The 279,428-nt window shown below is 41.0% G+C and overlaps 32 protein-coding genes and 3 long non-coding RNA genes across 86 annotated transcripts in view; 18 read left to right on the top strand and 17 right to left on the bottom strand.

Annotated features, from left to right (window-relative positions):
• Positions 1–41,819, bottom strand: part of LOC143217189 (UDP-glucosyltransferase 2-like) — a 71,766-nt gene extending 29,947 nt beyond the window's left edge. Inside the window, exons 1-4 of the mRNA XM_076441119.1 lie at positions 40,319–41,819; positions 38,826–38,854; positions 36,064–37,243; positions 8,548–8,767 (exon numbers count right to left, since the gene is read on the bottom strand). Of these exons, the coding sequence (XP_076297234.1) occupies positions 8,548–8,767; positions 36,064–37,243; positions 38,826–38,854; positions 40,319–41,420 (2,531 nt within the window). The 5' untranslated portion in view covers positions 41,421–41,819. The remainder of the gene's footprint in view (positions 1–8,547; positions 8,768–36,063; positions 37,244–38,825; positions 38,855–40,318) is intronic.
• Positions 41,820–46,114: 4,295 nt separating this feature from the next.
• Positions 46,115–47,230, bottom strand: LOC143217188 (UDP-glucosyltransferase 2-like). The gene has a single exon (XM_076441118.1). It carries the CDS (start codon positions 47,228–47,230, stop codon positions 46,115–46,117), a length of 1,116 nt encoding a protein of 371 aa, XP_076297233.1.
• A 20,850-nt stretch (positions 47,231–68,080) lies between these two features.
• Positions 68,081–72,289, bottom strand: Sac1 (phosphatidylinositol-3-phosphatase SAC1). Its single transcript, XM_076441479.1, has 8 exons — positions 71,956–72,289; positions 71,761–71,852; positions 71,343–71,683; positions 71,156–71,267; positions 70,736–71,082; positions 70,283–70,660; positions 69,534–69,701; positions 68,081–69,465 (listed from the first exon to the last, which is right to left on the bottom strand). The coding sequence occupies exons 1-8, from the start codon at positions 71,991–71,993 to the stop codon at positions 69,187–69,189; spliced, it is 1,755 nt and encodes a 584-aa protein (XP_076297594.1). The 5' UTR covers positions 71,994–72,289; the 3' UTR covers positions 68,081–69,186.
• Positions 72,290–72,436: 147 nt separating this feature from the next.
• Eif2balpha (eukaryotic translation initiation factor 2B subunit alpha) lies at positions 72,437–74,146 on the top strand. Its single transcript, XM_076441483.1, has 8 exons — positions 72,437–72,648; positions 72,739–72,840; positions 72,923–73,062; positions 73,174–73,290; positions 73,370–73,482; positions 73,560–73,704; positions 73,761–73,886; positions 73,956–74,146. The coding sequence occupies exons 1-8, from the start codon at positions 72,636–72,638 to the stop codon at positions 74,103–74,105; spliced, it is 906 nt and encodes a 301-aa protein (XP_076297598.1). The 5' UTR covers positions 72,437–72,635; the 3' UTR covers positions 74,106–74,146.
• Positions 74,114–80,592, bottom strand: Fer (tyrosine-protein kinase Fer). Of its 8 annotated transcripts, none has more exons than XM_076441467.1 (16): positions 80,437–80,592; positions 80,049–80,302; positions 79,797–79,970; positions 79,575–79,671; positions 79,323–79,518; positions 78,989–79,126; positions 78,705–78,914; positions 78,439–78,622; positions 77,905–78,075; positions 77,123–77,356; positions 76,844–77,020; positions 76,465–76,678; positions 76,241–76,393; positions 75,808–75,930; positions 75,578–75,700; positions 74,114–75,445 (listed from the first exon to the last, which is right to left on the bottom strand). In XM_076441467.1, the coding sequence occupies exons 2-16, from the start codon at positions 80,259–80,261 to the stop codon at positions 75,303–75,305; spliced, it is 2,550 nt and encodes an 849-aa protein (XP_076297582.1). In that variant the 5' UTR covers positions 80,262–80,302; positions 80,437–80,592; the 3' UTR covers positions 74,114–75,302. The 8 variants fall into 8 exon arrangements, with proteins under 8 accessions (XP_076297582.1, XP_076297586.1, XP_076297585.1 ...); XM_076441471.1 differs by having other exon boundaries at positions 76,871–77,020; XM_076441470.1 differs by having other exon boundaries at positions 79,323–79,515.
• Positions 80,593–81,337: 745 nt separating this feature from the next.
• On the top strand, positions 81,338–82,074 carry Nd-mlrq (NADH dehydrogenase (ubiquinone) MLRQ subunit). Its single transcript, XM_076441485.1, has 3 exons — positions 81,338–81,524; positions 81,592–81,738; positions 81,834–82,074. The coding sequence occupies exons 1-3, from the start codon at positions 81,474–81,476 to the stop codon at positions 81,885–81,887; spliced, it is 252 nt and encodes an 83-aa protein (XP_076297600.1). The 5' UTR covers positions 81,338–81,473; the 3' UTR covers positions 81,888–82,074.
• A 150-nt stretch (positions 82,075–82,224) lies between these two features.
• On the top strand, positions 82,225–84,556 carry Ppcs (phosphopantothenoylcysteine synthetase). The gene is made up of 7 exons (XM_076441482.1): positions 82,225–82,458; positions 82,588–82,789; positions 82,868–82,998; positions 83,079–83,176; positions 83,298–83,512; positions 83,905–84,087; positions 84,152–84,556. The coding sequence occupies exons 2-7, from the start codon at positions 82,661–82,663 to the stop codon at positions 84,335–84,337; spliced, it is 942 nt and encodes a 313-aa protein (XP_076297597.1). The 5' UTR covers positions 82,225–82,458; positions 82,588–82,660; the 3' UTR covers positions 84,338–84,556.
• Vps16a (vacuolar protein sorting 16) lies at positions 84,377–88,582 on the bottom strand. 2 transcript variants are annotated; one of them, XM_076441476.1, is made up of 15 exons: positions 88,351–88,582; positions 88,059–88,245; positions 87,864–87,992; positions 87,618–87,762; positions 87,412–87,539; positions 87,150–87,331; positions 86,560–87,069; positions 86,188–86,332; positions 85,973–86,107; positions 85,699–85,860; positions 85,471–85,620; positions 85,150–85,397; positions 84,943–85,039; positions 84,767–84,870; positions 84,377–84,700 (listed from the first exon to the last, which is right to left on the bottom strand). In XM_076441476.1, exons 1-15 carry the CDS (start codon positions 88,404–88,406, stop codon positions 84,562–84,564), a joined length of 2,517 nt encoding a protein of 838 aa, XP_076297591.1. In that variant the 5' UTR covers positions 88,407–88,582; the 3' UTR covers positions 84,377–84,561. The 2 variants fall into 2 exon arrangements, with proteins under 2 accessions (XP_076297591.1, XP_076297592.1); XM_076441477.1 differs by lacking the exon at positions 88,351–88,582 and having other exon boundaries at positions 88,063–88,204.
• Positions 88,583–90,155: 1,573 nt separating this feature from the next.
• Positions 90,156–92,341, bottom strand: LOC143217333 (uncharacterized). The gene is made up of 3 exons (XR_013010784.1): positions 91,923–92,341; positions 90,395–90,559; positions 90,156–90,312 (listed from the first exon to the last, which is right to left on the bottom strand). It is a non-coding gene; the product is annotated as an uncharacterized LOC143217333 (long non-coding RNA).
• LOC143217334 (uncharacterized) lies at positions 92,146–95,511 on the top strand. Of its 2 annotated transcripts, none has more exons than XR_013010785.1 (3): positions 92,146–94,327; positions 95,123–95,287; positions 95,373–95,511. It is a non-coding gene; the product is annotated as an uncharacterized LOC143217334 (long non-coding RNA). The 2 variants fall into 2 exon arrangements; XR_013010786.1 differs by having other exon boundaries at positions 95,123–95,313.
• A 2,513-nt stretch (positions 95,512–98,024) lies between these two features.
• Positions 98,025–106,999, top strand: LOC143217323 (uncharacterized). The gene is made up of 6 exons (XM_076441466.1): positions 98,025–98,746; positions 99,198–99,835; positions 101,282–101,455; positions 101,525–101,643; positions 101,821–101,967; positions 102,483–106,999. The coding sequence occupies exons 1-6, from the start codon at positions 98,736–98,738 to the stop codon at positions 105,633–105,635; spliced, it is 4,242 nt and encodes a 1,413-aa protein (XP_076297581.1). The 5' UTR covers positions 98,025–98,735; the 3' UTR covers positions 105,636–106,999.
• A 635-nt stretch (positions 107,000–107,634) lies between these two features.
• On the top strand, positions 107,635–112,030 carry LOC143217326 (pre-mRNA-processing factor 17-like). Its single transcript, XM_076441478.1, has 8 exons — positions 107,635–107,895; positions 108,013–108,229; positions 108,724–109,050; positions 109,129–109,343; positions 109,499–109,762; positions 109,841–109,974; positions 110,063–110,284; positions 111,014–112,030. Exons 1-8 carry the CDS (start codon positions 107,650–107,652, stop codon positions 111,189–111,191), a joined length of 1,803 nt encoding a protein of 600 aa, XP_076297593.1. The 5' UTR covers positions 107,635–107,649; the 3' UTR covers positions 111,192–112,030.
• LOC143217328 (transmembrane protein 181-like) lies at positions 111,946–116,598 on the top strand. 2 transcript variants are annotated; one of them, XM_076441481.1, is made up of 13 exons: positions 111,946–112,087; positions 112,372–112,439; positions 112,520–112,623; positions 112,693–112,842; positions 112,939–113,041; positions 113,473–113,626; positions 113,735–113,815; positions 114,259–114,358; positions 114,433–114,560; positions 114,730–114,879; positions 114,989–115,091; positions 115,553–115,783; positions 115,859–116,598. In XM_076441481.1, the coding sequence occupies exons 1-13, from the start codon at positions 112,085–112,087 to the stop codon at positions 116,017–116,019; spliced, it is 1,536 nt and encodes a 511-aa protein (XP_076297596.1). In that variant the 5' UTR covers positions 111,946–112,084; the 3' UTR covers positions 116,020–116,598. The 2 variants fall into 2 exon arrangements, with proteins under 2 accessions (XP_076297596.1, XP_076297595.1); XM_076441480.1 differs by lacking the exon at positions 111,946–112,087 and having other exon boundaries at positions 112,173–112,439.
• A 2,570-nt stretch (positions 116,599–119,168) lies between these two features.
• Positions 119,169–122,110, top strand: Vps28 (vacuolar protein sorting 28). Of its 2 annotated transcripts, none has more exons than XM_076440108.1 (3): positions 119,169–119,315; positions 119,964–120,215; positions 121,587–122,110. In XM_076440108.1, the coding sequence occupies exons 2-3, from the start codon at positions 119,997–119,999 to the stop codon at positions 122,004–122,006; spliced, it is 639 nt and encodes a 212-aa protein (XP_076296223.1). In that variant the 5' UTR covers positions 119,169–119,315; positions 119,964–119,996; the 3' UTR covers positions 122,007–122,110. The 2 variants fall into 2 exon arrangements, with proteins under 2 accessions (XP_076296223.1, XP_076296221.1); XM_076440106.1 differs by lacking the exon at positions 119,169–119,315 and adding an exon at positions 119,544–119,737.
• A 747-nt stretch (positions 122,111–122,857) lies between these two features.
• On the bottom strand, positions 122,858–148,796 carry Trim9 (E3 ubiquitin-protein ligase Trim9). 2 transcript variants are annotated; one of them, XM_076440068.1, is made up of 9 exons: positions 145,775–148,796; positions 144,161–144,445; positions 129,311–129,406; positions 128,114–128,507; positions 126,531–126,563; positions 126,195–126,370; positions 125,952–126,090; positions 125,357–125,587; positions 122,858–124,272 (listed from the first exon to the last, which is right to left on the bottom strand). In XM_076440068.1, the coding sequence occupies exons 1-9, from the start codon at positions 146,258–146,260 to the stop codon at positions 123,944–123,946; spliced, it is 2,169 nt and encodes a 722-aa protein (XP_076296183.1). In that variant the 5' UTR covers positions 146,261–148,796; the 3' UTR covers positions 122,858–123,943. The 2 variants fall into 2 exon arrangements, with proteins under 2 accessions (XP_076296183.1, XP_076296184.1); XM_076440069.1 differs by lacking the exon at positions 126,531–126,563.
• Positions 131,547–134,020, bottom strand: LOC143216758 (uncharacterized). 2 transcript variants are annotated; one of them, XR_013010620.1, is made up of 2 exons: positions 133,624–134,020; positions 131,547–131,747 (listed from the first exon to the last, which is right to left on the bottom strand). It is a non-coding gene; the product is annotated as an uncharacterized LOC143216758 (long non-coding RNA). The 2 variants fall into 2 exon arrangements; XR_013010621.1 differs by having other exon boundaries at positions 133,736–134,020.
• L2hgdh (L-2-hydroxyglutarate dehydrogenase) lies at positions 147,397–150,197 on the top strand. Of its 3 annotated transcripts, none has more exons than XM_076440088.1 (8): positions 147,397–147,640; positions 148,184–148,310; positions 148,448–148,649; positions 148,781–148,993; positions 149,087–149,278; positions 149,361–149,632; positions 149,725–149,904; positions 149,990–150,197. In XM_076440088.1, exons 2-8 carry the CDS (start codon positions 148,225–148,227, stop codon positions 150,183–150,185), a joined length of 1,341 nt encoding a protein of 446 aa, XP_076296203.1. In that variant the 5' UTR covers positions 147,397–147,640; positions 148,184–148,224; the 3' UTR covers positions 150,186–150,197. The 3 variants fall into 3 exon arrangements, with proteins under 3 accessions (XP_076296203.1, XP_076296201.1, XP_076296202.1); XM_076440086.1 differs by having other exon boundaries at positions 147,398–147,582; XM_076440087.1 differs by lacking the exon at positions 147,397–147,640 and having other exon boundaries at positions 148,100–148,310.
• A 24-nt stretch (positions 150,198–150,221) lies between these two features.
• Positions 150,222–151,789, bottom strand: LOC143216751 (post-GPI attachment to proteins factor 2). The gene is made up of 4 exons (XM_076440104.1): positions 151,601–151,789; positions 150,994–151,240; positions 150,703–150,918; positions 150,222–150,634 (listed from the first exon to the last, which is right to left on the bottom strand). The coding sequence occupies exons 1-4, from the start codon at positions 151,787–151,789 to the stop codon at positions 150,507–150,509; spliced, it is 780 nt and encodes a 259-aa protein (XP_076296219.1). The 3' UTR covers positions 150,222–150,506.
• Positions 151,790–152,214: 425 nt separating this feature from the next.
• LOC143216744 (uncharacterized) lies at positions 152,215–167,470 on the top strand. The gene is made up of 7 exons (XM_076440089.1): positions 152,215–152,512; positions 165,250–165,457; positions 165,543–165,644; positions 165,988–166,056; positions 166,463–166,709; positions 166,779–167,160; positions 167,243–167,470. Coding segments are annotated over exons 1-7 (1,236 nt in total). The 5' UTR covers positions 152,215–152,510; the 3' UTR covers positions 167,469–167,470.
• LOC143216742 (facilitated trehalose transporter Tret1) lies at positions 155,192–172,084 on the bottom strand. Its single transcript, XM_076440084.1, has 4 exons — positions 170,624–172,084; positions 169,826–170,393; positions 169,542–169,743; positions 155,192–168,470 (listed from the first exon to the last, which is right to left on the bottom strand). The coding sequence occupies exons 1-4, from the start codon at positions 170,685–170,687 to the stop codon at positions 167,838–167,840; spliced, it is 1,467 nt and encodes a 488-aa protein (XP_076296199.1). The 5' UTR covers positions 170,688–172,084; the 3' UTR covers positions 155,192–167,837.
• LOC143216746 (calmodulin-lysine N-methyltransferase) lies at positions 156,289–157,520 on the top strand. Its single transcript, XM_076440098.1, has 2 exons — positions 156,289–156,945; positions 157,152–157,520. The coding sequence occupies exons 1-2, from the start codon at positions 156,289–156,291 to the stop codon at positions 157,518–157,520; spliced, it is 1,026 nt and encodes a 341-aa protein (XP_076296213.1).
• Positions 172,085–174,905: 2,821 nt separating the features above from the next.
• On the top strand, positions 174,906–177,275 carry LOC143216749 (protein-L-isoaspartate(D-aspartate) O-methyltransferase). 2 transcript variants are annotated; one of them, XM_076440102.1, is made up of 6 exons: positions 174,906–175,054; positions 175,687–175,786; positions 175,858–175,997; positions 176,230–176,455; positions 176,750–176,835; positions 176,918–177,275. In XM_076440102.1, the coding sequence occupies exons 1-6, from the start codon at positions 174,938–174,940 to the stop codon at positions 177,101–177,103; spliced, it is 855 nt and encodes a 284-aa protein (XP_076296217.1). In that variant the 5' UTR covers positions 174,906–174,937; the 3' UTR covers positions 177,104–177,275. The 2 variants fall into 2 exon arrangements, with proteins under 2 accessions (XP_076296217.1, XP_076296218.1); XM_076440103.1 differs by lacking the exon at positions 174,906–175,054 and adding an exon at positions 175,216–175,369.
• On the bottom strand, positions 175,636–181,250 carry LOC143216748 (uncharacterized). Its single transcript, XM_076440101.1, has 5 exons — positions 179,812–181,250; positions 179,537–179,753; positions 178,785–179,049; positions 178,261–178,464; positions 175,636–178,173 (listed from the first exon to the last, which is right to left on the bottom strand). Exons 1-4 carry the CDS (start codon positions 180,069–180,071, stop codon positions 178,262–178,264), a joined length of 945 nt encoding a protein of 314 aa, XP_076296216.1. The 5' UTR covers positions 180,072–181,250; the 3' UTR covers positions 175,636–178,173; position 178,261.
• A 436-nt stretch (positions 181,251–181,686) lies between these two features.
• Positions 181,687–190,348, top strand: LOC143216741 (oxidative stress-induced growth inhibitor 1). Of its 2 annotated transcripts, none has more exons than XM_076440082.1 (6): positions 181,687–182,882; positions 185,850–185,927; positions 186,016–186,470; positions 187,326–187,558; positions 187,673–188,433; positions 189,085–190,348. In XM_076440082.1, the coding sequence occupies exons 2-6, from the start codon at positions 185,870–185,872 to the stop codon at positions 189,327–189,329; spliced, it is 1,752 nt and encodes a 583-aa protein (XP_076296197.1). In that variant the 5' UTR covers positions 181,687–182,882; positions 185,850–185,869; the 3' UTR covers positions 189,330–190,348. The 2 variants fall into 2 exon arrangements, with proteins under 2 accessions (XP_076296197.1, XP_076296198.1); XM_076440083.1 differs by lacking the exon at positions 181,687–182,882 and adding an exon at positions 183,409–183,547.
• On the bottom strand, positions 189,743–192,638 carry Syx16 (syntaxin 16). Of its 2 annotated transcripts, none has more exons than XM_076440099.1 (6): positions 192,417–192,638; positions 191,835–192,280; positions 191,486–191,704; positions 191,142–191,349; positions 190,577–190,842; positions 189,743–190,496 (listed from the first exon to the last, which is right to left on the bottom strand). In XM_076440099.1, the coding sequence occupies exons 2-6, from the start codon at positions 191,913–191,915 to the stop codon at positions 190,287–190,289; spliced, it is 984 nt and encodes a 327-aa protein (XP_076296214.1). In that variant the 5' UTR covers positions 191,916–192,280; positions 192,417–192,638; the 3' UTR covers positions 189,743–190,286. The 2 variants fall into 2 exon arrangements, with proteins under 2 accessions (XP_076296214.1, XP_076296215.1); XM_076440100.1 differs by having other exon boundaries at positions 191,835–192,023.
• A 402-nt stretch (positions 192,639–193,040) lies between these two features.
• LOC143216755 (uncharacterized) lies at positions 193,041–193,641 on the top strand. Of its 8 annotated transcripts, none has more exons than XM_076440116.1 (2): positions 193,041–193,247; positions 193,309–193,641. In XM_076440116.1, the coding sequence occupies exon 2, from the start codon at positions 193,336–193,338 to the stop codon at positions 193,639–193,641; it is 306 nt and encodes a 101-aa protein (XP_076296231.1). In that variant the 5' UTR covers positions 193,041–193,247; positions 193,309–193,335. The 8 variants fall into 8 exon arrangements, with proteins under 8 accessions (XP_076296231.1, XP_076296228.1, XP_076296230.1 ...); XM_076440113.1 differs by having other exon boundaries at positions 193,306–193,641; XM_076440115.1 differs by having other exon boundaries at positions 193,301–193,641.
• A 153-nt stretch (positions 193,642–193,794) lies between these two features.
• Positions 193,795–194,342, bottom strand: Bcn92 (LYR motif-containing protein bcn92). Its single transcript, XM_076440124.1, has 2 exons — positions 194,169–194,342; positions 193,795–194,065 (listed from the first exon to the last, which is right to left on the bottom strand). Exons 1-2 carry the CDS (start codon positions 194,252–194,254, stop codon positions 193,870–193,872), a joined length of 282 nt encoding a protein of 93 aa, XP_076296239.1. The 5' UTR covers positions 194,255–194,342; the 3' UTR covers positions 193,795–193,869.
• A 2,778-nt stretch (positions 194,343–197,120) lies between these two features.
• Positions 197,121–206,785, top strand: Sirt1 (Sirtuin 1). Of its 2 annotated transcripts, none has more exons than XM_076440065.1 (10): positions 197,121–197,304; positions 198,131–198,194; positions 198,276–198,510; positions 198,763–198,978; positions 199,062–199,269; positions 200,018–200,176; positions 200,701–200,977; positions 201,079–201,884; positions 202,232–202,546; positions 202,628–206,785. In XM_076440065.1, exons 1-10 carry the CDS (start codon positions 197,157–197,159, stop codon positions 202,711–202,713), a joined length of 2,514 nt encoding a protein of 837 aa, XP_076296180.1. In that variant the 5' UTR covers positions 197,121–197,156; the 3' UTR covers positions 202,714–206,785. The 2 variants fall into 2 exon arrangements, with proteins under 2 accessions (XP_076296180.1, XP_076296179.1); XM_076440064.1 differs by having other exon boundaries at positions 198,059–198,194.
• A 2,103-nt stretch (positions 206,786–208,888) lies between these two features.
• Mask (multiple ankyrin repeats single KH domain) lies at positions 208,889–226,841 on the bottom strand. Of its 7 annotated transcripts, none has more exons than XM_076440050.1 (29): positions 226,471–226,841; positions 223,006–223,156; positions 222,710–222,918; positions 221,986–222,133; positions 221,574–221,854; positions 221,208–221,493; positions 220,749–221,050; positions 220,420–220,635; positions 219,670–220,332; positions 219,467–219,590; positions 218,786–219,375; positions 218,501–218,701; positions 218,222–218,432; positions 217,669–218,157; positions 217,245–217,580; positions 216,984–217,175; positions 216,531–216,896; positions 216,215–216,369; positions 215,935–216,110; positions 215,699–215,831; positions 214,752–215,497; positions 213,903–214,220; positions 213,558–213,752; positions 213,321–213,468; positions 213,007–213,214; positions 211,388–212,310; positions 209,980–211,257; positions 209,673–209,864; positions 208,889–209,442 (listed from the first exon to the last, which is right to left on the bottom strand). In XM_076440050.1, the coding sequence occupies exons 1-29, from the start codon at positions 226,672–226,674 to the stop codon at positions 209,419–209,421; spliced, it is 9,465 nt and encodes a 3,154-aa protein (XP_076296165.1). In that variant the 5' UTR covers positions 226,675–226,841; the 3' UTR covers positions 208,889–209,418. The 7 variants fall into 7 exon arrangements, with proteins under 7 accessions (XP_076296165.1, XP_076296166.1, XP_076296162.1 ...); XM_076440051.1 differs by having other exon boundaries at positions 223,012–223,156; XM_076440047.1 differs by having other exon boundaries at positions 222,710–223,156.
• A 355-nt stretch (positions 226,842–227,196) lies between these two features.
• On the bottom strand, positions 227,197–230,368 carry Beta-phers (phenylalanine--tRNA ligase beta subunit). Its single transcript, XM_076440081.1, has 11 exons — positions 229,901–230,368; positions 229,747–229,802; positions 229,528–229,682; positions 229,349–229,415; positions 229,004–229,270; positions 228,738–228,917; positions 228,292–228,672; positions 228,129–228,209; positions 227,961–228,053; positions 227,615–227,894; positions 227,197–227,499 (listed from the first exon to the last, which is right to left on the bottom strand). The coding sequence occupies exons 1-11, from the start codon at positions 229,956–229,958 to the stop codon at positions 227,348–227,350; spliced, it is 1,770 nt and encodes a 589-aa protein (XP_076296196.1). The 5' UTR covers positions 229,959–230,368; the 3' UTR covers positions 227,197–227,347.
• A 734-nt stretch (positions 230,369–231,102) lies between these two features.
• Positions 231,103–235,397, bottom strand: Fy (fuzzy planar cell polarity protein-like protein). Of its 7 annotated transcripts, none has more exons than XM_076440091.1 (7): positions 235,243–235,397; positions 232,865–232,916; positions 232,661–232,776; positions 232,208–232,600; positions 231,949–232,146; positions 231,668–231,867; positions 231,103–231,590 (listed from the first exon to the last, which is right to left on the bottom strand). In XM_076440091.1, exons 3-7 carry the CDS (start codon positions 232,736–232,738, stop codon positions 231,233–231,235), a joined length of 1,227 nt encoding a protein of 408 aa, XP_076296206.1. In that variant the 5' UTR covers positions 232,739–232,776; positions 232,865–232,916; positions 235,243–235,397; the 3' UTR covers positions 231,103–231,232. The 7 variants fall into 7 exon arrangements, with proteins under 7 accessions (XP_076296206.1, XP_076296205.1, XP_076296208.1 ...); XM_076440090.1 differs by lacking the exon at positions 235,243–235,397 and adding an exon at positions 234,706–234,842; XM_076440093.1 differs by lacking the exon at positions 235,243–235,397 and adding an exon at positions 234,475–234,699.
• On the top strand, positions 235,276–242,760 carry Wts (serine/threonine-protein kinase warts). Of its 2 annotated transcripts, none has more exons than XM_076440055.1 (5): positions 235,276–235,411; positions 236,541–236,922; positions 237,005–239,687; positions 239,843–240,120; positions 240,265–242,760. In XM_076440055.1, the coding sequence occupies exons 2-5, from the start codon at positions 236,644–236,646 to the stop codon at positions 240,694–240,696; spliced, it is 3,672 nt and encodes a 1,223-aa protein (XP_076296170.1). In that variant the 5' UTR covers positions 235,276–235,411; positions 236,541–236,643; the 3' UTR covers positions 240,697–242,760. The 2 variants fall into 2 exon arrangements, with proteins under 2 accessions (XP_076296170.1, XP_076296169.1); XM_076440054.1 differs by lacking the exon at positions 235,276–235,411 and adding an exon at positions 235,912–236,286.
• Mpc1 (mitochondrial pyruvate carrier) lies at positions 240,352–246,442 on the top strand. 3 transcript variants are annotated; one of them, XM_076440123.1, is made up of 4 exons: positions 240,352–240,370; positions 245,294–245,409; positions 245,550–245,650; positions 246,105–246,442. In XM_076440123.1, the coding sequence occupies exons 2-4, from the start codon at positions 245,354–245,356 to the stop codon at positions 246,257–246,259; spliced, it is 312 nt and encodes a 103-aa protein (XP_076296238.1). In that variant the 5' UTR covers positions 240,352–240,370; positions 245,294–245,353; the 3' UTR covers positions 246,260–246,442. The 3 variants fall into 3 exon arrangements, with proteins under 3 accessions (XP_076296238.1, XP_076296237.1, XP_076296236.1); XM_076440122.1 differs by lacking the exon at positions 240,352–240,370 and adding an exon at positions 245,056–245,204; XM_076440121.1 differs by lacking the exon at positions 240,352–240,370 and having other exon boundaries at positions 245,211–245,409.
• LOC143216737 (uncharacterized) lies at positions 244,692–250,654 on the bottom strand. Of its 2 annotated transcripts, XM_076440067.1 has the most exons (11): positions 249,791–250,652; positions 249,438–249,701; positions 249,231–249,360; positions 248,972–249,137; positions 248,716–248,896; positions 248,290–248,648; positions 248,060–248,216; positions 247,695–247,826; positions 247,418–247,535; positions 247,148–247,302; positions 244,692–247,042 (listed from the first exon to the last, which is right to left on the bottom strand). In XM_076440067.1, exons 1-11 carry the CDS (start codon positions 250,432–250,434, stop codon positions 246,940–246,942), a joined length of 2,409 nt encoding a protein of 802 aa, XP_076296182.1. In that variant the 5' UTR covers positions 250,435–250,652; the 3' UTR covers positions 244,692–246,939. The 2 variants fall into 2 exon arrangements, 1 of the variants encoding a protein (XP_076296182.1); XR_013010618.1 differs by lacking the exons at positions 244,692–247,042; positions 247,148–247,302 and having other exon boundaries at positions 247,695–247,953; positions 249,791–250,654.
• A 2,841-nt stretch (positions 250,655–253,495) lies between these two features.
• Positions 253,496–278,311, top strand: Syp (synaptotagmin binding cytoplasmic RNA interacting protein). Of its 10 annotated transcripts, none has more exons than XM_076440072.1 (13): positions 253,496–253,945; positions 256,995–257,386; positions 257,482–257,589; positions 257,701–257,877; positions 260,131–260,266; positions 266,398–266,603; positions 267,221–267,370; positions 267,445–267,590; positions 267,690–267,805; positions 269,791–269,805; positions 270,429–270,577; positions 275,649–275,814; positions 276,439–278,311. In XM_076440072.1, the coding sequence occupies exons 2-13, from the start codon at positions 256,997–256,999 to the stop codon at positions 276,687–276,689; spliced, it is 2,010 nt and encodes a 669-aa protein (XP_076296187.1). In that variant the 5' UTR covers positions 253,496–253,945; positions 256,995–256,996; the 3' UTR covers positions 276,690–278,311. The 10 variants fall into 10 exon arrangements, with proteins under 10 accessions (XP_076296187.1, XP_076296190.1, XP_076296188.1 ...); XM_076440075.1 differs by lacking the exon at positions 260,131–260,266 and adding an exon at positions 261,730–261,865 and having other exon boundaries at positions 253,497–253,945; positions 275,649–275,805; positions 276,442–278,311; XM_076440073.1 differs by lacking the exon at positions 260,131–260,266 and adding an exon at positions 261,730–261,865 and having other exon boundaries at positions 253,497–253,945; positions 276,442–278,311.
• Positions 278,312–279,428: the final 1,117 nt, after the last annotated feature.

The following is a 279,428-nucleotide window of genomic DNA, read 5'->3' as shown; positions in this document are numbered from 1 at the left end:
CAGGATTTAGCATTCACTGTTTTATTGTTTTGTCACTTTAGATTAATCCCGGCGGAGCTGGCTCTACTAGATCAGCAGTTCAATCCTGCAAACTTTCAGTTTGATATCTGCGGTATTTTCTGAATTACTGGAACACTAAAACTGGGGGCAAAATTAAGTGGACACCCTTCAAGAACTCTTTTCAAATTGGTCCAAACGAATCGAGTCTCTTTGAGACGTTAGAAGAGTTAGTTTACGAGAGGTGATGTGTAAGAACGCGTCACGTGACCGGAACGTGGCAGAAACTTGGTGAATGTAGTCGTAGAAGGGGAAGGTAGAGTGAGGACACAAGTCTTGATCTGGCAACTCTGGCTCCGGTATATGTCGTTTAATCGCGGCTCGAATGGCTGTAAGTCGAAGTTGGCGTACAAGCGCAATCATGCGCAGAGATCTTGGTGGATTGAATGACCACTTCGCGTCGCCTCGCGGGACCCTGGATCAGATCCAGAGAATCGAACAGAATGTAGAGATACTATATCAGCGTCATGGCCTGCGATCCTCGCCATCCCCTAATTCGAGGAGTCGTGAACCACAGGCAATAATATAACTTCGGTTATGGCGATTTTAAGATCGCGCCGATCAGCCAACTACCAGAGGTGAAGCTTCATGGCCGGGACGACGGTATAGACGATCGACACTTTGACTCTGCCGACCCGGGAACTCGTGATCGCGACCAGTTTATTGCCACGATGTGTCTTTGAGCGGATAAGTACTATCGAGTTACGACACGCAATGACAACATAATACCTTATCAAGGGATTCAGATACTCTCCAGTTGGCTTCTGTCGAGTGTATGTCCAGTGAATGAATGAACACAATTCGTATTTAATTACAAATAAAAATTAATTAAAAATAATTGTATTATTAATTTGCAGATGTCTCTCTGAAGAGATCTATTTTTTTAAATAACCTACTCGCCACTACATTAATTTATTCAGCGGTTGTTCAAATTACAATCCATATATTCAAACCTAAATATTGTTATCGTGAGATCAGCAACGTGTCGATGGCTACATAATGGAATTTATATTATTTTCATTCCAGGAAAAATAGTTTAACAATTAATATTCGACAATTTATCAAAAGGCTTTTTCATAACTGTGCTGCATTTAAAGGATGCTCAATAAATGAATCAACGAATAAAATGCTCAATAAATAAATCAACGAATAAAATGCTCAATAACTAAATTTATCGAAAGACTTTTTTCATAACTGTGCTGCATTTAAGAGATGTTCAATAAATTGTTTGGATAATTATTTTAGGAGATGTAGTTACATTATATTATTCAGTATAGCTAACAAATTAATGTAGTATCGTTATTAAATAACTGCTGGAAAAGAAAGTATTAAGTTCAATAATAAATAAACTACGTTTGCTGTATAAGTGTGTATATGTATAATGCATCGTTGCTTGAGTTTCGAATGCAGGAGGAAAAATTGTGGTGATTAGATAAAGTGTATTAATATAGTGTTCATACATATAAAGATATGTTTAATCTTGAGTTGAGTAAATAGTTGATAACAGGATGAACGTGTATTGAGCGCCATGGCCTACCTAATGCCAATTAAAATTAACACGTATACATTAAGCCCTTGCATTTAAATAGATACATTCGCAATGATTTCTGACGTAGTGATAAACACAATAAGGAAAAATGACTGAAGGTGAGATATACTATTTCGAACATTTCAATACAAACATAATAGAATGATAAAATATTAACACAAAATAATAATGGACACAGATAATTTAACAATTTAGTAATTCGTTAAACAACGAGTGACGAAACAAGTGTTTTAGTATCAAATTACTAAAATTTATTACTCATCTTTATCACACAAATATTTGTTATTTTTACAATAAAAGTTTACGTAAAATCTATTCGGTGGAGAAATTGTACAGTTACTCAAAATTTTGGAAAGCTATATTATCTGGAAGGAGGGGTATTAAGCACATAACTAATTAGTTATTCGAATTGTGTTTAATATCATTTTTAATTTATCATGACTGTAGCATGAAGTCTATTCAATTTACTTTTATTGGTCTCTTAATTACTATATATATATAATTGCAATTATTATCGTTATTATAATTATTTATAATTTAATATGTAAACCTTCTGTGGAGTGTAGCAGGCTGGAGAGATTAGGAGTGTGTAGATTATACATAGATAATACATATAAGGGGCCATATCCTTGCCCGTCACGTGGGGCAAAGCACGGTGGAGGCAAAGCACGGTAGGGTCAATATGAAATAGTTGATAGTGGGGGCATCGGTATATTGGCAGTGGGGGCACCGGTACATTGGTAGTGGGGGCACCGGCACACTGGTAGTGGGGGTGGTGAAACACGAGCGGGGAAGAAGTTTCCCGAGCCTGGCTTGCAATACGTAAAGAGAAACTTGAAAGAATATTCTAGCACTTCTTACGTACAAAAATGGCAGAAACGAAAAGCTGAAGAATCTATCACCAACCTCCTATCACCTCCACCGCGTGCATATAAATTCTCCAGAAATGCGCGACATCGGTTCACACAAAAATAAATAAATAAATAAATCCAGTGGCTGGAAGACGTAACAAAACAGTAGTGCCCAGCCCCTCGTTACTTTCAGCTTATGATTTAAAGCCGATTTAATTACGAGCCACGCGAGTCACTGCTCGGAGCGATGAAAGCTGCTTAATAAATCAAAACGACGCGAAAGCGTTGGCAAGTTCGCGTTCGACGTGGCTCGGTTCCGGGTAATTACGACAGGCCAGAATTTACGAGTACGCCTTGGATCTTCGACAGTGTGGAGGCGTAGAGAACAAGAGAGAGAGAGAGAGTAACGCTCCACGATCCTCGCTGCGTGGCAGGTGTGATTGTATCCCCGTTACGTAACGCCTTGAATATTAATTAATAAATAGATTCGTGCCCGCGTAATTGGACGATCGCGATTTGCATCCCGTGGTTACGTGATCGAAATATAGGTCCGGGTAATCGGGCACGAACCAACCTCTCCGACGAGTGTCCGCTCCTCACCCACACATAACACCCCCGAAGGGTCTCGCACACGCACGCACACACACACGCGATTTGCATTCGCAGCCGCGCGAACTTTGCGAGTCCGTTGGAGATTCGCGAACGTACGATGTCTGACGGCTCATTCCCCATCAAATCGATCACCTTCCGCTGTCCTCCGTGTCCGGGATTTCGCGCGGAATGAAGTATCATGCGCCGCATGCGGAATTAGGGGGTGTTTAAGTCATCGTTTTGCCGGTGTCCAATTCGTTTATAAATTATTCGTCCTCAAAGTTCGCGGGCTTTTGACCCCTTCCGGGGAAACCGGTTTGCGTTCGTGAATTTTTATTTCGGAAACCGTTCCGGAAAATTTGATTCGTGCTCTTTTCGTTTTTATCTGGATGCTTTGGTCTGCTGTATTTTTTTTTTATTCCGGCATTGATTTTGTAACGTTGGAAATTGTACGTGAAGTTTTGTTCTGTATATTTTATCTATTGCACAGGGTGTAAATGAATTATGTTCTACATCCTCTATTTGGTGGAGGTTGGCGTAAGATAGCTGGCGGAAAATTAATTTCAAGGTCGAATATCTTTTGATATTAGAATATAAGGTGGAGTGGGGTAAGTCCGTCTACGGGGCAAGTCCGTTAATTGGTTATTTTTATTATAATATGGACGAAATTTCTCTAGCTTGTATTTATTAATGTAGTATAAGTTGGTATGAATTATTCTACGTAGATGTCGCCAAAGAATAACGGTGTCTTGCACGCTTAAATCAACCCATGCCAAGCAGTCACGTGCGAGGTACACGTACAACTTTTAGGTTATCCTGAACGTGCAATAGTTTACAAGTTAGTAATATATCCTGTGTTGTTATTTTAGATAAGTACAACAAATATTGATGTAGGTTTACATTAAACAAACAGTTTTTATTGTATTTTTTAAAATTTATTGAGCAAAACTGAGATGATCTTCCCCCGTAAATATTACTACACGGGGCAAGTCCGTACTGTCACGGTGGGGTAAGTCCGTACTCTATGGGTAACTATAAAACTGAACAATATATTTAATGCAATAAAAAGCATTTTGTAGCCGGCTTGTTAATAATTCTTTGCTTGCACTTCTTGCATTTTTAAACTTTGTTGTAATATCACTGTATCCCCTTTCACATTTCAGCAAAACAGTACTTGTTTGTTTAAAAATGGATAACTATAAAACTAAACAATATAATTTAATGCAATATGAAGCATTTTAAAGCAGGCTTGTTAATCATTCTCTTTTTGCGCCGTAGCACTTGAAACAAGGTTCGAAAGTATTTTTAACTTTCAGAGACGGACTTGCCCCATTTTTGTACAATATCCTATCAAAACGATCATTTTCAAGCAAAATTAGAATCCTACATAATACTAATTCATCAGTAATAACTGTGGCAAGAGTTCGATACCAAGAACGTTAATTACATCAAAATCCTCAAAATACATCAGTTTAAAGTCCAACTTTGCAAAAACTAGGGCGGACTTACCCCACTCCACCTTAAATAATAAATACACATAGTATTGGGTTGGCAAATAAGTTCGTTCCGTTTTTGTGATTTATGCCAATGTAGAAAGCCGAACGAGCTTATTTGCCAACCCAATACATTAAAGTTTCTGTAGACGTCGTTTAACGGGTTAACCAGAAACACATATAAAATGTTTTTGGAAAAAAAGGGGAAAGAACTTATTTGCACACGTAATAGAAGCTGAGTCCGCAGGTTATTGCAAGAGCGGGTTAAGCATCAATCGTTGAGCAAGGGTTAAATGGTGTTGAAATATGAATGCGAGTCCACAGGGTATCCAGTGTCTCGGTCTCGTTATCGTGACCATCGTCCAACAACCGCCTGATTGCGCTTATCCGCGACGACTTTCTTACCACGGGCCGGGTCGGGCCGGAGGCAAGAACTCGCAACCATAAATCAACGGGAAGTGGTGATTACGAGGTGCAGGGCGGCTTGTAGAGCGCGTCACGACACAACCGGTGTCGGGCCCCGTGGACGCTGTTCCCCAAATCGTTCGTTAATTTTATATTAGCCGTGCATGAGACGCCGCGTTTAACAATTGCAACGGCTCACGCGACCTGACGCGCGGCACGGTTTTACGCCGATTCCCGTCTCGCATTTCATCGTGTCGTTAGCCGAGCTATTCGTTCCACACGCGGACCATGTTCGATCGGCCGTGACTCGAAACCGTCGCCTGATCGCCAAATAAATCTCCCGTCTGATAATAAAGTGTGTTCCAAAGTTCCTCTTTATTTAAATCACTACCAGCAAAACCCCCGACAGAAAATATCCGATCGATATCGCGAACGTCAAAAAGAATTGTAGACAACGACGCATTAACTGTTAAATGGAAAACATTAAATTGAACTTTTATGTACTTTATTTATGACCCGATGTCCGGAAATATCGCGGAGAATGCTCGATCGGTATCGCGAATGTCACCGTTGAAAGAATTGTTGACCACAACTTGGTTCATTAATTCTTTCGAACGTATTGTCGGGGGCACGTTTCGTAGAATTATTAGTCTTTCTGGTGGGTTGAATACTATTCGTTTAATTTACTCGTCAAGAATCAAGTGTTCGGACAAATACATCGTACTCTGGGTAAAAATAGCCCCGGCCTTCGCAAGGCGTAATCATTAAGGGAAGAAATAACATTCAATTTGGGTAAACTTTACCGGACTCGAAATTAGTACCTTTCTCCTACGAATTATTATGTATTTGGTATGTAATCCAGTAGATTTGTACCCGGCAATTATGAAAATCAAAGTTTCGATCCTGTAGGATCAATGGTTCAGAAGTTATGCTTGCTTAAAGTTGAGCAATCTGCAGTGTTTTTGACAGGTAAGGGCGCCGCCATATTGGTTTGTAGTGACGACCGCGAGCCGCTTACCTTGCCCGCTCTCCCGCCTCGACCTAATCCTAACTAACTCAGTAAGCGACCGTCACTACAAACCAATATGGCGGCACCCTTACCTGTTAAAAACACTGCAGATTGCTCAACTTTGAGCGAGCATAACTCCTGAACCATTGATCCTACAGGATCGAAACTTCGATTTTCATCCTTGCCGGGTACAAATCTACTGGATTACATTCCAAATACATCATAATTCGTAGGAGGAAGGCACAAATTTTGAGTCCGGTGAAGTAAAGAGCAGTCAATTTGGTTTCTCTTTCTTGCAATCGATGCAGACTATTTTTATTTTACCGCGTTTTTATTAGCTCGCTTTCTTGACTATCTGTTTGTTTGTTTGTTTGTTTGTCTGTTTGTTTGTTTGTCTATCTGTTTATTTGTCTGTCTGTTCGTCTGTTTGTTCGGTACAAATTTCGCAATTGATTTTAAACTAACTTCCCGATGAGCTAGAGACTTGAAATTTTAAACAGCTCAGAACTAAATGACAACGCCATATTTAAACAAAATTTTTTTAAAAAGCCTATGCGTTTTTCCATGAAGATCCGCAGTCTAATTATAACGTTACGCCGGTAAATAACGCTAAAATAGGTTCTCCCGATTTTTCGAGCCAAACACTGCACTGTGCGTCGGGTCCCGCGTCCGGTTGCTCTGGAAGGCTCGAAACTCGTTTGAAAAAAGGGTGGTCGTCATAGAATATCGTCTGGCGGGGACGTCTGCAATATTCATGGTCGCGTCGAGCAATTATCGCGGCTCGCGAGAGAGCGGATCCGCTCGGGCGTTGCGTAAACAGAAAGCTGGCGTGGGTGGGGGGCGGGTTCGCGGGTGGATATCGTCGTGTCGTGGTTCCGTTGAGCGGCCGCCGTGCGGTTAACAAGTTATCCGAGGGTCGCATTGAATAATGTAGAATTTAATTTCGGCTGGGCCGGGCTCGACGGTCGTCATCGGTCCGCGGCGTTGATTCGTACCGTGAAACATTTAGCGGCCGTGAAATTTCCCATGCGACCAGGAAGAGAGAGAGAGAGAGAGAGCCCGGCTACGAGACCGGGACACGGGGCTCGTGCAGGACGTCGTTGCATCCCCGTCGTCGTCCCCGTTTCCAACGCGTTGCATCGGGTCGCGACGTTGCACCGCCGCTGCAACTCGTATTTGTCGATGGACGAGGACCATCCCGGAGAACACGTCCGCTCTTTCCGCGATTCGTGCCTCGAATTTAGGACCGAGCCGCCGTTGCCCCCGCCGGCAAATGACCTGGCGAAAAGGCTCGGCGAAAAAATGGGGACGTCCGTCCGGGACGCGGAGAAAGGAGAACGCATAAAGTGTCACAGCGGCGTGAAGGGTGCACGGGGTGGACGAGAGGGAAAGAGGGCTCTGGAAAAACACCAGTGAGCCGCGTTACGGATTAACGGGGCCCCCACCCCCCCTCCACGCGCCTGTGCATCCAACGACGATGCACTTCCCGGGTATCCGAGCGTCCGGACAGCTCGTGAGATATTCAACGGACCGAATATCCGGCCAGATTATACGATTTTCCTTTTTTGCCGCGGTTCACCCCTGCCCCATCCGTTTCTCCCTTTCTGGTCTTTTTTTTTTGCTTTTTCGTTTTTTACCCCCACCCCCTAGCTCTCATTTTCTCTTCCCGACGCGATCTATACCAACGTGTCCCGATGCAAGCGAGTTTTAGGGGATCGCCGATACGTTCTCGAGCATGGTTTGCCGGTGTATCGATGCTAACCGGCGGCGGCTATGATTCATTTAGTCGAGGAGGGATAGTAAGCGACTTCCGGTTTCCGTGACGAGCCAATGGTGTCGCACCTTTCGGAATGTGCGGGGTTCTCTATCGGTTCACGGTAGGTTTGACACGTGTGGTCGGCTTGGGGAGTGATGTGTGTGGTTGCGAAAACGTCTTTGATACTGTTTGGACTGTCGACTGAATCGCTGTGGACAGGCTCTACTGTGGACAGTCTTTTCTGGTGAAATTAATGAATCTTTTGTGTTACTGTAGTGGGCCATTTTTGTGATGATGAAAACGGGTCTCTGAAAGCGATCCAATTGTACAGTGAATTTTTATTTAATCGTCTTAACAACGCTAGCATTAACCCCCGTATGCTATGCCAGAGTCATTCGTGAACTATCGCGGTAGGGGAAATTGAGGGGAATACGGTTACCTACTCTCTGTCACGTGACCAAGCTGTGGCAGAAGCGTGGGGGAATAGCGTCGTGGAAGGGGAAGGGCAAAGTGGGAGTCTTAATCTGGCGTCAATATGTGTTAGTGAAATATCAGTGTGGGTCAGAAGTGACCCCGGCATAGGCCTAGAACTCACAGGAATACGAGTGTTAAAAGTGGCCAGTATGTATTGTCTTATAAAAATAACAAGACTGAATTTATTTAGAATTTGTGCGATTTTTGCGAACTTGAGTAACCTAATCTACATATTGAATCAATTGATATGGTGGCATCTTTATAATTTCAGTAATTGTAAAATTAAATTGGTTCAGTGTCAATTTGTTGTTACTTTTCGAAGTAATATCAAAATAATAATAATTATTTCGGAAGGAACGTACTTGGTATTATTGAAAACTTCGTCCAAAGCGTGTCTCAGGTTCTGCTCGGTCAGTTCAGTGAATTCTACGACTTCGGCGACACCCCTGGCTTTAGCCGCCATAGCATTCAGATGTTGGTCCCCATAAAATGGCATCAAGACCATCGGTACTCCGCTGTAAACGCCCTCCGACAAGCCCAGGAGTCCACCATGACCAAAGTAGCACTTAACGTTTGGATGATCTACGAACACAAAAATGCTTATGTTATTGCATCTTATTATTCTCATAACTATATTGTTCACAAACAATAAGAATACTCTTAACAATATTATAATCTCCAACTAGGTGTTCAAATGTACCCCCATCTAGGAGGTCACAAATGTACAGTACCCCAATAAAGGAGGTCACAAATGTACGGTACCCCCACAAAGGAGATCACAAAGATAACACAAAAATGCTTATGTTATTGCATCTTATTATTCTCATAACTATATTTTTCACAAACAATAAGAATACATTCTACTCTTAACAATATTATAATCTCCATCTAGGTGTTCAATTGTACCCCGATAAAGGAGGTCACAAATGTACAGTACCCCATCAAGGAGGTCACAAATTTACAGTAGTACCCCCATCAAGGAGGTCACAAATGTACCCCCATCAAGGATATCTTCATTCTATTCGACAAGGACCCCAAAGAGAACGCTCTGTGGCAAGTTTCAAGTTGCTACCCCCCTCACAGGGGTAGTTATAGGGATGGTCACAGTTTAATGAACTATGCTCTATTTCTTCTGTTCTCCTTGACCAAAAATTACGAAAAAATTCACGAACGTTCTACCCGATGGCATACACGACTGTGAATTTTTTCCGAATTTTTGACTGCAAAATCGATTTTTAAAAAATTCCGGAAACTTAAAATCGCTGATTATGAAATTTATCAGATGACCACGTTTATATTATAATAGCTACTAACGTGCGTGTGTTTTTTCGGAGTAGGCAAGCACGTTCAAAAAAATATTTGTAAATCTCCAAGTCTGTGTTCGCCGCGATAAAAGTTCCGCTCAATTCCCCACGAAACGACAAAAGGGCGGGAGCAAGTTCCCTCATAAATATACAACGTTAGATTTCGTTGCGCCGTCAAATATGAAAGATTTTCGGCGGTTGGGGGGAGGGGTTCCCTGGGCGATACGAGCTTATTACGGTCGCTGGTGAATGCTATCTTCGCCGGAAGGATCACGTCAGCCCGTATAATAAGGGAGGCCAAGGAAGACTTCCGGCTACGGCGGCGCGTTTAAAAGAAATCCCGGCGTCACGGATGCTCGCCTGAAAAATTCCTGCAGCCGAGCGTTTATCGCGAGAAACTCGACGTCTCTCGCCGAGAGAGTAAAAGAGAGAGAGGGAGGAGAGAGAGAACGTCATCGCATCGCGCCTCGATTCCGCACCTCCGGCGTCGATTCTAATGTCAAATTCCATTACGCCAACCCTCGGCGAGCCCCGACAGCTCCGTTTCGCCCGCGGAAACGTGCACAGGGTGTCGAGAAAGTATAGTCATAGAAGTGGTTCTTCGGAGCTGTTGGATTTACATTTTTGTACAAGTTCTCCGGGAAAATCGACCGAGACAACGAGAACTAACCCTTTGCACTCGGCGTCCCCACTAGGCCACCACAAATAATTTAAAATAACTTCCAGGTTGCTAAATGTGTCTATTTAATAAAAGGACGCCCTTTTGATTTTTAATTTCTATTTAGTGGTTAACATAAACGAAATTTCTTGACCATACATCGTTTTGCAGTGATATTGTTTATTTGGATTAATTGGTAAAACTATAATTAACGAATTCATCTAAACAAATGTAAATCTTTAAAATAAATTAATGGCTATTTAAAATATATATTGGAAAAATGGAACGCGTACAGAAAGAATTTACAAGAAGTATTTTTTTAATTTAAGGCCCACGTGAAACAGTTGCAAAATACAACTTTCAGTATTTTATGTAGTAAACCAATTGTTTTAACTTCTAGAAAAAAAACCAGGTCGTCTGGTCGGATATTAAAAAAGTTATCGTCTTTTTAACAGTTTTCGAATATTAATAGGAGTCACGGTATAAGACAAAGGAGTGTACAAAGTGGACATCAGATATTACGACGTTTATTTACATCATTATTATTATTAAACGTAGCGAGAAATGTTTGGATGAAGACTAAATGGTTTTAAAAGATGCATATTCTATTGTTAACAGCTTTTTCGTAGATGAACGCGCCAAGGACTTGTGAAGGTCAACCTGTATATGACCCAAATCGTATCGTGTTCGGACTCATTTTAATCAGAAAAGTGTCACGAGCAAATTGGTAACTGTTTCACAAATCTAATTTGTTACATACGGTGATCAGTTTAAAGAGAACATGCAGGAGAAAGAAACGGACTGCGAAAGATTGGGAGAGACTGTGTTGTAGTTGATACGCGGATACTATCACAATGTTGAAACGCCATAAGAGACCTGTCGATAGAGAAGCCCCATCGGTAAATGACACTGCGGTCACGGAATCGGTAGTTTCCATCTATCAACGCTAACACGTGTTGCTACCTCCTGACTTCGTAACCCAGTCTCGCTGACACCTGTACCCCTGCGTTGTTCTAACTAGGTAATTGACTGCAGTATCGCTTGTCGATGAAGCTACGTTATCAGCAGGTCCCTCGTGGCATTTTGACATTGCAGGCTCAATTGAAGAAATTAGTGAATATTGGAAGGAAATACTCGGGTCGATCTTGATAGGTTCGTTCAAATAACCATTCTGCTGATTGTGATAATTGGATCTTTATGCGAAATGGAAATATCCTGTATCGATTGTGGTATGCAGAATAAAAATTAATTTCATCTCCTAATCATTGTGATGCATTCGAAGCTGCATACCTATATTCTGAGACTTTGCTAACCTTTTACTGTTTTATGTTGCACTTTTTTGGAAGGGGTGGTTGCTGAGATCTGAGATCATTCTAAAAGTAACTTTTTCAACATTTTTTTGACACCCTGTATTTCACCCAATATAATCATAGGTCAAATATGGGTGACACAATTCCTTGTGTGTCTTTAGAAATTAATTTAATCAATTTTGTTCATAATTTATAAAAGTCAAGTGGGATACATATTAGGTTGTTGCATATGGAATAACAGATTTTGAACAGAAAGTATAGCATGTTAAGGATTAGCTTTGTACCTCAAACTTTTATAAATAAACTTGTAGACTACAATACAATAGAATTGTTGAACAAAACATTTTATAAGATTTGCATTTCAAAATCGTACATTTTATATGCAACAACCTAATAAGACGTAAGATTATCATTACAGTAGATTTTGTGGAATTTTGGGAACAGATTTTCAACGTGTTAAATCGATTTGTACAAGCGCATATTATAGTAATCAAACCAAATCAAACCAAATTCAATTTTATAATTTTCATAGCAACGTGCACATTTTGTGCTCGATACTGCCAGTGTCAGAATATTTCTATTTTGCGTAAAGACCCAGTTATCAGTAGCATGATTTTCGACTCGTTCGTCGGGCAGGATCGAAATATCAATTCCCGCGGCGAGCATGCTAGTTGTAAAACGCGGGGGTAACATCCCCGGGAAATACCAACGCGTTATTTCTTCGTTACAGACGGCGTAAAAGTGTTTGCGGCATAGCAGATAGAATCTCGAGGAAATCGTCGAGGCGCGGTGTCGTCGACCGATTTTTCCCTTCGTCGCGCGCAAGAGAGAAAGAGAGAGGGAGAGAGGGAGGAGGGAGGAGGGTAGAGCAGGGTGCGAGTGCATAACCGCCGTCGGTTGCAAAAATTCATGCCAGCCGATAGATATCCTCTGTCACGTATTGACGCGCGCGTTCCACGAAGACGTATCGAGTGCGAAACCTCGAGTGAAGCTCGTCGAAAGTTGGGTTCTACGGCGATACGTGTGTAGGGCACCCCGTATGTACACGGTGTCAAGAAATGAAGTCGATTTATGAGGATGTAGCTTCGACAGAATTATTAGGAAGGTGTTTGAGTGGGCAAACTCGAAATGATAATGCAAGTTTCAATGCAACACTCTGGCGACTCTCATCATTGTGCATTAAAAAAACAATTAAAATTTCTGCTTTCATAGCGGCAGTCATCTTTAGTGCTGCTTTAATATTTTTAAGATACTGTTGTTATCACCATTGGCGAGCAATACAGAATTTTTGCGGTGACTCGTGACGGTCAGCTTTATAGTTGTTTCACATACTTTATGCGGTCTTAGTAAGTATGGAGAAAACAATGAGGGAGGGCCCAAACAGAAAAATTTGTTAACATTGCAGGTAATACTTTCAAGCAGTCCCGGGCAACTTATTCCCCGATATCGTTTCACGACTCCCACTACCAGTGTTCTGGTTCCCCCGCTACCAGCGTTCTGGTTCCCCCACTACTAGTGTATCGGTTCGTCCACGTGCTGTGCTTTGCCTCGCGTGACTGCGAGGATAGGGAGAGAACTTAGGAGTAGGGAGAGAAGCTAGGAGTAGGGAGAGAACCCAGGAGTAAGGAGAGGACCCAGAAGTAGGGAGAGAACCCAGAAGCAGGGAGAGAACCCAGAAGTAGGGAGAGTCGCACGATCATTATTTACGAAACTCTCACAGTTTAAATATTGACGATTTCTCGAGACATTTAGTTCTCACTTTTCGGATCCACTTTGTTTACACATTCACAGAGATAGTAGAATTAATTCGTTATTTGTATCTTTATTATCTCTATTCGCATTGTTCATTTCCACAAGTTTCTGCGTTTACCCAAATGCCCTCGCGATTAATTGTACTCCAGCATCTGAATCGTGTTGCATTCGTATACATTACTACATATACATGAATGGCGACGGATCGTATTTATTTGTCTTTAATTTATGACTGCGCGCAGTCGATCGAAAATATTTGAGCACTTGTTTGATGGAACAATGGAACTGGCTTGTTGGCTTCAAAACAAAGAATGAACGTAGGAAATGCATCATCAATTCTGTCCACTTCGAGTACTTCTATTATTTCGAATAATCAGCGAGAACGTTATTTGTTGAAGTCGTAAAAGTCGTGTAACTCTGCAAACGGAGAGCACAATGGCAGGGAACATGGAAACGCTGTGTACAGGGTGTCCCGAAAATGTTAAATCTCTTCGAAAGAAGCGGTTTCCGAGGCCATTTACAGTATTTAAGGGAAACTACGGACTAGTCTAAGCGCGGTGCGGCTGGTTCCGCTAAGCGACGAAAATTGATGACAATTTGCCAACGAATATCCAACGTTGGGCCTACAATTATTAAAGTGGGTTAATTAACAAGAAATATACACCAACGTTTGCCAACATTTAAATATTAAACGTCTTACAGACGTTAGAGAGAAACGTTGCTACAACTAAAAACTTATTAATTATTATATTCCACATTAATTTTTTTGTTCTCTTATTTATGGATATATATTCGCAATTTGTTACTGTCGCGCTCACTAAAGTTTTATTGTGCGCAGCCTTGGAATTTATGTATTTCTTTAATTTTTCCAAGGGGAAGACACGGGGTGGCGCTCATATAGTATAAAAAAAACCCTTTTGTTTTTCTAGATGGATATTCGGTTTTCAGATATCTTGATTTAGATTTGTTGGCGTACCTAGTAGCCCAGATCAGAGCGTTTAGTTTTTTCCTTCTTTTCCCAATTTTCACCGTTGAAATACATTGTTTATACGTATATTATTTATGATATACTGTAAAATTAACCGTAAAAGAGAAAATTAGAATAATATGTTAGCGGTCCCAGTTGGCCGTTCGTCTTGCAGTGACGTTGGTCCATCTGCATAAAAAGACGATATTTCCAACGGTTCGCCAACCAATATTGCAACGAAGTCCCCACAAAATGCCAGCCATGCATGCTCGTAGGATGTAGACCCGCGGGCATTTAGGGTTCGAGGTAGTTAACTAGGGATAACCCCTTAAGATATCGGCGTAAGCCCATTATCCGGCAGTAAAGTAGACAATCATGTTCGAGTTAATTCGAAGCGTCGCGGGTCGTTGATGTCGATCCCGCAAATCCACGGGGCAAATTGAATCGCGATCGATCCCCATTTGAAATTTCACCGATGCATCACTGGACGGACAGCATGGCATCGAGTTAGCATGCTACCGGCTCCGGTCCGACCCGCCTGATCTAATAGACCCGTAAAAGTAACAAAGAAGTATATCCTATTCCTTAATGGACGCCGGGGTAGGAATAAAGTGGACCCGGGGTAGGATGATTCCGCTTTTACCCGAAGGGGTAACGCGATCCCACGTTTCCGTGCCCCGCCTTTCCGCCGTTAAACGCGATACTCGAGGGCATTGCGTGTCAACACGTTCACGTACAAACCACCCCCGTTCAACCACCACCCCCTACGTTGCCCCATCCTCAATATCGTTGCCTCTAAAATCAATTACATTAGCGGATCGTATGCGAATTGACAGAATCGATTGCAAACATGTCGTGAATGGAACGATGGCGACTCTGTGATCAAGGAGAGTCAGCGTCGATTTATCAACCTGTCCGGGGACCCCGTTTATTCGATCTAGTCCGCGGAATGGAGTATTCAATTTTTTTTTTCCGAAAAATGATCCAAGTGGATCTTCGTGCAATATAAAAATTTTCTACCGGAATTGTAACAAACTATATATAGCGAAACAAAAATTTATTTATTTTTTCTTATGGGGCTGAATATAACAACAGTATTTTTGAATTTTTTTTAGGGGTCTTACTGCTTTCAATTACACCTACTCATTTTTGTTGTAAATTCTTAATGTTTTTCTTTCTGACAAAAAGTTTCTTTCAATCGCTAAGCGGAAAAATACTCGGAATGATTCTCAAAATTAATTTCTTATTGCGTTAAACAAAATAAAATAAAATTCAATGGTTAAATTTTAAAGAATACAACTTTATTAATCAATTAGACACATAGTCACTATTCTTTTCTAATTGTAGAAAATTTAGCCATTTTTTAATTTTAATTTAACCAATCTTTAAAATTGATTTTGCTTGAACTTGCAATCATCTCATATAAGTATAAAGAATTGATATTAATATAAATACAGTAAATTCACATAGCTGGAATAACTATTTGAAAAGAGATTGTTTTCATAACATAAATTAATGAGTAAATAATATCTACTTGGTGATTTATGTATGTATCTTGCACTTCAATATTTACGAAACGCATGTTCATCAAGTAATGATAAATCTACAAGAATAGATAACTATTTCCTAACATGGTGAACAACTAGTATGAGATAGCATTTTTCAAGTTAATGGGCAATAAATGACATATCATTCATTCCGAAGGCTTCGACACAGCGAGTTTCTTTAAATGAAACACTAAAATATGCACTAAATCAACACTAAAATCAATATACAGGGTGTCCCAGCTGAGAGAGGCCACCTAAATATCTCCTTTATTTTTAATGGCACAAAAAGAATATTTATGGCATAATTTAAATGGCATCGAAGGAGGAATATCATAGAAGAACAATTTCTTTCGCCCGGTTATTTTTTCATAGTTTTTTCAAGGTCATCGTTATTTGTTTATCGGGAAATCTTTTTTTTTATTCCATCTTATAGCGGCTGAAAAAATACATTTGAATATTGCTTACGTCATTAGCAAGATGGAATAAAAAAAATTAAGTTTTCCCGATAAAAAAATAACGATGACCTTGAAAAAACTATGAAAAAATAACCGGACAAAAAAATTGTTCTTCTATGATATTCCTCCTTCGATGCCATTTAAATTATGCCGTAAATATTCTTTTTGTGCCATTAAAAATAAAGGACATATTTACGTGGCCTCCTTCAGCTGAGACAGCCTGTATATTGTACTTATCGAACGATTATGAACTTATTGCTTATTCTTATTGCTTATGAAGTTTTAACTCGACTGTATGGATCGTTATGACTTCATGAATATATTGTCTGGGTCAAACATATAAAACAGTAAAAGATTAGAAAACTCCAAAAATATTGTTATGACGTTTTCAGTGTAGAAAATCTATTAAGGTATGAAATTAATTTTTATATAACTCCTGCTGCCCACAATCGTTGCAAAACATTTTCATTTTGCATAAGAATCCGCAGTTGCATTGTCATGTTATGTGTTTCATAAATATTTGATCTAGTGTACAGGATCCTTAAAATAAACAATTCTTTTTCCACTGTTCTAATTATTCAGGCGACTAGCCTTATAAACAATCAACATTTTTAATTTATTTCGGTGGTCATACTGATCAATATACTTTCTCATTTTTTTCTCAACGCGTGCTCTACAAAAAAATACACAACTCGCGTAATATATATTATTTTTACTTTTAAAACAATAATTTCTGTTCTTCGAATACCAAGAAACATGTGTGCAAAATCTCAGTACAAAAAGTTTAATATGCTAAACAAAATTCCTAAAAATTCATTCAAAAATGTCCTCGAAAACCAGAGTACGGCCCTAATGGTGTTGAAAAACATTTTCTTCAATAAACAGCTTCCAAAAAATTATAGGGACTTCTCCCCTGTCGAACGACTGAGAAAACCTTATTATTCTTTTTATCACAACAAAGCTCTCGAACAACGTTACAGATCGACAATAAACAACCAACAAGAGTAGAAACGAAAGAAAATCGCACGAAAGGAACGATCGTGGATTTAGTTGGCACGGCTGCACGGTACCAATCAAGTAGCGGGAATTAACGATTTCCACGGTTTCGTAAAACCAGTACGCCGCGGCCAAGTTACGATCAGCTGTTCGGGATCGTGCACCTTTTCGCGTGCGCCGGTTAAAGTGTGCGAAGTATGTAATACGAGGCAAAACGCAGCCCCTCGATCTTATCGAGATCACGAAGACCGAGGAGGGTAGCCGGGGATCGAAGGAACCGGGACCCAGGATACAGCAGTCACGGGACGAGATAATAAAATTAAAGCGATCGATCCCAGCTTCCCCTCCGGTCGAGTTACCGGCAGTTTCTAGCTAAATTATCTGGCCACCGAGGACGCCCACAGTGGTCCGGGCGGCCGATCCAGAAGTTCATTTACTAAAAAATGACTTGGTGTAATAAATAATGACTAAATGTTTAGGTCCGAGTTAGGTAGCATAGCTAAAAATATCGACGTTAACGAAATTTAAGGCTGCTTTCTTTAGCGGACTCAAAATTTGTGCCTCTCTGCTATAAATAATTATGTATTCAGTATGTAATCCAGTAGATTTGTACCTGGAGAACCTGTAGATCGAAGTTTCAGTCCTGTAGGATCAATGGTTCAGGAGTTATGCTTGTTTAAAGTTGAGCAATCTGCAATGTTTTTGACAGGTAAGTGTCGCCATATTGGTTTGTAGTGACGGTCGCTTACTGAGTTAGTTAGGGTTTGGTCGAGGGGGGAGAGCGACAAGGTAAGCGGCTCGCGGTCGTCACTACAAACCAATATGGCGGCGCCCTTACCTGTCAAAAACACTGAAAAATGCTCAACTTTAAGCAAGCATAACTCCTGAACCATTGATCCTACAGGATCGAAACTTCGATCTGCAGCCGCCTCGGGTACAAATCTACTGTATCACATACCAAATACAATTTTTCAGATTGGAATATTTACAATATACTTTTCCTTTTTTGTATGATACCGCGAGAATCATTCCAACCTTCGTCCTTCTTCAGGAATTAATATTGTTTAATGTATCACGTGGGCTGGATCGAGAAATTTGGTGACATTTTACTATAACTATTGAACCATAACAGATATCGTGATGAAATTTGCACTAACATTGATTAAAACATTATTGTTAATTGTCGTAATTACTGATAATTGTCGTAATAAATACAGTTTTTGTAACAATTTTTTAATTAACTGTTTAAGTTTTATTGTCTCAAAATAATATTTAAAACTGTTTATTTGTTACATATTTGTATTTGTTTATACATTTCTTCCTATTTCTTGGCATTTATTCTGCATATTATGAATATGGACTGTGTAATTTGAAACAGTAGAAGAATGAAAAATTTTTGTGAATCCCTACACATTGTTTACAGTCTAATGAAACTGCAAAACCAACAAATAAACTTCTATTTAGATGCCCCGAACAAATTTTATTTTTTCCATCTACATCCTAATTATTTGGTTGCAACATATGAAATGTGCGATTTTTGAGATTAATTTTAAATGAACGCAACATTTTTAGTAATGAAATATTTTTAATCAAAATAGCAACCATTGGATTCTGCACATTTTTCTCAACAAATTTCCAGTTTTTTAATTACATTTTTATTACAATTCGGCGGTCCGGTGTAATTAAATTCCTTAACGTTTGATATAATTGTATATTATTTTCAATGAAAAGATAGCGTAATATGAAATGCATTATTGAATATTTAATATCGATTCCAGTTACCCAATATTGGTAAACAAAGTGCATTGAAGTATTTTTTGCATTAATTAACCGGTGTGCATCCGCGCATTAAAAAAATCTTTTGCTGTGAGTAACAAGAAACGTAGCAAATGATTGCTCGCTATGCTCACTTGTGTTATGCATACGTTAAGCCAGTGCAAAAAACCTGAGTTACGCAATACGAACAGTCATTCGATGTCATTACCCGTCACGCAGTATGAACGTGTTCCTACAAACACTTGATAATTATATTCGTAGCACTAATCGATTAACTCACTTGTCCGATAATACGAGAAATATCGCATCGACATGCAAGACATGTCACGTCAAGATGGAACAAAAGATAGAGCCATTGGTATATTGGTTCAGATAAAATTCACGGTACTTTTTTAACATGACTTTTACATTGCACGTAATTACCCGGATAAAAATACAGAATAGTGATTTGCAATTCCACGGTTCAAAGATGTTGTCAAGTCATGTTTTTTAAAAAAACTGTATTTTACTATGTATTCTTATATCTCTGGAAATAATTTGCAATTAAAAGTAACCTGTTAAAAAAAAAGCAAGACGCTAAAGAAGTTGTCATATATTATAAGAAAATTAAGTTTGCAAGCAGTCGATTTTTGCACGTATTCTTCAAACCATTATGTAAACGCAGCAAAAATTTTATAAATATGTATTCATCCATTTAGGCACTGAAAATTATGAAACTAAAAATTGTCAAACTAAACTAAAAAATGTCAAACTAAACTAAAAATTGTCAAACTAAAAATTGTCAAAAAAGTAAGTTGTTTGCAAGTGAATGACCAAGTGTTACTCTTTAATAATTGCATAAACTATTATTTAATTATTTAATTATAAAATTGGCTCTTAATGTCTAACATCATTTGGGTCAAAAATCAGTTCCACTGTTTGCCTATTCAAAAAAGACAAGACTTCAAGCTGAAAGTTTTCGTGCATATTCTTCAATACACAATCTAGATGTACATAAAATTTTACAAATTTCTATGTAACCGATTGTCAATTAAAAATTCCTGAAGAAGTAGGTGGTTGTGAATAAATAATATCCATTAATATTTTTAATAACATGACTTTCACGTAATTTCCAAAAAGAACTTGAACACACTATTAATGTACGTATAATAATTATAATTTGCAATATTAAAAATTAGTTCCACCGTTTGCTTGTCCAAAAAAGACAAGACGCTCAAAGAAGTTTTAATATATTTTCAAAAAATAAATTTTCGAGGCTGAAAATTTTCGTGCATGTTCTTCAAAACACTGTCTGGATATATTTAAAATTGTAAAAATTTCTATGCATCCGATTGTCCATTAAAAATTCTTGAAGAAGCACGTCACTCGCAAGTGAATGCCCAGGCATGCCAGGAATGCCATTCCCCTTTAACAATTGCATAATAATCATCACTCGGAGATAAGGTCGCGTTGCAGATTACGGTTGGAAGTTATGAGACGTTTTCCTGCAATTTGTAGTCCCGCCACGTTGCAATCGATTCCGCAAGTCGGACTACGCGACCACCTAAGCTACCGACTCCCAAATTGTCGCCAAAGAAGGTCGGGTTCTACGAGGGGGCCACCGGTAGGATGAAGTCTTCTTCCCAGGGCAGGTTTAACGGTGATTTATGTTGCCAGCAGAGTCGTTAGCGAGTTGCCTAATTAAAGTCATTTCGCTCGGCGGAGGCCAGAAAGCTGCAAAACTACCTGGCCCGAGAATTCCCGTGGTCCTGCCGCCTTATCCTTGGCCAAACAGTCAAACAACAGAGTCCAAAGCTTTGCCGAAAGAACGTCTTTGTCGCAACGAGGCTGGTAGAGCATTCAGAACATGCCCGGTGAATCATGCCTCGAAGAACAACCCACCTCGCCCCTCAACCTACTTTCGACAATGAAGCGATCATTATCTCCTTAAGGACCCGGTCAATCAACTTGATGACCGTTGCTTTCTAATGCGCCCTAGACACGAGAAACTCTGCCCGTTATAATGATCGAGGTTATAATGATTCGACGAATAGAGGGGACTCCAGTGTCGAAACGGGTGTTATTAATAAGTGTCCAGAAATATGGGTGTTAGACTTCAACTATTAATATAATGTTGTGGCTACTTAAGACACACAAGTGTTGAGATTATGTACACGAAATTTGAAGTGGATTGGATCATTTTTGCAGAAGTTGACAAACATTCAGTGTATTGGTGTAGGAAGTGGTCGAACCCATCACTACTGGAGCATCAAACGTTTCGTGTACAGTGTACATAAAATGTACACGAAATTTGAAGTGGATTGGATCATTTTTGCAGAAGTTTTCATACATTCGGTGCAATGGTGTAGGAAGTGATCGAACCCATCACTATTTTGCATTAAACAGTAAAAATACGTATATTAACCCCTTGTCATACGATTTATTTTACGGTTTTGAGTGATTAGAACCTTTTTGTAGATCATAATTTCCTAAAAAAGGAAAACATATCTATTGTGTGCGTATACACATAATTTTATTTCGGTTTAAAGGAAATTATTAACATACATTTTCATCAGAATCTGTTTAGAATCTCCATCACGAGTTAGACATGATATTGTAAAGCAAGCTGTTGCTTCACGACTTTCACTCAGTGTCGCCAGAATCGACCAAAACTGGTTGATTTTTCCACTCCTCCTTTTCCCCTTCCATTATCCCATTTCAGCACCATGCGTATATTCCGACATCCCCCACTAAGTTCGTAGACAGGTCACGTATTAATCTGGAGAGGGGTGGGGGGTAAACTGTACTCCCCTCGATTTCCTCGAACTGTCTGCACTACCAGTACACCGGTTCCCCCACTATCAACTATTTCAGGCCCGGGCAACTTCTTCCTCACTGGCGCTTCACGATTCCCACTACCAGTGTACTGGTTCCCCCTCTATCAACTATTTAAAGCCCGGGCAACTTCTTCCCCGCTGTCGCTTCACCCCACTACCGGTGCACCGGTTTCCCCACTACCATTATACCGATTCCCCCACTACCATTATACCGATTCCCCCACTACCATTATACCGATTCCCCCACTACCATTATACCGATTCCCCCACTACCATTATACCGATTCCCCCACTATCAACTACTTCAGGCCCGGGCAACTTCTTCCCCGCTGTCGCTTCACCCCACTACCGGTGCACCGGTTTCCCCACTACCATTATACCGATTCCCCCACTACCATTATACCGATTCCCCCACTATCAACTACTTCAGGCCCGGGCAACTTCTTCCCCGCTGTCGCTTCACCCCACTACCGGTGCACCGGTTTCCCCACTACCATTATACCGATTCCCCCACTATCAACTACTTCAGGCCCGAGCAACTTCTTCCCCGCTATCGCTTCACGATTCCCACTACCAGTGTACTGGTTCCCCCACTAATTTCTTCAACCTCCTTCTACACTCTACAGGGGTTTGGGAGAGGGGCAGGAGTAGGAAGAGGAGTCTGTGAGTCTGAGTAGGGCAAGTTGCCCAGACCTGCATTTACTACGTCCGGCGCGATGGACGAGGTCACAAAGAAATAGTAGAACTACACAATCTAAGAAACAGCACGGCCCCGAGCTTTACTGCACTATAAAGTTCCCCGATATATTATTTAAAAAACTAAAAATAAGGATGTTAGATTTATATTAATATTGTGACTACGTACAGTAAGTATACAACATTAATTTGATAATAATGTCGAACATATTTGACTGTATAAGTAACATCGATCGCTCGAATATAGAGAGGAGGAATTTATTTCCTTCGCGAGGAATTTATTCCAAAAGGTCCATTGGTGGCCATTGTTATCTGAATTTATACAGTTCACACAAAGATTATTCTTCCACCATTCCATCCCTACATTTTCTCTCTCTCTTCGGGTATTTTTTTACACGACTCGATCGTTTGGAAATCAGTTAGAAAACAGAAGACCACCGAGCTCGCGGTAATTCGAATTCGCCGGACACGTCAAGTGGCAATTGTACCCTCTCCGCATGATTTTGCAATCCGAGAATAATGTGCTATCCGATGATCGAAAACCGGCCATGTTGCCATATCAACATCCACCGCGATATATCATTTCGAAGCATCAAAAGCTCCTCGAGTATGCAAAGCCGCTTTGAATGTTTCTAAACTATTTGACGCGCTCGCCGCCTCCGCGCTACAGCAAATACCAGGAGCGGGCGTATTCGAAACCCGGCTTCGGCCTCGGAATCCGCTTTCGATATTTCCCAACGATTTTCGATGGTTCCCCGGCCTCGATCAATTTCAATCGCAATAGTAGAATTTCAATTTCGATTTCGAGTACCCGGCGATCCGGTCTTCTTTGTGCCCTTTTATCTCCGCCGACCAGCGATACCAATATGACGATATTAAACGTTTCGTTACGAAACATTATTCGACAGCATGCTCTTCTTCCAGCGAAGAATCCTTGCGAAATCAGGTTTGACAACGCCGAGAATTTTCTTAAAAATTGTTTCTTAACAATTAATGTAAGAAACACGGTTTCGTATTTGACCTCCAGTCGACCTTATGGTTGAGGACTTCATGATTATCTTGAAGACGGACTTCATGATTATCTCGAAGACAGACTTCATGATTATCTCGAAGACAGACTTCATGATTATCTCGAAGACAGACTTCATGATTATCTCGAAGACAGACTTCATGATTATCTCGAAGGCTCTTTGCTAGCGGGACTAGTCAGGCGATACTAATTTAGTGACAAAACGTGATTGTTTATAATTATTTTTTTGTGAGACCTTGACCGAAACATTCGTGACGTTTTTCTGATTAAAATGAGCCCGAACACGATACAGTTTGGATAACATTTACTTGTTCAATCCACGAGTGGAACCTCGATTATCCGAACCATCCGGATAACAGCTATAATGCTAGACTAAAACTCTAATGATTTTTCCAACGACTCGTAACGTATTTCCTTTAGATTTTATTCGAATAATGTAGAGTGGAGATTTATCGGTTCGGATAATCGAGGTTCTACTAAATCGTCAATTACACGAGTAAATATGACGCAAACTGTATCGTGTTTGGGCTCATTTTAATCGGAAAAACGTCACGAATATGCTGCTAAAGGTTTCACGAAGAAATAATTGTAAACAAACAAGCATTGTCGCAATTTTATAAAATAATATCAATCACTGATATGTACGTTTAATAAAATATACATACAAATAAACAATAACTATTTGGTATTTTCCAATGGATTAGCCCAATAAAATATTATAAATAAATAACTCGAGTCAACACATTCTACAAACATTCTCGCTGACAATAAATCTTTTTAATATACATGTTAACATGGGAGAATCACAAAGCAAGATGGAAATACAATTTCTATTGGCGGAAGAAGTAATTTATGCAACTTTGCTTGCATGAACGAGTATCACGACTGTTCGAGCGGCGTATTAAAGACAAACCTCCTCTATCAACACAGATCACGGACGAATCACTGTTTAGTACGGTCAACAAGAATGACTGGTTATGCAATAGACGAGCTCCGCCTGATAACGAGTACATTAAACAGGCCGCAATCTATTTCTGTGCCAAAGCGAAAATTAATTTTCTTACGGCCGCGTTGAGAGAGGAATTACAGGAATTAAGAATTCTCATTAAAATGCAACTCGGCGAAAAATCTCTTTCCATTTACGTTTTCCATTACCCAAGTGAAGGTGGAGGTTTCTTGTGCCGGGTATATTCGTGAAAAAGATGGTATGGGGAGAACTCTCATTATATCGTTGTATAATTATTTGAGTTACACGCTGCGAGAAAATCAATAATCGTACAATATGTAATAAAGTTCCATTAATAATGTACAGAATGAACCTCGGGACGTGATCGACTTTCATTTCCTTTTGTTAGCGGGATAATTAAAAATTTCTTTGTTGCAGCACGGATCAAAGACAGCTTTAAAATGATATATTAGTTAGTTTGTAAAATAATTGTGAGGGCGTCTATAAGAAACTGTAGGTGACCTTGGAAGAGAAAGCAAAGTTGATAAAAAATTTGTTATAAGCTTCCTGATAATTTAATATTGAGAAATATATCCACGACACGTGTTGTGGATTCTTTTTATCGTAAATTGGTTTGCGATAAGAATATCCGTTTCGACAATAAAACTTCCATACGCCGTCATCCTCATGTGCGTGACATTATAATTGGAAGAAATTAGTCACTTTAATCGATTATAATTTTAAAATGGATTAATATGCAATTTAATGATTGAATAAAATTATTATCAGGTGATTGAGATTAATGATCGTGTTATCAAAAATTATTATTTGCTGCTACCGATTTACTCGGTCATTGCTATGATGTGTACAATGATTAAACACTTTTGCTGACTCATGTTATGTCCACAGTTTCTTGTGAGAATGGATTCTTGGAAGGTTTATTTTCCTCGTTGTAATTCCCCATTTTATGAGGACTTGCGCGATTTCCGAAAAATTTGTTGAGCAATCTAAAATATAATAAAAATATGTGCTACACTTTTATGTAAATGTTCATTTACAAATTTAGAAAAAAATCGGAGATTAGAAATTTCATAAATGACACAAACTTATTATATTATTGATGATATGAAATATTAGATTTCCTCAGAATCCATTCTATTTTTCATTTATCTCAATGTATAAGATGAGGTAACAATTCTTTATTTATATAAATAAAAGGGGACATCAAAGTCCAGTGAGCAGTAAAAACTGAATGTCTGATCTTTTTGCAATTTATTTTGGCAATTTGATTTGGATTCCCGTTGGAATACGGGCCTGGGTGCGGGGTACGTGCGGTACAGGCGGTGTTGTTGTTGTGACAGGAGGCCGGTGGTACGTTACTAGATTCGCGTCGTCGTGTATAACCGGTGGAGGTGTGACAGGGGTTTGTTCGTAACAGCCCTACGTTATGTAGGTCTGTTACAAGATAATTCAAAGAAGAAAAAACTTTCTAAGTGGCCTCTGCTTCTTGCAATTGATGTAAGCGCGTTTTACTGTGCATAAAGATCCGCAGACTAATAATTTACATATACGGAAAAATCTTTCACCCAACTATTTTTGAGCAAACTCGTGAACCTAAACAACCTCTTCTACATATTTTTAGAAAATAGAAAGTGGCACGATATAAAAAATTGTCAGTGATACCAGGAAATCAAAATTCATTTAGGATCAATACAGAAGAAGATACTAGGGCTGTTACCTTTCCGGAGCTTCGACTCTTCGAAGGATTCGAACGTCGAAATTTCGATTCTCATCACCTTCGAAGTTTCTGAAATCGAATCTTCGAAATCTTCGCCCTTCGAAGGAAAATAAGAGCCCTAGAAGATACCTTATACAAGGGTCTGACCGCAAGTGTGCGACTTCGATTTTGATAATCTTTTGTGAGACGATGGTACACGGATCACTAATGATGTCTGCAAAATATTAGGTGTGGTGACTGAATAGTTCCAAAGATGCAAACAATTGAACTTTCACGGCTAATGGAACTTTGAAACCTTGAGCTGCGAATCAATGCAAAGTTTAATTGTTCATATCTTTAAAACTATTGAGCAACTACACCTAATATTTTGCAGACATCATTAGAGATCCATATACCGTCGTCTCACAAAAAATGATCGAAATCGAAGTCGGACAGTTTGGGGTCCTTCCCTCGTTAGCGTTGGAGCTTAGGAAAATAAGCATCTATAATAATAACACAACAAATTTCAAGAGATCATTCTGTCCCATCCCGATATGATATCCACTGACTTATGAACGCGAGGGTCAATGTCCGCCAAGGCAGTATGGAAACCCAGAAGCCTCTTAGCAACCCGATCTAGCCTAGCTACCTCGACCACACGGTCCCTTTCATTTCGCGGACGTCTCTCCACGCAAGAATAATACCAACAACAAGTCTCCAGTACTCACTCAGTATGTCGAACTGAGGAAGCCACTTCTTCACGAGGACATTGTCAGGTTTCTGAGTGAACTCATCGGTCTCCCACTTCCAGATCACTTTCCTGGGTAAAGAAGCGAGCACGTTCAACAAAACAGTCAATTTATCCTCGGACATGGAAGCCGCCTTGATCACCGAGCCAAAATTGAAGTACAATACACCTTCGGTAGCCTCATCAAGGAACTTCTTAATATCCTTAGGCAGAGGATTGTTTTTCTGTGGAATTTGAAGGCCACCGACCTCCACGACGTTCGGAGGGTACGGTTGAGCGCCATGTAGACTGAAATGCGTGTTCACCAGCATCAACGACGCGTTGCTGGTCATCTCCTTCAGGTTATGGACACCAGGACCGTAGTACTTGTCTATGAAGCTCTGATCACGCCAGAGATGTACAGTTTTAGCTGCTACAATCATAACCACATCAACGATCACATTCCACATCCTCTCCCTTAAGTTCATCGGCCTAGGCGATCGCGAGAACATGGACGGCTGGTAGCTGGCTTCAGAAGAGAAGCCTAGATCAGTGTATACCCACGGCATCAGCTGATGCGTGGATACTTCGATGAAAGGTACACCCTGCTTGTGAAACAGGGAGAAGAAGCAATGCGTGTTGAAGCTCTCCGTGATCACCAGGTCGAACTTCTCCCCAGCTGCGACGAACTTCTTCAAGCGAGGATTGGTCAACCCGTCTTCGCAGGCCTTCTGCGCCATGGTGTCTATCATTTGCAAGTTATGGAGCAGTCCATAGGACGAGTGGGTAACGTTGCGCAGGTCGATGACGTTTATGAACACGCTTAGCTTCTCCGTGAGCAGGCTGATGTCCTTGTAGTTCGGCAGAGGCTCCTCGGCCTTGGCTTTCTCGGTCCTAGGGAAATAGGAGATCACTGTCAAGTCATGACCCCGACGGGCTAACTCTTCCAGCAGAGGCTTGAACACGTCGAAATGGCTTTTTCCCAGGTGGCCGAAGACTCCGAGGATCTTCAGCTTCCGTTCAGGCTCGTTCACCTTGGCCGAACAACACGCGATAAGCACGAGAGTGCACAGGACCCGGAGGAGGAGCGACGCCGACATGATTGTCGCTGAGGAACCTGCTCGATGCTGAGGTAACCGAAGCTCTGAGCAGCATCGATTCCAGTACCGATTTATATTTACATATTGATGACGGTTTGGGAGGGGCCCGTAAATCACGGGACACGCGAATTCTTGCGCAATTGGAGGAGACGGCCGCAACTACGTGTAGAACACGTAGCCTAGCGATATCAGGTAAGTACTTGTGGATATGTGCTTATCGGGTACGTGGGATAAAGGAGACAGATAATACCGATAGCATCCAGCAAGATGGATCAGTGAGTGTGGACACCGTGTGCGTCTGTCATTACGCCAGTAGTTTATTAACCGTGAGCAACGAACAACCAACGAACGGTTTGCTATTCCCGGCTTGCAACTTGAGAAGTCCATCGACTCGTCCCAAAGCTGTTCGCATTAGTCATGCCGAAACCTAACTGTGTCGGAACTTTCTTTCTTCGCGGTCGCAATTAAGCACTTCTGATGTACTAATACGCTGATGGGGAAAATTATCAGTAGAAATGAATAGAAGTAAATGAATATTGTTCGCGTTAATTGCAAAATGCGGCAGCTACAGCAGCGGACAAAAGTTTAAGACCGCTCTAAAGAAAACGATAACTTTTTTTAGGTCGCGCTCTGATTGGTCCATGTTTTTCGTTAATAACTCCTCAACAAAGCCGCATCGGCCATTTTTGCAAAGGCAAATGTCGCTTCAAATAACCTCAGACGTTTTGCGACACCCTGCAGACATTTATTTGGTGTTTCCAATAATTTTTTGGTAGAGGTGCTAGATAAGATTTTTAGATTCTTTGAAATTGATAAAATCTCCAGACTAATTATGAATCACAGTCAATTTGTTCCTTGACGTCAAATTGATAGAGTGATTAGTATGATTACTATTTAGTTAAACGGATAATTATATTAGTTAAAAGGATAAAATTAAAATAAAATTCTAAATAAATCTATAAATTATAAATAAAATTATGTGCATATGGTTTGTCAAAAAGCAATGACAAGTTTGTCAAATGGACACGAGGGAGGGGATACTTATATTTGAAATATCTAGGCTTCTAAGGGGCTACAAGATGGTCCATTGTTTTCCCTGGCTGGAGTCGTAACGGTCATATGAAGGTCATTGACATTTTGTTATACATATGTTTATACACAAAAAGTACAATGAGACATTAAATGACATTAAAAAGGTTCACTGAACTTTGTAATATCTGAACGTGTCACTATATATAAATTTAAAAAATGGCAATCGATTGATATCAGGAAAATATGACTTTATCTGTGTCTTTATCTTATTTACTATAAATACTACAGGTTTTTAAAATGTTGACTTGACAAGTCTACAGAAGTTAGAACAGAACGTTCCGAGCATGCAGTACGAGTTGAAAAACAATCGATAGTCCAGTATTCGAGAAAACCGTGAGGGAAGTTCGAGCAAGTCAGTTCCGAAGAAAAGTCATTTAAAGTCTTTCGCACTTCTGTGTCGAACATAAGTTCGAGACATTCAATCTCTCGTAGACTCAACGATTTATTCAATTTTAAACTGAACAATTTAAAAATTGTTAAGTACAAAGAAGAATCAACTAATTTTAACATAAAACTCCTACCATTTTTCTACCTCGGTGTGTTTCGAAGAATATTATCTTTAAACCTTATATTTGTGAAACGTTGACGGCTTATTTACATACATTTGACCATGTAAAAAAAAATTTTTATCTTGTAATCGTTAAAGCTGCAGAAATTATTGATCATTAATTCAGAATATTCTGAAAATATTTTAAAGGTTGAAGATACAGACAATCCATATTTATGTTTCAAATTAGGGTCACCTTCAAATAATAATTACAGTAACAACCCAAGTCTCATAAAATAGTTCCAGTCATACTGACTAAACATTTTTTCGTTTTCTATCAATTGTCAGTTTCAATAATTTAAATAATAGCGCTGTAAAAAAAATTACTAAGCATACAAATAAATGTGCACAAGTTCATAAAGACCGTCGATGATTTCTTAGTTTCTTTCAAAAAGAATTCTAAAATAATTTATCACGTTAAAAAACGTTGAATAGCTTATTTTGCTAGATCACGAGAAGTCGTAGTAATAATAGTCGAATACGTTTGTAATCAACCAAGTGATAAGCCTACTAGTCCATTAACAGGAATGACTACTGCATAAAATTTTTAAACTAGAAATATTGCGGACTTGCATCATTCATCAACGGGCAAGTGTCATTTAATGGCGCTACAGCATGTGCGCTAACTATTCACAAGGAATTAATACGTAACAGCCAATGTTCAAGGTCTGCCAAATTTAGCACACTTTTTTAAACTATTCTGTGCGTCTGGCTGTGATATTTGGACAAATTTCGATCGGAAAACACTTTATGAGAATTGGAATTTATTAAGTATAATAATATTAATAATCCTCTTAAGACTTTTCGGGGAATCCCAAGAAAAGAAAAGAGTAACATTTTTTTTCTTGGGAAATATATGAAAAAATCTCTCTCTCTCTCTCAAATCAAGATCTCAATTAATATTAATAATTTTCTTTAGAATTTTCGGGAAATCTTAAGAAAAGAAAAGAGTAAAATGTTTTTTCTTCGTAAATATATGAAGAAATCTCAATTTTAATTACCGATAAGATGTCATAATGTGTATACTCTTCTGATTATAGAAGACACGCTAAAACCTTTGACATGCAGTATGAAATGCTACCGTTTGGACCAAAGTCGTAAAACAACAAGTCAGAAGCCTTTTCACACATTGGCAGAAAACATCTAAAGAAATACAGCTGTCCCCCTAATTTTAATCTTTTTTTCTTTAAAACGACATCCAGAAAAATGAAATGTAGAAATTCTTGAGAGATGGTTACAAAAAATATTTTAAAATATTGTGAATGTATCCAATTACATTTATCATTATGTAACTAGTAAATTGAATACATATGTTATACTAAATATTGACCTTGCTCTTTCGTAATAATTATAATCAATTCCGCTGTGTTGTCAGCACGCCGACTCATACATCTCGATAACGGTTGAGCAAAAGTAATGTGTTTGTGGCCTATTGCAAACATCTGACGTCACGTACTAGAATGCGTAATCAAAAATACAGATTTGCGTGTGCAATTTTATAATGTTTTTTTTAGAATGTTTCCGATCGGAGGCATTGATACGGATTTTAGACAAAAAAAATGCACAATTTAGAAGTATAAAATATTACTTTATGGAGTTAAAACTGATATGAAATGAAAAGGGGCTTAATGAAGAATGAAAAACAACAAAATAACGTAAGCTTCCATTTATTATAACAGAGAAACGATAAAATAAACAAAATGTTACAGGGAAAAGAGTTTCCGATTAATATAACAGCTGGAAGAAAGTTTCCGATTAATAGAACAGCTGGAAGAAAGTTTCCGATTCGATTTACACTGTCCAACACCAAAATTGTTCAACAATTACTGTTCGACGATTCTTATAGAGTCTTTTGCGCTGATTCCGAATCTGCCCTTAATTTTTTCTCTAGACGCACAATTTTTGAGAAACTTGATTTTGAAAAAAAACATTTTTCAACTTTAAACAAATATTGTGATGTTGCAGCATCGTTGCAGCAAAAAATTCTGTAGACTTTCCTGAATACAGTGATACCCAATATTAATACATTATGAATGTTGAGGATTGTTGTATTAATATTGGGTATCACTGTATTCAGGAAAGTCTGCAGAATCTTTTGCTGCAACGAACAATACAATATCTTTTATAATAACATCACAATATTTGTTTAAAGTTGAAAAATATGTTTTTTTTCAAAATCAAGTTTCTCAAAAACTGTGCGTCTAGAGAAAAAGCTAAGGGCAGATTCGGAATCAGTGCAGAGATATAAGAATCATCGAACAGTAATTGTTGAACAATTTTGGTGTTGGACAATGTAAATCGAATCGGAAACTTTTGTCCCTGTAACATTTTGTTTATTATATCGTTTCTTTGTTATAATAAATGGAAGCTTATGTTATTTTGTTGTTTTTCATTCTTCATTAAGCCCCTTTTCATTTCCCATCAGTTTTAACTTCATAAAGTAATATTTTATACTTCTAAATTGTGAATGTTTTCTCTAAAATCCGTATCAATGGCTCCGATCGGAAACATTCTGCCACGGGTTGTATAATAACGATTTACTAATTTACGAACGTTAATAATAATAATTTGTCTATACCAGTTATATTTTTTGAACTGTGGAGTTCACAAAGCTTCTATCAAACTCACTACAATATCAAACAAAAGAAATCATCATATGTTCTACTTGTATACCTATACTATTCCAATTATAAAATTTCTCAAGACATTTTGACATTCTAACGCACTGTGCGTCCGTTTCCTTTCGTGAGCACCTCTCCTTATGGAAAAGGTATCAAAACAAGGCGACTCTACTCACTCAGTACGTCGAATTGAGGAAGCCATTTCTTCACAAGGACATTGCTAAGTTTCTTGGGCAGATCATCGGTCTCCCACTTCCAGATTACTTTCCTCGGTAAAGAAGCTAGCACGTTCAACATAATATTCAGTTTATCCTTAGGCAAGGTGGCTGTCTTGACCATCGATCCGAAATTGAAGTACAAAACACCTTCGGTAGCCTCATCGAGGAACTTCTGAATATCCTTAGGCAGGGGATTGACTTTCTGCGAAATATGAATCCCTCCGACTTCTATGACGTTCGGAGGATACGGATGAGGACCATGAAGACTGAAATGCGTGTTCACCAGCACCAGGGACGCGTTGCTGACCATTTCGCTCAGATCAGGAACATCAGGACCATAGTACTTCTGCATCAACTTCTGATCGCGCCAGCGGTACACAGTGTTAGCTATCACAGTCGTAAACCCATCAATGAACACATTCCACATCCTCTGCCTGAAGTTCATGGGCTTCGGCCAAGTCGAGAAGACGCACGGTTTGTAGCTGGCCTCGGAAGAGAATCCCTGGTTGCGGAACACCCATGACATGAGATAATGCGTGGACACTTCAATGAAGGGGACACCTTGCTGATGGAACACCGCGTAGAAGCAATTCGAGTTGAAGCTCTCCGTGATCACCAGGTCGTACTTCTCTCCAGCTGCGACGAACTCCTTCATACGAGTATTGTTCAAGCCAGCTTCGCAAGCCTGGTTGGCCATATGGTTCAGCATGAACACGTCCCCGATGAATTTGTAGCTCGGGTGCACGATTGTGTGCAGGTCGATGATGTCCACGAACACTCTCTGCTTGTCAGAGACCAGGCTAATGTCCTTGTAGTTCGGCAGAGGCTCTGTGGCCTTGACTTTCTCGGTTCTAGGGAAATAGGAGATCACTGTCAGCTCATGACCACGACGCCCTAGCTCCTCTAGAAGAGGCCTGAACACGTCGAAGTGACTTTTCCCCGGGTGAGCCAAGACTACCAGGATCTTCAGCTTCCGTTCAGGCTCATTCGCGTTGGCCGAACAGCACGCGACAAGCGCCAGAGCGCACAGCAGGATCCATTGAGATCGCGATTCCGTCATTGTTGAAGAACCTGCTCGAACCGATGTCACCGAAGTTCTAACGATCACCGATTCAAGAACCGGGTATAAATTGACTTGTTCGCGCCTGAATACGTCACGGTATCCACGACTACCGACGCATGACGATGGACTCTTTTCTGTTTGGGAGGGATCCTGACATGCGCCTCCAACCACAACAATGTCACGCCGGTTACGATGACTTGTGGATTTTACGCGTACGCCAGTCCGAAACTTGACTCCAGCGGAACGTGTATTCGTCGTGATCGTAATCTGATGCTTCTCTCAGACGTACTGGTATTATTGAGGCAATAAATGCTCCATGTTACGTTTATGTTAACCTCTAGCGTTTGACTCGTCTGTTGTCAGACTCTGCTTATTTTGAATCCAGTCTATTTGAATATATGTATGTGACGTTAATACACTCTGCGCCAAACAGATGGCACACCTGATTCATTTTTCATTCTTATTTGCACGGAACGAAGTTTTTCCGTGATAAATTAGGTTTCTTCTTCCGACTTATTACACCGACAGGGATTAGTTTGCGTTGGAAGTTTGATTTTTTAAATACATACTGGGATGATGAAGTATCGGCGCCACAAAGTGGTGACGCACATATTTGTTAAACATTTTTAAAAATATTTTTCATATTTTGTATGTTCCCTTTGTTTTGTGCACGTGCAACATACGCTTGGGTATAGGCATAAATAGTGTTTTCCACGTCATATTGTGTGCAACGCTGTAAGCCTAATAAAAGTACTAAATTTACCATTTTTTTTCGCATATAAAATACTTTATAAGAAAAATTTTTCTAGGGAACATTAAGCAACATTCTAGCTCTCTATTTTCATACCTTTTCATATCTTTTCATTACAAACTATTACAAAATGATGGAGTCGTATAACATTATCTAACTTATTGTTAGTATGTAGCTTGAAAAATTGTTGTAGTGACTTCATCAAAAATAGATTGTCTTGAAAGACATACAGTTTTTGAGAAACATGACTTTGAAAGAAAAACATATTTTTCAACTTTAATTAAATATTATGATGTTATTATAAAAGATATTGAATTGTTCTCTTTACAGAAGAAGATTCTGTAGACTGAATACAGTGGTATCTAATATTAAATACATTATGATTGTTTAAACATGTTTAAATCATAATGTATTAATATTAGATGTCACTGTATTCGGGAAAGTCTACAGAATCTTTTGCCGTAAAGATCAATTCAATACCTTTTATAATAACATCATACTATTTGTTTAAAGTTGAAAAATGTTTTTTTTTTTTAAACATCTAACAGTAATTAGGAAAGATGAAAAAAGTTGGAATTTGTTGGACAGTGTAATCTTTTATTTTTTTTTATGTTCAATCATTTTTACCGCCGGATGCAAGCTACCAAGGTGTTTTTGCCAAATAACCAAAACATTATTCTTTTTTTCGTCTTAATTTTCATGTATACTTTCTTCGTGTAAATCGACAGCACCTCCTATAAATTGCATTTTCTTGGATTATTATAAATTGAATTTACATTTGCAGCATAAACTTAAAAGTATAAGTTGAACACAAATCATAAGTATTGCTTTACTATTATCACTGCACACGCGTTAGTCAAGAACCTTGTCACAAAAACACTAGTCATGACCAGCACATACTTTTTAGAACTGATAATACTGAATATCTGCAATCATTGAAAACCTTTTACTTCTCTCAAGGATGAGCATGCGTTATTCAGTTGCACCACTGATATACACGTTATCTATTTACCATCAAGACCAGACTTCAACACATTTTTTTGTAAACTACATACTCGTATCATGCTACAAACTGTGAAACCACTCTGGCCGATGTAGCATTGTTACGATAATCACAAAAATTAGGCGAACGATATAGAAGCTTCATAAAACTCGGAAGTTTCTACGTAATATCAATGGAAACTTTAATTTCACAGATGATCATAGAAAAATTGGTTAAAATGATGAAACATCCATTATTCGGAAGCATACAACTACGCATGTACTGCTGAGCGCTCACAAGACGATCCCGAGGAGGGCACAGAGGCAAGAGGGGTCTATCGTTCTGCATAGGAGTACAAGTAGTGTGTGTGACCGTTTTGGAGCCAATAGAAGGCGCGCATTCCTGCCTGCATCACCGCATTCCTGCCAGGGATCATCTTGTGAGCGCTCAGCAATAGCTATTTTCACAGCTACACGCTACCGAATAGTGCAAATTACGACTCCTAAACGAAAAAGTAGGACTTTTGGGGAAGATAGCGCCCTAGATCGCTCTTTTATCTAGCGTTTTGACTACTGAAAAACCCCGTGTTCGTATTATCGAGAAACGAAAAGGCGAATCCCGCACCCTTGCAATCTTGGAAACGAGTCTGCCGCCTTATGAACGAAGTTGAATGTCCGTCAAGACAGTCAAAGTATGAAAACTCATAGGCATCTTAATAATCTGATCTAACCTAGCCTAGATCCTCGGCCTCGGTCTCTTTCATTTCACGGGCAAGAACGTTACCAACAACAAGACACCTTTACTCACTCAGTATGTCAAATTGAGGAAGCCACTTCTTCACGAGGACATTATCAGGTTTCTGGGTGAACTCATCAGTCTCCCACTTCCATATTACTTTCCTGGGTAACGAAGCGAGCACGTTCAACAGAACAGTCAATTTATCCTCGGGCATGGAGGCCGCCTTGATCACCGAGCCGAAATTTAAGTACAAAACACCTTCGGTAGCCTCATCGAGGAACTTCTGAATATCCTCAGGCAGGGGATTGACTTTCTGCGAAATATGAAGCCCACCGACTTCTATGACGTTCGGAGGATGCGGATGAGGACCATGAAGACTGAAATGCGTGTTGACCAGCACCAGGGACGCGTTGCTGACCATCTCGCTCAGATCAGGAACATCAGGACCATAGTGCTTCTGCATTAACCTCTGATCGCGCCAGCGGTACACAGTGTTAGCTACCACAGCGCTAAACCAATCAATTAACACATTCCACATCCTCTGTCTGAAGTTCATGGGCCTCGGCGAAATCGAGACGATGCACGGTTTGTAGCTGGCTTCAGAAGAGAAACCCTGGTTGCGGAACACCGATGGCATGAGATAATGCGTGGACACTTCAATGAAAGGGACACCTTGTTGATGGAACACCGCGTAGAAGCAATTCGTGTTGAAGCTCTCAGTGATCACCAGGTCGTACTTCTCTCCAGCTGCAACGAACTCCTTCACACGAGTATTATTCAAGTCAACTTCGCAAGCCTGGTTGACCATGTAGTTCAGCAGGGACACGTCCATGATGATTTTGTAGATTGGGTTCACGATTATGTGCAGGTCGATAATATTCACCAACGGTATCTCCTTGTCAGTGACCAGGCTTATGTCCTTGTAGTTCGGCAGAGGCTCTGCGGCCTTGGCTTTCTCAGATCTAGGGAAATAGGAGATCACTGTCAGGTCATGGCTGCGGCGCGCCAACTCTTCTAGCAGAGGCTTGAACACGTCGAAGTGACTTTTCCCCGGGTGAGGGAAGACTCCCAGGATCTTCAGCTTCCGTTCAGGCTCATTCACGTTGGCCGAACAGCACGCGAGAAGCGCCAGAGCGCACAGCAGGATCCATTGAGATCGCGACTCCGTCATCGTTGAAGAACCTGCTCGATCCGATGTCGGCGAAGTTCTAACGATCACCACTTCAAAAACCGCGTATATATTATGCCACTACCTCCCTTTGTTTTTTGCACGTCCAACATACGCTTGGGTAACGGCAATAACATGCAGTAAATCTACCATTTTTCCCGCAAATAAGATACTGTCAAAGAAAGATTTTTCTAGGGAACATTTAGGAAAATTCTCCTAGCTCTATTTTCATATTTTTACCACGTTTTTATTAGCTCGCTTTCTTGTTTGTCTGTTCGGTGGCAAATTTTGCAATTGATTTTAAACTAACTTCCTGATGAGCTAGAGACTTGAAATCGGTTACATGGCTCAGAAATGGATGACAATGCATTATTAAAAAAAAATTTTTTTAAAAAGTCTATCCGTTTCGGAGAAATAACAATTAAATATTTACCTGTTCACCTCCCCGCGAAACCTACGTCATCGCGTTTAGCGATCACCACGCCGCGCGACAGCGCCCCCTACTCCACTACGCGTTCCCACTCTGACTCATCCCCACTCCACTGAACGTCGAACCTTTATCTTTGACATTTTACCACGGCGTTTGTTTTCGATAGGACGCGGTTGCAATACCGTCTGAAATTTACTACATGTCTCTGTTATAATCTCAAAAAAATGTTTAAAATCGATTCAAAAATTTCACACACACAAGACTAAAAAGCAGAAAATAATTATTTAAATAAAAATAAATTTTTTAAAAATATATCACATTTTTAAAATGGACTAAAAAGTATAAAATAATTTTTCCTAGCCCCGTACAGATTCCTAACCACGTACAGATAATCCTGAAAATTTGTGATTGTGAATTTTTAACAGCTACGCAAATACTTGTAAGATTTAAAACGAAAAACGTGGGGCGCATGCAATAGATAATTGATGCATGAATATAGTTCACCTAAATTAAATACTACAAATTTTATTGCTTCGCAAATGATATGAACTGTTGTGTGAGATTTCTCAACGGCTGCTACTTTCTACACTCCTTGCTATTATCTTGCGCCCCACGTTTTTCGTTTTAAATCTTACAAGTATTTGCGTAGCTGTTAAAAATTCACAATCACAAATTTTCAGGATTATCTGTACGTGGTTAGGAATGTGTACGGGGCTAGGAAAAATTATTTTATACTTTTTAGTCCATTTTAAAAATGTGGTATTTTAAAAAAATTTATTTTTATTTAAATTTCATTACTAAATATTACAAAATGATGGAGTCGCTAAATTAGTAGCTTGAAGAATTGTTATAGTAACTTTAAGAGAAATAGATTGTCTTGAAAAATATTTGTGGTTTTAACAGTCGCATTATCTCATTTTTCAAAGTTATTACAAAATTGTAGGCTGCATTGAAGGTGATCTATTTTTGATTGAGTCGACACAATAATCTTTTATTTTTTATGTTGGTAGCTTGACCAAGCAGTAGAAACGACTCAAGATTTTTTTACCTTTTTTTACCTTTTTTTACCAATTAACCAAAACATTATACTTTTTTTTTCTTTTTTTCATGTATTCTTTCTTCGTGTAAATCGACGGCACCTAGTATAAATTGCACTTTCTTGGATTATTATAAATTAAAATTACATTTGCAGCATCAACATAAAAGTATGAGCTGACCACGAATCATATTTACTGTTATCTGCACACGCGTTAGTAAAGAACCTTGTCACACAAACGTAATGAAAAACGTTTTACATCTCTGATGACGAGCATGCGTCATTCAGTTGCGCTACTGATATACACGTTATCTATTTACAAACAGTCCATTCGTATCAGTTAATGATCAATGCCAGACTTCGACACATTTTTTTGAAAAATTGGTTAAAATAATGAAACATCTCTATCCACTCATCGGACTACGTCAAACATACAATAAAAAAGTTGATAAGGATCTAAATGAATTCAAGTATCGCCAACTGTACAGTAACGAAAAATGCTTGGACCATTCGACAGCCTACTCTCTGCCAAGTGTCAGCCCCCTATCTCATCCGTAAGGGTAGTTATTGAGAAAAATCGAAAAATCAGTTAGAGTTATATTAATACATTCAAAAAACCAAGTACTTATAGAATAATCAGGTTTTTTTTAAAACCAACCTATCTGACAAAAATTAAATTCCACAAATGTTATGGATCAGTGATATCTGATGATATTAACTTAAAAATTATATATTTTCCGATGTTCTATAGTATGAATTGTCAACGGAACATGTCGGAAAAATTATAGGATAATAAAGGTATATAAAAGCGCAACAAAATTTTTGAAAATTTGACAAAATATAATTCTTACTAAATTAATGCAATTACCAAAGTTTGGGTTCGATTCACTGCACCGTTTAAGAATTATAGCAACTTAAAGTTTGCACATTTTAACACGTCTTCTTATGAAGAATTCATAAAATTCCACTTCGAACCCTATTTAAACCTTGAAAAAACGCAACTATATAGAAACTCCAGTTTTTTATATGTAGTAAAAATTATGTAATTAACTAGGTTCCAAATTTATTAGGATCCACTAACCAGTTACAGAGCAAAAAAATTATAAACTATTACAAAACGTCAAATTTATCGTGTTGTCTGTCACTAGCATGGAAACGCGACAAGTGTATTATAGCTACAGAGGGTACAGTATTCGCAAAAGTTTAATGCAAAATATATTCATGAATGGCTTTCATTGTCAATATATTGATGGATTTCGAATTTGTTGTACTTTTGTCTCCCATTGTACCTCCAGAACATCCTTAAAAGTCATTTTTTTCTTTTTTCCAATATTTGGAAAAAAAAATTTTTTGGGTGGTCAACAAATTTTTTGACATCAGATTCGTATTCTCTACTACTGAAAACATGGATATTTATAATCTCAAGGCGATGTAAAAACTGAGGGGGATGCTAAACGCGATGTCCAGCATTCCGATACATTCGTCCCACAGTCACCGACGCGCGTTGTCGGTGTCCAATGACTTATGAACGGAGTTGAATGCCCGCCAAGTCAGTCAAAGTATGAAAACGTAGAAGCCTCTTAGTAACCTGATCTAGCCTAGCCTAGATCCTCGGCCTCGGTCTCTTTCATTTCACGGGCACATCTCCGCGGGAAAACGTTACCAACAAACAAAAGACACCTTTACTCACTCAGTATGTCGAATTGCGGAAGCCACTTCTTCACGAGGACATTGTCAGGTTTCTGTGTGAACTCATCGGTCTCCCACTTCCAGATCACTTTCCTGGGTAAAGAAGCGAGCACGTTCAGCAGAACAGTCAATTTATCCTCGGGCATGGTGGCCGCCTTGACCATCGAGCCGAAATTGAAGTACAATACACCTTCGCGAGCCTCATCAAGGAACTTCTTGATATCCTTCGGCAGGGGATTGATTTTCCCGGAAATATGAAGCCCACCGACTTCTATGACGTTCGGAGGATGCGGTTGTGCACCATGAAGGGTGAAATGCGTGTTGACGAACATCAACGACGCGGTGCCGCTCATCTCCTTCAGATCAGGGACACCAGGACCATAGTACTTCTCCATCAGACTCTGATCGCGCCAGCGGTACATAGTTTCAGCTATTACTGTCGCGAGCACATCGGCGAACGCATTCCACATTCTCTGTCTAAGGTTCATCGGCATCGGCGATGTGGAGAACATGGACGGCTGGTAGCTGGCTTCAGAAGAGAAGCCTAGATCAGTGTATACCCACGGCATCAGCTGATGCGTGGATACTTCGATGAAAGGCACAGCCTGCTGATGGAACACAGCGTAGAAGCAACGCGTGTTAAAGTTCTCCGTGATCACCAGGTCGAACTTCTCTCCAGCTGCGACGAACTCCTTCACGCGAGTATGGTTTAAACCTGCGTTGCAAGACAGCTGCGCCATGTAGCTCAGCCCGAGCATGTCGTTGATGACTCTGTAGCTCGGGTGGGTGATGTTTCGCAGGTTGACAACGTTTATAAAGACACTCAGCTCCTTCGTGACCAGGTTGATGTCTTTGTAGTTCGGCAGAGGCTCCGCGGCCTTGGCTTTCTCGGTTCTAGGGAAATAGGAGAGCACTGTCACGTCATGGCCGCGGCGCGCCAACTCTTCCAGCAGAGGCTTGAACACGTCGAAGTGACTTTTCCCCAGGTGAGCGAAGACTCCGAGGATCCTCAGCTTTCGTTCAGGCTCGTTCACGTTGGCCGAACAGCACGCGAGAAGCACGAGAGTGCACAGGAGGACCCATCGAAATCGCGACACCGACATGATGGTCGCAGAGGAACTAACTCGACGCGAAATAGCCGGAGCTCTGACGGTCACTGAAGCAAGAACCGAGCATAGATTGACTTATTCGTACTCCGATACGTGACGGGGTATACACTGCCGACTCTACAAAGACTGACGTACTTTATATAATGTACGTAGGCAGTTTGGGAGGGTTGCAGACATGCCCCGCGAACGATGACGATGTTCTGCCAACACCAGTAACGCGTAGATGAGCCGACCTGATGATACACGCGTTTCAAGCTCCTCTAATCACGGGCCACTCGAAGTTTTCGCTATTAGAACCGGTGCGTACTGCCTTGAACGCGTAGGGCGATATAGCAGATACGTGTGGATCACTATCTGAGAGTTAACATAAAGAAGCACGATGATACCGATAGTATTGACTGATCAGTGAGACGGGATACCGTGGCAAATGCGCAGCTTGAAATTACGCAATGGCTAGTGGTCGCAGTCAACAAACGACAATCGTACCAATTGCTATTCCCGGCTCGTAAATGAAGAAGTCCACAGCGAGAACACGTCTCGAATTCGCGTTGATCAAGCCGAACTCTGACCGCATCGAATGCTTTTTACCACGCTTATATTAGCTTGCCGAGAATTTTAAATCACTTCCCGATGATCTAGAGACTTGAAACTTTAAACATAGCTCAGAACTGGATGACAATGCTATATTAAAAAAGAAATTAAAAGAAAAAACTGTGCGTTCAGGAGAAAAAAAATTGTCGCGCGACGCTCGGTAGTACGTGATCGCGTTCAGCGATCCCCACTCCGCGCGCCAGCGCCCCCTAACTCCAGTAGGCGTTCCCACTCCGACTCTTGCCCACTCCACTGGCCCACTTCGCACCGAAGGAGCTCGGTGTGGTTGTAGTGTTCCGTTCATTCAGTTCCATTTCGAACAATTTCGGACTCCATCAAGAGACATCGTCTCTCGGACTCATCCCCTCATTCTTTCTCGCGTATTTCCATATCTCGTGTTTCTATTATATGTCTTACTGTTTCATACCAGTATTACTATATCATGCGTTCCATTTGTAAAAGACTAAAAAGTAGAAAATAAAAAAATATATAAAAAGAAAACTTCTTAAAAACCATGCTTATTAATATTAAAATGCACTAAGAAGGAGAAAATAATTTTTTTAGGCATCAGTGACTATAAATAAAAGCGTGGAGCGCCCACGAAGATTACGTCAATATACTTTAGCGCTCCACGCTTTTATTTATAGTCACTAATGCCTAAAAACATCATTTTCTCCTTTTTAGTGCAGTTTAATATAAGCGTGGTTTTTAAAAAGTTTTATTTTTACATGTTTTTTTTGTTTTATCCTGAAACTCTTATCAGTCTTCTTCCTGCGACGACTCATTTACATACATTTCAACTATGTAAACAAACTCTCCTGTACCTTGTTATCTTCGCGGAACAGCAGAAATTATTTGTCATTCATTTAGAATATTCTTGAAATATTTTGAAGGTTGAAGATATAGGCAATAAATATTTATTTTTCGAATTGGGGTCATCTTCAAATAATAATTATATTCGCTTCCCATATCTGACACAATAGTTCAGGGTTTAAATGACTTTAGCAGTAATTACAACTTTGAAAACCCATCTAGTTTTTGTACTCATAATTACTGTTATTTTAATAATAGCAATGTAAAACATTCGCTGAACGTAAGACAGAAGCATATATAATTAGTAAACGTGCACAATTTCGTAAACACAAGTTTCTTAATTTCTCTTTCTAAAAAGTTCTAAAATAATATCTTCAGTTAAAGAAAGAATTAATTAATTAATTAATATTTGCAAAACAAGATGATATTGGGGAATACCTCTTTAATTTTTACAAATAGTAGTGTATCAAAAATCGTAAGAATTACAAGCACTCTTATGTTCAATTGTTAAACTGAACATATTGAGAACATACGCCATCCATCAACCACGATCGAGAGTTCAATATCTACGATCATTCAGAAATCGCTTCGCTTCTCAGATCGACGAGCATGTGTTATTCAGTAGCGCGACAGATACAGACATGATCTATTTATAAAGAGACCATTCGTAACAGCCAGCGGTCGAGGTCGGCCAAGACGCATTCTCAAAACTATTCGTATCGTAAGTACTAAACACTGTGGCAGACGCCTTGTCGTTATGTCAATCCAGAAAATTAGGCGAGCGATACGTGTCCATGTAGAAATAGGGGGTACTCTTGTCAAAAATCTTCTCAAAATTTCTTTTTTACGGCACCCCCAGCGTTGTTCCAAATAAATTAAAAAAAAAATCTGTGCAAAGTTTGAGTTCGATCTGATAACGGGAATACATGCCCCAAATGGATTAAACATTCAAATAATTAAAAGCTCGTAAAATTGTTTTTCTCGAATATCTACCAAAAATTATTATTTCTAGTTCTCTTCTTAAGATCCCAACCCCTAAGAAAGTGGAACACAAACATTTTTAAGATTCTAAAAAAATACATTCATCGAATCTCCGGCAGAAAAATAAGTTCTGCAAGTTAGAAAAACACACATTTTTCGTTAATGTTTATCGATAAAGGATAATGAAACCACAATTTTCTAATTACCGCCAATACGTCGACCTTTACTCACGAATAAATCCACAAGTATGCTTCCTAATTATTATTGCAATATATGCTGTTAAATACCTAGTTGTTTAGGTGTAACCCATAAATAACGTCAAAATTTGGTCTAGTAACAATCCAGAAAGAGATATCTCTTAGCGTTGGGGAGCTTGGAAAAATTAAAATTTATAATCCAGGGTGTCTCAAAATTCCTTCACTTCCCAGAAATGGGAGGTTCCTGAGATCATTGGAAGCAGCATTTTCCTTTACAAAAATCGCGTCCACGGCATCGTTAAGGAGTTATTAACGCGCTAAATGTCTTTGCACACTAGACCGCACCGCCGCCTGTTTGGGTTTCTTCTTTCTCGTATGTACTTAGTTTCAATGGGGACGCGCACACTTAGCGGCGCCGATGTGCGGCTACAGGCTAATAGAAGAAACTCAAAACGGCGGCGGCGCACAGTGGGCCAAACCGACGAAATCTGTGTCAAAATCAAAGAACTTTCGATAGAAATGAGGTAGAGCGATGAAATTTTTTAAAAATTAAAGCTGAAACTTTGCAGAATATGGGAAAAATAGGGAGATTATGGTACGAACGTTTTTTAACCTTGAGAAAATTCGTTAAACATGTATAATTTCAAGAAATCGATTTTGCAATATCCCGAGGTCGTAGACAGATTTTGAAACCAGATTTGAAATCAACGTGAAAAAATCTACGGGAAATGATGGGTCGCATGTTAAAAACAAATTTTTTCCTCGCGTGGTATTGAAAAAACCACAATTTTCTTGCAATTGTGCAAGTTTAACGAATTCTTTCAAGGTTAAAAGACGTTCGTACCACGATCTCTATAATTATCCCATATTCTGCAGTTTCAGCTTTCATTTTAAACAAATTTCATCGCTCTATCTCATTTCTATCGAAAGTTCTTTGATTTTGACACAGATTTCGTCGGTTTAGCCTACTGTGCGGCGTGCCACGGCGGGTACGGTCTAGTGTGCATCGACCTTAACTGTCAACTGGCCGACATGACAGTGCCAACACGTAAAGGAAAATGTTGCTTCAAATGACCCCAGAAACCTCCCATTTCCGGATATTGAAGGAATTTTGAGACACCCTGTAATACAGTGGTCGAAATTTCTATAAAGTCACTGTGTTTTGTACCCGTGCGAAATCAATACGGGCCGGTTTATGTACTTCTTTAAGGCCTGGTTTACGTTGTATTTTTGTGCAGAAGAATTTAAAAGTTGTTGCACACGTCTTGTTGTTACTGGGAGCTCCAATTCAGCTCGAAATTGTGCTGCATCTTTCCTTTCCTTAGCTGCAGACCTCATTAATATTGAATGTTGTCTCTTTGCCTATTTTTTATTACTACCTTTAAGATGATTTTTTTCCGTAATTTTCACGTAAATTGATATAATTATTAATCACAGTGTATGACCGATTAGTTTTCTTAGCAATTGCGCGATTAGAGCAGCCCACATCTTTACAAGCATCGATTGATGCTTTTTCTTCACTTGTTAGTACTTTTCCACTCGGCATTCTCATACACGTGAATAAAATTATAACAAACAGGATTTCTGTGAGTTCTAAAACTAATACTTTTAGAATATATTCGCAGTTTTCCGTAGTTCTCTGCTCCAGAATACAGAGAAACACTAAGTGACTTTATAGAAACTTCGCACTTGTGTTCTGCACCACACAGAAAAAAATCAAAACAAACGTAAATAGTAAACATAGCGGTCTATAGAGTACACAGTTCCTCTATCCGAGTGTCTACAAGGCACAAGACCAGATACGATAAATCAACGAAAATGGTGATATTTTTAAAATATCTATGAAAAAGAAGATGACTTTATAGAAATTTCGACCAGTGTATAACAGATTTCAAGAGATCATTCTCTCGCATCGCACATCCACCGAAGTGGGTGTCCAAAGATTTATGAATGGGGTTGAATGTCCACCAAACCAGTCAAAGTATGAAAACGCAGAAGCTTCTTAGTAACCTGATCTAGCCTAGCCTAGATACCTCGACCCCGCGGTCTCTTTCATTTCACGATCACATCTCCACAAAAAAGAACAGTACCAACATGAAAACACCTCTACTTACTCAGCACGTCGAATTGAGGGAGCCACTTCCTCGCAAGGACGTTGTCGAGTTTCTTGGGCAGATCATCGGTCTCCCACTTCCAGATCACTTTCCTGGGTAAAGAAGCTAGCACGTTCAGCAGCGCTGTCAGTTTATCCTCGGGCATGGTAGTTGTCTTGACCATCGAGCCGAGATTGAAGTACAATACACCTTCCGGAGCCTCATCAAGGAACTTCTTGATATCCTTCGGCAGGGGATTGATTTTCTGCGGAATATGCATTCCACCGATCTCCACGACGTTCGGAGGGTACGGTTGAGGACCGTGTAGACTGAAGTGCGTATTCACCAGCATCAACGCTGCGTTTCTGCTTTTCTCCGTCAAATCTGGGATACCAGGACCGAGGATCTCCTCCACAATTTTCTGATCGCGCCATCGATACATTGTGTCAGCGGCCGTGGTCAAGATCCATATTGTAAACACGTTCTTCATTCTGCCCAGAAAATCTACTGGCCTTGAGACGTGGGAGAACATGGCAGGTTTGTATGACGCTTCGTGAGAGACGCCCAGCTCTTCGTAGACCCAAGGCATCAGCGGATGAGTGGACATCTCGATGAAAGGCGCGTCGATCCAGTGGAATATGGCGAAGAAGCAATGGGTGTCGAAGCTCTCTGTAATCACCAGGTCGAACTCTTCCTGGGATGCGATGAAATCCTTCACACGGGGATTATTCAAGCCAACTTCGCATTCTTTCGATCCCCGCGTGTTTATCCGGGTCGCTGCGTTGAACAGCAGCAGGAACGAGTGGTCCACAGCTCGCAGGTCGATCACGTTGACCCGCACGCTTGATGTTTCAGTTAGCAGACTGATGTCCTTGTAATTCGGTAAAGGCTCTGCTGTCATGTCTTCCTTGGTCCTTGGAAAGTATGAGATCACTGTCAGATTATGGCCCCGGTGCGCCAGCTCCAGGAGCAACGGCCTGAAGACATCGAAGTGGCTTTTTCCAGAGTGACCGAACACGCCGAGGATCCGCAGCTTCTGTCCGGGATTGGCTCCGGTGATGGTCGCCGAACAGCACGCGACCGTCAACAAGCAGCACAGCAGACTCCATCCTGCCTTGGAAACTGGCATGATGTCTCCAGAGAGATTCTCCACGCGAAAATCAGCGAAACTCCCGCGATGAAAAGCCCGAGACACTTCTGCATTGATTGACATATCAAAGTTTCTTCAGTAATCTTGAGTAATGGAGAGAGAGATTAGATTATCGGAAGCGCCGAAACAACTGGTAGCCGAACGACTTCGAGACAGGACACATTTACTCGACACGTGAACATCACCGCGATGACTATGGAAACAGTGACTCGAAAACTGGGGCAAGCCGGGAAGAACGAAAGCGTTCGTTCGATTGCTGTTCAAGTGATTCAGTCCATCGACGTTTGGATTGCTTCACCGTACGTTCGACTTGCTAGGCCCTAGCCAACACGCGTCCGGGTCGCGCTCTGATTGGAGCGTTAGTCTTGTTAGTGTTAATAGTGTTAATCTACATTCTAATTAGATAACTAATTAGTAATTTTCAAGTTAGTCTTCGACAGACATTGAAATATCTCGAGAACTATGCAGCGGATCAAAACAAGTGGGTAATGAAGGTTGTTCGTCGCGAAGGGGGACATCCAATGATATCAAACTCGACTCCCCCACCCTCACTCCCCGGGGGTGGGGATGGGGGAAGATAAAAAACTTAAATGGGAACCCCCATTTTTCATTGCAGATTTGGATTCTCCAGAAAAAAATACACAAATTTGACCTAGGAGTTTTTGCATTTTGGTTCACAGATGGCGCTGTAATGGACAAAAATCAAAATGGTTAAAAAATCGTTGAAAATTGGGGATATCCCGAAAAATACACATCAGATCAGAAAATAATTATTTAAATAAAAATAAATTTTTAGAAAATACCACGTTTTTAAAATGGACTAAAAAGTATAAAATAATTTTTCCTATTCTTCCAATTATCTATTGCATGCGCCCCACGTTTTTCGTTTTAAATCTTACAAGTATTTGCGTAGCTGTTAAAAATTCACAATCACAAATTTTCAGGATTATCTGTACGTGGTTAGGAATCTGTACGGGGCTAGGAAAAATTATTTTATACTTTTTAGTCCATTTTAAAAACGTGGTATTTTTTAAAAATTTATTTTTATTTAAATAATTATTTTCTGCTTTTTAGTCTTGTGTGTTTGAAATTTTTTATTCGATTTTAAACATTTTTATGAGATTATAACAGAGACATGTAGTAAATTTCAGACGGTATTGCAACCGCGTCTTATCGAAAACAAACGCCGTGGTAAAATGTCAAAGATAAAGGTTCGACGTTCAATGGAGTGGGGATGAGTCAGAGTGGGAACGCGTAGTGGAGTAGGGAGGTTTCGCGGGGAGGTGAACAGGTAAATATTTAATTGTTATTTCTCCGAAACGGATAAACTTTTAACAAAATTTTTTTTTAATAATGCATTGTCATCCAGTTCTGAGCCATGTAACCGATTTCAAGTCTCCAGCTCATCAGGAAGTTAGTTTAAAATCAATTGCAAAATTTGCCACCGAACAGACAAACAAACAAATAAACAAACAAGAAAGCGAGCTAATAAAAACGTGGTAAAAATAAAAGTAGACGTATTTGATATTTTTTAAAATGTTGGGGGGTTGGGGGGTCGAGTTTGGTATTATTTTATGTCCCCCTTCGCGACGAACTACTTTCATTACCAACTTGTTTTGATCCGATGCATAGTTCTAGAGATATTTCAATGTCTTCAGATAAATCGTCCACCCTGTATATGATTTCAAAGACCTCGGGTATAAAAATTGGAGTTATTTGATAGCATAGAGAAAATGCTCGGAGCGCAAATAAGTTAACAATGTGGCAACGTGTAACGTATAACCGAAAGCTGGTGGAAAATGTCAGTACAATGGAATGGGAGCTTATTAAGACACAGAAACCGAGCACTTCATACCTTAATCAGAAACTGGACGAGAGCTAGTTCCGTTATACAACCACCTCGTTCCTTTGACTTTGGTCCATTAAATTTGCTCGTCTGGGGTTAGTTAAAGAGCCGTGTTTACCAGACGTTAAACCCCATACAGAAGGGGTACTTGCGGTAGCACGTGTGCAAGAAGCGTTCGGCAAAGTGGCAGCTAAAGTTCCTTGTTTTCTTCGCCGGTGCCACAAATAACTGTTCCCCGGCTGAATAACGAAACAACAAAGGTGGTTGTCGTTAGCTAGTTATTGATGAAAATAGTTGGTCAATTAGTAATAAGTAGCTTTGTCACTCTACGACTGCAAACTCGACGGAAAACGGTTTGCGAGCCGCGAGCGAATACCTGCCCGACCTAAATGCGCTATCTAAATTTGCTTCTGAAACATGCTTCTCCACGGAAACAATTTGTTAACACTCTTAGAATTCTAGAAAACAAATTACTGTTGTTATTCACTACGTGCTAGATATTCCGCAATAATTGTCTAAATGGGCAAATTACGCCGTACGTAAATTATTATACCAGAAGAGGTTAATTATTTGAGAAATTAAAATTTACTTTAATTTAATTACTCTCATTAGAGAGAGAGAGAGGTATAAAGTATATTTTCAAATGATTTAGTATAATAATTTGCATAATAAATAGTATACATATTAAGAATATTATTAATATTTATTCCTGTTAATAAAATAATCAATGTTTATTAATATTAATAATAATTTGCAATTAACATATAAATTGATATTGATCGTAATTGATATCGTATTTAAACACATTTTAATTGTTACAGTACTTTTAAACAATAAGTTTTATTTAAGAAAATTTATACAATTGTTTCCTGCAATAATTATTTGCAGAATTATTTTGTGCTTGAAGTACAAAAAATTACCAATGTTTAAAATTGCACTGTTAAAATTGCATTGTTTCCAAATCGAACTGTTTTGAAAACCGAACTGTTTCAGAAATGCACTGTTTTAAAATTGAACTTCTCAAAAACTGAGGGATTTTGAAATCAATGGGGCTAAAGTTCGTCGCATACCATAACTTTGATAAATCCGAAATATTTATAGGAAAGACGCTCGTAAAAGTGAGCGTAGTTTATAGCAAGCCTATCTTTTCGTCGGCCATTGAGCACATGACCGAGCCATAAACCTTCTGAGAAAGATGCATCGTACTACCTTTATGTATGCACTAAATAACACAACAAACAATAGTGTATAAATTAAATCCGTGTTCACAAAGGCGGCAGACAGCTTTGTTATATGTCAACGACCAGCATAGATCACAAAATAGTTCGATAATAAAAGCCTTATGGTCTTTGTAAGCTTTGCCTACGGTGAACCTCGTACCTATACAACAAACAATTTTTGTTTGCTAATTTTAATGAATCCTGGTAAAAATACCCATCAACTCAAATTTTATCAATTATTCAAATTGTGATAATTTCGTAAAAAGAAATACAACAACCTTAAGCCTGAACCACAGTTTAAATACTTCTTGGCTACTCTTCTTTAAATGTGAAAAGTCTGTTTGCTTTTGTTCAAGCAGGGAATATAACCTCAAAATGCAATAAATTCGTTCGGTTGCAAACATAAATATGTTGATGAACTACAAAATGTATAAACAACCAACAAAATAATAAATTACCGTGTTAATTAAGAAGGGAATAAGAGGATACATTAAACGTAGCTTTTGATACTTAAATTATAAAGTTTCTCATACGAAGTATTCTCCTAACCATTTAAGGTTTCACAAATGGTTTTGTCTACTTATAAATGTTATATTGATGTCAATCCATAAGACAGATGTGGGCAGAGTTCATCTACTCGCTGGGAAAGCAGAGATTAGAGATAAATAATATTATTTAGTTTTATCTTCACGATCCCTTTCTGTAAAATGTATCAACCCTCCCCAGCTACCTTTAGAAGACAAACTATAATTCTATTATCTGTTTTCTTCGGCAATTCCGCTCGAAAAAATCCGTCCCAAGCCAAACAAACACTAAGAAGAATCATCGAAGGAAAAACAAATATACGTATCTTCGGTTCGTTTCTGAATCTCGCCCTTTGTATCCATCTTCCATCTTTAATTCCCAATTTCTCCCACTTTTCTGCTCGCTTTGTTTCTCCGTGGGAGACGCCGGGCGCAAAGTAAACACGTTAGGTATAACACGGTCCGTTGAACGTAGTAAATTCACGACTCGCTGAACGGCCTGAAAAACCGCTGGATCGTGATTTCTGCTCTCGCTTGAGCCAATTTTATTTGCAGCCGAACTCAAACGCACCGATGTGTACCGAAAAAAAACTAGAATAAATATTGTTTTTACAGAACGGAATAGCTTAACTGGTAAACACGCGTCGAATAACAGTAAAATGTCTGTCAACTGACACTGGTTTTTCGTCTGAACTAAAGTTTGTTTCGAATTTCGCCTCCGATCTGCCACTTTCTTCGGTGCCCTCAACAAGTAGCCGCTCCTTCACTTTGATTAGTGACGAATTTTTGCAAGAAAGAATATTAGAATTATTGAACAAAAAGTTTTAGCATTTTTATTTACAAAATACAACATTGTCCGCGTTACTTTAAAGATACAGGATACAGGTTTCATTTAATTTCTCAATGTTAATGAGCTGAAAATATACTAAACCTATTAAATAATGTAGTAGAATTATTCAACAAAATATTTTAACGTCAAATTTATTTACAAAATACAAAATTGTTCGCGTTAATTTAAAGATACCGAAACTACGTAGAATTGAATATAATAATTAGACTGCGGATGTTTATGCGAAATAAAAATTTTCTACATCAATTTTAAAAAACCTATGTCAAGGAAAAAGTTCTTTCCTTCTATAATAATTCTAGAAAGTTGAAATTAATACACTGGCGTTTCTAAATTCTCTTCGCCGCTAATCTTTAAATTGGACTTACCCATTTTTATAATAAATGCATAAAATCCGGAGTCTAATAATCACTATTTGAAAATAGTGATGAACGAAATAAATAAAAACTCTGAAATTCAATGCTTGAAGTCTCAATGTTCATCGTGTACTTGAGGATTCATTTTTAGATATTTACAACAGGCTTTCAGCTTCCTAATTAATTTGTTCAATAACGAATGTATTGCTAAAAATAGTCCTTTTACAATAATGTATTTAGCCCGTTTCTACTGCAAAATCAAAAGTATAACAAATTCAACATATTCACAAAGATTACTCGAGGAAAAAAGATGCTTTAGTATGTCTATTATTTTGCGCAGTCGATGTGGACATTGTTTTTACTTTGCATAAACATCCGCGGTCTGTTTATCACTTACGTTGGTAATTTACGACCGCAAAAGCAGTAGTTATCGTTGACACGTCCATGTACCATTATTAAAAGTAACTGACGACCTCGGTGTCTGACGTAGCACAGTCATTATTAAAATGAATTTTGTGAATATTATTACATATTCAAAACTGCAACACGTAGAACGATGTTAGAAGAATATCTTCCACGTGTTCTGCTTTTAGTAAATATTTACTTTAAGGGTGGCATGTCCAATGACCTTGACCTTGACGTATGTTGTCAAGGGCACTTCAAAGTCAAGGTCACATATAATGTATGTATGTACGGGCTAATTTTAATGCGATAGCATCGATATATTAGGTTGTCCTAAAAGTTTCTTTCACTACGAGCACATTCCATATTGTTAGGTAACATCAGCATACACAAACAACACAATCTTCTGTTCGTTAATGTTTTATTATTCCTTAAGCTTCCCCTCTCTTAACCATGCCATTGATTTTCTTAGAAACTACTCTGAATTTTCACCGAGCACATTAATCGAGAACAAAACGAACTTTCGAAACAACCAAATATTTTTGTTAATAACTTTTCAACAAAAAACGAGTGACGGCTAGAATCTACTGGAGGTTTCTCAGAATAGTATCCTTGAGAACATGTCGCACCTCCGCAAGAAAAGTGACACAAGTCAAAAAATGGCCCTTTTGAGGTTGTGTCGATGAAAAATATGTATGAAGTGCCCCAACATGCACGAAAAGCGTCACATCTCTATCTCGCAATTTATCATACTTACCTGAAATTTAAAAGATGCTATTCCAATATAAGTTTTATAGTATTCTTTAAGTTGATTCTTTTCAAATGCTGCATTTTTGAGTTGTGTCACTTTTCTTGTCTTCTTTTCTTGTAATATGGTAGCATCGATATATTTTTGTTAATAACTTTAAAAAAAAACGAATGACTAAAATCTGCTAGTGGATGCTCAAGATGGTGTCCTTGACAACACATGTCGAAGTCGAGGGCTGGGTCAGGTCATTGAAGATGTCTAACATTTCCTCCGTTTTTATTTAAATTAAAAACAGAGATTTGCATAATGATCCGCAGTCCAGTTGCAACCATAAAGACTGTTACCAAAATGACCGTGGCGAGCGCGTTAAAATGACCACCTGCCAGAAATTTACTGTCCGAGCTCCCGCGACGACCGTGTAAAAATCTTCTTTAGAGATTGTACGTTCAGGAAGCCAGGGCATTGTTTGTGATAGGCTCTTGGCTTACAATTAGTGAATGTCCGCTGCTGCAACTCCTTATGGACTAGATAGCCCCTGTAGTTGGCAGGATGTTCAACCCAGCATAGTGCTTTCGGCTGGAGTGTTAGTCGGTTTTACGCATTCATTAGCGAGATGTAATTTCGGCCGTTCCGCACAACGGAAATTATGAGCGCTGAATCGCCGCGTGTATGCCCTGGTATCGTTGACGTCTTTCGCACTGTGCAATTTCCTGTTTTCATTATTCGATGAAAAATACGAGGACCGAAATATTAAATTCGCTTCCGCAACGGAAGGATTAATTGAGACGACGGAAAAGAAGAATTTCACTGATCTGTAGAAAAAAAAAAACAGAATTTTGACCCTTGGGGTCACTCAGAGGTCACTCGGAGGTCACCCACTTTTTCATTTCCATTTATAACTATTATTATTAGACTTTATGTATTTACAACGAAAATGAGATAGCTGAGATTGAAACAGTGGAAAAATGTAATGAAATTAAAAATATCAATGTATTATTTTCAATTTCGAAAATGACTAAAGACATTATTTATTATAATCCATGTAGACAATTTTTATTTTGCATAATGATCTAGTTATCAATTTCAATTTAATAAATAATTGCAGATTTTAAATCAAAGAGTCTGTTGAATTGGTGTTTTTGGGAAGAAATTAAAAATTCTTGTTCTCGTACCATTTCCTTAAGACATAGTTTATAATAACAAGAATTAATATTGTACAAACTAAACAAACGATAAAAAACCTTGGGGTTACCCCTTCGCTAAAAGTTTAAGTTAATTACTTGCATATTAGCATCTGCAGCCTATTTATAACTGCACTGTCGACGAATTTACAAATACGTTTCATAAATAAATCAGAATAGACTTGAATAGAGAGGGCGTGTATATACATACATACGTTACGCAAAGCTAACATTTTAAATAAATAAATATATAACGGTTACTACACAGGAAAATAACAATTCGATGAGAAATTTTTTAAAATTTTAAAGACTTCTAAAAAATTCGGAATGGTATGGTTCAATATTAGAAAAGTGTCGGAATATTACTGTGATTCACTGTAAATTAATAATTTTATTACTAATAACCAGACTGCGAATCTTTATGCAAAATAAAAATGTTTTGCAGTGATTGTGGGCCGTTGGAATAACATAAAAATTTATTTCATCCCTTAAAGATTTTGTTACATTAAAAGCAACATTACAACATTCTTGAATATTTAAAATCTTTTGCTATTTTACATTTCACCCAAGCAATTTCTTCATAACAGCATAAAGATCCGCTGTCTACTAATGACACTTATAGTTCCAGCATTTTTAAGAAATGTCTGTAAACCATAAATGCGTAAAGTTCCGCAGTCTGTAAATTATGCAGCATCTAGTTTCAGATGCAAACTTCATTATCAAGTAACTAATAACAATTGTTAATAGTTCTGATAGAGCCCAACTGGGAATTCAGGGGGCAGCGAACGTGTTGAAACACTTACGAACAATTCATTGGCCAATCGCATTCGCGACTTCGCTCAAATATATTTCGCCGGAGGTAAAAGAAGCAGAAATTTATGGGGATGGTGGGAGCCGTAGCACCGTTCAAGGACAAGATGGAGTAGGTATCGCCGTCGGAGCCCTCCGCCAATCCCTTTCCGTTTGACAGGCGAATTTACACGAGCCAAGAGTGTCGCAACAAACAACTGTAACAACGAGCAACGAGGAAGAAGTGGATCCGCCGGGTTGCGAAACAGGGTCGAGGCTCGATCTGGCTGTATTTATGAAGTCCCTGGCAGCGAAGAAGCCCATGCCATAAATTCCCCGTCGAAATCTCTTAATCCGGAGCACCCATCCCGGGTTCGCCGATAACGAATCCAGCAAATCAAAATAAACGATACAGGGCTCGCGAATATCCGTCTAGGATCGGCCTCGGCTTCGAAATTGATGCCTGGCCCCTCTCCCCCTGTCCAAAACGCGATAAACCTCTTTCCCGCCTCTTGCTCTTGCCCCTCTACCGAGAGCGTCCTGCTCGGCGGTCGTCATTTGCAAGGGTCCAAGAACGAAGAAAATGGCGGCCTCTCGAATGGACGAGCGCAGTCCGAGAGACCTAGGTAATTGGCTAAACTCCATCAAGCCTAGGTCTCCCACCTTTTCCCGTCTTCTTCTTCTTCTTCGCCTGGGTCTCCGTGATCTCTTCCCTCGGAGCTAACCAGAAAAAAGAGGAGTCTCACTTTCTTTCAGTTACACCGCGCAGCGGGGCATTTAACCCGAAAAGTCGCAAAATATTGATCTCGAAATTTTGCAAAATCGTACAATTTTGAAGTCTGGAGAATAAGGTCTCAATATTGTTTTTCTTTTAGTTGGCACTCATCTCATTTTGTTTGAACTCGTAATGTAAAGATTGATCTTATTAAATTGCGATTTCGGCATCATTTTTGAGTAATTAGCAATTTAAAATCCGCCTAAAAGAGACTATCATTGCAGGTCTTTAAAAAAGGGTGGTTCCATTTAATAAAATGAAGGTGACCTTGATGTCTCTGAAAACATAACATAAAGACAAAAACTATTTGGTATCGTGTGAACTTTACCATTCAACTTTGTTCCGAAGACATTTAATGTATCTTTGAAAACAACAAAGATGGCTGGGCTGGTTCTGTGGATTCAACAAAGGGGCTGGTTCTCCATGGTAATATACAGGGTGTTTACCTACAGATGGGAGAAAATTTAAGGGGTGGTTCTCGACGATAATATAAGACGAAAATGAAGAATAAAAAAATTGCGATTTCGGCTTCGTTATTTAGTTATTAACAATTAAAAATCCGCCTAAAATGCTGCAACACTTCTAACAAAAGTATACGTTGCGTACGTCAGACAGGCGCGCGACAGTCTCGTATCAAGTGACAAACGCATGCATACCTTGGTTCTCATTTGGGGCCCCAGCGAGGTGAAAATGTTTAAAAAATCGGTGGACGACATTGCACTCGTTAAAATCCACAAGGGCATTTCTAATATCCGCCCTATGGAATTATGGAGCAGAAGAGGTCAATGCCCAATTCCCCGACTGTACATGTGAAAAAGTGGATTAGGTTGATATACCAGAATTTAGGTATACCAAAATTAATGCGACTGGGGAAGACTTGCTGAACAAGTAGAAAAGAACAGCATATCCTCGGACAAATAGACCAAGGAGGACCCTGTGATCAAACAACGATTGAAGAAATAGAAGTATAAAACAAAATTGAAAAAAAATAAAAATACAAAATTGCCGCCCCGGGGCTATATAGCTCATTTAGCCCTGTGGTTAGGGTAGCCATGCCTAAGTTGGGTCATTATTTGACAAGAACGACACATCAATCTACGAGCATTAATAAATTAAATTTTCAAGTGATATACGAAAAATCCCTTTCGAAAACGTTTTTCGAAAAAAATCGGCTAGTGCGCGTGACGCGATCAACCTGTTAACAATAATAACTCTATCCCGATGCAACTTTTTAGGCCTGTTGCTCGCTGCCTAACAGGTGCCAACGTGGTAAAAAAGGATCGATTTTGGTCGGCTGGTGCACCGTGACCCTTTGATGACCGCGGAACGCTTCCGTTTCTGGGCACCATGGGTGTTTTCCAAAGTCGCTGTATTTCCGTGTTCGCTCCACTCGGTGGAACGCTCGCGTCTCGCCGCGCGCGAAACGATCGTATCCGCGTAATCGGCGATGCACGCATGAATCCGCGAATCCTCTCTCGGCGCGCATGACCTGCCGTTGCAACGCGCTTGCCTGTCGCTTCATAATGCACGCGCCGATTGAGCCCGATATATGCCGCGCTTTCTATTGACTTTTAATTTAAAAATGCGATCGGCCAGACACGATCCAGCGGATTTGATCAGCACTCGTTGCTAACTACTGTTTATCAAACACTAACCGAACCGTTCGGCCGAGTGCCTAATATAATTGGAGATACGCCGGCCGGAATCGAAAGCTACGCTATAACGAGAACCATCCAGCCCCCCCCCCGGTACTCTGGGGAAACAAAAAATACTACGGGAGAGGCGAGGCCACGGGATGAGGAATCGGCGTGCCTCTATGAAGTCCATTGTATCGGCAAACCTCCGCTCCACAAACGTAACACTGGTCGCTTGGGATGGATACACTCCGCGACAAAACTGTAGGAGACAGTGCCAGTAATTGTGGCAGTGGCCAAAGTCACACATCTCGTTCATTAATCGTTTAGAAAAAGGTATTGAAGTTGCTAGACGTCATTTTGAGTGCTCATTACAATAAGATCATAGTATTAAAGGTGATGGTGGAAATATGTAAGTTCTGTTTAAAAAAAACTCCGATGATCTTGAATCTCGAAAAACATGACCTTGAGAAGAACTTTTGTCCCATCACAGTACTTGCCCCTTCGAACAATATAATGTTTCGTAATTTAGTTAACAGTGTTTTTAATGTTACTCCCGTGGCATTGCGACAATCGGAACTGAATAATTGATCATAGACTTTTCAATAAAAATGGTGTATACAGGGTGTCTCAGCTGAAGGAGGCCACCTTTATTTTGAATGGCACAACAAATATTTATGCCATAATTTAAATGGTATCGAAGGAGGAATATCATAGAAGAACAAGTTTTTTTGTCTGGTTCGAATGTAGTCCTAACTTGTTATCCTACAATTTTATCGAATTTTTTGGTACTCAAGGTCACCTGAAGGTAATTACTTAAGCATATTCAAATGTATTTTTTCAGCCGCTACAAGATGGAATTAAAAGAATTAATTTTCCCGATAAAACATAAAGATGACCTTCAAAAAACTATGAAAAAATTGCCAGACAAAAAAAAATTGTTTTTCTATGATATTACTCCTTCGATACCATTTAAATTATGCTTTAAATATTTGTTGTGCCATTCAAAATAAAGGAGTTATTTAGGTGGCCTCTCCTTCAGCTGAGACACCTTGTATAATAATAATAATAATAATAATAATAAAATTCCTTTTCTACGTTGTAAATTATTTAATAAACAAAACGTGTGAAAATACCTTTTACAATAGCAAACGTATTAAAGAAATCGGTTGCGTTATCGACGGGGCTCTTTTTACCTCGGTCAGTAAGAGATGGTGTTCAACAAGGATGTTCTGCAAGTGTGCTAGTTGACACATATATTTTCACGAAAACTGACAATATTAACTGCTTCCACGTACGATACATGTATTTGTGGATTGTCAATCTTCCTTTAAAAAGTTATTTCAAGTAATTATCTGTTGACATAAACTTACACACTTCGAATAAAATAATGTTGTCGCCATACCAAGGGAATTGACTAGAATTAAGGGGAAACGATTACACAGTCAGAACGCGTCACGTGACCGGGAAGTGGCGGAAGGGTGGGGGAATATCGCCGTAGAAGGGGAAGGTAGAGTGGGGACTCTAGTGTCGGATCTGAGGAAAAGCGATGAATAAGGAACTGCCATTGCAGTTCCGATATTCCCTTTGAATGTACAATAAATATGCAGTTCCCTCCTCCCATGCTCCTCCCCACCACTGTTATTAACGTTTGTATCGGATTTGAACCTTCCCTTCGAAAATAGAATATACCAACGGGAGAACCTATTGAAGCACCAAAATAAAAGAATGCACTCTCTCTCTCTCTCGGCTCATTGACTATTTATGGCTCCTATGCGCATAAAAGATTACGCGAGCTTCCCGCGAAACGATCCCAACGAAATAATCGCGCGTTAACGTCTGTTCGCCGACGGCATCGGCGTAATTACACGGTTCGCGTGTTCTCGAGATGATATTAAAAAGCATAATAAAGCCGTGCCGACGTTTATCTATCCCCTGACCCTCCCCGGACGTCCAGCCACGACTGTTTCGCGTTTAATAAAAACCCGCGTTTGACCCCGGAATTCCCGTATATCGCGGGGGTGCGAGCGTGCCAAGATTGCGCGCAATTTTTGCGGGAATGCGTCTTACTGAAATTACGCGACGTTCCATGCATACGTTATTTTGTAATGTCTAATAAAACACACGATTCCGCTGAACACCGTGGTGATGGCTCGCGATGGGTTGGGGTGGATAGTTTGGCGTTGCAATTTTTGGAGTAATAACGTCGCGGCTCTCGTAATTTGCGTCGATGGGACACATCTGTGCGTCGCGCACAACCGGAATAATAAATTAGACCGCGAGCGCTTCGTGCCAGAAGCGACGCTTCTTCCCGGGCATGTCTCATCAGCCTAAACGCTGTTATTGACGTTGTGCACGGTTTTAATTAAGATTACCGCGGAGGAACTAGGTCTTGACTTGCAGATTGCGGATGTTTACGCAATTTTCAATTTTTGTGACAATTTTTCAGAGTATGGTACTAGATGAATCTTATTTAAATTGGTCCATAGCCTTTGTAGATCCGTCAGACTATTAATCAGGCACTATTTCTCCCTCTCCCTCTCTTCATGAAATACATATACACCAGAGTAGGGCAATAATCAACTAATATTTAAAAACTACTAATAGTCTTTTTGAATGTTAGTCATAGCAAAATAGTCATTAGTCAAAACTGTTTGATTAGTTAGTGATAACCAATTAATAATATTAATGTACGTTAATCGCACAATAGTGACTGATGACTAAAGATTGATGACTGATCATCAACTACTAATTCACTAATAAGTAATAGCTAACGATTACTTAGAACTGTGACTAACTATTTGCCATCTACATAGTTATCACTAACTAATCAAACAGTTTTGACTAATGACTTTATTTTGCCATGACTAACATTCAAAAAGACTTAGGATTAATGGATTAATGAATGAGGGGGTAACTTCTCCCCTTAATTCGAGTCAATTCTCCTGATCCGACGAAAACATTATTTTGCTCGAAGGGGTTAGTACCGGGATGGGAGAAAAATTTTTCTCAAGGTCATGTTTCTCTAGATTTCAAGGCCGTCGGAGTACTTCAAAATAGAGCTACATAGGGTGTAACACAAATTAGTCCCCACGATTTTTCAGCTCTTTCGGATGGTCGGACAGAAAAGTGTTTCTTACCAAAGTTAATCAGTATTTAACCGACATGAAATTGCAATTTTTTAAATTAAAGAAAAAATCGTTTTCCAACAAAAAATCAAAGTCGCTGTCATATCTTTCAATGGAACTGGGTATTCTTAACTTCATAATATCAAACGAATTCAACGACCTGCTATACGATGACTTTCAACTGACCTTAAAAGAAAATACAACAAATGAACGTGAACATTACTTCAGAACTTAACTCGCAAAACACCAAATTTATACGGAGCCAATTTGAAAACACGAATGTTAAACATGTACATGTAATTAATTAATAATTAAATTAAACTTCGAAGTCATCTGAAAGTCATCGTATAGCAGGTCGTTGAATTCGTTTCAACGTCGCCTACAATATTACGAAGTTAAAAATATCCAGTTCCATTTAAAGATATGACAGCGACCTTGATTTTTTGTTGAAAATCGAGTTTTTTTTTTATTAAAAAAAATTGCAATTTCTTGTCGGTTAAATACTGATTAACTTTGGTACAAAACACTTTTCTGTCCGACCATGCGAAGGGGCTGAAAAATCGTGGGGACTCATTTGTACCACACCCTGTATATTATAATATTCACCATCGCGATTTGACAGCTGAGGTCAATACATACCCAATCACCTATAACACTATGACCTTCGTTGTGACCTTGAGTACAGAGATTCTTGAAGCCTAGGCAATTGATGGAAATATTGAAAGAACTCTGTCGATAGAAGGATTAATGCGTGAGAGGGTAACTTTTACCCCTCGATTTTCGTACTCCCTCCCCTCACCTGGCGATTGTGGTCCGGAATACGCCACGAAGAATGGCCGTGGCAGGGAACGCGTTAACATCGGGCGAGGTTGGGAACTATCCATTTGAAATTGGACTAGAAACGTTTCCGCGCGAGTTCTCAAAAGCGGAGAAAAGAGAAGCGGTCGGCAGTTCTATGAATGATTTAAAGGATCCCACATCCTTCGTCGTTCCGAGTCGTTTGGCATTCAGCACGCATCGATACCGTGGCATGATCAAAGTGGACACGGATTAAATTTTTGAATGGACAGGCTTCTCGCGGGCCGAGAAATAGACCCGGTGTGCTCTGTCCAAGCACCGAGGGGCGGATGGGAAACGCGGTAAATTCGTTTCGTCGCGTGGCAATCGTAGCACGTAATAATTCCACGGAGAAAATCTCCAACGGTGTCCAAGGTGGAGGACACCGGACGGGGAAGAATCCCTCAAAGTACATTAAAGTTTGCAGTTTCCGCAAGATGCGAGCACGAACAAGAAAAAACTTCGCTAAATAAATAGACACCGCGGGCGGACAAAATTAACAGGCTACGCGGAACGGTCGCCCAGCGTCGAGTGGATTATTTTCCGGAGTACCGCAGCATTTTTTCCACGTAATACATTGCAAAATGAAGCGGTATTTAGGAAACCGTTTGCGCAATTAATCCGATTAAACGGCCGTTTGAGTACAGGCCGGTGTTCGCACAGACTGCTGGTCCAAGAATCGTTACTACACTGCGGATCTTTCTACAAAATAAAGATTTTCGGTCCTTTCTTTGTGTATTCATTTTATCGAGTTGTGAACGATGTGTCGACATCCTTAAATTCTTTTAACCTTTTCACTGTTTTAAATTGTTTCTTCATTGAACATGCGGCGGTCGTGGCTTTAATTAACTTAATAGTATTATATATGAATATTAATGTTGCTCTTTTTATACATTGATTAGCTACAATTATCTGGCAACACTGCAGATCGAAGTTTCGATCCTGTAGGATCAATGGTTCAGGAGTTATGCTCACTTAAAGTTGAGCAATCTGCAGTGTTTTTGACAGTAAGGGCGCCGCCATATTGGTTAGGTCGGCAAGGACCGGCGGTTCTGCTTGGTAAGCGGCTCGCGGTCGTCACTAGAAACCAATATGGCGGCGCCCTTACTTATCAAAAACACTGCAGGTTTCTCAACTTTAAGCGAGCATAACTCCTAAACCATTGATCCTACAGGATCGAAACTTCGATCTGCAGCCGCCCCGGGTTCAAATCTACTGGATTGCATACCAAATACATAATAATTTATAGGAGAAAGGCACAAATTTTGAAGTAAAGTAACGTTTACCCGAAGATCATGTGGCTCTTCGTGCGTTCGATCATTTTGCCACACAGTGTACCAACCCGCGACGCATGTTTTTTCGCCGCTAATTGGTTTCAGAGGGAGGGCCGGTCGCTCGGGTATCGAGTATTCCGCGAAAAGAAGGGTGGCGACGCAGGGGATTTCGTTGCGTCCGAAAGTTATTAACGCAAAGTGGCTCGCCAAAGAGTGGATTCCCAGCTGGAACGAGTTCGTCCGCTTTTATGCGTGTCACCCTTTTCTTGAGGGGGCATGCTCGCGAAGACACTTGCACGGAGGGGCAGTAAAAGAAACGCGGGGGCGGCGAAGAGACGGGTGAAAAGGGGGTGGAAAACAGTGGAAAACAGAGGAACAGGACGGAGAAGGTCGGTCATAACGGCGAATGGAACAGCAGCATAAAACGTCGCGAGGAAGGCGCGTCGGTCTCCCGCAATTTCCTCGGGATCGACGAACCTACCCCCGGCCGGCTTATTAACTTTTATGAGAGAGAACAAGGGCCGAGCGAGAAAAGGACTGTCCCTCTCTTTCTTTCTCTCGGCTTTGGAAAAAGGAGAAAAAATGAAGCGGCGATGCGTCGTTCGCAGCTCGCGAAAATATTCGAGCCACCCCTCTCTCGCGACCGCTGCTTGAACACGAGGGTGGTTTTAATTCTTCGACGCTCGCGTAATCCATCCCGTTGTTTGTGCGAGGCTTTCCGAGGGGAAATGTCAATATACTGTCAGCAGATTCTCAAAATAATTACCAGCCACACGGTTATTATATTCATATACATATAATGACCGAATCGAGGGCTGTTCCCAGTTATATGGAGTTACCGTAATGAAGCGACTTGCGACGACTTGTCTCGTCGGAAATGGCGTCGGGCTTATGGTAGCGGCGATGACACGGGGGCTTTTTAATCCTTGTTCGTCAACGACGTTCCTCGACGCTATTTTAAATATTTTCAGTCTAGTTTTACACCTTCTTCGTATTGTTTTATTTCTCTATATTATTTTATTTATTGGTTGGATTATATCATATTTATTGGAATCACATTGTTTATCAACGATAAAAACAGTCTCGTTTTAATATACTCTCGTCTTGCACTGTTATTTCATTTTCATAGTGGGGATGTACGATTACAATTAGAATAGCATTATTAATTAGAATAGCAGAGTAAATAAAAATATATATATATCTTTGTTCATATAAATCATAACTGTTGATTAGGTTAGGTTTTTTAAGTTAGGTTACAGTGTTGCTAACCATATCGCACGCGCGCAAGAACAGTGACACAACTCGAAAACTAACGATTTTGAAGTTGGCTTTCTTTTTGAGCTTTCAGTTTTTCTTTTTTGAGCTTCCAGTTTTTCTATTTGAGCTTCCAGTTTTTCTATTTGAGCTTCCAGTTTTTCTTTTTGTGCTTGCAGTTTGTCTTTTTTGAGTTTTCAGTTTTTCTTTTTTGAGCTTTCAGTTTTCTTTTTGACCTAGTTCATATTTGTAGTGGCCAGATCGGTGTCACTTTACAATTGATGGAGGCATAATATCATTTTATAGAGCCTGATCGAGTTTACTTCTAAAAATATGTTTCTGAAAGATAAAAAGACGCCTGCACTATCTCATAATTTTCTTAAAATTGTTCTTGTCAGAATACTGCTTTTTTTTAGTTAGTCACTGTTCTTGCCAGGGTGCGATACATTTGCAATGGACACCATCAATACTTGTTTCATATACATAATCTGTAATCTTTATTTTATTTCATTGATACATAATCATTTTTATTCGTAAACAATAATGATCAATATTTCTGTCGTTTATGAACGGTACCAATATCACCAAGTGGTTGCTGATAATCTAAAATGTTGATGATACTCTAGAGTGCAAATCCACGAAAAAAAACGATTTAATTTCATTTATAATATTTTTTTATTCGTATACAATAATGATCAATATTTCTGTCGTTTATGAACGGTACCAATATCAGCAAGTGGTTGCTGATAATCTAAAATGTTGATGAGACTCCAGACTCCAAACCCACAACAAAAAATCGATTTCATTTTCGTGATCGTGTTATTATACCCGTCATAACTGTTAGCTACAGCGTTCCTAACAATGCATTTGCAATAATTTCACAAAGGAATAGTAAGCATTTTTTAAAAATGTATTGGTCTCCCCTACTAACATTCGATACATTAGACGAATTTTGAGTTATGGTTTTGTTCGACATTCCCCCGCCCCCAATAACCTTACCCAAACATTTGGTGTACTGCATATCTTTATCACGAAGACAACAGAAGTTATTGCACGGTCGAAAGAGAAAGAGTGAAGCAACGGGACCGAGGAAAGACGAAGGGAAGAAGAGAAAGTCCGGAAGGGTGGTAGAGAAAGGGAGAAGGGAGAATGGGAAAATGGAGAGGGTTGCCGAGAGGTCGGTGAGACGTATGACTCTCGAGGGAAATTTAGGTGCGACCTCCATGTATCACGGAACCTGCCGTAAGTAGGTACGTAACCGACGTACGTACACCGCATACGTGCACGATCACACACGTACGCATGTACACGCGCGAAAATCGAGCTCAATTCACGCCTAAATTCAATAAGGATCGCGAGTTCGACGATCGAGAAATCGGCGCACAGTGGTTCAGACTGTTCAGAGTGGCCGAAAACGCGGACTAAATTCATTATACTTTTTAAATGTACGCCATTAATTACAAACGGGTCAATTTTTATGGTTTTTTGAGTCGTGGACCCGTAAACTACCCTTAAAAAGCTACCCTCGCAGGAGTGAGTTCATCCTGAAAAATTGAAATTTTGGGATTTGATTCAGAATGTGATTCTCTCTGTAAATAATGCCATATAAGTATACCCTTGAAAATGGATAATTAAAGAGTTATTGTTGACTCAAGTTAGATTTAATGTCACACCATTTAATTCACCATAAGTGAACTATATGGCAATTAATTTTTGTGCCATCATTCAGTGTGCACATATTACTATTAATAACTCAAGAATCACGATAATAATACAATTCTAACTTGCAGATTACTATTGTTACCGAGACATGTTTAAACTATGGTTAATTATCAAAATCCTCAAAATAAAGAAATTTAATAATGTCGACCCCTTTGAATGAAAAGTTTAAAGTAAACTAAACTAGAAAATGACAGAAACAGACGCAGCTTCGTTAAACAGAACCACTAAATGAGGATAGAAATTCGTTAAAATATTTTTAAAACAATACAAACTTGAATATACTAATCAAAATATCTTAATATTACAAAAATGTACTAATATTTCTCCAATGAACAGTTATCTTAATTAAAGAACTCCAAGATCCTGGAAAGACCTTGGAAAAACTATTTAGTACACTGCAGGCTTTATGCATTTATGACAAAAATTAGTAGATCAGATGCAAAGCAGAAAAACATTTTAAACGATCACAAAATACTGCTCTATTATTTTCTCCTCTATAAAATTATTCAGAAAAGAAATGGACTAATTGTTCCAGTAGTCAGTCATCTTAATCATTGTTATTAATATACTATTTTCTAAATTCTTTTGTACAAGTGAAGCTACATATTCAAAGTGAGGAATAGGCTGACCATTATGCTGATTCAATCTTATTTTTAAGAAATTGATTTTTAGGGAAGTTGTTTGAAATAATTGTTGCTTAAAATAAGGCACATTTCCTCTGAATACCTCTACGTAGCTTCCGCATCTCGCAATTATAATGAAATATTTATTTTCCATCAGTCCACTAATTAGCCATGTATCAATAGCAAGTTTGCAGCCTACAAAATAAACGAATCTCTGAATCTCCAACAAAAGAATAAACTTTGTATCCCTCCAGATAGATAAATGCGTGTCCAGACTCGAAACTCGGGAGAAGCTACGTGCAGTGCTGATCTCCCAGCTGACTTTTAATGCCGTTAATAAGAATCATGCATCCGTCGACTCCTCGTTTATTCCTATTGACAGAACGGGGAAAGGAAAACAGCCGGGCGACGTCATTTCCGAACCGAGGTAAAACTTTCCGTGGCTTTGAGCCTTTGACAAACGGTCGCCCGTAATTGGATTCGTTTTATAAAGTTCCAACGAAACGTGGAGCTTTCTGCTATTAATTGGAGATGGTAAGCGGCGCGCTGCCACAGCGACGCCGCCAGTCCAGACTCGGGATCGATGAGGGTGATTAATTTGATTCAATTACAAACCGGCTGCGGATTCAGGGCATCGATTTTATTACCATTTCTCTTGCCATCGAGATCTTCTAGTTCGACGTCCAAAGAAAATGTCCAAAAGAACAGGTGCCGGCCACTAGCTCGCTTTATCGGTCCCCTTTTTGGTTCGTTCGCAAATTCCATTCAAACCGCACGAGTTTCTGAAGGGTACTCCTGGTGGTCTCCAAGTGTGCTCTTATACTTCTACCACTTTAATCTTTAGATTATTTCGAGTAAAAATAGAACCTCGAAGAGGGAGCCTGGTTTGCCAATTTTAAAAAATGGACTTCTCTACTTTAGACAACAACAACACAAACAGAGATTATGTCTCCAAAGTTTCAGAAAGTGAAACAGTTGTGCCAAATAGATCTTAAGACCCAATCAGATCTTAAAAACATATCTTTTAAAAAGCCCTATATATATTGTAAATTTAATGGTATAGTAACATGTTTCATTTTATCTAATCTTACCTTATGACTTCACCTTCTTCCATATTATAAATATAAAACAGATTCGTTTCTTATAGAAACATCAATATTGTATAGAAGTGATGGAGTTGTAAACAGTAATTCCAAAAAGACTGATTACGTTATTGTAATATCAGATAATCAAAATGAAACAAGTTACCATCCACCGATTTTTCCGACAAAATCCACTTCATACTTCTTAAAGTTCCTTAAAACAGCTATCGTATTTTAACCAGCCTAAACCAGGCTCTCCCCATGAAATAATTGTCTTACGTCACGTCCCAATATCGGAGCCCAAAGGGCTTATGTTTTCCCTGTATTTCGCGAGCACGCCGGAAGACGTAAATTGAACTCCAAAGCAAACAGAGCACGTCTGTAGCCGAACGTAAACAACAATCCTCTAATTGCACTCGAGTACGTCTAATGGATACGGACGGGGGAATCAAACGGTTGGCACCTTTAATTAATAATTAAACGCCCAGGGAATAGCATCATCCGAGCGAATCCTAGACTTTGATCTAAAATCTACTTACTCCGGCTACATCGTATAGAACATTTGGAATACACACAGACACACTTGCTTGAAAGAGAGAAAACACGAATTTTATTGATGTATATCAATTACCAACTGAACAAGTTATTCTTAGTACGAAAGATTGCTTCTTAATTATTAAAAAATATTTTTTCACTAGAACGTTCACCTAGATCTTTCGTTACAGCTAGACGGATTAATCGGAATTGAAATTCGTGACCGCTACATGCTTAGACAGTTTTAAGAATAGCACACGTTTTGGTTCGACGGTCGCACCTTCTCGTTTTGCCATATAGAGAGAATTCAGTAATCTGACTAGGTCTCCCTTCGCGAATCACCAGATCGCATTACTTCCTCGAAAAAACTTGCTCTTTAGTCGAGCAGATCTGTATTCGCTACTAGTACCCTCGTGAAACTTTGTTTACACTGTAAATAGAATTTATATATACCTACCGCTCGAACGGGCGCCCGCAACGTTCAAGTGTAACAATTGATAACCGCCGGACGCCCGGAAATGGTACGTATTGGGTTGGAACGAAATTTCGTAGCGTTTGTAAATTAAAATTGGAAGCTAAAATTCTGATATTTTCCATTCTGTTCGATTACTTTTTGCTATTTTCGAGGTAACTTTTCGTGTTATCGTAATTGTATCTTCGATTCTTAATTTGAAAACGCTACGAACTTTCTTCCCGACCCAATGCCATGCCTCGAACGTTCCTCTAGTCAGATAAATGTTTGCCCAGGACAAAATTGGATCTTTCGCAACATTTTACGAGAATTCTTCGAAATAGATAAACTAACCTCGCAGATTATATATTACTCTACTTACATGGGAGCGCGCGAGTGTCAACAATCAATCGGAAAGTTCAACTACGATTTTAAATCTATGTACATCAATAAAAACTTACTTCCTCTATTACCGCTTAAATGATTAACAGTTGCCAAAACGTGTAAAATGCAACGTAGCTGTGCAAGACCGGATTTCGTGAAAGTAAATCATTAGCTGGTTTCTCGATCTAATTAGGTAACGAACCCCCTAACACCTAATACTTATGACGAATATCATTAAAAATCCCAAAGGAGGCAATATAACAAAACTTCTCCGTGTTAATGTAAATTAATAGCGTTGCGCGATAACTATAAAACCTAACACGCTTAAAGCAGTTTAGGTTTGTCGACGTACTGCTTGCCATGGTGAATGATGGTCGCGAACGTACCGCCCACCATGGCACCCCAAAATAGCATGTATAATAAAATCTCAGTGGTGTATCTTGACGGGAGAATTATGTGAGCAACTAGCATCGAAGATGCCACAAGAAGCACCAGCGGGAACGTGACGTAACGCCAGTTTCTTTCAGTCTCCAAAGGACACTGAACCGACGTGCACTCGCCATCTTGGACAATGTAACGGCCCAAGAATAAATCCAAGGAATCCTATAAAATGCGTCAAATCAAAATCGTGTTGTTTAAAAATAGTTACTCTAATAACTGTAACTATTTACCTGTCTGTAGCCATCGGTAAAGTTATTCTTGTAATATCTTGTTAAAGCGTTTATGCCGTCTTTCATGGCGCCCAATTTAGTCCGTTTACCGGTTCGCGTGAAATCTGTCTTCAGTGCACCGGTACCTGAGTACTGAATACTTACCACATCCGCGTTATCAGCCCAAATCTAAAAGTATTATATTAAAATTATAGGCTACACTCTTAATATAGAAAGTTAATAAGTGATGAGCTGTACTTCAGAAAATGTCCATGCTTCGAATCGGATGAAATTTTGGAAATAGGTTCTTTTTGGACTAAAATGATGATTGCAAGAAGGATTTTTGGCAATTTTCTCGCACACCTCTGGTGTTAAGAGGAGTAGACTAGTTTCCGGGATTGCAAGGGTACGAGATGTGCCTTCTCATTTCTCGATAATGCAAAGATGGGGTTTTTCAGTAACCAAACGCGCTAGATAAAAGCTCAATCTTGGCTCAATCGCCCTCAAAAAGTTTGCGAGGCGTAATTTGCATTATCTGCAAGCATGAAGCTGCGCATGTAGCTATTTTCATAAAGCTGCGACAGCTGCATGCTGTTTGGTCAGACCTACAGCCTGCAAATTAACCCTTAACAGGGTAGACTCGTTTCTCTAGGATTGTAATTGTGAAAGCGAAATTATCGAGAAATGAGAAGCCACATCCCGCACCCTTGCAATCCTATAAAAACGAGTCTACCCCTTTAAGTGCGATTGTCTGAAGAGTATATCATTACCCGCTTGAAATGGTCTTCAACGCTGGGATGGTCTTCGATCCTCCTAAGGATTTCTAATCTTGACAGGGCATCATTGAGAATCCTTTTCGCTATCATGCTTTGAACAACATTGGTTCTATCGAGACAATCAATACAGTTTGTGCGGAAAACGCCGTCCTGTGCAGTCAACAACGTTCCATCCGACAGGAGGAAGAAGTAACCCATCTGCTCCAATTCAGGAGTCAATCTGTCGAGTAACAGATTCAATCGGTTCCATCTGAGTCGCCCACATTCGGCATGAAAATCAAAACCTTCGTAGTGAACATTTTGATTGTTAATTCGTTGCACTACGTTCTGATACGCTTTCTCCAGCGGAGCTTCTAGACCGTGCTGATCAATCTGCGCGAGAAGATACAATTTAGTCGGCAATAACTAAAACGATGCATTGTTTTACAAACGAAAATAATGTCTTACCAAATTGATCAAGATTTGCTTGCCATAGTGGAATATTTGAGCTTCTAAGTGCCGAGCACAAGCAGTTTGATGATCCTCGTGGGGGCTCAATTGTGGTTTAGGTTTGTATTTTAAATTCGGTGCCTGATACCAGAACAACGGTATAGAACCGCGCGTTTGTACAAAAGATATGCGATGTCCGTTGTATTCGATCAATTGTTCCGTTTCCACATAGTTAGAAACATTACCCGTAGAATCTATACCACGCGAAAATAATCTTGTCCCCGCACGGTGTACATTTCGTCTGGACACGATGCCCAAATTGAACGATGTACTACCAGTTACGGTGATGGTGTTTAAGGACACAACTGTGCAAATGTTAAGAATAGTACAGATGTCGTGAAACTGTAAAACAAATGAAGTGTTTGCGTTTAAGGATACATCCATGTATAATCGGCAGGCAAAACTTGTACTGCTCCGGTCTTGAAGTTAGATCTTGCATGAGATAAGTGTTCCACACAAACCTCAGGTCTGCTCTATCGTGAAGCGGCATCTATAGAATATAAAAACATTTCTGTTTACCAAACAAGACTAAATGCCTAGTATTAACTGATAGAAGGATAAAAACCTCTAAGAACTCAGGTGGTGTATTATGAAGTCTTTGCATTGTATGACTGAGGTCATACGTATAACTAAAATAGAAATACGGCGTATTTAAAACAGATTTGATCATCTCCAAATATGTGGAATTGCTTTGTGTTTGCTTCTCGCTGAGATGCAGCGAAGATTTTGTATACGGTATAACCTCTGTCGTAACTATTCTATAAATCTGGTGGCCTGCTATGGTTCCAATTTCCATAGCCTCTGTAATGATTATAAGATAACGACAAGCCAGTAGCCTTATAGTTCCTATTATACCCCATATTTTCCTACGACTCGCAGTCGATGGAATCTGACTGGCTGTACCGGCTAGAACAAAAGTGTCAAACTTATAGAATCAAATTAACATTCCGTAAACGTTAATTCTATGTTAGAACATTGATTACCTTGAGTATAAATTTGCTGACTCACTCTATCAACTACAAGCAGCACTTTAGTTCCGACAGGTTCTACATAGAACTTCTCGGGTGTTATGTATCTGGAAAGGAGAATATATTATGAATGAAAGTGACAAGTGCACAAGGCTGTCTATGTATGAGCAGTTGCAATGTTCTTAAAGAATATTTGTGAAGTACACTTACAAATACAATTTATCGTACACGTCTGTGTATAACTTCATGATGCCACTCGAGAATCTTGACGACGTGTTATACAAGAATATAAACTTGCAAAAAACGAAATGTAGTGACAGGAGAAACTAAACTACAGTGTCAATAAAAACCGTAGCTTGTACATACGTGAGCTGTGGATCACGATACGAACTTAACTACGGATAAGTTGTCAAATTGTTGTCAACTAAATATATCAATCGGCATGATCGAAATCTGTCAAAATCGGAGTAACCTCCGTGCGAAACAGATTCACAATTTTACGTCACGGTACAATCTGCATGCACAGTGCTGCTACTGTGAAGTTGCAGTTAGATGTTCAATCATGTTCAATTTATGGAACACCATGGCAGCCAACATCTCGACACGCATTCTCTTGAAAATGCCACCTTTAGGAGCGAAACTGATGCCTCTATCGACGTAGAGGTGAACTACGAACGAGAGATTCTTATCTTATCTGACTATAGTTGACCGTGGTTGACCGTCGACGACGATGCAAACGCGCGTGTGGTGTCATCATTGAACCTAACCTACAAGGATCGGTCAGCGGTGTTTGTGACCTGTTTGAGTTTAATTTATCCAAACAATATTTTTGAATTTTTGCAGTAACACACAAACAGTGTGTTTCTAATAGAATAAAGGAGACCATAATTATGGATAAACAAGGTGAAATTTCCGTTGTTTATCGTTCAACGATTCGTCGAGTCAACTAAAGGAATCTTTTACAATTTATATTTTTATTATCGATTGCTCCAGAAATATGTGAATACTTCAATGGTATTATTAAAAACGAGAAAGATGTTTCCGCTGGGGTGGCTGCCATACGAACGTTACTGAAAGTTCTGGAGTTTTCAAAGTGTAAGTGCATTTTCGAAAACATATTCGGATTAATCAATCGAAACGAGCTCCAGATTGATCGACATATTTTCTCTGATCGTAGCCGAGACAGTCCAGGAACTTAGGTATTGTTTACAAAATGCGATAGACGCAATGAGATCCACGGATAATCCTGTCACTGCCATCGCATCTGGCAGCGAACTTTTTCTACGTTTCATAACCTTAGCAACGTTAGATACCTCGGTAAAGTTGTTAGTAAATTCCTCGTTGCAAAGCATGTCAAATGTACCTTATTTCACATCGACTACTTCCACATTATTTACTTGTTCTTGTTCTTTTCTTGGTTGTAATTAGTCGATTGCAGAATGCAAGGATATCATGCTCCGTAGAGGGAAGATGTTTCATGAAAAATTAGTGGCAGCTAGAGGGAAAGTAGCAAAAGTAGCGTCTTATTTCATTATGGATGGGTCTGTAAGTTTTCGTTGTTTCTCGAATGTATTCTGATGATTTTTTGCCAACCGTAGCTTTGCAACAGTACAACATGTTTTAGAAAATACTTACGCATTCGAAATCTAGAGTTGTATTACAAGCACTGACAGATGCTGCTGCTAGTGGTAAAATATTTGAGGTATACGTAACGTGTTCCGCCCCGGACAACAGCGGGTACGTCTTGCTCCTTTAAAATTTAGACGCTACGTGGTACATTCTTCTTTTTACATTGTTCCCTCCAAAAATTATAGGAGGAAAATGTGTCAGAATTTATTGAGAGCAGGCGTATCGTGTACACTCATATTAGATTCTGCAGTGGGATACGTTATGGAGAAAGTCGATATGGTCATGGTGGGGGCAGAAGGTGTAGCGGAGAGTGGCGGTATTATCAACAAGGTATAAAACGATCGAGAGCATCTATATAGTTGTTTGCTAATACAGTTTCCATATAGGTTGGCACTTATACGATGGCCATGTGTGCTAAAGAAGTGAAAAAGCCTTTCTACGTACTTACAGAAAGTTTCAAATTTTCAAGAATTTATCCCTTAAATCAAGTTGATTTGCCAGACGAGTTCAAGGTAAAACACCAGCTTCTTTTAGTATTACGATTTCACAAATTATCTCGTTGTTCTTTTCTTTCTCTACAGTATACGGCAAGCACATTGAAAAAAGATTTACAAAAGGAACACCCATTAGTTGATTACACGCCACCCCATTATATTAGTCTATTGTTTACCGATTTGGGAATTTTGACTCCTTCGGCCGTTAGCGACGAACTTATCAAATTATATTTGTAAAGCAGGTGTACAGTGAGTAAAATAAGTTTAATTTTTTCAAAGACTGTTGTACATAATATACACTTACTTACATAAGCGACAGAGAAATTAGATTTTTATGAAAGACTATTAGTTTTAACAGTTACTTTTTAGGACAATCCTGAGCATTTGACCACGTAAAAAGTAAAACGTCGGTTCTATTTATAATAGTGCATACAAATTTTGAAGTTGAACATATCGAAAACCAATTTCTCCATTAATATATAATTTCTATTGTTTATACACGCACGTACAATTTTTATTTTCCTGCGCGATTGCAATAAATCTAAATTATGTGCACTCTATCGGTTAAATATCTCGCATATTTCACAACAGTAATTAATAGAATGAAAAAATGCAACAATCTTTTTTTATAATTACAAGTTTCGCTAATGCAAACGAAGAAGCTCTATGCACTGCATATACCTTGTGAAAAGTAGATCTTCGTGAATATTTCATCTGTATTGCACATAACGTAATACGCGAATATACTTCGTAATGTCTAACAAGTAGTCTCTTGGTATACAATCTACTGTGAACAATTATTTTGCCCGACGACATCGGGCAGCACAATTAAAATTTACAAACTGAATAATCGTTACTTTATAAATTTATATGTATACATCTTTCTTTTATAAGATTTTGGTGGACGGATAAATATCTAAAGTAAAGCGAACTGAAAAATATTTATAGATAAAAAACAGGTGCAAGATACTTAAGAAATAAGTATACGCGACGTAATATAATACTATGTCGATATTTGTCGAGAATTTCATTATTCTTTTGAAACTGCTGGTGTTTTGTGGTCTAAAAACAAACTGTTCGATCAACGACAATCTAGAGAACAGTGCTTATTGCCCAAAGGGAGAAAAAACAACCATGCCAAATTGAAGAGAGTAATAATCGAATCTCTCGAACAGTATTAAGCTCTCACTGTTAATTAAAAACGAATTAGTATATAAAAATTGAAAGCCCGTGGCCATGCAGCTACAGTAGCTTGAGACGTTTTCAGTAAATCGTTGAACATACTGTTCACACATGTTTCACCGACATGGAAGACGTTGCTTTACATTATCCTTTCGTGTAACTCCTCAATTTCTCAGCTAATTTACGATTCGTAAAAAATGTGAAAGTAATGTTATACTCGATTAAAGTTAGCACCAAATATAAACTTATCGCCTACAAATACGCCTGGGACAACGTCTCGACAACCGTATAAATGTGGTCGAAATGTGGACGTTTTTCTGGCTCGTATTCCCAGCATCGTAACATTAAACGGTATATTTCGTCGGGCGTATTATCCGGGGCTGGCATACGGTAACCTAGAGAGGCACTTGTACAGTCAATTTATTTCATTTCGAGTTCAAATATCAGGCAAGGTGTGTACGTTAATACATATATTATTGTATGCATGTGTGTGTATATATAGATTGTATATATCGTATAGACGTTACCCGCATCTATTTTCTCACGAGCTTGAGCATTAGACATTCCACTGTATGGATTTCCACCTTTGGAAAATATTTCCCACATCAGGACTCCGTAACTCCAAACGTCGCACAGGGATGTGTATTTACCTGTATATCAAGTATCACGATTACAAAATAATACTCGAAATCTAAAAATAAAAAAATTCAAACACGTCATTTCGATAAAATATATTGTACTGGTGTGTATGAAATACCAAAATTTAAAGCCTCCGGCGCGGTCCATTTGATCGGAATTTGTTTCATACCATCCGAAACTATATATTCCTCCTCCTCTCGTGACATTCCGAAGTCTGAAATTTTCACTATGGACTCGTATCCTAAAATCCAACATCATCATACGTTTTCTTTTCTTTTCTCGTTATAATAACAGAATTTTCACGCATCTCTTAACGGGCAGGTACAGTAGTCGGGGACAATATTAAGTGGACACTCTTAAAAATCGCATAACTTGTTTAAAATTGGTCCGAAGAACTGAGAAGGTTGAAAAAGTTGATAAAACATCTAAACAAATTTTTGTAGAATGTAGAAACTAGTCGGTCTAACATCCTTAAATAAAATTTAAGTCCTTTTAATAGTGTCCACTTAATATTGTCCCCGACTGTGTATTCTCGTACAATGTTCACTTACCCACGAGACAATTTCGCGCTGCCAAGTCTCTGTGAATACAGTATTTCGATTCCAAGTAGCGCATACCTGCTGCTGCGTCTTTACACATACGAAACTGTTCTTGTTGCGCGATGCTGCTAGCATTTTTTCTCAAATATGTTAGCAAGGAACCGCCTGTCGTAGGCGAACGTTCATTCAGATTTCGTTTCGATGAATACGATCTTACTCTAAATTTGTCTACGTACCGGGTACCAGTTCCATAACGATCATGATGGGCTGCTTTTGAACACAAATTCCAATAAGTTTTACTACATTCGGATGATCGTATTGCTTTAATATCCGTCCTTCCTGCAAGAATTTACGTTTCTGTTCATCGGGCAACGTTACTTTGCAGGTTTTTACAGCTACGTCAGTCTTACAAGTTTTAAGCTGCGCTTTATATACATCCCCAAAGTTACCCTGAAAACAAAACGGATCTTAATTCGACATCATGCAAACTCTACGAAATGATTAATTCTCCTTTTACGTCTATAAAACGATTTTTCTTTCGCTCTCATGCGTTGAACTGAAAATCGCTCTATAGATTTTCTTTCGGGACTTCCTTCTCTTTAAATTTCAATATACCCGTCCTATTTTTTCTAGAAGATTTACATCGTCGTTATTGAGTTCCCAACGTTCACGCAAGATCGGCGTTTTCAGGATAGCTCCGGATCGACTAGTTACAGGTAATCCGGATAGCCATTGATGCCTGATCAACTCCTGAATCGACGGAAACGTAGGACCTTCGAATCTATAATGTCCCTGGAATCGATACAAACGCGAATGCAATACCATTCCGTGATATACATACATATGTATAGAGTTGTGAACGCTAACAATATACTGTACAATGTACGTTCTTACCTCGGTGGTTGTCTGTACAATAAAATGTTTATGTCCATCCCAACAAACAGATAAAACTATTTGGCACTCGTCGTTTCTTGTCGTTTCACGTACTAAAAAGTCCCCTTCGTTCACAAGTAATCTCACTACTTCTTCCCTTGGTAACACACCATGGAACCATTCCTCCTCCATGAGATCGCCGTTTCCGCTTCCTTTTTGATTGCCCGTCAATTGCGAAATTCCACGTACCGGTGCCTTAAAGAGTTTTTCAATTAATCCACGGAATCGGGTTAAAATTTATCGTAACAATGAAAATAAAACAGACATGATACGTAGATTGACATCTAGTACAATCTTTATAATTAGACTGCGGATCTTTATGCATTTATGGCTTCAAAAAATACTAGAAAATTCTTTCCACAGAATTTAGTACCATTTTCTTAAAATTTGCCTACAAAAATTAAAAATTGCATAAACATCCGCAGTCTATTTATAATATTATACAATAGACTTCATCACATCCATGTTAGCTCAAAAATATTCGAACTCAATCAAGTTGTATCAAACCGAACATGCTAAATGTAAATGTTAATGAGATTGCTAGCATTAATACTAATTAATGCGGTATAGAAAAAGAAACAATAATTTGTAGATTGTTGTCATCATCGACACTTTTCTTTCTGTCGTACATCTTCTCCAGTAGATGTGTTCGACATTAGATGGAATGCAAAAGAAGCGGTAACGTTCAAGCAGATATGTAGCAAACCATATTTACGTGTCTAACAAATACGGAAAGGACATACAACTGGTAAAGTACTATTCGTTTTTGAAGCAGGACTTTCGCTGCTTGATCTAATCGTTCCATCTGTTGTATTATTTATCGCCGGTAAAGATTTGAAAGGAGACTTAAATATTGTCATGAATCGTTGATTTCTTCGTAACGTGAAGAAACCGTTATCTGGCATTGTGGCTTTCTGAAAGAGCAGTGGTACTAACTAGTAGTAGTAGTCTCTTAGTAGTAACTAGTACTGTCAGTAGTCCAGTTGTACGAGAACGAGATAAAAGTCCTATTTATCAGATGATGATTGCATAAGTTCGTGACCGATTTGAAGATAATATTCCATGGTTTTAAAGAATATACAGCTTTATTAATCAATTATATAGTCGCCATTCTTTTCTACAATTAGAAAAAGGAATTTTTTTACACTCCGCTGTGCAGTACAGTTTGTGACATCTATGAAAATCGGGCACGAACTTATACAATCATCTAATAATATAGCGCAGTAGAAGATTCTCTACCCCCCACCCCCCTCTGTAACAAACAAAATTTCAATTACCTTACTGATGGTAGGCGACTCGACAAAGGTACTCTCCATGGAAAGATCGTATCCCAATGGTAATTCCTCGCAACCTAATTCGTTCAAAGCCGATCTAATAACGTCCACTTGTCGTTGAAGCTTTTTTTCCTGGCAACGTAATCGTAGTTCTTCTCTCTCGCGGGTGTAATCGAGAATCGATGTCCTGGAGTACCGTTAAGATAAATGGGTTCATCAGATTTTGTCTCGACACAATTACGCTCGTTTGCATAAGATAAAATGTTTACTTAGAGTCACTGTTATTCTCGGATGGATGCTGAGGATTCTGACGGTTCTGCTGGGTCGCTTTCAAAGAATTCTCCAGTTCGGTTAACCGATTTCGTAACCAATCTATGGTTAGATTGTCAACCGTCAATTTATTTGGTAGTAATTTCCCTGAAGTATCGTCCACGAGGTTCTCGTCGAACGTGAATCTTATCGGCGATGCTGGTCGTGTTCTGCATCGAATGTAAACAAATTTATAATTGTTTCATGTTAATTGCACCTTCGAAAGCAAGTTCTGTACAAGTACCTATGTTCTCCCATAAAGTCCCTACATTCTTCTATGGGTTTCACCAAATCAACGGCTTTTTGCATTCGCAGGTGTATCTCTTGAAATTTATCCGTGGTAAAATCGGAGTACTTCACTATGTCCTGAAGTATGGCTTTCCTATTACAGAAGGACAAGATTATTACGTTTGACCATGATCGATGCCACTATCAAAACGACCATTATAGTTGACATTTACCTTGTACGTAACTATGTGCTTGCATATAGATTTTACACAAATTAGATTAGCGATCTACGATGCAAAAGTGGGAAGTACATCATAAATTGTTCCAAATACGATAGCAGGATTACTTACCAAGACGTTACCAGTTCTTGATGGATGGTCTGCTGCCGATGAAGCAGGCTCGGCAAATAAGATGTTCTCAAGTCGTGTTCGCATTCTGTTACGGCACCCAAAAGTAACACGTATTCGTTGTGCGTGAGATGAAGCTTTCTACAGGCTTTCTGATATTTCTCCCTCACTTCGTCCAATTTTCTTCCGACTCTGCCTGCTAAAAATATCATAAAACATAGCTGGTAGTCGCAAACAGATAATAAAAACACTTACATTTAACATAATATTCTTCGAAGCGGGATCTCATTAACTTGTACACTTCTAGATTCTTCTGGTATTCCAATTTCTTTCTGGCAACGTCTTCGGTTAACTAAAGAATGAAATAAAATACCATTGGTCGTACCAGATACAATGAGGCTATTACATCCGATATATATGTCCCGAGGCTGTTTGCATCATCCGAAGGAATACTATACCCCCTTATGATCAACTTACCTGTTGGAACTGATTACTCAACCATGTCTGTTCTTCTTGATACAGTTTCCTGGCTTTCCTCCTCTCCGAACACAGCAACGTAATGTGTTCGACCACTACATTGTCGACCTGGTCTGCTTGCTGTTTGATTAATTTAGCTGTTTGATCGACGGAATCCATAATGTCCCTCCAACTCTGGAACGTGACACGTATAAAATACACGTACGTCGGAGATTGTTCTCTAATTATTGTGGATTTCGAGGAAGTGTCTACCTGTGCTATGAGGCTACCAATCAGATCTTCGTTTCGCTCGATCTTCTTTCCCTGCACCGCCAGAGAGGAAATCGTTGAAGCGTATTCGCGATCCGATTTGACTTTCATCGTCAAACATCGTTTCATCGTCTCGAGAAGCTTGATCTCGGCATCCTGGCGTCCGAGCAAAGCCTCGTGGAACGCTTGTCCTTGCAGGCTTGTCGAAAACCCCATCCCGCTTACCGTCCGGAATAGAATATCACCGTCTTCGCTGACTTTTTCAAATATGTCAAGAACAAAAATTCATTCTTTCTCCTTTCGATTACGCTGACATTAATAGTGAATCAGTCGACGAAATTTCGGCAAACCACTTTAGGATATGCCGCATTTCAAGCAAAAATTTACATACCAATTACTCGATTCGTCTCTCGCGCATCTTCACATTCGCTCAGGTGGCTGAGATCAACATTTATATTTATACAGACCTCAAATGATAAAAATTAACTTTTACTTGGAAAATGCCATCATGGAACAATTACCGACATATAGAAGGTTAAATCTATCCTGTAAACAAGCATCAAGCATACTTCGATTAATTATTTTCATTGATTTTCACGTTTAGATCGAAACGATCAACAAACGTTCAACAATTTGTTATTTCGAGTTGTTCCAACATGATAACAAACATTTCATTTGTTATATGCTATTTATTTGGAATAAATAAATGCACGTATATTCTTTTCATGAATAATTTTTCATTGTACCTGTGAATCAGGCTTGCGACTAGGGTTACCACATGGTTACCACCTCTCCGGTTTCCTCAGGTTTCCTTGGAAAAATCCCCGGGTTGTAGAAAAAAATTAGATTACAATAAATTGGTATGCTTTGTATTATTTTTAACTTTCTTATGAATACAAAAAAATAAATACAGATTTCATATTATCAACGTTATCAACCCAAATTATCTAAAAATAAAATATATGTATATTACGACGATACGGCAACGATTCCACTTTCCCTTCTAGATACACTTTAGCTTCGTGGTAGTGCGACTTCTCAACAGACTATAGCACTTTGCCCACCATCGTCATCTGGTAGATGAAGTAATCTTGGAACATGGTATTATTACCTTATTTACTTGCGACGCAGAAAGCGATTTTTATAAATATCTGGTACACAAGTACATATTTATATCGCCAATAAAATCAGATATGAATGCAACGAGAACATAAAACTATATCGATCGATTTCACAATCGGAAGTAATTTATGAAAACAACGTATATATAACATTTGGATTGTTCCGCATTGAGCTGCGACGGATTGTGTAACGTACACACTTGCATATTGGCCGTTCAATGTTGTAGAAGCACTGCGGCGAGCAGAAGTGCAGAAGTTGAGTCGTCCGTTGGAGAAACTTATTCGAATTCCACTTGAAGTCGGCAAAATGGCTAAAATGGAGGGTCTAAGTATCGCTGGGATGAAAAGGCATCCAATGGTAAGCAAAACGAGGGATCGAGATTGTATGTATGACAGTGGCACTAGATTTTTCCGTCTTTTATCAGCTGATCCCATTATTCTTCTGCATCGGTGTGGGAGCATGTGGCGCTTCGTTTTATTTGGCACGTCTCGCCTTCCGTAATCCCGACGTTTCGTGGATGCCAAAGAAAAATCCCGATCCATGGAACGAATATAAAGATAAGCAGTACAAGGTACGTCGCAGTTACGCTCAAACCAAGAAACTGAACGTATCGTCAAGAATGCAGATGCTATTTTTAATTAACCGAATCTATATTTTTATTTTTAGTTCCGCTCCCCTCATTACGGACGAGACCCAAAGTCTCCAGCTCCGTCGTACTAATTTGTACATTTTATATTCTAGTATTATGTCTAGCCAATTAAGTCGGGAACGGATCGTTTTGTTGTGAAACTCGTTGTCAAAACACTGCAACCATACCTCGTTGATAAGCAACGAGCAAAACAGTTTCAACCTACTCTTCTGTACAAAGTTAAATAAAATAAATGTAGCTAATACATGAACCTTTCAACCTATAGTTACTGGTTTCATTACAAAGCCATTCCGAAACGCTAAATAGAGAAAGGTGTATTTTTCAGGGCATCATTTTATCGTAAACTATTCAAAACGGGGATGATGAAGTAAACACATATGTCAGAGGTTATACACGTAATACGTACCAATACCTACCTCGATAAGGTAACAGAACATTTTTGTCGAGTACGCGCATCGCATTCAATTTCTGGTCGCGCTACGAGAGAGCGCTTGGATCACCTGCTTTGTGTAATTTAGACATAACCACAAACATGCTATGCTATATGTCGTATTAGCTACGATGACATCCGAAACGTTATGATAAGAGCGATAAAAATGGTTGACTGGTCGACGTGAAAATCGTACGATTCTATTGACGACGGTATTGGATCTTCGCCAGACTCTATATATGTGTTGTTTTTTGGATTTTATTTAATGAAATATCGCTCGTTCAAAACCCATGATTATTTTTTGAGTCGACACCGTCACGTGTAACGAATTGAATTTTTAGCGAAACAGTCGATCACCAACTTTACATAATTTACTAATTGCACTTAGAACTTGAACGGCACACGAGAGTAAGAATGAATTCATCGTGGGAAGATTTCTATGCAAAAGATCCATCGCCTAAGGATCTCACTCAGAATGTAACGTTGTTAAAAGAATTTGTAGATTTTCAAATGGAGAATAGTAGAGAAGTGGTTTTAATAACGGTGAGTTTCATATTACAAAATACAATACGTATCCACATCGACGACGTAACGCTACATGATTCGAATAAACTGTTACAGAGCGGAGGTACAACAACTCCCTTGGAACACAATACTGTAAGATTTGTAGATAACTTCAGCGCAGGGACGAGAGGATCTGTATCCGCTGAATATTTTTTGGACAAGGGGTACGCTGTAATTTTTATGCACAGGTAATCATTTCTCTTTTGCACTATATTAGCGATAGAAGATACCGCCTTGTGCTAATTTAATCTGGTCAATTTCTCGACAGGGTTAAATCTCTGGAACCATTTTCAAGACACTTCACGGGACATAAGTTCTTAGACATGCTAGAAATCGATCAACGAGATGGAAAATCTAACATTGCAGGTACAAGTATTTAGTTTAGTTAGACTAGGATATTATATGATATACAATCGCATGGTACGTGTTTCTGTAAATTAAGCGATAACATACCGTTTAATCGTGAATGTGTTATATGCTTTGTTAGTATTGCCACAGTATTCGGAGAAGTTGGCGACCGTACTACAAAACTATAAAGATACAATGAATCAGAAGAAGTTGTTGTACCTTACATTTACAACTATCTCAGAGTATCTTTGGCTGCTACGATCTGCTTGTCAAGTTCTAGCTTGTCTCAAGGAGAAAGCTATTTTGTACCTTGCAGCTGCAGTTTCAGACTTTTACATTCCTTCCACTGAATTGGTAGATCTATTCTATTTTACACGATATCTATCATAATTTGTTAGAGGCGGACGGGTACCCGAGCCTCGGGTCGGGTTTTGAAAACTCGGGTAGCACATCCTCTTTTTTATTTTTAAAAAGTTATGCGATTTTTAAAAGTGTCCACTTAATATTGTCCCCGACTGTATATCAAGAAAAGGAAACAGTGCATCGCATTGTATGGAAACTATTTTATTTTAAATTTCTAAATGCGGGTTGAATACTCTAATTACTATTCAATCCAATAATGACTGAAGAAAGAGTAAAGTCTGATTTTATCGGATTCAGGTTCCCGACCCGACCCAAATTGCCTGGTATCCGCCCACCCCTATAATTTGTATTGTTATTTTGTTACTAATCATTATAATTTTTAGTCCGAGCACAAAATTCCTTCGTCCAAACCGCCGACGATAGCGCTTCAGCTAGTACCAAAATTATTAGCTCCTTTAGTGTGCCTCTGGGTTCCAGAAGCATACGTAGTCTCTTTTAAATTGGAAACCGACGAAAATGTCTTGATCTCTAAAGCGAGGAAAGCGCTCAACAATTACAAACATAACGTAAGTCATTTCAAGAATTTGTTAATTAACAAGGATTGATTAATTCGAAGCATTTCGTCCACAGCTGGTCATAGCTAATATGTTGCACACTCGAAAGCAGGAGGTAACAATCGTTACCCAGGAAAACGATTATCCTATATCGCTTTCGAGCGAACAATTGAGTAATGGTGATGAAATTGAACGACTGATAGTCGATGATCTAGTAGAAAGACATAAACGTTTTAAAGAATCGACTAAACAACGCAGCTAATGAGTTCTGGGAGATAGTAAATGAATATACTCAATGGAATGATTCGCAATTACTATTATTACGTCTCTTATGATTATTATTACTATCTTTACGAGGTTCGATTGGATAATAATGGGTTTGGTTCTTTTCCGTTATTTTTTTTTTAATCTGTTCGTAATGCATATGTATATGAAAAAAAACGAAAAGAAGGGAAAATAAAATAAAAAATGTATAAAAACATTGAATTACTTTCTAAGATTCGTCATGTACATGTTGATCTTGTCGATCAATACTCTATCCGACGGTTTGCATTGCGCCTGTATAAAAGTTAACGCGGATACATCTTTCTGTTCAACCGCCGTTTGAACTGCTTCTTCTAACATTCTGCAAGATTACAACCAATTATTTTGTTAGGATACGAATTTGTTGTTTTCGTGTTGCAATACTTACTTGAACTTGACCAGATATTTCACTTTCAGTTCGTCCCTCACTTTGGGTAAATACTTCTTTGCTTCTCTCTCTTTGTTGTATTTTAAACATTGATCTATGAACGGCTGAAATAAGCGAAGCGAAACGATGCTGTTTAAAGAAATCTCTTGTGTTGTTGCGAGAAAACCGATAAATACCTCGTAACCGATGGGAGACTTTTTGCTCTTGGAAAATTTCTCTAATTCGCCCCACATGTCGTTTTCCGCTAGACATTGTATACGCAACCACCAGTATCTGAGGGAAATTCATTCGAGTTTGTATCAGTCATCGATATTGTATATTGCATATTGTATAATAGAACTATCGTATGTTGCATGCAAAGCACGTGTGCAGACATGTCGCACCTTCGATCCGGTATTCGGTACTCCGACCTTAGTTTGTCTGCCAATTTCAATTCGTTTTGTAACAATAGTATCTTGACAGTATCGTGAAGGGGTTTTCCAACAATCGATTTGTGCAACGTATCTTCCAGAGACTTTTGATAGCGCAACAGTTTGACTTGTTCTTCCGTTAGAGCCGCATTCGTGTCGTTACGGGCCAACTTGAAATTTTCTTGCGCGGATTGCAACAATGCTTCTCTCGTTGTAACATTCTGTAAGAACGACGACAACGACAACATTAATTGAAGTTCGAGGAACATTCGCGTCGATCAATTTGGAGCAAACCTTTCGTTGATAACTTTCGGTGATGAACCATATGGCTTGAGAATGATAGTCATCGTTCTGATTATAAATGCTTCGTAGGGTCTCTCGATTGTGACTCTGGCAATATTTAATGTACAACGCCATCGCCAAGGGACAATGCATTATAGACGTCTACGAGGAATCAATAAAAAGCTTTGATTAAACACAGTGTCCGTGTCATCGATGATCGTTCGATAATAAACGATTCACCTGAAAGTCACCGATCGCCATGCTCTCTCTGAGATGAATGATCACCGTGTAAACTAGATCGGTGTTACCGCTTTCGACAGCTTTACGCAGAGCTGCTCTCTTTTCGCCGAGTGTTAGCAAAAGCGGTACTTGTTGGTGCGCACGTGGTTCATAGTCGATTAGCTGGCAACAAACGAAAGGGGCGTTCAATTGGCAAGATCAGTAACAGTGGTAGGCGTAGAAGTAGAGGTAGAGACGGAGCTAGCTAGCTAGGGATACAGAGGAAGATGATTACTTTAATAGCTAGTTGCTTTCGACCACAGTCGGCTGCTCTTTTCGCAATCTCACTGTAAGAAACACCGGGTGCGTATCCCAATTTGTCGGCTATTTCTTCCGCTATTTGTTCTTTGTCCAATTGAGTTTGCTTGACCTGCCAAAATAGAACAGCATAGAATAAGCAAAACAAATAAGATGAAATAAGAGAAAACGAAAGTGTTCGAATTGCGTTACTTTGTAACAGGCCCAATGTGCTAATATTCGGCTTTCTCCTTCGACTTCCGGCAATTGGAGATGTCGTGCTATCTGTATACTCAGATAGTAGTGTCTTCTCGCGACGAGTCTATCCAGTACCACTTGACTCGTCAAGATGGTAAATCTGAATCGCTGTTAAGTACTGTTCGTTACGAAACCGTTAGGGCTGGAAAAATTTCGGGTACCCAAGCCTCGGGTCGGGAACTCGAAAATCTATGACGTTCCGATCTCCGAACAATAAAAATTTTCGAGTTACCGACCCGATTTCAACTTCGGGTACCCGAAATTTCCGGCCCACCCCTAGAAACCGTTGTCAAAATGGCAAATCTAAAGGCAGAAAGCTAAGGATACTGTATGTAGGTTATAGGAATTCCAACCGCAGGGTGTCTCACGGCGTTCAATACCCTCAGTGTTCGGCACATGTCAACGTAATGTCGACACAATTCTGGATTCACCGCCTTGCTAAATCCTTTGCCGAATTTCGCTGCCCTCATTAAAAGCTTTTGCGTATTGAAGTCGAATTCGTGACTGGCCCCATCGATGCAAGCCCACACCGTTACGTCCAATTTTTCTTTGACAAGGTCTATGTAACTGTCAGCTTTGTGACTCTTCTTTTGAAATTGTTTCGAAGCTTCCAAAAGATAAGACGCGGGATCGGTCGAATTAATTCGAAATATCTTCTGAACTACGTCCGGTACTTTCTGTATCATTTCATGGGATGTCGCGGACAAGACGCGCACACCGTCGATCTCGGTGACCAGATGTACCGGGCCATCGTAAGTGTACACTATCGTCTCGGCTGTTAATCCCACCACTATTACGGTACTGTTCCAACTGCAAACCACAGCTTTCGTACCGCACCTGTGAACATCTCTACGATTATCATCGTCGGCTTGACGAGTTTACACGACTCGACGACAACACAAGCCAATTATACCAACCATGCCAAGTTCGTTAACGTTTCTTTGGTGTTCGTATTGTGCTCGCAATATTTATCCTTAAAATCTACCGAACCTATGTACAAACGACCCGTATCCGAGTAAAGAGCTATGTGACGGTTATTTCCGGAGACAGCCATGGCAACTATGCTGGAAACTTTGGTCTGCCGCGTGAAAAGAGTGTCCTGAAAAAACATACGCGTACCCCTTGAACATCTATGTCGCGCGTTGCATCTTTTTATCGTAATTTAAATTTGAACCGTACGAAAACTACATGCGTCGTGTTTTGATGTGTTTGATGGACTACAGACAACCCGTCCCTGTGAGACAAAATGACTCTGGTCTCTCTGTCGCGATGTACCAGACACCAGCTATCTATCGGACTTCTGAACCCTAAAATATGAAGTTCATTTACAGAGATGGCTGATTTATCTGCTAGAGAAGCGATTGATCGACATTGAACAAACTTACTGGGAATGTCTGATATTTGTCTAACTTTTGGCTCGGCAACGTTATTTACTAAAAATACACGGCTGGTAGATGTCAAAACAGCAACACCAGTTCCACTGTAAGTTTGAAAGAATTTCGCTTCCACGACTTTGGTGTCCTTGACCTCCTAACATAAGAATATACGAACGTTAGTCCATCTTTTTATCAAAATTTCTCGTGCAACGCTGTTCTTGTAGTAAAGGGACCATAGACAAAGAAATAACATACGTTTCCCATGGTAAACGCATGCTGGTATGTTCCGAACATATCGTATATCTGAATCATACCATCCTCTTGCACGCACAATAGTTCCTCTTGCTGAGACCATCCTAAACTAACCAATTGTCCGCCACTCCACTGAAAAGAGCGCAAGTATAATGTTCCCGATGCCAAAAAGTTTTACCATCGATTCTCGAGATTTACTTGCAGTTTGGCCGTTAATTTCCCTGCGGACGTGTACAAATATATCATCGGTTTACTCGATCCTTGAACTTTAACGAACTTCTTGGGATTTCTGGTGACGGCAATCGAACCTCCATAAGGAGCCGCCACCAACAGATTGCTGTCCGAAACTTCATTTTGGAACGATAACGGATAGAGTTCGAATTTCCTGAAAAGTAATAGATTATGCTCTATTCGTCTCTGTATACGTATAAACGTTATTTGTTTGTACTTTTGTCAATATGCAGTTGCATAACCTTATCCGACACTTTACCTAAAATACACATCCCGTCCCAAAGGAAACCAATCGGCAGTTAGCATCGCCAGCATCTTCGAAAGGTGAAGACAGCCGAATTTCAACGATATCGACGTACGTATACGATCATAATTTTCAACGTGATTCTCGTACGTCGTATCCAGTCGTATCCAGTCGTATCTGTCACTTCTTGTCACTTCTTATTTCTTACAGGTTTTACGATTTTGAGGGTGTCGGATAGGAATTTGTGCGCATGACCGCGTCACCGACGCCAGCCCCTGTGCTATTCAGCGATACTATGTAGTAAGCGGGCGCGGGATAACGTGGAACTTACAGTGATCTGAAATACCACATCGCTAAAAGTTCTACCAACGACGAGATACTCGTCAAGTAGGAGAAGAATGATATAGTATTTACCCATTCTGTAATTGCCTTATAATGCTATCACCGACGAAATACTATCCCGTCTCTTTACCTAGATAGAACCAGACGATATATGACATTGTTCACGCCCGGGGCAAATCAGCTTGGATAATACGTATATTTTGATCTGAAGGAAGGTAAAATTGCAAAATGTTGTGAAAGACAATAGGTATAGGAATAGAATTTATTGAAAAATCAACATATTTATTAAATGTGCAGCTATTAGCTCGATATTATCCTTTATTCATAAGACACTAAAAGTTCTTACAAATAAAGGATAATACCGATTGCCCAGGTCTCACCACGTGGAGGTTGCTGCACGAGAGACCCGAAAGGGAGTCAGAACGAATGCAATATTCCTTCTGGCTCCCTTTCTTACAACGACAGACTTAATACTAAATTACGCAAGTATGTCGAGTAATTATTGCGGGGCAAAAGGTGTGAATCGGAGAAGAAGTCTCCGATCCACGGGGGATCAAAAGCGAATCAGGCAGAAGGCTCTCATTCTTTCAAAGTGAGAAACAAGAGCGAACCAGAGCAGAAGGCTCTGGTTCGAAGGTGACGCGGCGCGTACAATGCTTGCAGCCCATCTCCGGTCAGAGCCGATACCCGACGTGTCCTCACCAAGAGGAATGGACAGTGAGAAGTGTTCAAACGTAGAACCATCTCTCTGCCAACTATATACCTGCCACCAGGCAACGCAATGCGTTGAGATGATGTGGGTAGGATGACGAACAGAGAATTTCTCTGCCAACTACCTGCCACCAGGCAACGCAAAGCGTTGAGGTGACTCGGGTAGGATTACGAACAGAGAGAATGGCAATACGAGTGAACAGGTCTCAATGAACCACCCCTCTCAATGTATCAACGCCGACTACCGGCTTCAACCGGTCTGGTACATGCAAGCAAGGTCCGACACAGCAGAGGGCTGTTTCAACAAAATCGATCCTAGTTTGGATCCTTTTCAAGATTTATTTGAATCGTACATACTATACGTACTGAGACACAGTCGAATGACCGGTTTCACATTTTTTGTTTTCTAATTATTGAAATTATGAAGATTCTTCCATCAGATTATTCAATAAATTTCTTTATGCAATTACGTATTATTGTAAAAGCTGTATAAAATCTAAATAAGTTCAGTCTTCTAATTTTTATAAAGCAATGTATATCTGACACATTTTGTAGCAGGTACGGTTAGTGTTAACGCCGCTCAATTATTTCCTTTAGGAAACAAAAAATGAAGTTTGTCGCGAGCCACCAACGACGGCCCAAGATATGCGAGGACGTATTATGTATTAGTGCATGTGATGCAATAACTATACATGACTTTTTATGATGGTCGACGATTCCGCGAATTTGTATGGACGAGAAATGATCATTCAAGCGTAGCTTCAAGTCGAAAGGAATACAGATTGGTTCAAAGTAATGAAGAAAAGAGAATTTTATTAATACAGATTGTTATTAAAAATAAATGTATGTATTGAAAGTATTCAGGTCATTCCGCGGAAGATTTTCATTGTGTATAGTTCCATTAACCATTCAGCTGTCCAGTTTCTGCGAAAGAAAAAACACGTAAAAAATCATTGCAAGGCGAATTTGTTCATACCTACATAATAATATTCCAGAGGATACATACTTAATACCTAGAATCCGCAAATGCATGTGCCAGCACTGTCGCAGTGGCCAACAGCCTGCAGCTTGCAGCTGTTAGTACAAGCCCAGTTTCCAAGTTTACAGGAAGCTAATGGTTCAACACCGTCAGTGTTTCCGGCTGCCTCGACATTTTCGAGGTCTGGCACGTCTGCAACATATTTACAAGTAAGTGAAGCTCTACACTCCCTGCCTTTGTCGCGAATTAGTAAGTACTGTTTATACTAAAATCTAGATGTACCCCGACAGCACAGTCTGCCCGAGCCCACCGCCGGACCCAGCTAGCCGAGCCCCAGCCCGACACGTTACGGGCTAACGCAATGCTTGGCTCAGCGTTGAGACCAAATCAGGACGATTTAGCCTGGCCCCTGTGCACAAAAGGGCGCGATTTTCACCTGCCGGGGGCTCGAGCCCAGAGCCTGACGGCCGGGCTGGGATTCAGCCTGTTTTTGAGAGGGCAGCACGGTATCACACTAATGTGGCCAATCAGTGCTTCGATTGGGCCCAACTTTTCTCGCGCATGCGCGACACAGGGCGGGTCGCATCAATGTGGCAGTACTTTGCAAATGCGTAGCAGTCTCCCTTGTTACCGACAAAAGTATAATAAGTTAATAAATAAGACCTTTGAGGGCGATTGCTGCCTAGATTGACCTTTATTTGGCGTTTTTGACTACTGAAAAAACCCGTGTTTGTATTATCACGCAATGAGAACGCGAATCCCGCACCCTTGCAATCTTGCAAATCGGCTGAATCCTAGCCCGGCCGGCAGGCCCTGGGCTCGAGCCCTCGGCAGGCGGAAAACGCGCCCTTTTGTGCACAGGGGCCAGGCTGAAACCGAGCCGGTGTGCCGTCGGGGTATTTACTAGAGGTATGCGGTACCGGAATGGGATTTTGAACCTTTCGGGTATTCCCGATAATGTTCGGGTATTCCCGAAAATGGGGAATACCCGGTTTCACGAATATGACCATAGTGTTAGATTTATCTAAATCAAACATCAAGTTTTATTTGACTTGATAATTTGTAACTACAGACAGCGGAAGTTTATGCAAACGCATATTTTTATAGAAAGTAGGTAAAGTTATGGGATCTGGACAGAAATTTACGTTGTTTGTAGAAAATTTTGAAAATATAGTTTTTATTTTGCAGATTTGCATATTGCATATATTTGATATGTTGCATACTTTTCACGTATATGTATTACATACTTTTGACATATGTTTGCAGTTAATTGTAGATACATACCTGTATGTATTTACGTGTGTATATATTTGTAAAGAAGCGTTACGCGATATATAAACAGAATAAGACATTCAGGTTGTCATTTATCATTTATTTCCAGGTTATTGAGTAATTCGATGACAGAAATGTAAGTAGCGTTAGATTAGCCCAAGAAGTGATGAAAAATGAAACATTATGACTTAAACTATATTGCAACTAATTTCTGGAGATTGCCTGTTACTAATAATTATTGTTCATAATTGTAAGTATTGTTTTAACTAATAAGTCAACTCACCTTCAATGTTCTTAGCGGAAGCAGTTGTAACTGCGACTGCGGCCAAGCAGAAGAAAGCAAGGAAAAGTGAAGCCTTCATGTTGTAGAAGTTCGATTGTAGTCTGTTTACTACTTAATTGTTCACCTGTGCCTTTATATACCTATACCGGTTTTATTTATATCTGAGGGATGGTTGGGGTAACGGTTTATCCATAACTTTTCTGATAGATAATTATGTGGTTGCGTTCGCGGCGCAATTCTATATAAGATACGATTTCTATACGATAAGCTTCTTGTCAATAACATTCTAACCAATGAAGAAAAATGATTTGAAAAATTGGAAAGGAAGTAGATACTATTCTGGGAACATATGTACAAGTGTTTATCAGTTATTGACATACATACTTAGAATACGTTTACGTAAATCGAATACACCGATATGTATATGTGAACACAACAAATAATATCTATATTTCAAGAGGGAAACAAGGGGGCCGGCGCGGCGCGGCCGTGCAAGAGTGTGTGGGCACACGCACACATCGCTAAATTCGCATATACGTATATGCAATTACAAGGTTTACGAGTTGACAAAATTACGCTTCAGCATTGCAATGAGTAGTTCAGGAGTGGTCAATTATGATTCCTAAAAGTCAGATACATGCGGCTACGGTGCCCAAAATGCATATTTTTACGTTATAGAGGAATAATTTGTAATATTCGGCGGAGACACACCGCCTGTCACAAATAACAATACAGCACCTCGAGGTTTCGAAATTTTGCCCTAGTGGCATGACAATCTCGTTCCTAAGTTGGACGTTACAAATGTTCCAATAGAATACGGCTGATAATGCAGGTCGTACGTTATACCGTTATACCGTTATTAGAGTAATTTATAATATTCGGCAGATATTGCCTGTCCAACACCACTGGTATTGGCCTGCCACGAGGCAACCGAAGTAAGCAAGACGTCAGAAGATAGCCGCTTCGCGTACCAGTGTTTCTGTTCAATAAATTTAGTGTTTGCATGGACGATGGACACTGTATTATCGATGGACAATATAATATCGACCTGCATTATCAGACGTATATAATTTGCCTAAATTTTTTAATTGACATATTATGTTAACCTTTAATTTTCTCGAAACAAGAGAAAGTGGTATAAGTCTATTTGCAGCCCGTAAATATATATTATTTTAGTTAGCCTGAAAAAAATGTATATGATCAAATTACATATTGATAAATAAGTAGAAATATTGCCAGACTTGACATAATTAATTTACACATATTTTTAAATTGACTAATATGCTAACCTTTAATTTTCTCGAAACAAGAGAAAATGGACATGCACCACTTTTTCAAAATAAACGGTCCATATAATAGTAAACTTGCTCAGAAAATGTTAGTGGGGGTAAATGGAAATCTGGAATATATGTCGATGTTTTCCATATGTATGCACTTTCCCATAAGGGGAAAGCTGGACCTCCTGCATGAACACGTGATTCCAAGAAGGGAGTAAAAGTCACGCAGGCAAAGCCTCCGTACGTAACAGTCTTATGTTAAAATTAATAATTACCTGGATTGTATAGAGCCTTATTCATTTTCCTAAAAATACTATTGAGCATTTTACATTGCAATTCCGAGATATAATTAAGATATTTATTGGGAGGTTTATTCAAGAACATGACAAGTTAGCTCAAAAAGGGCAAAAGGTAGTAGCAAAATATGATATTGAGAATAACTGTATGAATAAATATCTTAATTTTATGTTTGAATTGTAAATTAAAAACGCTACTAACTTTCGTTCCAACCCAGTATTATATTAGATATGGTTAAAACGGAGAATTAAATGCTGTTAAATATTGGTACATACTTGCCCGCGTTAAACGCAAAATGTACATACATGTATGTATGTATTTGTAGGAACTATTAATAAGCTATCTTCAATTATTTTTCCCTCTTGAAATATCGATATTATTTGATGTGTCCACGTTCACATATACATATCGGTGTATTCGATTTACTTATGTCAATAACTGATAAACACTTGTACATATGTTCCCAGAATAATATCTACTTCCTTTGTAGATTGTATGTGCACCAAAAATTCCAATTTTCCAAATCATTTTTCTTCATTGGTTAGAATCTTATTGATTAAAAGCTTATCGTATAGAAATCGTATCTTATATAGAATTGCGCCGCGAACGCAACCACATAATTATCTATCAGAAAAGTTATGGATAAACCGTTACCCCAACCATCCCTCAGATATAAATAAAACCGGTATAGGTATATAAAGGCACAGGTGAACAATTAAGTAGTAAACAGACTACAATCGAACTTCTACAACATGAAGGCTTCACTTTTCCTTGCTTTCTTCTGCTTGGCCGCAGTCGCAGTTATAACTGCTTCCGATAAGAACATTGAAGGTGAGTTGACTTATTAGTTAAAACAATACTTACAATTATGAACAATAATTATTAGTAACAGGCAATCTCCAGAAATTAGTTGCAATATAGTTTAAGTCATAATGTTTCATTTTTCATCACTTCTTGGGCTAATCTAACGCTACTTACATTTCTGTCATCGAATTACTCAATAACCTGGAAATAAATGATAAATGACAACCTGAATGTCTTATTCTGTTTATATGTCGCATAACGCTTCTTTACAAATATATACACACGTAAATACATACAGGTATGTATCTACAATTAACTGCAAAATATGTCAAAAGTATGTAATACATATACGTGAAAAGTATGCAACATATCAAATATATGCAATATGCAAATCTGCAAAATAAAAACTATATTCTCAAAATTCTCTACAAACAACGTAAATTTCTGTCCAGATCCCATAACTTTACCTACTTTCTATAAAAATATGCGTTTGCATAAACTTCCGCTGTCTGTAGTTACAAATTATCAAGTCAAATAAAACTTGATGTTTGATTTAGATAAATCTAACACTATGGTCATATTCAAGAAAACAAGACACGTTTTCGAATCCCAGCATTTTAGGAAATCCTGAAAATTTTTCGTGAAACCCGAACATTTTCGGGAATACCCGAACATTATCGGGAATACCCGAAATGTTCAAAATCCCATTCCGGTACCGCACACCTCTAGTAAATACATCTAGATTTTAGTATAAACAGTACTTACTAATTCGCGACAAAGGCAGGGAGTGTAGAGCTTCACTTACTTGTAAATATGTTGCAGACGTGCCAGACCTCGAAAATGTCGAGGCAGCCGGAAACACTGACGGTGTTCAACCATTAGTTTCCTGTGCACTTGGAAGCTGGGCTTGCACTGTAAGCTGCAAGGTGCGGGCTGTTGGCCACTGCAACAGTACTGGCACATGCATTTGCGAATACTAGGTATTAAGTATGTATCCTCTGGAATATTATTATGTAAGTATGAACAAATTCGCCTTGCAATGATTTTATTTAACGTATTTTTTCTTTCGCAGATACTAGACAGCTGGATGGTTAATGGGAACTGTACACTATGAAAAACTTCCGCGGAATGACCTGAATACTTTCAATACATACATTTATTTTTAATAACAATCTGTATTAATAAAATTCTCTTTTCTTCGTTACTTTGAACCAATCTGTATTCCTTTCGACTTGAAGCTACGCTTGAATGATCATTTCTCGTCCATACAATTTCGCGGAATCGTCGACCATCATAAAAAGTCATGCATAGTTATTGCAGCACATGCACTAATACATAATACGTCCTCGCATATCTTGCGCCGTCGCGACGAGGTACTATTAAAGACTGCCAGCCTTATGGGAGTTCGTGTCACCCGAATATTTCGGTGTTCTCTTACGCACTCTAAGATATATTCTGACTGGAGTGAGAAACAGAAGGCCATCGACATGATCTCGTAGGTGTAGAAGGCTACTGACGAGATTCTCGTCGGTGAGAAGGCAAATCGTCACGGAACCATATTGATCATCATGAATTGTTACATTCTGTACTGAGCAGATATTTCAGACGATGTTGGTTTCAATATTAAAACGCAAAACTCAAGGAGAAAGAATTCCTAGAAATATATTATTGAAGCATAATTTTAGGAAAATCAACAATTCCTATTTCAAATTTTATATGAGACACCTCAGTTTGTAATTTCAAAACATTTCATAAACGAGAATTATCACCTTTTACTTTTCTTATACATAAATGTTCCAAGAATCGATCTGAACAGAAATATTTTGAAAAGACTTTACTGTAAAAAATTAGACGGCAATAAGGTGTTCAAGGGAGTACTTCTCCACGTCGTTGGCAAAAGGAATTATTATAAACATTAAACAGCCAGAAATAATAAATTTATCTGTGAATTGTATGGAATAAACGAATGCGTGCTAATGTTTTGGTTTAAAAGTTATTCCGTATGACGAAAACTATTAGCCACTTTGACTAAAAAATTAGGTGGTCAGATAGCCAAGGGATTACTTGTGGACATCGCTGTAAAATAGAATTGTTATAAACATTAACCAGCTGGAAATAATAAATTTTTCAATAATTGTCACGGCGATCGACATCGATCGATATTCGGCGGAGTGGGGGGCGCCGCTCGAGCTCGGCGGCTCGGCGAGAGCTCTCCGTCAGTCAGTCAGTCGGGGCGGGGGGAGCGGCGTGAGCGGACGTGCTGCGGGACCAGGAGCGCCAGGAGGACCGGAGGGACCAGAGGTGGACCAGAGGTGGACTAGAGGTCATCTACAGTTACTTCTTCTCCGATTCACACCTTTTGCCCCGCGATAATTACTCGACATACTTGCGTAATTTACTATAAGTCTGTCGTTGTAAGAAAGGGAGCCAGAAGGAATATTGCATTCGTTCTGACTCCCTTTCGGGTCTCTTGTGCAGCAACCTCCTAGTGGTGAGACCTGGGCAATCGGTATTATCCTCTATCTGTAAGAACTTTTAGTGTCTTATGAATAAAGGATATAATATCGAGCTAATAGCTGCACATTTAATAAATATGTTGATTTTTCAATAAATTCTATTCCTATACCTATTGTCTTCCACAACATTTTGCAGTTTTACCTTCCTTCAGATCAAAACATATGTATCATTCAAGTTGGTTCGCCCCGGGCGTGAACAATGTCATATATCGCCTGGTTCTATTTAGTTAAGGGGCCGTCTCCTAGCAGATGACGGTCGCGCGTGAACACTCACACACCGCTAGAGTACACTCACACACCGCTAGACCACGTATACGTACGCGAGAATTGCTAGGATCAGGGAAATGCCTTCTGATTTCTCGATAATGCAAAGACGGGGGTTTTTATTAGTCAAAATCGCTAGATGAAAGATCAATCTAGTTCGCTGTTTGCTTCAAAAGTCGTTCTTTTACGTTTCCGAGCAATGATTTTGCAATATTCGGCTGCATGTTGCCCGTCGGAGAGGCTAGTACGCCGGCGTGACTGCAGTGCCATCTGACGGGCAACATGCGACGGGCAACATGCAGCCGAATATTGCAAAATCATTGCTCGGAAACGTAAAAGAACGACTTTTGAAGCAAACAGCGCGCTAGATTGATCTTTTATCTAGCGATTTTGACTAATAAAAACTCCCGTCTTTGCATTATCGAGAAATCAGAACGCATTTCCCTGATCCTAGCAATTCTCGCGTACGTATACGTGGTCTAGCGGTGTGTGAGAGTACTCTAGCGGTGTGTGAGTGTTCACGCGCGACCGTCATCTGCTAGGAGACGGCTAGTATCTCGTCGGTGCTAGCAGTCTTCAATAGTATCTCAAGTTTCATTCATTTTTTAGTGTTTTCGACGAAGTTGAAACCGAATTCTGAACCACTGTGCGTCGATAAGGAAGCGACCCGTTCTTCCGTCGTCGATAAGGAAGCGGACTCTCATTCTCTGATCACATTCTCTCAAGAAAAATCTGCGAGACGTTGAATCTACTATTGCAGTCCATCCTTGCTCGAGGTGCATAAGACAATGAACGCATGCATCCGTAGAGCCGTGGATAGGTACATAGGTAGGTACAGAATAGATTCGCGGATGCGTATATTCGCTGTGTGTTGCGAGCTGCGAAGGAGCTTTCCCCTTCCCACGAGCGGTTCACGCGGTGTAAGTATTTACACGGTGGTTGCTCGAGAGTATGGGTATAGAGTATAGAGCCGCGCGGAAACCCCGTTATGTCCAAGCTCGAGTCCAAGCGCGAGTCCGAGTTGGCAAATCTGTGGAGAAGGGCAGGGGGTACACGTTGATCTCGCGTAGATCCCCTCCTTTCCCATCCATTACGATATTCCATTGCTCGAGGTAACGGCTGCTCGAACTCTCTCAGTTTCCGAATGTCGAGACGCGCGCCGCGTTCCCTTCGCAGTGTTCCTCAGTGTCCTTTCGCGAGTATCGGTCGCGAACAAGATCGACATCGGTACATCAATATCTCCATGGACTCCGTGGCTCTCTCCGCGAGCGAGTCGTTGTTTATTCTCGTAGCTGCGGAGCAAAAATAAAATAGGAGATAAGAGAAAGGAGAAAGGAAAGAAGAAGGCGAGGCAAGTGAGTACGTAAGCGCGCGCGCTACCAGTCGAGGACGTTTCTCCTTGGACCGCGAGTAACGAGTCGCAACGGGACCATGAAGAGCATCTCTGCTAGAATTCTCGGATAAATGTCCGAATCGGTGACGTGGTCGATCGTCGAGTAATGTGGATCAGGATCACGAGTGACAGCCGATAGAACGGTGTGAACGCGACGACTACAGATGCGGATACGGATGTGGATGCCGATGCGGATGCGGATGCGAATGCGAATCCGGATGCGAGTACGGATAGGATACAATCTTTGCGCGGACCAAGCAAAATGATCAACGCGTAAGTTTATCGAGCCGAGAGAAATTTCGATTCGAAAATACGTCTTCTAGCCTTCTCTTCCTCGATTCTAGTGAATGTGGGGGGGACCACAACGAATTTGATCGGTCCATCGCTTCGAAACGGAACGGAATTCTGAATAAACGGAGGAAAACTGGAGAGATTGCGTAGATAGTCGGTAGAGAGCGGCGCGCGTCTTCGGTAGATCCCGTTCGCTCCGAGAAAAAGAACGGAACGCGGCCGTTTAAGTATTTGCGTGAAACAGGTTTCACCGTGTGTGTCCGTCGATGCACCGAACGAAACCACCGTTACACGCAGACAGTCGCGTGGTCCCAAGATCGAGCCGCGTATCCTTGCGTCGCCTTTCCTCTTTCTTATTCGCGACGATCGAAAACGGTGACGTAGGAGAAGGAGGAGATCCTTGTTGTTCTTTCACAGTTTTCTTTCTTTCTAGATTGTATAGGATTATCGTCGTGCTCGCGGCCACGGCCGTTCTGCCGGCGCAGCACGTCGAAGCCGAATTCGAAGGATGGGAGCCGTGCGTCGAGGTGAAACGGGATCTTCAGATTCCCTGCGAATGCTTGGTTTTGACGGAATCGACCGGAGCCGGTCGTACGATAGGGGTGAACTGCGACGGGGCGGTGTTTTCGCGGGACACGGTCGAAAGCTTGCGAGGCCAGCCGATCGTGTCGATCCGCCAGCGAAACGCCGGATATCAAACGCTGCCGGGAGATCTGATCGGGTCGGGTCTACGGCTGAAGAAGCTCGATCTGTCCAGCAACTCGATTCGCAAGCTGATGGATCGGTTGCTCGAAGCGCAACCTCACCTGGAGGAACTTAGGCTGGCCGACAACCTTTTAGGAGACAGCTTGAATCCGATATTCTCGAGCAACGAGTTTCATGGATTGAGACGGTTGAAGCTGCTCGATCTCAGCGGAAACGGTCTCAGAAGCGTCGAGGAAGGAATGTTCAAAGGATGCGAGAGTCTCGAGCAACTCTACCTCGACAGGAACGAGATTGCCACGGTGCCGACGGCGTCCTTGAAGGGACCGAATTCCATTCGAGTGCTCTCCTTGAGCGGGAACGTTGTCGGTGCGTGTCTCGCGTCGTCAAACGCCTACTGTGCCTGTACAGTACCCTAGTAGCATTTGTGATTGACCAACAGCGGTCAAAGGTTGGGATAGAATTTATGAAAATTTACTCCCAACGAATATTCAACGTTGGGCCTAGAATTATTGGGTTGGCAAATAAGTTCGTTCGGTTTTTTAGAGTGGAATAAATCACGAAAACCGAACGAACTTATTTGCCAACCCAATATTACAGTTGGTCAATTAACAAGAAATTTACGTATGATAATATACTACATTGGCCCAATCAATGTTTAATGTTTACCAACATTTAAATAACGTACGGTTTACAGACGTTAGAAACGTTACTACAATTACAAACTTGTTGATTATTATGTTCCAAATTGATTTTTTTCAATTTGTTATTGTCGCGCAATGGTTGGCTCACTAACTACTAGGGTATACAGTGTATGCATACATCTACAGGGTGTTTGACTATACATGGAAGAAAATTTAAGGGGTGATTCTCCATGACAATATAAGACGGAAGTGAAAAATTAAAAAATTATGAGTTCGGCTGCGTCTTTTAGTTAGTAATAATTCAAAATATCCCTAAAATGCAGCAATCCGACCAACAGTCGTGTATCAAATGACAGAGATGTACTCGCGTGACGTATACCACTGTTAGTCGGGTTGTGGCATTTTAGGGGATCTTTCATAATTCTTCATTCTCATCTTATATTTTCATGGAGAACCACCCCTTTCTCCCACATTTTCGCCCGCCTGTAGTCGAATGCCTTGCATGTATTGTACCCACAATATTGATATGTATGCACAATATTGATATGTATGCACAATATTGATATGTATGCACAATATTGATATGTATGCACAATATTGATATACATGCACAATATTGATATGCATGCACAATATTGATATGCATGCACAATATTGATATGTATGCACAATATTGATATGTATGCACAATATTGATATGTATGCACAATATTGATATGTATGCACAATATTGATATGTATGCACAATATTGATATACATGCACAATATTGATATACATGCACAATATTGATATACATGCACAATATTGATATACATGCACAATATTGATATGCATGCACAATATTGATATGCATGCACAATATTGATATGCATGCACAATATTGATATGCATGCACAATATTGATATGCATGCACAATATTGATATGCATGCACAATATTGATATGCATGCACAATATTGATATGCATGCACAATATTGATATGCATGCACAATATTGATATGCATGCACAATATTGATATGCATGCACAATATTGATATGCATGCACAATATTGATATGCATGCACAATATTGATATACATGCACAATATTGATATACATGCACGATTGTATGCATTATAAATATTGAATGAATGCGAACGATTCTTAACCGCAAATGCATGTCCACAGGATCGCTTCCACGAGGCGCGTTCTCGTCGATCGGCGGATCGTTGCTGCGCTTGGATCTCAGCGACAACGAGCTGTCCCACATAGAAGACGGTGCCTTCTTCGGACTCGAACGTTTGCTCCTTCTCAATCTTTCTCGCAACGATCTTGGCCGCTTCAACAGCGACGCGTTCGAGGGTATGAGATATTACAATATCAACCAGCGATAGACCAAGAGCTTGACCATTTGTTCGTTTCCATTTTCAGGCGCTTACAATCTACTACAGTTGGATCTCTCGGTAAATTTTCTTCAAGAATTTCCCAGCGAAGCGATCAGGCTCCTGGCGGATCTCCGATTCCTCAACCTTTCGAACAATTTGATTGGCGTAAGTATCGAATGTACATACAATTGTAAGTGCATGCCCAAGTAGCCATGTACGTCCCTACAACGTACGATTCACGTCCAAACGTCCTACGTCCATTCTGCGTACGTTTTAGGGACGTACGTGGCTACCTGTGACTACTTGGGTGTGTATGTGTCTACATATCTATTTATGTTACAGAGCATAGACAGGGCTCATTTGTCGGGGTTGAGGGAGCTGCAGGTGCTGGATTTAAGTCGCAATAACATCGGACGTCTCGGCGTGAACGCATTTTCCGGCTTGATCAGCCTGACCAGACTCGACTTGAGCTTGAACGCGTTGCGCACGGTACGTGAATTTTGAACAGTAACGTTGAACAACCGTACTATTTCTTATTGATCAAAGAATCACACGTTCCATTATTGAAATGTGGTAGACAATGAATATCTTGGTCATTCGCATGGTTCATTCCTAGAACGTCCACAATTCACATCCTAAGGACATTCGTAAAACCTAAAAAACGGACATTTCTAGAACGTCCAAAATTTAAGTCCTAGGGACATTCTTCGAATGTACAGAATGGACGTAGGACGTTTGGACTAGGGCTGTAACTTTTCCGAAGCTTCGAACACTTCGAAGCTTCCAAGGAATCGAAGGAACGAAGGGAACTTCGAAGTATCGAAGTTCCGAAGCTTTGAAGTCTTCCAAGTGCTCGAAACAAAGTCTTCGAAACGTATGAAGTTGTAACTTATGAGTTCCATACCATGTCACGGTTTTTGATAAATAAAAATATTAACTTTCAGTCACCGGTGACTGACACTGAACTTTCCGACACACGACTCCAGCTAGCTAATAATTTTCAGATCGAGGAATCATCGTTCGAGGGCTTGGTGAAATTGAAATGGTTGTCTCTGCAAGACAACAACATTTTGCTGATGCCAGCCGCGGCTCTGACCAGACTACCGTCTCTCGCTCATCTCCACGCAGAGTACAATCGCATCGCCGCGCTCTCGACCGAGCTGATCAAAGCGACAGCCGCCGGTCTGCGGACGCTGGCGCTGACTCGAAACTTGGTGCGAGAGATACCGGCTGAATCGTTCCGCGAGTTCGACAACCTAGTTGACATACGACTGTCCGGAAATCTGCTGTCGACGATCTCGTCGAGCACGTTCGCCGGGCTGGAGAACACGTTGGAGAAACTGGACGTTTCGCGCAACAGACTGACGTCGATCGGGCCACTCCCTCTGGAGAATCTGGTGTCTCTGAACCTGGCCGGTAACCAGTTGACTCGAGTTTCGCCGGAGACGTTCAAACGACTGCACAGATTAGAGTATCTGAACTTGAGCTCGAACCCTCTGTACGGAGGCTTTCCGCCGGTGTTTCCCCCATCGGTGACGGATCTGGACGTGTCGCGAACCGATCTGAGAATCTTGCCGACGATCCTGTTGTCGAACCTGGCGTCTCTCGAGAGGATCGCGATGGCCGGCAACGGTTTGGAGAGAATCGAGACGGGCACCTTCCGACAACATCGAAACTTGTCGAGCATCGATTTGTCGGAGAATCGGATAGAGCATATCGAGGAAGCAGCTTTCGCCAGTTTGAAGAGCCTGCGCGAGCTGAATCTACGAGGGAACAGATTGACGCTGTTCACCGGAGAATACTTCGACACCGGCACCGGCTTGACGAGCCTCGACTTGTCCGGCAACCGAATCGATCAGTTATCTCCGACAGCTTTCGCGATCCATCCGAGACTGAGGCGTCTCGATCTCTCCGGGAATCGGTTGGCCCAGTTCCCCGGCGAGTACGCGAGGCCCCTTCAGTTCCTGGAGACGTTCGATCTATCCCGGAACTTGTTGAAACGCGTCCCGGAGTTCGCGTTCTCCCGGATTCCGCGGCTACGCGTCCTCGGTCTCGCCGAGAACGAAATCGAGTCGGTGGACGAGCTGGCTTTCCACAATTCAACACAGCTCCAGTTGCTCGATCTATCCGGCAACGAGATCGAGACGCTCGGCGAGAGAACGATGGAGGGGTTGCTCCGTCTCGAGCATCTTTCTCTCGCAGAGAATCGGTTGACGTCTCTGCCGGAAACGATCTTCGATCCGAGCAGAGTCCGAGCGGTGGAGAGCGTCGATCTTTCCGGCAATCGTTTCGCGGAGATCCCGGCCGCTACCCTGCAGAAGCAGTCGGCGTTCTTGTCGCGGTTGAACGTCGCGCGAAATCGTATGGTCGAGGTGTCCGGCCGCGACATCGCCACCAACGTTAAGGACCTGGATCTATCGGAAAATCCACTCAGCGAGAACGCGATCAAGGGGATCCTGGGCGAGACGAAAATCCTCCGCAGCTTGAATCTAGCCGGCACCGGTATCGAGAGACTCGGCAGGCTCGAGACACCGTTCCTCAGGCGTCTGAATCTCTCCGGAAATGCCATAGCCACGGTGGACGTTGCCGCGCTCGAACGGACCACCATGCTCGAGACGTTGGACCTCTCGCGAAACAGATTGACCGACTTCTCGGGGACGACGTTTCGCGCGCTACCCTCTCTTCGATGGCTCGACCTGTCGGGGAACGACGCGAGAACCGTCAACGAGACCAGCTTCGACGGATTAACCGCGCTCCGTGTCCTCGACGTGTCCCGCTTGCCGAGCTGTGCCAGAATCGAGAGAAACGCTTTCAAACCATTGTCCAAGCTCCGCTCCCTGTCCGCGCACAGCTATCCCAAGTTGGGCTACTTCGACGTCCAGGGTATCCTAAAGGAAATGCGCAATCTGGAGTCGTTGGACATAGAGATCAAAGATTCCTCGGTGGGCAACGAACAGCTGTCGATCAGCAAGCACCCTCGTCTACGGCAATTGATTCTGAGGGGCGAGAGGCTGCGGAATGTGCTGTCCAGCTCGTTGGTCGGCGTCCGGGTACCGAAACTGACCGTTGGTCTTAAAAACACGTCGGTCGAGTCAATTCCAGCCGCGCTGTTCTTCCCGGTACCGCGATCCACCGAGCTGCTGCTCGATCTTTCCGGCAGCAAGTTCCCCACGCTCTCCGCTCAGGTTCTCGCCGCGCTCGACGAACGAGCCGGCACCGTTGCTCTCCAAGGTCTCGAGAGGAATCCAATCAACTGCAGCTGCGACGCCAGGCAACTCTGGAGGTGGTTGAGAGCGAGCTCGGTCGAACACGATCATCATCGTCAACGGTTCGCGTCTCGCGTTCGCTGCGTCACTCCGCCACGCCTAGCCGGCTCGATCCTCACCGCCCTCGACGAGCATCGTCTCTCGTGCGAAGCATCCGACGAGAACGTATCCACCACCGCCATCGCAACCGACGATGAGATTGGTATAGATCCCGATCTCGATCCTGACTCTGACAACCTACGGACCAGCCAGAGCGCCGACACCACCTCCTCGGGCTCCTCCGATTTCGCGTCGAGGACTCCCTCGTCGATCACCAAACCAGAAATCATCTGGACGGTCGCACCCACCGTTCGAAACGATCGGAACAAACACTATGATCGAGACCGCGTGCTCGAGACCGGTCTCGTAGGAAATGGTTCAGGAACGGACGACACTCTGATCATCGGCATCGTCGGCGGAGTGGTCGCGCTCATAGCCATCATCGTGATCGTGGTCTGCATCTGTCGACTGAGATGGTCCAGTCGGATGGACGAAGCAAGGATGGCCGCGGCTAGCATTCAAGACGCGTCCATGCTCAGACCTGGCAGCGCCTACTCCGGCAAGATCAATCACGACCTCTACGTCGGATCTTACAACGGATCCACGCTGGATCGCGGTAACGGCGTACTGCCGCTGCATCCCTCGATCCAAACTCCTCCCATTCAAATGATGCCGTTCGTGCAACCGATGCATCTGATGCACACCCTCCTGACCCCGGGTGCACAGCAACAGCAACAACCACAGACGATGGCACAGCCTCAATCCCAGCAATTCTACGGGTATTGCGATAGCGGCGGCGCCGCGTTACCCCTCTACGTTGCCTGTCCAACAGATACCAAATGCGATAGGTAACTCTTATCCGGATAATAATTATCATTTGCGCGCGTTTCTACCAACAGATCTCGCTCGTACTTACACCACAATCGCCTCCGACTTGTTTATTTAACGTCCACCCGCGTGGTAGGTGTTTAGGTATCTGCTGTATCAGTGGCGCACTCAGGGGGAGAGTCAGGGGGCCAAGTTCCCCCCAAGAAAAAAATGTTTAGCTTCCAAAATTAAAATCGCGGAATAGCCCGGGGTACCGTTGATAGATATTTTTGCTAAAACGAAAAGGTCATCACGCAAAGCCTAGGGTTGGGTTCAACTCGCCCCCCCCCCCCCAAGATTACATCCTGGGTGCGTCACTGTACTGTATCTATTGGGCTGGCAAGAAAATAATTTCGGTATTTGAAGGTGAAATAAAACCGAATTTCTTTATTCAAGCGACGAATTTTAATCAATAAAATATTTTCTTATTTATTCCTATTGGCAAAAGATCATCGGGCAAAAGGAAAATTATCTAATTTATTAAAATTTATTGCTTGAATAAAAAAATTGGGCTTTCTATTTCACCTTAAAATACCAAAATTACTTTCTTGTCAATCCAATATGTACTGGTATCTACTTCTATTTTCTGTCGGGTCCAGTATGCTTGTCGCCGAGCATTACTCGCGGACGATCATCGGTGCTCCAACCGCGCGTTCGACGAACCCTTATGCCTTATATTAATATATGTACATATATGTATACATTACTCTATCGTACTTATTGTAAACCATCGTTTTGTAAAACACACGATTTACGCGAACGTTTTTTTTTTATTCTTTTCATTATAGTCTAAATGAGAATCGCGCGTTTGTTATGTATAGGTGTGAACAATATTTTTTTGGCCATACGATACAATGTAAATACCGGCGAAAACATATTTGTTCCGCCAAATTTGCATTTAACTCCATTTCTCCCAGTGGAGTAACAACGAAGCCGAACATGCTAAAATAGCACGACATTCTCTTGTTTAAGAACAAATAAAGTTGTTATGAGCATAGGTGTTGAAATCGTTTGAATGGACCTACTGCATTCATGCCATCCTCAAACAAGTCTATTTATTATTGAAGAAATAGTAGGAATCGATTCAAACGATATATTTTTATCGGATCCCTGCGAGACTGCGATACTTATACAGGCAGTGCTGAGATCTCAGATCAGTGATGCTAGAAATGCGCAACATTTCACACGCATGCGCGACAAACAGTACCGTATCTATGTGAGGTAGCAGAGCCCTGAGGCAGTTATATTGGCAGGAATGTACCGAAACAATCTGTACCGGACAAAAAGACTCCAGGACGTGTACTACGAGTTACAAAATATACACAAATACACTTGTTATACATTCATTTTTCAGAATCAAATCACGTAAATTTTTTTAAAATTCTGCGGGGTGCTCAAGGTACCCCATTTCATCGAGAATCTTATTATACTGAGGCTAATCCCCACGCATGCGCGTGAAATGTTGCGCATTTCTGGCATCACTGACTCACAATCAGATGTGTCTTTGGATATCGAAGCTTTGAATATCGAAGCTTTGAATATCGAAGCCTTATCTCCTCTTCCTCAACTCCTCAGAATCGTGCACAGTTTTAGTCCTTTAGGTCCGCGCAGATCTTACTTAGACCATATTCTAAGGTGCAGATACGCAGGCCTAGGTTAGGTATGTATTTAGTATTTACATCGGCATCGGACCGATTCGGAGTACGGAGTAATTCGAACGCAGTGTTGTTAGATTGGGCGGGTTGCACGCGCATGCGCGATCAAATGCAGGAACGTATGTGCGTCCTACAGTCCTACGGTCGGAATGCTTCAAAACATCGTTAAACCATGCGACAGTATGTACCTTAGTCTTCGTGGGTAATACCGAACAACTATAATTGCTCTTCCCCAAAAACCCTGCGCATCTGGAACCTTTCCATAAAAAAAACATTTTGCGAAATTATGCAGGGTGTCCAAGGTACCCCAACTTTGTACTTCACTGACGCTAGAATCGTCGCGTATGCGCGCGCAGCCCGCCCGATCTAACAATAACAACACTGTTCGGAATTCGGACGTCGTCGGTTTACGTCGGTCGCAGTCGGCCACAGTCGGTTGCGCACTGTTGCGCACGTTGTACGTGAACGGCCATTTTTCCTCTGCATCTGTCAACTTTGATGCCAAACACGATTCCACGATGATACCTATGGAGAAATTAGCATCGTCGATGAAAATACAAGTCTGCGCTGCGCCAGAAGTGGTACCAACGGTAATAATTGTTTATCCAAATTTTCTGTAATGCATACTCAATTATTAGCGAACTACTCTGAGACATTTCCACCACAGTGTCGTTATGATCATTAACGTTCGATTGAATCTATTACAGGGAACTGAACTATGTGTGAGGCACGTAAATTCGACGGTGGACGAAGTTACGCACAATCCCAAATACGAGGAGCTGTTTGCGCCAGATGTGGGGCCTGAAAATCCTTTCAAAACACAACAGCAGCGTGCTGTAAAAAATATGCTGTCTGGATACGTAGAGAAAGCTCATATAAGCGAATTTCAATTTGAAAATCAAAGAAGAACTTTTGCCAGTTATGGTATGTATACCTGCGCATATACATGTACATACACATTAGAAATAAGCAATACGATACAGTAAGACTTCGACTTACGTGGTTACTTCGTTCCAGTGCTTTTCACATAAGTCGAAATACTGCATAAATCGAATAGTGCCTAAGTGCCACCGCTGAAAAGTTATTAGTACGATCTTCTTTGTACATACTGCATGTATGTACTCGTTTAAAAAGAAAGTTCAAATAAACAAACTATGTTCATGGAAAATTTATCACTTATAAATTGCTGAATGCCTACGCTGTACACAAGCGAACACTTATCTTTGCTTCTATCACATATCTACAGACAGAACTCCCATTCTGGCAATCAAAAACTGAATTTCAAACAATTCTGATTTGCTTCTAAGAATTGGTGTATCCATAAACTCATGTAAAACGAAACTGGGCACTTACTGTATTATATAATCTAATACACACGTTGGTACAGGTTGCATCTGAATAAAAAATATTTCTTGCAGGCTATGCATTGGACCCGACAGTAGATGGAAGCGCCGAAGAAGGCAGAACAATTATCGGAGCGAAAGAAACAGCGGAAGAATTAGGTGGGAAAACTGTATTCGAAAGTACAACCCTGAGACCAGCAGACAAAAGAAAACGTCACAGGAACGACAATCCTGCGGACGTAGAGGGATTCTTAGGTCCATGGGGTGGATACGTAGACGAGAAACGCGTTATAAAACCAACAGAGGAAGAAGCTGCCGAGCTGGACGAGATATTAGCCAAAAGAAATAGAAGAGGCAAACCTATGGAGGAGAAACCCTTGGAAGAAAAGACAGTATTGCATAGTACGTATAGTCGAACAATTGCTTTACTTTTTTATTGAACTTGAATCAACATTTATTTATTATAACATTCTTCTACAGTCAAGGACAGCGTGGACTACCAAGGAAGATCATTTTTACATGCTCCTCAAGATGTTGGAGTAAATTTGAGATCAGAGTCGCCGCCCGATAGATGTTTCTTACCGAAAGCACAAATTCACAGTTGGGAAGGCCATACGAAGGGTATCTCTCAGATCAGATGGTTCCCCCGCACTGCACACTTGTTACTCTCTTGTGGTATGGATTGCAGAGTTAAGGTATGTATAATATTCGGTTGTCCTTGTCGAGCTTCTTGGCTCCTCGCGGGGTATGACCCCCAATGGAATGGGCAGCGTAGGGACATTCAGCTGGTCTTACAGTCGGACATTACTGTATGATGGAACAAACAGTACTTAATTATTAACATTAATAGCTGTGGGAAGTGTACAAGGAAAGAAGATGCATCCGAACGTATTACGGCCATCGCCAAGCCGTTAGAGACATAAGCTTCGACAATGACGGAAAGAGATTTTTGTCGGCGGGATACGATCGTTACGTGAAACTTTGGGACACTGAAACTGGCTCTTGCGTTAGCCGATTCACAAACAGGAAGATTCCATACTGCGTGAAATTTAATCCAGATCCGGACAAACAACATTTATTTGTGGCGGGTACCAGCGACAAGAAGATTATTTGTGTGAGTAATACGAACGGAAAACATGCTGTCATAAGTTTTTACCTGGGGTACGTTACATTACGTTACATTACATTGCAGTGGGACGCTCGATCCGGCGAAATTACGCAAGAATATGATAGACATTTGGGAGCGGTAAACACGATAACGTTCGTAGATGAAAATCGGCGTTTCGTAACTACTTCCGATGACAAGAGCTTGAGAGTTTGGGAATGGTAAGATGCGACTTACTGGATACGACGCTGTTCGTCGCGGATCTTCAAAAGATTGTCCTTCTCTAAAACTGTAAAACTTTTTATACAGGGACATACCGGTCGACATGAAATATATAGCAGATCCTTCGATGCACTCTATGCCGGCGGTGACACCATCACCTAATCAAAAGTGGCTCGCATGTCAAAGCATGGACAACAAGATAGTTATATTTTCCGCATTGAATAGATTTAAGATGAATCGTAAGAAGACATTCACGGGTCATATGGTTGCTGGCTACGCGTGTGGTTTAGACTTTTCTCCCGATATGAGGTAAGGAAAACTTATTTTTAATTATTTCGAAAATTCCAAACCTATACCTATACACTCCCGTCCATAAGTCACCGGATACTTATTCAAATTTGGATGCAGACGATTTGTTGTTACTAAAGGACCTATATTAGTAAATGAAAATAGTACTTACTAATTTTTTGAAGCAATATTTTTCGGCAATAAATCTTGGAAATTTGCAATTTTTACCATCTTTAAATTTTCAGAATATGTTTAATTGACACAGATCTACAAAACGTATTTTTTAAATTTCTTTTCACATCCTTTAGTAAACTAATTGCTCTAGCTTCCCAAAAAAGTTCAAATCGTATAGTACAATATTAAAAAAGTTATCATCTTCTTTAGAGCGGTCTTAAACTTTTGTCTGCTACTGTATAGAGAACGTGTAAATCAAATCTGACCAAAATACCCTGTATTTTCTAATCTTTAAAATTCAAATGGGATAATAGTTTTCCGATTTGGCTTTCCAACATTTTATTCAAATAGTATATGTATACATTCAATTTTGCATTCAAATATCATCATATAAGAGCTACATCTAATCAAAATAAAACAATAGAATCAAGCTGGAAGCTTGTACTCTTTAATTACCATTTTGTTGAAGATAAGTAAGTGTTCACGGTAATTTATGGACGCGGGAGTGTACATAGTTTTGCATGTATTCAGGAAATGAGTGTACATGTCAAACCTGATTTATTTTATGTTTCACAGTTACCTGGTATCGGGCGACGCGGACGGCAAATGTTATATTTGGGACTGGAAAACGACCAAGTTGTACAAAAAATGGAAAGCGCACGACGGTGTATGTATCGACGTATTGTGGCATCCGCACGAGCCGTCGAGACTCGCGACGGCTGGCTGGGATGGAAAAATAAAGTATTGGGACTAAGCAATTAAAAAGAAATTCTATTGTATTTTTCGATAAAATTGTGTACTTGTATTTTATTATATACATATAATTACGGTCAATAGTCTAGTCCATTTCACGTAGTCGAATCACGTCGTCAGAAATACGCGTGAACGTCCAAGGCTACAATTTCGGACGTTTACTGAAAGGACACGCGTATCTACACGGAACCCGTGAACGGTGTATTCGCGAATTAAGTATTATTAATGAGTAGATTGCGGATGTTTATGCAATTATTATGGACGAATTTTAAGAAAGTGGCATCAAAATAGGAACAGCCTTTGAAGATCCAAAACAAACGAAAATCTTACTAAATTCTATCGAATTTTATATTCTAGCATTTTTTGTATATTTTCCAGTCTTTTAATAAGTGTTCCTGATACATTTTTTATTTTTCGATCGGATTCTTGTCGACTGTTGATGTTGTATACCATCGTTATTAAAATACACGGGCACCCGTATGTCTAATATTAAATACACGGATTATGATCCGGATTCGTTTGTCACACGCAAAATAGGGACCTCTAGTAGAAACGATACATTATAGTTTTTCACGCGATCGCGATCGTAACGCTGCGAATGTTGAACGATTGGAGGGTTGAACGTGGTTGAACGTTTCAAGGGTAGCAAGCTAGATGTTCCCAACATCGTATGGCGGCCAGAAAAATCAATAGTATCCACGCGTCACGTCACTAATGTCCGACGGTCTGTCGTTTCGTACTACTTTACGTCGTAACGCGAAGTTGATGTTTTTCATTTGTCTACAAACGTGTGCTCGACAACGATAACGTATTTCTTCCGAGGATTTTTGAAATCAGACAGTCTGAAAACGTCAAAGTGACCGAACGTGAGAGTCGATCGAAACACGTTGCCGAATGGTAAAGTAATGTTATCACGATATATTTTCAATGGGCAAACAAATGCACACATATCCCTTGATTTGTCGAATTGCTGGAACCAACGACGCGAACAATAATTACCAAGAATGTTGATGCTTGACCGAGAGAGCATATTGTTTAATTAGAAACATATTATATATATATATATATATATTACTAAAAATATTAGAGTTAATGTAAAAATGGACAAACCTGGGTTAGGATACTCGTATCATCTTCCGTCCGCAGGCTGGAATCTCAGAGTTCGAAATGTTCTTTCCCAGTTTAGTGATCTTTTCAGTGAGTTTAACAAATATATCGCGCCAGCGTATCATCATGACCGATGCGAAAGGTATTGTTCATAGAAAATCCTGTAACTATATAAATGCATCGCAGATACATGTACTTATACACGTATGTATGGTGTTATAGATCAGTACAAATGCGATTATATTCGATGCACAAGAGGGAGTTTGTCATGGTGTTTATCGCCTTCTTTGCCTGTTTTATATTAGAGGTGTTCATCGGACTTGCAGGTATGTGAACCTATGTAGTTTACATTAGATTGGTTCTCAACATGCTCTCATCCGTTCACCATCTTGTAGGACCTCCCATCACGTCGATCAGCGAACAGAAGATTCACTTGAATAGCAGCAAAATGGCCACCGGTCCTTTCATCGTGACAACACCTCCACTGTCGACGTACAGTCAACAGTTATGGGTGATCGCAAAGTTACTGACATCCATCAACGATGGTATCGTAGACATGATGGATTCGATAACGAATTTCTAATTCCAAGTGGACACTGTAATACATAAATTGTATAATTTGTAATTTTCAACTTTTCCAGACGAACGATACGACAAAAGTTTTCAAATCAGCATCTCGATAGACGGGCTAACGGAGGATCATAAACATGTGCCTGTGCTATCTTCGGAAACTGGACAGAATAGGTAAATACTAGGGGTGTGCGAGAACCCCATGGGGTCGGGACGAGTTGGGTCACTCTTGAAAAGAATTTGTGAACCATATTCCTTCAATGTAAAGAATTTTGTATAATAATTGAACAGTTATATTATGTTAAATATGTAATATATTTATAAATCTATCTTTCTTTTCTTTCTTTCTTTCTATTATATAGAATAGTTGTGTCACACAACAACTATGAGTGGCGAAGCCGCAGGGGTTGGTGAGCGAAGCGAACAGCCCCCTAGTAAAGAATAAATTGGAATCCCGATAAATTCGAGAATTCCTGCTTTTTCGGGAATCTCGAAATTACTCCTGCTCCCGACCCGACCCGATATTTCGAGTTCTCGCACACCCTGGTCATTTGTTCGATAACGAAGACGTCGCTAATACGTTCGTATATTATTAAAAATTACAGAACCAGGCGTTTGAATTGCGAAAGGCAAACGTGCGACGAGCTGGTGGTTGCCCATCTTGGATTCCTCGACTACACTTATTATATAATTACCGTTCATTTCTACGGGCTTGAGAATTTCCACCGGCGTTATAACATACGCGAGCTCACATTCTACGTCAGTAAGCACTATACGAAATGAACAAATTGCATCGTGATAGATTCGAAAGCAACATAATAATGATCACATATTGTGTATCGAATAATCGTTTCTGTCTGTTCGCAGTTCAAGAACTACAACCCAGACTTTACAGAGTTTGAAATATGGTTTCGTCTAATGTTCTTGCTAACCGCGTTCGGAATTATGGTAAAGGATGCACAAGTATTCTTCTTTTAACCCTTTGCATTCCTTTGTCGAGTGTGACTCGACATCGGAGAAAGGAAAATGTAAATGAAACGTGTTTTTATATGTATTTGGTTCTTCCTTTATTTATTTAATACGTATTTTTCGTAGTTAAAAACAAATATAAATTACAATAAAGTTTGAGAGCTATATTCGATATCATTAGTAAACAATATTATTTAAAATAAGTGGGAGTCAAGGTCATTTGAAGTAAATTTCAAATGAAATACTTAAAATAGTAGGGAGTAGTGGGCAACAAAATTGAAAAATAAATCGGAGTGCAAAGGGTTAATTCGTTCTAATGCTTCGTTCGCATTATACTATACTACTTACCTGGCTGTTTGCGTAACACTGTAGAACGAATTGCGATAGTGTACATACATAATGCAAGTTTCGTTGATTTTTAGTGTTGGTTCGGCCATTCTCTCCGAAAGTATCCGTTACACGACTGGTCGATAGAACAGAAATGGATTTCCATACTCCTTCCGCTACTGATCTTATACAATAGTAAGGTTTCGTGATGTATCGAATGTTCCCGATTCAAAGCTGAACGGTATATCTAAATCTCTCTCTTTTTACAGATCCGTTGTTCCCTATGACGTTTTTGGTGAACTCCTGGGTGCCTGGTATGTTGGATGCAATTCTGCAGACGACATTTCTATGCGCTGTTCTAATGTTCTGGTTATGCGTTTACCACGGTCTGAGACAGGTGCGAGACTTGTTGCGTTGTTGAGTATCCGTAAACTAATATCAAATATTATAGTTTGTAATGTTAATAGCAATACTTATAATAGTACGTGCGCATTTGCGCGTGTATGTGTGCATTCGCGTGTGTGTACGTACACAATTTGTATTGTATAACTTGTACATTTGAACAGAACGAGAGACGTCTTATCACGTTTTATTTACCCAAAGTTTTGGTGGTTGGTCTACTGTGGTTTTCGGCTTTGATACTGGCAACGTGGCTGCGCTGCACCGAATTGGAAGATCCCACGTATAATTACGTTCTCGATACGTCGAATTATTTCGTAAGTTGTCGTTTCCAAGTCTATGTATGTATGTACGACACCGTGTGTAGTATAACGGTACAGCAGCAGATGATATCGTTATTAAAATGTGTGAAACTCTTTGTTTCAGGGTTTCAAAGTGTTCTTCTTCACGATAGGAGGCTTTTACATTGCGTACCTGCTGCTCCTAATATTAAGAGCATATAGCGAATTACGCTCTATGCCTTACTTTGGTACGTTTCCAATCGAAAGTCTACGGTATTAACTTTTAATTACTCGCATATAGTACTTACCATCTTAAAACATTAACACGTTCCTTGCCACGTGTACCACCGATAGTGACATATTTATTTAATGCGCTAAGAACATATATTTCATAATAAGTTGAACACTGTAGAACACATTTCCACCAAAAGAAGGAGGCATTGTAAAAAATGCAGAGTAGAACAAAGCACATAGGCTTGCGTAATTATCGAGCAAAAACGGTTCGGCACGGAACGTGTTAAATTCAGTGTTTCTGCAAATATCTATTTTGCATTGAATTATTTTACTGAATAAAAATTGATTTATGTTTGAGTCAAATAAAGTTTTCTATGTAAACAGTTACGTAGAAAATGGAGTGCGAGTAACTGAAGGTTAATCGATGATAGATAGAGTAACTTGCTTACTGTTGCTTACCATTGCCGTTCCGCAGATCTCCGTTTGCGTTTCCTAACGTTGCTCGCCGGAGTCGTTTTCTCGCTTTGCGGATGCGTGACGGCACAACAGTTTGGGGCTGGCATTTTCGAAGACAGTTTTGCCTCACGACTCACCACTTATTACCGGTCTTCTGCCCAATTTATGGCTTTGTACGGTCTCTTGAATTTTTATCTGTACACAATGGCGTACGTGTATGCGCCCGCCTACCAGGAAGTGTACGGCCAACGTGAGTCGTCTCAAACTTTCTTCACAGTACCTACATTTGTTACATCGAGTAAAGTATTGCCTCCGTCGTTTCTAGATTCCTCGATAACGAAAGATAACCCAGCGTTTTCTATGATCAACGATTCTGACGAGGATGTGATTTACGGATCGGACGAGGAAGTTGCCTACGGATCGGATGAAGATAGTAGACGGCCTTTAACCCGGCCACCTCGAAATCCTACAAACAATAACAATTGAAGGAAACTCGATACAAAGGAAATACTTTATGTTGTTAAATAAAATGGCCCAGCAGGGGAGAGAACCATCGGTCGGGAATCTATTTTATAAAAGGAAGGATACACGGCCGAAAAATTACGCGCATCTGTCTCTGTACACAGTGGAGAGATACCAGGTTTCATGCGCTGAATGAAATTTTTACATCGTGCATAGCATTTTTACGTTCTGGTCAAAAAAAAGCGACACTGCCTTGGTGTACTTAGTACACAAGGTACTCTGTCGTGTTTACAGCTGGTTCATTTAATTTGAGGTGCGCCCACAAATCTATGTTACCTACTTGCGTGCATACATTCGTACATTTCAAATCTGAGGACTATTACTATAATACAACATAATATAATATAATTACGGAAAAATTACACAGAAAACTTTGTAGCTTTTCGAATATAACGTAGGAAAAGGAATTCATCCATCGATTGTATACCATCGATTGAGCGCGTTGAAATGTGTTAAAACTTGTTGCGGAGCATACGACTTTTCTGTACTATAAAATATTGACTGTAAACATACATAAAATATATCAGAATAATGTCTTTGCTACTTATACGTTCTATTTGATTACCCTCAATATTGCTGTTCGTTACTAACAATCTTTGTAGCATCACCTAATCAACGTGAAACAACATGGAACCAGATTTATGTACTGTTAAACATTCAGGAAAATGGAGAGCATCTCTATACTCTATAGGGATTCTGGCAACAGGTAAATGAAAGCAATTAGTTTCTTTATACGCTAATTTTTCATCGAATTTGGTCTCGGATTAAAGAATTATTGCCGGTCGTTCAAATCCTTATTCTCAACTATAACTTCAAACATTTTGACACGTGTACAGTTAATAATTATTTAAAAATTTACATGAGGGGGGGGGGGTATTAGCCCCTAGTGTCCCCTTCTCGAATCTCTTTTTAAAAAGATGGACATTTGAAAATTGACGAAATTAAAATTATTTGGAGTAACCACTCCACCACCGTGATATACAGCCTTGAACAGCCGAACACAATGGTCTGGATCGTGACATTTTACTATAACTGTTAGCTATCCCCAACTGCCCCTATACAAAGTACCACGATCGAGTGTTAGTGAATATTTCCGTACACTAACGCAGTAAACTGAGTTCTAGTCCATGCTAACGAGGAATTATTCCTCATAATTAGAATAATTATAACTCAATTTAAATTGAGTTCCAGTACGTTTGATGTATACAAATAATACTTGTATGCGATGGTTTAAAATAAAAACAAGGCAACACTGACAACAGTGATTATCATTACAGTGTCTCGAGCATTTGCAGCAAGTGGTGCTAGCTAGAGGGTTTGTCCATCCATCAGCAGCCGCAGCACAAGCGAAGTATAGCAGTATAATGTATAGCAGTGGACTGATGATCTTCTAATATAATTGTCTGGATCTTCCCCCCCCCTGTACTGCAGTATTACACTAAAAGTCTTGACGATGTGCCGAGTCTCTCCGAGCTAGTCTACATTCTTGTTATAAATGTTTCAAATATAAGTTATGTACACGTACAGTACGAACATTTCATGTATGAATCTGCAATGAATAAATAAAGACAATGTTTAACAAAGAGTATCTGTGTATATATTTATTGAGAACCATCCATTTTTCCGAACTTCCGACTTGTCGTTGAGTTATTTGGAAATACAAAAATAGAAACTTTGAAAATCAAAAATTTTCGAGCGTCTGGCTTGTGGTTGACTTATACTACTGAATTTCGTGCCACCTCCTTCGGTATCATGTGCTCCTGATACTTTCTCAATTTTCGAGATTTTTAAAAATTTTCGGCCGTCTGACTTATGGTTGAGTTGTACTACTGAAATTAGTGCCACCTCCTTCGACATCATGTGCTCCTGATACTTTCTCAATTTTCGAGACTTTAAAAATTTTCGGCCGTCTGACTTGTCGCTGACTTATACTACTGATTTTCGTGCCACCTCCTTCGGTATCATGTGCTCCTGATACTTTCTCAATTTTCGAGACTTTAAAAATTTTCGGCCGTCTGACTTGTCGCTGACTTATACTACTGATTTTCGTGCCACCTCCTTCGGTATCATGTGCTCCTGATACTTTCTCAATTTTCGAGATTTTAAAAAATTTTCGGCCGTCTGACTTGTCGCTGACTTATACTACTGATTTTCGTGCCACCTCCTTCGATATCATGTGCTCCTGATACTTTCTCAATTTTCGAGATTTTCGAAAATTTTCGGGCGTCTGACTTGTCGTTGACTTATACTACTGAATTTTCGAAATTTTTCGGGCCTCTGACTTGACGTTGACTTGTACTACTGAAATTTCGGATACCTCCTTCGATATCATGTTCTCCTAATACAAAGTTCAATTTTTCGAGATTTTCGAAAAATTTCCTCGAAAATTGAGAAAGTATTAGGAGAACATGATGTCGAAGGAGGTATCCGAAATTTCAGTAGTACAAGTCAACGTCAAGCCAGACGCCCGAAAAATTTCGAAAATTCAGTAGTACAACTCAACGATAAGTCAGACGGGCGAAAATTTTTGAAAATCTCGAAAATTGAGAAAGTATCAGGAGAACATGATATCGAAGGAGGTGGCACTAAATTCAGTAGTATAAGTCAACGACAAGTCAGACGGCCGAAAATTTTTAAAAATCTCAAAAATTGAGAAAGTATCAGGAGCACATGATATCGAAGGAGGTGGCACGAAAATCAGTAGTATAAGTCAGCGACAAGTCAGACGGCCGAAAATTTTTAAAAATCTCGAAAATTGAGAAAGTATCAGGAGCACATGATATCGAAGGAGGTGGCACGAAATTCAGTAGTACAACTCAACGTCGAGTGAGACAGTCGAAAAATAGAGTTTTCAAAGTTTCCAAATGATTTTCGGGAGTTTTGGAGTTCTACACAAGTTGGGAAAAATTAGAACACAATAATTTGTAAAAATATTCTTTATTTATTACTGTGTACGATACAATTTTAACTGTGTACATATAGAGTGTGTAAAAAATTACGTACAAATTTCTTAATTTAATCTTTATTTATTTTAATTATTAAAACCGCTTGATATTCCGCACGACTGTGGCACCATAATAGAGTGGAAGACAGTGGAAGACAGTGGAAGACCAGCCTTGACCTAGCAACACTAAATAAATGCTAGTCCTTGGACTCTGTAACAGAAAGAACAAATTCGTTTAAATTCAATCGATCGACGTGACACAAGAGGAAATTATAGCGAGGAGGCAACGACACGATTCGAGAAAAAATTGAAATCGGTGAGAAATAAATTTTAAAAGTAATGAAAATCCAAATAAATAATCTTGATATCTATCGAGAGGATAAAACAAGAGAACGGTACTCACCACGTGACGGTCACCATATTGTGTTGTACACTTGTACACTTGGTACTTCCAGCGTCTCGGAAAAGCACGTGTGTGTGATATGTGTTCTCTTTCACTCTCATTATACTAATGACAGCGCGGGGCCGCGGGGCCGCGGGGCAACCGATGTCATGTCTTGGGTCCGCCAATCGAAGCACTGCGTATGACATTGTTGTTGTAAATAGATTGTAGATGTCGTTCGTGTTCGCTCATATTTAGAGTTGACATAACAATATCAATTACGTCGAGTGTTGCATTCCAAACAACGAAATAAATTGTAAATCGAATCGAGGACTATTTGTTGCTTTCACTTTCACGTAAGTTGAACGGTCATTTTAAACAATTAGAACGGCGTAAGGTCTGTGCAAGATTAATTGCCACACGATTAGTTGCGCTATTAATTATTAAATACTATAACGCTACGGAACGCTATGAAAAATTCCCGTACCGTTCATCGATACCTGCAATTGTACATAATTGGTGATAGAGCGCTTGGCGATTCTAACCTAAAACTTTTGACGTTTAACGACGTACTTATTTTAGACTTCAGACGTTCGATTGGCGCAGCGAACAACAATGTCGATAGCTCAGGAACGACCCGAGCTGTACGAAGAGGTGAAGCTGTACAAGAATGCCAGAGAACGAGAGAAGCACGATAATCAAGCGGACTTGTATGCCGTTGTAAACACATTGCAACATCTGGAGAAGGCCTACATCAGGGACTGTGTCACGCCAAAGGAATACACGGCAGCTTGCAGCAAACTGTTGGTGCAATACAGAGCCGCTTTCAAACAGGTATACTAATTTTTTTTTAATAATTTTGTTGTGTTAAAGATGTAAACTCGTTTCCAGGATTGCAAGGGTACAGGATGTGCCTTCTTACTTCTCGATAAGATCTCGACTAGAAAAAATATCAATCTAGACCACTGTCTCTCTCAAAAGTTCTATTTCTACGTTTACGAGGCATAATTTGCATTATTCGGCAGCATGTGGCTGTCGCAGCTTTATAAAAATAGCTACATGTGCAGTTAACCCTTTGCGGTCGATGCCGCCACAGTGGCGGCATTCGCAAATCATTGTAGAAGTCGGTGCCACCACTGCGGCGGCATGATGTCTTTCCTGATCGCCTGGCACGCAGCACGGCGTACAAAGCTAGCGATAATGAAAGACAACGATCCTCCCGATGCCAGATTCAAATGTTTAGATCAACCTACTGCATTCAATGTTTGTCGTTGGAAGGGAGAAATTGCCGGGCAGTCAGTATCGAATGAGCTCTCGAGAAACATTGAGATCGGTAAAAAGCTAGCTACACTGCATGTTGCTCACGTTATTTTATGATCAAAAAGTATATATATATCATAAAATTTGTGTTAAAAATTTACGAAATAAACAGTGTAATTCCCAAAAATGGAAGAGTTTAGGAATGATTTTCAAGATGTAGAGAGTAGTGACGATGGGTTGAAAGTTGAAGAATATAATGAAAATATGAACAATTCAATGCCCAATTTAGTACGTAACAATGAAAGTGATAGTAGTGACGATGACATAATTCCTCATAAGAGAATCAATGTACCAAGAATTGACAGTGACACAGAGAATAGTAAAGGCGTTGACGAGAAGCAAAAATATTAAATTAAAATTAATTAAATTTGCTCCGAGCTGCTGGTACTCCCATCAGCGAAATTTTCCGACCGCAAAGGGTTATATAATACTTCCAAATAATACATATTACCCCTTGTAAACGTAAAAATAGGACTTTTGAGGGCAACTGCAGCTTTTGACTACTGAAAAATCCTATCGTTGCATTATCGAGGAATGGGAAGACGTATCCCGCAGCCTTGCAATCCTGGAAACAAGTCTCCTCCCTAATAAACAACCAATGTCACAGATTGCACTAAAAGATGCTGTTGCGATCGTGTTTGTACGGAAAATGCATCCAATAGTGAACAAGCCATGACAGTGTACTACGTACAAACATGGTCGCAACAGCATCTTGCAGTGAAATCCGTAACATCGGTTATTTATTGAGGAAGCGTGTACTCGACTGATATTTAAATTTAATTTTCTTGAAAACGAAGCCTCCTACGCAATTTCTTTATTTTTGATTTAGTATATCTAAATAGTACATGTAATCTGTAAATAATACATTTATCTAAATTGTTCCAGGTGCAGAGCGACCAATTCCCCACCATAGACGCCTTCGCCAGAGCGTTCCGTTTGGATTGCCCGGCTGCTCTCGAAAGAATCAAAGAGGACAGACCCATCACGATAAAAGACGACAAAGGCAACACGTCGAAATGCATCGCTGACATCGTGTCCTTGTTCATAACGCTGATGGACAAACTGCGGCTGGAAATCAAAGCCATGGATCAGCTGCATCCCGACTTGAGAGATCTGATGGACACCATGAACCGATTGAGCATACTGCCGAGCGATTTCGACGGTAAAGAGAAGGTCGCGGAATGGCTGCAGACGCTGAACAACATGTCCGCGTCCGACGAACTATCCGACACGCAGGTCAGACAACTGATCTTCGACTTGGAAACCTCGTACAACGCTTTCAACAAAATTCTTCACAATTCCTAATGCCGCGAAAACCCTTTCTCTCCGCGTTTTATCTGTACATAATATCTCTGTATACTATTATCCTGTATTTCTTCGATTAGCAAATAAAGAAAGATTGAATCGTTCGACCGCTAGTTTTGTTTTCGTATGACCCTCGGGTACGTTTCCTCGCGGAACCACCGCGGTACCGTTTCCAGTTCTAAAAGTCGAAGGCAGAACAAGACAGGCTTTGCTTCCTCCCGGCTCGGTTTTGCGGTGAAAGATGAAACTCCGCGGTGAATCTACCGTTGCCCCACTTTCCTGGCTTCTAGTTCGCTCGGCGGGAGGTAACTCGAGGCTTCTAGACAACCTATTCTTCGGACACTTTCCCGCGTCGCGGCGGATGCACCCGTCTCGTGGCTCCTCTTACGATCGAACGGCGACCACCCGGATTCAGCACGGGAATGTATATGTTCTTCGACTTCGTTCGCGTCCTCCGATACCGCAAATCTTTCCGAGCTGTTGGACGTAAACCGATCCAAACCGCGGCGAGTTTAGACGCGGTTGCATCGTGCGAAAGAGAAGTCGACAGGCGGCGACGAGACATGGAAAACTGGTTCCTTTCACCGATTGTTCGGAACAGACAATACTACAATAAAATAAAATAGAGACATCGCAATAAGTCGGACAGTTTTCGCATAGAATAAACAGCATTTGCCTAAGTAATCGGATTCTAATAATCTTCAAAGTTTTTCAGAAATCGAAGCTTCAAAATCTTTGACCTTCGAAGCAGAGTAACAGCCTTAATTTGGACACGTACCGAACAGAATTGCGTATTTTTCTGGCGCATCGACGCGACGGGAAAGACGAGATGAGACGCGGAGACGTGTCGGTGGCTTTTGGTGCGTTTTATTGATCGAATACACAGTCGTAAATACAATTGGCAAGTTGATCGGTGGTACAATCGAAACGTTTATGTACAAGTATGTACAACGCTAACGTTGATCCTCCCCGTCGCTGGGAGGAGCGTCGCGACGGATTCGCGAGGTTTGTGCGCTGCAACATGTATTTGAAACCAGTTGGAATTTCGATTCCCGCGATATTCGCCTTCGCTGGCGAACAGTTTCGAGTATAAAACGATGGAAAAAGTATGATGCGATTGAGAATGGCGCGAATACATGCGAAAAATTGTGCCGAACGAGAGGAAACTCGGGGGAAAACGTGGGAAAAAAGGGTGGAGAACCCTAATAGAGGGGACTAGAAAAACATTTACTCGATTCGTTACTTTACGCTAAAGCTGACCAGATTGCGTGCGTGCGTACGTGCTTGCTTGCTCGTTTGCTTCTCTTCGTCTTCATCTTCATCATCTTCCTCCTCTCTTTTCCTTGCTTACTCGCTTCCTTCCTTCGAAATGCGTTTTATTAAATACTTATCGATAAAGCTTACGTCTACGCGAGTACACTTATACGCGTCGATATGATTAAGAGAACGATCGCGCGCGATCGTCAGACGGAGAACACTTCGATTCGTGTACTTTCGACATGGCCGAAGCGGCAGTCTTCGATCAGGGACACCATTCTCCCTACTGGCAGTGATGATTCTACTCGTTCTCCCGAGACGTTCTCTCGTATCTGTCCCGGGTGTCTCGAGGTCGTCCGGCTATACGGAAGCCGATCGTTGCCAAGGTTGTTTCTCTGGAAAACGATCGAGTCGAACTCGACTCGTACGTGATATCGGCATTGGAATCGGGAACGTTTAGACGAGGAGGACGTCCATCTACGTCGATATCCATGGACGAACATCCGTTAAGATATAAAAGAAGGACAGAAGTCGCGAGACTGCCGTCAATTGGTCTCGGCCAGATTCTCCTCGACTATTTTCTCGAGTTGCCCGTCGGATTCTCTCGGCCTCTCGAAGGTCCCGGGTCCGGGCGATTCGACTTCCTGCAGCAAGCCCTTCTTCAGGACGTTTAGGTACCCCTAGCTCTGAACGATGTCGGTGATGTACTCGTCGTGAAGCGCCAACAGATGACGGGGAACGTCGAGCGCGGTGTGCAGAGTGACGGTCACCCCTCGGTTCAGGCTGACGGCCGGATAAAACACACCGTAGAGATCGCGAAACGCGATACCTCCTTGCGGTTTGTCGTTCACGAAGAAGCGGAGTGTGTGCGTGGTGTCGAGGTCGAGGAGGACACCCACCGTCGAGCCCTGCTGCACGCCGCCTTCGGTCCTCTGCGCGTGTCCGCCGCCGTGCATGAACCAAGAACGCTGTCGATCTATGTACATGCTCCAACCCTTGTCGTCTTTGCCTGGAACCATCGGACACCCACGGAAATCGTAAACCGTTAGGGACAGAAGAACTCTAGTAGCACTTATGGTTGACCAACGGTCGAGAGGAGGTTGGGATATGGTTGGTGGTTTTCAAATCCCCGACATAGGGACTACGACGACAATTTAGAACAATTTGCCAACGAACATCCAACGTTGGGCCTACAATTATTATTAGACTGCGGATCTTTATGGAAAATAGAAATTGTTTGCATCGATTGCAAGAAACTGAAGCCAAAAATGTCAGAGGAGAAATTACACAGGGTGTTTGACTACAGGTGGGAGAAAATTGAAGGGGTGGTTCTCCGTGACAATATAAGACGAAAATGAAGAACAATTCAAAATGTCCCTAAAATGCGGCAGCCCGACCAACAGTCGTGTATCAAGTGACGGTCGGGTTGCAGCATTTTAGGCGGATCTTTCATAATTCTTCATTTTAGGCGGATCTTTCATAATTCTTCATTTTCGTCATCTTTCATTTTTTTCATGGAATTCCGCCCCTTAAATTTTCTCCCACCTGTAGTCGAACATCTTGTACATGTTTTCATACGCTGTCTACCCTAGTAGCGCTTATGGTTGACCAACGGTTGGTGGTTTTGTCTACAAATCCCCGACATAGGGGCCTACGGCGAAAATTTATAACAAATTTAATGTCAGAATTCAATAAAATTGAAAAGGAGTGGTTCTCCATGACAATATAAGACGAATATGAAGAACAATTCAAAATGTCCTTAAAATGCGGCAGCCCGACCAACAGTCGTGTATCAAGTGACGGTCGGGTTGCAGCATTTTAGGCGAATGTTTCATAATTCTTTATTTTCGTCATCTTTCATTTTTTTCATTGAGATTCATCCCTTAAATTTTCTCCCACCTGTAGTCGAATATCTTGTACATGTGTACACACACTGTCCACCCTAGTAGCATTTATAGTTGGCACTGTGTTGAGTCTTGGTTGCGATATTGGTTGGCAAACCGTTGGAAATATAGCAACCTAGGCGTAACAAACTACCAATAGTGAATGCTACTAGGAAAGGGTTCGTTTTCGAACCGCGAGCGAGGACTCACCGAGCATTTGATCCCGCAGCACGTCGGCCCTCGCGATACCGAACGCTGGATCCGTGTCGCTGTGGTAGCGGTCGATGGTCAGCTCCCAATAGTGGACGCCTCTCGAAAATCCGACGCTCGAAAGGACGACCCGGTGTTCGTAGCCCTCGCAGGACGCGCTCATCGCATCCTCGGATATAGACACCTCCTGCGGTATACCCGAAGCTCCGGTTGCCCACGAAAACCACGCCACTGTCGGCCACACCGGTAACAAACGGTTGCGATAAATTTCATGCTCCACGGATGGCGACCGGATCGGATTCCAATCCGAATCGATAGCCAACCCCGCATTGTTCTCCAGTGACGGGGGATCGAGTGGATGGGCGACGCGCGACGAACGTTCCGAATATTGGAAAACGAAATCGCGGCTCGGCTGCGCGACACCGATAACCAATTCTATGCCGCGAGACTCGTTTCTCTCCCGACTTTTGTTCGCTCGTGCGTTTCCCAGATACGAGCCATCGCGAATCGTTCCGCGAATCGTTCCTCGAATCGAAATCAAAATGGAAATCGAAATCGAAAATGGGACGTGAAAAATAGACGAAATAAACGTTACCCTCGGCGGTCTGGAGACCGATCAGCTCCGAGTATTCGCCCTCTCCGGCGCTGTTGAAAGCTCTCACCCTGGCATTGTAGAGCGAGTTGAAGTGCAGTCCGTCCACGGTGCAGATCGTTTCCCGGCCGCAGTACACTTCCTGATCGCGCGCACACGGACAGACAGAAATCACGAGATATATATTCGATCGATTGAAAAACGGGAACAACAGCCAACGAACGTGAACAAGAGGATTCCACTCACTCTGAATTCTCCGCCGCATCCGTCGTCCAGCTCCAAGAGGTAGCCCTCGATGGCTGGGCCTCGCTGACCGGTGCTGCATCCGCCGATCCCGTGTCCAGGTGGAGGCTGCCAAGCGACGGTCACGCTATTGTTCTCGGCGCTACATTCCTCCGGTATCAGCAGAGGCGCTCCCGGTGCTAAAACCATTCGATGTTAGACGACTCTGAATCGCGAATTCACCGCGTTCCTCGCTAGACTACGACGACTACACGACTATCCGCGATCAACGTTCAGCGATTGGTCGAGAGGCCGATATGCCGGCCAATCAATTCTCTCGACTGGTACCTCGTTAATTACCTGCGGTTGGAAATCGTTCTTCTCCCTCGGATGCTGCGTCCAACATGGAGCAATCGTTTTCGTGTATTCGATCAACGCATTAAACGGTAAAAACGCATTACGACAGAACGACGCGTTTCGCTCGACCGTTTAGCGCGTTCGACGAACCAGACTCGACGGACAGAACGGACCTCCGGAGGAGAGCAACAGCAACGATCGTATTCCGTTCTGGTTCGCGACAGCGTAAAAAAGTCGACGACGCGAGGCGCATTCAAGAGGTACAGTCTGTCCCGCAACAGCGATGTCTTCGAATAGACGTCTTTCGCCCCTTGCCGTTTCATTTTCTCTACAGTTACACTGATTAAAATGTCTTCATCTCCAAAAATGTCGTCGAAGAGATAAGAAAATTTATGTTTCTTGTATGGCTACATTTATCTGAATACCTAAGTACTGATTATAAACGAATCAAATTTTATTTTGTTTAAAATGAAAGGCGTAACATTCATATTTGTGCGACTCTTTAAAATACGGCAACGGGTTAATACGCATTGGCTGAATGTTTGTCAGTGTCGTTTCTGACAAAGCGAAAAGTAGATTTTGCAAGGAGACAACGACCCTAAACGTCGAAGTCGCATACCCAATAGAAAATGCGTGGTCCATAATGAAGGCCACGTTGAGACGGAAGCATATTACCAAAATAAGAACTCTTGTACACCATATTCGGAAGATATAGAGGTCGCTACCTGCAGCGCACGCCGAGAAATGAGTTGAAAGTAGTAGACTGCGGCTCTTTATGCAAAATAAACATGTTTCGCATTGATAGTGAAAGGCATCCCTTAACGACTTTGTACAATTAAAAGCAACATTACAACATTCTTGAATTTTCTAAATCTTTTACTGTTCATAAATGCATAAAGATCCGCAGTCTAGTCGAAAGTATGCCGAAACGGTGCCGAGCTATAATTGCTAATGGAGGAGATTGGACCCCTTGCTAAATATTGGGTTGGCAAGAAAGTAATTTCGGTATTTTAAGGTGAAATAGAGTCTAATTTTTTTATTCATGCAATTAATTCTAATGTATAAGCTGTTCTCCCTTTTGTTCGATGATCTTTTGCCAAAAATAATAAATAAGATAATATTTTATTGATTAATGTTCATCGCTTGAATAAAGAAATTCAGTTTTATTTCACCTTAAAATAGCGAAATTACTTTCTTGCCAACCCTATATTAACACTTTACCTACCGGAAGTCTATTAATTAGCCAAAAGCATAGAAATTTTCTTTTACGTTTACAATTTGTGCGTTTAATTTACGTGAATTGTCAGTTCGCAATGAAAATTGCTGTTGCCATTGAAGGTTCCATTGAAAAGTGTTCAGCATAGATTTTTAAAAATTACGCGATAACCGCCGGTCGGTAATGTGTTAACGTTTGACGTACAGAATCGACTCATATAAAGTTGTTTACAAATGTATGAATATTTACAGAAATATATCGTTGACGCGCTCTTACGGGACAGACTGTATTTTCACCGAGCAACGGAGGACGGAAGTGAATAGGAGAAAGAGAGAGCGTACAGTGGTTTCGCGTTCGAGAAGAGACTCACGTTTCAGCTGAACAAAGGTGAGCTGATCGATCGCGCGTCGCACCGGCTTGTCGTCGAGCGTGAGATCGAGCAACGGTAGCCTAGCGATCTCTTGGACGCCTTCGGCGCCGCCCCACGATCCAGCGGCGTTCGAGGCGCGGACCGAGAGCATGCCACCGATCTGCAGAAACGCCGCGCTGTCGGTTTCCTTCAGGGTCTCGATGCAGAACGTCAGGAGAGCCGTGGTCGCTTGCATGTGCGACGTGCATCTGGCCACTTGATCCTTCAGTGAGCGTACCCTCGCTTCTCTGGTCTGCCGAGCGGCTTCGATCAGCCGCGATTTCCTCGCCTGCAGAAGACTCACCAGATTCGCCACTCTGTCCTCCACTTCCTCCTCCAGAGCCACGCACTCCTCCTGCAACCGCGAGCACCCCTGGTTAGCATGGACCCAACGACTGTGCATAACTAGGGTTGCCATAGGGTTGCCCAACATAATAAAGGTTGCATTGACATTGTATGTGTCCCTGAATTGGTGCTCTGATTCATTTTTTCCTATAGAAACCCTAAATCTCTCGATATTTAAGAAAATGTATGTGTCTTGACTGTGGCAGCACTGTCGCGCCGCCCAATATTTGTCGAGCTCCGCTACATGCTGCCGAATAATGAAAATTACGTCTCGAAAACGCAAAAGTAGGCCATTTTTGGAGCTGACCGCAGTTGGTGTGTCTTTTATCTATCGATTGTGACTACGTAGGGGCCCCAAATGTTTGAAAAGTGCGGAACCCTTGCAACCTCGTGTACGTATACAATGTCTAGCGTTGTGTAAGGGTACCACCACACTGGCGCTCGACCAAGGTCAAATTCGGACCCACACCCGCTGGTTAGTCTCAGCTTTTCCCGACACCCTGGGAACCGGCGTCGCGACGAAAAACGTTATTAGATCGTCGAGAGTAATTCGTTTTCCCGACTCTCCGGTTCCAGCTCCGACGCGGTAATTCGCGTTCTCTGTAATAACATCGACCGCGGGACGAAGACGACTGTAGCAACGGATAGATCACGCGGAGGGAGAAACGTAGACGGAGATGGCGAGGACGTTCCGCGACAGCCGGTGCAATTAACGCGGCGTCCTTCCGTAATTTCATGGAACCAGTCTTCCTGCTCCGGCCCGTCTCCGACAAGGAGCGAAATTTAAAGAGGACGCCAAAGGCGAATACTCACGTGCACTTTGTCCGTCATTCCTTTGAGCCTCTGAATGAACTCCGTCGTCGAGCGTGCCCTCTCCGACAGCTGCTGCAAATTGTGCGAGAGCTCCGTCTGCAACAACATCAAAGGGCGCGTTATCGGAAGGGATATCGATAGCGAATCGCCGACGGTTTCGGAATCGATTCTGCGTCGCGCGAAAAGTTTTCAGGTTGTTTGGCGGCGGAGTCGTTTCTTCCGCGTGGCGTTATCGCGAGTTCGCAGCCCACGCGGTTCGCTTTCGGCTCTTGGAACAATCGAGACGCGGGGGACGGGGTCGCGAAAGCACCCTTTTCCCGGGTTCCTATCTCCTCTCCAGCTTGGCTAGCACCCCGCCGCGCCGTAGCCAGCCCTAGCGGAACAATGCAGCACCGAACAGGATCCTGCGTAAACACGATATCTCCGGCAACGGTTACTATTGGGTGTGCAAATAAGTTCTTTCCCCTTTTTTTCCAAATTTAAGATTGTGTTACATAAATACGGCACAAGATTACGTCTCAAAGTAATCACCCACATTTTATATAACCTTCTCCCACCTGGTGGGTAAATTATAAATTCCATCCTTGAAGAACGACGGCTGCTTGCTGGTTTTGAAATACGGATCGCGTGGCCGAAGCACGTCGCCGCACAGTGGGGAAACTTGACCTAACTCGATTCAAAAAGAAATAACTTTCGATAGAAATGAGGTAGAGCGATGAATTTTTTTTTAAATTAAAGCTGAAACTTTGCAGAATATGGGAAAAATAGGAAGATCACGGTACGAACGGGTTTTTAACCTTGAGAAAATTGAGTTAAACTTTCACAATTTCAAGAAAATTGTGGTTTCTCCGTTACCAGGGTCGGAAAAAATTTGTTTAAATTTTGCTATATATCATTTCCCGTAGATTTTTTCACGCTGATCTCAAATCTGGCCTCAAAATTTGTCTACAAATTGGGGCACACCGCCACTTTCCAACTTATTTCTTTCAGGCTCCACGGTGTGCCCCACGTCAAAAAAAACCATGATCCGAAGGTCATACAAAAAAGTTTATTGAATGAAAAAGATGCCCCTACTTATTTTAAACTAAACAAAGGAAAAACCATCAAGATTCATCATTGGAGTCCTTAGATATTTACTTTTATGTAAACTCAAAAAATGATGGTTTTTTGCAATTATCCGGAAATCAAGGCCAAAACAAAAAAAGTGATAGGGGTAAAAGTTGTTCCATTTGGGGTTCTCAACAGCTGGTCAACGTTTGGCCGTTTAAAAACGGATGACCCTGTATACAATATACCTTCAAACTATGTAGTGGGTTATCAAATCATTTCAACGAAAAAATGATTACATTAGTTCTGTTCACAAAAATCGATTTCTTGCAAAATCCTGAGGTCGTAGACAAATTTTGAGACCAGATTTGAAATCAGCGTGAAAAAATCTACAGGAAATGATGCATAGCATGTCAAAAAAAAAAATTTCCGCACGTGGTATTGAAAAAACCGCAATTTTCTTGAAATTCTGAAAGTTTAACGAATTTTCTCAAGGTTATAAAACTTTCGTACCATAATCTCCCTATTCTTCCCATATTCTACCATGTTTCAGCTTTAATTTAAAAAAAATTTCATCGCTCTACCTCATTTCTATCGAAAGTTCTTTGATTTTGTCACCAATTTGGACGAAAGGTCCCACTGTGCGGTGTTGGCCGGCAGTGGAATGGGTAGGCACTTGACAGTGATCGCGCAGGCGACTACTGACAGTAAACGCGCTTTTACTGTAACTCGAATTCACAGTCCGAAGTTATGATCGTAGGAAAAAAAGGGGAAGGAACTTATTTGCACACGTAATGCATATTACCGAGCAAACGATTCTCGATTCGTCAGGATCGTGCTACCACGTCGCGTCGCGTCGAGGAGGAACGACCGCGCGCGGCTTATCCGTCGCCAGAACGGTTTCGCATCGCGCGTTTCAATAGAAAAGTGCCGCGATGCGAAAACACCGACGAGTCGGTCGCTTTTTTTTCCTCCTCCTCCTGCTCTTAGTCCTCCTGGCCCACGCGGATCGCCGACGTTTTCATTACGCCGAGACTACAATATTCTCTGTTCGTCGTCTCCTCTCTTCTACCCGACCACAAAGAGATCGATAACGACGAGGAAAATCGCGGTACAGTATCTCCGCGACGCGACGCGAGTTTCTTCGTCCGAGTTTGATACGGGCGAGAAACACTCGGCGACAAGTACCTAGTGACAAGTTTAATTCGTTCTCGTAAGCCTCGTCGATCTACCAGTTAATGGACCTCGATTGCGGCGTCGCTTAATCGAATCGTTTAGAACGGTCCCGAACATCTGCCTGTTGTTCTCGAACGCGTTCGTTGCTCTGCGAAAACCATCCACGGTGTCCTGCAGCGGCGCACAGCGGGGTCGCGAAAACTTTTGGCTGAATCTTGAAATAAGAAAATTCAACAATTCGTGATTGTTCGTCAGGAAATAGCGCCCACTCTAGCGGTTACGTCGCCCCGGACGAAAAGACAAATTGCCGCCCCTTAAGAATATACAGGGTGTTCACGTTATTACTAGCCAGCGTTTTTCTTGTAAATAGCAAATATTAGAAAAAAAATGTAAAAGGAAAAGTAGTGGTTTTTTTTATTTTGTTAGATATGAAGGTCATCTTTATTTTTTGAAATGGAATGAGGTATTTTTGTAATACATCAATCGATGCAGCTGGACATTCGTTATAAAAAAGTACGAACCTATGTATGTCGAAAAGTTAGTATAGTTCAGGAGATATTTCAATTTAAATAACTCTAAAACACCATTACTGTTGTACTAAGACGTTAGCGTTTACTTATTTGTGTAAAGTCTTACAATTAGTACGATAGTAATGGTGTTTTAGAGTTATGTAAATTGAAATATCTCCGGAACTACTAACTTTCCGACATACATAGGTTAGTACTGTATTATGACGAATGTCCAGCTGCATCGATTGATGTATTACGAAAATACCTCATTCCATTAAAAAAAAATGAAGGTGACCTTCAGATCTCTAAAAAAAATTACATATTGGGTCTATAACCTAAAAACCGGAATTTCACACTAGATGTCAAAACTTGCGTATGCGCTGTAGCAAATCATTGACATACCGTCATTCTGAAGCTCTATTCATAACCTGCAAAATCAGTCAACAGTGTTTGATTTGCTTGTGCGCATCATATTTTTTTCGATCATGGAAAATTTTGAAAATTGGCGAAAGAAACAGCATTTGCGGGAAGTTTTGCTGAGTCACTTTATTGCAAAGAAAACTGCAGCCGAATGTCATCGTTTGCTCGTGGAATTGTATGGCGAACATGCTCTTGCGAAAACACAGTGTTTCGAGTGGTTTCAACGCTTTAAAAATGGCGATTTTGACATCAAAGACAAAGGGCGGCCTGGACAGTCGAAAAAGTTTGAAGATGAAGAATTGGAAGCGTTACTGAAGATACTGCTTTGTATTTGGTGGGACCAGAAGGGAGTTTTGTATTATGAGCTTCTAAAACAGGGTGAAACCATTACTGGAGAGCTGTATCGGAAACAACTGATTCGTTTAAAGAGAGCATTGAAGGAAAAACGGCCAGAATGGGAGACCAGACACGAGACATTGATTTTCCAACATGACAATGCTCGGCCACATGTTGCTCAATCCGTTAAAAACTATTTGGAAAATAGCAGATGGGAAGTTCTGCCCCACCCGCCATATAGTCCAGACTTGGCGCCTTCTGACTACCATTTGTTTCGGTCGATGCAGAATGCACTTTCCGGAATACGCTTCACTTCAGTCCAACGCATCAAAAATTGGCTCGATTCGTTCTTTGATTCAAAAGATGACCGGTTTTTTTTGGGATGGCATCCACAAATTGCCAGAATGATGGGGAAATGTTGTAACTTCCGATGGACAATACTCTGAATAACAGAATTGTACAAGATTTTCATTAATAAACGCTCAAATTTCCTAAAAAAATTCCCGTTTTTAAGTTATAGACCCAATAAAAACAACATTTTTTTGGTATCGTATAAGCCCCATTTTACCATTCAACTTTGTCCTTCAGACGTTTCACGTATCTTTAAAAACAACAAAGATATTCAAAGTGGTCAAGTTAGGTGAAATACCCTGTATAATAATAATAATAATAAAAGTTGGGCCGAATAGCAGCACTGCTTTGAAGCTCAAGAAAATAGTGTTCGTCTACGATAGATGCAAACGAACCTCCCCGAGGCTTTTGCGTTTATAGTGTACTTCACATATAATAGCATAAGACCGTGATACAACGCGGAATCCAACTAACTTCACATCGGACTGAGACAGCGTTGCCAAATGCACCATGTTCCGGCCTTGGTCACAAACCCCGTACACGATATTACATACATACGCCCGTCGTTCGTCGTACTATTTCGTACATTGTGTACCGCGTTGACGGAGGAGGGGCGAACCCCATCGCCTACTACCACCGTCTATGGTTTTCACGGTTACGCACACCAAGAGCGATCGATTCGGAGGAAATTATCCCTTTCTGTCGTACCGTCGTCGCACCCTTCCCGTTTTTCTCTCTCTCTCTCTCTCTCCCTCCGACTTTCCCCGACGATTAACAGACCGCCCGTTAACCCCGTTAGCGCGTCGTCTACCGTCAAACTCGAACGGACAAACACAATTTTCGACCGGATTATGAAATCGCAGAGCTTCGTCCCTACCAAAGTGACACGGCGCGCGCGACGTTGCCCTGGTTTGTGCGATCGTTCTGGCAACTGGTGGAGCACTACCGACGGTTCACGGTTCCCGTATAAATATAGAAAGGGATCTAGGTACGAGGGACTCTCTCGACGCACCGCCAAAACTCCACGTGGAACTCGGGATACCGTTCGCTCCCCGCTTTCCAAATCGTCCGCTGAGTCATCGCGATCCTCCTTCTTTCGCCCTCCCCCCTAACGTTTCATTCAAGATTTTTGTACTCTTTTTCCTCGGGGAGAAGATCTCCGAGCTCGAGGATCATTGCCACGGAAAAAACGTGGACTCGTACTCTCACCATCTCTATGTACAGTCGAACCTCGATAACTTGAACCTCTTTAATTCGAAAATCTCTGGAAGACGAATATTTTGAGCATTCCCTTCTGCTGCAGTTTAGTCCTTTGCACTCCGAATTATTTTTCAATTTCGTTGACAACAACTCCCTACTATTTTAAGTGCTTTATTTACTTTAAAGGACAGTTCCTTGAATGTTATTTATTTTAAACAATTTTTGTAATTTATATTTGTGGAACTTGCATTTGTTTTTAATTAATAAGACTTAGGTAATTATAGGAGGAACCAAATACAAATGAAAACATGTTTCGTTTATATTTTCCTTTCTCCGATGTCGAGTTTACTTGACAAAGGAATGCAGAGGGTTGAAAACCTCTCTCTCTCTCTCTCTCTATAAATGGAAATAAAGCTTCATTTAACTCGAATTATTTCTCACAAGTGTGGAAGCGGATCCAGCCAAAGCAGCAGAGTTGGGCAAAAATTTTTATTTGAATGAAATTTTTGCTCAACTCTGCAAAGCAGCAGTAAATGTTTTACGAAGTTTCGTAGAAAGATGCGATGATATTGAAAAATATATATTCATACTCTGCTTTGATAATTAATTCATTCATTAACGCATTATAATCATTGAACTTGCAAGGATAATTCTATTAGAAATTGCTAAATCAGTTTCTTCATTTAAGCACGTATTGTTATAAAAATTGCAAGAAATTTAAACGAATTCAGTGTTGCCGTTTTCATAAAACGATGTATAGCATTATTTTGTGCTCGGTACGGTTAGTGTTAATTCATTAACGCAGAGTAAAATCACAAATCTTTTAAATATGTAATAGAGTAAGAGAGGAGGAAGAAGAAAAGGCGAAAAATTAATTTGTAACCCCGAGGGGATCAAATAAAGCTATTACTATTAAAATAGTTAAGCACATTAAATAATGAATATGAATTGAGTATATCATGAATTGAGTATATCATGAATTGAGGATATCAAATATTGAGTATATCATGAATTGAGTATATCAAATATTCACTATATCAAATATTGACTACATCAAATATTGACTATATCAAATATTGACCATATCAAATATTGACCATATCAAATATTGACTATATCAAATATTTAGTACTATATCAAACATTGAGTAAATCAAACATTTAGTACTATATCCAATATTGAGGATAATATCAAAAATATTGAGTATAATATCAAATATTGAGTATATCAAATATTTAGTATAATATCAATTATTGAATATAATATCAAATATCGAGTATAATATCAAATATTGAGTATATCAAATATTTAGTACTATATTAAATATTGAGTATAATATCAAATATTGAATATAATATCAAATATCGAGTATAATATCAAATATCGAGTATAATATCAAATATTGAGTGTAATATCAAATGTTGAATATAATATCAAATATTGAGTATAATATCAAATATTGAGTATAATATCAAATATCGAGTATAATAAAAATATCGAGTATAATATCAAATATTGAGTGTATTGAATATTGAGTATATCAAACATTGAATATATCAAATATTGAATATGTACATTAAATACGGGTGGTGTGATTAGGGATGTGGGAAGGAGGGACGGTAGTATAAATATATAACTCGAAGATTTCAGTTCTTCCCTAGAGATTCGAATCATCGAGGTTCAATTGTATCTGTATCTCTCTCCGGTCTCGTGGTTCGTAATTCGCGAGTCGGGACCCTTGACGCACGCTTCAACTACGACAGATCTAATTAGGACCGACCGACTGTCGACGCAGAACGAGTTGTCGGCTCCGCAGTCCGGCTTTCGTGCACGGATTTCCGATGACCGCCGACATAACTCGTTTCAACGATGGGAGAACGATGGCGGTGGAAAAACGAGAAAAATAATAAACCGATCGATATGTACTTCGAATCGAGCCAACCGACGATGTTTCTGGAGGTTGCAGGGATCGGTCCGCGAACAACCTAGGCCTAATCGTACGGGGAAGAAGCCTCCGGTCCATTTTGGTGCTCTCGAAACGAAAGAAAAGACGAAAGAAAATGAAACGGAACGAAACAAGAGGAACGGGTGTCGTAAGCGCACCGTTGCTCGCAGCAGCTGCGGCGCGCGACCCTCCGAAATTTTCACGCTGGAAGGCAAAAGATTCGCGTGCTGCCCGGCTCGATATTTTTAGAAGATGAAAGGAAAGACGGAAACGAACTCGCGACACGCGGACTACCAGCTTCTCGCTCGCGAGACAGAAGGATGCGAATCCTTCGGCAAGAGTCAGCGATCGGCGAACGGTTTGCGGAAAATTCGACGCTTCTCTGGCTTCTTCTCGCTTCGCTACGAAATGATACGTTTCGAATACATAGAGGGAGTCCTAAGAATAAGAATGATGTCCTAAGAAAAAGAATGATGTCCTTTTTTGAAGTTGAACTTTTTCCTTTACGAAAATGTTCTCCGCGGCTTCGTTAACCCCTTGCCGTATATCATTTATACTTTTGAAGTGAAACTTCTTTGCTGAGGGGGCTACATTTTTCTAGCGTTACGGACGTGACGAAATTTCGCGGATAACCTCGAATAGTTTGACAAGTAACATTTTCATAATTAATTTACTAAATTTAAAGACTTCATTGGTGAACTTTTCAGATTGTAGAATGTAAAATGAAGCCTTGGCTACATTCCCATTTCAGTTTTATGCAGGTTAGATGCTTAAATCGTTAGTTATTATTTTTGTTATTATTTTGGAGAAGTGTTATGTTATGAATGTCTGTCCTTGTCGCACAGTTCGATCCTTCTTGTCTTACGCATTATGGGAACTTTCGAAACGATCAGCCCGCGCAACAATTGTTAATAACTAATTAACCAGAGTTAATTTGTGAACATTTGCAATTGGATAACATAGAATCAACCTCCAGCTACTTTCACATGCAGTTTCTCATCGGATTTTGTTCCGACTGAAAGATTTATAAACAATTATCCAAACCCTGGTTCGAAACTGGCCTGAAAAATTTTGACAGGTGTCAAGTAAGTAAAAAAAACATACGCGTGGAAAACCACGCGCGGCAGAAGTGAAACTTCTTGCGGTCTAGTAATGTTTAGAAGTAAATTAAGATTGGAAATGGTAAATGATCCTAATCAAGCGACGACAAGATCAGGAACAACTCTCGATGCAGTAAGTATTTGCAAGACATTTAGATAAAATTGAATCAAGAATATTTATATCATATTTTAGCTATCACACACACACAAGCCAATTATTTCAATGATAGAATCATAGAAAATCGTAGAATGTAGAAAAAAATTATGAACGATCACAAAATTTGCGACGCAAAGAAGGAGAGCGCGTATGGGAAATACGCTATGAAGTATGTCTCTTTCTTTCCCATATGCTCTCCTTCTTTGCATCGCAAATTTTGATCGTTCATTATTTTTTTCTATGTTCTATGATTCTATCATTGAAACAATTGCCTTGTGTGTGATAGCTAAAATATGATAGAAATATTCTTGATTCAATTTTGTCTAAATTGTCTTGCAAATAATCGAGAGTTGTTCCTGATCTTGTTGTCGCTTCATTAGGATTATTTACCATTTTCAATCTTAATTTACTTCGAAACATTACTAGACTGCAAGAAGTTTCACTTCTGCCGAGCGTGGTTTTCCACGCGTATACTTTTTTGTACGGCTATATTTATTTTAATGCTTAAATATTGATTACTACACTGCGGGTTTTATGCATTTGTAGCAAAATTGTGTAGACGAAGTTCAACATTGTTGGACGATTCTTAAAATTGAAGACGTCAATATATGATTTCTCCTCTATTAAATTACCTGTCGGTGATTATTGCATAATTTTGAAAAATCTATGGTACATGGCTAAACACTTTTTAATGGAACCTCCAATAGCAACAGCAGTTTTAATTGTGAACTGACAAGTCACCCTCAATAACGTCGTCTAATAGTTTCATTTAAGATTGCAATGTGAAAGAAAATGTCTATGCTTTCTTTTGGTACAGCACAATTATTAAAAATCCTATTAATAGGCCTTCCGGTATATAAAATGCTAAAATCATTCAGGGAAGAAACAACATTCAATTCAGTTTCTATTCCTCGCTGTCGATACGGACAATTTTTATTTTGCATAAAGATTCGCAGTCTATTTGTCATGGTGATCGCAGAATCACGATCACGATCATGATGTTAACTTCATTCACGTGATCGTGATATTTTGTCATCCTAATTCTTCGTCGCGATTGAATTAGTTCTTTCAATCTAAATACATCAATTAGATTGATAAATGATTTACAAAAAATCAATTTGGAATATAATAATTAGACTGCGGATCTTTATGCGAAATAAAAAATGTTCGCATTGATTTCAAGACACAGGAGCCATATTTTATTCTTCTTTTAATTATCTGATTAAGGTGAAAGTAGTACACTGGTGGTCTTAAATCTTCTTAATACCTCCACTGATTTAAATTGTACGTACCCATTTTTGTCATAAACGAATAAAATCCGTAGTCTATCGATTACAAACGAATCAAGACGACTTTGTTCAAAATCTTCGTGACGAGAGTGGCTCGTTAAAATACAGCAAGGGGTTAAAGAGTTATTAACGAAAAACACAGACCAATCACAGCGGACGACTTCCGGCTCGGCCAATGCCAACGGAACCTGTCGCACAGCAGGAATCCGTCCGCTATAGTCGCGCTCTGATTGGCCCGTGTTTTTCGATAATAACTCCTAAACAAAGCCGCCGAGAACATTTTCGCAAGGGAAAAAGTTACTTGAAACGACGTCAGGAATCTCGAATCGGTTTTCGAGGAAGTACAGCATTTTTGGGACACCCTGTATTGGGCTATAGTTCTGGTCCGAGCGTCTACCGCGAAATACGAAGCCTGCACGGGAGAACAAATTGCTCTCGGCTACCCTTCTTTCTGCTTGGCGACCCTGCACAAAGGCGGCCATTGGCGTAGAGGCTGTTTCTACTTTCCGAACGAAATCCAGCATCGATCGAGCATCGAATTTTACCAGGCCGACCCCGCGTCGCTTGTTGCTTGTCGTGCCCCGTTCTCGCGGAGACAGCTTACAGCTTTGCAGCTCGCAACTAACGGTAGACAGACGGCGCACAGTGGGCAATTTGGTCGAAACTCGATTCAAAATCAAAGAACTTTCGATAGAAATGAGGTAGAGCGATGAAATCTTTTTTAAATTAAAGCTGAAACATTGCAGAATATGGGAAAAATAGGGAGATTATGGTAAGAACGTTTTTTAACATTGAAAAAATTCGTTAAACTTGCATAATTTCAAGAAAATTGTGGTTTTTCCAATACCACGGCGCGGAAAAAAATTTTTTTGAACATGCTATACATCATTTCCCATAGATTTTTTCACGCTGTTTTCACATCTGGTCTCAAAATTTTTCTACGACCTCAGGATCTTGCAAAATCGATTTCTTGAAATTCTACATGTTTAACGAATTTTCTCAACGTTAAAAAACGTTCTTATCATAATCTCCCTATTTTTCCCATATTCTGCAATGTTTCAGCTTTAATTTAAAAAAAATTTCATCGCTCTACCTCATTTCTATCGAAAGTTCTTTGATTTTGAATCGAGTTTCGACCAAATTGCCCACTGTGCGGCGTCGCAGGTTGCCACCCCTTAAGAATATATATTTTTTAAAAATAAATTTACATATTTTTTAGTTTCAATAAAAATCAAATCATCTTATTTAAATTTTAATAAAAGCAAATTTTCTATTGATTGGGTATTTAACACATCAATATTTTTCTCACAGTTACAGCCAAAATGGCGCCCCGGACAAATGTCTAAATAGAGCGGGCCCTGGTGGTAAATGTTTCGTTTTTAGGTGGACAAAATTATTTTTGAATAATTTATATCCTCTTGATACTTGACAATCACAATTATGAATTATTATTTTTTTGTTATGATGGAATTGAACATAAAAATTATAACGAACGGATGTTGTTCTTATATTTCTGACTTGTAGAAGGTAAAGTCTCTGAATATAAAGCTTGTAAAGGTACCTCCGCGGAAATTCCAGTATTTTGAATTTCCTCGGGATGGCGTCCTTTTTTTGCTTCAAGTTCCGCAGTGCCGGAATATTCAACTAGTCATTAATGGATAAAACATGGAAATAATGAGTTAGAATTATGTGGTTCGGTATGTCTAAGTTTCTCAATTAAATATGTTTTTCAATAATTGAGAGAAAGTATTTTTGTCCAGTTAGAATTAGACATTTTACCACTGTGCGTCGGTGGGAGCCAGCCGAGAGAAAAGAGGGTAGACTTATCCAGCCGAGGGCGATCCATTTTCCGCTGTTAAATTCGAAACGAAATTACGCCGAAGGGCGGGGAGAGAAGGAGCGGAGGGGCGACGAACGAACGACCCAACCACGTCGAGAGAAAAGAGTATACCCGATAGCGAAAACGTCACGACATGTATCGTGCGTGGCGGTACTATGTAACGCACTTTCTACCACCCCTGCGCTGACTACGTCGACTGCGTGCAAACCGCTTCTTAATACTCCGGCCAGCCCTCATAAATATTCGAGATATCGTATCGATACGCGCGTATCTGGTCCGTCCCGGCCCGACCCAACCAGCACACTGGGGTCGCGGCCCCGAAAACCTGGCAGAAACTCGAAATATGAAAATTCGAGAATTCATGATTATACGTCAGGAAATTATAGTTAATGATTTTCTCTTGTACAATCTCAGTAAAAATAACGATATTGAATGGCTAAGTTCGCAGTCATTCGAGTTCAAAATTTTTTGGTCATTACATACTATCAAGTTTCTAATAAGTAAGGTGGAGTGGGGTAAGTCCGTCTACGGGGCAGGTCCGTTAATTGATTATTTTTATTATAATATGAATGAAATTTCTCTAGCTTGTATTTATTAATGTAGTATAAGTTAGTATGAACTATTCTACATAGATTTCGCTCAAGAATAAAGGTGTTTTCCTCGCTTAAATCAACCAATGCCAAACAGTCACGTGCGAGGTACACGTACAACTTTGAGGTTTCCCTGAACGTGCAATAGTTTACAAATTATTAATATATTCTGTGTTGTTATTTTAGGTAAGTACAACAAATATTGATGTACGTTTACATAAAATAAACCGTTTTTATTGTATTTTTTTAAATTTGTTGAGAAAAACACTAAGCTGATCTTGCCCCGTAAATATTACTACACGGGGCAAGTCCGTACTATCACGGTGGGGTAAGTCCGTACTGTATGGGTAACTATAGAACTAACCAATATATTTAATGCAATGAAAAGCATTTTGTAGCAGGCTTGATAATAATTCTTTTCTTGCTCCGTAGCACTCTTGAAACAAGGTTCGAATGCATTTTTATACTTTGTTTTAATATCACTGTATCCCCTTTCATATTTCAGCATAAAAGTGCATGTTTGATTAAAAATGGATAACTATAAAACTAAACAATATAATTTAATGCAATAAGAAGCATTTTATAGCAGGTTTGTTAATCATTCTTTTTTTCTGCCCCCTAGCACTTGAAACAAGGTTCGAAAGCATTTTTAACTCTCAGAGACGAACTTTCTAAATATTATAATGCATTTTTGATTTCATAACGTAAATTACATATACATATTATTGTACAATATTATGCACACATGCATATTATTGTATAATATTATAGTTATATGTATGTATGTAGTAAAAAATACGAAACTGATATTTCAAATTTTAAAAATTCACTTGCTTACTTGCTTCGAACGTCTGCTTGTTAAAATACACGTAGAATTAAAAACTACGGATCTATTGAAGAGATCTATGCTTTCAGAAAAATCAAATCTGAAAGCTAGCATTTTCAAGCACTTTTTTAAAAACTCTGCTTAACTTTACATTCTTCGTACATTGATTGAAGAATGCTTATAATACTTTTAAATAACTCAAATATGATAATATATCACCGATTTGCCTGTTCAACCTTATGTAGGAAATAATTGAACTATTTATTGTAACTCTGATTTCATAGTTTTGCACTTCAAACGCTATATCTGCTGGGAAAGTTATCTGAAATACCTAATATTTTGAATTTCAAGATTCCAACGTGTTCTCACTTCAGAGAAAAAGGATTTTGTTGAAACTTAAGGGCAAAAAATTGAATTTCGGCCACAGAAACCTCCGGATCACTATGCGCCAGTGTCTCGACCCGGAGATTCTCGCGAATCGAGTTCACGCTCGAGGCAGCCTCGATGAATTGCACGAGTGTTCGACGTTCCTCGACGGCAAACGATCGAGAACTCGGTGAACTCTCTCTCTCTCGCGCTCTCGTTCGTGCGCCCACGCGGTTTTTTGTTTATTTACCAGCACTAGCGCGAGTACGAGAGTACGATCACGAGTACGAAACGTCAGGGAGCTGGCATCGCTCCAAGGCTATTTTCGTTTTCAGGTTCCTGCGTCCCCATACCGCTTCCCCTCCATTTTTCCACCGTAACTATCTAGCTTCGTGGATCCAAGTTCGCGCAGCGTTATCAACCGCGAGATCGCGGGTACGAGAACGGGTGGGGGAGTAAGAGAAAGGGAGCCCCTGCGACTGGCAACCGACCGAAGCGAGATTACCGTTTCGCGCGGCGATTTGCCTCAGCCCGGGGCACTCAAATTTATCGCGCGAAACAGTGAAAGGGGTAGTCCGGCGAAAACTTAGCTCGGATAAATGGCTGCAGCCTCGAACGAGGCGTCATCCTCATTGAAATCCGAGCGAGGAGGGTAAGAAGCGAGCGTCGCGAAACTTTCTCGAAGCCAGCGTTAACGAACCGCGACGATACGCGTTCCAATTACGCGAGAGCACGCGACGCGTTCCACTCGAAAAGCCCGAAGAAAAGCGGACCGCGTCGATGAGAACACGGTTTGCCGTGTTACACATAACGCTTTACACGGGAAAAGTCGTGGGAGGGATCGTCGAAGACGCTCCGGTCTCGCTAGGCGGTTCGCGCGGTACCTGGACCGATGCTATTTTCCAGCAAGTTTCCATTTACGGAGTCTAATGGTACAACCTGTCTAGAAAGTCTCGACGGAGCGACCAGCGGAGACTGTCCGCTCTCCGCCGGGACCGTGAACGCGCGCAATCGAACGCGTACCTGTCTACAAGACGTTACTGGCCGTTCGCGGGTGCTATCGAGGACGTAGACTCGAGAGGAGCCCTTCGTACGGGCATCGATAAAGTTTTTTACAAGTTTACTATCGCTAGTTTTCCGGCGGCGCAGTATTCTTCGTCTTCTACTTTCTTGCACGCGTCGCTGTGTCCTCCGTGGCAAGAGAGAAATCGAGAGCGCGGGCTTCGGTACGGTTTCGGGTACCTATACGTTCGATCCTCCCACCCCGTCTTCTCTCGCGAGCTCGCGTTATTCTCCCGAGCCTGGCCGCGCGCTCTCTTTCGTGCCCGTGACACGGAAAACGAGGTGTGGCTGCGAGAATCGAGACGCGAACAAAGGCGAGCCATCTTCGGCGAGCGATCGCAGGAGAGAGTGCCGGTTGTTGTTAAATAACGGCTGTCGCAAGGAAACCTCGACGAGCACTCCCACGCGGCGAGACACGCGATATCGGAAACAGCTGTCGATCCAAGTTCAATCGAGACCCTTCGTTGTCTATTCTCGACCCGACACGATCCTAGCAGGGTCGTCGCTCCGCGGGTTCGAGGGCGAAGACAGAAACGTCAATCGCGTTCCGTGAATGGTGAAACCAGTTTCCCGTCAAGGTCGCCGATCGATTCAAGAGACCTCGTGGTAGATCGATGGTGGCGAGGGCGCACGTACCTTTTGCGCCTTGCAGGCAGCGGCCAAGGGTAGCACGTCGTGGGAATGAGCCGCGTGTCGATCTCGAAGACACAAGGCGCATATCGCGATCTTGCAGAGAGCGCAGTAGAGGGTGAGCGGCTCGCCGTTGTGGTCGTTGCAAACCGGAGTCGGGTCGGCGCTAGGACCCCGCGAGCCCTTGCTGCCGTTCGTTTGCCAGCTGCCTCGCGGTGGGCCCAGCTTGTGAGCCGCCAGTGGTCCCCTCTTCGGGTGGCAGGATTCTCTGCAGCCTTCGCAGTACAGCACCTGAAAACATCCCGTCTTTCAAAATCTCGCCGAGCCGGAAGGATAAATAGACCGCTGGGACCCTCTACAACTACCCCCTATATATTATCCCCTCACCCTGCCCCCTATACATATGCATGTGACGCGATCGGAATTCAATTCGAACGCAAATCTTTCTGAATCTTCAGGGAAGAGTAGTTGAGAGTTTGGATCTCCGTTCTGTGGGAATATTAAGAGCCAAGATAACGAGGTAGCTGAACTAGGCTACTCTTAAAGGAGGCTGTAAGTGCCCTTTTTCTGAAAATTGTATTCTCCACAGAAAAGGATGTAAGTTCCAATGCAATGAAATAAGGTTGAAAGTTTCCTGACGATTGGTTATATACGAATTTTGAGTTGGTTACATGTTTCACATTTTATAATTCCAGTCTTCAAACCTTGAGCGACATCTTTTCTTTCAAGGTAGCAAGGTAAGCGAGACGAAAAGGTAGGCGAAGTAGGCTACCCTACCTTGAAAGAGAAGACGTCTGTGAAGACTGGACTTAAAGAAGGCTGTAAGTGCCATTTTCTCAGAAATTGTATTTTCCGCGAGAAGGGATGTCAGTAACAGGGTTGAAAGTTCCCTGGCAATTGGTTACAAGTCTTGAGTCGGTTACAAGATTAGTTACAAGACGATCTTGCAAGTTTCACATGAATTTTTCTTGGGGATGTTTCATTTTCGCATTTACACCCTTCTTTAATTCCAGTCGTCAATGCCTGAACGACATCTTCTTTTTCAAGATAGAGTAGCCGAATTGAACCTTGCGTTCTGTGTGAATATGAAAAGTACGACAAAAGGTAGCTAAACTAGACTACTTTATCTTGGAATTGAATTAAAGAAGGCTGTAAGTGCCATTTTCTCAAAAATTCTATTTTCCGCAAGAAAGGATGCAAGTACCCACGCCAATGCAATGAAGTAGGGCTGAAAGAGCCCCGGAGATTGGTTACAAGTTTTGTATGGATTTCACGACCTTTTTTAATTCCAGTCTTCAATACCTGGCCGACATATTTTCTTGCAAGGTAGAGTAGCCGAATTTGAAAAGCAAAAGGTGGCCACGAACTAGACTAATCTAGCTTGAATGAGAAGATGCCGGTCAGAAATTGACGACTGGAATTAAAGAAGGCTGTAAGTGCCATTTCCTCGACAATGCTATTTTCGCTATTTCCATGCCAGTACAATTGCAGTTACAAGTTCTGAGTCGACTACAAGATTAGTTACAGGTTTTACATGGATTTACAGCCTTCTTCAATTCCACACTTGAATTCTAAAAATGTGGGAAGCAAGGGTGCAAAGACGCCGGAGGGTGAACCGACCTCGCATTGCTCGCAGGCGACGGTCGCGTCCCTGGGTTCGCCCTCGCACATCTGGCACTGCATCCTCGTGTTCCTGGACTCGAGGTACTTCTCGACGATGCGTTGCATCGCCCTGTACTTGGGCAGATTGTGCGCGCCTCCCTCATCGAAGTAAACAGTCTTTTGACAGACGGGACAGGAGAGGCAGAGGGTGCCGCCCGACGGTGGAAATCCGCCGTTGCCCGGCGTACCGACGTAACTGCCGGGCCGGGAGCTGGTGGACGTGCTGCCGCAGACCACGCCGGAATCGGTTTCGGACAGGATCGACAATTTGTCGGCTTCCTGGTCGGACCCGGGTGCGTTGGACGAATCTGTGGACTCTGGCGGCGAGTCCGGAGCCGCCTGCAGGTTGACCGCGCACGGCAAGCACAGCGCGTGCCAGCACGGCAGCAGGACCGGCTCTATGAACAGTTCCTTGCAGCTGGGACATCGCAATTCGTCCTCCATTCTCGAGAGACTTCTCGTCAGCCACGCCGATCGCCACGCCGCTCACCGAGATCGAGAGCCACTCCTCGATTCGATTTAATTCGTCTCGTCTCGCAAAAGCGACGCCGAATCTCCTTCCCTCTTTCCCGTCTTCGATTCGAAAACGATTCGCGAAGAACGGGGATTGTCCGCGGACCGAACCGACCAACCAACGATCGATCTTCCTCGCGTTCCTCTTCGCTAGGCGCTAGCTTCGTCTCTCGATGCGGTTCCCACCTACGAAAACAGTTCTCCTCTCGCGTCCATCCTTCTTTCCTCGCAACGATCCTCTAATTTTTCCACCCTTTCTTCCTTCCTTCCGCTCCCAGACGTCGAACCCGAATCCGCTCGGAGAACCCGGAACTGTGTCTCGATGGCGCGTGGAACCGTTCGATTCTCGTTCGTCACGATATCACGCCGCGACGCATTCTCTTCGATCGAACGGCGACGTTCGCAACACCTACAAAGTTCTATCTGGCTTTTATCGATCTCTCTATTCGTCGCTTCGATAGACCAGCCGCGATCCCATAGACATCTCGCACCGAACTCCCGGATGAACCGAATCTACATTTTTTAACGATCGCGCGTCGAAAGGATACGCCGACGCGCCTCCACGTCTCTCGCCGAGATTCGGTCGGGAACGACGCGCGGGACGTTGCTGCGACATCCACGCACTAGTGATGTCAAGATACGTCCTCCGGACTACTATGGATGTTCACGATTCCGTCTCGATTAGCTGGATATCGACTGTGCCGGCAGGAGCGTCCGCGAAAACCAAGCACGCAACGAGCCGTCACCGGGTTGACTGACACTAGCCGCCGTGCGCCATCGCGCATCGCGTTCGCGCATCGTGGTTCAGGACCGACGCTGCTGTCTCCCGGGCCCTGAACAAGAACACGGCTCCAGGCCCCAGGCCTTCCTAAATAGTCTTGAGCTCGAATTTTATGTGCAAAGAAAACTGTGAATATCGTGTTATTATAGTACTTTCTGTCTAACAGTATCTCTTCTCACCCTCCCCTCTCTTCCCTTGACACAATTATGTAGCCAACCAAAATCTATAGATTATTTAAAACCTTTGCACAAATGCCCAGTTCAAGACTATAGATTATTACAGTAGCGAGCAAAGAATGGATGTACGGAGAAATTGTGTAATATTTTTAGAGGAGCATTAGCAAATTGTTTACGATTATTACGTCCCTTTCGATGTGGAGGCGCCACATGCCAGGCGATAAGTACGATTTTATCAGACAGCTCCGCAAAGACAGAAAATCTTGTCATCCTTCTCCAGCTCGTTGACCGTGGAGGTAAGCGAAAATTTTCCGTCGTAAACCGTATGCAAAGCACCGGTTAGACTAACGAAAGGTAAGGGAACCTTCATGTCCTACGTCATTGTTTGTTCGGTTGTTCCACGTCTGATCGCTGCCAGATATTCTACTAGAACATATCCGTGATGTAATCGTTAGGTTTCTCATGCCGCGTTACGTAACGGAAACACATGTTTTCACGGGCGCGATTGTAGAGAGTTTACGCCAATGTATGCAAAAAGATTCAGGATTCTTGGAGAGACCTAAGTACTCGAGCCACGAACGCACGCGTGCGCTCGCGTACGATTTACCTGTGGGCGATGCTTTAAGTTGACATTTTCGAATTATTAAATGGAAACACGTGGCGAAGTCCATCGAAATGAACTATGAAGCGCGCGACGGTGGTCGAAACGTGCCAACGTTGAACCGATGCCAACGTATTTATTAGTTAAATGTCCGCTCGTTGCATCGCTCACTTACCTGCGTACATGTGTACGCTCGCGTACTCGTATGTATACGGTTTAAGGTTGTGAAACGCTAGCCTAGCGGTACACAACCGCTTCGTCTGATGTTTCAGCAAATGTCTTTGTATCTTTTCTAGAAATTCGTCGAAACTAAATTTCATGTAACACACATTGCAAAATGAAAACAAGCATGACCATCCGCTTGACGAGCAGGATCGTGTCCCAACAATATTCTCTCGCACGTCGCTATGGATCGCAATCCAGGTTAGCGGGTCATTGACCCTACCAAATACTTTGTGCATCGAAAACGAACAATCTATCGATTTCTACGACTCGGTTTCGTTGAAAAACCGTTTGTATCGGAGCCCTCAAGTTTCACAAAGCATTTGTACAACTTTCAGCACAGATTCATGCGGTGCGTTCGACTTGGTGATCGTCGGGGGTGGCATCGTCGGGTGCGCCACTGCCCGAGAAATGATGATAAGACACCCTACTCTAAAGATGGCGATCGTTGAGAAGGAGAGTCAATTGGCGAGGCATCAAACGGGGCATAACAGCGGCGTCGTACATGCCGGCATTTATTATGTACCCGGCAGCATGAAAGTAAAAAAGACGAACAAATTTCTCTATTTTTTTAACGAATGCTTTTACAATAAGACGCATGCTCCCGGCGCACGCGACATTAGAGCAACGCTTCGTTAAGAGTTTCTTGATCCGACAGGAAATGATTGCAGGCTAAACTGTGCGTGGAAGGTTTGAAACTGTCCTACGAATATTTTTGTAAGAACAACATACCCCACAACAAGGTTGGGAAACTGATCGTCGCGCAGACCAAAGAACAGGTCAAAAGAATAGACGATCTGTTCGAACGAGGGACCAAGAATAACGTGCCGGATCTTGAAGTGGTCGAGAAAGACTGCATATCGAAATACGAGCCGAAATGTCGAGTACTGAACACTAAAATTAAATATTGTCTCTTCGCGAGGACCGAAACTCCCTTCGCGCAAAACACACAATAAAACATGCATCTATTGCCACAGGGAGAGAAGGCACTGTGGTCACCCTGGACGGGTATAGTCGATTGGGCGGTTGTCTGTAACCATTTTGCTCAGGATTTCCAAAAGATGGGCGGTCAGATATTCTTAAATTACGAAGTGACCGGGTTCGCGGAAATGCCTGAGGCGCACGGTAAAGGAGAATTGGCTCCCATTTCGGTACAATCTAAGAGCAAGGTAAATCTTGACCACTTGTTGTTTCTTCGTATCGATGCTCTCCGTTCGTTACACACCGTTTCTTTCTACATCTCGATTCCAGTGTATTCCAGCTAAATACGTGTTAACTTGCGCCGGCTTGCACTCGGATCGTCTGGCCGTTATGACCGGATGCGATCTCAGTCCACGAATCGTTCCGTTTCGCGGCGAGTACCTTTTGCTGAGCGACAAGAAGAAACATGTGTGCACGACCAACATATATCCCGTACCGGATCCTAGATTCCCTTTCTTGGGCGTCCATTTTACACCCAGGGTGAACGGCGATATATGGCTCGGACCGAACGCGGTTTTGGCGTTTTCCAGAGAGGGTTACCGGTATATTACACGATACTACTCCAATCGCTCGACAATCGCCAAATTCCTCGTCGACTTCGTTATAATCCATCATGTTCGTTTTCCATTTTCAGATGGCGCGACGTAAACATTAGGGATTGCATAGAGATGGCCAAATTTCCTGGATTATACAAGCTCTGCTTTAAATTCTTTATACCCGGTTGCAAGGAAATGATCAAATCCATATTTTATCCACTCGCGGTCGGTGATTTGAAGAAATTTATTCCCGAAGTATCCGTTAGAGACGTGAAAAGGTGAGTGTGCAAAAGTCAACGCGTAAAGTCTCTTCAATTTGGCGATCTTTATCCAATTCTCTTCACGCGTTGTTTTATCATGTAGGGGACCGGCTGGTGTTCGAGCACAAGCGTTAGACAATAATGGAAAGTTGGTGGACGACTTTGTTTTCGACAGTGGAAAAGGCACTATCGGTAGCAGAGTGATGCACTGTCGAAACGCACCTTCTCCGGCAGCTACCAGTAGTATGGCAATCGCCAAGCACATCGCCGAGAAACTAGAAAAAGAATTCAAGTTTTAACCGCTCGAAAAGATCTCCGTCAATGAGAAACTGCTGTTTGATATGAAATTTTTTACTCCTATATAGTTTTGATACGAACATAGGTCGATTTATTACACGTGTATAGTTCGTAGATGTATGCGTACATTCATACATGTATTTCTCTCTTTCCTGTCTTCCTCTTGATCTGTACAAATCTACATTCGAAACAAACGTGAAAGTTCTTCGTACTTTCGGATAGAAACAAGTAAAACGAGAAGAGAATCGAAGAATATGAGCAGAATGTATCGATATAATCGTTTTCCCATGATATGTAATTATAACAACGTACACGACACCGTACTAAATTATCCTAAATCCTGATCCCGATATCATGAGACGCGAATTTGCGAAATCCCAAGCGGCGGTCGAATGGAATCCCATATTCGACAGGACAACCCCGTATTCGCTTAACGCGAACATGGAATAGACTGAAATTGAATAATTGTATCGTTAATGTGGTCTTACAACGTCGTTGTCTTTATCGTTTTTGACTCACCTAGAGGTTCACAGTATTTATTATGCCTATAGAAGAAATAACACGCGCACAGTATGCAAAACACATTCAACACCATTGCTCTCCATTTCCATTTCATAGAAGTGGTTTCAGACATTTCCCTCGTGACGCTACGACAATTCTTCATGATAAAATACGCGACGATCATGTGAATAAATGACATTATCAAAAACGTTATAAAAGATAATTTGTGGAAGGCTGCAACAAAGAAAAACAAAATATGTATATAAATAACTTGTTACAATACACACGTGTACAGAGATATGTACGCACCATAATTTTCATCGGACGTCCAAAAGCTTAAAGTAACGAGAGATATGTTTTCAACGGCATTTGTAACTATAGCGATGTTACATATGCTTTGTGCCCATTTATAAATATGTTCCTTATAATATCGGTAATACATTACTAATATTAAGACCCTGATGGATGCTTGCACGGCGATTGCCAGCTTCCATACATCTCTTTGGGGTCTGTAATGTCCAATCGCAGCCGATACGGATGGTAGAAAATTATATACCTGGTAAAAGAATTCTCGCATATACAGTACATGTATAGACATGTCCACTGCTGTGCGAAAGAAAGAAGCACCCAGCCATATGTAATAGAACAATGTAAAAAATCAAATAAGAACACAATAAGTTTTGGAAAAGGAGTCCGCTGGTTAATTGAATAGCTCCGATAATTTAATCATTATACAATATAATTTCTACATAAAGATATTATAATTATACTGGGTGCTTCTTTCTTCTGCACAGTAGTGTATATATACATATAGATATAGAAATACACATATGCATGGATACATACACGCATACTATCGGATGACTAATTATGTAAATGGAGCGACTGGTAAGTAACAGGAGAATATGCAACGTACCTTACAGTGCGTCGAGGTAGAGTGCTCGAAATTGTACATAACAGACCAAATGACGCAGAAAGTAAATGCTAGGAACGGCAAAGAGACGGTAAACCATGTTACCTTGGCAAAAGGCAATACAACTCGTGCTTTCGACATGTCCTCTTCCACTAACGGAATATATTCTGACCCCACTCTTGCCTTGCTCATCGCGTTATATTCGAGGGACTTATTTACGTCATAAGAAGCAAAGTTTGTTACTCTTAATAGGCTAAAGTATAAAACGTTTTATCGTTACGCGTACGGAACGCGTCGGTTTTTCTCCGACCGTTTTGCTCGTCACCGTAAATCGACAACAGCATTTGATCGCAGAGACATCGTCGAGATCGACGAACGAACAGTCGCGCGAATTAAATTCACTGCAACTTTCGAGTAATAACATGTTTCGGCAAAGATATCAAAACATGGAGGTTACCATCTTAACGATAAATCGACATTCCTGACTTCCTGTCCGCTCGCGTTCCCCGATTCATAATTCCGAAACGCCATCGTGCGGAAAACTCTTGCGGCCATTCGCCGTTGAACACCGTTGAACGCGTTTACGTTGAATTGCACCAGGTTACGCTAGTCGATCGTTTACGCGGGGTACGTCGTCCGAAAGTCAGCTGTTCCGTTGTTTCTTTATTCGTTGTTTGGTTTTAGTGATTGTAATTTCCGACAAGCGAGCAATTTATCGCTCGTATCGAGAAATTCTGCAGTTATGCAAGAATACACGAGTTGTTGTTGTCGTTGCAAATGAAGCGGTGCAGCGCGGAATTTGTGGCGAAGATAACTTTGATCCGTTGAGGTTAAGCTCCGAAACGAAGCAGCGGAAGAGGGTCTCATTGTCAGTCAACAAAAACAACAGAAACTTTCCGACTACCGTTTCGACATGTAAGTGGAATCTTTTTATTGAGATGTTCTCTGAGCTTGAGTAATGTCAGGAATAAGCGTTTGTGAATTATCGAGGCAGATATCGTCGACAGAAGTTGACAGCTCTTTATCGTTTCGATCATTGTTGTATGCTATTATACTCGTAGCAGAGAAGATATACGTCTAGGATTTCTCTGCCTCCCTTTTAGCATAGAACAGAACCTACAGGCACTTTTAGCATGGAATAGAACCTATACCTACTTTTAGCATGGAACAGAACCTATATATTTATAGGGATGGTTGTTCCCAATCACGGTGATTTTTCATAATGATTTGTGATTTTTATGATCGCTTCTGATTGGCGGAGAGCATTCGTGCAAGTCACAGAGACATTATATAACCTGTATGTTTTATATTTTATATTAACGACATCAAAACAAAATTGCGAGTTACATCGCAGTTTTATCGAATTTATTTAATTTGCAAGACGTTCCTCAAATTATCATTTGCGTTTCCCATAATTGTTAACACTAACCGTACTGAGCACAAAATGCGACTGATGTATACATTGTTTTATGAAAACTACAAAACCGAATTTTTTTTTAATATCTCGCAATTTTTACAACAATTACGTGCTTGAATTTCTCATGGAATCAGCCTTGTAACTTCAATAATTATAAAATAAAAAATATGAAACCGGTCATTAGACCGGTCCTGGCACGGTTAATGTTAAATAATACATTGATAGTTTGTAAAACTTTATGCATATGTATATATACGTACATAAACACAAAATAAATTGTCTGCACTTTCATACTATTTGAATAAATACTACGATTTCGAAATTGAGAGGAAAAATTAATTTTTTTCTGTTTTAAATACTGAAGTAAGGTACGAAAAAGAAAATATTTTTTAATTTTATTATTCAATGAAGTATTGGGTTGGCAAATAAGTTCGTTCGGTTTTTTACCAGTTTTTTACATTGGAATAAATCACAAAAACCGAACAAACTTATTTGCCAACCCAATAAATTTACGTTATATGGAGATGTTTTTATGCAAGCTCTAATTGATATATTTAAAGAAAGAACTAATTCAATCGAGATGAAGAATTAGGATGTCGGTGAGTGAATTCACTCCAGATTAAAAAATCGCGAACATGGCGTGAATCAAGTTAAAATCACGATCGTGATCATGATTCTGCGATCACTGCGATAAATCACGGTTAATGATTTTGCAAAAAATGTTAAATATCTCGTGATGTATTGACATTTCGATAACCTCGCGAGATTGACTGGTTCAACAAAGAATTTGGTTGCATTAATGAATAAAGTGCAATTGCACCTGGCGGGTGCATCGTTGCATCCACATAAGAAATAAGGTCATAGGAAGTTAGGACGTATTATGACATGATTTTACCTCTATCATTTTTGTCTATTTTTACATTAACTTGTCCCTGTTCCCTGAATCACCCTGTATATGGTCTAAGGTAATAAACCTCAAGGAAACCTGCCTTACCGATCGCGTCTAGCGAGACCCACGTGCGCCTTGATGCGGCAACCATCCCTTGCAGCTTACAAGTCGGAAACGTCTGTAGCTTGTATATGATTCTTTCCTTTCGTTTAACGATTCGGCGTCGGCGATCCAATTTAAACTTGGCGAACCGTAGGAACAGAGGAAATTCCTGCAATCTAGATTCGAGAGGCATAGAATCCGGATAGTTTAAACGGAGCTCGGTAGGCAAAGGTAAATATTTCTCTCCGAGAATATTGGGAACATAACAAACAGCAGGGGTGTCTATCGAAAAATTGATTGTTTCGTTTGCCGCTGGCCCACGAAATGGTTCACGTCTCGCGGGAAAACGGAAATATCTATATTTGCTCTGGCAACCGGAGCCTATCGACTTCACGCTCGAACGAAATCGCGAGCGCATCGCCGTCACCAAATTCTATTCGCATCAGAGCGATGTACACCCTTCAGGGAATCTGTATTATGCAGCAACCGATTTTTTTAGCTTCCTAAACGTTTCTCCTCCGACACCAGAGAAACTCGGAGCCCTCTCGACCGCGTTACAAATGTTACGATCCCTGGTATCGGGCAATTTGGCATTCGACGCGTCCTTCTTCCGCGGGAAATACTTTGGCACCGATTCACGGTACTTATTACGCGATACTTGATCGTTGCTTTCGGTTCCGGCCCCGTAATAGTTTCGTTCTCGAGACGACGCGAAGCTTACGAAAGCTTGTCACAGACAAGTTTTCTTTTTTTCGTTCACTCAGCTATCCGAACGATCTTGTCCGTCGACAGGTTTTACCGTATATCGTCTTTATTTATGCTTTTATCTCTATGTTTAAGTAAATCCTTGCCATGAACACACTCGTCATGAAGATTTCGAACAAAGTCTAACAAATACGAATGTTATGCCTTTCTTTTTAACTGAAATAAAATTTGATTCGTTTGGAATTAAATTTAAACATTAAAATAAAAGTCATACAAAAAATATATACAGGGTGGTCCATTTATCTTGAGACAGTCAATCATTACGGAAACCAGTAGGAATATGAAAAAATGTTTTATAGAAAATATTCTTCATATTAAGGGGCACATTTAATGGCGCTATGCACATTTTTCCATAATGGCCCTTTAAGGGTCAGATGAAGGGCAGCTTCATTTTTTCAAATGGAAATCCATATGAAATCCATCACTGTAACTGTGAAGAAAATGGTATGGCATGGGGTTAATTCAATAACGAAACTCCCTCTACGTTTCATTATCATATCAGGAAACTTTTAAACTGTCTTCATCCCCAAAAATGTCGTAGAAGAGAAAAGAAAAATATTCTTTGTATGGCTACATTTATTTTAACGTTTAAATATTGATTACAAACGAATCAGATTTGATTTCATCTTTAAAGAAAGGTATAGCATTCGTATTTGTTGGACTTTGTTAAAATCTTCATCACGAGCCTGACTCGTTAAAATACGGCAAGGCGTTAGGTTAACAATACCATGACGTAGTTCGTAGTATAATGGCTTATTTAAATTGATTCGATAAATTTTTTTGTCCAACCACACATGGGGATAAAAATTGCACAAAATCTAAAGGAGCTTCGTTATTTTCACAAGCTAAAACATGTTGATCGCTTTTAGTACCGGGCGGGTTTATCGTTGAGCGAAGGGATTACGCGGCAGCCAAAAATCTGTTTCCGTTTCCGGTACACAGCAGGGTAAATCTGCCTTCGAGCATGAGACAAGGGGAGAGCTGAGAGGTGTGGGGTGCAAGGAACGAGGGAAGAGCCTGGGTTAGGGTCAAGGGGAAGGGGGTGTGGGTGTGCGGGTGACATACTGTACACTGTATGCGTACAGGACATAGGAACATATGAGCATAGGCGGCGAAGCGAGCGCAGGCGCGGATTGGACGCGGTGAACGCTCGACATCCGCGTGGCGCGAGTTAGAAGTCGGCCTCGGTCTTTTAGTGTCGGCCAGTTTCTTCGCACGGTCTCGTTGTACCCAGACGGTGGGCCGTGGATCCTCGAAGTCGAAGTCGAGCTCGGGAATCTCGCAGTTTTGCCTCGGAGTAGGCGCATTCACCCGCCGATTTCGTTCTAGCCTGGTAAACACGGGGTCGGTGGGAGATGAGCGCGCGATTTATAGGCGACACCCCCGAATCCCCAGTTGCATCGTTGTCCTATCGTAATCCCGGCGATCGCTGATGGATTTCGGAGCCCGGTCGCGATCGATCCTCGAATAAGATCCTCCAAGATCGATCGAAGAGAAGAAGAGAAGAGAAAAACAAGCATGACAGACGAAAGTTTCGAGGACGGGGAACCGCGGAAGAGGAACACGGCGCAGCGGCGATGGCGTATCTTGGCGAAGACGCTGATCGGCCCGCGGGAGGAGGCAATCTTCACGGAGGCGGAGAACGACGTGTCGGTTCGTCGTTTCACCAGCTTCGGCCTGCTGAAGACCGTTCGACTGGAGAACGCCGAGAGGAACGAAGAGTCCGGCGCCAGGTGGTACGAGTACTCCGGCAACGTGGAGAACCGGAAGTTCACCGTGCAGATTCGTTGGCTGAAGAAGAGTTTCACGGCGAACGAGCTGATCGGCTTCAATAACACCGGGAACGTTTGCGTGTGGCCTTCGGAGGAATGCTTGGCGTACTATCTGCTGAAGAATCGCGAGATCTGCCGGAACAGGAGAGTTCTCGAGCTCGGGGGTGGTATGAGCTGTCTGGCGGGCGTGATCGCGGCCAAGTACTGCGGGCCGAGCGGCGTCTCGCTCACCGACGGGAACGCGAACAGCGTGGAGAACGTTCGGTGCATCGTCGCCAGGAACGAGATGGCCGATTTCGTCGAGTGCCGGGTCGTTCGATGGTCCAAGGCGGCTCGAGGCATCAGGTCAGACAGATCGGGCAATTCGTTCCCTTACGGCAATCCCATCGGCCCTCGAATCAAGGTGATTTTCACGAGTCCGTTACCAAACCCCCTCCTTACTCTCTCCCTCTCCTTATTATTATTATTATCGTTGTTGTTACCGTCCCTCGTTTCGTCGCGATCGAGACCGGTCGCCTAACCGCGGACTCGGCGGGAAACCGAACACGGACGACTGGAAAACGGAAAGACAATCTTCTTCTCGAGTTTCTCAATTGACTTTTTACGCAGAGCTGGACCGCCGCCGCGGACGGAGACGATGAACCGCCGATATCCCCGGAGAAAACGTACGACGTGATCCTGTGCGCGGACTGTCTGTTCTTCGACGAGGTCCGGTCAGATCTGGTGGAGACTATCTACGGTTGGCTGGCGAACGATGGCCTGGCTCTGATCGTCGCGCCCAAACGGGGCGAGACCTTTCAGAAGTTCACGGAAGCGGCCACCGAACGAGGATTCACAGCGAGACGGATTGATCGTTACGACGCCAAGATTTGGTCGAGACATCTGGAATTGTTGGACCGCAGCCACGAGTATTGTCCGGATCTCCATTACCCAATCCTTTTGGAGTTGACCAAGCAGAAGAGGATGCCGTCCGGATGACCGTCATCCATCAGTAACGACCACGAAACACGAACAGAGAGAACGATTCTCCTTTGTCTAAGACCATCACCTCGCGGCGACCAGGTTTAGGCTACGTCAGTGCTGGGCAGTGTCGCCAGAAGCGACCAAGACTGGTCGATTTTTTCTCTCCTCTTTTTCCCCTTCCACTATTCCATTCCAGCAGGTAATACATGAGGGGGTAAACTGTATTCCCCTCGATTTCCTCGATCCGGCGACACTGCCCCCATCAGTCTTCGTGCCCCACCGTCTTTTCTTCATGGTAATGGTGCACAAGTTTGTGTCGAAATCAAAGAACTTCTAACAGAAATGAGAAAGAGTAATGATTCTTTTTTTAAATAGCTGAAATATTGCAGAATATGGGTAAACAGGGAGATTATATAATCATTTCAACTAAAAAATTATGATTTCATTAGTTTTTTTTTCAAAACTTCAGAGGTAGTAGACCAACTTTACGACCGGATCTGAAATCATCGTGACAAAATCTGAATATTAGAAAAAATCCTAACCGAAACTTGGCGTTGGATAAATCACAATCTTCTTGTAATACAGAATTCTGAAAGTTGAAAGCGTTCCTATCATAATGTCTCTATTTTCCCGGATTCTGCAGTGTATCTTATTTCTATGGGAAGTTCTTTGATTGTGACGCAAACTGCTTCACTTTGCCTCACTGTGTGGCGCTGTGTCCAGCACTGGCCTACGTTGTCTTCGAAGAGCCGCGCGTAGAATCGTTCGACTCCGTTCGTCGACGTAGCTTAGCCATTTTCTACGTTTCTATCGTAGACCGTCGACGCTTACGACCTAGCAGAAACTTTCCCCGTCGTTGTGTATTAGCCGAAGGAACCGCGAATCGGTAGCACGTATCGAAAGTACCTGATCTTACAATTAGACCGATAGCATGCATCGGGATAGAAATGTTTGACGCGCGTTCGTCTACGCGTGGTACGCTACCGAGTAACACTTGTAATGTCGTCACGTCCGAATTACATCGTCGCGACTGCCAATGAAATCCATCCATGACGTGATAGATTACACCGCGTCGCGTCCTTAATCTTTCAACATCGGCGTCGATTATCCGTCGCGTCGCGTCCCGTCGTCGGACCGATAGGTTTGAAACGCGACAAACCTCGCGGTCAAGTGTAATATGCAACGTCGAAGATTAACGAGAATCCCTAGATCTTTTTAGGCGACGTGTTACGAGTTAATCAGCCTGCGAAGTTTGTTCGAAACCTCTACGAAGCTCCCCGCCGCCGCGCCGGTCTGTAAATCCGATGTAAAGACGGACGCCGCCGATCGTTGCAATTATCAACCCTAATTCAATTTGCGTGTTTACGATTATTCGTACCGACACGACGATAATCCGATTGCTATGTAAGTACACTGCGTACGGCGTTGGTTTCACCGCGTTGGATTCCATTTTCCCTTCAACCCAACCGTCGTCGTTGTCGGGTCCTAGATTCTGGGAGTGTTCGCCTATCGTAAGCTTAGCAGAATTTTCTAGTCGATTTCGTAGTTCCTAGGAGCGGACATCCTTCCGCGGTTTAAGCTGGTTTCCACAAATTCTCTGTGCGACGTTCCGCGTCCGCTCCTCCCGATTGTTCCACTCAGAATGCAAAATCTGTTCGTGCAGATTATGACCACGATGTCTGCGATCATACTTTGCGAGCAAAAGGCGGTCATTTTCGTGTCAAGACGCGCTTGGAACAGGATTTGGTATCCTTAATTCCTCTGGATCTGCAGACCAAAACCTGTTCGGTGTTTGTTTGCGAAGTTGGGGTCAAAATTCCGTGCCAAATGTGATAGAGGGCAGGTCGATCGCACTAAGAGCGGACCTAATTCTGTTTTAAAAGTAAATATCCAGCAAAATCGGAGTAAGCCTTGCTACAGGAGGGAATGTAATTTCAAGTTTCACGCATTTTCAGTCATCTAGATTTTTAAAAACCTTAAAATAATGACAACAACGATTTTGCCTGGTATTTACTGTGAAAGCAAGGTTAGGTTCGCTCTCAGTGCGATCGGCCTGCCCTCTATAACGAGAACCTTCGCTTTGCCTTCCATTCGGCATGGAATTTGGACACCAAACTTTGCAAGCAGATACCGAGTCTAATGCGGAAACAAATGGACTAGTATTTGCTTGCAAAGAGCAGATTGCTTACTGGATATGTAGCGAGTAAGACCGATATCGTGTAGATCAGTGCTGGGCATGGTTGGCGCTTGCTTCCCCTACCACAGCACACACCTTCTTGTGTCTCGTGACTTCGTTGCCCCACCCACCTCACTGGAGGGGGACGTGGGCGCTATGGTGGGGACAGTTTCGCCTCGATTCAGGTAAATGTGCCCAGCACCGGTGTAGATTTAAGATGAAAGTCCAGGGTCCAAGCCGTGCCGCTGAAAACATCGATACCTTAAGATTCTAGTAAACGTGCGAAGAGAGCGAGAGAGCGTGTATGCGTGTGTGAGAGGGATGATGTATTGACGAAAAGCGAAACGCTTATCCTAACGATATAGGACCAATTTAGTCGAGTCTAGTCTAGTCGGTGCTACCGCGTGTCCACTATTCTGTACCTAAGCCGTATCCTCTCCGCGGAGGAGGTTGTGTGTTCGTTCGTATGCATCACACGTGTAAGAAAATATTACTGTTAATAAAATGAACATATTTTCTTGAATCCCTTCGTGCAATGAACGATGGTGTGTGTTTGTGTATATGTGAGGGAAGAGATGAGATCGAGCCGGACGAGTTGCAGACCTCGAATCCCGGCGTTCCTGCATTTATCGCCGACAAAAGGGAAACGTACCCGTTTCGTCCTATAGAAATTTATTATTAGTACGCGACACACAGATGTTTACCGACCTTCCCCTATGTGGAAACGCAATGCAGTCGTGTAACGTCTGCTCATCGATTCAGAGGACAACACGGTTGCTCTATTATTAGCCTCTGCGTTAGAAATCACTGGAGCCGGGCGAATCGTTGTTTCGCTTATCGTCGCGTTCTCCCTTCGGCTATCCGTCAATGGTAAAAATCGCGAAATCGGCTCGCAAATCGCGCGTTTGATCGGACAGGCCGTTTTTTTCTCGAATCGGTTCCGGTAAGGCCGAGACAGTTGCATCGAAACCGATGCATCCTCGCGATCGAGAAACACGTCGGTCCTTGTACTCGCTCTGGCTTCGAGCAACGTTGAGGGTCTTCTCGGTAAACGACACTCGATATCGGAATTCGCGATGTTTTCTCGTTGTACGCGATTAGGGTTGCCATCTATGCAATCGCGAACCCAGGACGAACGGCGTATGAACACCGGACTTTCCCGTCTGAAACCAGGACACTTTTAACTATGTACTTTTTAAGTTAGATGTGATGCCGTACAGAAGAGTTTCGGACGGGAAATTCGGGCAATCGGAATCGTTTTTTAATGAATTATAGTGCACATTTCATACCGGTATCTCTTGTGGTTCAAGAGTTATATAGTTAAATGTTACCTTTCTTGATCTAGCCCACTGTGTGCGGCCTGGCTCTTACAGTAAGGAGCATGACTGATTCCACACACTTTAAATCAGAACAACTTTTATATGAATGGACCAAACGACTTCAATTTCTCTGTAAGGCTAGAAGAATTAGTTTAGTAAATGACGTCCAATAAATAAGTTGAAAAAATGCATACGGTCGGAATTGTGAAAAACAACAGTAAAAATTGATTTTTACAACGTTTTTAGCTGGCTCAATAACGAAAATTTAAAAAATGTGTTTTGTCAACTGGTATAAACTATACACGCTCTGAAAATTTCATTGAAACTGGTTAATTGGTTTACGAATTATAAACGATCAAGAATGGTAAAACTTGCCACTTTATGGTACACTACAAATTACCACATTTGATCGTTTATAACTCGTAAACCAATTAACTAATTTCAATGAAATTTTCAGAGCGTATATAGTTTATACCAGTTAACCAGACACATCTCTTGAATTTTCGTTATCGAGCCAGCTAAAAAAGTTGTGAAAATCAATTTTTGCTATTGTTTTTCACAATTCCGTCCAAATGCATTTTTTCAAACATATCTTTTACGCATCATTTACTAAACTAATTCTTCTAGCCTCACAGAGAAATTGAAGTCGTTTGGTCCATTCATCAAAAAGTTGTTCTGATTTAATATTCAAATTTGAACAAAATCCGAAACAATTCTCCAAAAAGTGAGACAAATCCGGGGCAACCGGGCTAATGGCAACGCTATAGGCGATCCAAGTCGCCCGGAGAAAATCGCTTGTGTCTATCCGACGGCTCTTGTCTCCTCTTCGCCTTCGGTTTCGGCTTCGACGGCGATAAAGCGCGTTTAAACCGCCGAAAGGTGTTTACAGCCCTCCATGGTAAAATTAGAACGCGCATACTTGCTCTTTTTTCCGGGCTGGCCGAGGAAACATAAAACGATTTACGGAGCGATCGCTGTTCGAACCGCGATACACGCGTGTATAAGTACATATTGATATTTTCGAACGGAAGAGGAGCGAGACGAAACGAGACGGCGCGGCGCGGTCTGCGCGCGAACGAGCCACGAAAGAGGAGCAAGGGAATAACTCGAAAATTTTTAGCAATTTCCTGCTCGCTGGTCACTAAATCATCGGAAATAACGGCGGATACGAGACTCGAGCGTATAGAATCACTGATAAACATTTACGCGAGCAAGCAAACTAGTTAAAGCCACACGCCGTTAAACGTCAGTTACCCGCCAAGTCAAACAAAACCGTCGACCCGACCCGTAATTCGCAGCCAAACAACAGCTTCGCTCCGAACAACCAAAGATATTTGTTGTTCCTCCGCGAGAACGAAAGCGTTCGCGTAAAGAATCGAAGCCGTTTCCTTTGTCACCTAAAAATAAATTGTTGCGCGACATTATGGCGGTGCTCGATTATCGCGATTATTTCGCGGGTGCCAATTACGTTTGGCTGGCCGCGCCAAGGTCGTCGCGCGGACGTTTCTGCGACACGCGACGAGCACCGATTTCGAAAGCGGCGGCAGCTGCGAGAACAAGCAGGATCGAGAAGGATCGACGAATCCTGCCACTCCGACGCGATGCATAGTGGGCCAGAACGAGATTCTAGCTAATAAAAAAAATTTTGTAAAAACCACGCTTATATTAAAATGCACTAAAAAGGAGAAAATGATTTTTTTAGACATTATAGTGACTACAAATAAAAGCGTGGAGCGCTAAACTATATTGACGCAATCTTCGTGGGCGCTCCACGCTTTTATTTACAGTCACCAATGTTTAAAAAAATTATTTTCTCCTTCTTAATGCATTTTAATATAAGCGTGGATTTCAAAAAGTTTTCAAAAGATCGCTGAACGCGATCACGTACTACGCCGAGCGTCGCGCGACGACGTGTCACGGTTAATATTAACATTTTTTTCCCCTGAACGCACAGTTTTTTTTTAAGATTTGGTTTTTAATATTGCATTGTCATCCAGTTCTGAGCTACGTTTAAAGTTTCAAGTCTCTAGCTCATCGGAAGGTGGTTTAAAATTCGATTACAAGATTTGATGCATACAACGACAACTCGGCAAGCTAATATAAGCGTGGTAAAAAAGCAATTTTTGACAATATTTCATTACTCAATTCACAGTTGGTTATGGATACGTATTAAAATTAAATGCAATTTACTTGTAAACAATTTTTGAAATTCCGGAAGTCATTTGAGGCAACTTTCTATAAATTTTTCCTTTGTAAAAATCAGCTGTGTGTGTGTGTGTGTGTGTAATTGTCCACAAACTTGTATTTAAACGAACTTTAAAAATGGGGTTGAAATCGTTCATAGTGCGACGTTCTAGATCGAAAAAATTACGGATCTTTTTACCTGGTTCATTCTGAATTCAGAAATACTTTATTCCAAGGTCTGGAATAGTATTTGAATTCATTATGAACGATGCTTTCGATTGCGTATGATTTTGTTCCTTCTAGATCAATTTTCTTAAAAATTCCTTTACATCGATAATCAAGTAGTAAGACGATGATTAGGCTACTTGATTTGCAACAAACTGGAGTGAAATGGAAATTTATTTTAAATGGTATTTTTAAATTGTTCCAATATTTTTAGTGTTTCAAATGGCGCCTACTCATTATCGTCATAGATGCATCAAATCCGTTGTCTATATACTGATGATACTTTGTCTTTAAAAAATTACATTCAACAAATTTTTCCGAAATTTTTATCGCGATCCAAAGTACCACTAAAGATTGAAACATCCTCTTTACGACGACACCACATTAGTTGACGCATCTGACGCGAATTACTTTTTATTAGCAAGAACAGCGTTTTGGCGCATTGAGCGACGAAGAGTTGCTCATCAGTGTCGGATCGCTGGCATCCGTGGAGATACGTATCGTGTTCGATGCACGCGCGTATCTCGATCCGAGGTACATGTGCCAAAAAGCGCGCATAAACATATCCGCCGACGTTGATGGGCAACCAAAGACCATTGAGTCGTTTCCGACGATACTGTTCATACCACGCCGGTCGAGATTTAGCCAGATTATCGAATTTCAAAAAGTTTCAAGATTATCTGCCGAAAAGTGTCCTCGATAGTCGAAGAGACGTATTGTGATGCATTTACTATTTACTTTTTGTCCCCACTCTACTTTGTCTTCCCCTTCTGCGACGCTTTTCCCCTTCTACGACGCTTTTCCCCTTCTACGAAGCTTTTCCCCACGCTTACGCCGCACAGTGGGCTCGAGTGAAGAAGCACGCGACATTTCGCGAGAAAATCAACTTTCTGATTTCGATATTTTTTCAATAGCGACAATATTAAGTACATTATAGAATAAATAATTTATAAAACTGTTTTTCGAACAATTCAATTAAAGAAATTAATAAAAACAATTAAACAAACGTGAAATATATTAAGTTACAAATCATTGAGAAGGAATTATCTTTTTATATATTCAGTTCAAATTTCATTGCAATATCTTCAGTGGTTTAAGAGTTATTCAAACATATCGCGTGCTTCTTCAATCGGGCCCACTGTGGAGCGTCCGCAATGCCCTCCTTGCCCCGTTCCTGTCCCGCTAGTTTACACTCTTTCACTGGACAGTACAGCAGGAAGTTACGGCGAATGGAGTAAGGATCGGAGCCGCTTGTTTACGTAAAGTACGCGCGATACAAGGAGGAGGCCGGTCGAAGCGTATTTACGATGCGAATGCACCTCTAATCGGCCTGCAAGCTAGGCAGCTCTCCCTCTCGCCTATGTATAGAATCGTGTCGCTATTAATACGGACTCTATTATTAATAGAGACTACGGCGTTGTTGGGACAGTTGTGTTTTCTTCGATGCGCGGTTCACCGTCTCTCTTCGGCTGAGTCGTTGGAACCTGAAACATAAACGATCGATCCGGTACGATCGGAGATCCGACGAAGAGATAGCGCAGATAACACCAGCTACAGAACGTTACCCTTACCTCAGCGAAGAGCGGCCGAACAATCGTCGTTGGTTCCTCTCCAAAATAGATTCTAGTCTCTATATTCTAGAACGAAAAGAAAGGGAAGCGGACCGCTGCTCTTCGAGGTCGAGGCCTCCTCAGGGTCGCTAAAGCCCTGACTAATTACTCGTTAATTCGACGGATCCGTCGACGGGGAAACCAATCCCCGATCTTCGTTACGATATTCGTCGCACAAAAGCTTTCTTCTCGAAACCGAAGAATCATCCGTTCCCCTTCTCGTGTTTCAGGGCGGACTACTGGAAGTCGCAGGGCAGAAAATTCTGCGATTTCTGCAAGTGCTGGATCGCGGACAACAAGCCCAGCATCGATTTCCACGAGGGCGGCAAGAAGCACAAAGACAATGTCGGCAAGCGGCTCAAAGAGATACACAAGAACAGCACCAAGCAGGCGAAGCAAAACAGGAAGATGGAAGATGATATCAGAAAAATGGAGAGCGTGAGTGTTGTTGATTAGTTTCGTTTTGTTTGGTCGGATTCGACGGTGTCTTTTGATCCTAAGAGAATCCCTTTTCAATTTCTAGGCAGCCATGGCCGCGTACCTGAAGGACGTCGAGAACAACACCAGGGACATGACTGCGGACAGGATCATCGAAGAGAAGAGGAACAGAGGCGACACGAGAGACGTGAGTGGAATAATCAGAATAGGTAGTTGTTAGCAGTGGCGTTAGCCTATGGGCAACTTGGGCAAATGCCCGGGGCCCCAACCACAAACCAAGATCCAAACTCTATTTTTTCATAAAGTTATTTCGTTTGGGGTCAGGGGCCCCGAAATTCTACTTTGCCCAAGGCCCCAACTAGTTATAAGGGGGTCCCGAACACAAACCAAGATCCAAATTCTACGTTTTTCTCATAAAGTTATCTCGTTGTGGTTAGGGGCCCCAAAATTCTACTTTGCCCAAGGTCCCAACTAGTTATAACGCGCTACTGGTAGTCAGCAAAATAGTAACACGGAGATCATCGTTTCAGACACCGAGTGGAAATCGATCCGCGACGATCCGGGAAACGGCGCCTGGATTCAAGGGCAAAACTCGCCAGGTAATCATCGAACAGGTTGTTGGTAATCATCAGACTGCGGATCTTTATGCAAGATAAAAATTGACTGCAAGAAACAGAAGCCAAATTCAATGTTATTTCTCCCCTTAAAATTTTCCAACAATTTTGAATTTCATCTACTCAATTTTTCTATAAAAATGCATGAAGATCCGCAGTCTAGTATCATAATTATACCGAAAACGGTGCACCTCATCTAAAACTATGATCTAAAAATCTAAGGCAAAGCGGCGGTAACATGTGTAGAGAAAAGTTGTTCAGAATGGTGACCTTGACAACATATTTAAAGGACATCCAAATCGGTGAGGTGTGCGTACCCTTTTCTGTATAATTACCAGGTAGTTTACTCGCTTCGACCGGAAACGTTAACGCCGGAACGTTTTCTGTCCAGCTTCCTCACGAGATCGACCCGTGCGACCCGACCCTATCGCGAAGCAGTAGACAGTACCAGCAACAAAGAGTTCAACCGGGCCCAAGACCGGAGAACAAAGGCCAGGGTAAGAGTAAAACGAACAAAGGGAAGGGCAAAGGGAAGAAGGCTCAAGAAGAGGACCGTTCCGCGAAACCGGTGCGCAGGCTCTGGTACGAGGCGCGCAGTCCGGAAGGGTACACGTACTACTGGCACATCGAAACGAACGGTGCGTTCTTCGACTCTCCTAGATTCGTACGCAAACGCATTCGTTATCCGAGTATTTCCATATTCACAGAATCCGTATGGGAGCCGCCCGAGGAAGGTTACATGACGTTCGCCGAGCAAGAGGAGGAAGCGAAAGAGCAAGCTCTTCAGGAGAAGCTCCTCGAGCAGCTGGAAGAGGAAGAAGCGATTGCGAACAAGGATATTATCGAAGAGAAACGAGCGAACGCCGAGCGTGAACGATTGAAGCAGCTGAGGAAAGCAAGGTCGAAGCACAATCGATTCGACGACACGACCGAAGCGGTGGAAACTGAGGAAACCGAAGAATCGGAGAAAACCGCGGACGTCCGAGAGAAAACGGAGGAGCAAGAGCAAGAGCGACCTTACAGAAGGGACTACAGCGAGTCATACGAGAAGTATCATCCTTACGGGCCCTGGCAAACGGTTAGGACCGTGTAAGTATTAAGTATATCGACGATCGGCACCTGTTTTCGCTTCGCGTCGCGTGTCGCTATAAATCGTGCTCGTGTGTTTCAGGGAAACGAAGCCGGTGGACTTGCAGCTGCCTCGACTGCCCCAAAAGGTGGCCGCACCAGTGTCACTCATCGAAAAGGCGGAACCCCCGCCGCCGCAGAGGACGTTCAAAGAGAAGACGATCACGCGGATCGACACGGGCGACAGCGAAGGAGACTTCGAGCCAATCGCGTTCAAGAAACGGAAAATTGGCAACAAAAATGTACGAAAAAGATTAAACGATGACTGATATATCCGCTTCGTCGATCACCCCTTCCGTATCGTTCGTTCCATTTGAAACGCGGTCGCGTTTCTGCCGCGCGATGTTGCGCAACGGCATCTAACGTTCTCAAGAAGATTTTTATCGTCGCGATAATAATTCGCAAGTTTATATCACATTCCATCTTTGATCTTACATTATTATCTACATTTGTACAAATAAAAAAACGTCGAAGGTCGAATCGTGTCCCTGCGAGTCGAGTATCGAGAACGACGTCGACCGAATCGGGAGCATGATCGGGCAGATACGCAACGCGTTTCTAGAAATATGTACAACGCGGAAAGTTTATCGTCGAACGGGACGTATGCGAGGCTTTGGCGAAGCGAAGGAACCGGTTCGTCACACCTGTTCGGGCTTCGGCATGTTTTTCTGAACAACCTCTTTGGACGACACGTGTCGCGCGTCGTCGCGCGGCATTCCTCCGTTCAGCTTGTCGAGAATAGCCTCGAGCGACAGCCCCTTCGTTTCCGGAATCAGCGCGAAAACGAACGCGAACAGAAACACGCAGATGGTTCCCAGCAGAAAGAAGCATCCGTACATGCCGAGTAACGTGACCATGTTCGGGAAGAATTTCACCACGAAGAACGCGGTGCTCCAAACGGTGACCAGGCCTATCGTGACGATCGGACCGGATACGTCTCGGCTGAGAATCTCCGCAGAGACGACGTACGGACCCGGACCCATCCCTAGATTATACACGATCACGTAGATGGACAACGCTACGACCGGGATCCAGTTGAAAGCGTCGACGTTGTACTGGAGCATTTGCATGTAGCAGAACAGTCCGAGCGTGTAGTGGCAGACGCACATTCCCGCGCACGATATCAGGAGCAGCGGTCGCCTGCCTAGCCTCTCCATCAGCGAAGTGGACAACACCGAGCCAAACACTTGGATAGCGCCAACGATAATCGCCGATGTGTTGGGCGACAACGAGCTCCCGGATATCGCGAATATCGTTTCCGAATAGCTTATCTGCAAATGCAAACGGACAAGATATACTCCATGGTAAGTTGCGACTCCTACAGGCTGGCTGAAAAATTCCCGGAATTTTTTAAAGCATTTCAGCAGCATAAAAACAGACAGACAAGAAATCGAGCTAATAAAAACGTAATAAAAATACCGCACAAACGAATGAATCCACACACTTGACCGAATAATAAGTTTTATTCATTCATTAACAATGAAATGAAACAATAACATTTACAACAAATGTTCGAAATTGCCTCCGTTTGATTCGATACATTTACGGAACCGTTTTCTAAAATTCCCGACGATGGTCGCGCACTCTTCCACCGTAATCTCGTCCCAGGCACGAGTTCCACCGTGGCGTATCGCGTCTTCCTGAAATTTTTTGCTACTTGATGGACCATACTGAGTAATCCATCGGGTTAAGATCCAGCGAGTTCGGCGGCCAAACATCCTTTCCCCAAAAGCCGGGAAACAGGTCTTTTGCAGACGACGATGGTGGATTTGGCGGAATGGCGCCGGCGCCCAGTCCTGCCGTAGCGTGAATCCGCCCTGCGGTCGAAGTGTCGTGTTGCCCACAGCTTTAATTCCCTCCGGAAGACACGTTCCTGGTACTCGGCGGCGTTGATTTTCACGTTTCTCGGGATGAACACCAGTGGCGTCTTCCCGGTGGTGCAGATACCGGGCCAGCCATGACCGAGGTTGGGAAATGGCTGCGGCCGAAGTCTTCTGCTGGCCCTTCTTGAGCAGCTGGCGGCGATTTTCGCGGTTGTGTAGGGGTTCGACCGTAAAAATTTTCTCATCCGTGAAGAGAACCTTCTTCAGGCGATCACCATCGTCGGGAATTTTAGAAAACGGTTCCGTAAATGTATCGAATCAAAAGGAGGCAATTTCGAACATTTGTTGTAAATGTTTTTTATTCATTTCATTGTTAATGAATTAATAAAACTTATTATTCGGTCAAGTGTGTGGATTCATTCGTATTTCTATGCTGCTGAAATACTTTAAAAAATTCCGGGAACTTTTCAGCCACCCCCTGCACAGTCTCTCTCTCTCTCTCTCCTCCTCTCATTTTACCATGGCAAATATTCCACAGAGTTGTTGACCTCCGAACAAACCCGCCGAGATCACCCATCCCTTGATCGTCGCTTTGTCCCGGAACAGCTCCGACACTCTGAAGGGCTTCTCCGAGGCGTTCATCTCTTTGGCTTCGGACTGCAGACGCAGCATCTCCCGTTGCACTGTGTGCTCGTGACCCGCCCGGAACCATCTCGCAGACCTGAAGGATGCGACAACTATTATAGAGCAACTATTTTACAAAGTATGTAACAGAGAATAAAGAAAACGGATCCGTAGGTTACCTCGCGGCTTCGAGGAGCCGATGACGCCGCACGAGATACACCGGCGATTCCGGTACCAGGAGGAAGATGGCGAACGAGAGAAGAGGCACCGCGAATCCGACGATGGAGAACACGCGGAACGAAAGCATCGCGCCGAAGATGTACGTGAAGAGGATGCCGCTGTTCAAGATCAAGGACAACAAACTGCCCAGCATGCCGCGTATCGCGTCGCAGCAGATCTCCGATACGTAGCGCGGCACCAGGAACAAGGTCATCGCGCCGCTCACGCCCGCGAAGAACCGCGCCAGTAGAAGATGCCAGTGTTCAGTAGCGAACACGGTGACCAACCAGGCGACCATGCAGGGCACCATCGCCAGACAGCCCGTCGCTTTGCGCCCGTACCTCTCCGTTATCCTGCCGACCATCGGGGTGGTCAGCCCAGCCGCCAAACACAGGATCGCGGTCAACCAGGATGCGGTTTCGTCCGTCATCGGCTCGTTGCCCACCGGCGGGTCCTCGCTCTGCAGGACCGGCATCATCGGAGACTGCCAGCCGACCGATATCCCGTACGACAACGTCGCGACGTTCACTGAAACAGAATGTTCAATCATCAGTTCCTCTGATATGTACTTAGTAGGACAGTGTTCTATCGATAAATGGCCCAAGTGTCTGGCCTATAATGGTCTCAGAAGTAAGAATACACTTTAGATGTAAAGTAAATTCCTTCTTGAGCAATGAAAAACAATGATCTCATCGCCAATTATTTTTTCACAGCCTGTCATAGATGCTGTTCGAAACGTTCAGGACTCCTCGACTTACCCATCACCGCTACGAAAAGCTGCCGCGCTTTCCCCGGCTCGAAATCGGCATTCTCCTGCGCCATATTCACATGCGAATCGGTGACTGCGGTGCGCGAGAGGTGCAACCCCTTTTCATCGACCTTGAAACAACGAGTGCTCCCGCTCTCGTCTCTACTCGCGATCGATTCTCCTTTGACCGTTACCGATCGACGATGCCGCCTTTAATTTATACCGATCGGTATCCGCGCGCCTACCAAACCCGAACGAATCGAATCTATCCCTCTTATCTTCCGGCATAAGTATGTATTACACGTATGACAACATGTTGTACGAGGACTACTGTATGCTCGACAAACACGACCGACTGCGTTCCCTATCAGCGTCTTCGCCGCGAAATCTCGGTCCGCCTTTCTTGTCTTTTCTTAATTCTATTTTTATCGTTTTCACGATTTTAGCGATTTTCGCGGTAGTAGATAGTTTCCCTTGTGATAACGCTCCGTGGAAATCGTCGAATCTCGTTTGCATGGCAGCGGACGCCTTCGCGTTTCGTCGCGCGTACTACGAGTATCGTATACAGTGAATGTACAAAGTATTCGTACACCTTTTAAAAACTAATAACTTTTTTATAATTGTACCAAACGACCTGATTTTTTATAATCAATTAGAAGCATTGGTTTGCGAAATGATATGCAAAAAAGATTGTCAAAAAATTATGATTTACAAGGTGACATGCAAAAATAAGTAAGGTATTTTTTAAAACTTTTTTATTTGAGCCCCCTTCATGAAAATTTAAAATATATGTTTTGTAGATCTATGTTAGTTATGCACATGCTGAAAATTGCAGAAAATTGATCGAAAGTCGTGTAAAACTCCGATTTTTACTATTTTTAACCGCTTGTAACTCGTGTGCATGTTAATCGATTTCGATGAAATTTTCAGCATGTGTATAACTAACATAGATCTACAAAACATATATTTTAAATTTTCATTGGGGGCCCAAATAAAAAAGTTTAAAAAAATCCCTTTTTTATTTTTGCTTGTTGCCTTGTAAATTATAATTTTTGAAAAATCTTTTTTGCATATCATTTCGTAAACCAATGCTTCTAATTGATTATAAAAAATCAGGTCGTTTGGTATAATTATAAAAAGTGTACGAATACTTTGTACACCCACTGTAGTTATTAATAGACTGCGGATCTTTATGGATTTATGGCTTATAAAAATGTTTAAAAAAGGCTAGAATATGAAATACGACAGAGTTTTGTATAATTTTCATTTGCTTTGGATCTACAAAGGCTGTGCCCATTGAAAATAGAATTTTATTTCATTACACTTTCTCGAAATTCGTCGAGAAAAATTGGAAAATGCATGAACGTTTTATGCGATTATGGGAAATATTAATAGGTCAAATGCAAAACTGAACACATATTAGGCGAATCAAAAGATATTTTGAGATCATTTCCGACTTTTAAGATGATTTAGGAAGAGTATACATTTTCATTTAACTTCAGTTTCTTTTTATTGACTTGGTCAATTTTTATTTCGCATAAAGATCCGCAGTCTAAGTATTAGAGATCCTATTTCGCGTGTAATACTTCGCCTGTGTTTAACAATCATCCGTGAATTACTATATCCTTATTTGATTATATAGAGCAGCCTTATTTTTATTATTATATGTATATAGAGAGGATATACGTTACTATATTCTTATTTTATTACTAGACTGCGGATCTCTATGCATTTATGGCTCATGAAAATGTTCAAAAAAGGCTAGAATTTTTATTAGATTAATCTGTTTTGGATCTACAAAAAGGCAGTTCCGATTAAAAAGATTTTACTTAATTCCACTTTCTTAAAATTTGTCTACAAAAATTGGAAAATGCACCAAACATCCGCAGTCTACTTCTATGATTTTTGAAACGTTGATATGAATGAGAATGTATTAATGCACGTGACTGCGCAAACACGTGACATAATGCAGGCGTTCCCCTGTACATGTGCATAAAATGAGACGTATTGTCACGCGTACAAGTGTATTTTACTTGCACGTTAAGAACCATGACCTCTAATAGTTGTGCATACAGAAGCACGATTACCTCTGATTTACCATCGATCCATTTTATCGCTTCCCACCGATAAGACTAATTTACGACCTATCGGGGAGAATTGATCCGGTGTTCCCGAGCAAACGGTTGTCATCGGTTAATTTATGCACACAGCGTTTGCAAAAGCGCGGAGGAATTTTAAACTTAGCAAATTTCGTAGCTCACGCGAAAGATATCGCAACGACACAACGTTTGCTAACCCTGTACCTACAATAGGGAACCTGCTCCGATAAAAACCACTTCGCATTCGTCATTCGTAATCGATGCTTCCAAAGATGTCGCACGAAAATGTTCCATTGCTTTGCGGGAGAAAACGATCGGAAAGATTCGATCGTCGCGGTCTTGATCTATATCTGTAAGTATACTATGTATATTTGTGTACGTATACATACATATATGCGGTCTACAATGTGTGTCTGTCAAGAGCGTACCGCGCACGCGGGTGCATCGACGCATCATACACATGTTCATGTGTACATATTCGTACAGAGTGTATAAAAACTAATGGTCATCCGTTCTATTTGTAACAGAAACTTGCCGCAAAATTGTTTAATAACAAAGAAAATTGTTGTTAGATTTTTTTACGTCGACACCTCCCACTCATATAAACGAGAAAAGGTTTGGAAGAAGCCATACAGTGGGCCGCAAAAGTATTCGAACACTAAAACAGAATAACTTTTCTATAATTGTACCAAACGACCCAAGGGCCCAAATAAAAAATTTGCTTAAAAATGCCTTTTTTATTTTTGCATGTAACCTTGTAAATTATAATTTTTGGAAAACCTTTTTTGCATATCATTTCGTAAACCGATGCTTCTAATTGATTATAAAAAAATCAGGTCGTTTGGTACAATTATAAAAGAGTTATTTCGTTTTAAAGGACGTTCGAATAAACTTTCGTTAACCACTGTACACCTCTGGATCGGTGGACATTTGTAAGAGAAACTTGCCGCAAAATGATTTATAACAAAGAAAATTGTTGTCAGTTTTTTTTTTACGTCGACACCTCCCACTCATATAAAAGAGAAAAGGTTTGAAAGAAGCCATACGTCACAAAATACAAATTAGTTATTGAGATATAAGCTATTAAAGTCTTTGCAAAATTTGATTGTGTGTACTACACAGTCCACTCGACCGTGTCGATGAGACAGAACATGCTCGTGTGCGTGCATCGAGACAAACGAAATTTAAAGGGACATTCGGATAATAAATTTGAAGTTGCAAAATGTGAGAGAATACCTTAATTATATCCATTGTTACACATAAAAATATGAAAACACTACACTTCTACACAATCACTACTACTACGCAACACACTTTCCGAAATTGTGACAGCAAACGGGAAGAAGTTACTCCGACCACGATCAAAATAGTACTGCGGTTGTCACCTCTGTCTTTTTTGGGTGGATTTAGGTGGGGAGAAATAGCGTCTGTTAATTGGACGAGGGTATGTCGGAGGACTAGGTTAAGAAGTGGGAAAACAGTCAAAGTAATTCCTTTTGTTATTGTCCGCTCGCCGCTTCAATGGGTCCGTCGCACGTGTCGACCATCTGTTGGGTAGAAGGTATCGGAGCGCGGTGGTTGTAAAACAATCGGCCGGTTCGGAGCCGACCGCATCCTTTTTTTTACCTGCTATAACGTCCTTTACAGGTATATTGCCTAATCCACTTGAGGAAGGGTGAGGTACGGTAACATTTTATTATTATGACAATAGATATAAGGCTTTCTTTTGCAATTTCAAAATTACGTCGTATGGGCCTAGCAACGAATGTCCCTTTAAATTTCGTTTATCTGAGGCACGCACATAATTATGGCCTCATCGACACGGTCGGGTGGACTGTAGTAGTAGGCTTTTGTCTACAACTTGTTCCTTTCCGAGAGCCGCAAAGTCCCCACCATTATAGTTTCTATTCAGTCTAAATTAAATTGTTAACGAATTTGCTAAAGTGAAAGTTAGAAGAGTAGAACTGTAGTATTTAAAATTAAAATAGTTTATATATGTACAAAATAAAAATAGTATTCGTATTTGTTCTTTTTTTAAATCACGATCGAACGTTATTTTAAAGAAAAAACATTTAAGGGGCGGCATTTTAAAGGCTTGCACCGTACTGAGAAAATCTACTGCACGGCCCTGGGTGTTGACGTGAAAGAAAGACTTTAACAACAATTTTCTTTGTTCAAAACAATTTTGCGGCAAGTTTCTCTTACAAATATCCACCGATCCAGAGATGCAGATTCACCCTTACAACGGACGACCATTACTTTTTATACACCCTCTACAGGTCGTGGCGAGGCAGTGGCGGGACCTATCTCCACCTATCTCTTGGCAGATACCAACAGACCAGGTATTTGATCTTGTAGAAACGTCCTTCGAACCCGATAGGCTTCGTTTGCGATTTGAGATTGACACCGTTTCTCGACGAATGTTGTCAAATCGTTGAAACGAATCTATGTCAAGTCAAGACGTTCGATTCCCTCCCTTACGTCCACAATGGTGCGACACTATATCCTCGGCTCATCCTGTGTCGGTGACGGCCATGTTGGCTCACGGTCTCGGCGATGTTGATCGCCGGGGGTGAACCAAGTTCTTCCTGGTTCTTCCAAATTTGTTGAAAATCATTTTGACATTTACCATTCATCATTCACCGTTGGCACTCAGGGTAACCATTATTTTCCATCCGATTGTTGCATCACATGTCGACGATCGTGAACGTATATAAAGCGCAAACTATAATTCCATATCGAGGTAAATATTTGTCATTAAATCCTGTTCGTACCAAAATTTTTAAATTACTCTTTCTGCCCGTTCGATCGAAGCGCAGCGCGTGATCTGAAAAACATTAACAGCAATATTTACACGCCTTGGAAATAGTTTGACGTTTAGGCTATGTTCATAGCAAACGTACCTGCAATCTGGAATTTGGAATTAATCGACGTATCTTTTTTTATCGCTTATCATTCGGCTATCGACAAACAGACACTTCGTTCTGCTGTCAGCTTCGTTGTAATCTCTCAGAAAAACATGGCATGGCATTGCAGCGGAACCACCAATCAAGAAATGGTTGCTAAACTGAAGGGTAAAGTCAACAATTACACTTTCTATCGGTTTCAAACCTTTCTCCGATACAAACAGAAAGCGTTGTTGCAGATGCAGGCATCCTGACTATCGGTAAAGCGGAAGCAGCTATGTTAGCCGTAGACAGGGCAAGGTATTACCACGAGTCAGACCCTTATCTGGATCGACCGAGGAGAATAGGATATAATGTAACCATTAGCGCTCCTCACATGGTAGGTGAACTGAGGAGAATTGTCTGTCGTCACTAGACTGCGGATCTTTACGCAAAATAAAAATGTTCTGCATTGATTGTGGGAAGCAGAAATAAAATAAACATTGATTTCATCGCTTAATGACATTGTTACGTTAAACACAACATTACGATATTCTTAAATTTAAATAAAGATCCGCGGTCTAGTCATCACTCTTGACAAACGTTTGTAAAACATTAATCGTTTGTCGCAGCATGCACACGCATTGTGTATCCTTGCCGATCAATTGTTCGAAGGAGCCAAAGCCCTGGACATTGGCTCCGGATCTGGTTACTTGACTGCGTGCATGGGATTTATGGTGGGATCCAGTGGTCGTGTAATCGGCGTCGATCACATCCCAGAACTGATTGAAATTTCGACGAGAAATGTACAGGAGGATTGCCCTCATTTCATCAAAGAAGGTCGCGTGAAATTCGTTGGTAAGAACCCAAGAATTCTAGACGCGTTGCAGTGTTCTATATATAGGCCGGTAGATAATTTCGGGTAAAATAGAAAGACGCGATCTCTCTCTTACGCGTCTGATACATTCAAGAGTTTAAAAATAACAGATACGCTCAAATGCTAAATACCCTGTAACCACCCACGTGGAGTAGGTTGTGTACCTTGTCAGGAAGAATGAACCGGGACTCTGTTCAACAATTCTATGACTTTGCCGTGCGTAATGTAAAAAGATAGACCGCAGTTTAACATCAGGTCATTGTAAATGCGCCTAGTGGGAGACGGTAGATTGGGACATACCGCCGATGGCCCGTACAACGCGATTCACGTTGGAGCAGCAGCGGATACGTTACCGCAACAGGTTCGACAAATTCTACTTCAAATATAATCCGAATCTACCCGAAGAATATGCTTCTAATTAATACGCGTTTCGTGTGTTCCAGCTGATAGACCAATTAGCTGTTGGAGGACGTCTAATCTGTCCTGTAGTTAGCATAGAAGGATTCCAAAGGCTTCAAGATTTTCTGCAAGTGGATAAGAATGCCGATGGCACCATCTCGACGAAAAAACTAATGCACGTTTCCTATGTACCCCTCACCGATCGCGCCACTCAATTACAAAACGATTAACGCGCGATCGCGCAGCTCTAGAAATCGTTTAGAAAATTGTCTGCGTCGCTTTCAACGGTGGCAACGATCGATCAAATTCAAATGGAATCAGTTTCCCTCACAGAGGATTCGATGTTACCACATTAGAGATTTCTTACCGAGGTATGCATCAATAAAATATATTTTCCATAAACGAAGCAATTTATTCGTTTTCCACCTTGCATCTTTCACATTTTTAATCGATCATTCATGGCATCAATTCATGGGCTAAAAAATCAAAGTCCTCGTATCGATTTTTAACGAATGTACAATGCTTTTTAAATGTCTATTACATTCGAAAATGATAAATTACTATAAGCATTCAAAGATCAAACTTTTCGTAACAATGCTCTGGAAAACTTGCTGAACATTATGTACCCAATATTCTTTTTTATGCATAGTATATATCTATGTTGCGAATCCGCCAGGAACTAAAAATTATGGTACATAATTTATTATAAAAAAATACTTAGTGAACTAAAGAAAATCGTCACAGTTTTACACCTAACATCTCCTCTAAAAAAGATCCTGCATGGTTGATGTCACCCCTCGACTCACCGCGGAAGTTATGATGAGGAAACTATTGAAGATGTTTACAAAAGGGGATAGATTTTTGAATACATTGTCTGGCTGCCCCCGCACGTACCTAATCCAAATCCAACCCCGAATTAGTAAGATGCCTCAAATAGTATATTTTGAATTCATTTCTATTTTTTTTTTAGTATTTAAAGTGCAGGGAGGTTGAATGCTTCATGCACTAATTTCAGGAGCCATTCCAACCCCTGAAAAGGGGTACATATACGTCCGGTTTACCCACTAAAACTCCTCCCTACACTAGCACCTCCGGTAACTGATAGGTACCAACCACCTATGCTCCATCAGCTTCTTATCAGCATAAGCTTCATGCACTGCATATTAAAATAAAAATACAATAAGCCTTTCCCATATATAACGCAGTCAGATATTACCATATTTTCACTTACCTAGCTGAAAAATGAATTTTTCATTGTGGGATGAGAATGCATTACTTCACCGATTGGATTGGATGATGCCTGTAAAAGTTGTACAAACGTGTTAAATATATCTATAATTTTATTTAAAATGTGATCGCAGTCTACTATTCTCAAATTTTGACTTACTTCACTTAAAAACGTAATGCATTCGAATCGCTTCCATGAGCGATGCCATCAAATCGATAGTGTTGTGGCGGCAAAATCGCCTCCACAAATTCTCACACAACCGATAGGCAAAATCATCATTATTTAAGTGACAATCTTCCCGCATCCATTGTTTTGCTGGACGCCAAATTGGCTCGATACCTAGTGTGCATGTCCCATTGCTTGCTGTAATTGAATTTCAATTTAATTAATGTTTACATGAAAGTATAATCGAATAACTTGCTAAACGGTTATTTACTTCAGCGATCCCCCAACAATTTCAAATCGACTCAGATGTAAAATCAAATCTAACTCCAACCAATGCAAAAATTAGTGAAGTACAGCTTGTCAAATCTAGCTGTGCGGCTGACCAAAACATAGGAATGGGCAAACAAATACAAAGATTTCCCCTTGCGGGAGACATTCAGCCGCACAGCTAGATTTGACAAGCTGTAAATCGCTGTAGTATACAACAGTAATTTAAATTTAGCAGTATTATTACTTACCAACAAACTCTATTGTATGATTCACTGTTACGTGAGTGTAGCCTGCGGTAGTGAGCCCTGGGTAACTCCGAAAGCAATCCGTATGGATCTCACTGCCCATGGCTACATTCTTCTTAATTGCGCTAATTAAGTTTTCGGCTGTTCGGTTTTGCATTACCACCATCCGACAGTCCCCTGTCTCGACATCGACCATTCCCAAGAGCCACTGGCCTTCAATTTGGGTGCCACGTTTATAATTCTTTTTTCCAAATCTGGTTTCATCAATCTGTAAAGTAATGTAAAAAAATATTTGTAAATATGACTTGTAGTTCTTAATTGCTTAATCATATACATTACTCAAGGAACCTAATACTGTGTTTTATTGATAAATATCCCAGAACTATCGCAAGAGGCCCTCCGTCGCACAGTAATTCCGTAAAAAATTTCTCTGTCATTGAACTCCTAGTCTTTTTTGTCAACAGAACCATGTAAGCACTTTTGAATTTATATTTTCCTACATTTTGTAAGGAGGTCCATAATTGGAATTATATCATATCTGATATCATTTGCATTATAGAAAAATGCCATAGAAAAATAAAGAAGTTTTGTTATTGGATTAATTATGATTTATACTTCTCGGCGACCAAGGCCCTCGATCTTTGCTGTTCTTTTCTACCCTCTGCGAAAGTCAAAGAATAGTATCCCTGGCCTGATCGGTGATAAAACGAATAAAATCGATAAAACACAGTACAAACTAATAGAATATTCTGTACCTGAACTGCGATCGGATCTCCAGAATCCGAAATCCCCCCTAATTTCGGCTTATCCACTTGGATCTGGGTAAACTCGTCTACAATTATCTCACGGCAGAAACGGTGCCACGCTGCAACAGTAGTCAACGAAACACTCGCATCATTTTCATTTGTGAAATCATACAACTCGTGCACGGTATCGGAATCCGAAAAATCCCGTGTGAAGCAATACAATAACCTGAAAAAATTAACAATTTATTAAATCGTATAAATGTGTCAATGAGTATAAAACTTACCGTATCGCCTTGTACATAGGCAAACGAATCTCTTCAAACATCGAATCTACCGTTCCAGAGTATTGTCGGCACTTTCCGCGACCGACAGGACAACGGTACCGGCCGTTTTCGTGCATAGTAGGACTCAAGAAAAACTTCATATCCACATGATGCATTCTACACTTTTTGGAGGACCGCAATATCCCGTGTTCACGAGCGAACGCAATTGCGGCTTCGATTGTTGAAGGCAAATTAGAGAAATTGTATCGCAATGGACTCATCGTGGCTATGTCACTGACGAGATACTATATACTATAATACTATTGAATACTATCCACTTCTATTTATTTATACTTTCTATCCTTTCTATCTATGTAGCAGCAGAGAGGAAATGAGAATGTCACAATGTCACGTTCACGTACACGCTCACTGTCACTCACTGTTGCGCTTATGCGAGTTTGCCTGTACGCCGTCGGCGCCGTGAGATATCGGCCAAGATTTCTCGCGCATGCGCGCTCAAAACAGTAACGATGAAAAGGTAGTGGGGTAGTAATTTTGACGGGAAGTCCTACGAGTTACAGAATACAGGGTGTCCGAAAAATGTTGTACTTGCTTGAAAGTATAGAGCAGAGGTTCTCGAAGTGATTTGAAGTAACTTTTCCCTTTGCGAAAATGTTCTCCGTGGCTTGGGTTATTAACGAAAAACATGGACCAATCAGAGCGCGGCTCACGGCGGGCGGATTCCGGATCGGCCCGCGCTCAACGCGAGCCATCGTAGCCGCGCTCTAATTGGTCCGTGTTTTTCTTGAATAAATCCTCAACGAAGCCTCGGAGAACATTTCCGAAGAGGAAAAAGTTGCTTGAAACTACATATATACATGTTATACATTCATTTTTCACAATTCCGATCAAATGCATTTTGTCAACATATTTATTAGACGTCATTTCCTATATAACGAGACGTGATCAAGTGCACGCGTACCCGGCGAAAATTTAAAGTCGATCTTCTCGAAAACAAAGCCTCACATAAAAAAAATTTTATTTTATATTTTCGACTTATTTTCTTCATGTAGAATTTATTTTCGCTTGACCAACAGTTACCGAACACCCTGTATATGGTCTAAGAGCTATATAAGGTTTATTCCTACACTTTAGCAGAGATATACTCGCTGATTTTAGCTTCGTGGCACTTCAACTTCTCAACAGACTATAGCACTTTGCCCACATCCGTCATCTCGTAGATGAAGTATTCTAGGAACACGGCATGTTATCTGAAGCCGTCTATAGTCTATTTCTATATCTCGTCTGAGCTCTTAGCTCTTATTTCTTCCTCTCTGTACCATCTGTACGTACGTGTACTACCTATGTACTTATACCTACATACAACCTACGTCCAAGCAGTTTGTCACAGATAGCGCTACGCTATTAGTCTGGGTCTGCTAGGCCCAGGTAAGTTTAGCTGAACTGTCTGCGACACTGAGAATGCTACCGAAATTAGAATCATATCGAAAATCGTCAAAATAATAAACGCACATTCGATATATAACAAGTTACGAAAGTTGTGCGAACAACGGTTAACAATAAGGGAAGAGGAAGATATAATTCATACGCACACGGCATGAGGGTGATTTAAATGGCAGGCGACGCGCGCATCTCTGCGAATATGGATAGCGGAGAACACAAGCGTAATCGCAGAAACTGGAAACGAAAATGAAGGTAGAAACTGTCAGAAATTCAATTAGCCAGTCGGACGAAGCTCGTTGGACGGACGATCGTAACGATGAAATCACAATTAATATCCTATTTGGAAATTCGTGAAGAAAGAGGTCGTGTCGAGCATTTTTCATAACCGGCTGGTATATGTATAGTGGTATGTATAGCGTCGTTCCTTCAGGAATAGGAGCGAATAGGAGGGTGATGTTGCCATAAACAGCCGGGTACTGACTGCTGACATGCGTCGCGCACGTACGAAACCTAACCTCTGCCACGATAAGCTCGCGACGCGTTCGCAAATTGTGCCGGTGCGGAAAAAATCGAACGTTTCGTTTGTCGCAAGTGTATCTCTACACGCTGGTCGGTTCTAACGATCCCGTACAGAGCCGTAGACGTTCGAGCTAGAAGAAGTGGGGTGCGTCGCGGTGAGAAGTAGCTATCGAATTCGAAGCCAAAGGCGCCGTCGAATCGATAAATATAGGAGAAGGCGTTCTAAACAGGAATCGTCGCACGACAATCGAATAAAAACAGGCTGAGAACGATGGCCAGGAGCGTCGGAATCGGGCGCCGCCGAGCGGAAATAATTCGCCTCGATGGAGATAATACTTGGAGGAAACGTTCTCCTCCGCACGTGACGCTCTATCGTTTCTTCCCGAACTTAAAACTATGAACTTGGCGATAGACAAGTTCATCCGGGAGCAGGAACGATAGCGATAAGAATCGCTGGTCTTACATAAATATACAGTCGAACGCGAGTCGACATAGCCGCGGAGGCGCGCATCTTATTTTTAGCGCGCGACATCGTCTTTCCAAGATGACGCTTGACCCGAGTTACGTAATCTCTTGTCAGAATCGGAAATCTGTCCAGTCATGGGGATCGTGGAAAACTCGGAATCGCGTCTGATCGAGAAAGCGGCGGATACGCGCGATAAGTTCGCGCACGAACGTTATCGCGACACTGGACAAGGCGAGCCGGTGAAACGGTGTGGTATCAGTGAAAAAACGGTGAAAAAGGACAAAGAGGATCGATCGGCGTGGCGATCGGTTCCGTTTTCGCACTGGCTCGAGCAACATCGAACACACACTTATGTAGCTACCCATATGTTAGTACATATGTACCTACGAGAAAATCATCGGCGAAGACACGTGCTGGGTTCTAGCCGGTTTAGGCTTCGTCGGGAGATATGAAATATAAAGAAGTCAACAGGAACACGAGCACAATAGTACCATAGAAACGAGCAGGAAGACGCACGTGGAGTGGCGCAACGGTTGTACCGTGAACCGTAACAACGATTACGAGGCAGAACGGCCGTTCGAGGAAAAGATTTCAAGACAATCGAGGCAGACTTTATAGCTGCGACCGGCATTCTCCGTGAACAGTACGTATGCAACGACCGCCAGAGAAATACCGATGCATCGGATCACAGTGTCCGTATCCGTGGCCGTAGCCGTCGGGGTCGAGTCGGGGAATCGAGTGGTGAAAGGCACGCAACCGGTTTTTTAGCGGGTGGCGGATTACGCAAAAGAGAACAAAAGGATAGAAGGCAGCCCGACTCGAAACCCGACCTTCGGTTGCGTATACTTGGACTCCGCGACACGAGTTGTTCATCAATTTTGTAGGTTGCTCGATCGATTTTAGGGTTAATAGGAAAAGGAGGGCGAACTCTCTTGGAATCCGTAACGTCCGTAGCCCGAGATCGATCTAACGCGAGGCAGTGTAGCGTAACGTGCCCGTCCGGTGAAACGGTGATCGATACCGATTTTTCGGCAGACTCGATCCGCGAGGAGGTCGCGAATTATTTAAATACATACTCAGCGATCACAGGAACTAACAGAAGTATGTCGCCGCGGTGTGTTTCGCGACCTTCCATGGTACGAATGTTCTCCCGCGGATCAGTGACGCACGCGTTCGCGTTACATCGCATTCCGTTTGCCGTACAGTAGGACGCCGGCCGTTCGCGCGCGTGGATCCTCCACAGTCTACACTCTGCATAGAGCGAGGCGCCACTCGGACTCTGACTTGGCTTTCGTCTCTTTCCACGAGGTAAACACGGCCGCGTTGCCCGATCAACCGCGTTCGTCCGAATTTCCATCGGGTTGCTAAATATTTGGCTCACCGGTTTGGGTGACGCCTGCCGGTGTTCATCGGAGTATAGGACGCGATGTCCAACGTCCAACGTTCAACCAGTGTTCAACTGGCGTTGCTTTTCTCGCGGAAGGATCTACCAAAGTCATCGTCGTCCGTTGCGTGTTTACATTGGTTTGCGTCCACCGGTGCGACCAGGAGCTCCTCAGGGTCGCGTTGCTTTCTTTTTTTCTTCGATCCTGAGCACTTCACTTCGATTGTCCAATCGTGCAATCATTTCCGCGAATCGCAACAATGCCAAAGTTGACGCGTCATGCCTTATCGTGTTCATAAGACGCTGCGTTATAGATCCTTCACTGATCGAAGCCAACCGCTGTAATTGCGAATAGCTCCGGCTGAATTTTTAATTAAACGCGGCGACGGCTGACGACCGGCCCGGCGGCCGGCGTTGTTACGTTAATTGTTAATCATCGTGCTCGAAGTCAACTGGAAGTCGTCCACGTTTACGCTGAAACATAATACATGGTCGACATAATTTACTGGTAAGACGGGACCAGGACGTGTCACGATAAGTTGCACGTGATGCGAGAAAAAACGTTTGGCACGCGGCACTTATCGGGCTGTGCTGTACTTGTAATTACAGTTTCTTGCGTAATAAAGCGGTAGTATCTTGAGAAATGACTTTCCGCGATTCAGGATTAATTCGCGCGAACGGCAGCGTTCGTCAATCGGCGCGGCGCCGTGCCGCGTCTTGCTCACGCTTCGGACAAGGATCAACGAATCGATCACGCTGATACGCGATCAAGATCGACGCAGTTGATCGCCGGCCGACTCATACTCATTACTTGCAAAACTGTTTTTGCGCGCTGCAAATATCGATCGCCTCTCGACGGTGGGAACACCGTTTTATTGCCTTTCAATTTGTACATGGTCACGTTCATTTGTGCCCATAACTATGAAAGTGGTCTAAGTATAAATTAAAAAAAAAAAAACAGTTTATCAGTTATTTCACGTCGCATTATTTTATACTGAATTAATTCAATGTAATTTTTACGTTATTGTCGAAAATGAACTGTTACATACTGCTTGTTACTTCAACATTAGCTGGTAAAATATACTCTACAACTTCCTCCTCGTCGGTTCTTTTCTAGTGCTTACCGTTTACGAAAAAAACGCCGGTACAGATTATCACGAACACCTTGCATAAAATAGATACGGAAATTAATTTAAGAACTACTCCTATTTAAAAAATGTAATCAACTAACCCTCTAGTTTGCTAGAGAAGAAGTTTTGATGTTCTGGCAATAAATAGCTTCTTTTGGGATAACTATGTTCTTAGATTCTGATATATTTAAATATTTTTTCGCCGATTGTACAATTCTCAGACGTTTAACTTTCTAGGAACTCGAATATACTTAAAATAATTTACTTAACTCGAGTGTCTGCTTCAAGATTCGGCCGTTCAATTCCATTCTTATTTAGTTTGTAATTATTTACAATTTTACGTTTCGTAAGCCTTAAAAAGGTAGAATGCGATAGCTGGTTTCTATCAGGATATGTACTTAGCCTGCATAATTATACAATTATGTTATAAAAATATATACAAATATAGGATGTGGCCGGACGGGTGGTACAACGGGCAGGGGATGATTCTAAATGTAAAAAAAATTGTTTCGAGTTTTCGAGAAGAGATCCGTCGGGTTTCAGTATTGCGCAGGAAGTAGAATCGGTTGGTCATGATCAGACGCGTCAGACGATTCCTATCACAAGCACGTATATTCGCTGCATCTTCAAAATCGATTTTCTCGAGAACGAGGAGTCAAAATGTTATTCCTTCTTTTCGACTTATGTTTCCATGTAGAATCATCCCCTGCCTGGTCGTACCACCCCCGTCCGGCCACACCCTGTATATATAACACAATTATCCAATAAATAATTTATACAATAATTTTATATATATCGTAATGATACATACAATAATGATTATTGTATAAATTACTGTTATTCCAAAATAATATAAAAATGTGAGATGCAGCACACGCATGGCTCGCGAAACAAAGTACAATCACAGATGACATCGACCGACGACATAAATTAACATCGATGTTCTAAAAATTATACAAATTAAAATGACGATGCAAATATCGCGCTGAAGTACGTGTATGTAAATACGCGCGTAGAACCACGATCTCTAGAACCTACGCATCGCTCAAGCCACGCCTTCGGCACGTTTCTAACGGGTGCCGATCGTTTGTTACAGTTTGCGGAATCGGAAGAACGATGCAGTGTTGCGATGACGAGGAAAACGACGTCGTTTACAAGGATATGGTAATTATAGGTACGCGGCGACGTTCGATGCAAACGAGACCGTGTCCGCGAATCGGTTGACTGACACGTCGCTTGTTTTTTTCCCCCCGGATCCGCAGGAAATGGGCCGAGCGGTATCTGTCTTTCCTACATGCTCGCCGGAAATTGGCCGTACTACACCGGCGAGCCGCATCCCGGAGACGAGATGCTGACCGCTAGGCTGTATTCTAGCACCGTGAACGGCGAGGCGGAGACCGAGAGAAACGGAAGTGGTACTGGAACTGGAACCGGTACCCGACGACAGAACAGGTTCGAAGGATGCGAGAGGAAAACGCAAGACCGGTGTTTGGTTCGCAGTACCAGGTGCAAACTGAAGAGTCTCTCTTCCGGGTTGGAGGGTAGGGTTGGTGGCCGACCTCTAGCACTTTTGATGGACCAACTGCAGCACCCCGGCGTAGACAGTGGTCTCGACGTACCGTCCCTTCTCACTTGGATCTCCAAGGAGCAAAATCCCGAGCACAAGCTGATCGACCACGTTGTGCTCGGGAAAGGACGACCGGGTGGCGCGTGGCAGGTAACCGACCGTCCACGGTGTCTTTATCATCCAGTTAGGTCCGTTTCACACTTGAGCGGACCGCGGAACGCGGACGAGTCGATGCTGTTTTCACAGTCAAGCGGAGCGTCCGCAGTCCGCATGCAGCTTCAATTGATAGTATATAGCCTGTAATATTATTCACGTATGACAGAATTACTGCTTAATGTTGTTGCTGTTCATTATATAAACAAAAAAAATAGAAAAAAGAAATTCTAACGAACAGGCGATACTGGGTACATCCGCTTATTGCTAAGCGGAGTTTAAAAGGCGCAAATTTTTTAATTATTTTCGTATGTTTATACGATCATTTGGAGAATTAATTGGAAAAATTGTGGAGAGTTGGGCATTAATCGATTAAAATTTTAATCAAGATTGATTGATTAATGTGTACGATTAAAAAAGTAATCATTGAGAAATCGGAGACTGATTCAATCGATTGATGAAGTTAATCGCCATACGATCTATCCATAAATTGTAATAAGGAGGGAGATAGAGAGACAGAGAGCGAAGATGGAGAATTGACAGAAATATATCTCAACAAAAACAAAGTTTAATTTTTTTTCAGTATTCATACAGTATACAGTTATTGTGTTTTATATATGAGAATTCCAAATACCTTCAAACTGGTGGGTTATTTCAACGAAAAAATGATTTCTTAATTTTGTTCACAAAAATAGATTTTTGCAAAATCCTGACTTCGTAGATAAATTTTGAGACCAGATTTGAATTCAACCTGAAAAAATTTACTGAAAATTATGTATAGCATGTCAAAAAAAAAAATTTCCGCGCGTGGTATTGGATAAACCATTATTTCCACGTTTACGATCGTTCCAGTCGATGGATCCGAACGTGCTGACCATCAGCTTGAACCGGTGGATGTCGTTGCCCGATCTGGACATCAGGGAGTGGGAGACGATGGTAGAGTCCGAGCAATTTCGGAAGACAAGCTCGGTGGAGGGTGGTGAATCGTACGCGCATAAAACGGCTAGCAGAATTTCTGTCGGAACGGTAGCCGCCTATTACGACGACTATATCCGGATAAAGGGACTGGAGCAATACTTTCGATGGTTGGTCCGTTCGTCGGTCTATTCACGACTAGCTTATCTGTTATCGCGTATAATTTACCGCACGTTACGTCTACGGCAGTATACATTATACATATGATAACTTTAATGTTGCAGCGGGGCCATGGTCACGTCCGTGAGGGCCGCTCGCGATTCGAACCCGTGCAAAGAAGCCACGCGGTACGGTTGGATAGTGGACGGATTCGAGATAGACACTGGGAAACCATTCCGGTATCGGTGCAAAAAGGTGGTCCTCGCAACGGGCAACACGGATTCGCCGAATCGATTGGGAATACCCGGCGAGAATTCGCAGCCCGAATGGGTCACGCACTATTTGAACGATCTCGAGACGAAGTTAGATAGACTGGTCCATCGGCGAACGCGCGTCGACGCGCCGTCGTTTCATCGGACAGGCGACCGCGGTCACAGAAGACGTCGACCAGCTACGGATTCCGTCTCCGACGAGCAACCCGACCGTTGCAAACAGATCGCACCTGTTCTCGTAGTCGGAGCTGGGTTGAGCGCGGCGGATGCCGTCATGGCCGCGCGTTTTCGAGGCATTCCCGTGTTGCACGCGTTCAGAGACACCTCTACCGAGTGGAGGAAGCTGGACGACGAGAAACCGCGCCACACCAAGTACGAGAAACTAGTGGGTCTTCCCAGTTCCATGTACCCGGAGTACCACAAAGTTTACGAAATGATGGAGGACGGTGGTAGCAACTACCCGCTGTACAGAGCGTTGCCAGGATACACGCTGATGGAGGTGTCGGCGACCGGAAACGACCGCATCACCAACGAGCCCATTCGAGCAGCAACCCTCTCGTCACCGGACGATCGAGTCTGCTCGTTTCGCGTCTCGACCGTCGCGATACTGATCGGTAGGTGTTCGTTATACGATAATTATATTATATTATCTGTATTATACATTGTACAGAACACATTCAATACGTTGACCTTCGAAGGAGTTATTCTCCATGTTCATGCTTACACATAAACACTCGAACATCGTCGAAAGACATCTCTTGTTTAAAAAATGTGATATTGTAATCGTCTACTGCGAATGCAGACAAAACGAAGTGCAAGCTCGATTACAATATGCAAGAACATATTCTGATCGGAGACATCCTAGTGTTCAAGCAATCAGGAGCGTCGTCAAGCTCCTTCGAGAAACCGGAAGTGTAGAGAAGAAAAAACGTGTACGAAGTGAACCAAAAACAAATGTGAATAATGAAATAGAGTGTTTGGTTGAATTCGCCGAGTTGCATGGTTGAATTTGTTTTTTCATAATGTTACATTAATGAAAATACGTCGTTCCATTTAAAAAAACGACGTTGACCTTGAAAAAACTTCACCGTTACAATAATTGCCTCACTGAGCCAAGCATTTCCTGCATGAAACATTTTCTTGTATTACTAAAATCAACGGAGATATTTTCGGTATAAGTCTTAGGTTGTTCACCCTGTATTTATATCGTTGTTATTCAGTTTGTATACGATATGTATAATACGTATAACTTGTTACGTTCGCAGGCTACAAACCAGACTTGTCGTACCTCGAAGGCGGCAGCGGTGTCGGCCTCGGAAGACTCGCCGACGAGCCTGTCGACGGCAAATCGAACCCGATAGAGATCGACGACTTCACGTACGAGGTGATCAAGTCGCCGGTAGCCGGTCTCTACGCTCTGGGCCCCTTAGTCGGTGACAATTTTGTGCGTTACATACTCGGCGGAGCGTTCGGAATTTTGGCGCACACCTTGGCGACGTCTGCCACCTGAGGCGCCAACCGAGTCCACCTTTTTGTATTCGTGTTTTTCGTACAGGATCGTGACGACGACCGAGCGCGTACAAGATAACCGTGTAGACTATCCACCACCGTCGCGCTACAGACATACAGACATACGCGAACAGCGTACAGAAACTATATAGAGAAATAGCGAATTCGACTATACTTTTTACAGAGTAGTATTTTTTGAACGCTCAATCTATGTAGAAGCTCTTAGATCGTTGAACCGCGCGTTCGTCGGGTTGACTGGGCCGAATTCGGCCAAACGAGAAGCGTACGAGAATGAACGCATCGGTCGGTGATAATAAATCGGCGGTAATAAAAGGTGTGATATTGGAGGGAAAGGTATCTCGTAATGTTAGATATGGACATCATTCGAATTACAGACCACTTGAATCAAAAAGGTTTCTGTTACCGATCTTGATATTTATTAACACACCTTCGAGTCCAATCGATCCATTAAGATATTTTACGCGGTTAACATTGCATTGAATTGTAACGTTCGTACACATGCGTTTACTTAAATATTTCTCTCTCCAATCGAACAGAGAGTATGACGTTTCCTCGCGAAACACGAAGTTCGACCGCGATTGCCTTCTCCTGTTTCTTTTTTTATTCGTCAAAAAGTTTAGTACACCTAAATAAGTTGTCTCGTAGAGTTGCGAGTACACCTAAATTCTTGTATTCGATAATTCATTGAACATGTCCGGTTCGAACGGTGAAATTGTAAATTGTACAAATTACGTAAGCGATGTTCCTTTCGCTCGACCATATCCTTCCGGTCGCGTTGTATTTTCTGTATTTCCGGTTTCCGTTGAACGTTTTATCCCGTATAGAACACATAATGCGACAACAACGGTGTTTCCTTCCGGGAAATATCGTGGAATAACAACTTGACTGTGTAGCGGCACGGGATGTGTTCGCCCGTGTAAACGTTTACGTTTCTGTCTTATGTTTTGAATACAACGAAAAGAAAACTAACCAGAATAATAGCACCGGCGAGAACAACTATGCAGTACAAATTTTTATTGGCTCTTTGATAAGAGTCCGCTTTCTTTAATTGTTTATAACCTTCCTGCACTTGTACTTGCGTTTGTTCGATGTTGTAATCGATCCTATCCAATATAGTGCCTTGATCCTGTACCATATTCGACAAATCCTGTACGAACGAAAAAGATTCATGAGATTTCGAAACGTCCTAACACCGCTGTAACGTCAAAATAACGGACGATAGATCACCTCGAATATGTGTCTCAGATCCGCTATACTCTGTACTATGCTGCCAATTTGTTCTTCCCTGTCCATAGCAAATTTCATCCTATCTTTCGGATCCTCCAACTGTAAAAGTACAGAATCTTGGCGTTGTTCGTGCTCGTTTTCGTACCACGTCTCGGCGTTCGTTTGATCAGTGTCGAACAGCCACGTATCGTTCGTGGCATTGTTCGAAAATATCGATTGATCTTCGGTAAAAAACTGATTGCTTCTCTCCTCCCTTGATTTGATCTCTGGAACGATAAGAGCGGTCGCTCGAGACTCGGGAAGGAATTGCCGAAGACTAGAGCTCTATAGAAGTCTGCAGAAGTCTATAGAAGTCCACAGAAATCTATAGACGTCTACAGGAGTTTATAGAAGTTCATAGAAATATCCACACAAGTCTATAGATGCCTGCAGAAGTTTATAGAAGTCTATAGAAGTCCATAGAAATCCACAGAAGTCTATAGACGTCTACAGAAGCTTGTAGAAGTCTATAGAAATCTATAGAAGTTCGCAGAAGTGTATAGATGTGTCTCGACGAGATACGTACGCGTCAAGTAGTGATTTTGAGCGGACCTGTAACGAAGAGCGAGCTCTTGCAGAGCAGCCGAGAGAGCAGATACAGCGCTCGTCGCTAACTGCCGCTCTACGGGTTTAGTGGCATGCCTAGCTGCAGTTTTTATACTTTGCACTTGACGATAACCGTTCGAGAATAACCGTCCGATGTCCCGCGTCTGCTGTTCCATTTGCCTTTCTTCCTGTAGACATGTTTTATTAACGATTTTCTCTCTGACAATTACGTAATCGAAACAGATCAAAGAGACTGTTTGACTAACGTTAACTTTTAACGCAACAAGACAAGCGTGACGTGTCTTGTATAATTAATCGACAAACCTGCGACGTCTCGTCCAACGTTGGCCTGGTTAACTGTTTCCCTTGCAATTCTATCAGGCAGTCTACTTTGTCGCGTAATTTACTTAGAATCTCTTGCGTCTGTACCAAGGCGTCTATCCAAACAGGTGGTGCGTTGTTTTCCAAGATGATATTGTTTAATTCCACGTTGTCAAGACTGTCGGGCTCCGAAGCTACCAGTGCCGTTCGATCGGACAGATTCTGGAAAAGATGTACACCGACCAGTTAACCATTCACAATTATCATTCGAATTCTCCTACTACGTAAATTGATTTACTGTAAATTGGCACGGAATTTATGTCCGTTAACTACGAGGTTAGAACCACTATACCTGTTCGGGATATATGCGTTTACTCCGTAACGCATTATTCCGCATCAAAATGTACGGCTCCGTTAAATTTCTGATCGCCATTTTTGCCAATTCTTCGAAGCCACTTGATCGAAACGTTCACAGCACTGAATCACCCATTGCTACCTCTTCAAATCTTCTCCATCTGTCATCGTGGAGTAACCTAAACAGCTGATCTCTTCTCTCAGTTATACCAAAGTCGCATTCGAAATTCGAAACTTATTTTTTTTTCTATATCACTGGCGACCGCTAAACCCGTCTATTTACACGAAACTGTTCTGTACATTGTCGGAACATCAATTTTCTATTTATGTCATGTTATCGGTATCTTATATACGCGAACAGGCGGAATAATTCTCCAGTTCCAGCTCCAGCCAATTCTGCGAGGACTTCGACCGTCACCAACCAACATTTGTGCTTCCTAATTCCTATGCATACAATGTACGTATATGTACGTGTATGTAGAGATAAATTGGGTATAATGATATCGGTAACAGCCGAAGGAAAAATTTAAACGACAATTCTTCACGATGCAAGGTGGAAATCAAAACTGAAAAATTGTACCTATAGTTTCATTCTCCTTTCAAGACGCTAATGATTCAACATTTTACGGAACTGTGGCGATCCGTCAAGAACTGCGCGCATGAGCAGGTGGCAGGTCAGCATGAATATGGTGGTAGCTTAGATTCGTGGTCGGCAAACTGCGGCTCTTCCTTCCACGAATGACGTGTTCAATTCCATTTTAATTCAATAGTATTTTAATACAATTTTCAATCAAACAGAGCGTGCTGTGCATAAAAAATTGTAAGGAATGACAGAACTGTGATAAAAATATATCTTTTCAAAAATATTATCGCGTATATATTGCTCTTACTATTCTCTCTTTTCTTTTAAATAAAGTAGGTTGTGAGGAAATAAATACAGATTTTATATTATCAACACCTACATTAAAATTTATCTTTTTAGAGAAGTTAACTTACTTTTAATAATTAATTTAACTTTTTAGTAGAAATGAACGAGTAATAAAATAAAATATATCTAGTACAGTTACAGTTTTCGTAAATATTTATACAGAATGAGATACTGCAACTTTCTCAACAGACTATAGCACTTTGCCCACAACTGTCATCTGGTAGACGATGTAATTTTGGAACAGGGCATGTTATCTGAAGCCAGGTCTATAAGTATATGTATCAATATGTATATGGTCTAAGGTTGATATAGTGTGATATAGTGTTAGCAATTAATCCTCTTTGTTAGCAATGTTTGAGAATTACATAGATTATCAAGTAGTCCTTTTCCATCCCTAAACCAAGAGGATATGAGAGTACTTAAAAAAGTTATCAAGCACGAGTATGGATTTTTTGTACACTTTGAGTCAAGAAAATCAGTAAAGTAAGGTAAAAACAGACTGACTACTCGGAGTATGTAACTTATTATAATGCAAGGCCAGAAGGCCGAAACCTCTTCCGTTAGAAAACCAATGATGAACAGAAACTTGCGCCGCATGCATGAATACAACATGAGGAAGTACAACGAAGCGTTAGCTAAGAACCAGGCCGATGAAAAAGAAACACCTGAGATGAGAGCATCTGGAAGGGCGAGGAAGCCAACTGCCCGTTCGCAGAATTACAAGAGGGATGGAAAACCACCACTGAAGCCCATGCTGATTTCAGATCCAGCTGAGGTAACCCCTCAAGCTGTTAAAGCAAGCAAGGAAGTATTGAAGGTTGAGCCTCTATGGGAGGAGGGTCCCTACACCGGGACACAACCGGTTCAGCACATTTAGTCCCAGAACCTGGACTTTTCTACGTTTCCATTATAAGCATGTAGAATCACTGAAATTGATGTAAAGAGATTCCAGAGAGGTATCCTCTCTGTGTAAACGTAAGAGTTACCTCATGTAAGAGGTTATACAGATATATTCATGCTAACAAACGTCTCCTTTTCATTATTTATTTCCTAAACCTTCCTTATTGCTATAAACTACATGTTGCCTTAATATCCTTCTCCTCTTTTAAACAGTGTTTGATTTATCCTTAGCAGTTTCAATAATCAACGGCCTGGTTGTATAAAGGTTTCCAATTGACGCTTGTCTCTTAATAATGCCCAGTGCTTCTATTCCTTTATTGTATTGTTTGGCGATCTCCGCTTGATGTACAAGTGATTTATTCTCTTGAAATTCATGCCGGACTTTGCGCAATGCATACGTCCTACACCAAAAGTAAAAAACACATGTGTAAAGTGTCATTAAATAGAATCGATAAACGAATAATGATCGCTTAAATTGTAGGTCTTTGCTTTGCTCACACTTACCTATAAGCGTACGACTTCCATTTTTTGCTTTCTCGAATTAAATTTCGATAGAGACTCAAAACTGCATTTTTACCACTGGCCATCATTTAAAATACATCACAGGTTAGGTACACCCTAGTAAAGCAAATATTGTTTGACTGCTTCCACTGCTTCCCACTGAGTATAGGCGCCATCTTGCGAGAATTTTTCAACGACGTGACATTTTGCACAGACTTATCTGTGCATTTTGTTAAACAAAGATAAAAGAAAATAAAGTACGGGCACAAGAGTGCGTTCAGAAAAATTCAACGCATCGATACCATTCAAAAAAATTCCGCTGGGATCGTTTAATAAAGAAGTATTCAACAAAATAATGACTGGAGCGCCAAAGAACCGAACGATGGCGCCATCTAGCGGTGAAGCCCGGAAAATTAGTTTATTCATGATTGCCGAGAACACGGCTGAGAAGCTTGTCAATCTTTTCGAGGTTATCCAAGAACTATCCCAGAATAAATGATAATTTGATTGATGTGTGTGTAGACATTGATGTAGATAAACAATCTGAATAAAAACTATTCGTGAAAGTTGCTGAGGGTTCCATGTATACTCCCCAATTGCTATTATTTATTAATCATTCACACGTTCCGTGTCACCCGTTAGGCAATATTTAAATAATATTTTCACCAAAAGAGTGAGGCATTATAGACAATGCAATATAGAACAAACCACATACGTTTGTTTAATTGTCCAGCAAAAACCCGAATTGCTAATATTTATGAATCATTAATAATAAAGGAAATAATCTCTTTAACTACGAAGGCGAGTGAGAATGAACACGTCTATATACATCCTTCTCTCTCTCCGTAAATTGCATAAGTCTGTCCTTGTCGGATACCAACTCGTTCTCATGTTCGCCTAATACTCCCCTGGTAAACGGATTCGAAATGTAGCAGAAAGGAGGTGGCACGAGCTATGTCCTTGTCGCATACTGTGTCTTTCTTTGTCTCACACGTTAGAAATATTTGAGAAGGAAACATAGCCACGAAAAATTGTTTATAACTAATAGACGACAATGCAGCACCGCTTAAAATTGTTATAGAATTGTTACTAAAGGTCCAACGTAGTTTCCTTAATTACAAAAGTGCACGAATCGTGACGGTAAAGTTGCAAAATTCTTTATTTACTTGACACCTGTCAAAATTTTTCAGGTTAGTTTAGAACAAGAGTTTGGATAATTGTTTATAACTCTTTCATCCGGAACAAAATACGATGAAAAACTACATGTGAAAGTTGCTGAAGGTTCATTCTGTGTTATCCAATTGCAAATGTTCACAAATTAACTCTGGTTAATTAGTTATTAACGATTGTTTCGGAAGTTCTCATAATCCGTAAGACAAGGAGGGTCGAACTTTGTTCGGTCATCCGAAATTTGTTAATAACTATCAATTTAAGCATCAAACCTGCACGAAACTGAAATGGGAATGTAGCCAAGGCTTCATTTTACATTTTTCAATATTAAATGTTCACCGATGAAGTCTCTAAAGTTAGTAAATTAATTGTGGAAATGCTACTTGTCAAACTATTCGAGGTTATTCACGAACTAGGGTCGGAATAATTGTTTATAATTATTAATGTAGACAAAAATTCGATTGAAAACTGTTCGTGAAAGTTGCTGAAGGTTCTATGCATGTATTTTCCCGAATTGCTTATATTTATGAATCATTAATAATAAGGGAAATAATCTATCTCTTGAACTACGCAGGCGAGTGAGAATGTCTCTGTCCGTCCTTCTCCCTCTTCGTAAATTCCATAAGTCTGTCCTTGTCGGATACCAACTTCGTCATCATGTTCGCCTAATACAATTCTTATCAGGAGATTCGCAGTGGCGCAGAAAAGTAGGTAGCATGAACGCGACTTTTGCTATCCTTGTCGCTCACACTGACGACATAAACGTCGTCGGTAAAATGGAAGACTACGTTATCGAAATCCGCCACAGTGTCGGTAAGCTATTTCTTTTAAATCATGGGGTTTCTTGTTACTTTCAAATTCAGGGGGTTCTGTGGTACAGGTTCGATGGATGGAATCATTACGAGTATTTCAAGATTAATGTCATTCATTTCGAGCGTCCAGTTTCTGAGATATTTAATTTTTTCTTCTTTCCTGTTTCCTGTTGTGCGATGTTACCATCGTTAGGTTCATCCACAGGATTCGTGATTAGATGGCGCCAATATCGCTGATGTTCCGGCGGTCAATTTGAATTGATTTTAATGGAGAAAGTCAGATACGGGGTTCTGCTATTTTCCTTATTCATCATTCTGAGACATTTAGGAATCATCGGGGCGTGTGGCGACACTTACGAGAATCTGTTATTCAATTATTTAAATTGGTCTCCCGTAAAGATAGCTACAATGTTATAACAATGTGCAGATTAAAAAGTGTCCGCACAATTCTAATTTTAATTTGCACGTTCTTGTTGTACGTGTCTTTTTAATTATTTTTGTTAGTGTTTGAGCCTTCATTTTCTACTTCATCTATAATAGATATGGTTTTGAAAGAATTTCAATTATGCAATTCGATGCGAATGGATTTCGCGAAGTCTTGCAGCGAAGTATGTGAAGAAAGATGGGGCGAAACCGGTGCTTAATCGGTAGAAAATAAATAATCAAGAAGTTGAGTAGTAAAAGTAGTCTTATCCCGAAACAAGTTTACAGTTTACATTTGCGTGAAGAAGAATATTAGCGAATTCGTTTAACCTTACCGAGAGATTGAAGTCGTTTGGACCATTCATAAAACAGTTATTCTGATTTAAACTGTGTGTAATCAGTTATGCTCCTTACTGTATGCTTATACGAATATCGAAGTTTGCCGATTTCTAAGTAAAACTTGTCTATCGCGCCGATGTTATCCTGCTAGCCGAAAAAGTGGAGGGGAAAAAAGCATTAAGGGACAAAGGCGACCTCTGTATGGCAACGGTAGCGCATCAAACTATGCATTGCATTGCTGTCGAAAATGGCGTCGGGCTCGGAGCTGCCAGAATATTCGTCCCCAGCAAAACGACGGAAAGTTGACGGCAACGATTTCGCCGGTACCAGCACCGTGAAACCTGATTTCCGACACTGTGAGACGTCGCACGACGCTTCGAACGAGGATTTAGAAGGTATTTTGAGAAAAATATGCTGAATTCGTTAATGAAATTTGTGAGTTTGCAAGATGGCGGTTGAAAAGGCGTCCACTCCTCTAGCTCGATTGCATCGCGGTTGTTCGCAGTTGATGCGAGACCAAAACCGCCATGACAGTTTTTACGTGTCTATGGATGAAATGTCTCTTTGGCGTAACTACATATTTCGTATACGATCGAAACCAATAGAATCGCGTGAATCCAACGGAATTACCAAATAATCGTCGCGTTTTTTCGATATTTTTCCAGTTAATTTCGATTTAGCGAAAAATCAACTCTCTAACAATAGAGAGTCTCTAAAGTATAGTGAGAAGAGAAAGAGAACTAGTGACAGCAGGGGGATTCGATGTCATGCGCTTTGTTTCATAAACGTTCACAGATGGCACGGTATTCCGCGGGTACGGATCACGATATCGATGGTAGGCAGTTTTGTTCAGTCGTGTCAATTGTATCCCGCCGTTTTTCAACATTTCGAAAACGATGATTCGATTATCCTTAATTATCAGATTATCAGTGCGAACCTTTTTATCCGTATTATGTTTACGTTCGATAGGAGTAAAAAATACTACGGATGTTGTAGCGGTGTGCTGGTGGACAACATTTCGTAGAAAGTAAGAGTTTTATCCTTGATAATTAGTTGACTATTCATTATTATTATAATTGTTAGCGTTATTCTTGTTATGCGCTTAACGAGGGATTTATTAAATAGCCAATTAACCGATTGCTATTGCAGAGACGTACAGAGGTGGTGGTAGCAGATTCAACGAGTTAACCAACCTATCTAAATCCACTTCTGTTTCCCCAGATGCCACGAACTTGACGACAACTCTATCTAGAATCGATTCCACCAGCGACGATACTGGCTGCCCGTAAGTTCTTTTCACTATAATTTTTCTTGTTTCTCTTCTTCTTTCGTTTGGATGATTGTCCAATCGTTCTCGACATTCCAGAATCGATACGGCGGACGAGAAAGACGAAGTGTCGTCGACGGTTTCAAATTTATCCGACCTGTCAGGGTTGTCCGACTTCTCCGGGGAAGGAGAAATCAGTCATCAATGGAGAAACGCGTCGTCGTGGGTCCAGAAGCAAATGTTGATAGGTGCCGATCCTAGAGATCTTCTTCATCATATTCTCATGGATTCCACGCAGATACCCGAGCAGGTCGACGACCTGACTCTCTGGAAGGTGCGACAATTCGATCCATCTTCTATTATAGCTACTCTCCGTGCCTCGCAAGAAGTCCCCTGGCAGAAATTCAAAAGGAATAAGGCAACAAGCCATTCGATTGGCTCATTCCACTGGCACCTTTCGGTTGGCTCATTCCACTGGCACCTTTCGGTTCTAGCCGAATTATTGGCTACGAGCGAGGGACTTCTTGTGTGGCAGTACACGTTTTGCAATCGTTCCTATCATACAATTTGTATCAATATATTTCAGATTATTATAAATGTTATGTCCGAACCACCTCGTCGACAGAAGTTGCGACACGTAAACACTTTGTCGGACGTGGTCAGGCTAATACGTAATAGTAAGAGAATTATAGTGTTAACTGGAGCGGGCGTAAGCGTCAGTTGTGGCATTCCTGATTTCAGAAGTAGAGACGGTATTTATTCCAGGCTTGCGCAAGATTTTCCAGATTTACCGGATCCACAGGTATAGAAGCTTTTCCATTCAAACATGTCTTTTTCTTTCCTTTTCTTTCTTGATCTATGTGCATATCGTGTATGTTGTTGCAGGCAATGTTCGATATTAATTATTTCGGTCAAGATCCAAGACCGTTTTACAAGTTCGCACGAGAAATCTATCCTGGACAGTTTAAACCAAGTCCTTGCCACAGGTTTATACAAATGCTTGACAAACAGAAAAAACTGCTCAGAAATTATTCACAAAATATTGACACGCTGGAGCAAGTAGCAGGCATTGAAAATGTAATCGAATGCCATGGTATGTATACTTATACTCATGCCCATGTATGTGTGTATGGCACAATGGACGACTATGCGTATCAAATATTTTAAGGGGTGAACGCAGAATCATCTTTTCAAATATTTCAAATACGTAATCTTTGTAACCTGTTGTGTGTCGCGTATAGCGCGTACATACAGTGACACCCATTAATATTCGGACGCTCTAAAAGAAACGATAACTTTTTAAATATTAGACTATACGATTTGAACTTTTTTTTAGAAGTTAGGCAATTAGTTTACCACAGGATCCAAAAAGAAATTTTTTCAAAAATTGCTATTATTCTGAATTTTAGAGGAAATACTAAAAGTTGCATTTTACAACTTTTTTACGTGGGCCTATACCGAAAATTTTATAAATACGTTTTATAGATCTGTGTCAATTCATATTCTGGACATTTCATCAAAATCGGTAGATGAATGTTTAATTGACACAGATCTACGAAACGTGTTTCCTAAATTTTCCGTATAAGCCCACATCAAAAGTTGTGAAGTACTCTTAGTATTTTCTCTGCAATTCTAATAACTTAAAATTTTTATCAGAACTTTCGTTCGCATTGTGTAGCAAACAAATTGTTCTAACTTCTCAGAAAAGTTCAAATCGTACGGTCCAATATTGAAGAAGTTATCGTCTTTCTAAGATCGCCCGAATATTAGTGGTAGGCACAATATGATATTGTAATCATCAGGACCGAGTAATTGTTAAAATTGAATATATTACGTTGAAGGTTCGTTTGCGACGGCGTCTTGTACAAGATGTAAATACCAAGTGAGAGCCGATGATATTAGAGAGGACATTTTCGCGCAGAGAATACCTCTGTGTCCGAAATGTAGAATAAACGCTTTACCACCAATATCGGAGTACAATTCCAACGACAACTACAGAGGTAACTCGAACCGTATTATTACAACTGTTCGCGTCATGTGTACTATACATACTGATATTCTGTGTGGTCTTATTCAAGTTGTTAATTTGTTAATCGCTTGTCAATTTCTCTAGTACAAAGCATTAGCTACCTAGTGATAGTTTTTGGCATTAGTCTTTGCTGTAGCGCGTCGCGAGTCCGTGGCCACGAGAGAACATTATCTGCTCTTTGCGGAATACGTCTTCGCTATATGTGATGTTGCCATTTACTCTGATCTGCGCATAAGTTGATACAACAATCGTAACTCCGAGTAAAGCCTTGGCTTGTTTATAAGCGCACATAAGGTAAACTTTTAACTGTAAAGTTGCGTCATGTTAGTTACCCGTGCGTCGGGTCGTTGTCGTTGTCGTCGTTATCGTGCGTTATCGTTCGTTATCGTTCTTTATCGAGTAGAGAAAAGAAACCGCGCGCAATCTGGTACGAACAGCGGAACTGGAAAGCGACATGTATCCTCTAACGACCACGAAACAATTTCTAATTTACAGATTTGGTAACGCACGGGATCATGAAACCAGACATCGTTTTCTTTGGCGAAGGACTTCCGGACGCTTTTCACGACGCGATGGCCAAAGACAAAGACGACTGTGATCTCTTGATCGTAATCGGATCGTCTTTGAAAGTTCGACCAGTAGCTTTAATTCCTTCGTCTATTCCGTCTCACGTTCCACAAATCCTTATTAATCGTGAGTCGCTGCCGCATCTCAAATTCGACGTTGAGCTGTTGGGCGACGGCGACATCATTATAAACCAATTGTGTCACTTGTAAGTGGCGATTCCTTGTGATCTTGTATCTTTAATTGTACGAATCTATGCGCCATTCGACTTTATTCTATTTTATTCTATTCCATTTCATCGTTTTCCAGAATGGGTGACAGCTACAAGGAAGTATGTTGGAACGACGCGATTCTTAAAGAAGCAACGCAAATTTTACCGTTACGCTATTTGCCGGAAGACTCGTGGGAACAGAGTCAAGACACAACGACGAACACCGTATTGTCTCGTGACAGCGTCGAGAACGATTTCAAGACTCAACACGCGTATTCCCTCGAAAGTCAAGATACGATTCAGCAATCCGCGGAGAACACGAATGTCTGTGTTTCATTGTTTCGAAGCGATCGCGCCAATAATACGGAAGAGAGGTTCGACCTTTTACAAGACAGTCCGAAGAGACGGTTAGGCGACGAGAGCGAGGAGAGCAGTCCGAAGAGAATAAACTTTGGTGCTCGTTCCACATTAGAGTTCGTGCATACTCGCTCGTCCACGTTGATAACGGAGAATTCAAACTGTTCGACCGATTATAAAGTTCGCGTCGTGTCGATGGACTCGATTTCGAAAGATCATGGGAAAGTCTATAATCTAGAGGAGTGTCAGGTATGTCCGAAAATGGTGGAGTTCTCGTCGGAAAATGCAGAATTAGAGTCAGCGTTGAAATCAAACAGCTGCATCGAGAACGCACTAGCATCTGCCACCGGAGTCGATAAAATGAACTTTAAGCCGAGGCAAGCATCTATCGATTCCGCGTTGGATTCTGGGCTTGGCGATAGCTGTAACAGCGTCGACAGCAGAGAAGACAAAAACGACGATCGAAAGAAAGAGTTTAAAAATGGAAGATTGGGAAGGCACTACTGGCAGTCGAAACTGCGAGAAAGTCTTGCAACGAGGTTACCAGGTACACATTGCTGTGTCTATCTTTCCACTGATTTTTCTATACTTTAATTATGTTCTCGTGGAATTGCGTATGGAAACTAGAGATCGGGGGTTTGAACGTGTATTAAGAGAGTAGACTCGTTTCCAGGATTGCAAAGATGGGGGTTTTCAGTAGTCAAGAGCGCTAGATAAAAGATCAAATCTCGAAAGTCCTATTTTCACGTTTACGGCAGCATGTAGCTGTCGCAGCTTTATGTTACCGAATAATGCAAATTAGTAGATTAGTATCTCTAATGGAAACACGTGTACTCTTCTAAATTTCTGTTTCCGTTTTGCATACGTAAATAGTAACCGATTATTCCTCAACAGAGAACTCGTACTATCAACTAACACCTGGAAAATACATCTTCCCGGGAGCGGAGGTGTACTCGGAGCCCGAAGATTACGATCAATGCACTGTCTCGATCAATTCTGAAAGTTCCGAAAGCGACAGTGCGTCATCGTCTGCGGAAGAAGAAGACGAAGAGGAGGAGGAGGAGGACGAGGAAGAGGAGGACGGCGAAGAAGAGGTGGAGGAAGGTGGCGAAGAGAAGGGAGCGAAGGAAGAGCAGGAGAAAGATAAAAAGACGCAAATGGATTCGCAGAAAGAAGAAACGAATAAAGAACACGAGCCCAGGAGAAAAGGTATGGAAATTTTCCCGTTGGTTTTTACGTTCGAAGATAATCCGATTTTACTCTTATAACACTGATATCTGCGGCCAACAGGAAAGGATGACGTATCCTTGGAAAACAAAAGCGTCAGAGCCAACGTTGACACCATTAACGAGGAGATAATGTGGACGACAAATTGATCTTACAGTGGCTAATTGGAAAGTGCATGCAAAGGGCAGTGAATCTTGGTTCGTGTTACCTTTGTCGAACTTTTAGGCCCAACAGAAACAAGGGACGAGCTTGTTGTTGGAGAAAAGAAAAGAGTGCAATCCTTCGCAGTTGTACAGTGTATGTGTCTATAAATACGCGCGAAGGTACGACCGTTTATTTTCCCAGAGAACTCATCTTTCGTTGTCGAACGCGGCGTTCCTGCCCATAAACCGATAGAGATTGAACGAATTGCGATTGTGATTATACACGCTGTGGTGAATATTTTTTATTCGAAACAGTATACGTATCTTGATATTTGATAAAGCACGAGTAAAGGTTACAATACAGATCTCCCGCGTGAAAAGAAGATCCCGTTCGATTCGACAAGCTTGCAATATATTGAATACGATTGAAAACTATCCATGACTTCGATTTACATTCGTTGTATTGCGTCACATCGGTTCGGTTCGGTTCACAGTTGACTAAAGATATAGACGAAATTAGCGTTGTCTTACGAACGGACGTGTACACGATACGATAGGACGGTGCCCTCCTCCCCCTCACGGTTCGTTCGTAAGAAAGTAATTACGTTAGGAAATAAAGTTAATTTTACCATATAAATTGTAAATATTCTAGCGAAACTTGTAGATTAATTGTTCGACGATATATCTCGTGCAATTGTAGGGGAACCAATGAATTTTCAGACATGTTCGGTTTCCTTTGTAAAAGAAATGGTAGATGTATTGGGTCCGCGAATAATGGGATACGAAACGAAAGTGAACTTACCGATAGCCATTTTCATTTTGCGAACCTCTAGATAGGCGTAAATAGTAATATTCAGTGATTCCGTTTTGAATCTGTCAATTGGTTACAGACGTGGAACGATGAACGAACACTCTATATTCGCAATAACGCAGATGCCTCTATACTAAATGTATACTATATAGAGTGGTGGCGTGGCCCGTTCATTGGTCGCTGGTCCGGGACGCAGAGTTTCCAGGAATTGCTTTGTACCAAGAGGAGGGTATTCATTTTTTTTTATTTTTGTTTTCTTTTTTTATTCAATTTTTCGCTAACCGATGATAAGAGATCGGCGACAGTCAAATAAATTAGATGTCGTTGATTCGATAGTATGCAACCTGGCTCATCAGCCGGACAAAAACAGCGACCACTGAGCTAACATAAGCCAGCACCATTGTACATAGTACCGTATTATGCTTGTCTAACGAGTAGACGAAAGATATCGAGCGGATCGTCCCAAAGGAAAGTAATAAGATATACGTCGTTTTCATAGACAGGAGAGAGAGAACGTATTAGAAAAGTGGAAAAAGGATTAGAAAACGAATTAGTATCGTAACGATAATACCGATGCTATTTTCACTGGCATTGTTGTTCGAATTGTAACTATGAACGTTGCTTTACCAATTACGGAATCAGTCTTTTCGCTGCCGCATCTGCTGTTGCAAAATCACTTATTACTAATTATTATTTATGTTTTGTGTACATTACTCTGTATACATTCGAAGCTGCAAAATAGTTTTAGCTACTTGCAAAGTTTCTATTTCTTTTTTCTTTCTTTCTTTTTCCTCCTTTTTTTTATAGAAAGTTTCGTTGACGCAGCGAGACACGAGCAACAAGTATTAATTCCGTCACAAAGTTTGTAAAGTCGATGAACGCGTTCGTGGCAGTACGGAATACAGCGAACGAAGAGGTGCGAGTATATTTACGTTGAAACATACGCTACGATATATGGTATTGCATCTCCCAGAGAATGGACTGGAGTGTTCGATCTACGATAATACTATTGTACGAGTATCCTTATGAAAAAAGTGAATGTATACATACTACATGTACTACATATATATATTATATTCGATCGCTGAGACGAGTACGAGAGGACAAGGACCTAGACCACGAAACCGTTTAGGTATATATATATATAGTACTAAGTTAAGTTTTAGCGGTAGGTTTGAAATACCAGACGCAGAAGAATTAGTCACGTTAAATTTCCACTGAATGTTTTTAGATTCGTTAGGATTCGATTTGTTTTTATTGGAGCACGGGCGAATGTACAAAGCAATGTTGGATAGCTTGGCATTGCATGTTATTTTTATATGAACGAGAGAGAGAGAGATGGTAGAATAGCGAGCGTACAGGATTAAAAACGAGAGAAACCGAGAAGAAGGGAAGAGAAAAGAAGAACGCGACGATCTTCGAGAAATCGCTTTACGCGGATGAGAAAGGCTAGGACAGCCCGCCCCGTCTATATAGCAGAAGCGATTTCGTCTCGATGCTAATCATCGCAGATATTTCTATGGAACATGCCGATTATATCAAACATGTATCGTAATTTAATGTAACACGAGAGGTTCTGTCGACTTGTGCGAAACTGCGGAGGAAACGTATAAGACAAATCAGTGCACGTGTATTCGCACACGCGTGTGTATACGTACATGCACCGACAATAACGCGTAAAATCGTTCCGATTACTAAATCGTACGCAGAGCAACCGAACGTTATGTATATGTATGTACGTATGCGCACGGACATGCGTATGTGTCTACCACGGACGAATTGTTTGTTTTTTGAATCAGCTTGCCTTCCCACCGAGAGTAAAAGAAACACTCGATTCGATAGAGAAAGCAAGAAGGTCGCGTTTAACGTTTCCAGAGAAAAGAAAATCGTTTGGTTGTTCGCGAATAACGAACCAAGCTTATATATATATATATATATATATATATATATATATATATATATATATATATATATATATATATATATATATATATATATATATATATATATACTTGATCAGATTTGAACAGTTTCTATTTTGCTATGTACAAACGGCTTTATTTATCGTTGTCCGGTAAATCGTATCGTAACTTGTTCGGATATGTATTATGTTTTGAAACCTCCGTGTCTTTTTATTTATTTGAGGTTCTATACAATTAAGTAACTACATACACTGGTAGACAAGCAGATGATTGATAGATAAATAAATAGACAGATAGGTAGGTAGGTAGGTAGATAGATAGAAAGATAGATAGATCGATCAATAGATAGTTAGATAGATAGGCAGGCATAAATAGATAGAGACAAGACGGGAGAGAAACCATACGAATTAATGCGAAAGAATTCGTACGAACGAGTAAGTGTCGTATATTACACGCATATATGGATATGAATATGTGCAGGAATATGCACGTGCACAAATAGTATATATATGGGTGTACGTATACATTCGAAAAATGTATGAAATGTCGATTTTAATCGACGTTATACAAATTTTCCATTTTGAAACTTAACCGCTGTTGCTGACGCGCTCACGCGCACTCCCTGCCTTCCCCCATCCCCCTCTGTCTCTCTGTCATTCGACTGGATGCGTTGATAGGAATTATGATTGTATGATATACGAGTTTCCGAGAATGCGAGATTACTTCTTATGTGGCTGGGCTAACGATGAAAGACACGGATTGGACATGTAGAAAATGTGTTGTAAAGATCTCCGACAGCATCGTTGTTAACGTATGTAATTCTAATCAACTGATGGACGAGTATATGTTAATTAATACATATCGCGTACAGTTGACTCAGAGAGATGTACTAACTTGCAAACGTTTGACAATCATACCGACTTCCTTTCCTTTCTCTGCGATACTGATTTTCTGTATAAATATGTATCACTTGTAAATATTTATTATTTTTACTGTATAATATGATTCGCGAGTTTCTATCGTATCAGCTGAACAGTTCTTTCCAGTTCTGCTTGCCTCTCTTTTGCACCCTTGCGAACAATCTGTTTTTATATCTTCATTTTGTTAATTCGGCGGTTTCTAATTTCTCAAAAACGATTAGAACAGAAAAACTAACTGTTCACAGTTCAGCCGATACGAAAGAACAAAGCGACGCAGAAGCTCTGAGTTTTTTTATAATTTGTTATTTAATGTAAAGAATGTTATAAAAATGTTCTCTATTTTAAACGTTATAAGTTTTGTTTTCCTTTTTCTTTTTGTATTATTAATGTGTAAGCTTATCTCCTACATTAAACGTTTTCTATAATACGAACGTGTTCTTATTGAACCATTTTACAGAAAGCAACGAACAACCGCGAAAACGCATACAGTGACTCCCACTAATATTCGGACACTCTTAAAAAGACCATAACCTTTTTAATATTGGAATATACGACTTGAAATTTTCGGAGAAGTTAGAACAATTAATTTGCTACACAACGCGACAAAAATTTTTGAAAAAAACTGCAAGTTGTCGGAATTGCAGAGAAAATACTGAAAGTTGTATTTTTCAACTTTTTTATGTGGGCTTAAAAACTTCATCAAAATCGGTCGACGTTGTAATGAGCTACAAACGTTCAAAGACGGTAAAAATTGCAGTTTTTCACGATTTTCGGCCTCCAACTGCAGTAATTCTAAAGATTCTTATATCTTTCATTGCCTGTCGTTTTTTCCCGCATCAACCGATTACTATGAAACTTTCACAGTGCATATAAATGACACAGCTCTACGAAATGTATTTTTTTAAATTTCAATATAGGCCCGCATAAAAAAGTTGTAAAATGCAACTTTTAGTATTTTCTCTACAATTCCGACCAAATGTAATTTAAAAAAAATTTCTCGCATCCTGTAGTAAACTAATTGTTCTAGCTTCCCAAAAAAGTTCAAATCGCATAGTCCAATATTAGCAAAGTTATTGTTTTTTTGAGAGCGTCCGAATATTAATGGGAGTCACTGTATATCATCTCAAAAAATGGGAGGTTTCGGATGAAGATGAAACGAAATATAGCCGAAAAAAGCCAGGGAATAACGTACGTATCGAGAGCGGGCGTATTTTATTTATTTATTTATTCATTTATTTGCTTTATTGTTGTATGTCATATAATAGTTTTGTGTTGTATATCGCAATTATCATAAATCAAATTTGAAAATAGGCTTTAAATTATAACAATGTATCTTAGAGAATAATTGAAGCGTTCCCTGGAATAATAGATCAAAAGCTCTTATATAATTTTCACGAGCTTCATCGAAACTTACGCGTAGGGGATCGTTTCAATTATAGTATCGTCGCTATGTATTGAACACTTGTCGAAATCCCCACCAAGAAAGATTTTCAAATGTTCAATCGAAATGAACATTTTTTTCTTATGTATGTATATCGAGTGTTTATCTAGAATATTTAATATATCGTACTAGTCCAGCCGAACAGCAGGTGACATTTTCTATTTACTTTTACCTTTCATTTCCTATAATTACGTCTTGTGTAATAATAACCATAATATAATAATAAACATTATTACCACCACAGCAATAATAGTATTATAATAGCACTGTTTCTAGGGACGCACGGAGTTATATTTACGTGTCGGCGGCCCACTACCTGTTTAACAATGAACAATATTCATTGATTCGAATAGGATTCGGTATACATAATGTTTAATGTATTATTAGTACAGCGCGTATTAATTCGTGCCAACTTGTCTTCCACTCTTTTCTCCATTTTCGTTTCGACGCTATCATTTCGTTCAAGATTCAAGAACCAAGATTCAAAAATTCATATACGTGTGTACATCGACGATGTCGAGGAGTTGCTTAGTTGCACTGTTTCGTCCGAGTAGACTTTTTTTTGATCGAGTAGAATCTGCTATGACATTGCGCAGACTTGTTTCGTTACGCCTCCCAACACAAGTGCCGCCGTTTATCGTGTTCTTTCGATTCGGGACCTCATTTACAACAACACATTGACCAGACCGGCCGACCGATATGTTCGTCATGTGCACAAAAGACAACAATGCAGAATGGATCAGAAGCTAAACGAATGCCGGAAGCGAGAATCAGCGACCTCTGATCGTATCGTACATGTGCATCTGTGTTTATGTCGGTGTTCATTTTTTCCGCGCACCTATACACGCGTGCGTGTCCGTATATTTGATAAATGTAGTAGAAATTGTTTGGGACGTTACCGATTCGTTGGATGGCTGATGGATTACGTCGACGATCATCTGCAGATGACCAACTAAATCCATCTATCAGCGAGCAACAAAACCGTTTCGTTTCGATAAACTTTTTATTGAGATCTTATTTTTTATCTGCATCATATCTATAATTGTCGTCGTCGTCCGTCGTCGTCGTTTATAATCATTACTGTGAATTCTTCTCTGGTATAAACAAACTGTGCAGTGAACGGTGTGATAAAACTGTTCTTCGAAAGGGGCACTCCAATTAATAATAATTCGTAGCCATATGTGACGTATACGTATGCGCGCGCGTGTACATGCGTCCCTCTATCTCTGTCGCGTTTGGTTGTGTGTATATGTAACGTAACCGTTAAAAAATCGAAGGTGAATTACAGTCAACAACAGAATTTCTTTGTATCGTTTTTTGATCTCGCAACCCTTGTAATAGAATTCTCTCAATGCCGTATCCGGGAATTATTTGTATCGAATAAACGTGTTAGAGGATACGATAAAGTTTGTAGTAAGAATTGACCGCCTTATTACCTAGTAGCATGACAAATAATCTTGAATTTCAGTTTGAATGGATATAATTATGAATAGCGATGCAATTTAAGTGCCTAGAAACAACGCTTCGTATTTTCAGTTCCATCTATGCACTACTTTGACTTGCAAGTTCTGTGTTTTGGGTCGTCCAGGTCAGAAAGCGAAATTCTTATACCCCCGTTCAATGAGTCCATTTATTCCACGCCTGAAAACAAAGTGTTAATATACGTGCGTCTAGAAACGAACTAAACAAAATCAGAGAAGGAAAAAAAAGGAAACCAAAGGAAGAAGAAGAATGAATGAAAGAAGTTTCCAACGGAACAGAGCAATCGATTCCACTGGGTCAAGTGAATCACCCGATCACAGGGTGAAACGTGTTCAATCGTAGAACGGGAACAAACTGAAATGTATTCTCTCGAATCGAGAGCAACGTACCGGATGTTGTTTATCTTGAACGGCGTCTGGTATTCCCCAGGCGGGTGGGTCCATTTTGTTTTGTTCGTTTGGGGGTATTTCTGTTAAAGCGGGTGCTCCAAATTGACCCGGTAATAGTGTTAATGCTGGCATTAGCGATAACGCTGCTGCGCTTCCGTTCGGGAACGGTTGTTGTTGAGCGTCTACGTGGCCCTGTATCAATCCAGAAATCGTGTTCATTGTAGAGAAACGAGAAAAGCTTCGTAGAAAAAAGATTAAGACGGACAGTAAGTAAGACAACAAGACAGACAGCAACCATAATTGTTACCTGAAACGAAGATTCCATCATCTGATGGAGTTCGGCGTCGACGTTGGATATACGGTTGTAGGTGGGATTGGAGCGAAACATTTGGTGTCTGTCTATGCCAGGGGCTAGACCGGCCCAAGATCCAACGATTTTCTCGTTGTTGAGCATCCAGTTGATCGAATCGGCGTCACCGCCGGGTCCCATGCCCGACGTCGTGTAGTTCTTCCAAGCCCTTTCGGTGCCGATCGGCCGCGGAACCTTGCGATCTTCGAGCTTCAGTTGATTCATTTCCTGGGCCACTTGCGCCGGCGAAGAAGGCGATATCGCTGGTGAACCGCCGTTCTCCAGAGTAGTGATCAAGTCGATGTTTCCAGGTTGTGCGGCGCTCATGTTCGTCAGATGATTCGAGAAGCCGATCTGGCCGATCATCGGGTCCTGATGCTGAGGGTAATTGTTGTGCGGCGGAGCGAACGACCAACGAGTCTGTCCGTTGCTGGAGATGCCGGAGTTTGGAGTGGCTCGCGATGGCCCCTGATACTTTCCCAGGGGAAAGTTTCCAAGCATCGCGAGATTATTCGATTGGATCGCGGAGGGCGGAGGCGGTGGTACAGGGGCGAACATGTTCGCGTGTATTCCTGCAGCCGCTGCGGCCGCGGCAGCCGCCGGATTGAACATCGTCACTTGAGGTTTACTGTTCAGATGTAAAGAGCTGGAGAAGTCGGGCGCTCGGGGATTCAACCTCGACATGCTGACGGTAGTATTTACAGAAGCGGATGGCGCTGCTATCGTTTGCGTGAAATTCTGCATGTGAGGGTGAAACGGTAACAGAGGATGATTCTGCTGACCTTCGTTCGGTACCATCTTCAGCAGGTTCGAATTCACGTTAGGGTGTTCGTAACCGACATTGTTGGCTTTGAACAATCCTACGTCCAACGTTGGCTGCGACGTCGAAGGTATGATGTGCGGTTGGTGCGTCGTGGTATTCCTCGACGTTAGTTCACCTTGAAATACTGGCCTGCTGAACTGCGCTCCCATCGCTGCGCTCATTTCCATGGTTTGTTGAGGGATCACCGATCGCGCTACCGCCAAATTACCAGGCGGTTTGTTCGAAAGCGAGTGTTCGTTGAAATTTCCGCTCGTCGATTGGTATTGAGGCGGCTGAATCGGACTGTGTCCCGGGTTCGACGACGCACCGCTTCCTATGCTGGTTGCGCTCGCATTGCTCGCGGTGTTCGACTTACTCGACACGGGTGAACACATGGTTGTCCCACGATAACCAGGAGCTTTCGAGGCATCCACCTGTTCCGAAACAATCAATTATAGCCAAAATTCGATCGCGAAGAAACTCGCCAAAAGAAGTAATACGTATTGTATTTGTTACATATAATATAGTATATTCTAGTTTATTGTTTAGATTCGCGATACTAACCTGCGGAGGTACGCTGTCTATGAACTTCGACGACGACGAACCGGATGTATTCACTGAAACACCACCACCAGCTACGGTCGCGAAATTCATACCCTTCTGAGATTCGTTTTCTCGGCCACCCCACATCGATTGTTGCGTCACTTTGGTAAAGGTATCGTTGAACAACGAATATTCAAGCGGCGCGTTATTCGCCGCTTGTTGTTGCTGCTGTTGATGATGGTGCTGCTGCTGCTGTTGTTGCTGTTGTTGTTGCTGGTGCTGCTGCTGCTGTTGTTGCTGTTGTTGTTGTTGCTGCTGTTCTTGAATCGCAGACGTGATGATCGGTGTAGAGCTCCGTATTTGATGTTGCGGTTGCGGTTGCTGTTGTTGTTGCTGCTGTTGCTGTTGCAGCTGTTGACTCTGAGACGACACGATAGGCGGAGACGGAGTGACCCGAACAGAATTCGTACAAGTTGTAGCGATAGAATTGTCCGGACAGTAAGCAACCACTGTGCTCGTTGCCGGCGACATCGCGGCGTTCGAGCCAGGGGAGTAAGTAGACTTTCCGGAGTAATGGGTAACCATGGTTGGCGGGGCAGACAAAGTAGGCAGTGGTCGGCAGTGTTTTGGAGATGTACTGACTACAGGCTGCTGAGACGAAGCTTGAGCCATTGCTGTAGCTGTAGCTGACATTACGGTGACGGCATTCGCTTGCAACGATTTCTGCTTATTTACTGTGGTGTGTGTGGACTGCATCACGGTGGTAGATGTATGCGTAGAGGCAGTGATCTCAGATAACTTTGCTGCAAATGTTTGCGTGGTGCTTGTCGTCACAATTTTTGTTGCTCGTCCGGCCGTCATGATCGCGCTCGTATACGACATTGTCGTCTTCGTGTTCGACGACGAAGCCATTTGAGCAGCCGCAGCCTGGGCACGTTTCTCGGCTAGACACGCAAAAAGTCGTATAACAATTCATATTACTCGTACAACTCGAAGTTATATCTATCTATCGATATAATAACAGATTGTTTCAAGCGTACTACGTTGAGGTAGTGTCGTACGGTAGTTTTCGCCTCGTTACACGACGTTCTAAACCATATCTAATTAGTTACGCGCATGTAACAAGACTTTGTTTTCGCGTTACTACTTTTCAGCTTATTCAGACAAAAAGGACATGAAAGTGATTCTGCTGCTACAGTAATGTCCGACTGTAAGTCATTTCTCGGTTCTGTGTTGTGACCTAGATATGAGCGGGACACTATTTTTCTGTGGCTTCAATGACCGCACCGAACGTAGAAAAGGGCAGCGAAGCTCGAGAGGCCTCGGTCGTTGAGAAGTGTAAGCATAACTAATCCAATAACAAAACTTTTAACCAATAACAGAAGTTTTCGATACAAATACTAATAGAATAAAAAACTAAAGTCCCATCAAAAGGTAATGAAAAACAAAGAAGTTTTGTAATTGAATTAGTAATGCGGCGTGTTTGCACTGCTCGGGGACCGAGGCAGCTCGAGCTTATGCCTCCCAGTGAAATGGGCAACGTAGGGACATACAGTCAACCTCTCAGAAAGACTTACAGTCGATTTACAGACATTACTGTATTGCTACTATGTCGACTATTATAAAGACGTATACGTTACCTGCAGCGACAAGTCGGGGCGCTGTTGCGCGCGGCAGGGGCGTTGGAAATGCTCCGCTGAGTTTAATAGTGGACGACGATCGAATCGGGATTAGCTGATTCACGGTCGAGACTCCCGACGTGTAACTGGATTTGTTAATTTGCGTGCTATTGGAATTCGACGTTAGACTGAGCGGTTTACTTACAGGGCCCAATTTCGGTTTACTCGACTGAAATTTGAGAGAGAAAGAACATTGCATTTGAAAATGTCACGATTGGACAGAGAGCTGCGCTACAATACAGTATCATTCATCTAATCGTAACGTTCGATCTTACGGCTATCGTGGAGACAGTTTTATCCCAAGATGATGTCGTGACAACGGCGAGTTTCGATTTTGGAAGCATTTGCAGTATATCGACGTCAGGATCTTTGATCAGCGCAGCTATTAATGCGTGAGCCTGTTTTGTTGCATCCGACGATCCCCTAAAATTGTCCGGATAATTTCATTATAAAAAAAAACGAATGGCCAAACCACAACTCGTATATGGTTAGAACGAGATTAAAAATCGTACTTGATAGTAATGATTCGTTCGCCTTGACATTTGCTTTGTTTATCTACTTCGATATGAGCTCCCGTAGCGCCCCTGATAGCGTTGATATTGCTACCGCCTCTCCCTATCACCCGGCTGATAGCATTAGGTGGAACGGAAACCTTCTTCGAACGAAACGGTGAATTCATGAATCTTCCTGAATCATCGGATTGCCCCCTGTTTCGAAAGTGTTTACATTTTACATCGTCTTGATTGATTCTAGTTAGGTTTCTCGTAAGTGGCGAATAGGAAGGTACATTAAAAGGAAAATTGGAAGAGAAATTCGGACGGTAGAATTATGGAGTTGTTTGTATCGGTTTTTCTTACTTTCGCACGACTTCTTTCCAGCCTTCCTCGCGTTTGCCCCCTTGTTTTGGACTTGTCGTGGAAGCGTTGGTCTTCGCGGTAGCGTTCAACGAGTCTCCATCGTATTGATTGTTGTAAGACTTTTTCCCTTTACCGGGTATGTAGGTTTCGTTGCCGGTTGCCTCGAAATCTTCCCTATCAGCAGGGTGTCTCGACGACTCGAAAACCAACTGACCTTTTAGTTTACGTTCGCTGCAATTGATGGTCGAGGATCTGGCACTTGTCGTAACGGATATCGTGGACGCGGATGCTCCGTTGGTGACGTTGGTCATGATCCTTCTAAAAATTCAGATCGATTTAAACGACCAATGTGGCGCGTCTGTATTTTCTGCATAGTATAGAACAGTGGTCGGCAAACTCATTAGTTATGAAAAATAGAGTAGAAATTGCTCCTTATTTGAATTCAGGTATGACACGCTGACCGGTTGCAAATTGTATTAAAATACAAGTGCTACGCTGAACACTTTATCTGCAGAATAGGATTTCCAATAATTGTGCTGTACCAAAAGAAAGCATAGACATTTTCTTTTACGTTACAATCTGAAATGAAAGTATTGGATGACGTTATTGAGGGTGACTTGTTAGTTCACAATGAAAACTGCTATTGCTATTGAAGGTTCCATTAAAAAGTGCTTAGCCATGTACCATAGATATTTCAAAATTATGCAATAATCACCGGTCGGCGATGTGTTAAGTAGCCAAGGAGCCGCAGTTTGCCGACCACTGGTATAGAATATAGTTATATAGTTCTAGACTACTAAATATAGCGTTTAATGAAATGTAATAAAAATACGATAGTATTCGACTTACTTCTCGGAGGTACTATTATTCTGAGACTTGGTCGGTGTGATGGAATTTTGAGTCAACGCGTTGCTCTGAGCGATCACAGTTTTCGGTGATCTCTGGGGAGACGTGTCCTTCTCGTTGTTGGCAGGGCTGTTGGTCTTCTTTTTCTTCTTTTCTTTCTTTTTCTCTCTAGCTTTGACGTCGTTGCTGCTACAGCTGCCCTGGCTGTTCGCATCGATTCCGCTGTCGCCTTCTTCTCTGTCGGGATCCTCCGGACTTCTATTAACCGGTGACGGCATACTGTCCATCCTCTCGGAACCGTCGGCAGTTTCGTGTTCGCTGTCGTCGGCTCTGTCGCATTCCTCGTCTCCGGACTTCTTACCGTTTTCCTCCTTGTCTTCGTACGTACCCTCGTTCTTTTTATACTCCTCGTGTAATTTTCTCTTCTCCTCCTTTTTCTCGAGCTTCTTTTTTTTCTTTCGTTCCCGTCTGCGAGCAGCCGCTGCTTTCTTCGATTCTTCCCGCGTTTTCTCCATATCTAATTCTTCCAACAGTATTGTCGCGTTTTTATTCGCTTTCGCTGCTTGGGTCTCTTTTGCTGCTCGAATTACTTTCACGCATTCTTGACACTTCTCGAGTAGTTCTTTGTCGCTTATGGTGGCTATGTACCTAGTCATTTCTTGGTCACTTGGGAATTGAGTTACGTGATTTACCATCCATTTCACTACTTTGATGTGTCCCTTGCGGAAGGCAGCCATTAAACAGGACACCTAAATTTTATCAAGACACAACCAACTTATCAATGCATCCTAACGTAGTATAACGGTATAATAGCTAAGCATGCCTGGCGTTGTAACGCGATCGAACTAGGCTAACCGATAAATAAGTTTACTAAAAAATAAGATTACGGACGTAGAGCAGACCGGAACAGCTGATTCGTTTTTCGGAGTACATATTAGGATGATACGTACTTTACGATTATCTTGCGAGTCGATATCCGCGCCAGCATGGTACAACAGATCAACGACGTTCAAATGTCCACCATTTGCCGCTAACCACAACGGACTATTTCCCTTCTTATTCTTCACCTCTACTTGCGTCCCTCTGCAACATGACCGAACAACAAAGAAACGTTATGTTTCTGTATTCGGGTTCGTCGTTGGACCACCAAAGAAATATCAAAAACGTAAGTCAAGTGAAAATCTACCTCGCTAATAGTAATTCTACGAAACGGCAGTGTCCTTTGTCGGCGGCGATGGTCAGAGCAGTGTCGCGAGACGATGGAACAGGAGTTGCGTTCACGTCTGCTCCTTTGGTAAGTAAAACGCGTCCGACTTCTACGTAACCTCCACTCGCAGCTTCCATTAACGGTGTTAGACCAGTCTGCGAACAATATGCACATGTTCGAAGCAACGTTATGTTTAACGCTTTTATTTTCTAGTTCCGTGAACGAGTCGAACAACAATTCATTTTCCGATCGTAATTACCTTAGCACGATGTTCGACGTTGGCTTTACGATCGAGAAGAAGACTGACTACCTCGTGTCTTCCTTGAAAACACGCCAACGTTAACGCTGTATTACGATTCGTCTCGATTTGAGCGTTTATATCACTGCCCATGTCAAGCAACAGCTTCACCGCAGCTACAAGTTGTGTCGTCAATTATTATTAGGTTACCGTTCTCGCGACACAAATTTTTTTCGTCGAACAAAAATCATATTAACAATCGATGTAACAACGAAGCATTTTAGAATAAATAAATATGTATATATATACACACGTATGTATATATATAAAGACGTACCAACATGACCGTTCATAGCAGCGAGCATGAGCGGGGATATACCTAATTTTGAGCCAGTCCTGGAATTAATTTCAGCACCATGACTGAGAAGAAGCTTTATTATATTCACGTAACCGCCGGATGCTGCCAAGCTTAAAGGTGTGTAATCAGAAACGTTACGGTGTTCCTTATTGGCAGCTCGATTAAGTAAAAGCTCTACCACTTCATATCTACCGCCGCTACAAGCAAGAGATAATGGTGTATCCTTGGTACGTTCGGACTGAGCCTCTATATCAGCCCCGTGATTTAAAAGGATCTCTACGACTTTATGGTGACCAGCTGTCGCAGCTAATATAAGCGGAGTGAATCCCTTTTTGTCTCTATGTTCTGAAAAAGTTCAATAATATCGGGTTGGATTGAATCGAACGAACGAGAATCAACGAAGTCTCGCCTGTTGCTTCTTGAAGATGTTACCTATATCTGCGCCACGACTCAACAAAAGTTCGGCAAGCTCCACATGACCACCGGCGCATGCCAAAGTTAAAGCAGTATCGTGATTACTGTCTGTCTCAGAGTCCACGTCCATACAGGAAAATGGAGCTGGTGGTACTTGATTAGTCGTGTAACCCCCAACCGTTGGAACGCCCGTTGTGTACTGACCGGCAACTAGAACCGCAAACCAATTATAAAAACTGCTATCGTCCCCGGATTCGTTGTTATCGATCTTCTTCTTACCTGTAGTCGGATCTAATTGATAATTTTGAGTGGGAAAATTAGGAGTTTGTTGTTGGGTATTGGCAGTTTGTTGCTGTTGGCATGATTGTTGTTGAGGTAAAAGCGGATATCTCCCTTTTTTCCCTTTGCCGGTTGCTGGCGCGGTATAAACCTGCTTTTTGTCCGAAGCGACGATAGTGGCAGCGGTTGTTGTGACCGGAGCTTGCGTTTGAGTAGCCACTTGAACTTGATTAGTGTTGCAGGCTGTCGATTGTGTGTAATCGTTCGTTTGATGGGGTATGGTGTCTATTATTCCACTTGCTTCAGTTACATTTGGTAGAGCTTGCATAGGAAATGCTGAATACAGAAAATGTATGTTTCTGTATGTGGCACCGATACTTAATTACACTATACTTAACATTCAAACAAAAACATTCAAACTTACTAATTTGCGACGATTGAAGTAGTAATTGCGGTTGGAAGCGGCACCGTAAACCTTCGAGATATCCTTCTTGAAACTCTTTCAAGTGTTTCAAATCTTTCAAATCCTTGAATGGTTGGTTTTGTAAAGACTGCGTACTGGTTAATTGTAGACCGGTCGATATGTCTGCTTGTATCTGAACACCAGCACTAGTGACTTGAAGCGAAGGCAAGGTTGGTAACGAAACAGAAGGTACTGACAGTACAGGATTCGTAAAATATTCTTGAGACGTATAAGGACTGCTCGTCTGCTGAACTATTTGCGCACTTTGCAATTGTTGCTGTTGCTGCGACGGCTGCTGCTGCTGCTGTTGCTGCTGCAGTTGCTGTTGTTGTTGTTGCGGCGGCTGCTGTTGTTGTTGCTGCTGCGGCTGTTGTTGCGGGTGTTGCGAATCTTTACTATTTGAAACTTCTAACCTTTTCAGTTCAAGCTTCTCTTGATCTTCCGTCGCTACTGAAATGCAAAACATTTCCGCGATAAATCTCGGTACGACAATCAAAAACGTCGAGATAATTACCGTCAACGGTGTCGTCGAAACTGATGGAGCGAAAAATTTCGAAAGCGTCGTCCAAGGGAATATGCGTGCCATCTTCCAACTTGATCACACTTTCGCTGGTACATAGCGCCTTTGCTTTCTGAGCAGCAGCGACAAAAGGACAGGCACCATCCCGATGGAGTCTTGCCAATTCGGGATCGGTCTGCTCTGCAAGATTCTGTTGAGTCGCCTGCTACAAATGCGATTCGTATTAATTGAGAAACGTAAACGCTACAAATCCGATGGATCATTCAAAATTACCTGATCGTGAAGATGATGCGTATGAGCAGAATGAAGATGAGACATTAATTGGGTAGGCATGAGTATGTTGCTTCCGTTAGCAGTCACCGGACCAGATTCCTGTTGGGGTTGCGAATGCTGTTGTTGGTGTGGCTGTAACGATTGTTGTTGAATTTGTGATTGCTGAGGTGGTTGCTGCTGCTGCTGTTGTTGTTGTTGTACCTGTTTGTATTGTACATAATGCTTTCATTCCCACTATGTACATATATATAATAATAATAATAACAAATGTACAAAAAGACGAACCTGCACTTGATCAAGCTGCAATTGAAGCTGCTGATTAAGTTGCTGCAGTTGATGCACCTGTTGTACTTGATAGGTATGTTGTCGTTGTTTTTGTTGGTATTGCTGTTGAAGCCCAGCCATTAACGTTGCCTGTTGCTGCTGCTGCTGCTGCTGTTGTTGCTGCTGCTGCTGTTGTTGCTGCTGCTGCTGCTGCTGTTGCTGCTGCTGCTGCTGTTGTTGTTGTTGTAATTTTCCACCTACTACACTGGAGGTAGCTTTGCGGATATTTTTCCCCTCCTTTTTCGAGACAGGCTTCGCTTTTGGGCGATCGCTTATGGCTGTGTTTTGGCTAACGTCGCTACTCGCGGTAATAGGTTGAGATACAGTCATGACGGTAGGAGGCGTAGATATGCTTGGAGGACTCGGCGTAGTCGTAGAAGATGTATTAGAGGTAACCAATGGAACGGACGACGTGACAGGTATCGTTGCAAGAGAGAGTGCATTTGTTGTAGGAAAAATCTCGGGAGTTAAAGACATACGTGCCATTTCCTGCCCGATTTGCGTTCCTTGGAGAAAAGCATCGTAATACCGCGAAATTGCCTGACTGGTACCTTGATCGGAAATATTACTATTAAGAATATTTTATGCAACGCAATTATTACTGCCGCGGACAAAATTCCGACAGACGAAGGATTTACATACCTGGTGATAACATGTCTGACTCGCTGGATTCTTCCGATTGAGGCTGTTGTTGAGTCGAGACGGAATTCCCTGAACCGGAGAACCAATGGCCTGGGCCCTTTATTTGAAGTTCCCTTTCTACCCTCTGAAATATTCATCATTCACAATATTATCATGTTCGGAAAACGGTATGTATAAAAATTCATGAGAAATATAGACGGTACCTGTAACTCTTCAAGTATTTGCCGTTTATGTAAGATTTGTTCTTGTCGAGTATTCTTTCGACTTTCGGAAACATTTAAACCTGGGGTCGGCGCTGGAGCCGGACTAAGGCTAATATTCGGTTCGGAAAGGTTGGTAAATCCTCCACTGCCTTTATCCAAAATGTTAGTATCGTCTTTAGTTGCTACAATCGCTTCGCCTGCGGGTTGAGAACGAACTTGTTGCGCCTCGGCCGAAGTAAGACTTATATCAGGCATCATGGTTACTGATCGATTTTTTCTTAACAATGACTTCTGTGTATTATGTTTAGGTTGGAGATTTTGCGCTTGCGATTGCTCTGCACTATGTTGCTGTTGCTGTTGGTGTTGCGATTGAGTCGTGGATGCTTGCTGTTGATGAGGCATGCATTGTTGATGTGCTATGTGCTGTTGCTGCTGTGGTTGCTGCTGCTGCTGCTGTTGTTGCTGCTGCTGCTGCTGCTGGGGCTGTTGTTGTTGCGGCTGCTGCTGCTGTTGTTGTTGCTGTTGTTGTTGAGGAAGTAACATTGGCGCAGGTGCAGCATTATGCGGTGCACTCATCATAATACTGTGAGGATAATCTAACAAAAGTTGTACAACGCTGGTATGTCCACCTTTTGCAGCTTCGATCAACATCGTAGAATTATCCTACAACAAGTTTACGGTCCTATTGCATTCACACGAAAAATTAAACATTGCCGCCACTAAATCGTTGAACTGATCGTAAAACAATACCTTCAGCTTATGAAACGGGTTTGCAGATTGTGCAAGTAAAAGTTCTACAACCGCGAGGTGACCACCAGCACAGGCCAAGGAGAGAGGAGTATGATCGTTGTTTGTAGTTTGTCTATTAACATCTGCACGTTTCGATGTAAGAAACTGAACTGTACAAAGATGGCCAGCTCTGCATGCCTTCATTAACGGCGTCCTGCCTCCTTCGGATTCATGCTCCTACGCATTAAGACGTGAGAATTAAGAAACTATTGGGGGGATCATAGACAAAAGATTTGATAAGTTTCTTTAATATAACGATTCGAACGATTATAGAACGATCGGAAACATACTAGATCAGCACCGAACTGAAGTAGGAGATCCGCAACATCGGTATGCCCATTTTCACACGCATACGTTAACGCTGTATCTCCCGTTTGTGTTTGAGCATGAACATCTGCCGCGGATTCAAGTAAATAACGAACAAGTTCCAGGTGACCCTCTTGCGCAGCTTCCATTAGAGGAGTAGAAGCACCCAATTCGATGTCGGCTCCTGCTTTAATTAGAAAGTCTGCGACTTCTAAAAAACCACCACAGCAAGCTAAAGTAAGCGCTGTTTCTTGAGTTTCTTCCGTTTGAGCATTGATATTCGCTCCTGTGTGTAGACCATGGAAAATAAAGATTTCATTATATTATACTATACTATATTACTGTATTACATTTTCAAATTATAATTATATTATATGATATACTCCTACTGTGTGTGAATCATAGATCAAGAACATTGTCGTTCAACAACCCCTGTACAGTACCTTGACTTAGAAGTAAAGCAACCATTTCTTCGTGACCTTCACGCGCTGCTTCCATCAACGGAGTATAACCTTCGTCGTTTACTTCTTCGATATTTGCTCCCCTCTCGATTAAAAGCATTGCAAGATCAACGTGACCTCCGCAAGCAGCCAATGTTAACGGAGATTCAAAACTGTCTGTCGGCATATTGACTTGCGCGCCCGAATCTAAGAGTAATCGAGCTACTTCTACATGGCCATCCATCGATGCTTCCATAAGGGCAGTGTGCATTTCATCGGTTTTGTGCTCCTAGAAATTGAGATGTTTGTAATCTCGTTCGTACGAAACACAGTTAGGATGTAGGTAAGACAAGTAGCATCGAAAGATACCTGGTCTGCACCAGCTTCTAACAAAAAGCGAACCATTTCTAAATGTCCTTTATAGCAGGCCAGTGTCAGCGCAGATTCTTTAAATTCATTGGAATGAGTATTAATTCCGGCGCCGTGTTGTAGTAAGATCTTAGCTACTGGAACATGTCCAGCACTGGCTGCTTCCATTAACGGTGTATGACCATTCTCATTGTGATCCTCTACATTGGCACCCGCGTCTAACAATACTCGCACTACCTCTTCATGACCACCCGCACAGCCATACATAAGGGCAGTATTACCTAAAGATAAGTACAATCGTTTAACTTTTTATTTCTGCAAGTGGACGGGATGGTCAGTTTTTTGGTATTGAAAACAATCCATGATATTACAGTTTTTAACAATGCCATATTATTTCTGTCAAATTTTATACCTGAAGTAGATTGAGAATTAACATCGGCTCCGTGAGCGATAAGCAAGCTTACAACATCCACATGCCCTGCACTGGCAGCTTCCATTAAAGGGGTACAATCCCCCTTTATACCACGGTCCTCTACGTTTGCATTCATTGCCAATAGTACCTGTTTACCAATAAAATAGATATTATAACATTTATATATAATAACATACTCAAATCGATCAAAGAAAGCAATCGAATATCGAATTAATCTCCTCGCGACAAAAACAAGTACACAACTGATACAAAATAAAGATAAATAGCCGAAAATTTTCATAAATATTTTCATTGATACAAATATGCTCCTCTGTTAAACAGGAATACTCTGGTTATCCAAAATCTTTTTAGCTCAGTCATTAACTCTTTGCGGACACAAAAAATTCTTCTTTTCAAGTAATACCACATATATTCTCATGAAACATATCTTTTTGTTCGTATAACACTTAAGAAAGTTCTCGTCCGCAGAAAGTTAAAAGGTTAAAAATGTATCTTTGTACACGAGTACAAAAGAGAGTGCAAGATACATTATGCAAAGTAACTATCCAGTTTTTGGCAGTCAACAGATCTGTTTACACGGTATACTTCTTTAAATACCGCACTACCTCGATTCCACGTTTATCAAATACTTTTATCGCGTGCTTTCAAATAACATTTTCTGCGAGTACTAAGAACAAAACGAATGCTCAAGTAACATTCCAACCTGAGCAAGTTCGTAGTAACCAGCTGAGCAGGCGAGAGAGAGCAAACTCTCTCCCTCCTCCGTAGTCTCGTGAACACTGCGTCCTTCCGTTAATAACTTCCTGACAGTACCGACGTCTCCGTCTGTGCAAGCCTCTACTAGAGAGCGTTTTTCGTTTTGTGTGCGTGGATTATCGCTGCGCATTCGAGTTAATGCAGCTGCTGCTTCATCTAATGCACAAGAAACACTTGATGTTAAGCGACGGAGCACTTCGTGGTCAGCCAAGTGCTTTCCATCGCCTGACGACGACAACTTGCCAATACCAGCTGCTTCCAATAAGGCTTCTAACCGTGCCTGAGTTTCAGGGTCCACAGATCTCTCTGGATCTTCCGGAGGCAATAAAAACTTGGATGATTCTAAATGATGACCTTCGTCTAATTCAACCTGATCAATTGCAAAACACTCCACCTGTAAGTTACAAAACAGTTTTCTTAGAAACGAATGTCATCACGGACCATTATTTGGATAAACACACAAGAAAATATAGACACAAAAATGATGTATGCTTTTAATTAAGGGAGAACGCGAAGACAAGAACGAAATATTTTACGATTTCTCGTAAAGTTTGGCAAATCTCGAGCAAACTTTGTAGTGTTCTTTCAATGGAAATAAGTTGACTTTATGTTTACGTAAAGCTATTAGCATTTTTAATCAGAGTACAATATTCTATCGCCAAAGGCTGAGAATACTAGCTGCGTAAGATCCAATTGTGTACCTTTGTACACATTTAGTACAAAAGACGGAAGCACAATATAAAAATTAACCGAATGAATTGCTGAGTCATTACAGTTTCAATGTTTCTGTGCAACAAGCAGAAGAAACATTCTAATAGCGGAAAAAAATGTTTTCAGGAAAGCATTTTTCGGGAATTGAGGTTACTTTGTACGACACAATGTCGCGAAAATACAAGAGACAGTGTCGATGGGAACTACATATACTGTGCGGCTTGAAAGGTATACATTAAACATCGCAGTTTAATCGAGAAAAAAATCGCGAATGGAACAAAGAGTTGACCACTATAACAAAATGTTATACGATACGTGATTCGTTGAAAAAATAAATGTGAGAATAAAAGGACCGTGGTGTACGTTCGACTGACGAGTAAATCTGTAAGTAATTTCTAAGAGTAAGGTAAAAACTTCACATAATCTTAATCATCGTACGTACATCTCGCGTAGAGGTCATATCCTCTCGCGCGACGAATGGAAACCGATGAGACATAAAAGCAAATCAGAAGAAAGGTGAAAGTATCCTATCTTCTTTAAACGACTAAAACCGCTTGCCAGTTACTACAGAGACATAAGAACAATGTGCAGCCATTCCAAGAAGGACGAAACTGACACTTCCTTGCTACACTCTGCGTGTGTACGTACGCGTTTCGTTTGTTTGTTCAATCCAAAGTAAAAAAGAAATGGTCGTGTACCGTTCGCTCGTTTGCACACTTATCAAATGAATACGATACGATCGCACCGGAAAAAGAAATCCCGAGGAAAAACTACGATTGCTATATAACCGCTGCTGGTAGAATATAAAATAATATGGTGGCTCTGCTCTCCACAATTTCCACCCCACGAACACGAGCGACACAGGAGAGCTGAGCAACCGGTAAAGACGATGGCAAGAATAGAGCTGAAACAGCTCGTTGACAGTGCTACAGAAAGAACTAGTTGTTAGGATCAAGGTAGAAATACACCTATCAACGTCTAAGGAAGGTAAGTAAAGGCGACCGAGCAGACAAGCAGGCTCACGAACTCGCACGAATACGCGAGAAACGCAGCCGAGGAGAACTCCGCTGGGTGGCGCACAACGTAGTGCAAACGGACGTAAAATACACTCGCACGCGCACGCGCTCGCGCGCGCTTCTACACGCAGACACGCAGGCCACGCATGCACATGCAAGTGCGCGCGCGAGCAGGTAAATGAAATAGAGGCATTATGGCGAGATACACGCACCCGCGAGAAATATGTGTACCTACATCACCAAATTTACGTCGCAGACGAGATTACTAACGCACTGTAACGTGTGACACGCACGCACGCGCAAAACGTACGTACATGTCTCTATACGCGCGCACTTGTCTCTATAGGTGTAATAAGTGAGCACTTCTATAAGCATATACATTTACGTATATGTATCAGGCGTACACGTGCGTGCGCACACGCTTGGTTATGCAGTGCAGCTAACCAGAGTTCTTTACCCAATGCTTATACATACATACATGTCTGAGTACGTACGTGTTCAATCATAGGGCATGCAAAACTACGATACGCGAAAATAATCCTACACACATCGTCGATTCCGTATCGTGTAGTTTCAATGAAGAGTCTCGTCTCGTTTCATTTTGTTTCATCTCGTTTCGTTTCGTCTCGTTTCGTTTCGTCTCGTTTCGTCTGGTCTCGTCTCGTTTCGTTTCCTTTCGTTTCGTTTCGTTCCGTTTCGTCCTATAGATGTTATGGTATCGACAAGACGACCAAGATTTTCATCAAAATTTAAGAACACATAAAAGCGAGAGTCGAAAAAAAGTTTCAAATATGTGTATATATACATATATATATATGCGAAGGAGCAGGTCATTAATTTGTATAATTGCATCGTGTACGCAAGTTAATGTGACACTCACTCACGATTAACTATTAACGCATACATCCCTATTATATAATCTATGTACATGAATTCCTTTTTAGTCTTTACTTTATCCTTAATTAAGACATCGAACTACAATTTGTCTCGAGACGAACTGCCAGTAACCGTTTTATGGTTATGTCACCGATCCTGTGTGATCGATGTCAAATTTGTACATCGTACTTAGTACGGACAAATTTCGTTCCTATGATATCGTTGAATTCTCGATTTCATTCCTAATAGACAATTTATTGGAAAGAACGTACGAGTACACGCATGTAATGGCAATAAACGATATGACATAATTTCACGCGTTTCGGCATACGTTACGCATCGCGATCATTTTTTTACATTGCTCCCGACGAACAATAACTTTACCTGTCCCGCAAACGTTCCTATCGTGATCGTACTTTCGTATACACGAAAATCCAGGCGAATCGGGTTGAAAAAATAATAACATACTAATTGACAACTTTTCGGACTCTAGGCACACCGTCGTGTCGTGTCCGAGTCTTTTCCGTTGCACATGTTGTCGAATGAATTTTCTGCGATGCAGCGACGAGAAAGAGATTGCGAAGTAGTAAGAAAATATTGAGGAAAAGATCAACATCAAGTCGAGTAAATTTCATCGAAAGCTGGTGCGAATGTGCCCCTCCACGTACACGTCTATATACACGCACACCTTCTAAATATGTATATACGCACACGCGCACCACTCGCACAATGAGCTCTCGCGCGCGACACACACACCACGTACAGATAGAGTGAGAGTGAGAGAGAGAGAGCAAAATCAGGAATACAAGTGTGCATATAAGAAGGAAGAAGAAGAAGAAGAACGGAACGAACGAATGGAGTAGCAGGGCAAACGGCAGAGGGGAGGTGGTGGTGACTGGACGAGACGGACGACAGAAGCTACCAACGAATTTGTAGGTGTGTGTGGGTATGCATGTGTGAGTACTCGCGAGCGAGCGAGCGAGCGCGCGCGCGCGCGTTCATGTGTACGTGTATAGTGCGTGTAGGTGCGTGCATGCGTACGTTCAACCTCTCGTCACAGCAATATCTTATCCACGACGTGGCATGCTTTTTTAACTTGATTTACCTCTGAAACACTGTCCTCCTCGCTGTCTGACGAGTCTGCCATAAAGCGTGGCTGCAACTCGGAGAAGGTCTCGGTCTCTGACTTCGTAGGACTGGAGTTCGAAGACTGGGGAGTCGACGACGTCTTTCCAATGTCGTGGTGAACGCTTGATGATTTTTCGTGCTTCTGACTATCCGAGGTCGTTCCTTGTGCTACATTCTGCATCTTTACCTTCCAGATGAATCATATGATACTAAGGTATCGTTTCCGTGTCGCAAAACACACACAGAACACTTGCTTTTCAATAATAATCTCAAGCACGATCGCCGTCATTCACGTAAGCTAACACCCGCCATTTCTACTATGGCCGACTCCGAGACCCCCAGATGCCTCTTCGACCATCTATATCATTCCATACGATTCGGCGAGCCATCTTTGCTTCTCCATGGCGGGCAATTTCAAACCGCAATTTCCACGTTACAAACGATCATGGATTTTGCCCCCTGAGTCACGCATAACCGCTTTATCTATTATTTTCCGCGTATATACTCTTTCCTCTCTTTATATACTTCTTCATTATTTATCATTCTTTGTCTATCTTAGCAATTTTAGTTCTCACTAAATCTCTCAAAATCGTTTCTCGTATCGACGAACGTAAGCCGACGCCGTTTGCTGTATTTACGCTTCCGATGCACCGTGAAATTATCACGCGCGTGTACAGGTTCGAACAAAGTAAATTTAGAGGCGTACTCGTGTTACGTTTATATTTGGTTCCTAATCTACAGTTTTTTCCCTAGAGTACACTTCAATTCTTTCAATGATTTCGGTTCAAGTAAAAAGCAGTTTATTCGGTTATTTAACAGTAGTTTACAAAATAGACGAGTTTTCGTTTTCATTTTCATAGAAAAGACTCGATATCGATCTCTAATGCAGAGCAAGGCATATTCAAATCGAACTTTGTGATTACGTCCGGATGTAGGACGCCCATTTTGCCGATTACTTTTCCGTAAGATAAAATATCTGCGCACCGTTGAGGAAGATACGTCGGATCTGGAAAAGAAAACAATATTGAAGGAAACACAGGTTACATGAGAAAGATACTTATTCTTCGTATCGTTGTTGAAATGGTCTGTCGTAGGCATGATGTGTCATTAGATAGAATTACCGTCGGCCATACGAAGACGGTATCCCTTGTCGTTTTCATCAATGCTCCGTGGTATTTCCAATACTTGCAACACTCTGTCTAGTAAACCATGAATGATCTCAAAACCGTCCGACGTGTTGCAATAAACGGCGCACAAATGTCGAACATTGCGTGCACCTGTTTCTGTCTTGTTATCTTTCAATATAACATCGGAGACTTCGAATAACTTTAGAGGAAGAGGCATATTCTTATTAGCAGCTAGCGTTTTCAATAATCCTGGTAGTAAAGTTGTTCGCGCTACCTATAACATCTGTGTATACCATAAAACACGAAACAAAGTTTATCATTACGAATGAGACCGTCATACCTGAAATTCCAATGTCTTCGGATTCGATATGTGGACCGCTGGTACACTTTCCAATTTACGACCCAATTTATCAGATATATCTTCACGGGAACACTATGGCAAAGAATACAGCGTAAACGGATTCAATCGATACGTGGTTGTGTACATTTTAGTAAATATGTTTTGTACCAATGAGAAGGTCAGTGTTTCCGTGAATCCGGTACAAGCCAACTCCATGCGTAATTGATCGGATAGTTTATTAAGTGGAAACTAAATTTCAAACGGAAACAAGTTATACTTTGGTATTCTTTGTCCTTTGATAAACAAGACAGTTAATGGTATTTGTTCGAACCTCTTCGGCAACTGTTGAAGAGTATGGTATAGTTTTTTTAATGTTATTGTATCCGTACGCTATAGCGATGTCTTCGTAAATATCGCAAGCGTGTATCACGTCGTGCCTTGTGGGAGGCACTTCTACGCGTAACGTTTTACCGTTTCCAACCGAGCTTTTCAACGACATTTTCGAAAGCAGCTTGGCCACTTCGTCTGGAGTTTGCTGCACACCAATGTAATTTATTGCTGTCTCGCAATCGATTTCCTCCGTTCGATATTTCAAGTCAGGATAATAAAATACTGCATCATTATGATATACAACCTCTACTCCTTCTATCGTGTATTTCGTCTGGCAGTATTGACTAAAGGCACAAACTATAGTGTCTAATACTATTCTCGCCTGCAAATATGCATAAGGAATGTTTTTTCTTCTGCACGTCAAAAGAACGTTATTTTTACTATTACCTTTGTAAGGTCTGTCGCTGTGCATTCTATCAATACGTTTTTAGTATTGAGTGTGATTTTCGAATGATCTCCGTTAATTATGGGTGGAAGTGATAATACGACCCCATTGATATCTTGTACTACAGGGAAAACTGGACTGTCTTTTATAATGTGTAGATATTGCTTTAACTGCGCATGATTCTAAGAAAATACACTTCTATTAATCATTTTCTTTCATTTCTAAACGAAATTCTATAATATGCACGTTAAAATTCTGGAATGCTCACGGCATAGAAATCCATTATTTCTTCCCCTGTATACTCCCTGTCTTGATTAAGCGGTTTAAAACATATATCCTTTGGTGGTTTGGCATCGTAAGAAAATGGACCTTTAACGGTGTCCAGATCATGAGTACCGATCGATACCAAGGTTCGTTTTCTTCCTATATTTTGATGCAACTTATCTTGAAGATCGATAAAGCTATTGTAAGAATCGCTTGTAAACACGACATTGCGCAAAATAGCTGCAACAATGTGTTCTCTGACCTTTGAACACTAAAATATGAAACGATAAGAAAGTTTATATTACAGTTACATGTTCTACTAACAAAACAAAGATTTCTTTAAATGTACCTTGTCTGTCACGAATATTCTTTGCACTGTACTTGGAAACGTGGCTGTGTACTGTGGTATATTGACTCTATATCAAAACATTCATAATTGCTAACCAACCCGCAAATATAATAACAATACAATTGTACATGTATACACGTATGCGCATACAAGCACATAACGTGTGCAATTATACTTACTTGTTTAAAAATACCAAGAGGCCTAGAGCTAAACCTTCCAGACATAATAAATCGTATCTGTTTGCCGGTATATCGATTTTATATATAACTTCCTCCGATGCTTCTTTAGTCGCAGTTATGCCTTTCTCTTTCATTATCATTTGTTTCTCCGTTGTCTTAAGATTCAAAGTTCATTAAGTCCATTTATATAAAAAGTCACAAAGCTGAAAATATACGTACCACTTCATCCAACTCTAAACCAAATTTGAAGCATAATTCTTGAAACTCTTCATCAGCTAAATGTAAAACAGTATCAATTGGTATTGTACTTTAAATTGATGTAAATAATAAATGGTACTATTTAATATGGTAAAAAATATACTAAGATACTCACAATATGTTTTGCCAAGTGCCTTAAATAATAAGTCACGTTTGACATTGATCGTCGGCATTTCTTTTTATTATGCACAGTACTCCTCGCAATGGTATAACACACTGAACTCGTATACGAAATGATTACTTTGTAAACAAATCTATTAATTGTTTCCGGAAATAACACTTCCGATGTTTAACAATTAATTTAGAAAAATTGATAAATAGGTGGTCGACACAAGTTGAGGTTAGGGTTATATTCGCTGAAACTCTCACGCTGGTAATATTTCAGGGCACGAAATTCTTAATACACGAGATGGGTGTACTACGCATGGACCTACGTCGGTGCCTATTTACGTAAGCACGTTTGAGCACGTTCTAAAATTGCTGTGCCCTAATTGGCTGACGATTCGCTATCACAGCGCTGGTAGCGATGGACAAACAGAGACTCACTGACACTGAGATTAGTGCAGAGATCTCTCCAGATCTCTCTCACTCTCATCTCACTTTCTCTTATAAGAAAGCCTGCGCAGAGTTGACTGCGCAGTAGGTCTTCTACACCTACAGTGCTTCGATTGAGCCCAACTTTTTTGATACGATGGATGGCCGCTAGAGGCGCTGCGGGAAAAACAGTAACGTATCTACTATTGGGTAGATGAAATGGGGTTCCTTGAGCACCCCGCAGAATTTTAAAAAATTTATATGATTTGATTATGAAAAATGAATGTATAACAAGTGTATTTGTTTATATTTTGTAACTCGTAGGACACGTCCTGGAGTCTTTTTGTCCGGTAAGATTATTTCGATACATTCCCGCGAATATAACTGCCTCAGGGCTCTGGCCGCTCTGCTACCCAATGGTAGATACGTTACTGTTTTTCCGCGCAGCGCCTCTAGCGGCCATCCATCGTATCAAAAAAGTTGGGCTCAATCGAAGCACTGCCTACAATGCCTACAACAATACATAAGTAAATACTTATATGTATGTGTGTAATACTGTCAGTGTAAAAAGTGTTTGGATCCTTTTAAAAAGACGATAAGTTTTTTACAATTTTACCAAACGACCTGACTTTTGGCGAGCAAGTAGAAGTATTGGTTTACTGAATGACGTGCAAGAAAAATGTCGAAAAAATTGCACTTGGTTGGAATTACACGAAAAAATGTAAAAGGTATACATATATATATATGTATATACGCATATACTTATAACTATTATAACTCATCGTTATTATCATTATTCATTTATTAAAAAAAAGGTATAAAAATTCAATATTAAAAGAAGGGGGAAGAATTATGCTGACTTCGTCGATAGTAGTACAATACAAAAGTGTAAAATGAATGTATATACTTTCGTTTACCAACAATTTTGCTTATCCGTAAGCAACATTTTCAATATTTTCTGACAAATTAATCTCATAGTGTTCGTAGGAACTACGGAGGCATATAGAATGCAAAGTATGTGATCGCTGTGTTTAACTGCATGACACTTATGATATTCCGAACATAAATATATTTCTTTAACACTGCTAAAATTCCCATCGTCTTTGTTACTATCATCTTCGGATACTGAAGATAATATAAAAGTTTCAACAGCTTGATGATAAAAAGTTCTCAATATGTCTAGTCTGTGAGATACGCTGATTCTAGTTTTAGCATATCGATCGTTTTTACAAAGTACAAATTTTTGCACTTTATAATTCACTAGAAGAAATCTAAAAACAAGAAAGAGAGTAGAAGCATCCTAAAAATGTCCTACGAGTTATCTATACAAAGTGATCCAAAATATTACCCAAGCGCTTCTGAATCCAAGTTCATCGAAATAGGTAAGTTCCTTGGATAGTACAGTTCAACGTTATTTAAAGTATCAATGGAGTTCTTCCAGCACTGTACAGCCAATCTCTCAACCTCCAATAATTCTGGATTTGGTCCGCATAATGCTAACACTTCTATGTGATTGATCAATGTAACAGATACTAATCGGAAAGCCACCTATGTTGCCTCTTGCATTATATTTGTAATTTACTGCTTCAACATAGTTATGTTTGTAGAATTGTTCGTAAGAGTACTTACATTCGGACTTTTATAAGGTAAAAATACTGGAATGTCGCGTGTTGTACAAACGCTTTCAATAGCTACAACCGTTATTAACAATTTCCTTTCGATAGGATTCAAGCTCCACCATCCTTCCGTAGCAACAGCTAAGCAGCCGTGTATTAAAATACATCCGTACATGGAATCTAAACATTCCATGTAGCCTTCTAAACAAGTCTTTAATATATTGTTATTTAATATCTAAGAAAATCAGCGAATTATGTGAAATTTCGATTACCTGAAGTATGTTATTTTCAAGGCACATAATGCATTCTGTCATATTAATGATGTCGATTTTTAATGAAATTCCATCTCCTGCGTCGAGACATTGTAATAAATTATCGACAAGTGGGCTACAAGAACGCATGTCCTTCTTAAGTTTCTCTATATTTTTTGCGCTCTTTAGTTCGTCTATGCCAACAAATAAAACCATTGCCCCAAAAACAGCATCGAGAAATTCATTTAAAATATACTTTGTAGTTCCATTCGCGATAACTATCAAAGTAATGCTTTCATTGAACTCTTTCCACATAACAGTGGTATCTGGTAAGTCCGTATACATAAGTTGAATGTCTTGCGATTTAAGAAACATGTGAATACCATTCAGCGATGCAATTTTCGAAAATGTCATCTGGAAAACATCAAAATAAATTTCCAAACAATTCTTGTATAAACTTTCCTATCTATTCACCGGATCTCCTTCTCCTTTTTGTCGAGAAAACAATGGAATTCCTCCAGAGGATGTTAAACACATAATATGAGCTACCATGATGTTAGCAGCGATTCTCCTTTATGCGAACTCGATACCTGATAACAAGTGTACGAAATTAAAATCTAAACTACTGAATAAATTGTAGCGCTTCACACATTTTACAATGAAATACAAATCATTTACTTTCAATTCATTCCAACCTCCGAATCGGTATTCTGGTTCTGATTTGATTACGCTACGGATATAATAGCAATTTATTTCAATTCTAAAATGAACTCTTTGTTTCGATGAATTGTATATCTATTACAATTATTTCGAAAATGGTATCATTCGATTTGTTATCCGCTAAAATGGGATGAATACGAATTTCTAACCAAAACTTAAATTTCACAGGTGATCTTGCTTCTTCTCGGTTTGTTATTTTTTAATATACATACCCAGCCAACCAAAAATCTAAATTTGGTCGACCTCCTGTGCGCGCATATGCCGAGCTAGTGTCGACCGTAGGACCAGAGTTTGGACATGGGCATGAGGTCGGCATCAGGTCGGCACGAATCGGCCGAATGTGCCTTTGTGGCAGCACTGTCGCACTGATGTACCGCATGCCGAATATCGTTTTACAGGTGAAACAAACAATTCCAATGCCGCTTTTGCAAAATTCACATGTTTTTCTATAAGCGAGGGTGAAACTAATATCCTAATCGCGATATGGAGCAACAAAAAATGAGTATACACATTCGGAGCTAATATCCCGTACATTACTACCGGGCCGGTATATAAGAGAAATTGGCGAAACTCGGTCGCTTTAAAAGTTGAATATTCTTCTATTGGCCTCGGGCGTCTAGAAAAATCAGATGGACAGTACTTATCGAGTACTGCCATTCGCGCGGAGATGATAAAATCATTTTTATTTATCATCTTTAAAATATAAGTGTATTCAATTAGTTGAAATTGAACTGTAAAGAAAATTGTACGGCAATGCAAATTTTAGATTATGTCTCTTGCAATCGATGCAGACAATTTTTATTTCGCATAAAGATCCGCAGTCTAGGAAAAATAACAAATGTGAGAAATAAATAAAATTTGTATTTTTTTTTTCGCCAATTTCTCTTATATACCGGCCCGGTAGTAATGTACGGGATATTAGCTCCGAATGTGTATACTCATTTTTTGTTGCTCCATATCGCGATTAGGATATTAGTTTCACCCTCGCTTATAGAAAAACATGTGAATTTTGCAAAAGCGGCATTGGAATTGTTTGTTTCACCTGTAAAACGATATTCGGCATGCGGTACATCAGTGCGACAGTGCTGCCACAAAGGCACATGCGGCCGATTCGTGCCGACCTGATGCCGACCTCATGCCCATGTCCAAACCCTGGTCCTACGGTCGTCCAAAATTAAGCCAATCGGGACTTGAGCACCTCCGAGCGTAGATTGGACAATGATTTGCCGATCTGTGCCCTAGGCACGGCTTGCCCAAGGCACGCCTGGTTAGCTGGGTATGTAATATGTATACACATAAGGTGCATACATGCATATATATACACATACATAATACATACATATAGGTAAATAGTGAAAGAAACGTTCATTGATTCATTGTCAGAATGGTGGATGATAGAATTAGTAAATTTCTTTATAATTTCTCAAAGACCCGTTAATTTCTTTCTTTTTCTAAAACTTAACGGAGCTGTGTTATGATTTGGTATCTTTTCGTCATCTAATCGAAACGCTGAACAATTCGCAGTAAAAATGTATACATATATATATATTTAAAGTAATTATAATTACATGTTACGGATGTATTTCGTTAAAATTCTTCAATAATCATGTAAAAATTAAAGTATATTGTATGTATGTATGTATTCGTAAAATGAAAACTTCAGCAAATAATTCCTACATTATGAAAGCATAATGTATGTATATACGCATAATACGTATACATGTATCTAAATTCTAAATACATATAAAACATGGTTAACGTTATGTTAAGTTAGTCTTGTTTGGTCTTGTTCGTTTTACCTTCTCGAATTTAACTTAATTTTGTTGATTTTCTGTTTACGACTGGACTTATAAAATACGTCATTTGAAAGGATTAAACGCGACAGAAAAATCACTCGATTCGTCGGGTTGTTGTAACTTATTGTAATGGCAAAAAAAAATAAGAAAAAGACGGAAATGTTCTTCCGCGTGAATTATTTCTACGTTTCTATATATTTTATTTTCACTTTATTCCTTTCGTTCTGTACAGTTCTGAAAAATAACATCCGATAGTTTCAATAATCATGAAGTAATAAGTAAAGTTCGAGAGAAAATTGTTACCAGGAAAGCATAACCTTAAAAGAAAATTATACTATTTACATAAGTATATAGATTTAAATGTCTTGTGTACGAATAGAACGTAGAAAATGATTCGGTTAATACACAGAAGAATAGAAACGATTAGTATAATCTCGATATCTACTATTTGGTACGCAGAGCCAACTGCAGTTGTATATTATCGAAGAAATATGCTTGGACGATTATTCTTTCGAATATACGTTTTGAAAGGTCACCTACCGCGTACGTTGGCTAATACGAAATATTGTATGTTAAAAATATTACAAGATCAATTACAGAGATGAATTTATTTTTTCGCGCACAAGCTCTGTGTACACCGCAAATTACGAAAAAGAGTGTCAAGTCGGTGTAGGAATGTGGCACTTCAAAATGGCTGCCAGTTACTTTGGTAATTTACGGCTGTATCTTTCTTTGTTGTTGCTGATTTAATTAAGACTGTGTATCGAAATATCGTAGAATTGATCGTAAAGAGAAATAGTGAAGCAAAAGTTCTACGTACACGTTACTCTCGTCACATGGATTCTGTGGAAACGTGAGAATAGAATATGCTTTGAAGTCGTTCTCTCCCGATTGTTGCATCGGTCGAACTTTATTTCAAGACATTTGTTCGCCAATGCTTGGCTGTTTTCGGGAAAAGTGTGTTACTGTAGCTCATTTTATATGTAAAAGACTCTCGAAAATGATCGGTTAGATATTTAACGAATAGGTTAGATTACAGATCGATCTCGACATCATGCACAGAGATACGGAGAAACGTTTGTGAGATTACATACGAGTGTATTTTATTCGATAATAGATGGTTCCAAATTATATATACATATACCCGTACCTCTACGTATACATACATACACACGTGTACATGTGTGTATGCGCACCCGCGCGCGGGTCAATGCGGATGTAGTACATATAAATATATTGGATTCGTGTTCGTGTATGTATGTATATATGTATGCGTATGCACGTGTATGTATACATATGCATGTGTGTATATGTACATACAATTATGGATGATTTAAAAGAATTTTGCGCTATGCCAGAAACTTATAAGATAATTAATAACATATTTCGGGGCCTGTTGACGCATTGAGATCAATGTAACTTTCATAGCGTGTACAATCGCTAGTACTTTGATAGAAAATAGTATTATAATTAGCAATGTCTGCTGGCATTAGCTACAGAAATCAATGGGTTTTGTGTGCACTTTCTATTGTACGATCATTGAAAAGATATTACACAAGGACTTGCTAACGTCAAACTGATTCAGTAAGCATTCTGTTTTTCTATTTCGTTGTCTTTTTTTTTCTGCAGGGACTCGTTTAATATCTATAGCAATAACGCCAGGCTTACGATAACTTATATAATTGTCTAGTAAGATCGAATTATTTATTTATATGGTTAATGCATGAAATCTTAATGGAAAAAGTAATGGCTGTGAACGATGTTGTATGGAACACAACAAAAATGTACTGTAGAAGTATTATAACGCTCTAAGAATATGCGGTAATATTATGTTTTAGATGTATGTATGCGTGCTTGTGTGTGTATATATATATACATATATACATATATATATCACAGCCGGATTAAAGCTAGGTCTTAAGGGACCTAGCATGGGTCACTATGAATCCACCCGCGGTTAATAAATCGAGCACACGTGGCTCCGGATACCATCAGAAGGCCTTGGCTGAAATTCGTAATTCGTTGCTGCCCTTCGCAAATATTGGAGGAGCCAGCGAAGTAGGTTCCAGTGCTGCGAGTACTATATCTACGTTATCCACGACCAGTGGTATTAGTTCTGCATCTGGTCTCAGCGGTCTCTCCGGTGCTTCGGGTTCTACCATTGATAAATCGGATCAACGACAATTACTAGCACAACTATTAGCAATGGGTTACTCCGAGGTAAGTCAGTTTAAAGTCTAAACGTTTTTGAAATGGAACATCATAACGTAACATAACACAATGGAAATTTTTAAATACACAGGAAATTGCGTTACGAGCTTTGAAGCTGGGCAGTTGGCGTTTGGATGCAGCTATAGAGTTTTTGAAACAAGCACAAGTAGAATCGTTGAATGGACTAGGTAAATTAAACACCAAACTTATAAGGAAACCAAGTTTGGAAAGAGAATTGAATTTACAACGCGGCAGCCCCGTGTTGGATAGCGGAGCGGGAAGCTCGCGATCCGATAGTCCTCGATTGACGGAGCTCAGTCCACACACGCAATTGAGTCGTCAATATTCTCCGAGTAATTTCGTAGAGCGAGAACCACCGCCTCCTCCGCCACCTAGATGCAGTTCTACACCGCCTCCACCGCCGCCGCCTCACGCCCCGTATAATCAGCCAAACGTGCCGACTAATATGCAGCAAATGCTGAAGCGTATGTCTCCTGCTCCGGTGGTTCCTACACGACCACCGCCCACCATACCTGGCAATACTGGACCTATTTCGACGTCGGTGAATTTACCGCAAAGGGGTACAAGTCCGGTAGCAAGTTCGAACAACAATTCGAATAGTCGTCAACCTATGATCGTTCAAAACGGACCTCAGGTTCAACAGCAGCTCTCCCAGCAAATACAGGCTCTCAGTATATATCAAACCGGTAATAACAACTCTAATACTCAAGTTGAACCACCACCGCCGTATCCTATAGTTTCTTCTTCATCGGCCGGGCCGGTGCAACCACCGTCTTACAGTGTCTCCATACAAAACAGGCAGAGTCCTACGCAGTCTCAGCAAGACTATCGGAAAAGTCCGTCGTCTGGAATCTACTCAGGTCCGACTTCTGCTGGTTCGCCGAGTCCCATTACGGTCACAGCTATATCTCCGAGCACGCAAGCTTCTATGGCCAGACCTACTCCGTTGCAAGCATGGGGCGCGCGGCAGGCCAAGACACAGCCGCCGATAATCATGCAATCGGTCAAGAGTACTCAGGTACAGAAACCCGTCTTGCAAACTGCCATCGCGCCGACTTCTCCGCAACCAATTTCTACCACTAGCAACACACCGACACCTCCACCGTCCTACGCTTCGTCCATTCAACAAAAACAGCAACAACAGCCGCAGCAACATCAACACCAACATCAACACCCAGTAGTACAACAGCAGCAGCAACAACAATCTCAACAGCAGCAACAACACTCGCAACAACAACAACCACAACAACATCAGCAGCAACAACAACAGCAACAAACCTCGCAACAACCACCACCGCCCGCGTACGCGCAAGTGAATAACATTGGAACAACGAACAATAGCAATGTGAACGTGAGCGTTTCGGTTGGTGTACCGACCACAGAACCGCCAAGTTATGCGACAACGATGCAAGCGTTGGCAGCGCAACGAGGTATGCATCATCCGCTTCCTCCTCCGCCTTATGGGACGTCGACCACCGATGAGCCTAGTGGTATCGCAACGATAGAGAATAATGCAAGCCTGAGGTCGTCACCGGTGGCTGCGCATCATCCTCCGTTGCAAAGAAAATATTCACCCGCGGACAGTTGTCAGCATCCAATGGAAACACCGTCCTTACCCCCGGTAGCGTCCGTCTGTTTGAGTAGTAGAACTAACAGTAACAATAACAGCAGCAGTAACAACGCTGCTGGCAACAATAGCAGCGGTAACAACAATTGCGCCACTGCGATTACTACCACTGCCTGCACCAGCAGTACCACCGTTACTACCACCACTACCACCACCACTACCAATATCGTTGTGGCTGCTTGCATCGCTAGCAACCACACCAGTAACGGAAATAGTAACGGCAATGGTAACGGTAATAGTAATGCTAACAGCAACAATAATAATAACAATAACAACAACAATAGTCATACAACAGATAACAACGGAGCGAAAGGGGGTGGAGGTAATACACCTTCGCCTTACAAGATCAAGCATCAATCTCCAATACCAGAGCGCAAACACATGAGCAAAGAAAAGGAGGAAGAACGCAGGGATTGCAAGGTCCGTAATTATTCTCCGCAAGCGTTTAAATTCTTTATGGAACAGCACGTTGAGAACGTGTTAAAGTCTCATAAACAAAGGCTGTATCGTCGCCTTCAGCTTGAAACGGAGATGGCTAAAATAGGTCTGAGCGCGGAAGCGCAGTGTCAAATGAGGAAAATGTTATCGCAAAAGGAATCGAATTATATCAGGTTGAAGCGAGCAAAGATGGACAAATCGATGTTCACGAAAATTAAACCGATCGGAGTCGGCGCGTTCGGAGAAGTGACTCTAGTGAGAAAACTCGATACGAATCAATATTATGCTATGAAAACATTAAGAAAAGCGGACGTATTAAACCGTAATCAAGTCGCCCATGTTAAAGCTGAAAGAGATATATTGGCAGAAGCCGACAACGAATGGGTAGTGAAACTCTATTATTCTTTTCAAGATAAAGACAACTTGTACTTTGTCATGGATTATATACCCGGTGGGGATTTGATGTCGTTGCTGATCAAATTCAGCATTTTCAAGGAACCACTGGCACGATTTTATATCGCCGAGCTTACGTGCGCCGTAGAAAGTGTACACAAGATGGGATTTATCCATAGAGACATTAAACCGGATAACATCTTGATCGACCGGGATGGCCACATAAAGTTGACAGACTTCGGACTGTGTACGGGTTTTCGTTGGACTCATAACTCCAAGTACTACCAGCAGAATGGTAAGACAAGTGTCGTCGACAACAAATTAATCTTGATTTAGAATCGTTGAAAATAGGCTGATACAGTTTCTATCGAGTCTACTCTAATCTAATCTAATCTAATAAAACTATGGTAGATATGCAACGTGAACAAATGTTCGTTGTTATGAAAACAGGTCATGGGAAACAAGATTCTATGGACCCTGCTGACGACTGGAACAACGAGTGCCGTTGCATTCAGTTAAAGCCCTTGGAACGTAGGAGGCATAGAGAACATCAAAGATGTTTGGCACACTCATTGGTTGGGACCCCAAACTATATTGCGCCGGAAGTACTACAAAGGACAGGCTATACTCAGTTATGTGACTGGTGGAGCGTCGGTGTAATATTGTACGAAATGTTGGTCGGTTCCCCACCGTTCCTCGCCAATTCAGCCGCCGAAACACAATACAAGGTAAATAGTAATTGATTTTGTTCTATTCAGTTCTACTTAGTCTGCAACATTTGGCGGGAAACTGCAATAGATTTTGTAGAGCGATAGGAAGCAGTGGTAAAGGAGACACATAATATCCATGTAAAAATAAATGTTGAGTTACAGGTGATTAATTGGGAGACGTCTCTACATATTCCGAAGCAGGCGAATCTTTCCGCAGAAGGTATGGATTTGATATTGAAGCTTTGCGTTGGTGCCGATCGTCGACTAGGTAAGAATGCGGACGAAGTAAAGAATCATCCGTTTTTCGCGAGTATCGATTTTGAAAAGGGCCTGCGCCGACAAGTGGCACCTCATATACCTCGAATACAATATCCTACCGATACAAGCAACTTTGATCCGGTTGATCCCGAGAAATTACGAAATTCCGGATCATCCGATTCCAATAAATCGGATGAGTTGTTGGACAATGGAAAACCGTTCCATGGTTTTTTCGAATTCACGTTTAGACGATTCTTTGACGACGGTGGTGGTCCTGCGTACCCTAGTCGGATAAGTTTAGACGATAACGACAACCAAGGTCCTGTCTACGTTTGACAATAGGTTGCTAAGATTCACAAGCAAGTTTCGTTCGTCCCCGAGATATTAAATAATGATTCGCAATGTCTCACGTTCGATTGTCAGATTTTTGTAAATATTGTTCGAAAGAATTTCGGTTCGAACGACATTAGAATTGGTATGTGAAATTGTTGCTGTCGATTCAATGGAACGCCGTATACCGTACTATAAGCTTATGAAAACGAAAACAAAAACTCTCACGCTTGTTCCTTAGTTCTGATGTTGTGTACGTCCGTGCGTTTCGTTATGCCTATTCCAACTTTACATTACTTTACATTACATTACATTATCTTACTTTATTTACTTTACTCTACTTTACTTTACTTTACTTTACTTTACTCTACTCTACTTTACTTTACTTTAATTTACTTTACTATACTTTACCTTACTTTACCTTACTTTACTTTACATTACATTATCTTACTTTATTTACTTTACTCTACTTTCCTTTTCTTTACTTTACTTTACATTACATTATAATCTTACTTTATTTACTTTACTCTACTCTTCTCTTTTCTTTACTTCACTTTACATTACATTATCTTACTTTATTTACTTCACTCTACTTTTATTTTCTTTACTTGACTTTACTTCATTTTACGTTACTTTATTTCATTTCTCTTTACTTTATTGTATATTATTTTATTTTACCCTACCCTACCCTCTCCTATCCTACCCTACTCTACCCTACTCTAATCTACTCTACTGTACTCTACTCTACACTACCAGCCCCTTCCGACTCGACTTGACTCTTCTTTCTTCTACTTTCCTTCGCTCTTCTTTTGCTTTTATTTAGTTTACAGTACCACACTTTATTAAACTCTTTTTCTGCTATTTTAGAAAGGCCTTTGGTGGCTACTTCCCCAACTCCATTGAATTCTTTATCATTTATTTCATAGTAGGAGATACGCTGGGTACATATTTCACTATGTATCAAAAATTTTGGGCTGAATCAATCTAAAATCACAACGATTGCAGGACAGAATTATGCGTGGTCGCAAAATCCAAATTTATGGGCATTTATTATGAGTTTATAATAGAATCTCTAGAATTTTATTATTAGAATGTGATGCAGCATAGCTTGAAGTAAGATAGTTTTTATAGATTTGTGGCTCTTCATGAAAGTTTATGATTTTTTCGAAACGGTTCCCAATTCGTTTACGTTGAAATGTGTATGTATACATATACAATATTCACAATTTCGAATACTAATACGAACATGGCGGTTAATTGAGAGGAAAGAAAGCAAATGATCGATGGCTGGTGTATATCTATGTATATATGTGTTATGCGTACATATGTATGTGCAAATATATATGTATATACATATATATATGTTTGTGAACGGAATGATATTGTGCTTGCCATTCTCATTTGAATTGGCTTCCGTGCCTATCGGAAACACAACTTTGTATGTTTCAGCAAGTACTGTGATATTGCAGGTAATTAGAATAATGTGGCTTTTAAATGTATCGACCTTATTTAACTTCATTCTTTTTTTTACATTGAATGCTATTACAAATAATTATTCCTAAATATTCATTAGTACTGTACAGATATTTGAATGGATGTGTAATGTGTTCATTGTACATTTTATGCTGCTTTTAATCGTCGAATCTTAGTTTCTATCTCTCCACTCCACCCCTTCACCCTCCTCTCTGTCTTTTTCTCGGTTCGCTATCGTTTCTTTCTATTCCTATCTTTACTTGTTTTAGTTTTTAAAAAAAGTGTTATTAATTTGCTATAGCGTTGCATACAGTTTACGTTTCGTATGTCTCTTGCGTCTTTTCGGAATAACTGCAGATAATTGTGTGTAAGAAACTTTTCCGGAAAGAGTGAAAGACTGGCGGTTAGAGAGATTGGTTGCACAGAAAGATTGTTAATATAATTCATGTAAAAACGCGAATTACTAATGTTATGAGAAATCGCTTTATTCATACTTTTCTTTAAGAGAGTTTTTATCATTCGTAAACTACTTCCTAACGAATAAGTTTTCTTAGATATGAATGTACTGATGAAACTGATCGAATCTGTTGATTGTAATATTTGTAATACAACTATTTCAATTTCAGTAAAACAAACATTTCCTGCCGAACGGAACGGTAATACGACATGTACAATCGTATGATTTGCATAATATTTTCATTACGAAACACTTTGTTCCTCGCTTTCGTGTTCTTCTTTCATTTACTATTTCGAAATTACTCTCGAGTCCCGGACGATACGAAGGAAAATGAACATTCAACGTTTCCACGTAATTCTGATCTTTTTATTCATCATAATCTACACTGCCACATGGATTTGTTTCAGTTGTTACGTGCTTCTGATTGTGATTGTAATTGTAATTGTAATTGTTACTGACTGTGACTGTAACCGTGATTGTGATTGTGATTGCGATTGTGATTGCCGTTTCGTCTTTTTCGTTGTCGTCTGATCAAAATTTGGTATTTGATCAAATTTATTTGTTGCTTGAACGTTACAGTAGAGAGCAACGATCAACATTTTTTTCTGGAACACTTCGATGTATTCATTTTGTATAGCACGAAATAAATTACTGGGAAAAAAAGAAAATGAAGCGAGGAAAATAATGAATACTAAATACCAAAGGGACTCTCTCTTGCTCGTTGTATCGTAAAAGTTTATTTTCGTAAGTTTAGTCGATAGATGATGTACGTGAGAATGGCACAAGAATTGAAGGATTAATGACTAATAACAAATGTTCAGTTGAAAGCTCTTCTGTTATTTCGAACAGGTATTGCAAACAATCGATCGTGAAACTATACGAAACGACAAATAACGTGAAACGTAATGATACGTCACGAAACACACGAATCGTTGCTCCACACCATACATATATTTTATCCACTTATCGATCGTTCAAAAATCGTTTCAAATGCTTTTCGTCGAAAGATTCCATCCGATGGTCACCGATGATCCGTCGCATTCTAGAACAATTAATTTGTACGTGTAAACGAGTTTACAATAATCTACACAGCGATACGAGTATATAAGTGTTCCTTAACTCTGTTAACACGTTGTATGCCTTGAAAACAATTCTTCTGGATCATAAGTTCCGGAAGAATTTTCGAAAATTCGAAAATCTTTCATACAGTGAGACTGAAAGTTGCCTAGAAAAATAATATACCTATATATTTGTAACATAAAGTAGTAACGTCCTGAATAAATCATATTTTTCAAACTTGAAAGGAACAGAAAGTCGTATCATATCTTCGTAAATGATAGGCGGACAACGTGTTCAATTCGACGATTTGTTGATCGATTTGTCGAAATCACTCACTACGTACAGAATATAAAATATTTTTATACCATGATATATACATGTACATAAACACTTACAATTAGTTTTAAATATTATCTGCGTAAACGTAAAAATATAACGTACTATGTATTTGTTTAAACTTTGCGCCAAGTGACGTTCGGCTGGATTCGGCTCGACTCGACTCGCTTCGACTCAGCTCGTCTTGTCTCGCCTCGCCTCGCCACACATCGCCTTATCTCGTCTCGTCACACATCGCCTTGCCTCGTCTCGTCTCGTTTTGTCTCGTCTAAATTCGTACCGACCCCTCTTCGATTGAATTCGGCGAGACATTGCATATTCGACTATATTCGACTCGACTCGATTCGACTAGGCTAGAACGACTAATTGTAACGCCGTTACGGACGAATGCTCTTGCTTAGTTTCATTATCTTATAAATTGTATTTAACGCAATTCTACAATATAATATAAAGATCTGTTAACTTACGCGCGAAAGGAAAAGTGATTTTGAATCATGTATGCGGTTGTACATTTTGTATTATCTTTTCTGCTTTTGTAATTACGATATGGAAGCAAAACAGAGAGGCGTATACGTATTGTACTGTATGATATTTTAATATATCAAATTTTTGTATATATTTTCAATAACTACTTTAAATTAAAAGTATACATTCAATGCTTAGTTGTATAAAGTTGTTTTATATATATATATATATATATACATATATAGATATCATAAAAATGATCGAGTGGATAGAAATGAATTTTGTATCGTGAAATATTAGTAGCGTTCCCTCGAGAAACTATAGGGAAAGACTCAGTGTTCGCAAACATAATAAATGGATCGCAATTATAATAAATAAACATTTTTTACGCCTATATATAGTTTCAACCGTCAACTTCTCAATTTCTAATTGAGACAATTACAAATTACAAGTGTAACAAGTAGGTGAATCAAGTTAGTATCAATTCTGACCCAACCATTTTTAAATTCTCCCGCGTTCCACCGCAAAGTACTATCGACGATGTTACCGTTCTCTATATACATATATAGGTATATTTCATTACAGTAGAAAAACACTTGCTAAATACAGCTGCACGAAGAAAAATGGCATATTCTTTGTATAAAAGTGATCTTCCTTTGAATACATATACTTCGATACTCGAAACGAAATTTTTTATCGAACGGTTTTTGCTTGGTGGAGAAATGTTTGTACTATTGACCGTTTATATAACTGTAGACTGATACTAGTCGCTTCCTCAAAGTCACTTGTGTATATTATATTTGCCTCTTACAGGTTTACTTCCTTCCGAAGGAAATCAATTCGTTGTGAAAGAAACGAAGAAATACCGGAAAGATGAATCGTGTTAGGAAGATTCTGTCGAGCAAAGAGACACGAGAGTATTTAATGAGGCAAGCTACACAAACTTCGTACACTCGTGCATGCGCTTGTTCATATTCCGATCTCGTAATCAATCTCGCGTCACACTACATATATACATTCGTTTTATTGCAAACATTTTTGACATAGAAAAATCGCTATTTTGTTTCAGTACACATTTTTGGGGACCTATAGCTAACTGGGGCATTCCGATTGCTGCGATCGCCGATATACGAAGAGATCCTGAATTTATTAGTGGAAAAATGACGCTTGGTTAGTTTGAAAAATTTATTACATCTTCCGCTACAAGTAAAATAATTTTTTTCAGAATTCATTCCGTAGATTTAGTGCATAAGAACATGTAGGACGTAGGAACTTGTATCAAAATCACCCAAAACATTTGTCGAGTTCGCGATAGTTTTAGTCTTTTGTTGTTTTGATCGAACAATCTCAAATCAGAGAAATCCCAAATATATTATTTATTATAACTAGATCGCGGATTTTTATGCTTTTATGGAGACATCAGGTGGGTGAAATATAAAATAGAATATTAGAAAAATCTAATAATGGTGATACGTCGTTGTTTTCAATGTAGGGTGAAATGATGCAGAACATTTTTATTTCGCATAAAGATTCGCGGTCTGATTATAACAAATGAATTACGAAATTGATCTAACCACGCGCATCGAACTTGACAAATGAATACACATGTACTAATTTGTTTCAGCTTTGTGCTTATATTCTGCAATGTTTATGCGATTCGCTCTGAAGGTGCAGCCACGAAATTTGCTCCTGTTTTCGTGCCACTTTGTTAACGAAGGTGCACAATTGACGCAGGGTGCTAGATTTATTAAACATCATTTTACAAGCAAGAAGGAGTAACAGCTTTGAATAATTATTTCTATGTTCTTAAAAGTACAAAGCTCTTGTTCAAGTCCTTTCTTCAAATTGCCATTTTGTAGCGTATATATCGTTGCATTCTACCAAAGTTTGATAAGTTATTCTTAAAATACACGATACTATGTACAATTTAAATATAACCATCAGTTACTACTAAACTCTAAATACTTCTATAGTTTCTATGTCTGATCGAATAACGTAAGAAATATCGACGTTCGAACGCGGAGGAGGTAATAGAAAATTAGTTGGTACATTAATATTATAAGTGTTATGTATTATCAAAAATATAAGAAGTACAAAAATGTGCTTAAGTAACAACTTGTAATGGCAATGTTGCGACGTTAGGCATATAAAGCCGATGCCACTCGTTTACAAGCTCTTTTGTTTTATTCCTCTCATACTCATGAGTGTCGTTTGAACCTAGCATAAACCGATTAATAATATTGTATACGCTTCTCGAGTAGTTTCACTATAGAATATACAAGCTACATAAAATCTTTAAAATTCAATTAGTCTCGTAATCAGTGCTATTCATCTAAATTGGACGGATTATATGTATAGCGTTTCTAGTATACTGTAAATGTGTATAACAACTAAAAATCTCCACGGACCGAATTGCGTTACAAAAATACGTATTAAATGACTATTACTATTTGATATAGCTAGCGTCTGGAAAGGTAATACGCTATCGTCGAGGCGATTAACAGTATCCAGCTAGTTTGAATGGATGCAGCACCAGCCAGCCGGCACTTGAACATGTCGTACCTAGAAAACAAAACAATCGAATCTCGTATTGTTGACTGTAAATTAATAATTAACTAGATAGATGGACGTGTAAATAATTCAGGAATGAGGAACGACTTCACCAACCTGGTTTCTGCATCGTTGACAAGATTACTAAATTCAGCTTCCACCAACTGGCCATCGTAATACGTGATCAGATCTTCGAACGGATATTCGAAACCTTGCTTGCACTCGCATTTGTAGCCACCCGTTTCGAAACCTCTACCAAGGATGGGCACACACTGTGCAGGCAAGAACGAAAACGAATAAAAAATATTCTAGTCGTTCTTATCGCGAACAAATATAGATACTTATGTAATCAGTAACAGGAAAAGAGTTTGATATCCGGTAACTTACATATGAGGTTTTCTTATCACATTTGTGGCTACCCTTGAATGCATTCGGCGCATAGAACACATCATCGCATTGATTAATATCGAGCTGAAGTAGGTCCATAGTAACAGCTATGACGCCTCTGTAAAGATGTTAATATAAAACGCGATCTCGGTTCGTCTCTTTCTCTTTCTTCGCGGCGAAACTGGTTTCGTATCCCTATGGTGGAGTACCTCGGATTCGATCCCGCATGCACATACTACAACCCCGTTCGGTCGTCCATGTGGACAAAAATACTTACTTGAATTCCAGTTTCTCTTTCAAACTGTCCCAACCGAAAAATGGGGATGCATAGGTAATTACCCATTTCTTCACTTTACCGTTACAGTCGAAATACGGAGTTGTCCAATGGCCGTGGTTCAAGTTTGCTGCCCTGTACAGACGTTGCGTGTTCCCACACATTAAAATAAATCCTATTTGAGAGATAAATTTCCTCCTGCTCCCCATCCCATGCACCAAATCTCTTTAGCCTTTGATCACGCGTTGCATACGCATTGTTCCTGATAAAATTCATTGTCTGATGCGACAGAATTTGCGATTTGCAATGACTACAGAAAAATCTTGTTTCCCCCATTGATTCTGTTCATATAATACATTCGTTCTTACCTGTAGGAATCCGGATAATGTTCGTATTTTTTCAAATACTCTCCGGTTTCGTTGTACCTAATTTTAATTTTCATATAATACTTCTCCAACTCGTCAAAGTTTGTTGCCCATCTTTGTTTCAGTACTTGGAAATAATTTTTCTTCGTGTAGACCTCGTCTGAAAACATGTTTCTCGTATGGTTAAATGTCGACATTTTATCGAGCGACGCCGTTCTTTCGCAAACCTTTACCTGTATCGTTCAACCTAGCTAAATCTTCGACTTTGAATTTTCGTGTATTCAGCTGAGTTTTATAAGCGTATGGAGCGAAGAGTGTTCGATTTGTGAACTTGTTGCGATCCCAGAATGTTCCTGCAGACCAGATTTTGGTATCCCCAAGAACCAGAGCTAGAGTCTCTCCGATCATTTGATCCTCTGTCAGAGGTCTGTCGGCTACTCGTTTACCAGAATAAACTTCGTGCGGATCGTTGATTTGTAAAAACGCGCTAATAAAATTCGCTAATCTAGTCGCCATTTTTGCTTCGTTTTCAAAGAATTCTTTTTCGCCGAAACCTATATCTCCGCGCAATGTTAATTCTTCCTGCGTGTAACTGTAATTGCATAGATTACGATTTACGATGTTCATATTCTATAGTTATAATTATATTTTGAACACACCTCTTGCACGTCCGTGAATTCACGCTCAAGATAAACTTGAGAGTTTGATCGATATTCACTTTCTCGGCTCTCAGAGATGCTGCCCCGGATGAGTAATTTCTATAGTGGTAATATTGCTCGAGGTATTTTTCTCGAACGTATGGCTTTGCCTTCTCCCATTGTACCGGCATTTTATGAATCCCTAAAGTGTCAAACATCATGATTAGTAAACGTGCAATGTAACAAAAGAACAAAAAGATTGGAACAGAAACCTTACATCCTATCTTAGTACAATCGTATCCGTTATAGTATTGTTCTTGAGTCGCTCTCTCTACAATTTCTCCCAGATAAGGGCGTCTAACTACAGTTGGCAGCCTAAAACCTGGCTTACATCTGCACTGATATCCGCCGCGACGAAAACCCCATCCGTGTATCGGTTCACACTGCGAGTACGACGCAAATTCAAATCGATACATAAATTATGCTACTCGCTGCAGTATAAAATAGTTAATTCTTTTTTCTTTTGTATCTAATACCTCTGTAGTTTCTGGTTTGCATCTTGCTGTGTTCGCAAATTTGTTAGGTCCGATGTTTCCTTTCCCTCTAGGGCATTGATTTATATCTATCCTCTCAAAATCCATCTCTATCACGGATATGGCTGTATATCTGAAATTAACCGTGTTAGTTAGTTTTGAGACTAACAATTAAATGGATGTAACTATTGGTTATAATTTTGTACATACGTTGGATACTCTACGTGTCTGAACCCTGTATGCCTCGGATAAATGTCTGCAATTGGTACAACCGCTGCAACTAACCAACGATTCGATCTGCCGCAATCAAAGTACGGTCTGGTCCATTTTACAGGTCCAGGATATTCGTCAGCACCTCGTGGACCGTGAAATGTAAAAGTGTCATTGGTGCCATTGGCATAGTGAATTGCAACTTGGTACGTAGTTTTGGTGTCGTGTCTCTGCTTGACGTTGTCTGGCAACCATTTTTTATACCTGCGTATAAATAGAGAGCGATATAAAATCACATATACAATAAAACTGATTTGTTCGACGCTCTGTTAACAAAGCTTGCTTCCACTTACCATTCATTTATACGATAATAGTCAGTCGTGTAATCTTGGCTTAGACTACTGCTTGCGAAAGCACCGAGATCTTGCACGGTAAATGTGTTTCTTGTAGATATTCTCTCCAAATGTATTGGGTCGTTGAAATCGTCAGCCCTAAAAGTTCTTGGTGCGAATCTGGGCATAGTTTTATTGAAAAATCCTCTGTAGGACGGAGAATAGGACATGTTTGGCGAGAAATAAATAGCAGAGGCGTTTATATGTGGATTTGCAGAAACGTCGGCGACCGTCGATAAAAAGTAGTACATCATGCCTGGATCATACGTGTCGTTGATCGCTGGACGTATGAATCGTGATTGTAGAATGTAACTCCAGAAAAAGGATCTACTGAGTGCCATGTTATGCAGATGCAACAGAGCAGTCCTATTAGGGAACACGGGATTAATATTAATATCTTTGATATCGGGTAAATGAGAGACTGAGTCTTCTGGCAGGTAAAGATCTCCGAGGTGTTGTATAGGACAATTTTCTTCGTTGATTTTGTCCATTTTGAAGCGAATTTCGTCGAAGGCATCTCTGGCTTGCCATTCATATTGACCGACAACGCCCAAACAGAGGCTCGCGAGCACTATCACGTAGATTTTCGAATTGACGTGTTCCATGTTTGGCAAGAATTGTTGTTAGCTGCTTCGAGACATGAAAAACGTTTCAAAAGCGAACGGACGTTCGTTTACGTTCCACACCACACTAGCCACTAGCCACATTAAGAAATGTTATAAACTCATCGAATCCACCGGAAACGTTTTCTGCACTTTACACTCGTGCCGTGCCCGTGTCGCTTTCGTTTGTCATATGTTCTATTCCTACTAACTACTGCCTACTACCTACACTTCCTACACCTACATGTATACATATACATAGTGCATCGGTTCTGATGTCATTGATTCCGCATTATCCAGTTGAATGTAACTTATCAATTGATAATAAGAAAAGAAGAAAGACAAGTGCGTACATATGTAATCAACAGTATTAGTCGTTCGATTCGACGCGCAAGTATTATTCCTCTATTTTAGGTTATACAACCCTAAAAATTCGCTAAAGGAGAAACAATGAAAAGGAACGGTTCGGCTTTATTCAAGTGAATCATTCGTTATGTACTTTGGTAATTAATTCGGAGAAGTTTCTATGAAAAAAGAAGAACGTGTTTGCGTCTCGAAATATTTTGTCGGGCATTGAAGTTTTCTGCTTATTTTATCGTAATCATGAAATTACATAAAAAATATAGAAATTTTGCGATGAAAGGTATGCCAGCTACAGCAGTAGCAGCAGCAGCAGCAGCCTCGACAGAAAAAAAGAGAGAGAAATAAAGTATAGCTTAATATGAAATAACATTTAAATATCCTTTATTATGATAATTCTCATAGCGCCTTGGTCCATCGACCCCCATTCCCCCAGACTTGACTCTCCCAAGTGTACGTATGAGTATTCCGCTGGCTGTGGCATTATTGTCCCAATACAGGTCTTCACCCTTATTTATCTGCGAAAAAAAAGAGAATCTCTCATACCTAAACAAGTATTTCGAGGAGACAGCTTGCTGGGGGTCTCGTCGTACTTTAATGCGGCTGTTCATGCATCTTTACATCCTGAGAAAATTTCTGTAATGCATCGTACATGGTCTGGGTTCGAAACTCGTAACGTTAACGTGGGAAATATTCTTCGGAAGAATCTTTACATATACATAACTTATCGTCGGCGCATCCTCTTATATGACAATATTATATCGTGTTCACACACGAACAACTTTTTTTAATAATATCAATTACTAATTTTGTATTCTCCGTGGAAAAAAGTTGTATAAATCGTTTTTGCAAGCAACGAATTCTGTTTCGTTATCGTTTCTTGCACGATAAGGTGTTTTAGAAAAATATTCATCGACTCGTTGTAGCATTATAATATTGTATATTTCTCAAAGTTTCTTGGCTTACAATTAGAATACATATATACAAATGTATACATACAAAACAACAGAGAGCAACACGCGGGGGAGAATAAGACGATTGAAAAATAATATACACGCTTCGTCGTGTTGATCAAAATAACTTGTCGCATATTGTATATACAGATGTTTATTTAAATAAATAAGTTGACCTATACATAGGTGGTTTTCTCTGTTGAAATTCCGATCTCCCACGACAATGGCTCCAGAGTTGAGTAAAAAGTGTATTGTCTGTGGAGAGTGCTGACAACTAAGTAATGAGAGATAGAAAAAGTGGGATGGGTGAGGGGGTGTGGGGAGCAGGCTAGGGAACAGAAAGGAGGGAGGCTAAAGATAGAGAGAGAGGCGGCGATATAGAGAAAGAGATCGTTGTTAAGCGAATAGAAAAAGAGTTGATAAAGCGAGACGAAATGAGAATGAGAAGAGGTAGATAGAAGTATAGGAGAGCGAATAACATGAAAGAAAGAAGATGGTAGAAAAGGAAGAAAGAAGTGAGAGAAAGAAAGGCAAAAAAGTAAAAAAGGGAAACCAAGAGGGAAACGGTTAAATAAAATTTAATTGACCAATGTTCGGTGGTCGATAAACTCGAATAGTATATCTATCGATAATTAATTTTTCATAGAATACATGTTTCGAGTAATAAGAATACCTAATGGTTAAAAAAAGTAAAAAGTTTCGAAGGAACAGGTTTCTGCCATCGAATGTGCAAGCATTAGCTCTCTCTCTGTCGCTCGTTCTCGTTCGAGGGACGCGGGTGCGCGTTCAACCAGACAGGCGGTTTACGGTTGAAATCAGGACCGTATCTCAGTTTCTGTAACCTGCTCTTTAAGTAATTTGAATATTATCCACAGAATTGACCGATCATCGATATGAAATTACTTTCCACATGTAGAGAAACTATTTCTGCAAGGCTCGAAAATCGAAACAAATATTTTCATCCTTACATCTCTCTTATGTGTCGAGTAAGTGACAATGAGCATTACACTTGCATACCTACAAGCGCGTACTTATACGTAAACATATATATTTACTTCATTCACGACGCTGAGTTTCCGTTAAGAAATTTCTCCAAAAAATTCTATAAAATTGCAAGATCAAGCGAGACGTTTCGCGAATATTTTTCTAATGCTACCTGTAGCACGAATGCTAGAAAAATGAAAAGACAACGGACATAAATTTCTACAATTGTGCGTAAAATGATTGTAGAATGTATTCATGTGTACATAAATGATGCGACATATGTACTTATGTAGATTGTTCGATCGGAACTATACGCATACGTCATATCTATACGTAAAACGTGCGTTACATCTACTTCACGTATGTACGTATACATATGTTGTATGTGTTTAGATGTAATCACGGATTAGCGTATGTAAATAGTTAGATTTGGCAGAAGAACACATAAAAATGTACTCGAAAGAATAATGCAACATTAAGATTATAAAATAATTTTTGGTCTACTACGTAGACACTTGAAATTTCGTGAAAGGGAAAAATAAAGGAGACGTAGGAATAATTGTCCTGACGACTGGCAGACTCGCAAGCTCGCAGGTTCGCAGGTTCGCAGCCTGGCAGGGTGAGAGGCGAGAAACGAGAAAAGAACAAGAAGGCGAGCGGTAGGGGACCAGGGACGAGTTGTGACGAGTCTGACTAAGGCGGGGCTCGCATATACCGCGCGAAGAGAGGTAAGCGGTTAAATCGGATTGGATTGGGGCGCAACTAGCAAGTAAGCGGACGTGGAAACTGGTTTGGTTTTGTGGGGCTTGCACCACTGCACCGCTCTTTCAGCGAGACAGTCCAATTTATGCATTGCGGCTATGTAGGGACTACACGATATCGAAACGCTGCGCCCGGGCTTACTTCACTTACCGTCATCATTCGTTGCAATATTATCAGAACTTTGCAAGTGCCTACAAGATCAAATTCACTGCAGTACATCGGCTTTGGTTATACAACACAGTGGTTATATTTTTCGGAAGAAAGTGGTGTAAAATAAAACGCGGAAGTGAAGCGAGATACACACGCAGCACGTTCGAGATCGCGAAATTATTGGTGAATTTCGTAATATGAATTTTATACCAGTTGAACGATTGTGACCGTTTTGTGACGTATCTAGTGCTCCGATATACAGTTTCCTCAAAATTTATACTGGAAAGTCTTCGAATCTTGTGCAGGTACATTATTTTTATGCGTATCATTTTGCTATTTCTTCGGTTATTTCGCCGACGGATATTTATTCGCTCCTGTTGTATTTATTGCGTCGCGTACAGTTGTACGTTCTCAGTCGCGTTTATTTATTTTCCATTACCACGGTGTCATTGTGTTCGAGAGAGGTTATGGTATGTCGCGCTGACACAATTGTTGCTCCTAAATACAGATAACCTTTTGTCATCGTTCTCGCGGTTTTATCGTTGTATTTGTTTGCCGGTTCTTCGATCCGAACATTTAAAAATTTGGATATATATTGGATAAATACTCTGCGGCGCAAAATTTACCGTAATGATAAATTATTACCGATACGAAGTAAGACTGTATTAGAACTTCGTACCTGCATATATGCCTACGTAAATTCGATTATTTCTCTACTCCACTACTGTAAACATTCTCTTTGTGAATGTTTGTTAGTCATTTATTTATTTCATGATTAATTTAGGAACAGAGGAACTGAATTTTTTCTGTCACTCAACAAATTGTTGCATTCGGTCTGCGAAGAAAGTTGGCGCGTACAGAAATTCCGTAGATTCGTTGAAACTCAAAAGAAAAAAATAATAACGAGCGTATGTTATCTACATAGACATAAATACACATACGTATATACGTAGGGGTGCCTTGTACGTAAATAGGTGTATCTACAGTGTGCATGATGCTAATACGTCGAGGAAACATTTCGGAGTTGAATCATTATTGCAAAAAAAAGTGTGAGAAAATGATTTATTTCGGGAAGTCGATTTATTCAAACAATTGAAATTAGATCAGAAGACACTAGACGACGCCTTTTATGCGTGCCATTTATTTAGGTCCGTGATTCGTTATTTCATACAAGTGCATATTGCACGCGATCAACTTTTTCTTCTCAGTTTTTGCACGAGCCAATCAGAATTTGCGAATGCGCCTCAAAAGAAAATGGCTAACTCGTGTCGCTGGGTTCGAGCGTATCTTTGCGCGTCGTTTTGTGAACCCCGTAGTCTGCAATCACGTTGACGTCTATCGCCATTTCCTCGCAGGAGGATTCTGTTCATTTACTTTCTAAGGTATATACAATTTTCTTATCTTCAAGATTTGAAAAGTTTCTTCTCGATGTACTTTTCTAACGGTGCGTTTTTCAAAGCGAGTGCTAATTCGTCGGTTAGAAGGGCATGTGTTGATGTTATTGTGAGTGCAAAAGTGCATCAACGTATTCTTCGAGAAATATGGATACAGTTTCATTGCCGGCCGGCAAATGATTCGTAAAAAATTCATTTCGATGCTGTTCCTCACGGGACTCCAATCGCGTTACAATCGTGTCGATCAATTATTTCCAATCTTTTTCTAGTGATTAGAAAATGCGAAACTATTGTATTCCGGAGTATTATTTTCGATACGATATTTTCTTTTTCGTTTCTCTCTCTCTCTCCCTCTCTCACTCTTTCTCTCTCTCTCTCTCTCTCTCTCTCTCTCTCTGTCTCTCTCTCTCGTTCATTTTTCTTTATTCTTTGGAGGGGTACTTTATCCAAGACCAAGGCTAGTAATACATGTACGAACATTAATATCTCGTCGTCGAAAGCTTTCCGTTCCGTAAATTTTATTCGCATATCCGAGGATAAGGACACACGACGTTTCGGAGCTGCGACATCCGTTTATTCTTGAACGCGGGAAATTATACCTGAACAGATATGTAGTCGCAAAATTTAGTGTACACGCATACTAGAAGTATGTTTATTCAAACAACAGACTAATAACATAATTATTTGTTACATACTTTTTTCTTTTTTCATGTGGCTGATGTATTTTCTTTTGCATTGAAGATACATTAAAAACAAAACATTTCAAACGTATAACATTTATAATATTAATAACACATGGAGTGTGTTTGTGGTCGTTATCCTATTGGAAGTGATACGTTGGTGGCATTTCTAATTTTTCAACCGAAACTTGGAAATATTGTTTGAAAATATTTAAGGTTTTGTCCGTTCTTCCTATTATATTCCCTGTTTCATCTGCTGCCATACAACTCCATCGATCCCCTGCTGTATTTAAAAGTTGCTCGCATGATTTTTGTGGAACTCTATGTTAGGCTTTCCTTCATACGATTTCTTTGCCACCTGCTCCAAATAAGTTGATTTTAGTTTCATTGGAAGACGTGACGTCTCCCCAAAAACTTTCTGGACAATTGCTTCTTCTGTTTTATTCTATTTATTTTAGAAGTACAGCAACACTCTGCAAATGGTATCCTTCGATACAGGTTTACCAAGTTTTGAGGAAACATCTACTGTTAATTTTGGCACACTAGCGTTAGGCTTAATATCTTTCATCATATTTTGGAAGAATTTTCGTTCTCTCTTGATCCCTATTATTTTTTAGCATGCCTTCATATTAGAATAAGTTAGAATAGAATAAGTCCTAGTAACTATACTAAATTAACAATAATTTAACATGGAGAAAGATCTGTTCTTTCTCTTCGCATCCATTGCTGTAGCAAATAGATAATAACAAATGAAAATTGAAACAGTAAATAAAAATTCTAGGGGATTTCCATTTTGTATGTTCAATATTGCGATTAGCTGTACATCACTGCATAGTATGTGTTCCATTTGTGTTCTCCATGTGCTCCATTCATGGTTCTTATGCGTGCTCCATTCGTGATTGGAAAGATTTTGAAAATTCATCGCTCGTGCTATTCATCTTGTTGTTATTCTCATTCGTTGCCGATACATATCCGTTGGAATCTCATTCACCAAAAACTACAAATGTAGTCGTAATCAGATAAGACAAGAATGTACAGTGTAATTTGAGAAAAGAACTAAAGAAATGCTAATGTTTCTATTCGTTATTACGATTAAAAAACAAAACGTATATATGTAAACAATACGTGTAATTTGTATGATGGAATATGTTACGATCTAGCCTTAACGTAACAAAAATATAGATTACTTTGGTATATGATGTATAAATAATATTCTTGTCTTATCTGTTTATGTTGCAATGATCCTGGCCAGACAATTAATTAGATCTGTTATTTTCTAGCTATGGCGGAAGGGAATGGGGAAATAAAAATGGAGGAAAAACAATCTAAAGAGGAAATGGAGTACGTCGAAAGAACAGAAGATTTTTCGAAATTAATCCAATATGGTTTGGATGAAAAAGTAGCCGCAAAATTGGATGAAATTTACAAAACTGGTAAATTGGCCCATGTGGATCTGGACGAGAGGGCGTTGGACGCTCTCAAGGAATTTCCTGTCGACGGCGCGCTGAAAGTACTCACACAGTTTCTCGAGTCGAATTTGGAGCATGTCTCGAACAAGTCAGCATACCTGTGCGGCGTAATGAAAACCTATAGGCAAAAAAGTCGTGCAGGTCAAGGTACCGGCACTGGTACCAGTACAACACCTAAAGCACCGGACGAGGATAAAATAAAGGTAAGCTCGTTATCAACGATATAGTTTTGTTTCTTTTCTGTGGATTTACACTTATATAGTGAATAATTACTAAAACGAATTGCACCATTCCACAGATGATCCTCGAACGAACCGGGTATCCTTTAGATGTAACAACGGGACAAAGAAAATATGGTGGGCCTCCTCCGAATTGGGAAGGTGCGACTCCAGGAACCGGTTGCGAGGTAAACAACATCTCTTAATAAGAGATTAGAGTTTAGAGACAAAGAGGGAGAGGAGAAAGAGAGATTTGGCATAAATATTCGGTTGGTAACGAGATCTTTTTTCCGCTTCAGGTATTCTGTGGAAAAATCCCAAAAGATATGTACGAAGACGAGTTGATTCCCTTATTCGAAAAATGTGGAAAAATTTGGGATTTAAGACTAATGATGGATCCGATGGCAGGTTGCAACAGAGGATACGCATTTATCACTTTTACCGACAGAGAAGCGGCTCAGCAAGCAGTCAGGGAGGTACGTAGACATTCTTTAATCTTGTCACGGCATAGGTACATGTTTGTGAAGCGTACAAATTCTGATACCCTCTTTAAGAACATCTTGCTATGGGCAGATCGGCTCCCTTCATTTTTGTTTATACAACATGTAAACACACGTTACAAAATTGTTATTGCTATCAAAATATTCGGTCTTTCGAAATGTTTAAATACATATAAATATAAACTATTGTAGATATTAATATTTAAACGTTGTTTTTGTATATCGCAATCTATATTTTTCGTCTACTCTTTATCCGTATTTGCTTGTATCGGTATCATTTTATTCAATATTGACGTTGTCGTTGCTCATTTAACCGTGTAACCGTGTACCCGTGTAACCCGTGTAACCCGTATAACCGTGTAACCGGTAAGTAGAAGGCTAAGAAACTTCGGGTTCTACATGCCGACTGTGCATCATTGTCCCGAGTTGTTTGGATATTTATATTTTAACCGATTCAATTACATCAAATCGAGCTTTGTTATCCGTAAAATTCTTCCCGTTTTTTCTATTTCTTTTCTGAATTAAACATTTCGAACGAAGTTTTTCGTATATCCTATGTGGCTTGTTCTACGTTACGTTTTCACGCTTCGTTTCCAGTAGTTTTGAACTGCGATATCATATTATTGTTTCGCTAATGATCAAAGTATTATATAGAAGACTTTTTCAATTGGATTATTTTAGTTGAGAACAATCCACATATTTATTTCGTTAGCGTATATGTCCCTGACCATGGAATCGTGTTTTAAGTATATAATTACATCCAACACGTCCCTCTAAATTTACCAAGATTGCAATACTGAAAAAAGAAAGATCCAAGTACATATGTACGTATGTACATACGTATAGACGCGCGCGCGTACACACACGCACACGATACATGCTCACACCTACACAAACGAAGATATGTACACTTCACAAAACCAAACACACGCCCATACAAATATACAGACACACCCGCACATCCTTATACACAGACACATTGACAAGTCCCGATACAGAACAATAATAAAGTGTTGATCCATGTAGAGAAATACAGGAAATCCAGCAAGGACAACAATAGGGGAAAGGAAGCATTGTTTAACGCAATGACGTGGTTAAAAATAACACTGAATTTTTAGAAAATGTGTTAAATCAATTTATTTCACCGTTCACAATGACTACTTTGTTGGATTCACCGTTTCGCTACATGGTTAATCACCGAATACACGTACACACATATACACACGTACATTTCCACGCACGAACAGGCACATGCATACGCATATTCGTCTATACGTATATCTATACGTATGCGTGTGCGCGTTCGTATAGGTATACGTATACGTACACGTATATACGTATACGTACACGTATATATGTATACGTACAGGAACGAAAAGATCACACGCATACATAGATACATACAGACATTAATATGATATCCTATGGATGAGTTTCTTTTTCCAGCTCTCCTCTTTGCTCAGTGGGCAAAATTGGGAGTGGAGAACCTTCCAGAATATTGATGATGAAATAATGATAACGATAACGATAATAATAACGATAATGATGATCATAATAATACGAATAATAATAACAGTGATAGTAATAGTAATAGCAATAGCAATAGTAGTTGGTAGGTGTAATAATGATGGTGCTGATGATAATAATAATAATAACGCAATAGTAATAACAGCAACAATATGAAACAATCAATAATAACAGAAAAGACAGCAGCAATGCTGGTAATTGTGATAATGGTAACGATAGAATTGATTAGATATAATAATAACATGTTGGTGACAATATATTAGAAGTAAAATTGATTATTTTTTTAAAGGAGACGTAGAGAAGAATAGAATAGAAATAGGATAGAGTAGAACAGAAAATATAAATATCTCGCGTGGTTAAATTGGTTAGGGGGTATGTGTACCAAATTGGTCGGCTCTGTTAATGGGATAGTGAAAATTTTTGTAAGAAAGTTTGGAAAAAATTGGTAGGCCTAAAATTTGTTTCCAGGAACACGTGATCCGTGTACGCCGGTTTCCTATATTGTGAAGACTCGAGCGACAAAGCGCATGCCACTTTCTCGCTTTCATGGAACCACGCCATGTTGATTATTTCACTAAATTGCACAATTTTTGAAAAATTTTTGCCTAAATTTTCCTGTTCTTTCGCAATCACATAAAAAAAAAACACAAATTATCTAATTGGAACAATATTAGGCATGTGTCTGTTTTCTTCATCCCACAGCTCGATAATCACGAAATAAAACCCGGCGAGAATCTGAAAGTAAAGATTAGTGTTCCTAATCTACGACTTTTCGTGGGAAACATACCAAAGTCAAAAGGCAAAGAGGAGATCTTGGAGGAATTTGGTAAATTAACAGGTAAAGTGAATTCGAGGCGTGTGTACCTACCTATCTACCTATACCTACCTGTCTACCTGTATTGTAACTTAAGAGTGGTAGCTTTTAAGTAGTGGTTGTAGATGGTATGGAATTCTGGAGCATCCAACAAAACAAAACGGTGATCGCGCGCGCGCGCGCGTGATCGTGCGATCTACGATCTACGATATATTTACCTGTGGCACCTTCAGTTCTGGTCAGTCTCCTTGCCTCTCGGTTTATTAGTGAACAGTAACACCTCTCTGGTCCAAGTCTTCTTTTCCTCGCATATTTAGGTTGAGTTATGAGTTATTCGCTTCTCGCCAGTCACAGCAATCACACGTCACATTCCTCCGTTTCCCCATCTCGCTCATCTCGGATTCTCGGATTCTCTGATTTTCCGATTATCCGATTCTCCGATTCTTTCTACATACCATTTTCGTCTCTACCTACTCATTTCCGTGCCCGCTTTTCCTTTGGTTTTTCGTATACATATACATATATATATATTCCTGCATACTGGACCCGTTTCTTTTCTCAGCCGTTCATACAATTTCTAACACTTTCACTGGAATCGTTTCGACTCGACTCGACTCGACTCGGCGCGTCGATCGCACCCTCTCTCTTTTCTGTTATCTACGTTTTGTTGTATATTCTTTTCCTTCTTTTTGGTTTTTCTCGTTTCTTCCAATCACGAACAATGCGGAAAAGAGACGGAGAAACTGAAAGAGAGAAAATGTGTGGAAGCAAATAGAGTATACGAGTCTTAGTTTGACCGGAAAGTTGCTAGATTGCGATTCGGTGTATGCAAAGATATAACCGCGTGGTTGTTGCTCGTGTTTTCCTACCGTGTTCGATCGTGTTCTCTGCGTGGCGACACACTAACGCGGCGATTCATGACTGGGCCTCGAGCATGGGGGTATGGGAGATTTGCGTGGACCGCTGGGGCGTTTGGCTCGCTAACAAACGGACAGGCACTCCCATCCACCTATCCACCGATCCAAGTATATATTCTAGCCCATCTAATATCTGATAAGCCTACACCACCTGGTCCAGCCACCTCGTGGCCTTGATCACCTCCGACCACCTCCGATCATCTCCGATTACCAGGTCCGGGTCCAGTCTTCCTGATTTGATCTCTGTCAACGAACCAACCAAACAACTTTTATATAATCAATAACCAATAACCAAATAACCAATAATAACCAACAACAAACTACAAACAACCGTATGCAGTTAGTTTTTCCTGGTGTTGCCTCCGCGATTCACTTATCCACGATTATGAATCACGATCCTCGGCAAACTTCGCTTGCCCCGACCCGAAAAATACGTACGACATGTTTAAAAAAAAAAAAATACCTACCCGAAGGTCGCTTCACGAAATCCCACGTTCAGACAGCCAATAAGCAGGTGAAATTGTAAAAGGCAAGCTTAATTGGCACTCTCCTTCCACATTATTCTTACAGCTGAATGATTATGAGATTCGGAAAGGGAAAAAGATTGGTGTTACCGTATCTTATAACAATCACCGCTTGTTTGTGGGAAATATTCCAAAGAATCGAGACCGAGATGACTTGTTCGAAGAATTTACAAAGCACGCACGTAAGTTGACAAATTGTCCTTAAATCAGCAACAACCAGTAACCAAAGGAAGTTCTGGGGGACAGATGGCGGGATCAAATATCTGTGTTGTCTTTAGAAACAAAAAAAATAAAAAAAAGCAAAACGATCGGCTATCTATTCTCACTTCGTTGAAAGATCGGAGGTGTGTGTCAGGTGGGTTGACTTTCGCGGGTATAACCCCCTTGCAAAACTTTATCAATTCGCCGAATGATTCTCGTCGATTCTTGTCGATTTTCCTCGACTCTCATCGATTCACCCGTCGACTCGATTGGACTCGATTAAAACTCGACTCGACTTGATCACCTCTGATTTGCTTCGCCTCGTCTAGCGAATTAGCGCGCTATACATATGTATATGTACAATACATACAATACGTACCCCGGTGTAACATTTATAATAATATATACCTATAGTATATATACGACGAGTCTTGTACCCCCGCAAAATTTTACTTTTCACTAGTTTATTTTCTATTTCGACGACGACATTCTTTCATTGGTTCGAATTGTTTCTTTAGTTTTTAACGGAACTAGCATTTCTGTTCGGGCTCAAGGTCTAGAAGCGACGATCCTGTTCGATCCGATTCGACGCGTCCCACGATCAAATATATATATATATTTATTTATTTTATTAGTTAGTTATATTATAACATAGAGTCAATCTTTGATTTTGGGACGTTCCGAATTCGAAAAATCGCGTAGAAAAAGTACCGGAGATATCAGGAGGATATAGTGGTCCGGTGTGGTGGGGTGGGAGGGGAGGGGGTCAATGGAAAGAAAGTGGGAGAACGTCCACGTACAAAATGCGATGTAAACACGGTGTAGAAACTCTAGAAAAAAGCAGGGCGTCGATTAAATTCGGGAAATGTGTACACGCGCAAGTATCGATCGAATAATGGCTATGATCGCGGTGAAATTAGCAGCATTCTCCCTGCAGAGAGTTTCTCGAAAAACATTTAGATTGATACTTGTCGTCACCGACTCGTAAGTGCGATCGAAGCGATGAACAGATATGGTTGATGAATGGTTGCGAGCGAGAGAGCCTGTGTGCCTGTTTGGTTGTCTGTTTCGTTCGGTACGTTCATTCGTCAGTTCGTGTCGCATTTCTGCATGTAATATCAAAGTCTGGACACAGAGAGGAAAGGAGATGAGATACAGTATACAGGAAAGAGTTAACCAAGTGGAAGAGCACAGAACGCAAACCGTAGAATACGTTAGTTTTTTTTTCGAGGCACAAGACGGTCGAATCTGAAAGTGCGATCGATGAAATTAGTCAGAAGGTAGGCGACGGCAGGACATCCGAATGGCGCTAAAGATGATCGATGAACGCGGCCCGTGTATGTACTCGTGTTTCGTGAGATCGTACCGATAGGAATCATCGAGTCCCTTGTTTTGGAAGCAATTTCAGCATCGGATGCCTTGTCGTTGGCGCGCGTTGACGCTTGCTATAGACTATAGACGATGAACGATGAACGATAGACTTAGTACTCGGCTTTTAAACTGAGAGGAAGGAGAGGAGAACTACGTTTTGTGGAAACGAGGGGCGAATCGATGGGTATAACGATTAGCGTAACGCCTGTAATTGACGAAGAATAACGCGCGGAAGAGAGCCTCGTTCGCTTCCGGTTCTACCAAACTTTGAACGATAGCTGCGTTAGCGGGAAAATATCCATCTAAAGATAGATCGACTGAAACGCGAGGCTAACAACAGTCACGATGTCACCGGTTGTGTATGACACATCGTTATTATCAGTGTCAGTGTCATTGTCAGTTGTCGGTGTCAATATCAGTACCACTGCCAATACCTTGCTCCAGTCGCAAGGGGAGTTTGAATGAATTTACAGTTTTGTAGCATCGCTATCGCGTATTCGTGACTCGATCGCTGCACTGCATGGACATTATAATAGCATGCCAACTTTTCTATTTAACGAATCTTCTTTATTCTCTATCTCTATTACATTACATTCATTATATTCTATTATACTACACTGTACTGTACTGTACCATACTATACTATGCTATACTATACTATACTATGCTATACTATACCATACTATACCATACTATACCATACTATACCATACTATACCATACTATACCATACTATACAATACTATACTATACAATACTATACTATACTGTACTATACTATACTGTACTATACTCTACTATACTTTACTGTAACGTTCTATATTATACTATACTATACTGTTCTATAGTAGTACACTATACTGTGGTATACTGTACTATACTATGCGTTACATTACATTAAACTACATTATATTACATTACGGTACATTACGTTAAAATACATTATATTACATTACACTACATTACATTACAATACATTACGTTAAAATACATTACGTTAAAATACATTACATTACAATACATTACGTTAAAATACATTACGTTACATTACATTACAATACATTACGTTACATTACATTACAATACATTACAATACATTACGTTAAAATACATTACATTACAATACAGTACGTTGAAGTACATTACGTTACAATACATTACAATAATAATTTTACGTTACACACATTATAGAGTAGCGTCTGTTCGCGCGAGTCACGACTGAGCACCGGTCAAACGGAACGTAACATTTTATCTTCCGGTGACAAAAATTCTATTCCAACTCATAGTTTCCTATTACATCAGCACCTCTATCGGGTTTGAACCGTCTACTTTCGTACAGATTTGCAGAAAGTTGCTCGTCAGGCGTTTCGAAAATAGCCGAACAACACGCGCGTCCGTTTATTATCCTTGGACCGAAAAATACACATATTCCGAGCGTTATTATCTTTCTTCTCTTCTTCTTCTTTTCCCTAATTCTGTTTCTTTTCTATTCGTTTCTTTACTTTTCGCATACCATTTTTCTGTTTACTTTCACTGTACAGATTTCGCCTTCTGAAAATTGTTTTTGTGAGTTTTACACATTAGGAGCAAACAACTGTGTCGTGTGATCGAACTTAGCACTTCCGTGGTAATGCATTCATTTTTTTTTTAGAAGAAAAAACAAAACATTCGTCACGTCAGATTTTTGTATACGGCAAAGCCAGAATGAATGATATAGTATGTGTGTCCATGAGTGTGGGCGTGGGGACTTAGACGGTGGACGTTGACTTTGAACGTGGACGTGAACTCTCGCGGACGCGAGCAAGGTTGTGCACGCGCGTATGTATGCTAGTACGGTGAGAGTGTGTGGATTGTTTTGGTTTGTTTTGTTTGGTTTCGGTTTGTTTTCTACTATTTTGTTTGGTTCTGTACGTGCGTGCGTATTCGATCGCTACAGACTTGTCGAATAGCTGTTCGACGCGAGAGTAGCGTGACAGTGTGACAGCGTGACAGCGTGTGTAGTTCCTTTAGAACGAGTTCCAGGATGGCGTGCAAAAGTCGTGCGAATGAGGTTGATTGTTCGAGGCTCTGCGTTACCTTACCGTCTCCTATTTCGCTTCGGCGTCTCGACGATAACTTTCAAATCGGAGACTCGTTCGGTAATAAAACGACAAAGCCCGAACATCTTGCGGACATGTTACCAATTTCCTATAATGTAACGTGATCAGGTACATGCTGCGGTAGTATAGCATTGTAATAATCATCGAGTACTCCTAGGCAAAGATAAGTATTTTTAACGCAGAAACAACTTGCCTTCTCGTTGCAATCTCTGAAATGCTGGTGTAACAAACGCGGGTCGGTGTATTATCAAATTAGATGTCAAATTTACATATTCGTATTCTTATCTCTCTTTTTCTTTTTCTTTCTTCTTCTTCTTCTACTTTCTCTCTTTCTCTCTCTCTCTCATTCTCTCACAGACTCACATTGACTCGTATAGACTCACACATTCACTACTTCATACATACATACACACACACGATCCGTTGCTTACTTTCATTTTCGAGTCTATTCTCCTTGTCACCAAAGTTCTCTATCTTCATGTTCGTTCATTTCTTTGTTCTAATCTTCTCTTCTCTCTTCCTTTTCTCTCTCTCTCTCTCTTCTCTTCTTTTCTGTTTGTTCTCTTCTTTTCTTTTTCTTGTTGACGTTTGTGGTTGATCATCGAGAATACGAGTAGTAGCCGGTGTCACGCCGAGAGTAAACACAGCGTGCAGTCGATCGCATTTTACAGACTCCTTTGCTACACATCGTATCGACGGAAAGCAATCCGAATCGACGTAAATCGATCGATCGGGTAGAGTACGGTGTTTCCTGTACCCGCGCCAACTCATTCGCTCGCGTGAATTCGAGACCGTGCAACCGCGCGAGATCGCTTTCATTTTATTCTTTACGTTTTCGGCAGTGTTTGTTGTTCCTTTCTTTTTTTCTATTTTTTTTTATTGTTTTTCGTTTTATTTTTTAATTTCGTTCTTCCTCTACATTTTGTTTTTATTTATTTATTTATTTTTTTGTTACTTTAACCGTAGATGTACATACTCGTAATACGCGGTCGACGTCCCGACATAATCGATTGATCCATTTTGTATAATTTTTCATCGCACAGCTGGGCTGACCGAAGTGATTATCTACAGTTCTCCGGACGACAAGAAGAAAAATAGGGGATTTTGCTTCTTAGAATATGAATCACACAAAGCTGCTTCCTTAGCAAAACGAAGGCTGAGCACGGGTCGCATCAAGGTTTGGGGTTGTGATATCATAGTCGATTGGGCAGATCCTCAAGAAGAACCCGACGAGCAAACGATGTCAAAGGTGAGGAAAAACGCGGGAGAAAACCGAGTTTCGGATGTCTCTCACCTGTGCTGTATTGGAGAGGAAATACGAGAGTCAGTATAGGCAGAGACAAAGCATAGCAACAGAATCTATACCCGTATTTAGCATGCTGAAAGTAGGTACAGTAAATCTTCTATAAAAGGTCGTACACGATAAAAGCATAAAAAATATTCCCTCCACTGTAGTACGTAATCTGATCTCGGATCTGATCGGTGTGAACCACTACTAATGCGACGCGGAGAGTTACAGTCGTCGGCACAGTTCAAAAGCCGGTGCGAGTAATTGACGATGAACGTTTCGGGCGCAGGGAAGGATAGCGTATGGGAAAGAAAGGGGCGTGGAGTGTCTCTTTGCACGAGCTGTCCTTCTCTACGTTCGGCTCGGCCTTTGAAGCTCAAAAAAAATAGTGCCCCATCTACGATAAATGCAAATGAATCCCCCCGAGGACTATAGAGGATTTACTGTATAATCTATCTCTGTCTCCACCGACAAAAGTGGAGGCTCTCGTATCCTCTCTGGCTGTATCTATCACAGTTTTCTACCAGCAGATGCTTTGCTATTTCGACACACGTAATATCAAGCAACTCATGTTTCAGGTGCGCGTGTTGTACGTAAAGAATTTGACGCAAGATTGCTCGGAGGAGAAACTGAAAGAGTGTTTCGAACAGTACGGGAACATCGAACGAGTGAAAAAGATCAAGGACTATGCTTTCGTGCACTTCGAGGAACGGGAGAACGCGATCAAGGTAGGAGAGAAGACTCGATACGCGACAATTCGAGACGAGAGTCCGATGTTTACGCTGGTGGCTGATCGTTTCAGGCGATGAACGAGCTGAACGGCAAGGAAATCGGTGGATCCCACATAGAGGTGTCTCTAGCGAAGCCGCCGTCCGATAAGAAAAAGAAAGAGGAAATGCTCCGCGCCAGAGAACGAAGAATGATGCAAATGTTGCAAGTTCGAAGCGGGTGAGTGTTTCGTCGTGTTTCATCGTTCGTGGAGCGAACCGACGAAGCGCAGGAGTAACAGAGTTAGTCAATTGAAAGGGATTCGTTTGCGTTGTTCAGAGGTTCTCCGTCGCACCCGAGCATGATGGGAGGTCCAATGCAGGTTCGTGGGCCTGGTCAGGGTCCTCGCGGCACAGGTGCAGGTATGCGAGGACAAATGGGACGAGGCGATTACGGTAAGTACTTCCGTACTAGTACAACTTTCTCCTTCCTCGCGATTCTGTCCTGTTGTACTGTTTTCCGTTGTTCCCTTCTCCTGTTGTTCCGTTCCGTTGTTTCGTTGTTTCGTTGTTCCACGATAACTGCAAACACAAATGCATTATGTTTATTCGGCACACTTTATCACCGCGCTTACAACCAACACCTCCGCAATACGTATACCCGCGTTGTTTATTTCTGTTGCTCGGACCATGTCACGCCTCGCTAGGCTCGCGTATCGCGTCTCGCGTTTCGCCTTTCATATTTACTAGCATCGAGCAAGTTCACTTGACCGCGCGTTCCATAATGGTCCGAGAGTCTACCGCGAATGTTACTCGCTAACTTACTTACTTGTTTACTTGTATACTTACTTACTTAAAAACTTACTTACTTGTTTACTTGTATACTTACTTACTTAAAAACTTACTTACTTACTTACTTAAAAACTTACTTACTCACTTAAAAACTTACTTACTTATTTACTTAAAAAGTTACTTACTTACTTACTTATTAACTTAAAAAGTTACTTACTTACTTACTTATTAACTTAAAAAGTTACTTACTTACTTTACATACTTACTTACTGTACTTACTTAATTACTTACTTACTTAAAAACTTACTTACTTTACATACTTACTTACTGTACTTACTTAATTACTTACTTAACGTACTTAAAAAAACTTAATTTACTTACCTACTTACTTACTTAAAAACTTATTAACTTAAAGACTTGCTTACCTACTTACATACTTACTCACTTACTTACATACTTACATACGCACATACTTACTTGCTCACTTAGTTACTCACTTACTTTGTTACGTACGGATTCGCTTTTCTTTCACGATTACATCGCGTTTTCTCGAGTTCGCGAGCAAGTCGAATCACCGAGTCACGATACACGATAATTACCGTCTGAATAACTAAATGTCTCAACCAAGTGATTTCCTCCTTTCATGTGTTTCACGTCAGTCAGCGTAAAAAGTGTGTCTAGACACTCTTAAGAGGACGATAACGCATTTTCAAATGCACCAAACGATTTCTGCGAGGAATTAGAAGCATTGGTTTATTGAATATCTAATTTAAAGATGCTATCGGTGCTACTGTTTCGATCATTTAATAATTAAATGATCGAAACGGTAGCGCCGATAGCATCTTTAAATTAAATATTCAACATTTACGATCGATAATTGGGATTGGTTTATTGAATAATGTGCAAAAAGATGTTGAAAAATTGTAATTGGTAGGAAGTACGTGATAAAATACAAAGGCACTTTTTAAAAATTTTATTTGAGTCCGTAATGAAAATTTAAAATACGCATCTTGCAGATCTGTGTTAGTTATACACATCGCATATTTTACATTTTCGTTGTAGGCTCAGAAAGGTTTTAAAAGTGTCTTTTCTATTTTACTTTTGCACGTCATTCAGCCAACCAATGCTTCTAATTGCTCACAGAGACCAGGCCTGTACTTGCAAAAAAGTGATCGTCTTTTTAAGAGTGTGCAAACACACTTGTTACGCTGACTGTATATACGTCTCTACGTATGTACACCGTGTGTGGCTTAACGATTTAATAAGAGCATCTTGTTGCCTTACCACTACCACTTCCTGTCACACCTGTTTTTCTTTTGTGTGTGTATATACATACGATAGATGTACGAGTAGATATCGCGCGTACGGATGTATGTGCCGAATTGATTCCTGGTCGACTCGTCGACTCGGAATTCTTACTTTTTTACTTTTTTTTTTTGGATGTGCAACCAACGCCCTTTTGGATGCAAAACTCCAACCGTATCGACCGTACTTTACTTTGTTTTTGATTTTTTGTTGTTGTTTTTAATTTTGTTACTTTTTTACTTTTTACTTTGCTTTACCTACGTCGTTAGTTTGATTACGTTTTACGTAAGCGTGTGCATTTCGTTGGTTTTGTATGCATCATAAATTCAAAAATTTGTTTACAGCTCTCGTGGAAATAGGTAAGAGATATCGTGATATCGCGACAATGAGTGGAACGTGGTAGAGTATTTTATCTGTAGACTTGTGTATTTTTTTTCCGTTTTTCAATTCTGCTCAAGTCAAAATGGGTGAAAGTATCGTGCGCTCGCGGATCATCGAAAATCGTGCTCTCAAAAGCACATGGCCGGAGCCGAGAGCGTGTCGAAGCGTTCGAAACCGTTGAACGGTGGACAGAATTTTCAGGTGAAAGAGATTTTCTATGATCCGCGCGGAGCGTGGCATTCGTCAGGACACGTGATGGTGGTAGGGTAATTGTTGCGAAGTTTTTTTTTTCTTTGTAATGTTGCGATGCAAAGGCAAACTGTTATTTTTTTCCAGGATGATGATTTCGTTGAATCGTTTCATGGTTTATTTACACGATGTAAAACGAGTTTTACGTGGACTGTGATATCACGCGGTTGTTCGGTTTATACGAATTTTTCTTTTCTTTTTTTTCTCTTATTGGAGTTTAAGAACCATCTTTTCCCGGCATGCTTTTTCTTACTACAAAATACGAGTATTAGTTTTTGAAATAAGTTGTCGATTGGATTTTACATATTATCGTGGCTAAATTTGGGTCTATTTGTAATGTGTGTTTTTATAGATTATGATTACGACTATTACGGTTATGGGGATTATCGAGGTGGCTACAGTGATCCATATTACGATGACTATTATCGATACGAAGATTACTATTTCGATTACGCGCCGCATCCGCCACCTGCCAGAGGGAGAGGCAGGCAGCCTCAACCGGTGGGTCGCCTTTTTTAATCTAAAGTCGTTCTAAAGTCGTTTCCGTTCTCGAATCATTTCTTACTTTTAATATGATTCGTATATCTATGTGTGTGTCTCTGTATATGTGTATATATATATGTATATATATATGTTTCTCTTTCTCCCCTCCCCCACTTTCTCTCTATCTATTTCTATTCCTCCCTCCATCCAACCAATTTCTCCCCCCCCCTGTTCCTCTTCCTCATCCTTCGTCTATCTGTACGCGTACGTACATATATGTACATATATACATATATACACACATCGACGGTAGTTTGACTGTGGCACAGTGTTCGCGGACGATCCCAACAACATGATTACACACGATCCATTTTACGCCTTCCGACGAAACACACCTGCTCGCTCGTTCGATCGCTTGCTTGCTCGCTCGTTCGCTCGATTGCTCTCGATCGGGTAACGGAGGGCGTGTCGTTGCTCGCGTAATCGAAGAACGCGATCTTCCCGAGTATCGGAGAATTCGAAACGGTTCGCTTCGCTGCACTATGCGTGTACGTATGCTTGATATAGCCTCTGTCTCTTCGATACACCGTGGAGAACGATAACGCGAGGAAACGCGCGCAGACAAGGAGAGAATCTCTTCTTGCCCTGTCCTCCGCAAGTCCTCCAAGGTCAGAACGCGAGTCTCTGCTTCTTCAATCACGATCGACAGATCAACGATCGGAAAGCCATCGAGTACCTAACAACCGGGAGACGTCCGGTACTAATTCCAGTAACAATAAAGATAATCATAATAATTCGTAGTACTAGTAGTAGTAATAACAGTAGTAGTAGTGGTAGTGGTAGTAGTAGTGGTATTAACAGCAGCGGTAGCAGTTGGTTGCGGACAGCAGAAGAACCAAACAGAGAGAAAGAGAGAGATGAAGAAAACAGAGTCTCACGAGAAGGAAAATGACGGTGATGGACAGGGAAAGAGGGATAGGAGGGAGGGGTGGGATGTGAAGCGAAAGAGAAACACGAGAAAGATCAAGCGGCCAAGAGAAACAAAATCTCTCGAAGACAAACAAAAAAAAAATGGAGCGAGCGAGAGAGCAAGCGAGAGCAACCGATCGATCAATCCTCAATTTGCGTGTGCATCTACTAATAAATTCCATTGCTTCGACTAACGTAGCCCCGTTCGTCCGAACACACTGCCACTTTCAAATTGCTTGCCAATCATATCTGAGCCATAGTAGACCCATTCTAAATTATTCAACGAAAACACAGCCGGGAAAAGTTCCACTAAAAAAAGAAAAGTAAGAGAGGGAAGTCGAAAGAAAAAGAACAAATACACGAAATTCAAAAGCGAGCGATGGGAAAAAAAACAACGTTTTCGAACCGAGCAGAGCGAAAAAGAGAGATGCAAAGACGGATTTAGTGGTAGAGATAGAGATAGAGAGACAGAGACAGACAAGAGACGACGACAAAGACAAAGACTGACGAAAAAAAAACGGTCTTTTCTCTCTGTTCTTTCGTCCGCCTCGAGTTTGAACCAGAGTCGCTGGACGAGGGGAGGGGGCACGAATTAAGGGGAAAGAGTTACCTCTTCTCTGCTAGTTAACGTGACCGGATCGCGGCTGAGGAGGCGTGGGGGTATCGTCGTGGAGGGGGAAGCTAGAGTGGGGACACAAATCTGGCGACTCTGGTTGGAACCGCGGTTCGAGTTCGAATCGAGGGAGGAGGAAGGAGGAGAACGAAGTTGCTGGGATCGTTTAGCACGTATCGTAGGGTTTTTCTCTGAAGGTTGGCCGCTGCACGCTGCGTTTGGTCCACGCAGTCGACGAGCGATCGAATTTCAGCAAATAGCGAAACAGTTCCGGTCGTCTCTGCTTGTGTTGCTTTCGCGAAAACGTGTGGAGTTCGCGAGACTCGATATCGCGTCAACCGTTGTCTCGTTCCGGGGAAAGCGATGCGTGCGTCTCGTGGCTCGGATATGATATACGCATAGATCGATAATCTGTATAGGTATGTATACGCACATGTATCTATGTGCGTTCGTGCGTTCTTGCGGGTGTGTCTTCATATATTTATATATATAAACACACAAACACGCGGACGCACGCACACTCATAGGTATATACACACGTACACATACATATACATATATGTATTTGTATGTCAAGTTACAGAGATTTTAATAGACCGTAAGAGAGTATTGGGCAACGTGCAATCGTTGTTGTAATATTGCACCACGATGGACCTGTAATTCGACCGACTCGACGAATAGACTGGTGTTCGTCCGAAAGATCTACGAATCGATAGATCGGTACATCGATAGGTGAATCAATCGACAGATCGATGCATCGATAGATCGACGGTTAGATAGGTAGACGAATAGGGGACGAAAGCATCTCGAAGGTAGCTCGGACGATTCGATCGTTTCGGTGTATATTATTCCTGGAGCGCGTGTGTGTACACGATTACGGATGGCGTAGTTTCTGTTCGATGTCGATTCGTCTTCGAGTGTACGATGGCGCGACCAGTTGGCAGCTGGTCGCGTCGGACCGGAGTCGCATGGCTTCGTTCGTTTCCGATGTTTACCCGGAAAGTAAATTGTTTGCTCGATAATCGTCCCGGCGTTGAAAGTGTCGATTGATCGTAGACGCAACGACCACCATCCACCCTCGTTTTCTCCCCTTTATCGTTTCAGTTCGTCGTACGTTACTGGAGTCGTACAATTATCGTTGCAATTAGATTCTTTTCGTTTGGTCCGCTTCTTTACGTTCGATACTTCCGATTGACCGGGAAGTACTCCCGAATCGATTCCTCTCCGCTTTTTCTTCCACACGGAAGCGTTTATTCGATTTTCCGTTGGGTTCGATACGATTCGTTCGAATCGCAAATGCCTCCACCCCCTCCACTTTTCTTCCCCACGGAAGATTCGATCTGATTCGATCCGTTCCGAAATCGACCGGAAGACGATCTCGTTCGAAGAACGCGCGCAACCTTCCCACAAACCCGTGGTGAGATGTTGGCCGAGTATAGTAACGTATCTATACTAAGAAGAAAAATAGACAAATCATAAAAATTTTAAATTATTGCAGCTAAAATCGCCGCATATGCGCGAGAAAACCCGGCCAATATCTGATCACTGCCACGGCGATGGTCCGTGGTGCCGCGTCGCAGAGCAAAAGAATGCCGAGATGACGAATAGAGAGCGTAGATGTATACCCCAAACACGAAATTCCGTTCCACGAGGAATCTCGATCGATACGTATCTGGGTCGCGTGCCGCGTCAGTAATCGGTAGCATCGATAATATAGTTGACGTTTGATGCTTGCTTCGCCTTGTACAATTGGATATTTACGCTTCGATTAGCTCGCTGCAACGATCACTGGCTTCTATAATGTAATCGTTAAAAGTTGACTCGTTGAATTTTGTTGTTGCTGACAGTGCAGTAGGTTGAGACTCGCTTCAAACTTTCCCGACCAACCACAGTATGTATCGAGAACCACCAATCCGCTTATCGCTTTACCTATCTTTATTTGGATCGAATAACCTTGCTAATACTGTCGCCCGCTGTCTGTCCGAAAAAAATGTGGTTAGTCGACATTTGCTTTCGGGTGATTCGCCCTTCTTCTATCGCTTTCTTTTCTTGTTACCGTAGCATCAGCGCCTATCCATGTATACGTATTTGTATTCGTATTCGTATCCGTGTTCGTATTCGTATTTCTACACGTATACGCGATGTTCGTGAGTCGTACAATACGGCATGTGCGGAGGGTGCACCGCTGAACGTAGCGTTACCATTATAAATTTCTTTGCTCCGAGGCGGAGTCGCTAACAAATTAAGGGGAAAAAGTTACCCCCTCTCTTCCAGTACCGGATTAATCACGTGACGTTTGCACGTGACTAGTCGTAGAGGGGGAAGGTAGAGCGGGGACACAACTTAACCCTTGAGCAGTCAACCAAACTGTATAGATTATTTAAAACCTTTCTGTATTTGCACAAATTCTCATTATAAGACTATACTAATATATCACTAATATATCTAATAATTGATATATCAGCGAGTAAAGAATGGACATATTTTTATATTAACAAATTGTCGAAAGAAATACAGTAAATGGGTACCCGGTTGACTACGCAAGGCGACTCTGGCCCAGACTGGCCCAACTTCGAGGTCACGTGGTTGCACCGCATGTTCAGCGTTGCATCCCGCCAATCTTGGAAGCCGTTGACCTTGACGTCCCTTCTTTCTTCGTACACCCCCTATCTTCTTATTTCTTTCACGCAACGTTTATTCTCTATGCCTATATATTTTTTCTCTGTGCAATAACTTGGTACCACATGTGTATATATATATATAAAGATGTATAGATATGTATGTATGTATACATAGCTGCGTGTAGGACACGTGTAAAATACTTGTTATAGATGTGTATATAAATGTGCGATGTTCGTATGTGTGTATATAAAACCCGCGGTTTCGCGTGCAGAGTAATATTACAACCGTGGTACAGTTGATCGTTTGTACTTATACGCGTTTTGTACATATACAACATGGAGGTACATAGAATTCTCTACAAGGTATTTCAGTTTTTGTATATAGTGGACGGTGTAGAACATGTACACACAAGTACGGGATGCTAATTCGCATACGCGAGTCACTCATTTGCATCGTTTAGGACTAGCTTGCCAACGGACAATGTACAGATAACAATGATAGTGTGTGCGTTACCGCGCTTCTGTGTGTGTATATATGTATACACACGTGTACATATGGTATATATATATGTATATATAGATAGGAACGAGGGAAGAGGCGCCAGTGAGAAATCTTGGACCGCGATGTCGAATTAATTAAAGTAGAATATAATGTATAGGGTATTATAAGATAGGAAATGAAACGATGAGACGATAGGTAGTGCGTGTTGCCATAGGAGAGAGATAAGAGCGAGAGATGGAGAGCAAGAGAGGGAGCGGAAGATATATATATATATATAGAAAGAGAGAGAGAGGGGAGTGAGTGAGAGAGGGAGAGTTTTATTCTATAGGAACACATCAATAATAACCAGATGGGGTAACGATTGGGTGTGTGTTATTTGGTCAGGCTGGACGTGGTCGTGGAGTAGTGCCGCGTGGCCGAGTCGGTGGCCCGCAAGTCCGTGGCCCAGTCAGGGGGGGACGCAACCCCGCAACTTCAGGGGCCCGTGGGCTCCAGCGGCTGTCCGCTCGTGGGGGGGTCCGCGCCAAGGGAAGTTTACCAGGTGAGGATGGTCTGTATCTCCACGATAAATCAATCATCTTTTACGACTCTAACGCATTCGACCGGATCCCGACGCAAGACATATTCCTTTCCTCCGACTGTACACGTTTTTCTTTTCACAACGCTCGTTGTTCGCGTTCGCGATCCGATTCCTGATCCAATCCTCCAGTCAGCTAGAGTTCCATCACCGTCGTTCCTTGATGAAGCTACGTAGGCGATTCCTCTTCCTCCTCCCAACGTTGTTCCATCTCCTTCGACAACCTCCGACGATCCATGCTCTCCCCGTCATCGCTCCGATCGTTGTATCGTTTCCTTCTTTACAGGCGAACGATCTTTCAATCATCATTTTTGTTAGTTACTGGTTATTCCGAGCGTTTGTTCGTTTTTCATTCTGACATGACACAGCAGACGCGTGAGGAGAAGCGACGCAAACGCGGACCGAACCACAGACGACTTCCACCAGTCCACTGACCGACGAAACGTAACCGAGGACAGACGGGACAGTCGAAAAGAGCCGAGCGAGGGTGTCGGTTTATGCGCGCGGCCGTGCACATCGGTGTGTCACCGAACACCGCACGGCACGCGTTCCGCTCGGCGAGGTGCTCAAGATCGGTTTGTTTGTTTGTTTGTACAGCAGGTAAACGAAAATTTGACGGGGGTCACCAGAACCAGGGGGAATCAAAGCGTCGCTTCCAGAGCAACTGGGGAAACCAACCCCTCGCCCAACAACCATTGGGCAATGCGTACGGATTGGCGAGTGTGAACGGTGGTAGTGGTGGTGGTGGTGGCGGTGACATCGGATTCGGCGGCAGACAAGCCGCGCTCGCCGGTGTTTCCAACGACGATCACGAGTGGTACCAAGACTCTTACCAATCGTGGAGCTAACTTCTGCGAGTCTGCGAGTGTGAATACGCACGTACAACACAAGCACGAACGCACGCACGCACCAGCAAACGAAAGAACCAACCAGTCGACGGAACGGATTCGAACGATCGGAACGTGTGTACGTCGGACCAGAGGAGAGCAGCGGCGAAGGGAAAGGGGAACGACAAGCGAAGAGAGAAGAACGGTAACGCTCGAGGGAAGGATTGCTGCGGGCAAGACGGATCGTTGGTACCGGGACCGGAACTGGAACTAGAACTGGAACTAGAACCGGGACCGAAGACTAAGCTGAAACAAGCGGGACGGACGGAACAACCGAAGAGCATCGAGCGAAATGGCGATGAAAACGGGGACGGAGGCGAAGATGAGAGGGAAAGGTAATCGGAGAGCGAGTCGTCGCGAATCGTTTACCTCGGGGAGGAATCGCGTTGATTCTAGAATGGAGAACGACTGGGAGGAGAGGACGCGTTGTTGTTCGCTTTACCGTTCTGGTACACGTAAAATGCTTTCGTACGCACTTTCGGGTACAAACGTAGAAACGAATCGAAACGTAATGAAAAGGAAAGGGAAGGAAGAGAGAAGGAGAGAGACAGAGTTAAAGAGAGAAAACGAACGCAAAAGAATGGGAAAAAGGTGAAAAGTAGAAGCGCGCGATGCGACGTGCTCAGTGCCACCACCATCGCTCGCTGTTGTTGTGATTACATATACAGTGATGTGCCACTGGAACTAATTATTACATCGGAGTGACCACCCAACAACCCACCCCGTACTATTATTACTATTATATATATTATATATACATATAGATATATATAATACGATAATACTAATCTAAGTACCGCTACTGCATTGTCACATTGTTTACTGCCAAGTGATACGAAGATCGGCGATGTTGACATTGGGATTGTGATGACGATGGATCGTATTAGTTAAGAGATACTTCGCCGAGGTGAAAGCCGAGGTGAAAGCGAAAGCGTAAACGAAAGCGAAAGCGAAAGCGATAGCTCCGCGGTTTTATCGCGAGCCGGCTCGATTTTTTGATTCGCCGCGAAAGAAACGCGGCGCCGTGCGCTTTCGGAATAGGTCGTGGGATATGGGAATCGCGTTGCGAATCGCGACGGAGCGACCAAGCGACGAAGCGACGAAAGGAGAATATTAGAATGTGTTATCGAAACTGGGAATTGTGTAGCGAGTGCGAGACCGAGACCGAGATCGAGAATCGAGAGAATGGATCGCGACAAAATTTTTAAGGGCGCGAATGGTATTCCGTGTCGTGAACGTTCATATCACACCGCCTAGTTTCGATCAAAAGTTGCCCTATCGATAGCGACCAACCAGTCGGCAACAGGTGTGCAATGCACGTTTATGATTGTACGAATGCGTCCGCGTGTCTGCGCGCCTACGCATTCGTACGCATTCGTACGTATCGGTGTTCGTGTTCGTCGTGTGTGTGCATGTGTGTATGCGTGGAGCGCGCCTAGCGCCGCTAGACCTTCTATTGTTGGTCTATAAATGTGTACAGTCAATGAAACTATTATTATTATTATTAAGGGTTGGACGAGATTTACACAGGGACGAGGAAAAAAAATACGACCGCGACTGCGACTGTGACGAGGACGAGGAAATACGCTGACGACGTTGACGGTAAATGTCGACGTTGACGCCGAACATTTACGTTTTTGACACTGGCGAGAAAAGAGTTTATCGTCGTCTTTATCAAACACGGAGTTGTGGAGGACGGAAAACATTTTCTATCGACAAAATTATTGATTAAAAGAAAAAAAAGGAGCCCCCCCAGTCGTATGTTAGGGAATCGAAATGTAGCGGAAGGATATTAGGGTCTAAATTATTAGTATATTTATTATTTATGGCTGTCTTTGTCTTTTTTGTTTTGTTTTTATTGGTCGGACGACGGGAAAAGAGTCGACGACGTAAAAAATCGAGTAGCGGAACATAGTTCGCGATGATTAGGAAAAATGATGTTTTATTCTCGTGTATAGGTGTTTAAAAATTTTGTTTTATTCTTTTTTGCTTAAATTTTGCCCCGGTGACGGATCACGGAACGATATAACGATTAACTGTTACGGTTACGATAATCGTGGAATCGCGCGGAATCAGTTGGAACGTACGCGCGGGGACGAACCAATCTTTCGTTTGACCGAAACTGACTGACTACCCGGTTTGATAATGATAGTTACGGATTGATTTCGAGATGCGTAACGTGTACGCAACGTTTACAAATGCATGAACACATACGGCAAACATTTTGAGTGTTGACTCGTTGTTATTGTTAGTCTGTTAGTTAATTAGTAAGAGTTGTAAGTGCGGGCTGTAGTTGGTCCCTGTCCCTGGAGCCCAGACACCCCCCTGTTCTGGAAAATATTCGGAAACGAGAGAGAGACGCGCAAGCTAACAAAAAATCCGGTAGTTTTACACGCACCCCCTGGTTTACGACGATTACATCGGTGAAAAAAAATCGGATAGATAACGATTGAAAAAGATCGAATCAAGGTACAGAGAAACGGAGAATCAAGAATCAATGAATTAAGAAACTAAGTAACTAGAGAAAGCCCAAGAAAGAAAGAAAAAAAGGAAACAAATAAAGAAAGAAAAGAAAGAAATACATCAAACAAGAACGCACGTGTAATCGAGTTAGCTGTCGAGTTAAAGATCGAGCGACCGCACATCCCCCATCACCGTTTACATTCTTGTCGCCGCGTAGCCGATTTCGACCAATTTCGA

This window comes from Lasioglossum baleicum, chromosome 16 (assembly GCF_051020765.1).
Source record: "Lasioglossum baleicum chromosome 16, iyLasBale1, whole genome shotgun sequence".
Taxonomy (NCBI): Eukaryota; Metazoa; Arthropoda; class Insecta; order Hymenoptera; family Halictidae; genus Lasioglossum; species Lasioglossum baleicum.
Note: the sequence above shows the minus strand (reverse complement) of the source record. Positions and strands in the feature narration are given on the sequence as shown.

Excerpts from the sequence above, each read along its gene's own strand:
- LOC143217188 (XM_076441118.1), bottom strand. The coding sequence starts at position 47,230 with ATGCCAGTTTCCAAGGCAGGATGGAGTCTGCTGTGCTGCTTGTTGACG.
- Sac1 (XM_076441479.1), bottom strand. The coding sequence starts at position 71,993 with ATGAAGTTATACACAGACGTGTACGATAAATTGTATTT. Across the intron at positions 71,083-71,155 it reads CCTGCCGATTATACATGGAT|TTGTGTCCTTAAACACCATC; the intron begins GTATCCTTAAAC and ends ACATTTGCACAG. Across the intron at positions 70,661-70,735 it reads AGCAAATCTTGATCAATTTG|ATTGATCAGCACGGTCTAGA; the intron begins GTAAGACATTAT and ends CTTCTCGCGCAG.
- Eif2balpha (XM_076441483.1), top strand. Across the intron at positions 73,063-73,173 it reads TAGCAACGTTAGATACCTCG|TCGATTGCAGAATGCAAGGA; the intron begins GTAAAGTTGTTA and ends GGTTGTAATTAG. Across the intron at positions 73,291-73,369 it reads ATTTCATTATGGATGGGTCT|AAAATACTTACGCATTCGAA; the intron begins GTAAGTTTTCGT and ends AACATGTTTTAG.
- Fer (XM_076441467.1), bottom strand. The coding sequence starts at position 80,261 with ATGGGGTTTTCGACAAGCCTGCAAGGACAAGCGTTCCACGAGGCTTTG. Across the intron at positions 79,127-79,322 it reads CAAGAACTGGTAACGTCTTG|GAAAGCCATACTTCAGGACA; the intron begins GTAAGTAATCCT and ends CTTCTGTAATAG. Across the intron at positions 78,076-78,438 it reads AGTCGCCTACCATCAGTAAG|AAAGCCACAATGCCAGATAA; the intron begins GTAATTGAAATT and ends CTGCTCTTTCAG.
- Nd-mlrq (XM_076441485.1), top strand. The coding sequence starts at position 81,474 with ATGGCTAAAATGGAGGGTCTAAGTATCGCTGGGATGAAAAGGCATCCA. Across the intron at positions 81,525-81,591 it reads GGATGAAAAGGCATCCAATG|CTGATCCCATTATTCTTCTG; the intron begins GTAAGCAAAACG and ends GTCTTTTATCAG. Across the intron at positions 81,739-81,833 it reads ATAAAGATAAGCAGTACAAG|TTCCGCTCCCCTCATTACGG; the intron begins GTACGTCGCAGT and ends TTTTATTTTTAG.
- Ppcs (XM_076441482.1), top strand. The coding sequence starts at position 82,661 with ATGAATTCATCGTGGGAAGATTTCTATGCAAAAGATCCATCGCCTAAG. Across the intron at positions 82,999-83,078 it reads GCTGTAATTTTTATGCACAG|GGTTAAATCTCTGGAACCAT; the intron begins GTAATCATTTCT and ends ATTTCTCGACAG. Across the intron at positions 83,513-83,904 it reads ACATTCCTTCCACTGAATTG|TCCGAGCACAAAATTCCTTC; the intron begins GTAGATCTATTC and ends TATAATTTTTAG.
- Vps16a (XM_076441476.1), bottom strand. The coding sequence starts at position 88,406 with ATGCTGGCGATGCTAACTGCCGATTGGTTTCCTTTGGGACGGGATGTG. Across the intron at positions 86,108-86,187 it reads CACATTGGGCCTGTTACAAA|GTCAAGCAAACTCAATTGGA; the intron begins GTAACGCAATTC and ends CTATTTTGGCAG. Across the intron at positions 85,621-85,698 it reads TGGCGATCGGTGACTTTCAG|ACGTCTATAATGCATTGTCC; the intron begins GTGAATCGTTTA and ends GATTCCTCGTAG.
- LOC143217323 (XM_076441466.1), top strand. Across the intron at positions 101,644-101,820 it reads TTTCGAACAATTTGATTGGC|AGCATAGACAGGGCTCATTT; the intron begins GTAAGTATCGAA and ends TTTATGTTACAG. Across the intron at positions 101,968-102,482 it reads GCTTGAACGCGTTGCGCACG|ATCGAGGAATCATCGTTCGA; the intron begins GTACGTGAATTT and ends AATAATTTTCAG.
- LOC143217326 (XM_076441478.1), top strand. The coding sequence starts at position 107,650 with ATGCGCGCGCAGCCCGCCCGATCTAACAATAACAACACTGTTCGGAAT. Across the intron at positions 108,230-108,723 it reads AAGAACTTTTGCCAGTTATG|GCTATGCATTGGACCCGACA; the intron begins GTATGTATACCT and ends TATTTCTTGCAG. Across the intron at positions 109,763-109,840 it reads GCGACAAGAAGATTATTTGT|TGGGACGCTCGATCCGGCGA; the intron begins GTGAGTAATACG and ends ATTACATTGCAG.
- LOC143217328 (XM_076441480.1), top strand. The coding sequence starts at position 112,291 with ATGGACAAACCTGGGTTAGGATACTCGTATCATCTTCCGTCCGCAGGC. Across the intron at positions 112,624-112,692 it reads GGTGTTCATCGGACTTGCAG|GACCTCCCATCACGTCGATC; the intron begins GTATGTGAACCT and ends ACCATCTTGTAG. Across the intron at positions 115,784-115,858 it reads CCAGGAAGTGTACGGCCAAC|ATTCCTCGATAACGAAAGAT; the intron begins GTGAGTCGTCTC and ends CGTCGTTTCTAG.
- Vps28 (XM_076440108.1), top strand. The coding sequence starts at position 119,997 with ATGTCGATAGCTCAGGAACGACCCGAGCTGTACGAAGAGGTGAAGCTG. Across the intron at positions 120,216-121,586 it reads ACAGAGCCGCTTTCAAACAG|GTGCAGAGCGACCAATTCCC; the intron begins GTATACTAATTT and ends AAATTGTTCCAG.
- Trim9 (XM_076440068.1), bottom strand. The coding sequence starts at position 146,260 with ATGGAGGACGAATTGCGATGTCCCAGCTGCAAGGAACTGTTCATAGAG. Across the intron at positions 126,564-128,113 it reads CACCTTTGTTCAGCTGAAAC|CATCCGAGGGAGAAGAACGA; the intron begins GTGAGTCTCTTC and ends TGTTGGACGCAG. Across the intron at positions 126,091-126,194 it reads GATGCGGCGGAGAATTCAGA|GAAGTGTACTGCGGCCGGGA; the intron begins GTGAGTGGAATC and ends GCGCGCGATCAG.
- L2hgdh (XM_076440088.1), top strand. The coding sequence starts at position 148,225 with ATGAAAACAAGCATGACCATCCGCTTGACGAGCAGGATCGTGTCCCAA. Across the intron at positions 148,311-148,447 it reads CGCTATGGATCGCAATCCAG|CACAGATTCATGCGGTGCGT; the intron begins GTTAGCGGGTCA and ends TACAACTTTCAG. Across the intron at positions 149,279-149,360 it reads CGGTACAATCTAAGAGCAAG|TGTATTCCAGCTAAATACGT; the intron begins GTAAATCTTGAC and ends TCTCGATTCCAG.
- LOC143216751 (XM_076440104.1), bottom strand. The coding sequence starts at position 151,789 with ATGAGCAAGGCAAGAGTGGGGTCAGAATATATTCCGTTAGTGGAAGAG. Across the intron at positions 150,919-150,993 it reads GACGTCCGATGAAAATTATG|CCTTCCACAAATTATCTTTT; the intron begins GTGCGTACATAT and ends TCTTTGTTGCAG. Across the intron at positions 150,635-150,702 it reads TAAATACTGTGAACCTCTAG|TCTATTCCATGTTCGCGTTA; the intron begins GTGAGTCAAAAA and ends ATTCAATTTCAG.
- LOC143216744 (XM_076440089.1), top strand. Across the intron at positions 165,645-165,987 it reads ACAGAGGCGACACGAGAGAC|ACACCGAGTGGAAATCGATC; the intron begins GTGAGTGGAATA and ends TCATCGTTTCAG. Across the intron at positions 166,057-166,462 it reads TCAAGGGCAAAACTCGCCAG|CTTCCTCACGAGATCGACCC; the intron begins GTAATCATCGAA and ends TTTTCTGTCCAG.
- LOC143216746 (XM_076440098.1), top strand. The coding sequence starts at position 156,289 with ATGACAGACGAAAGTTTCGAGGACGGGGAACCGCGGAAGAGGAACACG. Across the intron at positions 156,946-157,151 it reads CCATCGGCCCTCGAATCAAG|AGCTGGACCGCCGCCGCGGA; the intron begins GTGATTTTCACG and ends CTTTTTACGCAG.
- LOC143216742 (XM_076440084.1), bottom strand. The coding sequence starts at position 170,687 with ATGGCGCAGGAGAATGCCGATTTCGAGCCGGGGAAAGCGCGGCAGCTT. Across the intron at positions 169,744-169,825 it reads CGGCTCCTCGAAGCCGCGAG|GTCTGCGAGATGGTTCCGGG; the intron begins GTAACCTACGGA and ends CGCATCCTTCAG. Across the intron at positions 168,471-169,541 it reads TCTGTGGAATATTTGCCATG|ATAAGCTATTCGGAAACGAT; the intron begins GTAAAATGAGAG and ends TTGCATTTGCAG.
- LOC143216749 (XM_076440102.1), top strand. The coding sequence starts at position 174,938 with ATGCAGATTCACCCTTACAACGGACGACCATTACTTTTTATACACCCT. Across the intron at positions 175,055-175,686 it reads GGCAGATACCAACAGACCAG|ACACTTCGTTCTGCTGTCAG; the intron begins GTATTTGATCTT and ends ATCGACAAACAG. Across the intron at positions 175,998-176,229 it reads CCATTAGCGCTCCTCACATG|CATGCACACGCATTGTGTAT; the intron begins GTAGGTGAACTG and ends CGTTTGTCGCAG.
- LOC143216748 (XM_076440101.1), bottom strand. The coding sequence starts at position 180,071 with ATGAGTCCATTGCGATACAATTTCTCTAATTTGCCTTCAACAATCGAA. Across the intron at positions 179,050-179,536 it reads GAGATCCGATCGCAGTTCAG|ATTGATGAAACCAGATTTGG; the intron begins GTACAGAATATT and ends ATTACTTTACAG. Across the intron at positions 178,465-178,784 it reads TCATACAATAGAGTTTGTTG|CAAGCAATGGGACATGCACA; the intron begins GTAAGTAATAAT and ends ATTCAATTACAG.
- LOC143216741 (XM_076440082.1), top strand. The coding sequence starts at position 185,870 with ATGCAGTGTTGCGATGACGAGGAAAACGACGTCGTTTACAAGGATATG. Across the intron at positions 185,928-186,015 it reads CAAGGATATGGTAATTATAG|GAAATGGGCCGAGCGGTATC; the intron begins GTACGCGGCGAC and ends CCGGATCCGCAG. Across the intron at positions 188,434-189,084 it reads GACCGTCGCGATACTGATCG|GCTACAAACCAGACTTGTCG; the intron begins GTAGGTGTTCGT and ends TTACGTTCGCAG.
- Syx16 (XM_076440099.1), bottom strand. The coding sequence starts at position 191,915 with ATGGCGATCAGAAATTTAACGGAGCCGTACATTTTGATGCGGAATAAT. Across the intron at positions 190,843-191,141 it reads TCAAAATCACTACTTGACGC|AGATCAAATCAAGGGAGGAG; the intron begins GTACGTATCTCG and ends TTATCGTTCCAG. Across the intron at positions 190,497-190,576 it reads ATCTGAGACACATATTCGAG|GATTTGTCGAATATGGTACA; the intron begins GTGATCTATCGT and ends TCGTTCGTACAG.
- LOC143216755 (XM_076440112.1), top strand. The coding sequence starts at position 193,174 with ATGAGAGTACTTAAAAAAGTTATCAAGCACGAGTATGGATTTTTTGTA. Across the intron at positions 193,248-193,328 it reads GAGTCAAGAAAATCAGTAAA|AAAACCAATGATGAACAGAA; the intron begins GTAAGGTAAAAA and ends CTCTTCCGTTAG.
- Bcn92 (XM_076440124.1), bottom strand. The coding sequence starts at position 194,254 with ATGATGGCCAGTGGTAAAAATGCAGTTTTGAGTCTCTATCGAAATTTA. Across the intron at positions 194,066-194,168 it reads TGGAAGTCGTACGCTTATAG|GACGTATGCATTGCGCAAAG; the intron begins GTAAGTGTGAGC and ends CTTTTGGTGTAG.
- Sirt1 (XM_076440064.1), top strand. The coding sequence starts at position 197,157 with ATGGCGTCGGGCTCGGAGCTGCCAGAATATTCGTCCCCAGCAAAACGA. Across the intron at positions 199,270-200,017 it reads AAATGTAATCGAATGCCATG|GTTCGTTTGCGACGGCGTCT; the intron begins GTATGTATACTT and ends ATTACGTTGAAG. Across the intron at positions 200,177-200,700 it reads TTCCAACGACAACTACAGAG|ATTTGGTAACGCACGGGATC; the intron begins GTAACTCGAACC and ends TCTAATTTACAG.
- Mask (XM_076440047.1), bottom strand. The coding sequence starts at position 226,674 with ATGCAGAATGTAGCACAAGGAACGACCTCGGATAGTCAGAAGCACGAA. Across the intron at positions 215,832-215,934 it reads GTAGAATTACTATTAGCGAG|AGGGACGCAAGTAGAGGTGA; the intron begins GTAGATTTTCAC and ends GTCATGTTGCAG. Across the intron at positions 212,311-213,006 it reads GCCCCGACTTGTCGCTGCAG|CCGAGAAACGTGCCCAGGCT; the intron begins GTAACGTATACG and ends TTGCGTGTCTAG.
- Beta-phers (XM_076440081.1), bottom strand. The coding sequence starts at position 229,958 with ATGCCGACGATCAATGTCAAACGTGACTTATTATTTAAGGCACTTGGC. Across the intron at positions 227,895-227,960 it reads CGAAGACATTGGAATTTCAG|GTAGCGCGAACAACTTTACT; the intron begins GTATGACGGTCT and ends CAGATGTTATAG. Across the intron at positions 227,500-227,614 it reads CCGTCTTCGTATGGCCGACG|ATCCGACGTATCTTCCTCAA; the intron begins GTAATTCTATCT and ends TTTCTTTTCCAG.
- Fy (XM_076440091.1), bottom strand. The coding sequence starts at position 232,738 with ATGGTAGCTCATATTATGTGTTTAACATCCTCTGGAGGAATTCCATTG. Across the intron at positions 232,147-232,207 it reads TTGAAAATAACATACTTCAG|ACTTGTTTAGAAGGCTACAT; the intron begins GTAATCGAAATT and ends AATATATTAAAG. Across the intron at positions 231,868-231,948 it reads TACCTTATAAAAGTCCGAAT|GTGGCTTTCCGATTAGTATC; the intron begins GTAAGTACTCTT and ends GAGGCAACATAG.
- Wts (XM_076440055.1), top strand. The coding sequence starts at position 236,644 with ATGAATCCACCCGCGGTTAATAAATCGAGCACACGTGGCTCCGGATAC. Across the intron at positions 236,923-237,004 it reads TAGCAATGGGTTACTCCGAG|GAAATTGCGTTACGAGCTTT; the intron begins GTAAGTCAGTTT and ends TTAAATACACAG. Across the intron at positions 239,688-239,842 it reads CAAGTACTACCAGCAGAATG|GTCATGGGAAACAAGATTCT; the intron begins GTAAGACAAGTG and ends TTATGAAAACAG.
- Mpc1 (XM_076440123.1), top strand. The coding sequence starts at position 245,354 with ATGAATCGTGTTAGGAAGATTCTGTCGAGCAAAGAGACACGAGAGTAT. Across the intron at positions 245,410-245,549 it reads ACACGAGAGTATTTAATGAG|TACACATTTTTGGGGACCTA; the intron begins GCAAGCTACACA and ends ATTTTGTTTCAG. Across the intron at positions 245,651-246,104 it reads TAGTGGAAAAATGACGCTTG|CTTTGTGCTTATATTCTGCA; the intron begins GTTAGTTTGAAA and ends AATTTGTTTCAG.
- LOC143216737 (XM_076440067.1), bottom strand. The coding sequence starts at position 250,434 with ATGGAACACGTCAATTCGAAAATCTACGTGATAGTGCTCGCGAGCCTC. Across the intron at positions 249,361-249,437 it reads AGACACGTAGAGTATCCAAC|ATATACAGCCATATCCGTGA; the intron begins GTATGTACAAAA and ends GGTTAATTTCAG. Across the intron at positions 247,827-248,059 it reads CATTATCCGGATTCCTACAG|GGCAGCAAACTTGAACCACG; the intron begins GTAAGAACGAAT and ends ACGTCTGTACAG.
- Syp (XM_076440072.1), top strand. The coding sequence starts at position 256,997 with ATGGCGGAAGGGAATGGGGAAATAAAAATGGAGGAAAAACAATCTAAA. Across the intron at positions 257,387-257,481 it reads CGGACGAGGATAAAATAAAG|ATGATCCTCGAACGAACCGG; the intron begins GTAAGCTCGTTA and ends ACCATTCCACAG. Across the intron at positions 266,604-267,220 it reads ACGAGCAAACGATGTCAAAG|GTGCGCGTGTTGTACGTAAA; the intron begins GTGAGGAAAAAC and ends CTCATGTTTCAG.